This window comes from Microtus oregoni, unplaced genomic scaffold (assembly GCF_018167655.1).
Source record: "Microtus oregoni isolate MIOR12 unplaced genomic scaffold, Mior012 000063F_ref0000156, whole genome shotgun sequence".
Lineage (NCBI taxonomy): Eukaryota > Metazoa > Chordata > Mammalia > Rodentia > Cricetidae > Microtus > Microtus oregoni.
This window is the reverse complement of record NW_024543873.1, coordinates 4,942,748-5,231,105: the sequence shown is the minus strand read 5'-3', so window position 1 is coordinate 5,231,105 and position 288,358 is coordinate 4,942,748. Positions and strand designations below refer to the sequence as shown.

Genomic DNA, 288,358 nt, shown 5'->3' with positions numbered 1-288,358 from the left:
GAGGGACATACGGGAAAATAATGAATGGCTCTATAAATTCATACATTTAAAATGTTAAATAAAAAATGCCAACTGTCACAAGTCACTACGTACTTAGTGCAAATTTGAATGGCCCTATAATTGTTAAAGGGATTGCATTTATCATTTAGCCTTTCCAAATAAATTTCATGGACCAGATGGCTTCAGTGGTAAAATCTGACAAGTACTTAAGGAAATATTTATATCGCTTCTTCAAGGCTTTTTTTTCCCCCTCAGGAAACAGAATAGGAGGGAATACTTTATTTTTAAGAAGGAAGCTTATATTACCAATGGTATAAGACAAATAGATCCAGAATGAAATTAAATCTCTATGTGAACCTCCTTAGCAAATTATTAACAAACAGAATACAGTACTGCATAAAAGAATTACATACTATGATCAAGTGTAGTTTGTATCAGAGATGCAAGCCTGGCTTAATATTTGAGAATCAACCACTATAATCTAATACACTAAACAGATAAAGGAAGAAAATGATACAATTGCATTAATCAATGTAGAAAATACTTGATGAAATTAAGCATCTATGTATTATGGACACTCCCAGAAAATAAAAATAGATGATAACATCCTCAATTTCATAAAGGATAGTTAACATACTTAGTGCAGAAAGATTGAGTACTTTCTCCTTAGTATTCAGAAGGCAAAGATGCTCACCCTCCTCATTCTTATGCAATACAGTTCTGGAAACTCTTTAGGCAGCTTAACTATAAAAGGAAATACAAGGCACACAGTTCAGACAGAATGAAAGGAAACTGTTCTTACTTGACGATAATTGAGTTAGTTATGTAGGCAATCCCAAGGAATGAACAAAAATTATAGTGGATAGATGGCTCAGCAGTTAAGTGCACTTGCTGCCCTTGCATAAGACGGGTTTATTTTTTGTTATCCACATAGTGACTCACAACAATTTGTAACTCCAGATACATGGATTCTGATGTCCTTTTACTGTCCACAAGCTGCACTTACATCCATGTGGGTAAACTGCTCATCCATACAAAATAACAATAAATAAAATAAATTATCAAAATTCTAGTGATAATAAATGAGTTCACCAATCAAAACATGGAGGTTAACATAAAATATAGACTGTTTCATTCATTCAAAACAAAACACATATGGACCAGTGCGATGGCTAAACATGGGCCCACTACCAAACCTGCCTACCTGAGTTTAGTTCCGGGACCCAAACAGTAGAAAGATAAAACTGAATCCCACAATTCTATCCTCTGACCTCCACATGACTGTGACCCATAAATACGTGTGAAACAAAAGATATATTTAGATGTAAATTTAATAAAATACGGGAATGACTGTTGAATGAGGATAAAACCAAAGTAATAAATAAACAGAGAGATACATATGTTCATAGATTGGAATATGCAACAGAAAAAAAGTCAAATTTTCTGAAATTGAAACAGTGATTTAATACAATTCTGATAAATATTCCCAGTGGACATTTTTGTAGATATGATCAATATTACTATAAAATGTGTATGGAAATACATACAAGGTAAGGTAGTTTAAACAATTTTTCAAAATTTATTTTAAAAACTTTTCTTTTTCTCATTTTAAATGCCAAAACTATTTCCCACTCCCTCCCCTCCTCCTGCTCCCTCCACCTTCCCCGCTTCCAGTCCCCATCCCATTCCCTTCCTCCCCTCAAAGAGTATAAGGCTTCCCATGGGGAGTCAACAAAATCTAGCATATTGCTTTGAGGAAGGACCAAGGCCCTCCCCACTATATCTAGGCTAAGCAATGTATCCCTCTAAGGAGAATGGGTTCCAAAAAACCAGGACAAGCAGTAGGGATAAATCCTGGTCTCACTGCCAGTGGCCCCACAGTCTGCCTCAGCCATATAGCTGGCACATTCAGAGGGCCTAGTTTGGTCCTATGCGGTTCCATCGCTGTCAGGCCAGAGTTGGAAGACTTCCATTATCTCAGGTAAACTGTTTCAGTGGGTATGCCCACCAGGGTCTTGACCTCTTTGCTCATATTCTCACTCCTCCCTCTCTTCGACTGGATTTTGGGAGCTTAACCCAATTCCTTGTTGTGGTTCTCTGTATCTGCTTCCATCAGTTGCTGAATGTAGGTTCTATGATGACATTTAAGATAGTCATCAATCTGACTATCAGACAAGGCCACCCTTCTCCACAATTGCTTAGGGTCTTAGCTGGGGTTATCCTCGTGGTTTCCTAGGAATTTCTCCAATGATAGGTTTCTTGCTAGCCCCATAATGGCTCCCTCAATCAAGATACCTCTTTTCTTTTTCTCCATCTCTGACCTTTCCCCATCTCTACTATCCAGTTCCCTCTAGTTCTCCTCCTCCCTCGCTTTCTTCCCTCCTCCTCTCCTTCTGCCTTTTCTTCTTCCCCAACCACCAGGCTCCCACCTTTCTCAGGAGACCTTGTATATTTGCCTTTCCCAGGGGGGATCTATATATGTTTCTCTTAAGGTTCTCCTTGTTACTTACTCTCCCAGCTTCTCTGGGGTCATGAACTATAGAGTACTTATCCTTTGCTTCACAGCCAATATTCACCTATAAGTGGGTATATATCATACTCATCTTTCTGGATCTGAGTAACCTCACGTAGGATTTTTTTTTCTAGTTCCATCCATTTACATGTGAATTTCAAAATGTCATTGACTTTTACTGCTGAGTAGTACTCAATTGTGTAAATGTACCACATTTTCTTTATCCATTCTTCAGTTGAAGGGCATCTAGGTTGTTTCCAGGTTCTGGCTACTATGAATAATGCTGCTTTGAACACAACTGGGCAAATGTCCCTGTTGTATGGTTGAGCATCCTTTGGGTATATGCCCAAGAGTGGTGTTGCTGGATCTTGCGGTAGGTTGATTACCAATTTTCTGAGAAACTTCCATTTTGATTTCCAGAGTCGTTGGACAAGTTTGCATTCTCAACAGCAATGGATGAGTGTTCCCCTTACTCTGCATCCTCTCCAGTATAAGTTATTATTGCCATTTTGACAGGTGTAAGATTAGGTATCTCAGAGTCATTTTGATTTGCATTTCCCTGATGGCTAAGGATTTTGAACATATCCTTAAGTATCTTTCTGCCATTTGAAATTCTTCTATTGAGAATTCTCTATTTAAATCTGTACCAAATTTTTACTAGATTATTTGATATTTTGATGTTCAATTTCTTGAGTTTTTTAAAAAATATTTTGGAGATGAGTCCTCTGTCTGATGTGGGGTTATGAAGATCTTTTCTCATTCAGTAGTCTGCCTTTTTGTCTTATTGACTGTATCCTTTGCTTTACGGAAGCTTCTCAGTTTCAGGAGGTCCTATTTCTTTATTGTTGCTTTCAGTGTCTGTGTTACTGGGGTGATATTTAGGAAGTGGTCTCCTATGCCTATGCATTGAATGCTACTTCCAAATTTCTCTTCTATCAGGTTCAGTGTGGTCAAATTTATATTTTCTTATGCTTAATAGATATGGAGAGAGTGGACAGCCTTGTCTTGTTCTTGATTTTAGTGGGTTCACTTTGAGTTTCTCTCCATATAGTTTTATTTTGGCTGTCACCTTGTTGTATATTGCTTTTATCATCTTTAGATATGCTCCTTGTGTCCCTGATCTCTCCGATATCTTATCATGAACGGGTGTTGGATGTTGTTGAATGATTTTTCACCATCTAATGAGATGATCATATGGTTTTTTCTTTCAGTTTATTTAGATGATGGATTACATTGTTAGATTTTCATATGTTGATCCATCTCTGCATCTCTGGGCTGAAGCTGACTTGATCATGGTGGGTAATATTTTTGATATGTTCTTGGATTTGATTTTCCAGTATTTTATTGAATATTTTTGCATCAATGTTCATGAAGAAGATTGGTCTGTAATACTCTGTTTTGGTTGAGTCTTTATGTGGTTTCAGTATCAACATAACTGTAGCCTCATAGAAAGAGTCTGTCAATGTTCCTTCTGTTTCTATTATGTGTAACACTTCTTAGAAGTTCTGGTAGAATTCTGTGTTAAAACCATTGAACTCTGTTTTTTTTTTGGTTGGGAGTTTTTGATGACAGCTTCTATTTTTTGTGGGTTATACGTCTATTTAAATTGTTCACCTGGTCTTGATTTAATTTTTGGTATGTCGTACCTATCCAGAAAATTGTCCATTTCTTTGACATTTTTCAATTTTCTGGAGTACACGTTTTCGAAGTATGACTTAATGATTCTCTGGATTTCCTCAGTGTCTGTTACATCTCCCTTTTCATTTCTGATTTTGTTAATTAGAATGTTCTTTTTTTCTGCCTTTTGAATAGTTTGGATAATGATTTTTCTATCTTGTTGATTTTCTTAAAGAACCAGCTCTTTGTTTAATTGATTCTTTGTATTTTCTTTGCTTTTATTTTATGATTTCAGTACTCAATTTTATTATTTCACAGGGTGAGTGGTATAGGAGGTCCTTCTGTATTTGTGTTGCTTTCATTGGTTATTAAAGAAACTGCCTTGGCCTTTTGGTAGGGCAGAAACTTAGGTAGGCAGGAAAGACAGAACTGGATGCTGGGAAGAAGAGCAGAGTCAAGCAGATGCCATGAAGCTCCTGTCTCCGAGTAAGCTACGACCTCGTGGTGAATATAAATTGGTAGAAATGGGTTATATCAGGATGTGAGAGTTGGCCAAGATGAGGCTAGATATAATAGGCCAGGCAGCAATTTAATTAATACAATTTCCATATGGTTATTTTGGGGGTTAAGCTAGCTGGGTGCCAGAAATACGGCCTGCTCCTCCTACTACAGGTGAGTCTGCTTCTTTTTGTTCTAGAGCTTTCAGGTATGCTGTTAAGTTGCTAGTGTAAGATTTCTCCACTTTCTTTATGTAGGTACTTAGTACTATTAACTTTTCTCTTAGCACTGCTTTCATAGTGTCCTACAGGTTTGGGTACATTGTGACTTCATTTTCATGGAATTCTAGGAAGTCTTTTTCTATTTCTTCCTTGATCCAGGGGTGATTTAATTGAGCACTGTTCAGTTTCCATGAGTTAGTTGGTCTTGTGCAATTAGTGTTGTTGAGTTCTAACTTTAAACCATGGTGATCTAATAAGATACATGAGGTTATTCCAATTATTTTTTTGTATCTGTTGAGGCTTGCTTTGTTACCAAGAATGTGATCAATTTCTTTTGTGTTTGCGTGCAATGTTCTATAGATGCCTGTTAAGTACATTTGAGCCATGACATCTGTTGGTTCTCTTATTTCTCTATCAAGTTTCAGTCTGGCTGACCTGTCCATTGGTGAGAGTGGGGTGTTGAATTCTCCTACTATTAGTGTGTGGAGTTTGATGTGCAATTTAAGCTTTATAATATTTCTTTTACATATGTGGGTGCTCTAGTATTTGGGGCATAAATGTTCAGGATTGAGCTTTCATTTTGATGAATTTTTCCTGTGATAAGTATGATGTTTCCTTCTCCATCTCTTCTGATTAATTTTAGTTTGAAGTCTATTTTGTTAGATATTAGGATAGCTACACCTGCTTGTTTCTTGAGTTCATTTGATTTGACAATCTTTCCGCAACCCTTTACTCTGAGGTAATGTCTATCTTTGAGGTTGAGGTGTGTTTCTTTTATACAGAAGAAGGATGGATCCTGCTTTCATATCCATTCTATTAGCCTGTGTCTTTTTATAGGTGAATTGAGTCCATTGATATTAAGTGATATTAGTGACCAGTGATTGTTAATTCCTGTTTATTTTTGGTGTTAGTGTTTTTGTGTTTTCCTTCTTTGGGGTTTGCTTGCATTTTTGTGGGTGCAGTTAGCTTTTTTGGGTTGGAGTTTTACATCTAGTACTTTTTGTAATGCTTGGTTTGCAAATAGGTATTGTTTAAATTTGTTTTTTTTCATGAAGTATCTTGTTTTCTACATCTATGGTGATTGAAAGCTTTACTGGATATAGGAGTCTGGGCTGGCATCCATGGTCTCTTAGTGTCTGAAGCACATCTGTCCAGGACCTTCTGGCTTTCATGATTTCCATTAAGAAGACAGGTATAATTCTGATAGGTCTATCTTTATATGTTCCTTGTCCTTTTTCCTTTGCAGCTCCTAATATTCTTTCGTATTTGAATGTTTTGTGTTTTGATCATTATATGATGAGGGGAAATTTTTGGTACAATCTATTTGATGTTCTGTAAGGTTCCTGTACCTTCATAGGAATATCCTTCTTTAGGTGGGGAATGTTTTCTTCTGTGATTTTGTTGAATATATTTTCTATGCCTTTGAGCTGGAGTTCTCCTTCTTTTACCCCTATTATTCTTAGGTTTGGTCTTTTCATAAATTTCCTGGATATTTTGTGTTTAGGATTTGTTGGATTTAACATCTTCTTTGACAGATGAATCTATTTCCTCTATAGTATCTTCAACATTTGAGATTCTCTCTTCAATCTCTTGTATTTTGTTGGTTATGCTTGCATCTGTAGTTCCTGTTCATTTCCACAGGTTTTCCATTTCCAGAATTCCCTTAGCTTGTGCTGTTTTTTTATTGTCTCTATTTCAGTTTTAAAGTCTTGAACTTTTTCCCTCCACCTGTTTTATTACTTTTGGGGGAGGCCTTTTTGAGTTTCTTTAAGAGATTTATTGATTTCTTCCAATTATTTGTTTGTCTTTTCCTCCAATTCTTTTTTTGTTTGTTTGTTTGTTTTTTTCGAGACAGGGTTTCTCTGTGGTTTTGGAGCCTGTCCTGGAACTAGCTCTTGTAGACCAGGCTGGTCTCGAACTCACAGAGATCCACCTGCCTCTGCCTCCCAAGTGCTGGGATTAAAGGCATGTGCCACCACCGCCTGGCTCCTCCAATTCTTTAAGGAATGTTTTATTTCCTCTTTAAGGGTCTCTATCATCTTCATAAAGTTATATTTAAGATAGTTTTCTTTTGCTTCTTCCGGGGTAGCATGATTAGAACTTTCTGTTGTATAAGCACTGGATTCTGGAATTAACATGTTGCTTTTTAGTTTTTTTTTTTAAATTTATTTATTTATTAAGGATTTCTGCCTCGTCCCCACAACCGCTTCCCATTTCCCTCCCCCTCCCCGATCAAGTCCCCCTCCCTCATCTGCAAGAAGAGCAATCAGGGTTCCCTGACCTGTGGGAAGCCCAAGGACTGCCCACCTCTATCCAGGTCTCGTAAGGTGAGCATTCAAACTGCCTAGGCTCCAACAAAGCCAGTACGTGCAGTAGGATCAAAAACCCACTGAAATTGTTCTTGAATTCTCAGTATTCCTCATTGTCCGCTATGTTCAGCTATTCCGGATTTATCCCATGCTTTTTCAGACCCAGGCCAGCTGGCCTTGGTGAGATCCCAATAGAACATCCCCATTGTCTTAGTGTGTGGGTGCACCCCTCGTGGTCCTGAGTTCCTTGCTCGTGCTCCGTCTCCTTCTGCTCCTGATTTGGACCTTGAGATTTCTGTCCGGTGCTCCAATGTGGCTCTCTGTCTCTGTCTCCTTTCATCGCCTGATGAAGGGTAATATTCATGAGGATGCCTATGTGTTTGTCATTGGATTCACCTTCTTATTTAGCTTCTCTAGGAACATGAATTATAAGCTCAATGTCCTTTATTTATGGCTAGAAACCAATTATGAGTGAGTACATCCCATGTTCCTCTTTTTGGGTCTGGCTTACCTCACTCAGGATAGTGTTTTCTATTTCCATCCATTTGTATGCAAAATTCAAGAAGTCCTTGTTTTTTACTGCTGAGTAATACTCTAATATGTATATATTCCATACTTTCTTCATCCATTCTTCCGTTGAAGGGCATCTAGGTTGTTTCCAGGTTCTGGCTATTACAAACAATGCTGCCATGAACAAAGTTGAGCATATATTTTTGTTGTATGATAGGGCCTCTCTTGGGTATATTCCCAAGAGTGGTATTGCTGGATCCAGGGGTAGGTTGATCCTGAATTTCCTGAGAAACCGAAACACTGCTTTCCAGAGTGGTTGCACAAGTTTGCATTCCCACCAGCAATGGGTGAGTATGCCCCTTTCTCCACAACCTCTCCAGCAAAGGCTATCATTGGTGTTTTTTATTTTAGCCATTCTGACAGGTGTAAGGTGGTATCTTAAAGTTGTCTTGATTTGAATTTCCCTGATCGCTAAGGAAGTTGAGCATGACCTTAAGTGTCTTTTGGCCATTTGAATTTCTTCTGTTGAGAATTCTCTGTTCAGATCAGTGCCCCATTTTATAATTGGGTTGATTAGCCTTTTACGGTCTAGTTTCTTGAGTTCTTTATATATTTTGGAGATCAAACCTTTGTCAGTTGCAGGGTTGGTGAAGATCTTCTCCCAGTCGGTGGGATGTCTTTTTGTCTTAGTGACAGTGTCCTTTGCTTTACAGAAGCTTCTCAGCCTCAGGAAGTCCCATTTATTCAATGATGCCCTTAGTGTCTGTGCTGCTGGGGTTATACGTAGGAAGTGGTCTCCTGTGCCCATGTGCTGTAGAGTACTTCCCACTTTCTCTTCTATCAGGTTCAGTGTGTTCAAACTGATATTGAGGTCTTTAATCCATTTGGATTTGAGTTTTGTGCGTGGTGATAGATATGGATCTATTTTCATTCTTCTACAGACTGACATCCAGTTGTTCCAGCACCATTTGTTGAAGATGCTCTCTTTTTTCCATTGTATACTTTTAGCTCCTTTATCGAAGATCAGGTGTTCATAGGTTTGTGGGTTAATTTCAGGGTCTTCTATTCGATTCCATTGGTCGACTTCTCTGTTTTTATGCCAATACCAAGCTGTTTTCAATACTGTAGCTCTGTAATAGAGTTTGAAGTCAGGGATGGTAATGCCTCCAGACAATCCTTTATTGTATAAGATTGTTTTGGCTATCCTGGGTTTTTTGTTTTTCCATATAAAGTTGCTTATTGTCTTCTCCAGATCTGTGAAGAATTTTGATGGGATTTTGATGGGGATTGCATTGAATCTATAGATTGCTTTTGGTATAATTGCTATTTTTACTATGTTGATCCTCCCAATCCAAGAGCAAGGGAGGTCTTTCCATTTTCTGGTGTCTTCTTCAATTTCTTTCTTCAAAGACTTATAGTTCTTGTCAAGTAGGTCTTTCACTTCCTTGGTCAGGGTTACCCCAAGATATTTTATGCTATTTGTGTCTATCGTGAAAGGTGATGCTTCTCTGATTTCCCTCTCTGCTTTCTTATCCTTAGTGTATAGGAAGGCAACTGATTTTTTGGAGTTGATCTTGTATCCTGCCACATTACTAAAGCTGTTTATCAGCAGTAGGAGTTCTTTGGTAGAATTTTTCAGGTCGCTTATGTACACTAACATATCATCTGCAAATAATGAAAGCTTAACTTCTTCCTTTCCAATACAAATCCCCTTGATCTCCTTATGTTGTCTTATTGCTATTGCTAGAATTTCAAGCACTATATTGAAGAGGTATGGAGAGAGTGGACATCCTTGTCGTGTTCCTGATTTTCGTGGGATGGCTTTGAGTTTTTCTCCGTTTAATTTAATGTTAGCTGTTGGCTTGCTGTAAATAGCTTTTATTATATTTAGGTAGGACCCTTGTATCCCTATTCTCTCCAAGACCTTTATCATAAAGGGGTGTTGAATTTTGTCGAATGCTTTTTCAGCATCTAGTGAAATGATCATATGGTTTTTTTCTTTCAGTTTATTTATATGGTGGATTACATTGGTAGATTTGTGTATGTTGAACCAGCCCTGCATCTCTGGGATGAAGCCTACTTGATCATAATGGATAATTTTTCTTATGTGTTCTTGGATTCAGTTTGCCAGTATTTTATTGAAAATTTTTGCGTCGATGTTCATGAGTGAGATCGGTCTGTAATTCTCTTTCTTGGTTGGGTCTTTTTGTGGTTTTGGTATCAGGGTAACTGTAGCTTCATAAAAGGAATTTGGCAATGACTCTTTTGTTTCTATATTGTGAAATACATTAAGGAGTATAGGTATTATTTCTTCTTGGAAGTGCTGGTAGAATTCTGCATTGAAACCATCTGGTCCTGGGCTTTTTTTCGAAGGGAGATTTTTGATAACCATTTCTAATTCTTCGTGAGAAACCGGTTTATTTAGATCATTCACCTGGTCTTGGTTTAGCTTTGGTATATGGTACTTATTTTAAAAAAATGTCCATTTCTTTTGTATTTTCCAGTTTTGTGGCATACAGGCTTTTGTAGTAAGATCTAATGATTCTCTGAATTTCCTCTGTGTCTGTGGTTATGTCCCCTTTTCATTTCTGATCTTATTTATTTGCGTGTTCTCTCTCTGTCATTTAATTAGTTTGGATAGGGGTTTGTCGATCTTGTTGATTTTCTCCAAGAACCAGCTTTTTGTTTCATTGATTCTTTGGACTGTTTTCTGTGTTTCTATTTTGTTGATTTCAGCCCTCAGTTTTATTATTTCCAGTCTTCTACTTCTCCTGGGCACGTCTGCTTCTTTTTTTCTAGAGCTTTCAGGTGTGTTGTTAAGTCCCCAATGTATGCATTCTCCGTTTTCTTTAAGTGGGCACTTAGTGCTATGAACTTTCCTCTTAGCACTGCTTTCATTGTGTCCCATAGGTTTGAGTATGTTGTCCCTTTATTTTCATTAAATTCAAGGAAGACTTTAATTTCTTTCTTGATTTCTTCCTTGACCCAGGTGTGGTTCAGTAGTTGACTGTTCAGTTTCCATGAGTTTGTCAGTTTTTTGGGGGGCAGCGTGGTTGTTGCCTTCTAACTTTAATCCGTGATGATCTGATAAGACACAGGTGGACACTGATATTTTTTTGTATCTGTGGAGGTTTCCTTTGTTTCCGAGTATGTGGTCAATTTTTGAGAAGGTTCCATGAGCTGCAGAGAAGAAGGTATATTCTTTCCTATTTGGGTGGAATGTTCTATAGATGTCTGTTAAGTCCATTTGCTTCATTACCTCCAATAATTCTCTTAATTCTCTATTAGGTTTCTGTCTGATTGACCTGTCCCTTGGAGAGAGAGGTGTGTTCAAGTCTCCTACTACTAGTGTGTGTGGTTTGATGTCTGCCTTGAGTTCTAGTAATATTTCTTTTACATAAGTAGGTGCTTTTATATTGGGGGCATATATATTTAGGATTGAGACGTCCTCCTGATGAACTGTTCCTGTTATGAGTATAAAGTGACCGTCTCAGTCTCTTCTGATTGATTTTAGTTTGAAGTCAGTTTTGTTAGAAATTAGTATGGCCACACCTGCTTTTTTCTTAGGACCATTTGCTTGAAAGACCTTTTCCCAACCCTTTACTCTGAGTAGGTGCCTGTCTTTGTGGTTGAGATGTGTTTCTTGCAAACAGCAGAATGTTGGATCCTGTTTTCATATCCAATCTTTTAGCCTGTGCCTTTTTATAGGTGAATTGAGCCCATTAACATTAAGTGATATTAATGACCAGTGGTTGTTTACTCCGGTTATTCTTATTGCTTTTGGTAGTAGAGATTGTGTGTCTCCCTTCTTTGAGATGTGCTCGTGAAGGGTCATTAGATGCCTGGGTTATTGTAGGCAGTGTTGGCAGTGTTGGATTCCTTGGGTTGCGATTTTCCTTCTATTACTTTCTGTAGGGCTGGATTTGTGGCTACGTATTGTTTAAATTTGTTCTTATCCTGGAATGTCTTGTTTTCTCCATTGCTAATGAACAATAGCTTGGCTGGGTATAGTAGTTTGGGTTTGCATCCATGGTCTCTTAGCTTCTGCAGAACCTCTATCCGGGACCTTCTGGCTTTCATAGTTTCCATCGAGAAGTCAGGTGTAAGTCTGATCGGTTTACCTTTATAAGTTACTTGTCCTTTTTCTTTTGCAGCTCTTAATATTCTTTTTTTAACCTGTATATTTTGTGTTTTGATTATTATATGGCGAGGAGATGTTTTTCTTTGATCCAGTCTGTTTGGTGTTCTGTATGCTTCTTGAATATTTAAATGAATATCTTTCTTTAAGTTGGGAAAGTTTTCTTCCATAATTTTTTTGAAAATATTTTCTGGGCCTTTGAGCTGTGACTCTTCTCCTTCTTCTATTCCTATTATTCTTAGGTTTGGTTTTTTTTATTGTGTCCCATAGTTCCTGAATGTTTTGTGTTGAGAATTTGTTGGCTTTGCTGTTTTCTTTGATCTGTTCGTTTATTTTCTCTATGGTGTCCTCAGTATCTGAGATTCTTTCTTCTAGCTCTTGTATTCTATTGATTATGCTTGTTTCTGTAGACTCTGCTCGTTGGCCTAGATTTTCCATATCCAGCTGGTCCTCAGTTTGTATTTTCTTCTTTGCCTTCATTTCAGTTTTCAATTCTTGAACTGTTTCCATTACCTGTTTGATGGTTTTTTTCTTGGTTTCCCAGGGTATCATGTACGTATTTACTCATTTCTTCAAACTTTTTGTTATACTTCTCATCCATTTCTATAAGGGCATTTTTTACATGTTGTTTAAGGGACTCTATTATCTTCATAAAGTCGATTTTTTTCCACTTCTTCTGTGTTAGGTTGTTCAAATACTTCTGTTGTAAGATCATTGGTTTCTGATGTTTTCATGTTGTTTTTCGGATTATTGGGTGAATTCTTGCCTTGGCGCCTGCCCATCTCCTCCTATTGATCCTATCCAATGGGTCCTTTAAAAACCGGATCAGGTTTCCCTGCTGGCCAAGGGCTCCGCTTACAAAATGCCCTCACTCTCTTTCGTGGTTCCTGCTGCAGGCCAAGAACCCTCTCACCCCTCCGAAGGATCTTCAGGACAGGACCAGGCTCCCCTTGTGCCAGTGACCTGGCCAACCAAAGGCCTACCTCTTTGATTCAATTGTAGTAGGGCGATCTGCTCTCCTTATTGCACGCCTGTCCCCGCCGCTTGGGTCTGCCACTGCGCTGGTCCCTGAACGCCTCTTCCTGTATGCGGTGTTGCTCCACCACGTCTGGGCGCCACTGCTCCGCTGCTCCGCCTCTGTGCGTCTGGCCCTGCCGCCGCTCCGCCTCTGTGCCCTTTTTAGGTTTTTGAATGAATTTGTGCATTGGTGCCTACCCATCTCTTCCTCCAATTGGTGCTGACAGTGTCTTTGCCTCTTGGTCCAATATTTGCAGTTGCTGTCTGTGTCTTAGGGAGCTGCTGTTAGTCTATTCTGTGCCTTCCCTCTCTGTGTCTCAGGAAGCTACTGGGGCCTTTCTTGACCCGTTCTCTTGGAGGCTCTATGCAGTTGCAGACTGTGCTTCAGAGTTCCTCTGAGGTCACAGGGGATGGATCGGTTTGGGTTAGTTTGAGCAAGTTTTAACAAAGGGGAGGAAAAGGAGGGCTGGCTGGTTCACATATATTTTATAACTACAGTAAAGACTGTTGTATAGAGGCTAAAGGAAAGCCACGCAGGTCAGCAGAACCAAACCAATTTGAACTGAATCAAATAACAGGATAGTATGGCAGAGGACAGGAGCACATAGTAGAAATAGAATACACACTGTTTCAGTTGTTCTAAACAAAACAAAACAAAACAAAACAAAACAAATATGGGCCAGTGAGATGGCCAAGCATGGGCCCTCTACTCACACACATTCAGCACACTGAATTTTGAGAAAGATGACAAGGCATTCTGGTGACTGGGCCAGTTTGCATGCTTAACTCACAGTGTGGTAGTGGGTTTGCATTTGCTTGCATCTTTGTCAGCATGTGTTATTATTTCTTTTGTGAAAAGACTGCCATGCCGGTTGGGGTAGAATTTCAATATAGTTTTATGTTACACTTCTCTGATGGCTAGTGATCTGGAACATTTGTTTCATACATTTAATGGATATTTGTTTTTTGGTTTTTTTTTCATTTAATGGATATTTGTAGTCACCTGTTCATTTCATTAGATTATTTTGAGACTAGTTCTCTAATATCTTCTGATTTAGTTTTTGAGTTATTTGTTTATTTCTGACTTTATTCCTCTGTTGATTGTGTAGCTCCCAAAGAATTTTCTCCCAGTATGTAGATGACTTCTTCATTCTATGAATTTTTAATTTGATGTTCAGAAGCCTTTTGATTTTATGTGATCTCATTTGTCAGATGTTGATGTTATTTCTTGAATGACTGTGGAGCTTTTATGAAAGTCCTTGACACTGGCTATATGTGGAAATATTTTCCTCTAGTGTTTCCTCCAACTGTTTCTGGAAATGCAGGTATTACCTTAAGGTCTACAACGTTGCCTTTGATTTTCTTGTTTTTTATGGTTTTGCATTGAGATTTGTTGTTTGGGTTCATTATTATTCTTTCAGTGAATATGTTTGCAATGTGAAAGAGGGACTGGGTTGTTATAGGGCTGAGGTACCATTTGTTTTCTCTGCTGGACAAGGGTCTATATCAGTAGACCATATGCAAGCCGGGTGATGGTGGCGCACACCTTTAATCCCAGCACTCGGGAGGCAGAGGCAGGCGGATCTCTGTGAGTTCGAGGCCAGCCTGGTCTACAAGAGCTAGTTCCAGGACAGGAACCAAAAAGCTACAGAGAAACCCTGTCTCGAAAATCCAAAAATGAAAAAAAAAGAAAAAGGAAATGTAGAACATATGCATGAGACGCCATGCCCAATCTTGACCTGTGACTTTAAGAGTAGAATACTATACATGAACATAATCACTATCAATTTTGATGCTCACTATGAGAGTACAGCAAGAGTTAATTAAAAACAAGTGGCTTTCAATTCCATTAGGTTTAGGAAGTAAAAAGAATAAGGGCCACTATGATATCAGTTACTGAAGGGTACAGCAGAAAGAGAAAAAAGCAGAGTATGATATGATTAGTATTTGAATGATTGAGAAAAATGTAGAGGGGGCCACAAGATGATTGTACAAAGAGTGGGTGAGAGTAATTGTCATGAAACATGGTGATGGAGGAGGAGGGACAGCTTGTTTGTAACAGCAACCTTTCAATTCCTAGAACTCATGTAAAAGTGGTAGGAAGGAGCCAACTCTACAAAGTTGTCTTCTGACTTCCGCATGTGCCGCATATCATACAGGCACACATCATGCACACACTTAAAGCCATACAATAATGATGGATTTTGAAAATAAAGAAGGGCATAGAGGGCGAAAAACTAAACAGGGGGGGGGACCATGGGAGCTCAATGGGAAGATAAGGCAGTTTTTCCTAAGGGTAGAATGAAAATGGATTATCTAAATCAGTACCAGCTCCCAAGAGTTGAAAAAGTGATACCAGGGAACCATGCCAGTCTAGTTTCTTGGGAAAGTCTATTAGGAAGAAATTGGAAAGGAAAGAATAGCTGGTCTTGTTTCCTTGGTGTCTTCTTTCACCCCTGGCTCTTACATTCTTTCTGACCCTTTCCTGTCAGGATTCCCTAAGCTCTGAGGGGAAGGATTTGATTGAGGCATCCCATTTAGGGCTTAGTATTCCAAGGTCTTTCACTCTCTGCATAATGTCTGACTGAGGGTATGCATATTTGTTCCCATCTGATGCAGGAGGAATTTTCTCTAATGATGGTTGAATAAGGCACTGATCTAGGAGTATAGTGGAATACTATCAGGAGTCATTTTATCACTACAGGTATTTTCTCTTTATAGAACAGTATTATCAAGTTTTTCCTTAGGTCCCAGGGCTATCTGTTCTCAAGACTAAATTAGTTAGATTGACACATATATGAACTCAGAGACAGAGGCAGAATACACAAAGACTGCATGGGTCTGGATCAGGTCCTCTTTGTATATATTATGGATTTCCATTTAGTGTTTCAACAGGATTCCCAAGTGAATGAATCAATGGATCTCTGATTCTTGTGTCTTCTTTTAGGCTCTTTTCTTTCTGTTGGTTTATCTTGTCCAACTTGAAAGTGACAGTTTGAGCCTAGGCAGTTTGGATGCTCACCTTACTAGACCTGGATGGAGGTGGGTGGTCCTTGGACTTATCACAGGGCAGGGAACCCTGATTGCTCTTCGGGCTGACGAGGGAGGGGGACTTGATTGGAGGAGGGGGAGGGAAATGGGAGGCGGTGGTAGGGAGGAGGCAGAAATCTTTAAGAAAGAAAGAAAGAAAGAAAGAAAGAGGTAAGTTTTTTTAACTTATCACATTTTATCTTGTTTTATTTTAAAAACTGAATAAAAGAATGAAAACCTAGTCACTGGGGTAAAGGTTAACAACTGTACTATCACTTATACCTATTGTGAGAGGGGAAATAAATTTTCTCCAATGGTATTTCAACATTCTAGTACAGGCCCTCATGATCAGGATTAGTTAAACAACATATAATGGACTCCACAGTTTTTTGGTGTGTGTATGTGATTTTTATTTGGTTATGATTTGGTGTTTTCTTAGTAGTAGTAGTAGTAGTAGTAGTAGTAGTAGTAGTAGTAGTAGTATTTCCTCTCTTGGGTTTGGTCTTGCATTTTTGGCTTCATGTTTTTGTTTTTGTTGCTTTACTTGACTTTTCAGGGTTTTTTTTTTTTTGAGAAAAAATTCTTAAGGTTAGGTGGGTTGGGATGGGGAGAGGACCTGGAAAGACTTGGGGAGTGAAAGAATATGATCAAAGTGTACTTAATTTTAAAAAGAGTTTTAAATAAAAATTTAATAAAATATATAAACACAAAAATCAGGTGTTCATATGTATTGGCGTAAATGAATGTAGACAGATTGTAATAATATATACAGCTTTAATGGGGAAATAGACTTACAGAACCACAGGTTCCCTCGGAGAACAGGAAAACAGAAGGGGCGGCGGGCTCACACTCGCCAGATTTATATGTAAACATTAGCCGGAGGCGAACACGCTCCCTAATGGGCTGGGCTTATCCCTACATTCATAGGTGTGTGGATTAATGTCAAGGTCTTCAATTTAATTCCATTGGCCCACATGTCTGTTTTTATGCCAATACCAAGGTGTTTTTATTACTAGAGCTCTATAATAGAGCTTGTAGTCCGGGATGGCAATGCCTCTAGAAGTTCCTTTATTATACAGGATTGTTTTAGCTATTCTGTTTTTTTTTGTTGTTGTTGTTTTTCTACATGAAGTTGATTATTGTTCTTTCCAGGTCTGTGAAGAATTGTGTTGGGATTTGGATGGAGATTGCATTGAATCTGTAGATTGCTTTTGGTAAGATTGTCATTTTTATTATGTTGATCCTACCTATGGGAGCCCTTACCCTTTGGGATTAGTGGATGGGGGTGGACTAGGGGGAGCAAAGGAGAGGCTGGAGGATGGTAATGGTAGGAGGGAGAACTGTGGTTGAAATGTAAAATTAAAATAAAAGAATAAGGATAAAAAATTATATATATATATACATATATATATATATATGTATATATATATATATATATATATATATATATATATATATATGAAAAGAACAGAATAGGGAGAGGAACAAATACAGAAATGGGAGAGTGGAAAGTATAATAGGACAGGACATAGGTGGTCTGATAACTTGACCATTTTTAAGTGAAAGGGGAATAAAAGGGAAGAGGAGAGCGCTGCATGGGGATTCGATACAGGGTCTTAACATGGTCATGGTCAGAGCTGCTTCTCAGTCCCTTAGGTTCAGTTCTTTTGAAGGCTATGGGTAGATGCTATTCCTACCTATGAGGTTGAGAGTACTGGCCATGTTCCTGGGAGGCTGTGTTTAAATTTGAATCACAGATGTTGGTCCCCTCAGTGGGAGATCCTTCATGGTTTGGATTGCACATGATGGTCATGCGCCTGGGCAGCCCCTTCTCATGTCCAGTGCCCTTGGAACCCATGCCTGTGTTCCATTGCAGACTCTGGCTCTGACCCGGTTTCCACCTCACTGACTAGTGCCTGGTTCTGACTCAAAGTTTCTTCCCCACTGTCTAGACATTCTCTGCTGGCCGGGTTTCAGTGTAATAGTCCTGTCACACTTGCGTTCTGCTCCTACCCTTCGTGATTCAGGGACGATCTAGGCTGGCTATGTGCGGACTCAACGGGGGGTCTTTTACAAAAATGGCTTCTCGACCCTGTTCCAGACAAACCTGGAAGGGAGTGCTTTTCCCATCTCCTCCCCTCCTCTCCTTTTCTGCTCCTTAAGATGTGTGTGATTGAAAGCACGGTGAAGATTTTCTGAGACTTTGGTCTTAAACTCCGAGCCCTTCTGAACATCTGCTGTTTCACTCCCCTCTTTAGGAGGCCAAATCTCCCCTAACCACATCAATCCCCCCAGGATGGGCTCTGGACTTGCTCTCCTGTTCTGCTTTGTCAAGTTCTCTATTTTCCTTCTTATTCAGAGTAGAAATTTTGTGACATCATGCAGCTCTTGTGATAGCTGTTATCCGTTTTCTCTGATTCTATCCCCTGGAGATTCTAACAGACTGTGCCTGGAAGCTGCCTGCCTTCCTAAAAATCATCAGGATTTTATTTTTCTCTATGAAATTGATGCTAAACTTGAATTTGCTACACATAGAACAGAAACCAAACAGTTTTTGTGTCCAAATTTAAGTTACAGAAAGTTCTAGAAGTATGGATTCAAAATTAATTCCCAAATACAGAATCTAAAGCAGTCCATATTGAAAAGGGCATATATTCTACTAGTGACCTCATGAACACAGCAGAAATAAAACCTTAGTGGTCAATCCAGGATAATAGCTTAAGATCCCAAAGGTTTTAAAACTTACCCTATTTTCTGATGATGTAATGGAACACCTGATTCTGAATAAATTATAAATGAAATAAATTTATGTATTATGTCTCTGGAGGTCAGAAAGTCCCAGGTGTAAGGGGGTGCATATGGCAAGTGTCTCCTTGGTTGTGGAGATTCTGAAGAGTCTCAAGGTAACAAGGACATCAGATAGCAAAGTGCAATACATTGAAGACACAGAGTTAAAATGGGTTTAATGATAGGAACACTCTCAAGATATCTCATTAATTCAGTATATCATTAATAGACTAATCCATTTGCTAAGGAAAGGGCACTCATGACCTATTTAATCATTTCTTCCAAGTCCCACTTGGAAAAGGAAGGGGTTAGTGGGATATATATATATATATATATATATATATATATATATATATCCATTTGGTCCCACCTCATCTGTCTGTCTATCTATCTGTCTGTCTGTCTGTCTGTCTATCTATCCATCTATCTTTTTATTCTTCTCTCATATATTACATCCTGACTTCAGTTTTTCCTCCCTCTCCTTCTACCAGTCTCTACCCCGACTTCCCCTTTCATCCAGATCTACCTTCCTCTGCCTTCTGTCAGAAAAGAGCAGACCTCCTAGGGACATCCATCAAACTTGGCGTAACACATTACAGTAACACCAGGTACATATGACCACATTAAGGCTGGATGAGGCAATCCAGTAAGAGGAGAAGGGTCACACATGTAAGCAAAAGAGCCAGAGACAGCCCCTATTCCCACTGTTAGTAATCCCACAAGAACACCAAGCTTCTCAGCCATATCATACTTCTAGGTCAGACCCCTACAAGTACCCTGATCTCTGCAAACACTCATAGGCCCTGGTCAGTTGATTCTGTGAGCCCCCATGAGTCCTGGTCAGTTGATTCTGTAGGTCATGTTCTTATGGTGTCCCTGATCCTTCTGCTTCTTTCTGTCCTTACTTCTCCTCCTCTGCAGGACTCTCTGAACTCCACCTAGTGTTTGGCTGTGGAACTCGAAATCTGCTCCCATCAGTTTCTGGATGAAGTATCTCTGGTCTCTTTGATGAGGATTTTGCTAGGGTCCTGTCCCAGAACACTCTGCAGACAGGACACACTGAAGGTTGAAGGTTTTATAACTGGGTTGGTGTCCCAATCAATACACTTGAGAACTTGCCTGGTTACAGAGAATGGAACATTCAAATCCCTTACTAGGATTGGCAGGATTAGTATGGGAGGGCTCAGGTCACTGTGAGTGTTGCTTTCCTTGGGCTGGTGGCCCTGGGTTCTAGAAGAAAGCAGGCTGAGCAAGCCATGGGGAGCAAGTCAGTAAGCAGCACCCCTCCATGGCCTCTGCATCAGCTCCTGCTTCCAGGTTCTGCCTTGAGTTTCTACTTTGACTTCATTCAGTCATGGACCTGAGAGTGGAAAGTAAAATAAACCCTTTCTTTCCTAAATTTCTTTGGTATCCATCACAGGAATAAAACCGAAATTGGTACCAGGTTCATGGGATGTTGCTGTGACAGATGTGACCATTTGGTTTGGGGAGGATTGTGGAAAGATTTTGGAATGTTGGGCTGGAAAAGCCACTGAGTTCTCAGAGATAAGTGAGCTGTTGCTGTGGGAACACAAATGATGCTGCTGAGAGAAGCACAGATGATGGAGGCCTGGCTTAGAAGCTTCAGAGGGAAGTTTAAGTCCCTTAAAGACTCTATCAGTGTCTTTTAATAATTTAAATTAAAACCCACACAAGTGAATGCTTTTGTTTTTTGGGACAATTGACGCTGGTTCGCTGGAGCTGAAAAATTAGTGGTGATCAAGAAGAGAGCAGCATAATTGAGGGGAAATCTTTAGTAAAGTCTCAATGTCATCATACAAGACCTGTGGTTAAGAAGTGGTCAAGAATGTCACAGCAACAGTAGAATTTGGGAATGTGTAGGAGTTTCCCAGTTGGTACATGATTTGAAAGCACACAAAGTCACAGAGAGCAGTTCAGACTTGGTACTGCAGGCAGGACTGGAATTTCTAAAGAGAGGCAAGCAGAGGCCATTGGTGAAGTTTCAGCCTCAGTTCCAGTTGAGGTCCTAAGACTGAAGGGGGCATGGATAGAATTTGAGTCATGGTACCATGTGGCAGAGTCAGAGTCCCTGAAGAGAGCCCAAGAAAGATGAATGGTAAAAGGCTGAAGCCCAGTTGGGGTGTGGGAAGTCCTTCTGTATATATGTTGATTTTATTGGTTAATTAATAAAGAAACTGCTTTGCGCCTCTAGCAGGGCAGAACAGAGGTAGGTGGGGAAAACTAAACTGAATGCTGGGAGAAAGAAAGCAGAATCAAGGAGATACCATGTAGTCGCCAGAGGGGAAAGATGCAAGCCACCAGCTGGAACCTTGCTGGTAGGTCATGAGCCTCCTGGTAAAATATAAAATGATGGGGGAGAGTCTTCTGTTTTGTGTTTATTTCATTGGTTAAATAAAGAGACTGCCTTAGCCCTTTAATAGCACAGAAAATTAGGTAGGCAGAGTAGACAGAACAGAATGCTGGGAGAAAGAAAGCCGAGTCAGTGAGTTGCCATGATTCTCCCACCCGACACAGCCGCAGGTTAAGCTCTTCCCTGGTAAGCCACCTCGTGGGCTATACAGATTATTAGAAATGGGTTAGATCAATATGTATGAGCTAGCCAATAAGAGGCTGGAACTAATGGGCCAGGCAGTGTTTAAAAAAATACAGTTTCCATGTAATTATTTCAGGGCATAAGCTAGCCATGCAGGCAGCCGGGTGCGGGGGACGCAGCCCTGCCCCTCGTAATACAACAATAAAATAACAGAAATGGGTTAATTTAAGAGATAAGAGTACATGTGATAATTGTCTTTCTGAGTCCGGGTTACCTCACTCAAAATGGTGTTTTCTAGCTCCATTCATTTGCCTGCAAAATTCAAGATGTCATATTTTTTTCTGCTGTGTAGTACTCCATTGTGTAAATATACCACATTTTCCTTATCCATTCTTCAGTAGAGGAGCAATTAGGTTGTTTCCAGGTTCTGACTATGACAAACAATGCTGCTATGAACATAGTTGAGCACATGTCCTTGTGGCATGATTGAGCATCCATCCTTTGGATATATACTCAAAAGTGGTATTGCCGAATCTTGAGGAAGGTTGTTTCCTAATTTTCTGAGAAATCACCACACTGATCCAAAGGGGCTATAACAGACCCAGAAAGACTATTGTCACATGTACTCACTCATAAGTGGTTTTTAAACATAAAGCAAAGAAAACCAGCCCACAAATCATAATCCCAGAAAACCTAGGCAACAATGAGGACCCTAAGAGAGACATACACAGTTCTAATCTACATGGGAAGTAGGAAAGGACAAGATCTCCTGAGTAAATTGGTAGCATGAGGACTTTGGGAGACGGTTGAAGGGGAAGGAAGAGGCAGGGTGGGGAGCAGTGAAAAATGTAGAGATCACTATAAACAAGATAAGAGTGAGCTAGAAATATGAATAAACTAATAAGCCAAGCAGTGTTATAATTAATATAGCTTCTGTGAGATTATTTAGGTTCTGGGCAGCCAGGAACAAATGAGTGGCCTTCATACAACACAGTTGCAGCAGAAAATGCCAACATTTTGGAGATGTCAATACCACAAGACAACAGTCAATACCAGCCCCAGCTGGGGCATTGGCCTTAGGCTAGAATAGAAGCTGTGTGTTACAGAGGGTGAAGCTGGAGAAGTAGTTGAGGCTTTTTGGAGTAGCTCAGAAGATCATGAGAGATATTACAACTGAGTTAATTGCACTATTATAGTTTGATTTTGCTTTGTTCAAATTATGACTGTGACCTGGTTCTTCCTTGATAACTATAAAAGTATTTACCTTACTTTTGATTTTACAGGACACCACAGATGAGAAACTTTGAATTATGAAAGAGGCTTTGGATTTTTTTTTTTTTTTGGATTTTCGAGACAGGGTTTCTCTGTAACTTTTGGTTCCTACCCTGGAACTAGCTTTTGTAGTCCAGGCTGGCCTTGAACTCACAGAGATCCACCTGCCTCTGCCTCTGCCTCCCTAGTGCTGGGATTAAAGGCATGCGCCACCACTGCCCGGCCAGGCTTTAGATTTTTTAAGAGACTGAGCTTTTTTTAAAAAATGTTTTAATTTTTAAATATCATAGAACTTTTTTTTTTTTTAATAATTTTTTTATTAAGAAAAGAAGAAAAAAAACATAAACAAAAAACAAGTTTCCACCTCCTCCCAGCCTCCCATCTCCCTCCCCCTCCTCCCACCCTTCTCCCCCTCCTCCCACCTTTCTACCCCTCCCCCCACTCCTCTCCCCCTCCCTCTCCAGTCCACAGAGCAGTCCAGGTTCCCTGCCCTGTGGCAAGTCCTAGGTCCTCCCCCCTCCGTCCATATCTAGGAAGGTGAACATCCAAACTGGCTAGGCTTCCACAAAGCCAGCACATTAAGTAGGATCAAAACCCCGTGCCATTGTCCTTGGCGTCTCATCAGCCCTCATTGTTCGCCATGTTCAGAGAGTCTGGCTTTATCCCATGCTTTTTCAGTCACAGTCCAGCTGGCCTTGGTGAGCTCCCAGTAGATCAGCTCCACTGTCTCAGTGGGTGGGTGCACGCCTCGTGGTCCCGACTTCTTTGCTCATGTTCTCCCTCCTTCTGCTCCTCATTGGGACCTTGGGAGCTCAGTCCAGTGCTCCAGTGTGGGTCTCTGTCTCTGTCTCCATCCATCACCAGATGAAGGTTCTATGATGATATGCAAGATATTCGTCAGTATTGCTCTCGGATAGGGTCATTTCAGGTTCCCAGTCCTCAGCTACCCAAGGAACTAACTGGGAACCTCATGTTGGGCACTTGGGAGCCCCTCTAGGGTCAAATCTCTTGCTCACCCTAAAGTGGTTCCCTTAACTAAGAATTGTGGTTCCGTGCTCCCCGATCCACCTTTCCTTTATCCCAATTCTCCTGATTCCCCAAGTCCCCCCTCCTTCCCTTCTACCTTTTCTCTCCCCATCTCCCCTTACCCCCATCCCACCCCACCCCCAAAATCCTAATTTTCTCCCCGGCAATTGGGTCTACTTCCCTTAGCCAAGAGGATAACTATATGTTTTTCCTTGGGTTCACCTTCTTACTTAGCTTCTTTAGGTTCACCTATTGTAGACTCCGTGGCCCTAATTTATGGCTAGAAACCAATTATGAGCGAGTACATCCCATGTTCATCTTTTTGGGTCTGGGACACCTCACTCAGGATAGTGTTTTCTATTTCCATCCATTTGCCTGCAAAATTCGAGAAGTCATTGTTTTTTACCGCAGCGTAGTACTCTAGCGTGTATATATTCCATACTTTCTTCATCCATTCTTCCATTGAAGGGCATCTAGGTTGTTTCCAGGTTCTGGCTATTACAAATAATACTGCTATGAACATAGTTGAACAAATGCTTTTGTCATATGATAGAGCATCTCTTGGGTATATTCCCAGGAGTGGTATTGCTGGGTCCAGGGGTAAGTTGATCCCGAATTTCCTGAGAAACCGAAACACTGACTTCCACAGTGGTTGCACAAGATGGCATTCCCACCAGCAATGGATGAGGGTACCCGTTCCTCCACAGCCTCTCCAGCAAAGGTTATCCTTGGTGTTTTTGACTTTAGCCATTCTGACAGGTGTAAGATGATATCTCAAAGTTGTTTTGATTTGCATTTCCCTGATTGCTAAGGAAGTTGAGCACGACTTTAAGTGTCTTTTGGCCATTTGAACTTCCTCTGCTGAGAATTCTCTGTTCAGTTCAGTGCCCCATTTTTTAATTGGGTTAATTAGCATTTTAAAGTCTAGTTTCTTGAGTTCTCTATATATTTTGGAGATCAGACCTTTGTCTGTTGTGGGGTTGGTGAAGATCTTCTCCCAATCAGTAGGTTGCCTTTGTGTCTTATTGACTATGTCCTTTGCTTTACAGAAGCTTCTCAGTTTAAGTAGGTCCCATTTATTCAATGTTGCCCTTAATGTCTGTGCTTCTGGGGTTATACATAGGAAGCGATCTCCTGTGCCCAGCTCCTGTAGGGTACTTCCCACTTTCTCTTCTATCAGGTTCAGTGTGTTCGGGCTGATATTGAGGTCTTTAATCCATTTGGACTTGAGTTTTGTGCACGGTGATAGATAAGGGTCTATTTTCATTCGTCTACAAGATGACATCCAGTTGTGCCAGCACCATTTGTTGAAGATGCTTTCTTTCTTCCATTTTATACTTTTAGCTCCTTTATCGAAAATCAGGTGTTCATAGGTTTGTGGGATAAAATTCGGGTCTTCTATACGATTCCATTGGTCGACTTCTCTGTTTTTATGCCAGTACCACACTGTTTTCATTACTGTAGCTCTGTAATAGAGTTTGAAGTCAGGGATGGTAATGCCTCCAGAAGATCCTTTATTGTATAGGATTGTTTTGGCTATCCTGGGTTTTTTGTTTTTCCATATAAAGTTCATTATTGTCCTCTCCAGATCTGTGAAGAATTTTGATGGGATCTTGATGGGGATTGCATTGAATCTATAAATAGCCTTTGGTAGAATTGCCATTTTTACTATGTTGATCCTCCCAATCCAAGAGCAAGGGAGGTCCATCCATTTTTTGGTATCCTCTTCAATTTCTTTCTTCAATGCCTTAAAGTTCTTGTCAAATAGATCTTTCACTTCCTTGGTTAGATGTACCCCAAGATATTTTATGCTGTTTTTGGCTATTGTGAATGGTGAAGCTTCTCTGATTTCCCTCTCTGCTTCCATATCCTTTGTGTATAAGAGGGCGACTGATTTTTTGGAGTTGATCTTGTATCCTGCCACATTACTAAAGCTGTTTATCAGCTGTAGGAGTTCTTTGGTGGAGTTTTTGGGGTCGCTTATGTACACTATCATATCATCTGCAAATAACGAAAGTTTAACTTCTTCCTTTCCAATTCGAATCCCCTTGATTCCATTATGTTGTCTTATTGCTATTGCTAGAACTTCAAGCACTATATTGAAGAGGTATGGGGAGAGTGGACAGCCTTGTCGTGTTCCTGAGTTAAGTGGGATGGCTTTGAGTTTCTCTCCGTTTAATTTGATGTTAGCTGTCGGCTTGCTGTATATAGCTTTTATTATATTTAGGTATGACCTTTGTATCCCTAATTTCTCCAATACTTTTATCATAAATGGATGTTGAATTTTGTCAAATGCTTTTTCAGCATCTAATGAAATGATCATATGGTTTTTTTCTTTCAGTTTATTTATATGCTGGATTACATTGATAGATTTTCGTATGTTGAACCAGCCCTGCATCTCAGGAATGAAGCCTACTTGATCATAATGGATAATTTTTCGGATGTGTTCTTGGATTCGATTTGCCAGTATTTTGTTGAGGATTTTTGCGTCGATATTCATGAGTGAGATTGGCCTGTAGTTCTCTTTCCTGGTTGAGTCTTTGAGTGGTTTTGGTATCAGAGTAATTGTGGCTTCATAAAAGGAGTTTGGTAATGACCCTTCTGTTTCTATCTTGTGGAATACATTAAGGAGTATAGGTATTAGATCTTCTTGGAAGATCTGGTAGAATTCCGCATTGAAACCATCTGGTCCTGGGCTTTTTTTGGTAGGGAGGTTTTTGATAACCTCTTCTAATTCTTCGCGACTAACAGGTCTATTTAGATTGTTCACCAGGTCCTGATTTAACTTTGGTATATGATATTTATCTAAAAAAGTATCCATTTCCTTTACATTTTCCAATTTTGTGGCATATAGGCTTTTGTAGTAAGATCTAATGATTCTCTGAATTTCCTCTGTGTCTGTGGTTATGTCCCCCTTTTCATTTCTGATCTTATTAATTTGCAAATTCTCTCTCTGCCGTTTGATTAGCTTGGATAGTGGTTTGTCAATCTTGTTGATTTTCTCCAGGAACCAGCTTTTTGTTTCATTGATTTTTTGTATTGTTTTCTGTGTTTCTATTTTGTTGATTTCAGCCCTCAGTTTGATTATTTCCAGTCTTCTACTCCTCCTAGGTGAGTCTGCTTCTTTTTTTTCTAGAGCTTTCAGGTGGGCTGTTAAGTCTCCAATGTGAGCTTTCTCTGTTTTCTTTAAGTGGGCACTTAGTGCTATGAACTTTCCTCTTAGGACTGCTTTCATAGTGTCCCATAAGTTTGAGTATGTTGTTTCTTTATTTTCATTGAATTCCAGGAAGACTTTAATTTCTTTCTTTATTTCTTCCTTAATCCAGCTATGGTTCAATAGTTGACTGTTCAGTTTCCATGACATTGTATGCTTTCTGGGGGTAGCATTATTGTTGAATTCTAACTTTAATCCATGGTGATCTGATAAGACACAGGTGGTTACTAATATTTTTTTGTAACTGTGGATGTTTGCTTTGTTACCGACTATGTGGTCGATTTTCGAGAAGGTTCCATGAGCTGCAGAGAAGAAGGTATATTCTTTCCTATTTGGATGGAATGTTCTATAGATGTCTGTTAAGTCCATTTGATTCATTACCTCCACTAATTCTCTTATTTCTCTGTTAGGTTCCTGTCTGATTGACCTGTCCATTGGTGAGAGAGGAGTGTTGAAGTCTCCTACTATTAGTGTGTGCGGTTTGATGGCTGCCTTGAATTTTAGCAATGTTTCTTTTATGTACGTGGGTGCTTTTATATTAGGGGCATAGATGTTCAGGATTGAGACTTCATCCTGATGAACTGTTCCTGTTATGAGTATAAAATGCCCCTCTCCATCTCTTCTGATTGATTTAAGTTTAAAGTCAACTTTGTTAGAGATTAGTATGGCCACACCTGCCTGTTTCTTAGGACCATTTGCTTGATAGGCCTTTTCCCAGCCCTTTACTCTGAGTAGGTGCCTGTCTTTGTGGTTGAGGTGTGTTTCTTGTAAACAGCAGAATGTTGGATCCTGTTTTCTTATCCAATCTCTTAGCCTGTGCCTTTTTATAGGTGAGTTGAGTCCATTGACATTAAGTGATATTAATGACCAGTGGTTGTTAACTCCGGTCATTTTTTTTTTTAGTCGTAGAGTTTGTGAGTTTCCCTTCTTTGTTTTGTGTTGGTGAAGGGTCTCTAGATGTCTGAGGTATTGTGGTCATTGTTGGACTCCTTGGTTAGTGATTTTCCTTCAATTACTTTCTGTAAGGCTGGATTTGTGGCTGCGTATTGTTTAAATTTGTTTTTATCCTGGAAAATTTTATTTTCTCCATTTATAGTGAATGAAAGCTTGGCTGGGTATAGTAATCTGGGCTTGCACCCATGGTCTCTCAGTTTCTGCAGTACATCTAACCAGGACCTTCTGGCTTTCATGGTTTCCATGGAGAAGTCAGGTGTAAGTCTGATAGGTTTACCTTTATAAGTAATTTGGCCTTTTTCCTTTGCAGCTCTTAATATTCTTTCCTTATTTTGTATGCTTTGTGTTTTGATAATTATATGGCGAGGGGATGTTTTTTTTTGATCCAGCCTATTCGGTGTTCTGTATGCTTCTTGCACCTTCATAGGAAAATCTTTCCTTAGGTTGGGAAAGTTTTCTTCTATAATTTTATTAAATAGATTTTCTGGACCATTGAGCTGCCCTTCTTCTCCTTCTTCTACTCCTATTATTCTTAGGTTTGGTCTTTTTATTGTGTCCCATATTTCCTGAATGTTTTGTGATGAGAGTTTGTTGGACTTGCTGTTTTCTTTGATCAGTGTGTTTATTTTCTCTATGGTATCTTCAGAATCCGAGAGTCTTTCTTCTATCTCTTGTATTCTGCTGGTTATGCTTGTTTCTGTAGTCTCTATTCGTTTACCTAGATTTTCCATGTCCAGACGGCCCTCTGTTTGTGTTTTCTTCTTTGCCTCCATTTCAGTTTTCAGGTCTTGAACTGTTTCCATTATCTGTTTGATTGTTTTTCCTTGGTTTTCTAGGGTATCATTCACTGATTTATTCAATTCTTCAAACTTTCTGTTATATTTCTCATCCATTTCTATAAGGGCGTTTTTTACATGCTGTTTAAGGGTGTCAATCACTTTCATGAAGTCAATCTTTTCTCCTTCCTCTTGATTAAGGGGTTCTTGTCCTCCCGTTGTGAGGTCGCTTGTTTCTGGTAGCTTCATGTTGCTTTTCAGCTTGTTGGGCGAATTCTTGTCTTGACGTCGGCCCATCTCTTCTTCCAAATGCTCCCTATGGATCTTCTTTTACCGGATTAGGTCTCCTTGCCTACCAAACGCTGTCTCTCCCCAAGTTGGCTCTCCCAATGCTGGGTCTCCCCAATGCTGGGTCTCCTGGCGCCGAAAGATCAGGCCTCCGTGCTGGTTGGGCAGCTCGCAGACAAAGCGCCTACCCCGCTTGGTGCAGGCAGGCCACAGAAACAAAGGAACTGCTGCCCCCCGGGAGCCCCGGCTACTCGGACTCAGCGCCCAGATAGGCTGGGCTGGGCGATGCCACGCGCCAAAAGAGGGCAGTGGGGGCGAAGTGGGGAGGGCTCTGGACGGAAGCTGGGTGGGCCAGGAAGAAAGAGGCAGCACCCGGGGAGTAGAGGCCCTGCAGAGAGCCCAAGCAGGACAGGGGGCCAAGAAACCCCCGAGCTCCCCGTCCCAGGCTGGCGCCGTGGGCCAGAAACTCACCCCAATGCTGGGTCTCCTGGCGCCGAAAGATCAGGCCTCCGTGCTGGTTGGGCAGCTTGCAGACAAAGCGCCTACCCCGCTTGGTGCAGGCAGGCCACAGAAACAAAGGAACTGCTGCCCCCAGGGAGCCCCGGCTACTCGGACTCAGCGCCCAGATAGGCTGGGCTGGGCTATGCCATGCGCCAAAAGAGGGCAGTGGGGGCGAAGTGGGGAGGGCTCTGGACGGAAGCTGGGTGGGCCAGGAAGAAAGAGGCAGCACCCGGGGAGTAGAGGCCCTGCAGAGAGCCCAAGCAGGACAGGGGGCCAAGAAACCCCCGAGCTCCCCGTCCCAGGCTGGCGCCGTGGGCCAGAAACTCACCCCAATGCTGGGTCTCCTGGCGCCGAAAGATCAGGCCTCCGTGCTGGTTGGGCAGCCCGCAGACAAAGCGCCTACCCCGCTTGGTGCAGGCAGGCCACAGAAACAAAGGAACTGCTGCCCCCCGGGAGCCCCGGCTACTCGGACCCAGCGCCCAGATAGGCTGCGCTGGGCGATGCTGCGCGCCAAAAGAGGGCAGTGGGGGCGAAGTGGGGAGGGGTCTGGACGGAAGCTGGGTGGGCCAGGAAGAAAGAGGCAGCAGAGAGCCCAAGCAGGACAGGGGGCCAAGAAACCCCCGAGCTCCCCGTCCCAGGCTGGCGCCGTGAGCCAGAAACTCACCCCAATGCTGGGTCTCCTGGCGCCGAAAGATCAGGCCTCCGTGCTGGTTGGGCAGCCCGCAGACAAAGCGCCTACCCTGCTTGGTGCAGGCAGGCCACAGAAACAAAGGAACTGCTGCCCGCCCTGGAGCCCCGGGTACTCGGACCCAGCGCCCAGATAGGCTGCGCTGGGCGATGCTACGCGCCAAAAGAGGGCAGTGGGGGCGAAGTGGGGAGGGGTCTGGACGGAAGCTGGGTGGGCCAGGAAGAAAGAGGCAGCAGAGAGCCCAAGCAGGACAGGGGGCCAAGCTATCATAGAACTTTTAAAGTTTAGAGTGTTTTATATCATGATATTGCTATTAACATGGCTTGTTGGGAACAACAAAAAAGAAATGCTGTGGATGATCAGTGATGTTTAAGTAGACATGGGATCAGCTTTATATCAGTTTTACACAAGCTAAAGTAATTTTAGAAGAAGGTAAGTCTTTGATGTGTTGTCTTGATTGATGATTGATTTGTAAGGGTCCAGATCACTTGGGAGTGGTGCTACCCTTGGTAAGTGATTCTGGATCCTCCAAAAAAGCAAACTGAGCAAAGGCAAAAATCAGCACCCCTTAGTGGCTTCTCCAACAGTTCCTATTTTGTCCTTCAGTCCCTACCTTATGTTCCTGTCTTGACATTCTTTGTGGGTACAAAGTGTTAGATGAAATAAATCCTTCCCTCCTCTAGCTGCTTTGGGATATCATAAGCAGTCAACAATACCTGGAAGATGGAAACTTCTTCAGTGGTGGCTGCCATGAACTACCCCAGATTCTGGAAGGAACTCCTCTCTCATGCTTCTGTATATAGCCCAAATTACTCTCACTGGCTCCCCGAGTAAATGAATTATTGTCTTTGGTGTGTCACTACCTTCTCTGCTTGGAGTGAATGGAAGTAGAATTCCTTTGAGAAGTCATACTAAATACATGCTGAAATATGTAAACACTGTTGAAAGAAATCTAAGCCAAATCAACTGAAGCTATTCCATGCTCATGGACTACAATTATAGTGCTTAAATACCATACTGCCCAAAGCACTCTACAGATTCAATGCAATCCCTGCCACAATTTCAACTCTCATTTTTACAGAAATGTAAAAGGAGTCCCTAAAATTTGAAAGAAACTATAAAAGACCTTGAATAGTCAAACCAATTCTGAGCCAAAAGAACAAAGCTGAAGCCATCGTATACCTGATTCCATGTATACTGTGATACTATAGGAGTTATAGCATCATGGTACACACATAACTGCAAACAGACAGATTACTAGCACAGAAAAGCTCTAGAAACTACTCACACATTTGTAGTCAACTGATTTTTCACAACGGTGCCAAGGACACACAGTGAAAAAATGACAGCATCTTAACTATAAATGGTTTTGGAAGAAAATGAGTTTAAATTCACAGTAGAATGAAATTGATAGACCATTGCACCATATACTTACCATGTAACTGTGGTGATACTATTTATACTTTAAATTATACTAAAGTATCATTAATTTTTTGCTTGTGGAGGGTCTGGACCCTCAACTCAAGATATTGAAGAGATAGATCAGTCATTAAGAGCACTTGGTGCTCCTGTAAAGGAGCTAGGTCCTATTCCCAGCACTCACATGGCAGTTCACAACATTCTGTAACTCCAGTTGCAGGGAATCAGACACTTTTCTCTGGACTTTTTAGGCACCAGGCCTACACATGCATACATGTAACAAAACACTCACATACATATAAAATCTTAAGAAAATAAATGAAAGAAAAAAAATCAACTCAAAGTGGATTAATGGTGTAAACATAAGATCTATGATGGTAAAAACTATAGAAATAAATGTACAGAAAAGCTCAGTTAGTATTGGCAATGAATGTATGTGTGTGTGTGTGTGCATATACAAATTCAACACATCATATGTGCATGTGTATGTATTGTTTATGTGTTCGAATTTGTAATTCTAGTCATTTGTGGAATAGCATGTATGTGAACTGTTGGTTTCTTGCCTTTCAAATTGTCTGAGATCGTATCTCTGTGTTATTTAAGCTGCATATACCAGGCTAGATGACCTGTGAGATTCTGGGGGGAGTTTCCTGTTTTCACCTCCAATTTTACCCTAGAGGAACCCTAGATTGCTAACCTGAGCCACACTGTTCTTGGCTTTACAAGAAAAAAATGCAAAAAAGGAAGAAAATATGCGTAAATCATATGCCTGCTAAAAACATAACATCAAAATATACGAGCAGCACAGTTCACCAACAAATAAACAAATGACTTCATTTTAAAATTAGGCAAATAACCTGCATAGACATTTGTCAGATGTCTTAGAAAGGGTAAGCAGTTTATGAAAAAAATGCTGAACGTCACAAATCACCAGGAAGACTAAATCAATGCCACAATGAAATGTTGCCTCACTACAGTTTTAATAGCAACTACAGAAGGAAATGTTGCCTCACTACAGTTTTAATAGCAACTACAGAAGGAAAAGGTGCTCACATGAATGCAGAGAAATAGGAAAATCCTTGTGCTCAATTCATCTATTGATAGGAATGTAAATTGGAATGACCATGACGGAAAATAGTATGGAAGGTACATATGTACACACATAAATTAAAAACAAAACAGCCAACGTCTATATGATCCATCAATGCTACTTCTGGGTATGTATCCAAGTGGAAGGTATATCCAAGAGGTAACTATACTCAATATTCATTTCAACATTATTCACAATAGTCAATATGTGAAATCAGGAAGCTGGAGAGAGGCCGAATGGTTAAGAGTCCTTGTTGGATGAGTGGACCTGGCTTCAGTTTCGCGAGCTCACATGGAGGCTCATAATCATCTGTAACTCCAGTTGAGGGAAATTAATGCCCTCTTCTGATCTCTGCTGGCATCAAACATGTACATTGTACACATACACACATTCAAGCAAAACGGACATACGTATACAATTTAAAAATGAAGACATACAAAATTAAACCGAAGTGTTCATAAGCCCTTAAATTAGTTCTAAAAATTGTACATATACATAGACACACAGTAGAATGCCACCACCTTTAGGAAGAAGAAAAACATGCGATTTGTGACAATATGGATGACCCTGGGGGGGGGGCATTATACTAACTGAACTAACTCATGACATATACTGAGTGATTTCATTATATATGGAATCTACAGAATCTGAATTCATAGGAGTGAGTGGAGCTGTAGTGTCTAAGGACTGGGGGATGAAGAAAATGAGGAGATAGTCCAAAGTCTGCAGTTGCGGCTTTGTGGGATGAGGAAGTCCTAGAAGTCTAAAGTATAGTATGATAGTTGTTGGGTGAGATGTTGTTGTGATATGAGCGGCGGGCTATGTTCCTGGTACCCGGCCACCCGCATGGCTAGCTTTATACCCGAAATAATTACACAGAAACTGTATTCTTTTAAACACTGCCTGGCCCATTAGTTCCAGCCTCTTATTGGCTAGCTCTTACATATTGATCTAACCCATTTCTAATAATCTATGTAGCCCACGAGGTGGCTTACCAGGGAAGATCTTAACCTGAGTCTGTCTGGAGTGGGAGGATCATGGTGACTCCTGACTCAGCTTCTTTCTCCCAGCCTTCTGTTCTGTCTACTCCGCCTACCTAATTTTCTGTCCTATCAGAGGCCAAGCAGTTTCTTTATTACTTAACCAATGAAACAACAAATAGAAAGATGACCCTCCTCCATCAAGATGTCTTCCACCGATTACCATTTTAGTACTTGGAAGTTGGAGATCTGAGGATCAAGAATTCAAGATCATCTCAGCTCCACAGCAAATTTGAAGCAAGCTTGGGTTATAAAAAGCTTTTTCTAAAAAAAATACTGTATTATATTTTGGATGTCTAGAAAATATACCTAAATAGTATTACTGGAGTGAAAAGTGCAATACATCTATCAATTAGCTTTGCTATTGCAATTATTTCAGAATGTACATAAAACCATTGGGCCATAATACTTAAGATATATTTTTTGTCAATTATACTCAAATACTGATAGTTTGAAAACATTTATTTTTGTTAGACAGTGCCTAACCATATAGCCCTATCTGGCCTGGAACTTGTTATGTAAACCATTCCAACCTCAAGCTCACAGACATCTACCTGCCACTGCCTCCCAAGGTCTGGGACACAAAGACTGTGCCACCATGCCAAGCTTGAATACAGTTCTTAATTCAATTCATCATGGTACTATTGAAAGATTTAGCTACATACTTATCAAGAATGGATGAATGAACAACTTTCCAGAAACAAAAAGTTTCTTCTAGATCAGATCTAAGTTCTGCAGCCACGGCTAGTGTAAGAATTCTTGGAAATTCTCACTGAGCACCCAAGATGAAAGTGAGCATTCCTTTTGTTAGCTAAACATAGCAATTTTCTCCTCTCCTGCCACCGTGATTCTTCCCCACACTCTCGTACCAACTCCAGTTCCTCTTTGTATTAAACAACTCAGTTGTAGAGCAGGGACATGTACTTTCATGTGTGAAAGTAGAAATATATCTAGAGACTAAGGTTATGCATTTTTAAATCACCACAAGATTTTCCATCACTGGGCTTGAACTGTGGATTCTCTTGAACTTAATTATATATGTGAGGTCTATCTATAAACCACACATTTTGGACGAATAACAATTTTTAAAACTTTCTACATATAATCAAAAAGTACTCTCCTTAATTTAGTTTTATGTGGCTGGGATGAAGGCAATAATATCTTAAGCACTTCAAGTAGAAATATTATTTTAATATTTGTGCAGAGAAAGGCAAACTACATGTCATGAAGTGGCATCTGTGCTATTATTATGGATACTAAAAAAATGAGTTCTCATCAGTGGCTTTCTGACATTAGAGTTTAATAGCAGCTTTATTACAAACCAACTCGGTATAAATAAAGGAAAAAGATATTTAAACACATAGAAATAAATGTGCATGATTCACCAGTACAGTTAGCTCAAGATTTTCCAGTTTCATAACCACAACTGATAGGAAGATTTATCACCACAGCTGCCAGCGTTCAACTTCTTCTCCTTCTCGTTGAAGGAATCAAATTTCTTTTTGGAGATTAGTCATTTATGGGGGTGTTGCCAACTGCAAAATGCTTCTGTTATGAATGAGGTGTATTCCTCTACTGCTGTCCTCCAGCCCTAATTTTTCATCTCTTTTTGTGTCTTTCCTGCTCACAGACAAGATTTAATGACTTTCACAGCAAAGTTTTCTGTAGTTGTTATTCCAACCTAAAGCTTCGGTGTGCTTTGCTTGATGCTAACGCAGTCATCTCCCAAGGAGGGATTGGATGAAATGACATTTTGACCCCTGCTCACAAGAATGAAATGTGAGCAGAAGAGAAATTCTGCAGGAGATGTGAAGCAGGGAAGGGAACAAGCATTGTCTGGATAACTGTGTGTGTGGCAAGCACACTGCTAGGTTAGGCTCTACATTGAAATATCCATATTCTTAGAACAAGCTTCAGGAGCCTATGTGGCATTCTTTTTTTTTATTTTTTTTATTTTTCGAGACAGGGTTTCTCCGTAGCTTTTTTTGGTTCCTGTCCTGGAACTAGCTCTTGTAGACCAGGCTGGCCTCGAACTCACAGAGATCCGCCTGCCTCTGCCTCCCGAGTGCTGGGATTAAAGGCGTGCGCCACCACAGCCCGGCGGCATTCTTTTTTTATTGAGAAAAACAAATTTCCGCCTCCTCCCAGCCTCCCACTCCTCCCCCCCCACTCCTCTCCCACTCCCCCCACTCCTCCCCCCCTCAAGTCTGAAGGGCAGTTAGGGTTCTCTGCCCTGTGGAAAGTCCAAAGTCCTCCCCACTCCGTCCTGGTCTAGGAAGGTGAACATCCAAACTGGCTAGGCTCTCACAAAGCCAGTACATGAAGTAGGATCAAAACCCAGTGCCATTGTCCTTGGCTTCTCAGCAGCCCTCATTGTCCACCATATTCAGAGAGTCTGGTTTTATCCCCTGCTTTTTCAGTCACAGTCCAGCTGGCCTTGGTGAGCTCCAATAGATCAGCCCCACTGTCTCCGTGGGTGGGTGCACCCCTCTTGGTCCTGACTTCCTTGCTCATCTTCTCCCTCCTTCTGTTCCTCATTGGGACTTTGGGAGCTCAGTCCAGTGCTCCAGTGTGGGTCTCTGTCTCTATCTCCATCCATCGCCAGATGAAGTTTATTTATGGCCAGAAACCAATTATGAGTGAGTACATCCCATGTTCATCTTTTTGGGTCTGGGTTACCTCACTCAAGATAGTATTTTCTATTTCCATCCATTTGCATGCAAAATTTGAGAAGTCATTGTTTTTTTTTTACCGCTGAGTAGTACTCTAATGTGTATATATTCCACACTTTCTTCATCCATTCTTCCATTGAAGGACATCTAGGTTGTTTCCAGGTTCTGGCTATTATTTCACATGGGAAAAAATCAGTTTTCTAAGACTGCACTATTTATTAGTCACTAAGAAGACATGTGAACCCAGATACAAAGGGCTCTGTAGCTCTTAGGATCTTTTCCTCCATTTCACAGTATACTCTCCACTGTCCTAGAGTAGATCTGGGCAACATTGCTGCAACTAGGCAAATTAAAGAGGTTAACAACAGAGAAGCATTTCATACCCTATATGACTCACCCTTTAAATCTGTACAAATTTGGTAGGTTTTTTGTGTTTTGTTTTGTTTGTTTGTTTTGCATTTTCAGAGCCCTGCAGCTTCTACAGTCAGTTTGGATACATTATCATCATATCAGAAAGAAACACTGTACAATTTAATAAACACCTGAGTATGATCCTGTTACTCCTCAGCTCCAAGCCAGCACTAATCTCATTTCTGTCTCTTTGCATTTGCTTATTTTGTGCACACTTCACATAAATATTCCTATAAAATGTGACCCTTGGCAGCCTGCATCTATCCTTACCATAGGGTTTTCAAGGTTCATTGTTTATAGTACATAGCAGTAATTTTATTATTTTCTGTGACTAAACAGTAGCATACCATTATATGCATGCAACATTTATTTATTGCAATTCATAAAAATTTTCTATACCTAAATAGAACTCTCAAAGCTCCCTGAATCATATATTGTGAAATCAAGCAAGCTTGAATGGCTTAGCTCTGCTTTTTTGTATTGTTTGTTTTATTGGTAGGGGTTCCTAGAATCATTTATATCCAAATTTATTGAAGAATTACCTCAGAACTTCTAAATAAATAGTGTCTTTATGTACTTGTTTTGATTAAACTGATTTTGTTTCCCTCTATATGGGGATGGATGATGTACAGGCATGATTATCAGTTGAAGACAGGTTACAGAACAGTAATGATTGCGTTTTCATCCAGTCCATCAGATGTATAATTTATTCTGTACCATTTTCACTATTTCTATTTTCATCTAATTGACTCACTGATTTGGAAATATAGACTTAGTTTATCATAGTAGACTGTTTCTTTTGTTTCTTTAATTTTCTTTTTTCAATTTTTTTTTTGAGACAGGGTTTCTCTCTGCAGTATTGGCTGTCCTGGAATTCACTCTTTACACCAGGCTTGCCTTGAATTTAGAGATCCATCTGCCTCTGCCTCCTGAGTTCTGGAATAAAAGGCATGTATCACCATCTGGCTGCTGTAGATGGTTTCAATAATGGCAGGACTAGAAAGATGTCTCAGGGGTTAGGAATACCTAATATTATTGAACAGGATCAAAGTTTTAATTTGGTTTCTAACATCTACACAAGGCAGCTCAAACCACCTATAACTCCAGCTTAGGAGATCTGAAACCCTCTTTTGGCCTTCACAGGCACCTACACACACACATAAATAAATAAATAAATAAATAAATAAATAAATAAATAAATAAAATGACAGCAAGAAAACCCAGGCAAAAAGTTAAAGATGTATTTTTATGACATCATACCTCGTTGAGCTTACATTTTCACAGAAGTGTGTATGGGTTAGCCATTTTCTTAAAACCTGTCAAAATCATTTCCATGTTATATACCATATATGCAAAAATAAAATTATACCTCATTTTGTCAAAGTTTCAACCACTAATTTGTTCATTATGAATACTAAGACTAACTGCAGGCTTGACAACTTACCAAAAATAATCAAATATTGGCATCATATAATTTGGTTAAATGCTCGTCTTCAGGATCAAACCAGGTTAGTGCGGCAGCCTTCTTTTGCTTTGATATTAAAATGGAAAGATAAGCCCTGCTGTAAGCACTTGTGCAAATGTACAATTGAGCTTAAAATAGTGATATAAGCCCTTTGTGGGGACCAGTATATGGTAGTGTTTATTTTGACTAATGGCAGAATATAAACACTTTGGAACAATTCACTACTTAAAACCACAAGAACTCACAGAGAAAGTATTATTGTACATGGCCACCATATAAAGCACACATGGCATTAGTGGCACATTTATCTGCATGTGAATTAAACCTTTTTTGTACTCATTACATAATGAAGAATTGAATTAGTATATCTGATCGAGTTTATGTGATCACAATCTAGGAATTCCTCCTCAGGTCTTGTTTCACAGACACGTGACCCTCTGTGAACCAGTGTAAAGTACATCTTCAAATACCATGTTAAGGTAATTTTATTTCATGAGAAAGAGTTTTTTTTTTGAAAAATACTTCATCATTTTAGAATTATTATTCTATACATTATTCTTTATCCATATAATTTCTTGTTTTGAAGTATTTTACATATCATACATATTAATAAACGTTTCTTCAACATTGTTTCTGCAAATATATTAAATTTCTACTACATTAAGTTTCATGGAAAAGATAACTGATTTTATTCCTTCCCTTATGGGTCCTTGCCTTCTTTCTCTTCCTTGCTGTCCTTCAACAACCCTTCTGGTCATTTTGGCTCCCGCTCCTCATCCACATTTATGAACTTACCATTTCTGCTCTTGTTCAGGGCTTTGGTCAGTACTGTTACTGTTTATCTCTGTAAGGTCCCATATACATTGTGTAATTTCCTTCCATTGTTGTCTTGGCTAAGTAGCCCCCAAAGCCTTATGAGAGCACACTCCTTGACAACCTGAAAACGAGGCTTTCTGCCTGCTCTGTCAAACCCTCTTTCTCTAAAAGTAATCATTCAGTCTTTCTCTTCCTCCCCATCTCTCTTTTCCTCTCCTCCATATCCTCTCCTCCTGTACACCTGGAGCTTCCTTACTAGGCTATTGTGGCTGTCCAGGGACCTCCCTGTCTTTACCCATCCAGTGCTGGAATTACAAGTGCACCCCTGCATGCTCAACTTAAACAAACTAAACGCCAATGTTGGTTCTAGGGATTGACCACAGGTCCTCAAGCTTGTATGGGAAGCACCATCTAGTCTCTCAAATCTGTTCTTTTCGTAAATGGATGTTGTCTTTCTTGATCAACCCTTTTCAGTCCCTCTTATTTGTCTTCATCAGGTTTTTGTGCCTTTTCTAACTGTGTGGTAAAGAAATTATCCACTTAGGTGGATTTTGGGTACTGTGGAGTGTATTAGTTTATTATCTGTTGCTGTAATAAAATGGCCTGAACAAAAGAACTTAAGAGACAAGGGTTTTCTTTCAGCTTCCTATAGTATCTTACAGGGAAGTCCATGTGGCAGGGATTTAAAGCAGATAGTCACCTCTCAGCCATGGGCAAGAGAAGAGAGGGAAGGAACACATGCATGCACATGCTAAACTCACTTTCACCTCTTTAATACAGTCTGAGAGCCATGCCCAAGGAATTTTGCTGTTGACTGTTAGGCTGGTCTTTTCATATCAATGAACATAACAAGACCATCCTAATTGTCTAGATTAGACTGGCCTATTCTAGAAAATCCTTCATTGACTTGTTCTTGCTAGGGTTATCTAGATTATGTCAAGTGACAATGAAATGTAAATAGGGGAGCATGAAGAGTGTGTCCCACATGCTAAGGTTTAAACTGAGGCAAGGGATAGGCATTGCAATGTTTTCTGATTGGCCAACATGTTTGCCTGGTACTCAATAGTTTGGATTGCTGCAAGGAATGTTCACTGGTGCACGCTTTTAATGCCAGCCCTCTGGAGGCAAAGGCAGGTGGATCTGTGAGTTTGAGGCCAGCATGGTCTCCAGAGTGAGTTCTAGGATAGGCTCCAAAGCTATAAAGAAGCCTGTCTCTAAAAACCAAAAGGAAAAAAAAAGAATGTTCACTGATGAAAAGGTTTTTGCTACTTCTCTCACGAAGCTTTCAGTAGCCTAGGTATAGAACATCAGAAGAGGTAGCTAGTTAGGTTATCAGGATTTTGTTAACCTGCAAAGATAACAGACAAGCAAATTGATGGAAATTCCAATTAGAAGCAGATGAAGCAAAATGTCATTATGAGAATTGTTCCATGAAACTTAGCTGCCTGCCTATGCCTATGAAGTGTCCTCTCCATGATTGGCTTCATGGTCATGTAGCCTATCTCTACCTTGGTTTCACTGAAGTCATAGCAAGCAGTCCCTCTATTGTCACTATAGGCACAAGATGCTCCAAATGTTACCAAATAATAAGTTTCACGTCACCCCACCAGTATATAAATATCTTCATATTGTCTAGGCTTGGAGACTCAGGCCTATAGTAGCAGTACTCAGGAGAATGAGGCAGGAGTATTGAGTGGTGTAAGATAGTGCAGGCTCTACAATAAGATGCTGTTTCAACAAACAAACAACCCCAAAATTGCTTGTCTTAAATCAAGTGGGAGACTATTGTTTTCTGAATGCTTCCAAATCCTTACTTATTCCCACTTAATATTGTCTAAAGCTATTAACATCTACATTATATACATAGTTTATCTTGTGCCCCCAAATGTAGGAATCATGCCTCATTTCCATTTGCCTCACCTAAAATCACTGAAGTAATATGATAGTGGGGAACCACTTCTTTTTGGACTCTTACTATTGAGCCACCTGTCTCGAGATTTCTGCCAATGGCAAAGACTATCTCAAGTCATGCTCTTTTCAAGTCAATGATCCCACAATAAGCAGAGATTGCTCATCAGATCACATGTATAACCATCGCCGAGTTATGTTCACAAATGTGCTTCAGGTCATACGCCAGTACATCATGTTCTCATATATAGGGAATGTGTTCTATGTGCCAGACTATGGCAGCAGTTGCACCCCAAATAACAATGGACCTAATATACAGAAGGCACTATCATCTCTGTGTCTTCAATTTTAAAACAGGTGCTTTGGGGCTGAGTACCACAATGCTCAAGAGAACAGCTATTTTCGATATATGAAGAGAGAAATCTAAATTTTTCATAACATTTCTTCCATTCATTTACTGTGTGTGTGCACTCACGCGTACACACACGTTTATATTTCACAGTGTACATCTAGAGGTATGAGGACAACTTCTGAGATTCAGCTCTCTCCTTCACCATATGTGTCTGGGGGATTGAAAACTTAAAACATCGGTCTTGGTAGCAAGTGGATTTGCCCACTGAGCCATCCTGTCAACCCAAAAGGTGAATCTATTTTCAAATCACACCAATTCTCTGTATGCCTCATGGACTAGTGGCAATGCCTCACAAGTTCCTCTGTTTAAGGGACTTACCCATAAAGAAGACCTTACCAGTCAAACCACATCCAAACTTTGCTATGCCCAGAAAGGATACACAGTGTTTCAATGTGTGCAGTGCTGAACTGAAAATCTTTACAGAACTACGACCATCTCTGAAGGACTGTTATAAGAACTGCCAGTTATTAGTGTGCAGGAAGTCCAAGATAGCATGGGAAAAATTTAAGACTTACGGAGAACAAAGAGAAGCATTCTGCACACGTATTGAGTTTGTGTTGTGCACACTGTGCACTTTGCAGGCAGCTGTCACGGAGATCACATCTGCTGCTTAGCTGCCTGAAGTGACTGACTGCCCTCCAAATAACCCTAGGTAGACGTCTAAGCCTCTAGTTACACACTGGGAACCCAAATCCCAGATATCGGCTATGCAAAGTCTCTCCTCAGGTTACCCGTTTACAGACGCGATGGAAGATGTTTACAGCTTTGTTCCGAGTAGCCCCTGTGAGTCGACTTTAACAGAGATGGTTTATGATTGAGGTCATCTCTTCAGGAATTTGTTATGGAGTTGCAAAGGAGGATCAGTTTCCCTGGGCTAAAGTGAACTGTGCTGTTGTAACCTGAGTTGGAGTACGTAGGACAGCTGGTGGTCTACCGAAAGGAAAGTACCCTGAACAGAATAAAAGCAGCTGTGGGGTTCCCAAACATGGAGACTATCACATCTGGCATTGGCAGGACTTGCAAATTATCTGGACGTTTTCCAAGATGCTGTCTTCTAATTTCATGGACCCCAGTGATGAGGCCCCTAGACATGGTTCCTCCAATCTTCAGAACCAACAATTCTCTCTGACACCCAGGGTAACCAGGTGGTTGATTACAGCTGGAAGGAGCTTAAAGATATACACAGAGGCCAAAGTCTCTAGAGACACTCTTACAAAAAGATTGCTAAAACTTTTCTTGTGGAGACATCTGTTTCTACAGACATGACAGGTCCTGGAGGGCCAGGTTAGAACACAAAGTAAGTAGTTTCCAGTTGTTTTAATACCTTGGCTGTGGGAAAAATTGTTCCATTATCTGAGAAGTGTAATTAATGAAAAGTCAGTTTAGATAAATTAAATATCAATGTGCAAATGCCTGGTGATGGAGAGATGGCTCAGAGGTTAACAGCATTGCTGTTCTTCAATAGGGCCTAGGTTCAATTCCCAGCACCAACATAGTGGCTCACAACCCTCGATAATTCTAGTCCCAGGGGTATTATTGACCTCCATGTGTACCAATCACACATGTAGTACACTTACATACATGCATACAAAACAGTCATATATGTAAAAATACATATTTAAAAATGTATGGAGGCACTTGATGTTGGTAGCGATTTGGAAGGTGGTGAGTACATTGAAAGCATGAAGGGCAAACTAAATCATCAAGATGATTACGTGAACACTTGTATCTCTTTCTGTGGATATGTGTGTTCATGTGTGGATGCTGAGTCCAGAGGTCAGGGGTCTTTCACTCTCTACTTTTTTTTTGAAACAATATCTGTCACTGAACCTGGCACTTGATTGTTCAGATAAACTGGCCGACAGGCAAGCCCCAAAGAGTCTCCTGTGTCCATTCCCTAGCATTGTTATTACAAGCAGACACCACCAGGCCTGTTTCTATGTGAGTTCTAGTGATTCAGTGCTGCTCCTCAGGACTGTCAAGTACTGCATGGAAACCAGTTTGTACAGTCCAGTACTATGTGGCTTTAAACATGCATGGTTTTCTAACTCACTTGCCAGAATTCCAGGGACCCCAGAGTTTTAACGAATGCCCTCTTAAGGAAGGGGATAGAGGAGAGTAAATCAGGTGTGATTTAAGATGCTAGATACATCACTATATAGGTAAGTATATTCTCTAATATGTTAGCCATCAGCCACACGTGATTAGATTTGAATTAATGAAAAGTCAGATTTGAAGTTCAGCTTTTCAGTCACATTACCCACAATCCAAGTGCATAATAGTTACCATTAGTGTGAGCCATGTTAGACAACAGACACTGAATTGTTTCACCACCTTCAAAAGTTGTATTAGCTAACTAACACTTATAGACTTTCAGTCTATTGTCTGTCTGTCTGTCTGTTCTATCAATCATTTATCTATCCCTTACCACTTTTCTGCCTAGTCTCTATGCGCTTGTGTGCTTTCACACAGAGAAGTCCCGTTTGTCATCTTGACTCTCACGTGTCTAATAAAACTTCCTATATGTCAATCTTCTAGAGAATCTCTGTGACTACAGTTGCATAGTAACATTGCTGTGCGACCAATCCTTGGTGAACTAAGATAGTAGCAGTGACTGATGCTTGTCTTCTTCTGATAGAAAAAGAAAATGTATTGATGCTGGAGTCATGCTAATCTTTCAGTGGGACCATTGAATTTATGAAACCTCTACTACCCCCCAAGAAAGGATACTGCTTAAGTGGCGATTTCTAGGCCTAATTCAGCATTTCCAATGTCAGCATTTTGAAAAGAAGCATACCACATTTAGGTCTCTTCCCAATGAAGTACATCCACACTTCATTTCAAAATTTCCTATACCAGGCCTCCCTGCTCAGCCTGCTCGGGGCTGGGACCGAACCCGAATCGGGAGGGCAAGGGGAGGGCGGTAGCTCCTTTGTCCCCATAGCCTGCCTGCAGCAAGCAGGGTGGGCCCTTTGTTTGCGAGCTAACCAAGCAGCAAGGAGATCCGATCTGGACACCAGGAGAAGCATCACTGGGGAGTGACATCACTGGAAAAGTACATCAGTGGGCAAGAAGACCTGATCCAGTAAAAGAAGATCCATAGGGGAGTATTGGGAGGAAGAGATGGGCAGACGCCAATGCAAGAATTCACGCAACAATCTGAAAAACAACACGAAACCACCAGAAGCCAGCGACCTCACAACAGGAGGACATGAACACCTTAATCAAGAAAAAGTAGAAAAAACTGACTTCATGAAAGTGATTGACACCCTTAAACAGCATGTAAAAAAATGCCCTTATAGAAATGGATGAGAAGTATAACAGAAAGTTCGAGGAATTGAGTAAATCAGTGAATGATACCCTAGGAAACCAAGGAAAAACAATCAAGCAGATAATGGAAACAGTTCATGACTTGAAAACTGAAATGGAGGCAAAGAAGAAAACACAAACAGAGGGCCGGCTGGACATGGAAAATCTAGGTAAACGAATAGAGACTACAGAATCAAGCATAACCAGCAGAATACAAGAGATAGAAGAAAGAATCTCAGATTCTGAGGATAACATAGAGAAAATAAAGGCACTGATCAAAGAAAACAGCAAGTCCAACAAACTCTCATCACAAAACATTCAGGAAATATGGGACACAATAAAAAGACCAAACCTAAGAATAATTGGAGTAGAAGAAGGAGAAGAAGTGCAGCTCAACGGTCCAGAAAATATACTTAATAAAATTATAGAAGAAAACGTTCCCAACCTGAAGACAGATGTACCTATGAAGGTTCAAGAAGCATACAGAACACCAAATAGGCTGGATCAAAAAAAAAAAAACATCCCCTCGCCAAATAATAATCAAAACACAAAATATACAGAATAAAGAAAGAATATTAAGAGCCGCAAAGGAAAAAGGCCAAGTTATTTATAAAGGTAAACCTATCAGACTTACACCTGACTTCTCTATGGAAACCATGAAAGCCAGAAGGTCCTGGATATTTGTACTCCAAAAATTAAGAGACCATGGATGCAAACCCAGACTACTATATCCAGCCAAGCTTTCATTCACTATAAATGGAGAAAACAAAATTTTCCAGGATAAAAACAAATTTAAACAATACGTAGCCACAAATCGAGCCTTACAGAAAATAATAGAAGGAAAATCACTAACCAAGGAGTCCAACAATGACCACAATAACTCAGACATCTAGAGACCCTTCACTAGCACAACTCAAAGAAGGGAAACACACAAACCCTACTACTAAAAAAGTGACCAGAGTTAACAACCACTGGTCATTAATATCACTTAATGTCAATGGACTCAACTCACCTATAAAAAGGCACAGGCTAAGAGATTGGATACGAAAACAGGATCCAACATTCTGCTGTTTACAAGAAACACACCTCAACCACAAAGACAGGCACCTACTCAGAGTAAAGGGCTGGGAAAAGGCTTATCAAGCAAATGGACCTAAGAAACAAGCAGGTGTGGCCATACTAATTTCTAACAAAGTTGACTTCAAACTTAAATCAATCAGAAGAGATGGAGACAGACATTTTATACTCATAACAGGAACAATTCATCAGGAAGAAGTCTCAATCCTGAATATCTACGCCCCTAATATAAAAGCAACCACGCACGTAAAAGAAACATTACTAAAACTCAAGGCAGCCATCAAATCGCACACACTAATAGTAGGAGACTTCAACACTCCTCTCTCACCAATGGACAGGTCAATCAGACAGAAACCTAACAGAGAAATTAGAGAATTAATGGAGGTAATGAAACAAATGGACTTAACAGACATCTATAGATTATTCCACCCAAAGAGGAAAGAATATACCTTCTTCTCTGCAGCTCATGGAACCTTCTCGAAAATTGACCACATACTCGGTAACAAAGCTAACTTGCACAGTTACAAAAAAATATTAGTAACCACCTGTGTCTTATCAGATCACCATGGATTAAAGTTAGAATTCAACAACAATGCTGCCCCCAGAAAGCCTACAACTCATGGAAACTGAACAGTCAACTACTGAACCATACCTGGATTAAGGAAGAAATAAAGAAAGAAATTAAAGTCTTCCTTGAATTTAATGAAAATAAAGAAACAACATACTCGAACTTATGGGACACTATGAAAGCAGTCCTAAGAGGAAAGTTCATAGCACTAAGTGCCCACTTAAAGAAAACAGAGAAAGCACATATTGGAGACTTAACAGCCCACCTTAAAGCTCTAGAAAAAAAAGAAGCAGACTCACCTAGGAGGAGTAGAAGACTGGAAATAATCAAACTGAGGGCTGAAATCAACAAAATAGAAACACAGAAAACAATCCAAAGAATCAATGAAACAAAAAGCTGGTTCCTGGAGAAAATCAACAAGATTGACAAATCCCTATCCAAACTAATCAAACGACAGAGAGAGAACAAGCAAATTAATAAGATCATAAATGAAAAGGGGGACATAACCACAGACACAGAGGAAATTCAGAGAATCATTAGATCTTATTACAAAAGCCTGTATAACACAAAACTGGAAAATGTAAAAGAAATGGACACATTTTAGATAAATATCATATACCAAAGTTACACCAGGACCAGGTGAACAATCTAAACAGACCTGTTGGTCGCGAAGAATTAGAAGCTGTTATCAAAAACCTCCCTACCAAAAAAAGCCCAGGACCAGATAGTTTCAATGCGCACTTCTACCAGAACTTCCAAGAACCGCTAATACCTATACTCCCTAATGTATTCCACAATATAGAAACAGAAGGGTCATTACCTAATTCCTTTTATGAAGCTACAGTTACTCTGATACCAAAACCACACAAAGACTCAACTAGGAAAGAGAATTACAGGAAAGTCTCACTAATGAACTTCGACGCAAAAATCCTCAAGAAAATACTGACAAACCGAATCCAGGAACACATCCGAAAAATTATCCATTATGATCAAGTAGGCTTCATTCCTGAGATGCAGGGCTGGTACAACATACGAAAATCTATCAATGTAATCCAGCATATAAATAAACTGAAAGAAAAAAACCATATGATCATTTCATTAGATGCTGAAAAAGCATTCAACAAAATTCAACATCCATTTATGTTAAAAGTCTTGGAGAGATTAGGGATACAAGGGTCATACCTAAATATAATAAAAGCTATATACAGCAAGCCGACAGCTAACATCAAATTAAACGGAGAGAAACTCAAAGCCATCCCGCTAAACTCAGGAACACGACAAGGCTGTCCACTCTCGCCATACCTCTTCAATATAGTGCTTGAAGTTCTATCAATAGCAATAAGACAACATAATGGGATCAAGGGGATTTGAATTGGAAAGGAAGAAGTTAAACTTTCGTTATTTGCAGATGATATGATAGTGTACATAAGCGACCCCCAAAACTCCACCAAAGAACTTTTACAGCTGATAAACAGTTTTAGTAATGTGGCAGGATACAAGATCAACTCCAAAAAATCAGTCACCCTCTTATACACAAAGGATATGGAAGCAGAGAGGGAAATCAGAAAAGCTTCACCATTCATGATAGCCACAAACAGCATAAAATATCTGGGGGTAAATCTAACCAAGGAAGTGAAAGACCTATTTGACAAGAACTTTAAGGCATTGAAGAAAGAAATTGAAGAGGATACCAAAAAATGGATGGACCTCCCTTGCTCTTGGATTGGGAGGATCAACATAGTAAAAATGGCAATTCTACCAAAGGCAATTTATAGATTCAATGCAATCCCCATCAAGATCCCATCAAAATTCTTCACAGATCTGGAGAGGACAATAATCAACTTTATATGGAAAAACAAAAAACCCAGGATAGCCAAAACAATCCTATACAATAAAGGATCTTCTGGAGGCATTACCATCCCTGACTTCAAACTGTATTACAGAGCTACAGTAATGAAAACAGTGTGGTACTGGCATAAAAACAGAGAAGTCGACCAATGGAATCGTATAGAAGACCCGGATTTTATCCCACAAACCTATGAACACCTCATTTTCGATAAAGGAGTTAAAAGTATACAATGGAAGAAAGAAAGCATCTTCAACAAATGGTGCTGGCACAACTGGATGTCAACCTGTAGAAGAATGAAAATAGACCCATATCTATCGCCATGCACAAAACTCAAGTCCAAATGGATTAAAGACCTCAATATCAGCCCGAACACACTGAACCTGATAGAAGAGAAAGTGGGAAATACCCTACAACAGATGGGCACGGGAGATCGCTTCCTATGTATAACCCCAGAAGCACAGACATTAAGGGCAACATTGAATAAATGGGACCTACTTAAACTGAGAAGCTTCTGTAAATCAAAGGACACTGTCACTAAGACACAAAGGCAACTCTTCCTGCTTTTTCTCTCACACGGGGCATTTGTCTCTCTCTCCTCTCTCTCCTTTCTTTTCTCTCTCTCTTCTCCTCTCTCTCTCTCTCTCTCTCTCTCCCTCTCTCCTTCTCTCTCTCTCTCTCTCTCTCTCTCTCTCTCTCTCTCTCCCTTCCCCTTTTTAATAAACATTTATGGCAAAAAAAAAAAAAAAAAAAAAACAAAGGCAACCTACTGACTGGGAGAAGATCTTCACCAACCCCGCAACAGACAAAGGTCTGATCTTCAAAATATATAGAGAACTCAAGAAACTAGACTGTAAAATGCTAATTAACCCAATTAAAAAATGGAGCACTGAACTGAACAGAGAATTCTCAACAGAAGAAGTTCAAATGGCCAAAAGACACTTAATGTCGTGCTCAACTTCCTTAGCAATCAGGGAAATGCAAATCAAAACAACTTTGAGATATCATTTTATACCTGTCAGAATGGCTAAAGTCAAAAACACCAAGGATAGCCTTTGCTGGAGAGGCTGTGGAGGAAGGGGTACCCTCATCCATTGCTGGTGGGAATGCAATCTTGTGCAACCACTGTGGAAGTCAGTGTTTCGGTTTCTCAGGAAATTCGGGATCAACCTACCCCTGGACCCAGCAATACCACTCTTGGGAATATACCCAAGAGATGCTCTATCATATTACAAAAGCATTTGTTCAACTATGTTCATAACAGTATTATTTGTGATAGCCAGAACCTGGAAACAACCTAGATGCCCTTCAATGGAAGAATGGATGAAGAAAGTATGGAATATATACACATTAGAGTACTACGCTGCGGTAAAAAACAATGACTTCTCGAATTTTGCATGCAAATGGATGGAAATAGAAAACACTATCCTGAGTGAGGTGTCCCAGACCCAAAAAGATGATCATGGGATGTATTCACTCATAATTGATTTCTAGCCATAAATAAGGGTCACGGAGTCTACAATAGGTAGAAGTCTACAATAGGTAGGAGTCTAGAATAGGTAGAAGCTAAGTAAGAAGTTGAACCCAAGGAAAAACATATAGTTATCCTCTTTGCTAAGGGAAGTAGACAAAATTGCCGGGGAGAAAATTGGGATATTGGGGGTGGGGTGGGATTGGGAGTAAGGGGAGATGGGGAGAGAAAATGTAGAAGGGAAGGAGGGGTCTTGGGGAAATAGGAGGATTGGGATAAAGGAAGGATGGATAGGGGAGCATGGAACCACAATTCTTAGTTAAGGGAGCCACGTTAGGGTGGGCAAGAGACTTGACCCTAGAGGGGCTCCCAGGTGCCCAAGCTGAGGTTCCCAATTAGTTCCTTGTGCAGCTGAGGATAAGGAACCTGAAATGACCCTATCCTAGAGCATTACTTACGAATATCTTGCATATCATCATAGAACCTTCATCTGTTGATGGATGGAGATAGAGACAGAGACCCACACTGGAGCACTGGACTGAGCTCCCAAGGTCCCAATGAGGAGCAGAAGGAGGGAGAACATGAGCAAAGAAGTCGGGACCACGAGGGGTGCACCCACCCACTGAGACATTGGAGCTGATCTACTGGGAGCTCACCAAGGCCAGCTGGACTGTGACCGAAAAAGCATGGGATAAAACCGGACTCTCTGAACATGGCGAACAATGAGGGCTGATGAGACGCCAAGGACAATGGCATGGGGTTTTGATCCTGCTTAATGTGCTGGCTTTGTGGGAGCCTAGCCAGTTTGGATGTTCACCTTCCTATATATGGACGGATGGGGGAGGACCTAGGACTTACCACAGGGCAGGTATCCAGGACTGCTATTTGGACTGGAGAGGGAGGGGGAGAGGAGTGGGGGGAGAGGGAGAAGGGTGGGAGGAGGGGGAGAAGGGTGGGGGGAGGGGGAGAAGGGTGGGAGGTGGGGGAGGGAAATGGGAGGCTGGGAGGAGGTGGAAACTTGTTTTTTTTATTAAAAATTTTAATAAAAAAGAAAAAAAAAGAAAAAAATTCCTATACCAATAAATGGCTCTACTCACTTTGGCCTAAATAGTGTTAGATCTCTTCAAAGTCTTGATATTAAAAGCTGTCCAAATTCCAAAAAAAAAACCCATGAGGACTCAGCACTACACAGAGAATTAAAGAATCCTGAGAGCAGGAGAAACCGTCTTCCCCAGGGAAGAGTACACCGATCCAATACCAAATGGTCAGCCTTAAAGACATATATACAGGTAACATTATATAGACAGAGAAGGTTATATCTAGGAATATATATGCTTATGCGAATATACATGTATGCTTGCAATAAAAACTAATGAAAAGAGAGTTTGAGGCCAACCTGATCTAAAAAGTAAGTTTCAGGACAGTCAGGACTATTACACAGAGAAACCCTGTCTCTAAAAACAAAAAAAGAAGAGCCCATGAATATGAAAGACAGGAAGGAGGGGTATATGGGGAAGTCTAGAAGGAAGAAAAGGAAGGGAGATATGCTGTAATTATAATCTTTAAGAAAAAAATTTTAAAACTGTTCAAATTCATATCTAAATTTGTCTTGGTTGGTTGTCATCATTTTTGTTTGGTTCCATTTGGTTCCTGCCTCCAGGCTTCTGCCTTGAGTTCCTGCCTTGGCTTCCCTCAGTGTACTGTGACTCAAGGTATATAATCCCAGTGAACCTTTTGGTCATGTATCACAGCAATAGGAACCTAACTAACAAACCTTTTGCAATTCCTTCTCTCTAGCCAACTTGAAAGCTATCCTTCCCTCATCTCTGACTCATTCTACACTATTCCAGTCTGAGTCTCTGTGTAACTTTACTTCATCTTTGTGTTTTAACCTCCTGCATATTGATTCATCATTTCTCTATAATCTAACAGTCTTTTTCTCCTCTTCCTCCTTCTCTTCTCTTCTTCCTCCTCCATTTATAGTGCTGATGATTGAACTCAGGGTCTTGTATATGTTAGGTAAATGCTCTACCACTGAACTATGTTTCTATTGCTTGATTTCTTGAGACATGGTCTTAGCTTATTATTCAAAGTAGCCTTGGATTCATTGTGTAACCTGGACTGGCCTCAAACTGGCCATTGGCCTGCCTCAGTCACTTGAGTGTTTTGCTTAGGCCTCAGTCACCCAATTGTCTTGACCTCAGTTGGCTTATAAGACTGTGTTCCCATGTAAATCTACGTTACATTTTTTTTAGATAATGTTTCATGTATCCCAGACTGACCTGGAAACGACTATGTAACTGATGACAATCTTGAACTTTTTATCCTTCTGTTTCTACTTTCCTGAGTTTTTGGAGATGTGCCAACATGCCTGGTTTTATGAGGTGGTGGTTATTGAACCCAGGGCTTCATACATGGTAGTCAAGCACTTTGCCAACTGATCTACAGCACGATTTTTTGTTTCTGCCTTATAGGGGCTGGTACCCATTGCCTCAAGCATGATGGGAATTGCTCTACCATATGCCATAGTCCCAGTGTCAAGTTCTTTTTTTCTTTTCTTTTTTCCTTTTTTAAAAAATCAAACTTTGCATTAATTTGTTTATTTGAGGGGATGTGTGTTCTCTGGCATACATGGGGAGGCCAGAGGACAATTTATGGAGTTGATTTTCTCTTTCTATCCCTTTGGATTTAGGTATCAAATTAATGTTGTGAGGCTTGGTGGCAACCGCCTTTACCCACTGAGCCATGTAGCCAACCCACTATGCTCTTTTTATTTTTCCTCAATGTCACATTTTTGATGGACCACCAGCAAATAGAAATGAATTAGTTAAATTTTTGTTCATAATACTTTATTATCACCAGTCCATACATGTATTTTTCTGCCATCTACTTCCTATCTATCTATCATCTATCTATCACTAATAAACTCAAACACAAACAAGTATAATAATGTTATCAGCACCATTTTCCTATGTTCTATTGTATTCAGTTCCCTCATCTACTTTACAAAAGGGAAGCACTTAAGGCCACATTTTGCACAAACAGTATAGGTTTTATGTAAATTTGAAAGGGATGGATCTGAAAGCTCCTCTCTCTCTTCCTGTCCCACTTTCTGGTGTGCACACGTGTCTTTGCCCCCTTTCTCTCTCTTTTCTCTTCTCTCTCTCTCTCTCTCTCCTTTAATAAATATTTTTAGCTTTAAAAAAAAAGGGATGCTCATTTTTCAGGTAAAAGTTTTCATTTGTATATTATTTATTTACAAAAGCATAGTCATTCAAGACAAATTATATTAATAAATGCTTATGAATCATTTAATACAATAAAAACAAATTATTTGAATTTTAAATTTCAGCTATTAGAAAATAAGTTCTCCATGGTAGATAAACAGTTGCAAACATCTGTCTTCATCAAACTGAGTATCATGTGAAAATCTGAAAGCTCATTTGCTCCAACATCTTCCTTTTAATAGACATGGTCAACAGATTATATGATATTTGATATAGGATCATATTACTTGGTCTGTAATAACATTTCCTTCCTCCTTCCTCTTTCCTTCCTTTACTCCATCTTTCCTTCTTTCCTTCCTACCTCCTTCCTTTTGCAGTCCCAGCTTCTTCCCCTCCCTCTTCCTTCTCTCCTTTCCTTCTTCATTTCTTCCTTCTTTCCTTGCTTTCTTTCTCCCTTTTTGGCCATGCTAATGATAACTCAGGACCTTAAGCATATTATCATTGATCCACTTCTCCTGTCTTTATTTTTTAAATATTTTATTATTTAAAACAATTTTTAAATTTGAATATACTTTCATCATATTCTTGCCTCCCCAAAGTCATTCCAGATTTTTAATAAATTTTAATTTTGAGGTGTCACATACTTCACTGGTGGATATTATTGGAAAATTAAATGTATTTATTAATCACACAGATTCTTCAAATGTTTCGGGCAATTGCACTAAGTTTTGGAAAACAGTGTCAGAGAGTTAGTCCCTTACATGGTGATCATCTAGCAATGTTCCTCACAATATGCACTTGTCACTTTTAGTGATAATTTTTACATAATTTTGTTACTTCAGTTTCATTATTGTCAAATAAAACAATTTAAAACACTGTGACTCATGATATCAGTCCACTTTGTATGTTTGAGCTTTTTGTCTAACCTACAAAAAAGAAATTGACTTTTTACATCTCTTTTTGTATTATAAATAGACTGGTGGTAGAATTTTGGTAAATATGACACTCTTTCCTTTTAGTTGTTTTTTTTTTCTATTGGAGTATTTGGCATCAATGTCAAGAGAAGCTATTGCTTGCTTGGCAACAATAACACAATTTCATGAACATATTTCTTTATTACGTGAAATCATTTCTATTTTTGATGCTTTCAAGGGAGGTATGTGTATAAAATGTTGGTTCTTTTGTCATCTTTAATATTATAATATTTTATTACTGAGAAAATAATTTGAGTAGGTATCATTTGAAGTTATGTGTTTGAACTATTTTCAAGAGTTTTATATCTTATTTGCAGTTTTGTAGTTTATAATCAAAGGATATTTTAGAATTTATTAAAGAGCAGCACCATCTTTCAATCATGAAACCTCACTCTTGCTTGTAACTATATGAAACAAAAATATGTTCATAGTATAACTGAATAAGGCATTTCTTTTCCAATGTAGAAAAAATACTTCTATAGATACTATTTTGTTGGGATGAGAACACTTTTCATGTGCCTAACTATACAAAGTATTGTTATCTGAAATCAACTTTATAATGAAGATAAGAACAATTCAAAAGAGTGATTCATTTCTGATCTGAATCCTTCTTCAAAGGTGTGATGTCATTAATCAGGAAAGGAAGTTGATTCTGGAGGCTGGAGGTTTAGATCGGTAGTTGAGTACTTGAGTGGCTAGTATATTAATTAGGCCCTGGGTTCATTCTCACTGCACAGACAACTACATTTGCTTCTGATTGACAGCTTTGAATTTGTAAGCCTAAATTCCATGTTTATCATTGCTTGATGAGATGACTGATAATAATGCAACAAACAGTTGCTCTGGTCATCTGGGTCACCTATTCATGTAAGTGCCTGATACCTCCTCTATTCATAGGAAGTTAGTATATTAAATGTTGGTTGTACAGAAAGTAAAGTAGTTACTATGTCTACGCACATGTATGATGTGGTGACTCCAATAACATGCAGATCAGAAGACCTTTATGTCTTGTGCCCAATCTCAACTAGGACTGAGTAGCATAACTTGAAAGCTTTGCAAAGACCACTTTTCCTTATATAGATGGTGTGGTAGTTTGAATGTAATTGGCCCCAATAAGCACATAGGGAGTGACACTATTAGGAGGTGTAGCCTTGTTGAAGTAGGTGTGGCCTTGTTGAAGGAAATGTGTCATTGTGGGCTTAGGTTTTGAAATTTCTTTTGCTTATACTTCACTCATTGTCACAGACAACTGTTGCTTTCTGATCAAGATGTAGCCAGCACCATATCAGCCTGCACAGTGCCATGCCCTCCACAATGATGATGATAGACTTACCCTCTGAAACTGAGAGTGAGCCACCCCAATTAAATGCTTTCCTTCTAAGAGTTGCTGTGGTCATGATATGTCTTCACAGAAATAGAAACCCTAACTTAGACAGATGGTATAGTCTTGATCCAAAGCCCTAGAGGTATGCACTATTATTCTTATTGAGACTAAATCAGCTTAGTTTAGCTTTCTGTTGATACAATTATTAAACTAAAAAATCTGTCATTTTTTTGGGAAAACATCTTAATTTGTTCAAGATCTTCCTCTAACTGTACAATATGACTGTGAATATTTACGGACTTTATCTTTATTCCTTTGACCTTGAAGTTATCTTACCTAGACATCTCATAAAATTGACGTGTTCACAGCAGTCCCATTGAATAGATGTAGATGAGCAAGAATTCTCAGAGTATTTCAGTAAGAGCAGGATGAGAACAGGATGGGGGGTAGAACATCAATGTATTATGCATATGTATGAAATTGTCAAAGAGTCAAATAAATAAATAAAAACGAATGACTCCTCAAGAATTTGGGGAATATTCAAGGTTTTTACAAAGCAGATGATGTCAAACAGCTCAAGGCAACTGAGCACCAAAGCAAGAGCCTTCATGAGCTACTATGTTTACTGTGCCCTTGTCAATTGCTTCCAATCCTTTCTGCTCATATGCATAAAGTTGGAGGCATTCTTCCAAATGCTAATGGCATGCTGCATCAGACACTGTCACTCTGAAAGGGAGAAAATGGAAGCAGTACAAGGGTTACTAAAGCATAGCTTTTCAGGCTCTAGGCCCTGGCTCCATGTCATTACATACCTGAATGTGGGGTTTTCCTCCAAACTTCTAACAGTTTGTGAATATGCAACAGCTAAAAATTAATTCAAAATCAAATGTGAAACGAATCTGAGGTGTTTCCAGAAATTCTTGCCCTTGCTGTGTTGGGCAATTTAAGGCAACCTTGGTTCTAAACACAAAACATTCACTTTAACTGGAAGTGTTAACATATCATGCCATGTTGTAAATGCCACCTGAAACACCTTTACTCAGATCCAATATGGCCCTATGATTTGGACTGCAAGTTTATTGAACATGGAAGTTTTGGCTCTTAAATAAACGTAATGGTTTATTTACTAAAAATACAGTATTTTCCTACCATTTTTTCTCAACATGTAGTATCAAAAAGTTAATCTTTGGCGTATGTTGCAATGTTTAATTTTCAAACTTTCTCTTGTAGTTAATGCTTTTAAAATTTTAAATGTGGTTTTAATCGAAATAGAATGACATTTTTCCCTTCCTTTCCTACCTCTAGCCTCTCCAACTGCTCTCCATCAAACCCTTTCATGTCTTTCTACTGTCAAGTTAATAGTCTCCTTTTCTTTATTAGTTTTGCAGACACATAGAAAGATGTTTATGTGTATGCACAATGTGTATATATACATATATACATACCACCTGCTGAGTTCATTTTGTTGGTGGTGAGTATATTGTTTCACTGTTCACTCTTCATGAGAGTTCATTCCTGTAGTTCTTTTTCTCCCTCTTTCCATGTTAGCATTTCCACTGATATTGTCATTGCTCTGGTCTTGTTTATGCAGACATTTTCAGGAAATACTGTTTCACAGAAGACTTCCTGGTACTTCTGGCTTTCACAATTTTTCTGGTTCCCTTTCCATAATATTCCCTAGGTCATAGATGCAGGAGCTCAGATGTAGATATATCTATTGTGACTCAACTCCCCACAATCCATTGATCTCATTACTGAGTCCAGTTGTGGTTTTATTTCATGGCCTCTTTGTTATAAAAAGAGATTTCTTTGGTAGCATCAAGTATTTGTAGATATATGGATAAGAGATTGATGTGGAATTTCCCTCTGTAAGCTGTGATTACCATTAATCCATAAAGAAACTGCTTTGGACCTATAGCAGGCAGTACCATATTTCCCCTAGCAATGGCACCACTTAAGTTTCTAAGAAGTGTTTAGCATTTTAAGAAGCACTCCTGGACAGTAAATAATTAAAGATACACAATAGGACAGATTCAGATATAAAAGACCTCTAAATGGGTCACAGTGTTGGATAAATGTACCTTGACTTGGGAGAGAGAAGAAAAAAAATATAGACAGTTATAAAAGCAAGTAAATTGTTTTTAAAAAGGTGAAATTTTTAAAGAGACAGAGTACAGATAGTCATAGATTAAGGGAGTAAATATAATAAAATAAATATCAGGGCTGGAGAGATGGCTCAGCAGTTAAGAGCATTGCTGCTCTTCCAAAGGTCCTGAGTTCAATTCCCAGCAACCACATGGTGGCTCACAACCATCTGTAATGAGATCTGGTGCCCTCTTCTGGCCTGCAGGCATACACACAGACAGAACATTGTATATATAATAAATAAAATAAAATAAATATCAAAAAGTAATAGTGTAAAACCAAATAAGCCACGTAAAGATGGAAAATTCACAGAGTCTGGATTATGTATATTATTGTGTTATCTTTGAATTTTTCGACTGCAGAGAGACATTTAATTCTGGGGACTGCTAAACTAAGCCAAAATGCATATTTCAAAGGTATCTTGAATTCCAAATTTGAATCTAAGGCTATGTTGCTTTAGAAAAGACATTCTTCTTTTGTTTCCACAGAGGATGGAAACCTGTGCATTGCTTCCAGACTAATATGATTTGAGAAACCAAGACCCCAAAAGGTTGCTTTGAATACCCCTCAAAAATTACTTCACCCAATAAACAGCAGGAAGCAGATTGGACAATAGTTATGCCCATATTCCCAAATATTCTTTATAAATGTTCTTTTACATTTAAAGGGAGATATGCTATAGAGATTTACATTGGTATGGATCTTGGTTTATTGATGCAAATTTAAGGTCAATCTTGTTATATGTATATTTCTGCTCTTGATTAAGGTATTGTGATTGTGTGGTTCATTTTAAAATGTAATGTATAATTAGGAAATATAGGTCAAGCTTGTGGTCATGTTAGTTAGGTTTCCTAGATATATAGAGACATATTTCAGTTAGGTATTCTTCAGATCTTTCAGAGACCTCCAGAATATGGCATTTAAATGTTTTAAGAAATTAGGACTTTTCATGACAGTGAGACACATCTGCTCCTGGCAGCACCAATTTTTTCAAAAGGAAGATGGGCACTGAAGTGGCTCCTTATGGCATTGGTTAGCTATTTGGACAAGTAACTGCTCTTGCCTGGACTGCTTGATGAAATGGACATGCAGGACCCACAGAGAAATGACTGCTGAACTTGCCTAAAGGTGAGACCATCCTTATGAGTTTCTGTTACACGAAAGAGTCTGCTAGACATTTTGCAGGACACAGATGAAAGTGACTGACAAACTGCCAATATAAGTCAATATATAGTTTGAAATTTCCTGCTTCATGGAAAAGTCTGTTGGATACTATGGGCCTGTAGGCTGAACATGGATGTCTCAATGGTACAGAAGAACTTTGGGTGACTGTCCAGGCAGCAAGATGTCTCTGTCAATTCTAGAGGTTTCTTTTGTAAAGATTTATTTATTTATTTTTGTTTACAGTATTCTGTCTGCATGTGCGCCTGCAGGCCAGAAGAGGGCATCAGATTTTATTACAGATGGTTGTGAGCCACCATGTGGTTGCTGGGAATTGAACTCAGGACCTCTGGAAGAACAATCAGTGCTCTTAACCTCTGAGCCATCTCTCCAGCCCAATTTTAGAGTTTTGTAAGTTGCATACAATGCACATCCTATTTACTTAGGTAATATTATATCCTTCTGGAGTCTTTGATGGAGTTGAAGAATAAATAGTTATAATTATAATTTTCCTTATAAAATTTCCTTATAAAAATGATAAAAGATAAAGTAGATGTAAATATTGTACTCATTAGTTTTACTTGATACCTGTTTTGTTACATATAATTTTTCCTATGTTAAATTTAAAGTCTTCTTTTTTATTTAAACAGAAATGGAGAGGTGAATTTTTACTTTACATTAGGGCAGACTAACATGTTTTTAAAATAGTTCCATCTTAACGTGTTTTGGCAATTATGTGCTTTATATTTATATAAATAGATACCGCATTTTCATTTCTCCGTCACCCAGACCTGAATAATCACACAAAACTATGTTAATTATAGTCACACAAAATTATATTAATTACAATACTGGCCAACAGCTCAGGCATATTTCTAGCTAGCTTTTACATCTTAAATCAACCGATTTCTGTTATTTTATATTTTACCACAAGGCTCATGGTTTGTTACCTCACATTTTTTTTTAAATTGTACTATACATTTGTTACTTCATATCTTGCTTTTTGGGCAGGTACATGACATATCTCTGACTATGCCTTCTTTCCCTCTATATTCAGCTTAGTTTTTTCTGCCTAGCTATATTCTGCCCTGCCGTAGTCCAAAGCAGATTCTTTATTAATCAATGGTAATAAAACATATTCATAGCATACAGAGGGGAATCCCATATCATATTTATGTGACACGACATTCTCAATATTGTTGATTATAAAATCAAAATGTTAACCAACTCTAAAAATATTATAAAGATGCTCTACATTCTGTAGTATCAAATATTCACCCAGGATCTCCTTTTTTATGTAAACATAAGCAAGCATATTCATCTCATTAGCATGCAAATTTGTTTTAATCTTTTATAAAAGGTAAGTTTTTATGTAACCATGCTATAGTTTGCATTAGTTTCAATGATTTATTATCTGTAAATGTTTGAGTTCCATACTTTTATCTATATAACTAGAGTTACATAAAAGTTTCTCAAGCAAAAATGGATCCCAAGGGTCAGTGGGACCGCTCAGCCAGTAAAGGAGCTTGCCATCAAACCTGATGACCTGACTTTGCTTCTCTGGGTCTTTATGGTTGAACGATATAAAATGACTCCACACTTACACCATAACATATCCATGCATACACACACACACACACACACACACACACACACACACTTAAGATAATTAAATAGTGTCATGAATGAAAAGAAGCTTATGAAATTAAGAGATAAAAAAAATTAATACAGTAGGAATAACTCCAGCAAGTTTTGATGCCAGATGGGGTCTGCTGTGGATGTTTTCCATTCTTTGGATCCTCTTAAATAGTGGCCTTATCTTTATAACCTTGAATTCCATGCTTTGAGTCATCATGATTCTCCCTTAATTTTTTTCCATCTTTGATTCTTTTTCCAAAAATATTTTACTGATTCTTTGTGGATTTCACGTCTCACCTCCCTGTCCCCTCATATCCTCCTTCTGTCCTTGCAGTCTCCCTCCTCCTCCTCAAAAATACCAAATTTAAAAGAAAAAAACCAAAACCAAATAAAGAAACAAGCAAATGAGAGAGAGAGACAGACAGACAGAGACAGAGAGAAGAATTTCCTCGTGGAAGGTGTAGTGTGACCTGTTGCGTCACACAGGTTGCCCGTTAGGCCACGTATCTTTTTTTTTTTTAAATTATTTATTTATTAAGGATTTCTGCCTCGTCCCCGCAACCGCTTCCCATTTCCCTCCCCCTCCCCCGATCAAGTCCCCCTCCCTCATCTGCTGGAAGAGCAATCATGGTAGGCCATGTATCTTTACTTGCAGGAGTCATTGGTCTGGCTCAAGGCCTCTGGCTTCTGCTACGTCACTGATAATGGTTCTCAGTGGGACTCCTCTTGATTCTTATCGCAACTACTTCATAGGATTGCTATGAAATTTAAATGATATGGTGTATACAGTTATCCAGTGCCTGCCACATGGACATTAGTAATTACAACAGTAATTATTATTTTATTAAGCTAAAATTCTGGATTAATGACCTACTGTATGAGCACAAAGACATAGTCATTGTTTCCCTTCCAAGCCATCAATGCATCTCAGTATATCTGCATGCTGTTTTGGTCTCTCAGCAACATGAATTGCCCTTACTGAGTATAGAGATGGATTCTTTCTACAGAATTCAATAAGCCATCTGTTTGTACATGCAAATTCCTGAGCAAAATACTTGTGTATAAACACTTTTTGTAGAAACTGTGGTCAAAAGTGATGTAGTTAATGCTTGTATATCTAAGGTAGCATTGAAAGTCTGGAGGTAACAGCTTGACCCCTAACTTGCTTTTGGGCTGCTGCTTTCTCAGAAGGATTTTGTTCACTCTTCCTTTTGATTTTTAGAATCTAGTGCTAACCCAGATAACAAATTTTTTGCTTTCACTTTCATCTCAGAAACAATATCCATAGTCACCCCCCTCAACTTAAATCTGGTTTTATACTCCACCTAATGGGGCTGCCAATAGAAACATGAGGAAAAAAAGAAATTTTTTTCTTTTGCAAGCATAGGTGAGATGGCTCAGCCAATAAAGATGCCTGTCTGGCAAATCTGATGACTTGAGTTTGACCCCTAGAAGCTATAAAAAAATAGAGAAGAGAATTGATGCTGTCTTCTGGCTTGTATATACGTCCTGTGTCGTGGACATACCCACACTCACTTACGCAAATGTGTGCTACTAATAATTTCTACTAAAAACAAAGATTTATTTTTTAAAAGGTATGCCCTTCAGTGTTAATATTGAACAAATTTTCCCTCCATAATTTCAGGACTTGGAGGGAAAACATCATTTAACACTTAGCATTTACTGCTTTGTCAGGGGGAAATCCAACTCATGGCTGTGTCCTTTCATCTTAATGGCAAAGACTGAGTTTGTTTAAGATTCCTGTTCTTACTGTAATATTCTTTCTCCTTTGGTCTTAAAATTAATGATACATGGTATATAGGTATTGCGAGACCAGCCCGAAGCAAAACTTAAAGAGAAGTCTGCTTCCACTGATGACAATAAAAGAATGAAAATGTGTGTATGGAATTCAAAGTAAATTGTTCTGACTGAGTTTGGAGTGCCTTTCATTATCCGCATATCCTGAACTGGCTAAACAAAACCAATGATAAAATAGTCAAGCATTCCATAACAGACCACTGTTAACCTTATGCTTGATTCACACTGCACTCACCATGATCTAGGGAGTTTAACAGTATACACATATACATATACTTCAATATGTATGCATATAGATATACATGTATAAACATGTGTGTATAAATGTGTGTGTGTATTCCATAGTACATGCTTTCAATAACTATAAAGCAGCATGTGGAAGAATGGATGAAGAAAGCATGGAATATATACATATTAGAGTATTACTCAGCAGTAAAAAACAAGGACTTCTTGAATTTTGCATACAAATGGATGGAAATAGAAAACACTATCCTGAGTGAGGTAAGCCAGACCCAAAAAGAGGAACATGGGATGTACTCACTCATATTTGGTTTCTAGCCATAAACCAAGGACATTGAGCCTATAATTAGTGATCCTAGAGAAGCTAAATAAGAAGGTGAATCCAAAGACAAACATATAGGCATCCTCCTGAATATTAACCTTCATCAGGTGATGAAAGGAGACAGAGACCCACATTGGAGCACTGGACAGAAATCTCAAGGTCCATATCAGGAGCAGAAGGAGAGGGAGCACGAGCAAGGAATATCTTCTTCTTAACATAAAATTAAAACCACATTCACTTTATCTTATTAGGTCAAAGTTCCAGGCCCAGCATAGCATAATTAATGGTTTCTAGGTATATAACATGTATTTATTAGCTTAATTATCACGTTTCAACCAGCCACCGGTTTGCTTTTGACTGCTTTAATTGACTAGGATAACCAAGGCCCACTCATAATGTTGATAACAAGTCCACGTTCCTTGATCACTTTGTGTTACTAAGAAGTAGGTGACGTATAGCTGAATAAAATGACTCTGGTATAAAATGGGAAGAGTGGTTGTCTCAGGTACTTTACTGTCACTGTGATAAAAAACACTGTAAGAAAGGCAATTTATGGAAGGAAGGGTTTCCCAGGAGTGGTGGGGCACGCCATTAATCCCACAAGCACTCTGGAAGTAGAGGCAGGAACATCTCTGTGAGTTCAAGGACAACCAGCGCTATACCTTATTTCGACCCTCCCACCCAAGAAAATAAATATAAAGAAGGATTTATTTGGATTTAATAAATAAGAGTCCATCACAATTGTAGTGGGGAAGCATAGCAGTCGGCAGGCATGACAAACGGTGCAGCATGTAGAATGTTCCAATCTTAAGCCACTAGCAGGAAGGAGAGTGGACTGGGAATGTCATGAGGCTTTGAAACATCAAAGCCCATCCCCAGTGTCATGCTTCCTCCAGCATGGCCATACCTTTCAAACTGACCAAACAGTTCCACCAACTGAGGATAAAGTATTCAAATGCCAAGACTATGGGGAACATCTCATGTGGGATCATGGCTGTTAAGTAGCCATTCACTTATGTGCAGGTGTTTCTTTTATCTTCAGTTCCCATTACCACCAACTCTTCAAGACAATCTGTTAGAGAAATTACTAGAGGAATCACTGACCAGTTTTCCAGTGAAAAATTTGACTATGGGATGAGGGATGAGAATAGAATAATTACACAAATCCCAATGTTACTGGCTATGTGTAGTAGAAAGCAATATACCTGATATACTTGAAAGAAATTGTATATGTATAAACCCCAAGAATATACACAAATAAAAATAAAAAGTGGGCTTGTTTTGTAGATGTATTCATTTCAACTGGGGTCCACAACTCTACAAAACCTTCCCATGCCTAAAGCTAAGGAAACATTACAGAAGAAGGGACGGAAAGATTGTACAAGCCAGAGGATCTGGGACTTTGGTGTGAGAATGCATCTTCTAGTAACATTAGAAGCTATACATGTAAAGTCTCATCAACAAGATTGCCCAAGCATGAACAGTCATTGGGACATCTACAAATATGCCATTCTGCCCACCAGGCCTCAACCCTATACAACTGAGTAAAGCTGGGATTGGAGACATGGCTCATGCCGGGAAATAGCATAACAATTGATTGTTCAGTACCAAATCATCATCCCTGGAAACATATATACAAGTAAACACACACACACACACACATTACGTTACACATGTTATATTTGGCAATATCGGTCTGTAAAAATGTATCATGCAATGACAATTGATGGAAAAAGAAAGCATGAATTTGAAGGAGAGTGGGGAGGTGTGTAAGAGAGGGTTTGGAAAGAGGAAAGGGAAAGTGAAAGGGGAAATATTGTAATTAAAATAAAAGTTCAAGAATAAACAAAAGTAAACTTGTTTGGTGAAGATTTAGAGTATCACAATTGTAACCAAGAGTGAGGGTAAGTTTTTGAGTCTTAGAAGTAAAGAAAAGAAGGATGAGAGTTAAGAAAAGAAGAAAGCATACTAAAGAAATAAAGCAGAGCCTATTGCATGAACCGGCTTTGTGGGAGCCTAGCCTGTTTGGATGTTCACCTTCCTAGACCTGGATGGAGGGGGGAGGACCTTGGACTTCCCACAGGGCAGGGAACAGTGACTGCTCTTTGGACTGAAGAGGGAGGGGGAGAGAAGTGGGGGGAGGGGAGGAGGTAGAAATTTTTTCAATAAAAAAAAAGAACTGACCTTTTTCTTAAGTTAGTGAGTCATCTGCTACCAGGCATATCTGTGAAGGTTATCTGTCATTGTTAACTTGTGACACAACCTAAAATCACCAGGGACCATAGTCTCAGCAAGGGACTGTCCTCATTGGATTGACCTTAGAACATGGCTCTGTGTGTGTGTTTATCTTAATAAGTTAACTTGATGAGGGAGACCCACCACTGGAAGAACTATATCCTAGGCCCTGAACTGTTTAAGGATGGAGGAATTATGCTGAACTTGAGCATTCAAGAATATACTTTTGCTCTTGACTGTGATATCATGTGATTGGCCATTTGGCATTCCTGCCTTGAGTTCCCCACAATGATGGACTGTTAGGGTGTTTTATCACAGCAACAGAAATGAGTTTAGAATGCCAGTCAAAAGATCCTGAGGCATGAAGATATGGAGATTGTATTGGTTAACATGCTATGACGGACAGAATGAAGTCAACAGAGGAACTATTGCGTTTGGATCATGGTTTCAGATGGCTTATGTTGGAGGAGGCTACTTGTTTGTCCTGGCTGCCCAGAACCAAAAATAACCACAAAGAAACTATAATAATTAAATCATTCTTTGGCCTTTAGCTCTAGCATCTTATTGGATAACTCATACTAATTTAACTCATGTTTATTAATTTGTATATCACCATAAGGCCATGACCTACCAGCAAAGTATCAGCACATCTATCTCTGGCAGTGGCTTCATGGCATCTCCCTGACTCTGCCCTTCTTTCTCCCAACATTCAGTCCAGTTTTCCCCGCCTACCTAAGTTCTGCCCTATCAACAGGCCAAGACGGTTTCTTTATTAATTAATGGTAATCACAGCACACAGAGGGGACTCCCACATCAGGTTTAGTTCATTGGTATGTGCCTATAGTGAAACAGAATGTTATGGTAGCTGGAGTGTGTGGCAGAGGAGGCTGCTTACTTCAGAGCACCATAAAGCACAGAAAAAGGGGATAGAAAAGCACTTCACGATATAATGAAGTCCTCAAAAATATGATCCAATTGGTCAACTTTCTTCAACATGACCCCACCCAGAAAATTTCCCATCACCTCTCAATAATGCCAACTAATTGTGAACCCATTAAATGTGCTCATTCACTGATGGTGTCAAGAGTCTCATGGTCCACCTACTTCAAATCCTCAACTATGAATATGCTGTATTAAGAACCAAACTTTTAACAATAAGCCTTTAGGGTCACTCCATATTCAAACCATAACACATGCTGCTGAGGAAATTCCTCTACAAAGTAAGCAAGTGGAGAAGACTACAAAGGTAATTTTCAACTTACTGTTATAATTCTATGAGGGAATCTGTAGATCAACTTTAAATAAATTGACAAACATCTCTCAGCAAACTAATCAGGCATATGGTGAGAGGCACAGTCTGTCAATGAAATAGATTGGATTCTGATCTGATGGACAAACAATCAATGAAATAGATACACCTTCATAATGGAGAAGGATGGTGAAGACATGAGTGCTGAATCCCAACCCTGTTGAGTCCAGTGATTTAGAAAGTTCGTCTTTATTGAAGGGGAATTTGGAAGATGCTTCCTGATCTCTTCCTGTTTGTCCTTGGGTTTCCCTTAAAAATAGAAAGCAAATTAATATGCCAATCATGACATTCTCTTGACATGTGGGATGCTATGAACCTTAGTTCTTCACCCAAAGGATTCAGTCACCATTTTTAAATAAGTTGATGTTGAGTTGCTGCCTTCATTTAGCAAGTTAGAGGTTGTTCTTTTCCCATAGCATTCATTTTTGAAGTTTATGTTCACGGGGCTTTTAAAAGATGAAATTAGTTATTTCCCATCTTTCATTTTAAGTATGAGTCTCAGATTGAATATTACCTGTGGTCAACCTTGCTTTCCAGTCTCTCAGAGGACAAATAATAAGTGTACTTGTCAGGACTTCCTGTAGAAGATGTATCTCAAAGGGCTTAAATATATGATTATAATCTTTTACATATGCATGTTTTGTTTTGTTCTTACCCTATAATCCAATGTATATAGTTTTATCCATCTGTCATCTGGTTATTTAGTCATTCTTTGATAATTCTTTTCAAAGTGATCCTAGAGTAGGTATGGTCGACAGGCCTCTCACAATTTATGAGACTCTTTAAGGAGATTCATGAGATTAAAACTTTTTCACAATAAGAGTAAAAAATCATTTTCATTTTAAAATGATGGGGCAGTCAAATGCTATTAAAATTGCAGGTGCCTAAGGAAGAATCAAGGTGGGTACAATAAACTCTAGCAACTAGTCATTGTATTTTTTATCAAATGCCATTATAGTGAAAGAGACAATTAGTTTCACTTAAGAATATTCTCTTCAAAGTAATATTTTATTAATTCTTTGATAATTTCATAAAACGTATTTTGGTAATACTCACCAGTCCTTCTTTGAGAATCCCATATGATGTGTTTTGGTCATATATATCAGCCTCCCTCACCTTCTACCACATCCACCTTCCACACCCTTACCTCCCCACTCATGCTAGCTTTGAGATTTCTTCTTCTTTTTCAAATGAGTCCAGTTTGTTTTGAGCAACTATTTGTGGCTGTAGGTTCCATCCCAGAGTGTATTCCACCTAACCTGGAACTCATCTTTAAAGAAAACCGACCATATCTGTCCCAGCATCCATCAAATGCCAGTATGTCCTAATGCCCACCTTTCCCCCTCTACTCTGGGATTTTTGTCTATCTTGAGCTTGTGCAGCTTTTAGAAATGCTGTCTTCATCTCCATGCCATATTGCCTGCCTCAAATATTGTTTCTTTTAGTTATCCAGAACCTCTGAATCTCACGATGTTTTCCTTCTCTTATAAGATGTTTTCTGATTCTTGGTCAAGGGGTATAATATAGATATCTCATTTAGGGCTGAATATTCCAGTCTTTTACTGTCTTCACATTGACCATTTGGGAGATTCTTTATTAATTGTCATCTACTAGAAGGAGAGCTTCTTCATTGAAGGTTTAGTGACACACTGATCTATGGGTACAGCAGTAAGTCATTAGGAATTGCTTTCATGCTGTGTCCACTTAGCAGAACAATAGTATTAGGTTTTCTCTTAGGACCCATGACCTACCTAATCCCAGGTTATTTTTAACTCTGCTAAAGTGCCAAGTTTGGATTTCATCTCATAGATTCAGTCTGTATTACTTTTCTGTTGCTGTGATAAGATACAATGATCAAAGCAACTTCTAGTGGAAAGTGGTTATTTTTGAGCTGAGACTTTCAGAGAGATAGAGTTCATGATGGCAGAGCAGAGGTAGCAGGCAGCAGGAAGCAGGAGCAGCAGCTGTGAGCTTACAGTTCAAAACCTAAGGAGGATACAAAGAGGACTCTCGGGTTGATTGAAGGCTTTCAAACTTCAAAGCCTGCCCTGTGACACCCCTGCTCTAACAAGGTCACACATCACGATCTTTCCCAAACATCCCCATCAACTGGGGACTAAGTATTCAAATATATGAGAATATGGGGACTCATTCAAACCACTATAGGGTCTTCTATTCAATAAGAAATTTTTTAAAATTATTTTTGATTATGTGTATGTATGTATATATGAAGAACAGCCTAAGACTTTATGATTTCAGAGCTGGATTTTACTAAGCCCCTCAATATCTAACACATACTCAGACATTGTTGCCCAGGATTAAAAGATAGGGAAACTTTATAAACTCATTCTATGATGTTAGGATTATTCTGATCTAAAAAGAAAATAACACAGACACACAAAACAAAATAAAAAACCACCTAGAAACTACAGATAACTATTTGTGGTGAGTACAGATGAAAAATCCTTAAACGCCAAGAAATCAAATCCAACAACGAAAAATGCCATTCATGAGACAAATTCAGTTTGGTCAACACATATATTTTTCGTTGTTGGATTTGTTTAACAAATGAAGAATAAGCTGGGTCAGTGGCAGGAAAAATCAATATCATGAATTAATCTCATCTCAATGGAGAAAAACTTACAATAAAATTTATCTTTATAAAATTTTTTAAAAATTAGATATAGAGGAATGTATAATGAGGATTATATAGAAGCTTAGATCCTCCATAGTACTTATAAGAGAAAAACTGATTCACTGCCAGGCTCCACATTCGGGGAGAAGACAAGGATGCTTACTTTCACCATCCCTAATCAATATACCATTTGAAGTCTTAGCCAGAGCAAGAAGGCAAGAGTAAGCAATAAAAGGCATCCATATAAGAAATATGCCATGATTTTATATACATGATTTTAAAACCCTAAAGATTGTGCCCAGTGTCAGAACTGATAAATTCAGTACGGGATGAAAGATTTAAAGTCAGTTATCACTTTGGGGTGGTGAGGCACACCTTTGGTTTCAGTACTCGGGAGGTAGATTTTTGTGAGTTTGAGGCCAACCTGGTCAATATAGTGAGACCCTATTTCAAAACACAATTACAAATATATCAGTGCTTGAGTCTGGTGTGGTGGCTCATTCCTGTAGTATCATGACTCAGGAAATGAAAGTAAGAACATTACTATGAATTTGAGGCCAAAATTGTGAGTTTATGTCTAACCTGGGCTACAGAATGACATCATGGCTCAAATAATAAATGAATGAATGAATAAAATATCAGTGTACAAATTATGCATCGATTTTAGAGATTAACAGTGAAACCCCTGAGCAAGAATTTGTTGAGAGCAACCCCATGAGCATACAGAGGAGTAAGGTTGCTGAAGGGTGTGAATGCTGATGAAAGAAGTTTCAGAAGACAAAAAAAAGATGAGAAGATCTGCCAAGTCCGTCCAGTTGTTAAACTGTCATTTTGCCTCCAAACAATTTATAGACACAATGTCATTGATATTAAAATGCTATGTAGCTGGGTGGTGATGGTGGCACGTGCCTTTAATCCCAGCACTCGGGAGGTAGAGGCAGGCAGAATTCTGTGAGTTCTAGGTCAGCCTGGTCTACAGAGCAAATTTCAGAATTGGCTCCATAGCTACTGATAAACCCTGCCTCGAATAAAATGAAAGAAAGAAAAAGAAAGAAGGAAAGAAAGGAAGGAAGGAAGGAGAAAGAAAGAAAGAAAGAAAGAAAGAAAGAAAGAAAGAAAGAAAATGCTGTGCTATACCAATGTAATGCCCAGGATATCGAATTCTCAGAGCTTAACGGAGACATCCCCAAGGGATCTCTGCAAACATGGCACTCCAGAAATTTAAATAATACTGCATTTCTTTAGACTGATTACAAGAGTGCTGCCGAGGGTTCTCTGTGGCTTTGGCACAACATTAGTCTCACCCCAAGGCTAGGGTTGCCTTGAAAATCTGGGTTATGTTTATGTAAACACTTCAAGATATTTTTGGTCATAGTCTGTTCTAAGAAACAGTCAGCGTCTTGACATCATTTCTCTAGGGAGATAGGAGACAAAGGCTCCCTTGCAGCCTTAAGGATGATAAGAAGGGTGAAGGTTGGTGATGATTTTTCACAGTCCAGCCCTGGCTGTCACTTTCCTTTAACTGAAAAATCTCTATTGCTGATCTTCTTCCTTTTTATGCCACAGTGTATGCTTTGAGGTACAATCTCAAATCTCAGAGGTGAGCAGGTAGTGGTTTTTCTATTGCTCTATTTTTAACACATAAAAGATTAATTAATCAAGTTCTAATGGTCTTGTGTTTCATATGCTTGAGTGCCAGGTGAATCTGCTCTGCATCATTTAAATTTCAAGTCGCATTGAAATGTTCTTCTCAAAGTTCTCAAAGGCACGAGGAAAGGAAAGTACTATCTCCATGTCCCACCATTTTTGGCTATTTCTCCCCTTGTGGCTTTCGTTCCACTGATAATCACACAGCAGTTTACTACAACAAGTGATCAGAACACTCAGGTGTGGTCCATATGCTTCCAGTACCCCGTTTCTTCATGTCCTCAGAGGTGAAGCTGTGGCCCAAGCAGTCCTTCAGGGTATGCTTTTTCTATAATATTTTAAGGATGTTACCTCCAAGTGATCTGTCTCCCACAGAAATCTCAACATGGACTGGTAGAATTAAATTGTTGACCTTTAAGTGAGAGTCTGAGAGTCTAGTCAACAAAGTGAACAAAGGGCAGAAAAAAAACCACTCCACCATCCCATTGCTGTACCAAAATCCTGCATTCACTGGAAACAGAGCACCGTCAAGATTTTCTAATTTTAAGCCAACATATTTCCTGTTTTTCTCCATAAGTTCATTTCTGTTTTCTTTCCTATTACTTATATCTGAAAGAATGTTAACCTATAACCTCCTGACTTCTTCAGCAGTAATGTGTATGCATCTAAAGCCCAAGGTGGACCCACAGTCTTCTCACATTTCTGAAGCATTATCTCAAAGCTATGTGGAAATTCATTCAACAATGAATTCTTTCCATCTTTTTCTGCGTACAATAAAATCAAGGTTAGGTTTTTGCTTTGGCTTTCTTGACTTTAGTCCTGGAATTTTGACTTCAGAGAGTTACTTTTTTTTCTGAGATTCTTTGTTAGGTCTGCTTCCTGTTGTCGAATCGTGAGAAAAAGCCAGAGAAGGAGGACCTCTGCCTCTGTCTTTTTCTGCACACCATCCCCCATCTCTGTCAACATGTTCTCCTACCAACTATTCTGTACACTCATTCAAAGAGTAAATAAATAATAAGAGAGAAAAAAATGGAAGCCAGAAAGAAAGAGCACAACAGTTTTTTAAGCATTTGGGGTAAAAAGAATTGCCAATTCCCAATTTTATAGCCACTAAAAATAAAAATGGAGTAATTTTATTGTAGCAAACCCTTGCTGTTTTCATTGAGGGTTTAACTTTGGATGGTGATTGTTGTTGGACAAGATGTTCTGTTTTCAGGATAGGATCAGAGACAGAACCTGGTGTTTTAAGGAGCAGTCTAAGAGAGGAGAGCACCCCACAATTCTACTACAACCTAGTCCCTCCCAGACATTGCATACGCTTCAACTCAGGGAATAAAGGTGACCTAAGTAAAATTTCAGCAATGATCTAATTCCTGATATGCAAATTCCAACACAGAAACACAAGTTGCATGAAAAATCAAGACAACGTAATTCTGAACACTGTCAATCCCAGAGCCATGATTCTCAGTGAGAGGGGCTTCAGCTGAAGTCCATATAAGGAGTCGAAAACTCTTATAAGTTTGTAAATATGTTCAAAGAGAATATCAATGAACTGGATTAACTTCAAGAGCATAGGAATAGTTGAACAAACTATGAAAGTCAATATAGGATATAAAATGTAGAATTCATAGCAGGTGTTGGTGCCTTTTTGGACTGAGCATTCCACAGTCCCTTATTCTCTGGACTTTTGGCCAGTTATGCATCCTTGCATTAATCGCCATCTATTAAAAATAGAAGTTCCCAAGGTCAGGGATGAGAAATGACTAGATCTACAGTTATAATCATAAGTATTTATGATTCAGTTCAATACTATGTCCACTTTACAGCATAATAGCAGTAGATTCCCCCCTATGGTCTATGATCTATCTAGTCATACATAGTTTCTTGATCCAATAATGAATAAGTTTCATCCTGTGGAGTGGGACTTAAATCTAATCAGAAAGTGGTTGTTTGCTCCCATGATGTTCATGAGACTATTGAAATTTTTCCAGTTCAGTCATTGTCATAGCTCAGAGGACTTATAGCTGAATATGTTTAGTGAGTGATACTGTCCTTCAGTGGCCGGCATAGCACCTTCCAGCATGATAAAATATAGCCAGTAGGGACGAAGCTTCTAGGTTTGTACTAACTTGATTATGGCATGTTCTACTATGAGTCAGGCATGTGATAGCTTTAGCAATATGGTATTACTGTTAAGTTCTGGAAGGTAAGCAAAGCAATAGGAATAATTTTTAATGTTTGGGGATTAGTGGAACCTCATTGGCCAACAATTCCACAAGCTATATTCCATTACCAACACTGGGCTTTTGATTTGTTAATCTTTGGTGTTTAGTAGAAACATTCTCTGTTATAGCTTTTGTGATATATATATACACACACATATACATAAATATATACATATATGTGTGTGAATACATATGTGAATATATATGTGTGAAGCATCTATAGTAACAGGTTGCCACATGTATTTTCCAAAATGTCTTAGTGTTATTTATCTCTGCTCAAACTCCATCCTCTATCTTATCCTCTACTTCCCCTGCCTAGTTTAACCCTTCCTGTTCTGTTATTTTCTTTTGTCCCTTTATACCAACCAGTACATGATATCGCCACTCCTTTGGATGTCCCACTTCATGGCCCGTTAGTAATTTCCTGACCTCATGGAATATTACAAATTAATAAATGTATCAATTATGAGCTTTGAAGAATTTCATGCCAAAAGAATAAAAGAGATTTTTCATACAAATAGCAGAAAATTAACCAAATCTAGGGAAAGATAGGCCCTTTATTGTGCAAGAGGCACATCAACCATAAATAGGGAGGATCATAAAAAATTTTCTGTATGATATTATAATTCAAACAATAACTATATAGAACAAAGAAAATGCATTGAGATCTGAGAAAAACACAAAGTCACAATAGAAAGACAGGTCTACAGTTATAACAGTTGGTTTCTTTACAAAAGCTTTAAAAGCAAGAAAGACTGGGAATGACGTATTTCAAGTTCAGGATGCCCACAGTTGTACTAGACTTCTATACCCAGCAAAATTATCTACTATAATTTATGAAGTGGAAACCTTTTAATTATAAAGGATTGAGGGATTTATGACCACAAAGCCAGTTCTACAAGGGGTACCAAAAGGAGCTTGTTGGGTTGAAAAAAATGATAAGCACATTCAAGAGGTATGGGGTGATATTGTATTAGAACAATACGGTTTAGGAAACCACCAAACATCACAAAATCAACAAAATGACAGAATATATACCTTTAAGTAATAACTCTGTATTTTAAATAAACTCAAGTTCCTTGTAATAAAACACAGGCCAGCAGATTTGATTTTAGAAAGTATCCATGTATTTGTTGCCTCCAAGAATGTAATTCACAATGTGAGATACAATATTTGTGGAAAGAATGGAAAATGGTATGTATTCCAGTAAATGTAATTAAGAGACAAGCAGTTGTCAGTAAGTCCTTTCTGATAAAACAGACCTCAAGGCCAACCAAATCAGGAGAGAGAATGAAGCTCATTTCAAACTGATTCACAGAATTGTCTATTAAGAGTACCTTGCAGTGGCGTTGGGTAGATGCTTCAGTTGCTAAATTGCTTGGTATGAAAACAGGAAGACGTGAGTTTGGATCCCCAGAATCCACCTAAAAGCCAGGCACTTCGATGTGCATTTGTAACCCAGCACTGGGAAGCAGACACAGATTTGGCCTACCTGAACCCACAAGCTCTGTGTTCAGTGAGGAGTGCTTTGTCTCCAATAAATAAGATGATAAAGTGTGTAAAAAAAAAAAAAACATCCTGATGTCAAAAGCTGGCTTCTGCACTCACATGCATGGCAATCACACCTACCCACACTCATGATTCACCACATGCACTCTCTCTCTCTCTGTCTCTCTCTCTGTCTCTCTGTCTCTGTTTCTCTCTCTCTCTCTCTGTCTCTCTCTCTCTCTCTCTCTCTCTCTCTCTCACACACACACACATTCAAACAAAAACAAAAAGAAGATACTATGGATTCTAAATGTATGCATACCAAACCTTGTGTCATTCAATTTCATAAACTTTTGGGTAAAAAGTTATAGAGTAACCCTAACACATTAATATTACGTGATTTGAATATCCCGGTCTTACTAATAGACAGATCATCATGATAAAAATAAACAAATAACAGAGTTAAATGACATCATGTTCCACTCAAATACTGCAGTATATATATATATATATATATACTGTATATAATATATAGAAATATATATACATTTCAGCAACCCAAGGATGGAACTTTGTGCAAAAAATAGATTGTGTTTAAGAGACAAAGTTTTAAGAAATATTTGAACATTGAAATAACTTCTTGTATATTGTGTAACCACAAAGTAACAAAGTTAGAAATTGACAGCAGATTAAAAACTACAGAAAGTACACATAGTCATGAAGACTAAAGAACATAATTTTGAATAATGAATGAGTCATTGAAGAAATCAAGAATGAAATAAATATTCATGGAGTTGAAAGAAAATGGAGGCACAACATACCTTAACCTACAGGATACAATGAAAGCAGTCTTAATAGGAAGTTAAGAGTTATCATCCTCTACATTAAACAATCAGAGTGATCTTAAATAAAGTAATGATGCACCTTAGAGTCTTGTAAAAACAAGAATAAGCCAAACTCAAAAGTAGTATTTGGGAAGAAATAACTAAGAAATAATTAAAGTAAGGAGAGATAAATAGGACATCTACATCAGCAATACTTGAGGAACATGGCATCACTGAAGAGGGGACCAAAATAATGTAAGAGCAAAAAGGTGGGGAAGAAGGTGGTAATGAGCTGTGTTCTGGACATAGCTATTTGCACTTTAGAACTCATTGCTACTATGGTGACCAGGACAAGGCCAAGCCAACAAGATCAGTCAGCAGGCAGCACTAATTGGATCTCGTGGGTTATACAACAAATGAAAAGGACATGGAGCAGGGAAGGAGAATGTCCGGCGAGTGCTTAGGGAGAGTTGTACAGGCTTTGGGGCTGGAAATGATAGGATACCTTGTTTACCATATGAAATTGTGTCAAAATATAAATTAAAATAACTCCAATTAAGAAGATAAGTAGAAATACTAATAAAAATACAAAGAATGAATGAAATGAAAAGTTGGTTTTCTGAAAAAATAAAATAAATTTACAATTTGTTTGTTTGTTTGTTTTCAGATAAGGACTTCTTCGGTAGTCTTGGCTTGCCAGGAATTCACTATATAGACCAAGTTGGCCTCAAACTCATAGAAATCCACATGTCTCTGCTTCTTGAGCACTGGGGCAAAAGGCATGTACCACCATATCTGGCACCATTAGCCAAATTAAACAATCAAAAGAGAAAGACAAAAGACCCAAACAAGATGAAAGAACAATGTAATTCAGAAAATTATAAAGACATAATGTAAAAGCTTAGGCATTTAGGAATATCCTATTGATACCAGGACTGGGGAGTCAGGGATAAATGGTTTTCTGAGTTCAAGGCCTTCTTGGTTCATATAGTGAGCTCCAGGCAGGAACATACAGTGAAACCATGTCTCAATAACAAATCAAAAAACAAAACCTTATATACCACTAATAGTGAAAGTCTAAAAGAATTGAATGAATTTCGAAATGAATATGCTGGAAATCATCCAATTCTTTTATGCAAAAGAGACAAATATGCTGTTTTTTTCTTTAAATCTTGTATAATGTTAGTGTGTGTGTGTGTGTGTGTGTGTGTGTGTGTACACAAAGGTCAGAAGAGGAAATTTCCTGTAGCCTAAGTTACAGGCAGTTGTGAGCCACCTAACACAGGTACTGGGAACCAAACCTGGGTCCCTCTGTAACAGTGGTAAGTAGTCTGAACTGGAGTCATCTCTCAAGCACCACAACCACATACCATAAAAAGATCCATAACCAGCATGTGATTCAAATGGCAACAAAAACATCTCCCAACAAAATGTCCAAGCCCAGATGACTTCTCTGCCTAAACTATCAAACCTTAAGAGTTCTAAAACTAATAACTCCCAAACTAGTCCATAAAATACAAAAAGGAAAGAACATTTCTCAACTCTATTTATGGATCCAGTGTCTGATTTGTATCAAACCATAAAAAATACACCAAAACTTAGAATTCCAGACCCAATCTCCTTCACAAAAACACAAACATAAAATTTCCCAATAAAATACTCTAAAATCTGACCTTAACAACATATCAAGTCGATCAGTCAGCTGAGACCAGGTGGTGAGTGCAACCAGGTGGGCTGGAGTTCCTTTGTTTCAATAGCCTGCCTGCAGCAAGGTAGGCCTTTTATCTGTGAGGTCCCTGGCCAGCAAGGGGACCTGATCCTGTACCAGAAGAGCCATCAGAGGGGTGACTGAGTTCCTGACCTGTGGCAGCAGCCCAGGAGATGGAGCACAGACATTCCTCAACTCCCTATACTTCCTGGTCTTCCTGCAGGGGCTATTCTCCCCGGCTACTGCCTCTCTTTTCCTATACCACCCCAGCCTGCACCCAGGAAACCTCTGCCCTCTTCTTCCCCTCTTTGGGGCCATAAGATCCCCCAGCTCAGCCTGTTTGGGTGCTGGGATGAGGTGGTGAGTGCAACCAGGCCAGCGGGAGTTCCTTTGTTTCAATACCCTGCCTGCAGCAAGGTAGGCCTTTTGTCTGCGAGGTCCCTGGCCAGCAAAGGGACCTGATCCTGTTACCAGAAGATCCATAGGGGAGCATTCAGAGGAATAGATGGGCAGCCGCCAATCCAAGAATTCCTGCAACAATCTGAAAAACAACATAAAAACACCAGAACCCAGCGAACACACAACAGGAGTACTTGAACACCCTAATCAAGAAGAAGTAGAAAAAATTGACTTTATGAAAGTGATAGAGTTCCTTAAACAGGAGATGAAAAATTCCCTTAAAGAAATGGATGAGTAGAATAACAAAAAGTCTGAAGAAATGAGTAAATCTGTAAATGATATCCTAGGAAACCAAGGAAAAACAAACAGATAATATTAACATTCCACCCAAATAGAAAAGAATATACCTTCTTCTCGGCAACTCATGGAACCTTCTCGACCACATACTCGGTAACAAAGCAAACTTCCACAGATACAAAAAAATATTAGTAACCACCTGTGTCTTATCGGATCACCATGGAATAAAGTCAGAATTTAACAATAATTCTACCCCCAGAAAACCTACAAACTCTTGGAAGCTGAACAGTCAACTACTGAACCACCCCTGGGTCAGGGAAGAAATAAATAAAGAAATTAAAGTCTTTCTTGAATTCAACGAAAATAAAAACACAACATATCCAAATCTATGGGACACTATGAAACCAGTGCTAAGAGGAAAGTTCATAGCTCTAAGTAACCACATTTAAAAAAACGGAGAAATCTCACATTAATAGAGACTTAACAGTACAGCTGAAAGTTCTAGAAAAAAAGAAGCAGACTCACTCAGGAGGTGGAGAAGATTGGAAATAATCAAACTGAGGGCTGAAATCAACAAAATAGAAACACAGGAAACAATCCAAAGAATCAATGAAACAAAGTGCTGCTTCTTTGAGAAAATCAATAAGATTGACAAACTTTTATCCAAACTAATCAAAAGACAGAGAGAGAACATGCAAATTAACAAGATCAGAAATGAAAAGGGGGACATAACAGACACTGAGGAAATTTAGAGAATCATTAGGTCTTACTACAAAAGCTTATATGCTACAAAGTTGGAAAATGTTAAAGAAATGGACATTTTTTAAGATAAGTACCATTTACCAAAATTAAATCAAGACCAGGTAAACAGTTTAAATAGACCTGTAAGTCGTGAGGAAATAGAAGCTGTCACAAAAACCTCCCAACAACAACAACAACAACAAAAAAGAAGACGAAGAAGCCCAGGACTGGATGGTTTTAATGCAGAAGTTTATCAGAACTTTCAAGAAGAGCTGATACCTATACTCCTTAATGTGTTTCACAGAATAGAAATAGAAGAGTCATTGCCAAACTCTTTTTATGAGGCTACAATCACCCTGATTCTAAAACCACACAAAGACCCAACCAAGAAAGAGAATTACAGACCAATCTCACTCATGAACATCGATGCAAAAATTCTCAATAAAATTCTGGCAAACCGAATCCAAGAAAACATTGAAAAAATTATCCATTACGAACAAGTAGGCTTCATCCCAGAGATGCGGGGCTGATTCAACATACGAAAATCTATCAATGTAATCCATCATATAAATAAACTGAAAGAAAAAAAAACATATGATCACTTCATTAGATGCGGAAAAATCATTTGACAAAATTCAACACCCCTTTATGATAAAGATTTTGGAGAGGTTAGAGATACAAGGATCATACCTAAATATAATAAAAGCAATATACAGCAAGCCAACAGCGAGAAGGGGAGGATGGGGAGAGCTTGGGGGAATGGGACAGTTGGGATGGAGGAGGAGTGGATATGGGAGCAGGGAAGTATATATATATCTTAATTAAGGGAGCCATTTGAGGGTTGGCAAGAGACTGGACTCTAGAGGGGTTCCCAGGTGTCCAAGGAGATGTCCCCAGCTTGTTCCTTGAGCAGCTGAGGAGAGGGCCCCTGAACTGGCCCTACACTATAGCTACTCTGATGAATATCTTACATATCACCATAGAACCTTCATCTGGCGATGGATGGAGATAGAGATAGAGACCCACATTGGAGCACTGGACTGAGCTCCCAAGGTCCAAATGAGGAGCAGAAGGAGAGAGAACATGAGCAAGGAAGTCAAGGCCACGAGGGGTGCACCCATCCACTGTGACGGTGGGGCCAATCTAATGGGAATTCACCAAGGCCAGCAGGACTGGGAATAAACGAGCATGTGATCAAAGGACTCTCTGAATGTGGCTGACATGGAGGGCTGACTGAGAAGCCAAGGACAAAGGCACTGGATTTTGATTCTACTCCATGTACTGGCCTTGTAGGAACCTAGTCTGTTTGGATGCTCAACTTCCTAGACCTAGATGGAGGGGGGAGGACCTTGGACTTCCCACAGGGCAGGGAACCCTGACTGCACTTTGGACTGGAGAGGGAGGAGGAGAGGGAATGGGCAATGGGGAGGGAAATGGGAGGAGGGGAGAAGGTGAAAAATTGTAATAATAATAATAAAAAGGAAAGAAAAGAAAAAATAAAAAAAAACTAATGGAAAACTCCCTCCATGCCCCTCCCACCCTCCACATGCCCTCACTATGACATCAGAGTGATGGTAGTCCAATCATTTGGCTACAGAACACAGTATAATTTACATAGGACTACTGATTGGCTGAAAGGCATAAGCCCGCCCCGAAGATGACGTTTGTGTACAGATAGTTTCCAGAGAAACCTCACTTTGTTCTGGCGCTTGGACAAGGAGAGTGCTGCTCCTCTATCATCCTAAAAAAAAAAAGCTAAATTTGGTGAGCAAATGAGAGATTTGATCCTGGTTGTAGAGCTAATTCAGACAACAGACTTCTGGGTTGTGTGCCCAGTTCATTTTCCCATATAATACTAGAAAATCTGGGAATTCATTAGTATTACTTAAATGAGTTCCAGAAAGAAAGGACCTCATGTTCGTGACCAACATTTTAGGGAAGGAGATGACTTTGTGAAGCAGACACCAAGTATCAGGCAGGCCAGAAAGTTGAGAAATCGGTCCTCAGAACAAAAATCAGATGAGCTGTGGAATCTTCAGCCAGTTCTGCCAGGAAGACCACAGAATTGTCCTGCCACAAAAAGTCATTCGGTGGAAAGAGGTCGTTCCTATGAGAAAACCTGTAGAAGAGAGAAAAATCCTTCCCCTGAGAAGTATCATGTTACAGATAAAAGACCCACTGCTGAGAAGCACTGCTCTAACAGTTAAGAGCACCTTGGCTGAGAAGCTTTTGTTAGCTGAAAAACATCGTGCTACAGAGAAGAAAGAGTTCCTCTGCCAAGAAACACCATTCTGTTGAAAAAGGTCATACTATAGGGAAATTTTCCTCTGCCGGAAAGTACCCCGCTGATAGGAACCTCTCTGGGAAAAGGCATCACTTTTCTGAGACAAGTCATTCAACTGAGAAGCGTCTCTCTGTTGAGCAAGAATTTCCTACAGAGAGAGGTCGCCTTATCAAGAAAACTCGTCTCAGAAAAACGTCATTCTACAGAGGCACGTGGTTTGACTGAGAGAGGCCCCTATGGTGAGAGAGGCCTCCCTATCATGAGAGGTCAACCTGCAATGAAAGGACTTTCTACAAAGAAGAGTCTATCTACTGAGAAAAGTTACTTGGATGAGAGAGGTTCCTCTACTGAGAACCATCACACTGAAGAGAAAGACCTCCCAGTCAAGAAATTTATTTCTGCACACAGAGATCACCAGGTAGAGAGAGGCCCCTCGGTGAAGAGAGGACTCTTTACAGAGAAAAATCACCGCATAGGGACAGTTCGGCCAGCTGAAAAAAGTCACCTGGCAGGGAAGGGTCGTTCACCAGAGAAGACTAGATCTGCAGTGGGAGGTCGACTCACCAAAAGCTACCCCGTATAGGAGGGTCATTTATCTAATGAGGACAACTCTGCAAAGAGAGGACCCTCTCCTAGGAAAGATCATCCCTGCATGGGGCGGTCAATCCATCAAAAGCCGCCCTAAGAGTCACTCAGTGGAAATGGGTAACTTGACAGCGAGAGGAACCTCTGCAGGTGAAGATCGCCCTGCAGGGAGAGGTTATCCCATCAAAATTCCCCCTGCGGAGGAGATTAATTCATCTGAGAAGGGTAACTCAGCAAACAACGGACCTTCTCCCAGGAAATATCACTGCACAGAGAGGCATTGCATCAGAAAAAGTTACCCTGTAGAGGAGGGTTACTCATTCCAGTGGGGTAACTCTGAGGAGAGAGGACCCTCTGCAAGTGAAGATCACCCTGCAGAGAGAGGTCATCCCATCAAAATTCCCCCTGCAGAGGAGGGTCATTCTTCTAGGAATGGCAATTCTGTAAAGAGAGGACCCTCTCCTGGGAAAGATCACCACACAAGGAGACTTTGCCTCAGAAAAAGATACCATGGAGAGGAGAGTTACACATTTGAGAGGGGTAACTCTGAGGAGATAGGACACTCTTCAGGTAAACAATGTCCTACAGGGAGAGGTCAGCCTCAGAAGAAAAGCTGCCCTGCACAGGAGGGTCTCTCAGTGGAAAGGGGTAACTGTGTGGAGAGAGGACCCTCTACTTGGACAGATGACCCAACAGAAAGACGTAGACCTCCAAAGAAAAGCCAACACGCAGAGAAACATCTATCTGCCGAGGAAAGTTGTCCTCCCCCCCACCCCCAAAAAAAAGCCATCCTACAGAGACAAGTCTATCTTCCAGGAGATTCTGCTTTGCAGAGAAAGTGCACTCTGGGGAGAGGGGACACTTTGTTAAGAAAAGATACCCTGTAAAGAGACAGCTCTCTGCTGAGAAAGGTCAGATTGAAAATAAAGGCAGCTGTTTTGAGAAAGTTTATTCTGAGGAGAGAGGTCAGTCTTCCCAAAGCAGCTACACTGTTGAGAAAAGTAACAGAGTAGAGAACCGGTATCCTGTGGCAAAAGGTCATCACTATTCTTCAGGATCCACGCCTAACATGCCAGTGCCAAAGAGCATAGAGAATACACCAGAAAACAGAGTTGGCAGTGGTACCACCAGCACAGTATCACAGACTCCTCACCAGAATGTGCCTCGGAGTGTCACCACTGGTAAGTCTATGCAGGCACGGAAGATGAGATTGATATTTTAATTGAAGTTGCCTCAAGAACTTAAGTCATGTCTTGTTGAGGACTGGGAACTGATAAACAAGCATAAGCAGTTATTCCAACTCCTTGCTAAGAAGAATGTAGATACTATTCACCCGGAGTATGTCACTTTTGTGAAATCACAGGGAAAGGCTGATAATAGGGAATATTCTGTTGATGAGCTTGTGTATGGAATAAGAGAGTACTTCAACAGGATGCTGGGCACCCAGCTGCTCTGCCAGTTTGAAAAACCCCAGTATGCCGAAATCCACCTGGCTTATTCTCATATTCCAATGTCTCAGGTTTATGGGGATCCACACCTCCTATGATTATTTGTTCAAATTGGGAGAGTATTGTCCCGTTTCCTCAGTAGGCACAGTGTTATGCGAGTGTCTAGATATCTGCACTACTTCCTTAAATAACTAGCTGAGAATTCTACTTCTCTATTTAGTTTGCATTTGCATTAATTAAATAAAATAAACCTTGGGTCAGAAGGCTGAATTAGCAACTAGTTGACAGAAAGTAATAATAGGGGGTCATAAGGTGTCTGTAAAATGATAGAGAAATCCACAGGAAGTAATAGGAAAGGACTTAGCACAGAGTGGGGTTTTTCTTTTGGTGAAGTGGAAAGATACTCATGTTTGGAGACTCCATCAAAAAGAGAAGGTCAGCTAGTCACTACCCAGCCTCTCTGAGCTAGCAGGTTTTCACCCCAGCCTTTGACCCCCTGGTCTTATTGATAAATAGAACAATAGAGATTTAATTAAAAGCTATATTTAGTAGCAGTGACATATCCAGTGCCTGCCAGAACAGAATTCATGCCAGACCATGGCCTGAGTGGCTAGGCCACTGCCGGAAAAGCAAGCCAGGGATTGTGGAACCACATTTGCTGGCTAAAAGAGCAGCAGATTAAAACACAGCCCCAGTGCTGACAGAAAAACAGCAGAACCATATCATTAAAATGGACTCAAGAACAGAAATTACATTATTATCTTAGTACATGCAGAAACATTCCTTCGTCAAAATCTAACATTTCTTCATGATAAAAAGTACTCCAAATATTAGAAATAGAGGTAATTAGATCTCAATGTGATAAAGGCTAGGTATGACAGACCCATAAACAACAATGATACTAAGACAATTTATAGAAAACAAGAGTTATTTTGGCTTACGGTTCTAGAGCAGTGGTTCTTAAACTCTAGAATGTGAACCCTCAGGGGCTCAACCGATCCTATCATGTGATTCACATATCAGATATCCAGAATATCTGATTCATATGATTCATAACAGTACCAAAATTGTGATTATGAAGTACCAACAAAACTATTTTTGTTTGGAGGTCAGCATTCCATGAGAAACTATATTAAAGGGTCACAACATTAGAAAGGTTGAGAAGCACTGTTTTAGAGGGGTAGGGTCTACAACACTAGGGCAGAGGCATCAGACAGGCATGGCAGCTGAAGCAGGATGCTGTAAGCTCACATCTTGAACTGTAAACATAGGAGAGAGAGAGAGAGAGAGAGAGAGAGAGAGAGAGAGAGGTGAGAGTGGCAGAGGCAGGAGGCTTCTTGTGAGTTGAAATCAACCTGATCTACATAGACAGTTCCAAGCCATGCAGTGTTGTATAGTGAAGCCCTATCTCAATAAATAAATAAACATAAGAAAACATACAACTGAATAAAGAAAATTGGCTAAGCAACTGAACAGTGTCAAATAGCCAATAAATGTTTTCAAGTGATACCATCCTTGGCCATCACGTAATACAAATAAAATCTTCTTTGGAATTCCATTTCACCTTAGTTGAAATGACTATCATCAGGAACACAAACAATGAGAAACACTGGTGAGGATATGGAGAATGGTGAGCCCTCATGGTCTCTTGGTGTGACTGAAACTAATGTATCCACTGTGAAAATCATTGTGGAGGTTTCTCAGAAAACTAAAAATAGAACTACCATTTGACCAAGCTCTATCATTTCTGGGCATGCACTCAAAGGACACGATAGCCTATCACACAGACAATTTGCACATCCATGTTTGTTGCTGCTCTCTTTACAATGATCTTGGCCATTTTTACCGATGTAAGATGGGATCTCAGAGTTGTTTTGAGTTGCATTTCTCTGATGACTAAGGATGTTGAACATTTCCTTAAGTGTCTTTCAGCCATTTTAGATTCCTCTGTTGAAAGTTCTCTGTTTATGTCTGTACTCTATTTTTTTTATTGGATTATGTGTTCTCTTGGTGTCCAATTTCTTGAGTTCTTTGTATACTTTGGAGATCAGACCTTGGTCTGATGTGGGGTTAGTGAAGATTTTTTTTCCCATTCTGTAGGCTCTCGTTATTGCCTTATTTACCATTTTGTTTTTTTGCTTTACAGAAGCTTTTCAGTTTCAGGAAGTCCTGTTTATTAATTGTTTCTCTCAGTGTCTGTGCTGCTGGGGTTATATTTAGGAAGTGGTTCCCTGTGCCAATGCATTCGAGTGTACTTCCCACTTTCTCCTCTATAAGGTTCAATGTGGCTGGCTTTATGTTGAGATCTTTGTTCCATTTGGACTTGAGTTTTGTGCATGGGTCTATTTTCATTCTTCTACATGTTGATATCTAGTTATGCCAGCACCACTTGCTAAATATGCTTTCTTTTTTGCATTTGATATTTTTTTGCTTCCTTGTCAAAGATCAGGCATTCGAAGATGTGTGGATTGATATCCAGGTCTTCTATTCGGTTCCATTGGTCCTCCTGTCTGTTCTTATGCCATGAGTTACTGTCTTAATTAGGATTTCTATTGTTGTGAAGAGAAATGACAACTCTTATAAAGAAAAACATTTAATAGTGTGACTTGCTTATAGTTCAGAGTTTCAGTCCATTATCATCATGGTTGTATATGGCAGGGTGTAGACAGACATGCTGCTGAAGAAGGAGCTGAGATTCCTATATCTCTCAGACAGGCAGCAGGAAATGACTCCAACACTGAGTGTTTCTTAAGCTTATATAAGACCTCAATGCTTGCCTCTGTAGTGACACACTTTCTCCAATAAAAACACACCTATTCCAACTAGGCCACACCTTCTAATAGTGTTGCTCCTTTTAGGGGCCATTTTCTTACAAACTACTACATTCCTCTCACTAGCCCCCATAGGCTTGTAGCCATGTCATATTGCAAAAATGAATGCATTCCAATTTCAAAAGTACCCATAGTCTAAAACCGACTTAAATATATTCAAAAGTCTAACGTTCAAAGTCTCTTCTGAGATTCATGCAATCTCCTAGCTGTAATCTTTTATTAAAATCAAAATAAAAAGCAGATATCATATTTCCAACATATAATGGCACAGGATACACATTACCATTCTAAAATACAGGGAAGGTAGCATAGTGATGATATACTGGACCAAAGCAAGACCAAAACCCCGCTGGACAATTGCCAAACTTTGCATCTCCACATCTGATTTCAAAATGCTTTCAGATCTCCAACTCCTTCAACTCTGTTGACTCCAACATAGTCTTTCTCTTGGGTTAGTTCCACTGCCTGTTAGCAGCTCTCCTCTGCAGGTGTTCCACGGCTCTGGCATCTCCAACATCTTGGAGTCTCCAAGGCAATTCAGACTTCAACTTCACAGCTTTACACAGTGACCTTTCTAGGCTTTCACCCAGGAACACTCCTGAAACATGCCTGGCCTCAGTGGCTTTCTTTAGGTGTAGAGGGAAATCACATAACCCCCTTCTTTTATCCTTGACTCTAAAGCCAAAATTACATGCTCAAAGCTGCCAAGTTCTGCTTCTTTCTGGGGTGGAACATGGCCACCTTGTTCAATCACATCTTTACCTGCTGTCTGTTTTCCATGGTTTTCTTCACTGCCTAAGCTTGGCTGTTCTGGAACTTGCATTTTAGATCAGGCTTCCCTTAAACTCAGAGATCTGCCAGCCTCTACCTTCCAGGTACTGGGATTAAAGGAGTGTGCCACCTCACCTTGCTGAAAGATTTTCTTTAATTCCTTTTCACAAGTTAGAAACCTAGCTGTATGAGTTCTTGCCCTAAGGTCACCAGTCACTTTATTTCATTTCTTAATGTTTTTCTCCCTGAACACGGGACTTAGTTTCATTCCATTTCCTAGTGATCTTTTTCTCCTAAAACTTTACATTTTTTTATTTTTCTTACTCAGCTTGCTCTTTTTCATTATTAATCTTTATTAGAGTTAGCACATATAAACATATAACAGAGTCCATACTAGATTGTTTTTAAATTTCTTCTGCCGGAACCTGGTCGCGGAGGCAGACGAAACCCGGTCGCGGAGGCAGATGGAACCTGGTCGCAGAGGCAGACTGAGGACGCCCCCCGCAGGTGGCGGGAACTGTCGTGGCAGCAGATACAGGCTGCAAGGACCACATACCGAGACCAGATCGCCCCACTACAATTAAATCAAAGAGGTAGGCCTTTGGTTGGTGAAGTCCCTGGCAAAGGAGGAGCCAGGCCCTATTCCTGAAGACCCTTCTGAGGGGTGAGAAGGACCTTGGTCCGCCGGCAGGAACCAGGAAACAGAGAGAGGGCATTTTGTAAGAGGAGCCCCTGGCCAGCAGGGAAATCTGAACCAGTTTTAAAAGACCCATTAGATAGCATCCATAGGAGGAGATGGGCAGGCGCCAAGGCAAGAATTCACCCAATAATCCGAAAAATAGCATGAAAACACCAGAACCCAACGATCTTACAACAGAAGGTCTTCAACACCCTAACACAGAAGAAGTGGAAAAAATTGACTTTATGAAAGCAATAGAGTCCCTTAAACAACATGTGAAAATGCCCTTATAGAAATGGATGAGAAGTATAACCAAAAGTTTGAAGAAATGAGTAAATACGTACATAATACCCTGGGAAACCAAGAAAGAACGATCAAACAGGTAATGGAAACAGTTCAAGAATTGAAAACTGAAATGGAAGCAAGGAAGAAAACACACTGAGGACCAGCTGGATATGGAAAATCTAGGTCAATGAGCAGAGCCTACAGAAACAAGCATAATCAATAGAATACAAGAAATAGAAGAAAGAATCTCAGATTCTGAGGACACCATAGAGAAAATAACTGCAATGATCAAAGAAAACTGCAAAACCAACAAATTCTCATCACAAAACATTCAGGAAACATGTGATACATTAAAAAGACCAAATCTAAGAATAATAGGAATAGAAGAAGGAGAAGAGTCACAGCTCAAAGGGCCAGAAAATATTTTTAACAACATTATGGAAGAAAACTTTCCCAACATAAAAAAGATATTCCTTTGAATATTCAAGAAGCATACAGAATACCAAACAGACTGGATCAAAGAAAAAATCCCCTCACCATATAATAATCAAACACAAAATATGCAGGTTAAAGAAAGAATATTAAGAGCTGCAAAGGAAAAAGGCCAAGTAACTTATGAAGGTAAACCGATCAGACTTACACCTGACTTCTCTAAGGAAACAATGAAAGCCAGAAGGTCCTGGATAGAAGTACTGCAGAAGCTAAGGGACCATGGATGCAAGCCCAGACTACTATATCCAGCCAAGCTTTTGTTCACTATAAATGGAGAAAGCAAGACATTCCAGGATAAGAACAAATTTAAACAATACGTAGCCACGAATCCAGCCCTACAGAAAGTAATAGAAGGAAAATCACAACCCAAGGAATCCAACATTGCCAACACTGCCTACAATAACTCAGGCATCTAGTGACCCTTCACCAGCAAAACTCAAAGAAGGGAGACACACAAATTCTACTACCAAAAACAATAAGAATATACAGAGTAAACAACCACTGGTCATTAATATCACTTAATATTAATGGTCTCAATTCACCTATAAAAAGGCACAGGCTAAGAGATTGGATACGAAAACAGGATCCAACATTCTGCTGTTTGCAAGAAACACATCTCAACCACAAAGACAGGCACCTACTCAGAGTAAAGGGTTGGGAAAAGGTCTTTCAAGCAAATGGTCCTAAGAAAAAAGCAGGTGTGGCCATATTAATTTCTTACAAAACTGACTTCAAACTAAAATCAATCAGAAGAGATCGAGATGGACACTTTATACTCATAACAGGAACAATTTATCAGGATGATATCTCAATCCTGAATATCTACACCCCTAATATAAAAGCACCCACTTATATAAAAGAAATATTACTGAAACTCAAGGCAGATATCAAACCACACACACTAGTAGTAGGAGACTTCAATACACCTCTCTCAGCAATGGACAGGTCAATCAGACAGAAACCTAATAGAGAATTAGGAGAACTACTGGAGGTAATGAAGCAAATGGACTTAACAGACATCTATAGAACATTCCACCCAAATAGGAAAGAATATACCTTCTTCTCGGCAGCTCATGGAACCTTCTCAAAAATTGAGCACATACTTGGAAACAAAGGAAACCTCCACAGATACAAAAAATATCAGTGTCCACCTGTGTCTTATCAGATCACGACGGATTAAAGTTAGAAGGCAACAACCACACTACCCCCAGAAAACCGACAAACTCAGGGAAACTGAACAGTCAACTACTGAACCATACCTGGGTCAAGGAAGAAATCAAGAAAGAAATTAAAGTCTTCCTTGAATTTAATGAAAATAAAGGGACAACATACTCAAACCTATGGGACACTATAAAAGCAGTGCTAAGAGGAAAGTTCATAGCACTAAGTGCCCACTTAAAGAAAACAGAGAAAGCATACATTGGAGACTTAACAGCACACCTGAAAGCTTTAGAAAAAAAGGAAGCAGACGCGCCCAGGAGGAGTAGAAGACTGGAAATAATCAAACTGAGGGCAGAAATCAACAAAATAGAAACACAGAAAACAGTCCAAAGAATCAATGAAACAAAAAGTTGGTTCCTGGAGAAAATCAACAAGATTGTCATACCCCTATCCAAAGTAATTAAACGACAGAGAGAGAACACGCAAATAAATAAGATCAGAAATGAAAAGGGGGACATAACCACAGACACAGAGGAAATTCAGAGAATCATTAGATCTTACTACAAAAGCCTGTATGCCACAAAACTAGAAAATGCAAAAGAAATGGACATTTTTTTTAGATAAGTACTATATACCAAAGCTAAACCAAGACCAGGTGAACAATCTAAATAGACCTGTTAGTCGCGAAGAACTAGAAACTGTTATCAAAATCTCCCCTCCAAAAAGAGCCCAGGACCAGATGGTTTCAATGCAGAATTCTACCAGAACTTCCAAGAAGACCTAATACCTATACTCCTTAATGTATTTCACAATATAGAAACAGAAGAGGCATTGCCTAATTCCTTTTATGAAGCTACAGTTACTCTGATACCAAAACCACACAAAGACCCAACCAAGAAAGAGAATTACAGGCCTATCTCACTCATGAATATCGACACAAAAATTCTCAATAAAATACTGGCAAACCGAATCCAAGAACACATTAGAAAAAATATCCATCATGATCAAGTAGGCCTCATCCCAGAGATGCAGGGCTGGTTCAACATACGAAAATCTATTAATGTAATCCATCATATAAATAAACTGAAAGAAAAAAATCATATGATCATTTCAATAGATGCTGAAAAAGCATTTGACAAAATTCAACATCCCTTAATGATAAAAGTCTTGGAGAGATTAGGGATACAAGGGTCACACCTAAACATAATAAAAGCTATATACAGCAAGCCGACAGCTAACATTAAGTTAAACGGAGAAAAACTCAAAGCTTTCCCACTAAAATCAGGAACACGACAAGGATGTCCACTCTCTCCATACCTCTTCAATATAGTGCTTGAAGTTCTAGCAATAGCAATAAGACAACATAAAGGGATAAAGGGGATTCGGATCGGAAAAGAAGAAGTTAAGCTCTCGTTATTTGCAGATGATATGATAGTATACATAAGCGACCCCAAAAACTCTACCAAAGAACTCCTACAGCTGATAAACACCTTTAGTATTGTGGCAGGATAAAAGATCAACTCCAAAAAATCAGTGGCCTTCCTATACACTAAGGATAAGGAAACAGAGAGGGAAGTTAGAGAAGTATCACCTTTCACGATAGCCACAAATAGCATAAAATATCTTGGGGTAACTCTGAACAAGGATGTGAAAGATCTATTTGACAAGAACTTTAAGTCTTTGAAGAAAGAAATTGAAGAGGACACCAGAAAATGGAAGGATCTCCCTTGCTCCTGGATTGGGAGGATCAACATAGTAAAAATGGCAATTTTACCAAAAGCAATCTATAGATTCAATGCAATCCCCATCAAAATTCTTCTCAGATCTGGAGAAAACAATAATCAACTTTATATGGAAAAACAAAAAACCCAGGATCGCCTGGAGGCATTACCATCCCTGACTTCAAACACTACAAAGAGCTACAGTATTGAAAACAGCTTGGTATTGGCATAAAAACAGAGAAGTTGACCAATGGAATCGAATAGAAGACCCTGACATTAACCCACAAACCTATGAACACCTGATTTTCAATAAAGGAGCTAAAAGTATACAATGGAAAAAAGAGAGCATCTTCAACAAATTGTGCTGGCAAAACTGGATGTCAGTCTGTAGAAGAATGAAAATAGATCCATATCTATCACCATGCACAAAACTCAAGTCCAAATGGATTAAAGACCTCAATATCTGTCCGAACACACTGAACCTGATAGAAGAGAAATTGGGAAGTACTCTACAACACATGGGCACAGGAGACCACTTCCTACGTATAACCCCAGCAGCACAGACTTTAAGGACCTCATTGAATAAATGGGTCCTCCTGAGACTGAGAAGCTTCTGTAAAGCAAAGGACACTGTCGCTAAGATACAAAGGCAACCCACTGACTGGGAGAAGATCTTCACCAACCCCGCAACTGACAAAGGTCTGATCTCCAAAATATATAAAGATCTCAAGAAACTAGACCGTAAAAGGCTAATAAACCCAATTATAAAATGGGGCACGGAGCTGAACAGAGAATTTTCAACAGAAGAAGTCCAAATGGCCAAAAGACACTTAAGGTCATGCTCAACTTCCTTAGCGATCAGGGAAATGCAAATCAAGACAACTTTAAGATACCATCTTACACCTATCAGAATGGCTAAAATAAAAAACACCAATGATACCCTTTGCTGGAGAGGCTGTGGAGAAAGGGGTACACTCATCCATTGCTGGTGGGAATGCAAACTTGTGCAACCACTTTGGAAAGCAGTGTGGCGGTTTATCAGCAAATTCGGGATCAATTTACCTCTGGACCCAGCAATACCACTCTTGGGAATATACCCAAGAGAGGCCTTATCATACAATAAAAATATATGCTCTACTATGTTCATAGCAGCAATGTTTGTAATAGCCAGAACAAGGAAACAACCTAGATGCCCTTCAATAGAAGAATGGATGAAGAAAGTATGGAATATATACATATTAGAGTACTACTCAGCAGTAAAAAACAAGGGCTTCTTGAATTTTGCATGCAAATGGATGGAAATAGAAAACACTATCCTGAGTGAGGTAAGCCAGACCCAAAAAGAGGAGCATGGGATATACTCACTCATATTTGGTTTCTAGCCATAAACAAAGGACATTGAGCCTATAGTTAGTGATCCTAGAGAAGCTAAATAAGGAGAACCCAAAGAAAAACATATAGGCATCGTCCTGAATATTAACCTTCATCAGGCGATGAAAGGAGATAGAGACAGAGACCCACATTGGAGCACCGGACAGAAATCTCAAGGTCCAAATCAGAAGCAGAAGGAGAGAGAGCACGAGCAAGGAACTCAGGACTGCAAGGGGTGCGGTGCACCCACACACTGAGACAATGGGGATGTTCTATCGGGAACTCACCAAGGCCAGCTGTCCTGGGTCTGAAAAAACCTGGGATAAAACCGGACTTGCTGAACATAGCGAACAATGAGGACTACTGAGAACTCAAGAACAATGGCAATGGGTTTCTGATCCTACTGCACGTACTGGCTTTGTGGGAGCCTAGGCAGTTTGGATGCTCACCTTACTAGAACTGGATGGAGGTGGGGGTTCCTTGGATTTTTCACAGGGCAGGGAACCCTGATTGCTCTTTGGGCTTAGGAGGGAGGGGGACTTGATTGGGGGAGGGGGAGGGAAATGGGAGGCGGTGTCGGGGAAGAGACAGAAATCTTTAATAAATAAATGAATTAAAAAACAGAAATTTCCTCTGCCAATGGAATTAATACATAATTCTTCATTTTAGCCTCAGACAGACTCTTTGGAGAAGGGTAAAAATATCACAGTCTTCACCAAAATATCACAAGAATCATCTCATCAGATGGGGTAAGCCTCCAATGGGAATCAACAAAGCATGTCATATCAAGCTCCTGCCCCCTGCCTCAAGGCTACACAAAGCATTCCACCATAGGGAATGAGTTCCTGGTGAAGACATTCCACCATAGGGAATGAGTTCCTTCTGTCTATGTGTTGCCTTCATTGGTTGAATAAAGAAACTGCCTTGGCCTTTAATAGGGCAGCACTTAGGTAGGTTGAGTAGACAGAACTGAAGGCTGGGAAGAAGGGCAGACTAAGAGCTGCCATGGAGCTGCCAGTTCAGACATGCTGAATCTTTCCCGGTAAGCCATGACCTCTTGGTGACATACAGATTATTACAAATGGGTTTAATCAAAATGTGAGAGTTAGCCAATAAGAGGCTAGAACTAATGGGTCAGGCAGTGTTTAAATGAATACAGTTTCTTTGTGATTATTTCGGGTGTATTTCAGGTGTAAGCTAGCCCGGCAGCCCAGACAGAACAAGGGACCCTTCTCCTACAACAGGTTCCAAATAGACAGCTCATGTATTAAGGACAAGTCCTGGTCCCACTGCTTGTAGTAATAAGAGCGCAGCAGGGCTGCGTTCCCAGCACCTTGGCCGCCTGCTTGGCTAGCTTATGCCCCGAAATAATTACACGGACACTGTATTCTTTTAATCACTGCTTGGCCCATTTCTATCTAGCCTCTTCTAGGCTAACTCTCGCACCGGGACTAGCCCATGTCTAATATTCTATGTAGCACAGCTAGGTGCGCTTACCAGGAAGATTGTAGCCTACATCCATCCTGGGTCGGAGCTTCATCACATGTCTGCCCAGGAGCCGGGAGCATGGTGTCTCTGTCTGAGGCATCTGCTCCCGAGAAGAGAGCTGTGGAGTCTGAGCTCACTTCCTCTTCCTCCCAGCATTCTGTTCTGTATACTCCTCCCACCTATCTTCTAACCAATGAGGGCCAAGCAGTTTCTTTTTATTTAACCAATGACCTTCCTCCATCAATTGCTAGAGGCCCCACAAAAGACCAAGCTGCACAACTGTCACTCAGATACAGAGGGCCTAGGTCAGTCCCATGCCCACTCCCTAGATGTAAATCTAGTGTCTGTGGGCTCCCACAAGCTCAGGTCAGCTGCATGATAACCCTTATTAAAAAAGCATTTAATTGCAGTGGCTCATTTACACTTCATAGTTTCAGTCTGTTATCATCATGGTAGGACATGGCAGGGTGCAGGTAGACATGGTGCTGTAGTAGTAGCTGAGAGTCCTACATCTTTCAGGCTATAGGAAGTGGTCAGAGACACTGGCAGTATCTTAAGCATATATGAGACCACAAAGCTTGTCTCTGCAGTGACACACTCTTTCCAACAAGACCATACCTACTCCAACATGGCCACACCTTCTAAGGGTGCCACTCCCTTTGGGGGCAGTTTTCTTTCAAACCACCACAGTTGCCTAGCCCCATCCTGATATGAAGTTTTGTGCTTAGTCTTATTGTAACTTGCTATGCTGTGTTTCGTTGATATCCCTGGCAGGCCTCCTATTTTCTGAAGGGAAACAGAGGAGCAGTGGATCTATAGGAGAGGGGAGGGGTGGTTGAGTGAATTGGGGGAAACTGTACTGAGGATGCAATGTATGAGAGAAGAATTAAAAAAAAAGCAAGTGCTAGGCAGTGGTGGCACACGCCTTTAACCTCAGTACACAGGAGGCAGATGCAGGTGGATCTCTGTGAGTTTGAGGCCAGCCTAGTCTACAGAGTGAGTTTCAGGACAGGCTCTAAAGCAACAGAAAAACTCTGTCTTAAAAAAAAAAAGACAGAAGCAAGCAGTTAACACACACACACACACACAAGCTTGAATGAGTCTCAAAAGTATTACACTGAGTGAAATAAGGCAATCTTAAAAGATTATGTCTACCGTGTTTCCATTTCTGTAACATTCTAAAAAGGCAAAACTGTAGGGATAGAGAACAGACCAATACCATCAAGTGGCTAAAGGTGAAGAGAGAATGTAATTATAAAAGTGTATCCCAGGGAATTCTTTATAATGATGGAAACGATCTGCAGCCTCATGGTGTAATGGCTCCATGAATCTCTACCTGGAACTCTATAGTACACATTCAGAAAAGTGAAAGTTACTTTCTGAAAATTCAGACAAAAATTTAAATACATTTATTCCCAAAGAAAAGAAAGCTCTGGCTCTGGAATATTATGTTTGTAATAATTTCATTCAGGAAAAGAAAAAAGGAATTAGCATGCTCTTTAAAAATCAGAATAGACACCACATAAAAAAGTATAGATGGAAACAAAATTACCTCTGAAATTACCTCTGAAAGACAGGCCAAGACATGATAGAATTTGTTTGTTTATATAATGAATATAATTATATATTACATGATACATATATAATTATATAATATAAAAAAAATATATGTGGGAAAGTGAGTTTTTTTTTTAACAGAAAAGACATATTCAAGCTGGTCTACATGAATCCATAGCTAAGGTACAGCAGATTTTTATTCTTCAATGACTTGGTAGCTCCTTTAGTTGGGACAGTGAATTGGTTCTAATGGAGACACATGCCACATGGCACAAACCTTTCTGGGAATGCTATGCAGATGCCCCAGCAGAATCTCACAGGATCCTCTAAATTATTCCCTGTCCTTGTAAGCTGTGTTGTTACACTGTAAACAACTCCTTTTTATAAGCCTGTACAAGTCTGTTTTAGACAAAAATAAAGTCCCATGCCCTCTTATCTTCTAGCTGCTAAGTGCCAAAGCATGTCCTTGAATCAAATTAGTATCTGTAGTTCTGAGGTCAGAGCTGTTGTGCAAACTCCACTCCTCAACTGACAGCAACAGAAGCTATTCTCTACAGCCCACGTCATAGCTGCAGTGTGTATTTCTGGTGCTGTAGGTCACCACGCAAATTGCAAAATAATAAAAAAAAATGGTAACCACTATTGTAGGGAAATACAGTGTAGAAGGAGCAGCGGGCCACTACCCGCCCAGTTCCACGCCTACATTTGGAGGGTGTTGATTTTCAAAATGCCTCTGTAAGCAAAGAGATGTTGTAATAGGAGCGGCAGGGCTGCGTCCCCAGCACCCTGGCCGCCTGCTAGCTTCTGTCCCGAAATAATTACACGGACACTGTATTCTTTTAAACACTGCTTGGCCCATTAACTCTAGCCCTAACAGGCTAATTCTCATATCCCGATCAACCCATCTCTAATAATCTGTGTAGCATCAGTCTTACCAGGAAGATTCTAGCCTACGCCCATGCTGGATCGGAGTTCATTGCATCTGCCTCAGAGAGCAGAGCTATCGCGTCTGCCAGGGAGAGGGGAGCATGGCATCTCTGCTCCAGAGAGCAGAGCTGTCGAGTCTGAGCTCACTTCCTCTTCCTCCCAGCATTCTGTTCTGTTTACTCCTCCCACCTATGTTTTAACCTATGAGGCCAAGCAGTTTATTACTTAACCAATGACCTTCCTCCATCAAGGAGAATGAAAAATGGGAAGAAAATGCATCAGACTCAGTCCAGAAGAACACAAAGAAAGGAAAACTTCAGAAGACTCAATTGGTAGAAACTTGGATGACCTTTCCAGAAGAGCTGTGGAAGGAGGCACTGAAGTACCATACCACAGAAGAGCATGGAGACAGTGATACCTTGGAATTGTTAACTCTCCACTATGAGAGCTGTAAGAAAGGCTTCTTTTGCAAAACAAAAAGAAAAACAAAAACAAAAAAAAACAGGATAGCCAAAACATTCCTGTATAATAAAAGAACTTCTGGAGCCTCACCATCCCTGACATCAAACTCTATTATAGAGCTACAGTAATGAAAGCAGTCTGGTATTGGCATAAAAACAGAGAGGTTGTCCAATGGAATCAAATCAAAGACCCAGATACTAATCCAAGCACCTACAACACCTATTTTTTTGACAAAGAAGCAAAAAATATAAAATGAGAAAAAGAAAGCATATTCAAAAAATGGTGCTGGCATAAATGGATATCAACATGTAGAAGAATAAAAACAGATCCATGTCTATCACCATGCATGAACTCAGGTCCAAATGGATCAAAGACCTTATCATAAAACCAATCACATGGAACCTCATAGAAGAGAAAGTGGGAAGTACACTGAATGCATTGGCACAGGAGACCACTTCCTAAATATAACTTCAGTAGCACAGACACTGAGAGAGTCAAGTAATAAATGGGACCTCCTGAAACTGAAAAGCTTCTTTAAAGCAAAGGACACAGTCAACAAGACAAAACAACAGTCTACAGAATGGGAAGTAGAAAAAGACAAGATCTCCTAAGTAAATTGGGAGCACAGGGATCATGGGAGAAGGTAGAAGCGGGGAGGAAGGGAGAAGAGCAGAGAAAAATATATAGCTAAATAAATACAATTTAGAAAAAGAAATGTTTCTTTCAATTAATTTTAATTATCAACCTGTTGGATCTCTGTTTCTGTACCTGAACATTCTACCTTGTTGTATAGCATTATTGCACTTAAACATTCAAGACTATTCTAGAGTTATAATAATGAAGAAGCTAAAGGGCGTATTACATATTTCCCAATTTAGTCACTTTTTCTGGTGCTCTTCATTCACACGTTCATCTGGTATCCCTTCTGCCTGAAGGAAATCCTGAAACATGTCTTGTAGTGTCAGTTCCTTGATTGATGGGCTTTCTTTTACCCTCATTATGGGTTGCATTTCCTTGCTTCTTTGCACACCTGGCAATTTTTGATTGGGCGCCAAACGCTCTGAACAATACCTTGTTGGATACTGGAGATTCTTATATTCCTATAAATATTCTTGAACTCTGTCTGGGACACTGTTAAGTTGTTTGGAAACAGTTCCATGCTTTTGGGTCTTGCTTTTGTGATTTGTTGGACAGATCCAGAAATGTTTAGTCTACGGCTAATTCTACCTCCCTACTGAAGCAGGACCCTTCTAAGCATTTTACCCAGTGCCGTATGAGTTAGAAAGCCATCCAATCTAGCTGATTAGAAAGAAACAAGCACCATTCTTTCCCTGTGTGAGCACTAAGCACTGCCACTTGTCATCTTTTTGGGTGCTCCTTTCCCTTGCCTTGGTTATTATCCCCATACGCTAGTTAGCATTTTACTAGATGCTTAAGGAGCCCCCTCCGCACACCTTCAAGGTTCTCTCTGTTGTTGTCTTCACTTCCCTGTTACATTGTTCTTCTGGAATCCTAGCTTCTGTGTCTTCAACTCAGGGAGTATGCTGGGCTCGCTCCTGGCACCATTGAGAAGCTCTCTCAAGTTACACAGTCAGGCAAATCTTACAGTCATTCTCACATGACACTAGCTAGTGAGCCTTGAACTTTGTTGTTTGCTTTCCATCAAGTTCATAGATTCTTGTTGGGTCTTATTGTTTCTGCCAGGAGGGTGGATTGAAAACCCCTGGCTCTATCTTGGCCATCAGTAAAATTCTCAGTTGAGTTGAATTTCATAAATCACATAAGTCTAACGTTTTTGGACTTTGACAAACAGCTGTGAGGAATTCTAATACCCATTACTTAGAGACTTCTTCCTTGTACTTTTTAGACTTTATATTTTCATAGAAATATAAAATCAAAGATTTCCACTTCCTCTCACCTCATTGGCTGCAGCTTACGGGTGTGTGGACCAGTTGCAGGAGCTCCTTCCGCTCCTTCAGCCAATAGCCGCTGAGATACTCTTTACAAAAGCAGTGACTGCCCTCCGTTTGCTCTCTTGGTTCCGGCTCCTTTTCTGGCTCCTAGACTCCTTTTCTGATCACGCAGAAGGCTGTTGTCAGGGATGGTGATCTGTAAGTTTTTCCCCTTTAAATAAATAACCATTCTATTAATCATAATTCCAAACTGGTGTGGAATCGTTTGTGACTTATACCTTCATCTTGTTACATGGACTCTGCTTTTCACCTGAGCAGTACAGTGGTGCTGACCCCCTTGGCAGGGATGGGGTGGGGGGGATAAGGATGGGTGGGGAGGGGAGAGGATAAGCCAACCCTGAGTGCATGAGAGCAGAGAAGCTGTCCCTGCTACACACACCCCTTTGTCTGCCATGTGGTGGCATTGGTGAAGAACTGTCCTCCACTCCCACCCCTTGTTACCTGTAGCAGGCGGGAGAGCTGGACTTTGGAGAATGAGAGCCGGACAGCTGGCCCTGCATCTGACTAACTGCAGTACTCAGGAGAGCAGGCCCTGCCCCTAACCTGGGGAAAACAGTAGAGCTGGCCCTGGTGGTGTGTACCCTGTGAGCAAGCCCCGAGGGCATGGGAGCAGGAGAACTGGTTCTGCTCCTTGCTGCTTGATGCAGTGGGCCAACAAACCAGGGCAGTGCTGGAGAGCTCATCCTGGTGGTGTTGAAGGAAATATGGCAGGCTGACCAATCCAGCTAATACTCAGTCTCCCAGGACCAGGGCTATATGTCAGCTCACCCCGGCATCCACCTCATCTATGAACTGCTGGAGCACACAAAGAGGCCAGAACTACAGATTCAAAAACTGCAAGTTCTCCATGACACAGGACAATAACAGGATATCCAAGAGGAGTCCCAGGGAGGGCCCAGTATTTTGGGTATAGCAGAAGCAGAGGCCTCAGAGCACAGCAATGACTCATTGCAATGAACACTTACAAGTAAAGGTGTATGGACCAAGAACCACTTAGACTGTGTGTCTCACTGGGCCACACTATAGCTTCCATGCCAAGACTTTTTGTTGTATTTTTCTGTATGATTTTTTTAAAATTTTATTTGGGAGAAGAGATTACAAGGGCAGAGGGCAAATACGTAGGGATGGGAGAGGAATGCCATCAGGATCCACAAAGAATCAATTAAAAGATAGACATCTTAAAAAAAAATAAAAGATTTCCACTCAAGTTCAGAGCTTCTATTATGTTGGTGAATCTTCATTTTTATGTTTAATTTTATTGCAGAAACACTGAAAAGCAGCATTGCTTAATAGTACTTGTAGATATTTTTTTTCTGGGGAAATAGGACCTATTTTAAGATTTTAATCCCCAAGTGTTTTGCCCCCACCGTTGCCTTTGATGCTGTTTTGTGTTGTTTGTTTTTGTTTTTGGGTCCCCAACCTTGGAATTTCTTGGTTATTTGGGATCATTTGTGCTTCCACATGAACTTGTTTTTTTATTTATTTCAGTCAAGGAGGTCATTGGGCTTTAGATGGGGAGTGTACTGAATCTGTAACTCACTTTGAATTTAAGCCTCAGGTCTACTCAATATATATATATATATATATATTATATATATGCTATATATATAATATATATATATATATATATATATATATATATATTAGCCATGTGCCACAAATCAAGATAAAACATTATTCTGGCTAGTTTTAGGTCAACATGGCATAAGCTCGAGTCATTTTGGAAGTGGGAACACCAGTTGAGAAAATGTCCTCACCAGACTGGCCTGTGAACTAGCAAGTGGTATATTTTCTTAATTGGTAATTGCTGTGTGAGGGCCAGCTCACTATGGCAATAACACCTCTGGCTGGCTGGTGGTCGTCAGTGCTATAAGAAAGTAGTCTGGTAAAGCCAGTAAGCAGCATCGCTCCATAGTCTCTTCATCAGCTCCTGCCTCCAGGTTTTTGCTGTGTTGTTTTGAATTCCCTCAGTCATGGGCTGTGCTGTGAAACTGTAAGCTAACATGAACTCTTCCCTCCTCAAGTTGCTTCGGTTCATGATGATTTATTTCCAGAATAGAAACCCAAACTAAGACAAGCATGAAGGAACTTGTCAAAAATATGTTTTCTCGTGTCTCAAGCAGCCTCTACCTCAGGATGAGTAGTAGGCAAAAAGAGTGAACAAATGAACAAGTGACAAAAACACACAAGCTCGATCATAGCAGGTTCTAAGTCCAGATAATGTAATAATGCAGAGACGTTGTGATTTTAGACTGGGTGGCCAAGGAAGGTCCCATCTAGTAGATGACACTTGAACAAAGATCTGAAGGAAATGGAAAGGTGAAGCAAGCATGTATTGTGTGGGAAAGAGCAGCCCAGGCAGAGAGACCAAAAAGCTGAAGCCTAGACATCTACGAACAGAAAAGTGGCTGTGTGTCTCGAGACAGTACAGAAAGAGAGGGTCAGCTGGTACCGAGGGCAAATAATAGAACTAGAAAATGCCACCCATGAAATGAACAGGGAGCTTTGTGTTTTTATTCAGGCAGACCCAGGACATTGTTGAAAGTCTTAAGCAGAGGAGTGACATGATAACACAAAAGCTTTCCAGAGATAACTTTGAGTACTACTGAGAAAATGAATTGGTAGTCTGGAAAGGGCAAAGGGTGAATTATGACAACCTGTTAGGAGACTTAGTCATAGGAAAGCTGGTAAGAAGTGATTGGATCGTGAGCATTGTTGGAATGAACAAGCAATGGGGCTTACTGGTGAGCCCACTTTCAGTTTTTTGTTATGCTATGTGTATTCGTGTTCGGCTGCATGGATGTCCTTGTATCATGTGTGTGCCTGGTGCCCTCAGAGGCCGAAGGGTGTTGGATTCTGGGACCTGGAGTTGCTTATAGGTGGTTGTGAGCCATCATGTCAGTGATGGGTATCAAATTTGGGTCCTTTGAAAGAGCAGCCAGTGCTCTTAAATATGGAGCCATGTTCCAGTCCCGTGAATCCTGACTCACCTCTGTTACTATTCTAGGAAAGATATGATCTAGAGTAACTGGGTATAAGATCCAAGAGCAACTGAAAAAGTGCATAATTATTATTCCTGACATAGATAGAAAAAACACCTAGGACAATCAGTTTGGGACATGTGACGTTTAAACTGCTGACTACATAGCCGAATGGTGATGTGTGGTTATGTATCAATGTGGGGTTCTTTGGAGAGGTCTGTGCTGCGCACAAATAACATGATTTGGAGCTATTAGTGTGAGTGATAGTACTTGCAAAAAAGAAGAGCCTCTAAGGTTGAACTTTGTGAAATTCTAATATGTAGAAGCCAGGGGGGTAAAGAAGAGATTAGCATAGGCATTTGCAGAAGAACAGTTAGAGAGGTGGAACAGGGTGTCCCTGCAAGACAAGTTTAAAGAGGACAAAGCAGTACGTTTTGTCGAGGGCTACACCAAGAATGAATTGCATGCACTGCGAGGTCGTCGATGACTTTGATAACTGTGGTGCCGGCTGGGGGACAGACTCAAAGAATGATTGGCAATTGTTCATGAGAAAACCGCAAGAGTGGAGCGTAGGGCAGGGAATACATTACTTCCAAGGAGTCCTGCTGTAAACAGAAAGGCTAGGGTGATGCATAGAAGGAGACGGCACAAAGAGAAAGGCATTTTGCTGGGTCATGGTTTTCAAGTACAAAAGACACTTGAGTGCAAGAGAACTCAGGCAAAGTAAAGAAAATTGGTAATATAAGGGAAAGACCAAAGAAACGTTGAAGGTGATATCCCTGAACAAGGGAGAGGGCACTGGCTACAGTGTACAAACAGAGGACATCTGCTAAGAAGGGTCAGGACAATGTATCCATAGTAACAGAAAAGCAGGCTTAACATAATGGGCTCTCAGATGAGCCCATATTATGAGCTTCTGGGGAAAATAAAAAGCGCTCTGGCAGCTCCTATTCTCTCAGTGAAATGGTCATCAAGACAAAGAAGCGAGAGTGCCCATGAAAATGATGGGTTCATTGGTCTTTGCGGTAGAGCCCAGATGAGAAGCTATTGTTTGGGATGGCAGAATGCGTGTCTTGGGGGAAGGTATTGGAGAGGCAGCAGGCAGTAATAAGGATCTTTTTATGCTTCGATGCATCAATACATAGTAAGATACTCCCTCCAGATTATAGATTTTTCTGTAACCATGCAATCCAAGTTTGGGGCTGCATAATATTAATGTATAGTTCAAAAAATGTATGAAAATAAAACTTACATTGCCCACTAATAATATTAAGAGATCATCTTCAACGAGAAGCAATATTGGCAGAGTAGTTTCATGAACAAATGAACCTCCGTAGGTCATCATTTATGAGCCGTATTCCTGGTCAGCCGTTATTCTCAGTGGATAAGAGGGAAAAAAAACATTCAAGGAAAGTTATGGTACTTAATTCCCTCCCCTTCAGAACTCCATGTTAATCAATTTTTTAATCATCCCTGGCCTGTTTCTCCACCGTGTACTCACTGATTCCTTCACCAGTTAATTTTCTTGTTATGTTGAAACAACACCTGAAAATAGCAGCTTAATCAAGGAAAGAATTATTTTGGTCCATGGCCTGACAGGATAGAGTGCATCATGGTGGAGAAGGCAAGGCTGTAGACACTTGCTTACACCTGGCCAGATCAGGACCTAAACAGGAAATGAGACTGAGCTAGGAAAAAAAAAAACACGGATATCCACTCCTGTCCCCATCCCCCAGAAGGGAACTTCTTCCAGTTTCGACTTTCCAGAGGCTCAACCATCTCTCAAAACAGTGCTACAAGCTGAGAACCAAATGTTCAAACAAATGAATATCTGGGGGACTATTTCCCATCAAGCCATAAAAGTGTCTACTGGGTAAATGACTTAATTGATGGTGGATGAATAACCATAGCATCTTGGTCTTGGCCACTTGCTCCCATCTCTTTGAGTTATGATTGCTTAGGTGGCAGATGTCTTCTCACTACACATGTCCTTGAATGTGATGGGATAGAATGTCTTCCAATAGAGGACACTTGAAGGTTTTGCAACGTAAATACCAGTTGTTTGCCTCTCAAGCCAGGACCTAGTTGTGCTGATGGCTTTGAATACTAAAGAAGATTAATCGGATTTCTATTTGACCTGATCTTCAGGTCTTTCTTTTGGCTGGCTCTAACCTTAAGTAAGAAGTATTAGTTGTCAATCATTTCAGATTCTCACACAAGTTTAGAGACTACGTAAAATGACAGGTTACTAGTGCAGTGGAAACTCCCAGGAATCTACGAGGTGACCCTACAGAAGACTCCAAGCAATAGGGAATATGCAGCCTGAACTGGCCATCTTCTGTAACCAGGTAAGATTCCAACTGGAGGGATTGGTAAACCAACCCAGCCTCAAAACCTTCAACCTATAATTTGTCCTACCTACAAGATGGGCTTGGGTAAAGGTGGAGCAGAACTTGTGAGAATGGCCAGCAAATGACAGGTCCAGCTTGAGGCCCATTCCCACCCCTGACACTGTCTGGAGGGCCAGGACCCAGAGGCTAGGTAACCCAAAGACCTATGATAGAATCAAATATAACTGGCAAAAATAATCAATGAAAAGATTTCTAATGATATTCTGATATACTCATAGACTGTTGTCTCGCCCAGTTGTCATCAGAGAGGCTTTCCCCAGCAACTACTGGAAGCAGATACAGAGACCCACAGCCAAACATTAGGTGGAACTCAGGGAATCCTGTGGAAGAGGGGAAGGAAGGACTGTAGGAGCCAGAGGGGTCAAGGACACTCCAAGAAAATGGCTCAGAGAATCAACTAACCTGGGCTCAGAGGAGCTCACAAAGACTGAATTGACAACCAGGGAGCCTATGTGGGCCTGACCTAGGCACTCTGCATATATGTTACAGTTGAGGAACTTGGTCCTCTTATGAGAAACCCCCCCAACAGTGAGAGCAGGGGCTATCTATGACTCTTTTTACCAGATTTTGGGACCCATTCCTCATGCTTGGTTGCCTTTTCCTGCCTTAATACCAGGGAAGTGCAGAGTCTTACTGCAACTTGGGGTATCATGTTTGATTGTTATCCATGGGAGGTCTGCCCTTTTCTAAATAGAAACAGAAAGAGTAGTGAGGGACTGAGAGGAGATGTGGGAGGGGAAACTGCAGGTGGAATGCAAAATAACAACGCAATTAAAAAGTGGTAGGTTGCTAAATTAAGGTAATAAATAATTGACCCACAACATGAGGCTGTATATGATAAAATAGAAAACTAAAAGCCAACCCAAAATCCAATCCACAGGCTGATGTGATTGAGTGCTTGGTTCCCAACTGGTCATAATGCTTCTCATAAGTGTGCCACATTGAGGAGGTTTAGATTTGCTTAAGAAAATAAGTCACAAAGTCAGGATTTGAGGGTTATAGGTAAGCCTCACTTTCAGTTTGCTCTCAGCACCCTCAGTGAACTAAGACATGAGAAGGTGAAGGGTCTTAGCTACAAACTACTGGCAATGAAAAGCACCTACTATGTTTTCTCTCGATGATGGACTGTATCCACTCAACCTCTAAACTAAAGTGAACCCTTTCTCCCAAAGTTGCTTTTGGGCAGGTTCTTGGCCATAGAAACAGGAAAAATAACTAACATAATGTTCGTGACATGTATATGGGGTGGAGAGGCAGGGATGGCAGTCCACACAGTTGAAGATCTACCACAAACATCATCTTATCATGAACACGTCTTTAGGAGGGAAGTTACTATTTCATTGTTTAAAAAAAAAATCATAGACATTAAAAATTGCAGTGCTTTTTTAAAATTTCACTTTCTAAAACAAGATGTAGACTAGTTAATATCTAACTAGATACATCCCCACAAAAGTCTTTATCAAAAATCATAGTGATGCTAGCTAGTACTTACGATAACCCTGGAAGGTCCCAACTATTAAAACATTTCTTGAGAATTTCATAGATGTGTACAATGTGTTTGGATCAAGTCAACCCCCCAGTTATATCTACCTTCCAACTTAAAGTATTCTATTTTTATTTATTTATTTATTTATTTATTTATTTATTTATTTATTTTGGTTTTTCGAGACAGGGTTTCTCTGTGGCTTTGGTCTAGACACTGAATCCAACTGGTGCCATCAGTACATTCATGGTTGTAGTTACATCCCCTGGACGGTGGACAACATATCCGCTCAAACCTTACTTTCAATGTTTCATATCAATTATCTCATTTAACCTCCATCTAACTTTATGAGGCAGGTAGTCTTGGTATCTCTATTGCAGATGTAGGAACTTAGGCAAAGTTAATTATACTTGGCTTTGGTTATATAGTTCATTGGCAGAGCAGAAATTCCAGCCTGCGGACTCAAACTGTAAAGGTTCTCATTTTTTTTAAGTTGTTGCATCTATCTATCTATCTATCTATCTATCTATCTATCTATCTATGCATACTACTGTGAGGGTATGGAGGTCATAGAACAGCTTTAAGCATCAGCTGTCTTCTTCTACCATGTATACCCTGGGGATTGAACTCAGGTCATCAGTGTTGGTGACAAGATGACTCACCCACTAAACCACCTCAGTGGCCCCAGACTGCATTAATCATTAAATAATAATGACCAATAGGGAGGAACCGAGGAGGCATAATAGTCTTCCTAGTTACACAAATAGCACTAAAGCAGGTACCATGGAACATGCTGAAATCCATTGAGATCAAGCCTTGGTTTGGGGTGAACCTCATAATCTGCTCTAAGAACGAGGAGCGGGCCAGTCATGGAAAGTGGGACAAGCAATACTACCATTTTAGAGAAGACTGGAATGCTGAGACTTCAAGACATCCAGTTACATTTTAGTTATTAATCATTGTGATTTTTTGCAGTATTTTCAAGACAGCATCTTAACATCTTTTTCTTCAAATATTTTTATTTAATTATTCAAGAATTTTGTATATCATTCATTGATCATACTCACACCCTCCCCAAACTCTTCTTATATCCACTCGTCTTCCTACACACCTGGATTTGTGTGCCTCTTAAAAAAGCCACCAAGACCAATATGTGCTGCCCAAATATTCTTGGATGTGTGACCCTGTACTGTAGCATGACTGGCTTGAGGGGATGGTCTCTTCTCCTAGCAGCTAGCAATTGCCAATAGTGCCTCAGTCAGGGATGGGACTTTCTGTCTACCTTCACTCTCTGAAACTTGGTCTGTCTTTCACCGACCTTTTGCATGCAAGGCCACATTTTTTTCTATGTAGCCCAGGTGGTTGACCTGAAACCCACAGTCCTCTGAACTCAGCTCCTGGAATACTGGCATTACAGATGGCTGTCACCACGTCCAATTGAAAAGGTAAGAAATGGAGCTCCAGAAAGTGACTTACCTTGTCCAAGAACACAAATTTCAATAACTTTCATTTAACTACATGCTATGAAGCTGAGAGCGGACCCTGCCCATCCCAACAGGCTCCTGCACTGTAAGAAATGATCCTGTCCTCTTCAAAAGGTACACACTACACTCTCTGTCTACTGAACTCCAGTGGAAGCAGAACAAATATCTGGATCCCCTTTGGAAAGATTTTACAGCACCGTGATGAACGCTTTCTGTGTACGAGTCACAGACCAGCACTGTGCTCCTGTCTCTGAAGTAAAAAAATAAATAAATAAATAAATAAACACTGTGTGGCTTGAGGGAATTTTTAACTAGAAAATTCTACTTGAGCAAACTTTGGAGCTATGGGCAACTCTGAAAGCCCAGGACACAAACGTCTAGGCTGTTTTTTGCCTATGAACTTAGAGCGGTGGGGGTGAAAATGGAGGCAGAAGCTTTCCTCAATTCCCTCTCCACTTTAGCTCCAACTGATTTTTACAAGTGGTCAGCATGGGACTTGGTGGACTACTCTTTGGGATTTATGGAACTTTCAAGAAATCAATTTAAGGCAAGGGTTTGGTAAATTCAAGCCGTGAATGATAAGGCTTCTGCTGAGGCCTAAAAATCAGATCTCATTGACGTTCATTCAGTATGCAGGGCTCCTTATAGAAAGCACTAGATTATGCCTGGGACTGTGGCTCAGTGATTCAGTTCGTGACACTCTCAACAAAGACCTACATTTCATTCACAACACCACTGCCAAATCATAAAAAGAAAGCGATAAAAGGAAAACCCCCAGGATTCTGTAATCCTGGCCGACCAAGTATAATACAGTAGTTCTTATCCTCTGTGACAGTAAGTGGACACATGGACTTCATAGGCACTGACTCCAAATACACTCATCCCCTGCCAACACAGTTTTAGGATTGGTGCTGAGAGGTACAGGTTACATCACAGTGAATACTGCACAGCTGTTTCCAGAGCCTCTTCAGCAGTAAGACAAGTGAGAAGGGGGATGGTAAAGCTGAGCTCAGGGGGAGATCCAACCAGAGAGGAAATGAAGGTCACGGAGCTGTCCAGGCGGGACTAAGATATCCTAAAGAGGAGCTTGTGTTTCACCCATTGACTGTCAGACTAGTGAAATGTTGGTCTCCAAAAACGTAGAATATCCCTCAGTGATCTCTTGCTGGAGAAGGAAAAGCCTGGTGCCTGTTGGAGTGGGAACTCGTCTCCCAGGAAGAAATTTCAGGCATTGTTGACACTTTGTCGAACCTCTCTGCAGGAGAGACTAGAGCTGAGCATGATGGGTTGGGACCACACCTTGACCAGGGATACTTAGTTATGCAATACCTCTCCCAGTCTAAACCCAAATGTCATATGAATAGCTCCAAAGATGGAGCTTGGACAGGTGTTGTGGGAGAATTGTCTGTATTCTGTCAATCATGCTTTATATAAACACTGATTGGCCAGGCAGGAAGTATATAGGTGGGAAAACCAGACAGAAAGTAGAAAAGATGCAAGGAGAATTCTGGGAAAGAGGAAGTTGATTCCTCTCACTCCTGCCCAGGTCACCGAAGCAGCAGGATGTGATCTGCCAGCTGAAAAAGGTACTGAGCCACATGGCTAACATAGATGAGAATAATGGGTTAATATAAGCTACAAGAGCTAATAAGTACCCTGACCTAATGGGCCAATCAGCTTTATAACATATAGAGATCTCTGTGTGATTTTCTTTGGGGCTAAGCCACTGTGGGAGCCGGGCAAAACAGAAACCCCAATAAGCCAGCCCCAATCATGTTACAGACTGGTCTCTGGGCTTCTTTGATTCTTTTCACAATGTGACCACATTGAATACATCTCCCTCTATTGACTTTTTACCATCAAATGTGTCATTAATTGAATTATTGGGATGGGAAGTTGAATTTGGGGGCTTTCTGGGCCCAGTTTGACTCTAGTTTGGGTAATAGTCACACCAAGTCAGGCCAGAAAGGCAATAAAGGCTGAAGGGATTTGAGAAAGGGAAGAAGTTTCTTTTTCTAGGATGTGTTTACATTCAACAGTGGCTGAGAGACATTCACTTCAACACAAAGGACAAAATCAAGGTTGCCAACAAATGTAGCATTCTCTTTCCAAGAGACATTGCGAAGATGCTACAAACAACAGAGCCTGTGCTTGGGAACACAATGTCGGTGACCTTGGATTTTCACCTCATCAGCACCCCTCTCTTCCTAAAATCAAATGATGCTCTTCAGAAAACCACTTCATAATTTTATGTTCAAAAGGAAATTCTTTACAATTGGAGAAATAAAGAAACCAACTCAAATCCTTTCTACTTGGTTTTAAAACCTTGGTTGAGTTTACAGCCTCCTTTTAAAAGTTCACAGTTTTTTTATCTTTAAACCCAGTTACAAACTATATCCTTTGAGCAATGTGATTCCAAGAGCCACCAAGTCTCTGTCCTGAACACAAATACAGACAGAAAAAGAAGACACGAGCACAGACAGACAGACAGGCAAACACGTACACACACGCAGACACAGACAGACAGACAGACAGACACACACACACACACACACACACACACACACACAGGCTAGGGAGGGAAGGTAAGAAATACTCTAATTTGTTGTTATTTTGATTTCTGTGTGTCAGTGTGTGTACACCAGCAAGCTCTAGGTAGGCGAGTCCTTTACTACTGAGCAAACCCTTCATAGGACACTTAGATATGAGCCTCCCTCTTGAGAAGCCCATACCTGTGTCTTGGGTGTGTACTGTCTTTCTAAAGGTCTCCTTTTCTCTGTTTAATTTTGAATTGTGTACTACCTTCTTATTGCTACTTAAGAAAGACACCAAAATTATTTACTTCTGACTTATCCAGAATTTATTTCCTCCCTTTCTTCTTCCTTCCTTTCTTCTTCTTTTTCTTTTCTTTTTATTTCTGGTCTCTCTATGTAGTCCTGACTGTCCTGGATTATCCCAACGCTTCTGACACTGCCCGTTTTCTGCCTTGGTCTGAGCTTGATTCGACACTGAAGTGTACCCCAACTGGAGAGATCATTATAAATCTTGTAGGATTGAATCTTCATCTTAATATATGTTTAAAAATAACTCTTGAGGGCTGAGGACATGGCCTAGTGTGTAAGAGTGTTTGTTGTGGAAGCATGAGATTCAGAGTTCAGATTCCAGTACCAATATAAGCTAGGCACTGAGGGGTAGAGGGAGACTGGAGGATCTCTCAGGCCTCCTGGCTACTAGTATAGCTCCAAGTTCACTTAGAGACCCTCAGGAGAATAAAGCAGAGAGTAACAGCACATGGGACCAGGTGTTCTCCTCTAGCCTGCACAGGAGGGGTGTGGACACTTAAAAAAAGCACATCAACACGGTATCTCTCACACACACTCATATACCACATGGATACACCGAAAATTAAAAATAAAAACAGTAAGTAACTTCTATAATTCTAAAATAAACAAACCTGGTGTTCAGACCTGGCAAACATACAATTAATAATGTAATAAATGAATACTGTCGTCTGGTTTTAAAAAAAAGAGGAAAAAATGAAGGAGGGTTATCATAAGGTAAGATTTATTTTTCTATCTGAAGGCTTGGCAAGTTACACAAGAGGAGAAACATGCACCACCCCCGAAATTTCTCAGACGTCCACTGGGCAATGCTACCTCAGCTGAGACACTGCTGGGAAATAAAGACATATGGGGATGGGCTTCCCTGGCTCCTCAGGGCAGTCTGTCAGAACAGGCCACCTCAGTCTAGTCCGAAATATCCCAGAACTCTAAGCCTAGCAGCAGGGTGTTCATGCTTTTTGTCCCTTCTCACTACCAGGAATTAGAAGCACGGGATTTGCAATTTAAAAGATTGACTTGGGGCCTTGCTAAGCAACTTGTGGTACCAGATTCCAGTATGTGGTGGTGTTGTCTCCTCATTTCTTTCTCATTGATCAGTCAGCTTTGCTGTGTGTCATAGCAAGAGGTTGGAAGCATGACCTTGAACTTGGGAACCCTGTGTTGAGTGGTTGAAACTGAAGCATTAGGTAAAATGACAATAGCTGGAACAAAATAATCCGAGCCAACTTTATCTTGGAGGAGGAGGAGTAGGTGCAATTTGAAGGCTCCACACTAGGGTCTGTAGGCTGGGGGATATTGGGGGAAAGTAAATGGGAATTGGGCAGAGTATAGCATGTGATGTAAACGGTACAGAGTCTCTAGAAATGGTACTTGAATAAAGAAGGCCCCCCACACACTTCCCATTCTTGAGCCATAGGAAATGAGAGCTTATAATTTGCCTGGTGTTTAGGAGCCAGTGAGCATTGTGGTGCTGTATTTTTTTATTCTTCCTTTTTTTTCGGTTTAAGGTCATCTTTATTTATGCAATTATGCTCTCATCCCTTTAAAATGCCAAAGATTACATAAATGTTCACATATGCACAAAATGGCTGAAAACTACACAAAGCTGTTAACACTGTTACCTCTGAGAAGTTGTTAAGGGGATGAGAGTAGAGAAACTTATTTTAAAAACCTCCTGTGCTCGCTTCTTTTTTTTTTCCCTGAGAATTACTTGGTTTTGCTTCTCTTTGCTTTGTGGGGGTTTCGTTCAACTCACTGTGGTTCACAGAATAGGATTAGCTAGTCTGATTTTGTGCAACTCCCTTAATTTTACCCATTAGGAAATGGATCCAGAAAATGGAATGGCTTATTCAGACACAGCCTGTACTAGTCTTAATCTGCCTTTCTTTTACCTAACAACCTTGTACAAATTGCCTCCAAAATTGGGAATAATAAAAGCTGCATTTTTTTTGCCTCAGTGAGAGCTTGTTATGATGGAGTTATCTGTGGAGTATACTTGGAGCTCTCTTTGGCTTGATACCCCCCTTTTCTTTTCAGTGAAACCAAATCCTGACCACTCCACTGCCCCCAGTCAGATCCAAGCCCTATGCTCTGTTTCCCTTATTTTCTACCCTGGGCTACTCTCGATAATAGCTCTAAACTCAGTTTAACTACTTCCCACCAAGCAATCCTATTTGATCTGCTGTGTTAGTTCCAATTCATTAATCACTGCTTGGCCAAACCTTACCTGACTTTTCAGGTCCCAATCTTACTTTCTCTATGGACTTCCTGAGAATGTACCAAGCTGAAGAACCTTCCATTTTCACACAATTTGTGTCTACTGTCAGAAGCAGACAGTGCCCAATTTATATCCTGTCTTCAATTTTCTTTGAATGTGTTTGTTTGAGCTAAAGAGATGTTTCAGTCTGTGGGCAAAGTCTTTGTCACCAGAGGACTTCAGTTCACAGTCCAGCCCCACATGAATACCTGGTGGCTCTGACTGTCTGTGATGTGAACAGCGTTTGGGATGGGCATAATATACATATGGAAAAGTAAATAAGCTGTGTGTGTCTCCAAAGCTAGGTTGTAGATTGTTGAAGCTCTGGACCACTCCTTTTACTTTTGTTTATACCATTATCTAGGAGCTTTTACATAGATAAAATAAAAATATAAATGATAGTTATTAAAAATACATCCATGAGTCTTTATACATAGAGTTGGCAGCAAACGTACTATAGACTATTTCTGCCTTTTAACTTTCTGGCTAATTTTGAAGTAAGTTGTGGAATGCTTATGTTGTGTGGTCCATGTGGGCAGTAGAGACTTTGCATTCGTTGAATTGATTTTGGCGAATACTATAATATGTAAGCGTGATGTAGTTCAGAACAATTCAGCTATCCACAGTCTGACACTGTTATCCGCTTGTTGTCCATGTCTTTGTGAGAAAATGAGAGTCTCGCGGATTTCCTTCTAAGTGGGACTGATTTCTGATTTCAGGCAAACTTTTGTCTTTGGGGAAAATGGCTTCCTCTGTCTTCATCTCTTCGCTTTGCCTTTTCATTTGAGCTGCCTTTCCGTTGCCCCTGTAGGATTGTTTGGTGATTAAGCCCTCACACCCTCTTTGCATCTTTGATCTGTTCTCCTGTTGCCTATGCTACTTTCTGAGGCTTCTTTATTTCCTAAACCCAGCTATCACGTTTGAATTTGATAGTTTCATCCATATCAATGTATTTTTAAAAATATTTATTTTTATGTGTGTGAATGTTGGCCTGCATGTATGTAAACGTGTGTGTACCACATGTGTGTCTGCTGTTCAAAGATGGTAGATTCCCTGGAGTTAAAGTTGGTAGAGCCTCCACATAGGCGTTGGAAACCAAAGGGAACCAGGGTTCTCTGAGAGAGTAGCAAGTGCTCCTAATTGCTGAGTCCTTTCTTCCTCCTGTATTAAGGCTGTTTAGACTGAGAGTTCAGTGTGTGGATTCTCTTGTAATAGTCACATTTTACAGGGACTCATGACAACTAAAAGGAAATTTCATAGTAGAGTTTCAAGCATCTTGGTACTACTTTTTGATTGAGTTGTGTCTTCTGAAAGAGTGGTGGTACAGCTGATTGCATTTGTTGCTAGAAAAGGGAATTCAGAGAATTAAAACTAACATCATTATTAGGTGTGATGCAACAAACTCCTTTTCATTTCTCATAATTAAGACTCAAGGTCTTCCTATGCACATATAAAACAATGTTTTTGGAGGAATGTCATGAATTTTATTAGTATTTACCTATTCATTTAATTTCTGCAGCACTTATGATAGAACTCATGGCCGTCTGCATGATGTGCACTCTAGAATTGAGCTACATTGCCAGCTCCTAATTTTAAAATAAACAATAATTAATAAAATATCCACGGCTAAAATTTTCAACCCATGTTAGATACATATTTCTTATTTGGTCATCTGCCTCTTTAAGTAAAATATTGTGTTCATAGAAATCAGATATTTAAGATAATAACTAATTCCCCATTAAAACTCTTATGAAATAAAAGGAGTGATTGAAGGAAAATGCCTTCAAAATGGAATTTAAATGTAGAATGCTGTCATCGTAGCCCTGGCTGACTGTCTTCCCCAACCTTCATTACAACAGGCAAATCACCTGATACGAATGTTTAGAAAAACAGGCAGGCTTATTTCCACAGCAAGTCCTGTACTCTATTCCTGCCTGCCTCCTCGTAACACCTCAGCAACACATCCCTACTGGGGCTGGAGAGAAAGGTGCAGGATGCTCCTTAGCCTTCTCTGGACTTGTTCCAGCATTCCCCTGACAGCAGCCTACTGCCTTTTCATCTCCTTCATTTCTCCTAAGATCGTGGATTTGAATGATTCATATCCCCAAATATCAGATTAGCCATTAGAATGGCATACTTTTAGATACTCTGGCAAAATTAGAACACAATTGCAGTTCATACTTCCTGAGCCTTAGGGGAAAAACTGTAGACAGCTTAGATGAAAGAGATGAAAGATTTGTAAACATGCGTGTGTATTCCCCATCCCCCCCCAGCATCAGTCACAGTGCCTAGTAGATGCTAGACAAGGGTTAGACCGTGGAGCTACATTCCCAGCCTCTGATTACATTTTCACTGCTCAACTTCTACCTATTTGATCAAGTTCCTTTCCTGAAGTGTTGTCGAGAAAACAAGGTGCCATGGTTTTGTGCATTCATCATAGAAAATGGCTACAGAAAAAAGAAAAAAAAAGCTTTTCAACTCTTTCTCTGTGGCCCTTGGAACAGGGATTGTGTGTTGATGGTGCTTTCCCTTTTGGTGCGCCACCCACCCGTTAAGGAGAAAGTTAGGGGGATCTGTAAAGCCATTCTGACTTAAAATTCAAAGCACCGAAATAAGTGAGGTTGAAATCAACCATGATGACTTTAAAAATGTGCTTTTTAAAGAACAATAGTGTGTCCCTCCGAAGAATAACTGTTGCTTTGGATTCTACGAGCAGCTTCCTAGCATCAATGTAATGAAGTTTCAGGGGAATTTGAAATGTACTCTGCCCTGGATGTGTTCCGTCATTTCAAAGTATGCTGGTGAATTACTCTGCCAGATTTCAACAGTGCCTGGTAACATAATCCTAGGAGTGAATTTTTGGCAGGTGGAGGAAATGCTTCAAGGACATCTAGAAGCATCCAGAGTTTTCTTTGAAAATGCATTTTTGAGCTGCTCTGTTCCAGCGTTTTCTTTTAAAAAATAATTCCCTCCCCTAGATTTCCATTAAACCACTGGATTTGGGGCATATCACTTTACAGCATGTCTATTAAGCTAGGCTTAGCTATTTGATGCAGTAGCGTTTGAATAACAGAGTAACAGGTGATGGGAGAGGGGTGAGCAACATACATAATCAGGTGGGGTATGGGGTGGGTGTGATTGATGCAAGGAAATTGGAAGAAGCTGAACCAGTGGAAACCATTAAGTCAGAATTTCTTCCCAAACCCTCTGCCCGCTAGAGCTGGGAAAGTTCTTGGATTCCTCCATCTCAATTTCCTGATGCCTGCCTTAACTTTAAGCAGAAGCACAAAAGAAACCAACCAGGAAAGCATGCACACATGCTACTAAGTAGAACTTTGACCTCTTGTGGTTACAAGAGACTATAGTCAGAGTGTCTAGCCGCCCTGGGGAAAGAAACATTTTTCAGATGTATGCTTTTAAATGCTACTGACCCCATGAGTTAGCAAACTCATTAGCTCAGTCCTATTTACTTCTCCAGTTTACATCCAAATCCTTTTGTTTGAAATGAGCTCAGAGCCTTCCTATGTGCCACCCAGTAAATGGTAATATATCAGACCTTCCCATGCTGGGCTGTGCTGCCCCAGGTTTAATGTTTTTCTATCCTCACTCTTCAAGAAGTAACTGGTTCTGAACTCAAGTAGAAAGGCGTTATCAGGTCTTTCCAAAGCTTCTTTTGATTAGGGCATAGGACTTTGTGCTCATCGTTTGAGACAGCAAACACAAGAGATTTTTCTGACTTCAAGAAGGTCGTAAACTAGAATGACATTGAGAAATTCGACAGGGCAGATTGAAACCAATGCATGCTAAATGATATAGCCTCTGCTACAGACACATCCCGGAGAAGATAGGTTATGTAGAATACTGCCATTTAGAAAAAAAAAAGAAGTTCACAAAAGAAGAAATGCGTACATCAGAGGTTTGAGGTAGGTACTAGTTAGAATGAACTGTTTGGGACACGTTATACAAAGCTTTGAATGGCAGACTGAGACATTTATTTACTTGGTTAATCTTTAGTCAGTTATCATAAGTTATTTAGCAAGATGAGTGTTTGTTTGGAAGTTCGCTTAAAACTTAAAAAATATGCAGGAGGCTGGATGGAGAGGTCTGAAGGCTTAAGTTGAAAAGTGTTTGTTCTAAGGTAGTGGTTCTCAACCTCCCTAATGTCGTTCCTCTGTAATACAGTTCCTGGTGTTATGGTGATTCCCAACCAGAAAATTATTTTCATTGCTAATTCATAACTGTAATCTTGCTGCTGTTATAAATCATAATATAAATATTGGATATGCAGGATATCTGATATGCAACCCCCATGAGAGGATCATTTGACCCCCCTCCCCTCTAAGGGGCCAAGGCCCACAGGTTGAGAACTACTTATCTAGGGCAATGAAGGGCAAATTCCAGCCTGCTACGAAACCACCTGGAGGGGTTGTTAAAAGCAAGGCTGGTCCCATCCCTTCCATTTCTGATTCTGGAGGTCTGAGGTGGACTCTGGGAATTTACATGTCTAATAAGTTCCCAGCTGTTCTGTTGGTTTGGAGACTCTTCTGAGCACCACTCAAGGTATTTACAGACCTTGGTGACTAATTGAATGTGGGAATTGGAGAAGCATGATGAGAGGGTCAAGAATCAGCTGTCCAGCTGAGTCTTGAAGAGAATCCGCCGAAGGCCAGATTTGAAGTGCTGGTTCACACAGCCAAGCAGAAGCAATCATTAGCCAGCTTGTTCAGGAGAGAAAATGGAAACAGGGAGGGAGCTGATAGAAGATAAATGTGTGGGAGATGAAAACAAGATTTCCAGCTATCCCTCCAAGGATGGGAACACAACTGTGTCCGAGTTCTACAGCTTCAGAACCAACCAACCAACTGAACAACAACCTCCCACTCCATCTGTGATTTCTTTCCTCCCTCCAGGTATGTTTGCATCTTAGAGAATGCCCATTGTCATTGTATTGATCATCGACTCATGCGTGCACTAAGTAAAGAATTTCTGTTTTTATCTATCAATTGATAACTTAGATTTTGTTATATATATAGTATATATATTTAACTTTTATATGGGAATTTTTTTTTCACTTAGTGACAGTTTTTAATGAGCCTGGTGTCAACCTAACTGGTTTCAATGGTGCCATGCCACAGAACATCCTCCCTCTGGGTAATTCTTTAGGTGGGAAATTCTTGCAAATAGCAACTTTCTGTTGAATTCTGATAGCATGTCCAGCATGGTTCTGTGCTTTCTGTAGTAAATAGCTCAGCAGATTCTCTTAGTTAGGATGCAAGCACTCATTAAGAACATAAAATCTGGTTAAAATGAGGTAGAAGGCCATGATTATAAATGCCAATATTTTCCCCTAAATCGGAGATTTTTAAAGCCCTTCCACAATTTTCATAAACAGTATCACTTTTCGTTATTCCGACCCTCCTGCGGCTTGCTGTTGTACACCTTCCTACCTACATGGACCTCATCAATCAAACAAACTGAATCTAATGTATCTAGGCTGCTATTAGAAAAATATTTATTCATTATCATGCCACTCTGAAGCCAACTTGTGATTAAATATGTAAATTTCCGGAAGAGAGAGGAAGTTAATTCTGAATCATTAAGGAAATATCAAACTACTTCCTAAATGGCCTTTCTGCCTTGTAACACATTCCCTAGACCTGCCAGGTTAGTATGTTAGCACTTGCCAACAGGTACCATGTAGGAAAACCAGAGTCAAGTTCAAACAGAGTATTAGAACTGAAAACAAGGGAAGCAAATATTTAATGAGTTTGCAGACTCCGAACAATGTGGACAAACTTGATTACCCACTGTACCAGTTTTGTATTAGATCATTTTCCAATTTCTAAAATGAACACAAGTTAACAACAACAACAACAAAAAAGAATCCATCCTTCAGAAATAAAAATTGACCACCCATGATATCCCAAACAGCACACACAACAACTTCTCTTAAAGTATTTTAATCTATGTTTATTCATCATTAGAATCAACCCATATAATCAGCTATTGTCCCTTTATATAATACTGTTTCTTAAACTGTAAAAGTCTGGTTACCCTATCTATACCCCATGCTTTAGTGAACATCCATTAACGAGAGTCAAGATTGTTCACTTTAATTTGTGTTGGTGAAAATGATTGATGGATGCAGCATACATGTATATAAACATACATGTATACATATGTATACATTTACATGTACAAGGGTACTGCACAGGAAATAGAGTTTTGTATTTGAAAACACTTTATTTAAAAAAGAAGGCTCAGCATAAAGTGGACAGAAGATGACATGGTTCCTAAGTTCAAGAAACAGACAAATACGATAATGACATTTAAGAAGGTCTGCACTTAATGGCAGGGAATGAAGGTTCTGGAAAAGTGTATTTGTGAAAAGCTGTGGCATTCCTGTTGTTAGCAAATGTTTCTGACATTTGAAAAAAAAAATCTAGAGAACGCAGACTGCAATTTAGAATGTTCCCTGTAATGTAGGGCGTCTGTTTATTCCTACCTCTGCTGAGATGCTGGACACTTCATTGTGACGCATGGTAGTTACACTTCCATCATGCCTAGTTCTTCCTTCCTCATTTTGTTCTCTTGCTATTTAAACTCCCATGATTCTTACAGAAATTGAGCGCACCGCAGTCTGTTTCATACAGATCATGAGAATTGACTTTGAAGGAAATTCGATGCCAGTGTTAAGCAGTTTTAGAGAATTAGAATTGAACATTACCTGGGATTACATTTATCAAGATTTCCGATAGTCTCCTTAATTTCTCCCATAGAACAGTCTTACAGAGAATCGTTGCATTGAAGGAGCCGCCTTTGATAAACACAAATCCGTTCACCTGTTAGTAAAATCAGAGGTCCTGGGCAGTATGCAAATGATTTGTAGCTGTCACTGTCCAAGCTAATTCTGAAGCTAAATGTATTACCGATGTTTCACACTATGGATTCTAAGGTGAAGGTGACTGGGAATGGAGGGAACCAGATAATGGAGTCTGACTCAGTCACAAACAGAATCTTGTACCAGGAAGCTGCTTTTTCTTCCAACTTTTTATTTCGTTATGAAAAATGGTGACTGTCACTGAAAGATCTTTTTTTTTTTTTTACTCTGCCACCACCTTCCCAAAGGGCACATAAAATGAAAATGTGGGTTTCAAGTAGTTAAGGATGACTCAGTTTTGAGACTTCAGTATAGATGACACCTCCACGGTCGTCTTTTGAGACTGTGATCTCTCATACTAGCACATGAAAAAGCTATTCCCTTTCTTGCTCTGGGTTGCCTATCTTCTGAGGTTCAGGCATCGTTTTTGGAAGCCCTGCTTAGGGGAGGTAGCATTTCCTAATACCAGAGGATTACTGCTGTCTCCTGAGCAAACAGAAAATATAGGGGAAGTAAAACGGTGCTGGACTCGGGGAGCACAGAAGGACAGTGTTTCCAAGGAAGGGGAAAGTAGTCTTTTGCTTCAAAGACTGAGAATTTTGTCTATCTATTTTTTAAGAATGGGAAATTTCCCTACTTTCTGCAGAGTGGAGAAAAAGCTAACAGAAAAGGAGACTGAGAAGGTAATAGTAATTCTTTTTCTAAATGTTCTTATGGCTTCTGTGATGAAAGTTATATTTGCATAATTGATTTGTAATGACAAGAAAATATCTGTAAAGAGAATTGGGGGGGGGCTTGAGATCAAGCTTGTGAAAGATTGGGGGGATAAGTGATGACAATGGGGTGGTGATTTTAGCTGCTTTTCTAATTAAGATGTGCAAGTTTAGTTGTATGCATATCGATCTAAATAATTGCTTCTAGATACCTGTAATCATTTTCGGTGGTCCTATCCCCATATCTTATTCTCTGAAGACCCACTGTCTGCACCTAAAGGCGTACTTTCTATTTAAGCAAGGAAAGGTGCCAGAATAGCATGAATTTCATTTAACTCATTCGGACTGCTGTTTTGTGTGGAGGAAGGACAAAAGAATGAGTCTCACTTTCAAATGATTGGGCTTAATATAATGGTTACATTTTCAATAGGCTCTGACATTTAAGGTCTCCCTGGAGAAGGGATTAGAATAGTTATTTGGTGTGCTTCAAGACGGAAGACCATCTCTAATTTACTTTGAAATAAGTTTGCATAATGGCTGTTTGATTTGTGTTTTGGCTGAGAAAAGAGTTCAAGCTGTAGTTATCCAGGTTTTGTTTGGGGTTTTTTGTTTGTTTGCTTCTGGATTGTTTTCTCCCTAGGAACACCTAATGGATATTGAATATTCCATTGTTTTTATTACTGATTTAAGTCTGCAATAGTTTAGAAGGTATAAATTTATTTCTTTGCAGAAATAAAAAAAAAAAACAAAACTGAGCCCACTTGTTTATCCTAGCGGTTTCAGTGCCGGCTTCAGATCTGGGACAGAGAAAGTTCTTTCCTGTTGCTCACCTACATTCTTCTCTCAAGCTGGATAACAAGAAGCATTTTAATCTGATTGCTCGGCCGTATATTTTTTTTTTGATGACAGTTTGACATCCAATTACAATGTCAGGGATCAAAATTCTAGTTGATAGATAAGGCGCAGTTTCCGATTTGCCAAAGTACTCTGTTAGCTGAAAAGATATGTTCATTGTGAAAAAATATTCTCGCTTAACATAACCAAATATTTCCCAAGCTTGAGAACTGGATTTTTTTAACCTCAGGAGGTCAGTAAATTGTTTCCTCTTACCCATGAGGCTGGAGAACGCAGTGCAGTCTGTTTTCCTATGCTCTAGCATCTGCTACACTACGATATAAGGAGACTGCCCCAAGGACTCTCCAGGTACGAGTTTGTGGGGAGTAGGAATTAGGACCAAGGCATTGTTGCTATTGGTTCATCTTAGTGGGTTTTGTTTAGTTTCTTCTGCTTTAGTTAATTTGGTTGTGACATAGAATCTTGAAACATAGCTCAGGATGGCCTGGGACCTGTAGCACGTCTCCTGCCTTAGCTTTCCAAGAGCTGGGATTACATGCCTGATGCATCATATCTGGCTTAGTTTTTATTTGTACATCAGGGCAATATTCAAGTATTTATATATTGGAGAGTCTGGATTCCCATTCCAAACAAACTTTGATTGAGATGTGAGGTATTTTCTGTTAAAGCAGTTTATGTACAGCTTATGTTTTGACTGAGAAATCAGTTTTCTACTAAGAGGTATATATAATGTTTGCCTTGCAATTGAGACAAAGGAACGGGGCTTGAAATTGGACAATTTTGCATTCTCCCTTGGTAAATATTTATAAATGACTGTGTATTTGGTTTTGTATTTTTGAGGCAAGTTCTAGCACTATAGCCCAAGCTGGTCTCTCATTCACAATTCCTGTGTCTACTCCTCCTGAGTGCCTTACCATGCCCCAGTCCTTGACTGTATTTTTAAAACATTTATCATTCACCTTAGGGTGGAGCTTTTGGAACTTTCTCAAGTAGGACTTGGTTATCTGAATCACGAAACAAGAAAGGTCCCGATTTTCCTTTGAAGGACACATGACTAAGGCTAATTCTCTTTGCGCTCTAGAGCAGTTATGATTGTGTGTGTTTGTGTGTGTGTCCGCGCACACACATGTGCACACGCCCGCACACACACACACTTAACATATAGTGGATTCCTGATGGCAACAGTTAGCACACTATAGCTGAGAACCAAATTCTGCCTACAAAACAAAATAATATTAATACTTGCAATAGTAATAAAAATGAATATAGCCATGCTGGGGATGGAAGCAAGTACATGCTTGGGAAGCATTTTAACACTGAACTCTGTCCCCAGGAAGGAAGAAAAAGATGATCCTTGTTATGTTTTTAGAAAATAGTTTATAAATATGGCATTCGGGGACTGCAGGCTTCATTTGACTCACAAAGCCCCTTTTAAGAAAACGTTTCCCAGCTCTGCCTTAGGACCTTGACCCCAATGAGAATCGCTGATCTAGAGAAAGTAGGGTTTTATATCATTTCCTATAAAGGTAGACGTATAGTGTGAAAACTAAGTTTTCTGTTTGCCATACACCTGATTTATATGCAGCCCTATTATTAAAATGAACCCAAGGAAATGCCTCAGATGATAGTAAATGTATACTTATTTTTCTTCACTTCTTCAAGATAAATTTTAGCCACTGAAGAATATAGAAAGTTGGATTGATAAGAATAATGAACATAAAACATGTGTGTTTTTTTAATGGGCATATTTAAATTTTTTCTCAATTTTAACACAGAAAATAAAGAAATGTAATGGAGGGCAGAAGATAGTGTTCCTTGCGTTTATTTGTATTTTAAATTAAACAGCTATATCTATTCAAGAGGGGAATTGAATAGCGAGTGTTAAGTGTCAGAAATAATCACATTTATTTCTTCCTTGTACTGCGTGAGTGTCCTCTCCCTACAATTAACATCTCAGGGACCTCAGCAGCAGGAAGGAGAAGAATACTTAATCAAAAATGCATTCAGTTTATTAGATCATAGCATGTGAAATAATCAGGCTCTATCAAAAGCCACTTAACCGCTTGATTTCGTGGGGGAGGTGACATCAGCCATAAAGCATGTATTGGCAAATCACAATATGATCGAGACCAGCAAGCATTATGTATAACCTGCTGCAGATTTCCTTTCTCGCCCCATTTCGTTAATCACGAGGCTCTATCAGCATTTTCCCCCTCGGAAAGAGTCGGATATCATCCTTGCTTTTTATCATGCCCTTCTGGCTTTTGTCAGTAACTTGACTCAAGGCTGTGTGCAGACATGATGGAATTACCTGAACTACAACATTTATTTTAGCCTTCATCTGCTGAAAACTGTCAGTGGCTCCCTACCAGCCAAATCAGAAATTCCGAGGAAGGCTAAGCCAGTCCAAACTGTTGAAATGATCAGGAAAAGCATTTTGCCATAGCTGAGCTGCCATTAAGGTTGGGTATGAAGAAGGGAAAGAAAAGGGAAGAAAGAACTTTCCTAAGGCAAGGAAAATCAAAGAAACCTCTTCCATTTTATTTCTAAGTGATTTTTTTTCAGTCTTTTTGGGGTGGGCAATGAGATTTCCTTGGTGAATGGCACTTTCTGGCTAGGGCTCCAAAGTGAGAAGCTGAAATTCAGCTAAAATTGGAAATCGCCTATCTGAAAGCATTTTAATTGCTTTGAGTCAGCCTTCAAGATTATGTTGATGACAGCAAGATAAGAACTGATTAAGGGGCTTGATCATCTGCATTCAACCTGGGACCACTCGTTTGTGAAAACCCACTGCACCATCCTCCCACCTAGAAACTCACGATGAAACCAAAAGGGCAAGTGCTTTTCAATGCTCATGTCTGTTTTCAAATCTTGCCCCTTTTCAAAAGCTATAAATAGAGCGTATGGCAGTTTCTGAAGGGAGAAATTTTGATTCCTGTGCATATAAACAATAGCACTGGCTATTGTTTATTCTAATTGGAGAATGACAGTTCTGTTGGATTGATTGTCAGATAGACAAGGACTACAAGTTTCCAAACATAAAATGGCTCACATTTACATTAGTATATATAAGTCATATTTGTAGAGAAAACACGGAAGCAACTTCTTGCTTATAATATTTGTAAAACATTTTTTTAAAAATTAGCTCATTATCATGTAAATCAGAACTTAGTGATATTTTCCCTTTTATTTTGGCATTTAATCTATCCACAGATTTAAATTGTGCTTTGGCAATAGGTATCAATTTTGGTTATGTCAACAAGACCAAAGTGTTTAAACACTGGTGAATCCGTACCTGTAGGGAGAGACATTTGATGCCCGAAATGCTGAAGACAACTGGGATAACAACGGGGGTTTTGAGTGCGATTAAGGTAGGTTTGAAAATTTTCAGTTCAGGAAATGTTGCTGAACTTCCAGAGGAGATTAATTTAAAAGAAAAGGTAGAAGAGCTTTCCTAGCTCCCTTCTTTGGGAAGATGTTTAATATTTTTCTTAATCAATGTCATTCCATATGTCGAGGAAATGACAATAATAAAGTCACCATTAGAGAGGATGCTGGCATCCAGCCAGCCCTGTCCCCATAAAGCAACCACTTATACATGTTACATACATGACATGCTGAGTGCACACATGTTTAGTTCAGCTGTACTAGTTCTTAGCATGGATTTTCAGGCATAGCCAATTTTTTTTACTTGGTTTCTGAGTGTATTCTTTTTCAAAAACATTTTTATTGTTTTTTGGGAATTTCATGTATGAGCTCCATGTATCTTCATCATATTCATACCCTCCTCATCCAACTCCTGCAATGTCATCTCACATTCTCCCCAAATTCATGTTCTCTTCTTCTGTAATCATTATTGTTCTACTTATATATCTACATATAGATATATGTATGTAAAACCTATGGAGTCAAGCCGGACGGTGATGGTGCACGCCTTTAATCCCAGCACTCGGGAGGCAGAGGCAGGCGGATCTTTGTGAGTTTGAGACCAGCCTGGTCTACAAGAGCTAGTTCCAGGACAGGCTCCAAAAAAACCACAGAGAAACCCTGTCTCAAAAAACCAAAAAAAAAAACCTATGGCATCCACTCTAAACTTATATATACAGAGGCTACTTATATATACAGAGGCTTCAGTAGTATTTTTAACTTTCAAGAAGTGAAAATAAATTGTCTATCATATTGTAAGACTATTCTATTTTAGTTTACTATAATCACCCCTCGACTCATTAGTAGTGTTGCCCATGATTAAAATCATTTGTTGTTGATGTCCTCGTGCCATCAACATCTTTTCTTGTGATTGTAGAATGTTAAAGCCAGCAGGACCCAAGAGATCATTTTCCTGAGTCGTAAGATTCCTTTGGGCAACTCCTTGCAAATACTTTTTGATTAAATTCATTCCAAGGATAGATTTGATTAAGGAAGAAAATGTTGGTAGGGAATTATTTTATGGCACTTTTTCATTAAGAATGAAAAGGTAAGTCTACGCAAAATTCCACTTTTTCAATCAGTGTTAATTTTCTAAAGAAACTCACGGTGTTAATAATTTAGTGCCGTGCTTACAAGCTTCAAACCTATTGATTTTAATTGGAATTCTGTATCTAAAAGGAAGCCAGGGCATGAGCAAATCAATTTTGTTTTAATTCAATGCATTTTAATAAGTGTGCTAAAGATTCATCATAACATTACTGGGGACAGCTCAATGTCTGCTCTGACGGGCTGCTGCCCTCGGTGCTGAGCAAAGGTGCCCATCTCTGGAAGTACTACAATGACATCCTTTTATTTAACTCTGATATGGATGACAGAATGAGTCTCTCATTGTCCATCACTTTAAAGAGCCCTGTGTGGGTTTGATGAAATAATAGCCTGAATATATCAGGCTATCTATTTGACCATTTATATATTAACAGAATCCCTGTCTTTCTTTCACTGTGTGGCCTTTTCCTCCTTTCTGAATGAATATTTCATAGTTAGGGCTTATTGTCAATCCCAGGCTATATTTATGTAACATCCTGTCTAGTCAGTAATAATCCCTTTCATCTTAACATTAATGCTCATGATTCAGCCTGACCCTGGCTGAATTGTGTATTTTTATGTGTTTAGCTGGGCTTAATTAGAAGAGATGCACAGCACAGTGATAAACCAAGTCCTGGGTCTTGAAGCCTCTAATCTTTACATTACAGTATAAAATGGCAAGACAGCCCCAGGCCATGCAGGAGTCATGAGCTACTGCAGATGGGCTCACAGAATCAGATTTGTGTATTCTACCGATAGGAACCCTGGTGTTTGTGGCTACTCCCAACTCTTTCCTGGCTGTAGATTCAGACTGTTTTCCAAACTGCTCTTTTCCAAGTCTAATGATGTCTCCCACTGAAGAAAAATCTTAACCTTTAGAGAAAAGTTAATCATATATGAGCGCAAGGATTACCAGAAAATTCCATGTCTATTTTAACACCCTTCAGCTTATTAATTGTAATCTCCCTTGTACCAAACCAGCAATCCAACTGCAAATGAGACAATAACCTGATGCCAAGGATTTCTCCCCTAGGTGGTCCTTAAATGAAACACTTTGTAAATAGCCAAGGACTACAACGTATAAACTATTGTCCTGGGGTCCAGTGAAGCATAGCTGGTACCAAGGGAAAGAGAGCCCTACCCTTTAAATTAACTTAGGGATGAAATCAAAAGGTCGTGGCAATGGAAGAGAATGCAAGCAGAATACAATGCATGTGCTAATTGAGGCACGAAAAAGGCTACGAGCGGACAGAGGATGAAACAGTAGCTTCCGCTCGGAAATTGTGTGTTGGGAGAAAGTATTGTCTTTGAAAAAGATAGGTGATATCCAGAAACAGAAGAAAGACATGATATTGTTCATTGAGAAAACTGCATGGTTCAAAGCCTCAAAACTAAGAAAGTAGAACCATAGGCTACTGGAGCATTGCAGTGAAATTGGTACGTCTAAGCTACTATCTTCAGGAAACACTGGCCTTGAGATATGGTAAACTATCCCTGGAACTTTCGCCCTGGTGCTTGGTTTTGTTGGCTGTTACTGTTCTATTTCTGTTCAGTATAGCTGTGTTACCTTTCTGAATCCTTTTGGAGAGAAGTTACTTTTAGGTCCTATATCTGTTCCAGTCCTGGATGTCTTGAAGTCTTTGGGGACAGTCATTTATATACAATGGTGAGGGGCAGAGGTCAGTATGCATAGTGATTAACTGTATTGCCATTTCTCTATCCTTAGCTCTGAGGTCTGCATCACTGTTCTGCTCGAGAGTTGGGACTTTGGTACAGTTGGTTAGCGATGCTGATCTTCTTACTGGCACATAGTAGTGCAAGCTTTTCATTTCACTCACTATGTACTACTATGTGATTAATGCCAGTTCATCCCTTCCTTACTTGTGTTTAGAAACCAGGGTTGGTGACTGTTAGTGAGAAAGGGAAAACAAAGGAACTTAACTTCTAATACTTCACAGCTACCCAGCATCTGAACAGTACGGAATCTAAAGCTCACTGAATCCACCCACTCTTCCTCACCAGACAGATGGACAAGCTGACATTTAATTGTGGATGTCTTGTAATTTGCAGGATAAGCAAAATTAAGGCAATTTTGCCTGACCTCACTACTCTCTTTACCTCTAGAATGCTAGGAGACCCCAGACCTCCCTTTTCCTTCAGAATGGATTTAAGGTCAGAGAGAAATGAGCTAAATGATGCAATGGAATTTGCATCCAGCGTTTCTTGTGATGATAGCCTTGGCTTTGGGTTTATCGAGAAAAGAATGTGATTGTTTGCAGGATCCCTCTTTCCCCTTACCCATGGCTATAATTAAAGATTTCAAGAACTCTGGATCCCACAGTTCGTAAAAAAGACAAAATTAGTTATTTCCTTTCATTTACAACCACTTTAGGCCCACAGATGATTAACTTGGCTGGACAAAATAATCTGAGACATGTCCATTAGAATAACAGGGACATAGAGACCGCTCTATCTGGGAAACAGAGTGAATAAAAGTGCTGCTTCTTGGCTCTGCTTCCTGTGTGAGCAACTCAGAGGTGGGATAAGTATGCTCATTATTTCTGCATTTCATCTTTCTTTGAAAACACATGGAAACGTGACAGGAGACTACAGGGTTTCATTCTTCCTCCCCCCACCTTCGCAAATTGATCTGTCTCACAAACATATGTAAAGAAGCTCGTTTTTCACATCTCTGAATGTGTGTCCCACTCACTTTTCTTTTTTGTGATCTGAGCCCTGGGGAAAGAGCAGAATGCAAGTTACGGGTAGAGGAAGCTCTTCTCTTTCCTATCCTCTCTTGAGTAGGCGGAATTAAGATGAAAGAATAATATCAATTATTCTTTTGTTCTTAAAAGATAAAGTAGACTCAGAGTTACGAATCACGGAAAACTCCTCGAACTGCTGTGGTATGCATGCAACTATGTGAAGAGCTTTTTTTTTTTTAACAATTTTCATGAAGTTACCCTTTACCAATGTATTGCATCCTCACTAGTTTTGCACTTAAAAATGGGAAAAATAAAATCAAAGGGGGATGAAAAAGTACTTGAGAATTTAATTGTATTTCTGCTTTATGAACACATTTTTCTTGGTGCTAACCACAGAATGGCTGAAAGTTAGTGCTTCCTTAAGAGTACCAAACAAGGCTGCTCAAGACCTCTGACTCCATGCCTTGCCACTAAGACCAAGGTTTCCGTGCTGGCCTCATCCATCTCTACACTGGCTTTTAAGTGGGTGTACAAAGAAAGGGACTGGCCTGTGAATGATTAAATGCTTTCTAATGGCCACGGGGAAGCTCGGAGTTGTTGGAGCCGCATTTCTCACTACATTCCGTTTATCTCGTTGCACACCCGGGAAAGATGGTGACTGGAGCCCTGCGTTATTGTGCAGAGGCCAGTTTAATAACCTTTGAGAGAGACATAAAAATGTAAGTACACTATAAAAATAGATAAACTAAGACCATTTTCTTTATATACCTACATAAATATTTTGAAGTCTTATAAATGTGGAAATGCAAACTGAAGCAACTGGCCACCTAAAGGAATCTGACCTCGAGCCAAATTCCTTGTGTTTAATTAGAAACATACTTAATTTTGATCTCAGTTCTTATGCTGTCATACGTAAAATATAGTCAGGCTAAGTATTTTACTTCAGAAATATAAATCACGGAAATCTCTTAAGGTTTCCATAAAATTTTATCAGATCCTTGTAATACGATCCTGAGGTTGTGCACAGCACACTCTTCAAGAGTTTAACAAAATTTATGGAGAGTTTGTTTACACTTTCTCGTTACTGAAGTGATCTGAAAACTTCCACAGTCATTTAGACCATTCTAGACCTACACAGTACTTAGCACCAGCTTAATAATTGATAGTAAATATTTTAATCTTGGATCAATTCATCAGTGTGTGGGGATTGTTTACGAACTGAGCTGAAATCTGCAGTAAGTCACTGATTGGAGCTGTTGGCATGCTGACATTGGATCCTAGGGGAGTCATGAGAGAGACTGTCACCTTTGCCTCCACACTCTGGAGGTTAGCTGCTTTCAGCCTCATTATTGCCATGGGAAAAAAGCAACCAAGTGTAGTAACCTTGATGGAAAGTCAAGATTATGGGATCATCCCTTTTTTTTATAGATTCTAAATCGAAACATGGTAGCTGCATACATGTACAGGAGATGGTCAGGGTGCTGCAGATTGGTTCAGAGATTAATATAATAATATAAGACTTTATATTATTAGCAATGTCTCCTTGATATCTAGCTCTACCCTCACCAACTGACCCAGTCCCCAGTAACCATTCCTCTACACACTGATTCTGTGAGATCAGTTTTTTAAAGTTCCACACATGAATGAGGTACTTTTGTCTTTAGCTTATTTCATTAATGTCCTCTAGGCTTTGCAATGCAGTGATGTTTTGAAATCATCACTGTAATTGATGAAAGGCTACAAAATTTTAGTTAGCTATAATGAATAAGTTTATGAGATCTCTTATAGAGTGTGTTGACTGTTAGGATCAGGCGTCTGTACTGGCCCTCCCTGGGGGTCCTGACAGGATCCATCCTCAGCTGTGGCCATTAAGACCACCTCCTGTGCACTCACTGTGTCCCTTTTAAAAGGGCCCTGCCCACCTCCCATCTCTTTTTCTCTGTTTCTTTCTCTCTCTTTTTCTCTTCTGCTATTCTTGTCCCTAAGGACCAGTCTCTGGCCCCCTCTCTGCCAGCCTCTCTGCCCCTTCTCTTTCTTCTTCCAACAAACCTCCTATCTGAGCCCTGTTGTATGGCATGACTTCTTCCATGAGTTTTTTTAAATTACAATATTGACTCAAGTTATCAACTATACATTGTAGTCTTGAAAGTTGTCAAGTAGATATTACATGTTCTTGGTACAGAAATTATATCTGTGGGAGGTGGCGCATGTTCATTATATAGATTTAATCATTCTAAAACATATATGCTTTAAAACATTATAAATCCATGATAAATGTGTAATTTTATCAATACATTTAAAATAAAAATTTATAATATGAAATTTCTGTGTTAAAATTTGAAAACTTTTTTGTTTAATTTTTTTAATCTCTTGAAATGATGAGTTATTAGAAAACTGACATTGGCCACTTGTTTGGTCTATTTATAGTGGAAATAATTTTTGGCTTTATGGCAAAAAGGGAATACTGTTTAAGTTTCATGTAAATTCAAGCTGTAGAAAGAAAACTTTGGACTTAATAATCAGGAACTCTGGATTTAAGTTTGACCTTTGCCACTAGCAAAACATCTTGTGTACTTAACAATTTCCCATCCATCTAGGCTGTGGTTTGTTGTGCTACAGAAAGGTTTTGGCTAAGGCGTCTGGCTAACTTCCTATTTATCTCAAAGGTCTTCTCATTCTTTTAATGCCAGGATTATGTTTAGCCCTTGGCCTCTATCGCTGCCACACCTCAGACAGTAGTTTAGGACACAGCAGGCACACCACAATCCCCCAGCGGTGTAGATAGCAGTGGTAAGAGGTAAGGTTTTGTGACCTTTGCATTTCCTGTTGGCCTGAAAAGCCTGGGACTGAAGCAGAAGCCAGTTGTATTTGCATATGTTCAGTCCTGGCAAAAGATGGTGATCTATGAGGCCTCTGCCTGATCATTTGCAGCCAGTTCTTATCAGTGTCTTGTATAGGAAAACCACTGGGAACTTTTTTCTTTCACAATGCTCAGAGAGAAAGTGAAACATTTTAACATGAGGGAATAGTAATTTAATTGAAGGCTCACAAAGGCAGTGGAGACTGATTTTTATTTCTGTGCACTTTGCTTGTTAGGTGACAGGTAGCAGCAATAGACATGAGAGTAATCCAGAAAAGCCCGTCATTTTTAACTTAGAAGGAATCATCTAGTAACTGTGCGTTGTTGGGCTTTAGCATATTGTTAGGTGCTGTAAACATAGACGCCCCTGTTGGCTGCATGCCACTTGGGTTTTAAGGCAATAAAAGGTGTCTTTATTTATTATCCTATTGGGGAGACCAATGCCAAACCTCTCAACCTCTCAACCTTCCTAATGTTGTGACCCTGTAATACAGGTCCTCATGTTGTGCTGACTCCAACCATAAAATCATTACGTGGCTACATCATAATTGTAATTTTGCTACTGTTACAAATCATAATCTCAAGGCTACCACAGCGGGATTAGGACCCCCAGGTTGAGAACCACTGCCTTAGGTGGTCGGCCTTTCTCAGTCTGGTTATTGAATACTCTTTAAAACACCCGAACTTAGCCATTCCTACCCCACAACTGAGAAATCTACCCACTTAAACTTCTTATGATTTCACTCTTTTCCTCGTAATGGCAGTCTTACTTAACTACCTCGTATTAGCCACTGCATATTCAAAGACATAGATAATATTTGATTTTTTTTCTTTTTTTTCCTTCTAGATTTTTGTTCTGCTAGGGCGCCAAGAATATTTCTAATTATTTCTACAGTTTTTTTTTTTCTGCACCCATTGTCAGTGTCCCTCTTTAACAAATTGGAGCTATTTTCTACTGCCTTCTAGATCAAGATTTTTATTCCTCATTGTTGGATTTTTAACGCAAATACTATATCATCAGTTACAAATCAAATTACTGTGCACCCCAGAGACGATGTCAAATAAAAATGATGTTTGAGAAGAATTACAGGAAAATGAGGATCTGTGATGGACAAACCCTTTGATGTTGGTAGTCCTGAGGGAAAAGTACTGATTTTTGAGAAGTGTTTCAGACTTCATTTTAAAGTCTAGGTACATGCATGTAAGCAACACAGTGCTCTTGCTTTTGTTTTTGTTTTATTATGGTGGTGAAGATAGAGCCCCAGTACACATGCTAAAAAATCTATTGTTGAGTTACACACAAACCTCCTCAGTTTTAATCTCTGAGTTGTTCCCTTTAGTGTGCATAAGTTGATGAGGCCTATATGCTGACCCAAAAAACTAGGGACAATGAGTTCTCTGTACCCAGTGATGTAAGCTTCACTTCTTTGTGCTCAGTAGTTCCCAAATTCTGATCTCAAGACTCATGCCAAAGTGTCTTTGCAGGAATCATTTAGGATACTTAAAAAATATATAAATTGATGGCAAAGTCCTAGTCTCAGGCACTCTGAATCAGAAGCTCTGGGATGTGTCCTAGGTGTCTACATTTCTTAAGGCTATACAGTTGATCATGGTGTATAGCCAAGATTGGAGCACAATCCAAAAGCTTTTCCAAATTGTACTAGCCCTCTGTCTCTATAACTTGGGAATTCAAAAGGCCTTCTTCCACATATCACTGGGAAGGTGGGTTTTCATTGCATTGCTTTAAATGCTTGCCATTTATTTATTTGACTTTGCCTTCATTCTAAATACAAGAAAGAGTTGGATATGATTGCCTGCTCCCACAGTCTCAACTCTCAGCAGGCTGAGGCAGCAGGATCCATGTAAATGGAGGACATCTTGGGAAACAGAGATTCCCATCCTGATCAGGATAACATGGCAAGTCTATCTAGGAAAGAAAAAGAAGGAAAGAAAGAAGAAAAAGAAAACAACTATAGAGAAAGGCCTCTGTGAAAGTAAGAATGGAAGAAAGAAAGAAAGAAAGAAAGATGAAGAGAAAATGATGATAATGAAAACAAAACCAAGCAAATTGTCAAGAAGGAAATCTGTCCTTGTATGCTTGGAAATCAATGTAGCGATTTCTCAGAAAATTGAGACTCAATCTACCTCAAGATCCAGCGATACCACTCTTACACATATACCCAAAGGATGCTCAATCACACCACAAGGACACTTGCTCAACTATGTTCATAGCAGCATTATTTGTAATAGCCAGAACCTGGGAGCAACCTAGATACCCCTCACCTGAAGAATGAATAAAGAGAAATTTAGAAATTGGGTGTTATTTATCAAAGATTCAGGAACTGGCAGTGAGACAAAGGTTTCTACCCTCCAGATAGTTAGGAGAGGGAGGTTACAGTAGAGAAAACCCTTTGTTTCAGATTTCTTCTACTCTGAAAGTCAAAGTTTTGCAGAACTCGTAAGCCCAGAATTAGAGTTGAAGTAGAATTACTCTGTAAATGACAGCTCTGTCTTTCTATCTCCAACTTGCTGTTCCTCAGTTGAAATTCTTAAGCTATATTGATAAGTTAGGATTCACTTCATAGCCTCCGTAACATGTGAAGTGTGACTTGGTTTTTAAATCTGTGATTTACATATTTTCAGGAGCCCATTTATTACAGAAAGCAGTGAACAGCTGTGTCCTCCCTAGGGTTAATAACTCCACTTAAAGCCCTTTAAAACACCAATTAAGAAAAGTAGAATTTAATTTCTGTTTCTTATTAAGTTCTTATTAGGAAGTTAGTTATTAGTATACTCCTCAGAATGTATTATTAGACAGTACATCCAATATGTAATCAAGACTGTGTTTTCCAAAGTTCAGATTTCTTTTGCAAGTATATTAAAAAAAACTCAAGGGGTTGGGAAGACAGCTTCATTAAAGTGCTTGCACTGCAGTGCTGGCAAACATGAGGACCCGAGTTCGATCCCCAGAACTGGGGTGAGGTGGGTGAGGTATGCACATACTTGTTATCATTGTGCTGGGGAGGTAGAGACAGGCAGACAGATTCTTGGGGCTTTGCTGGCCAGACTGCCTAGCCTACTAGATGAGCCTCATGTTCCAGTAAGAGACCATGTTTGGTTATTTGGATTTTTTTGTTGTTGTTGTTTTGTTTTTTTCGAAACAGGCTGGCCTTGAACTCACAAAGATCTGCCTGCCTCTGCCTCCTGAGTGCTGGCATTAAAGGGGTGCGCCACAACACCCAGCTGAGAGACTTAAAATACAAGGTAGGGAACAGTGAGGTGGCTCAACAAGGTGAGATGCTTGTCACATAAGCCTGGTGATCTCAGTTCAGTCCTTGGAAGTCACATAAAAATGAAAGGAGAGACTACTCTACAAAGGATGTGTTTACACATATGCACTGTGGCACTTGCACCAAATAATAATAATAATAATAATAATAATATTTTTAAACTTAAAAACACAAAACAATTTGGGCAGTTGATGAAGACTGACACCCAAGGTTGACCTCTAGCCTTCCCATGCAAGCACACACACATGCACATGTACCTATAGTCAAATGTGAACCTTCACACTCATTCACATACATGTACCCATATACACCTAAAAGAAAGAAAGCAAAAACTTGACATCAAATCTTTTTCTAAGTTCTCTACGTTTAAGAAGTTATAGTGAGGTGAAATCATCCGCAGATTATTTCTTGACTATTTTCAGCACAAGCTACTACAATGAGAAAAATTATCACACAAACTAGGAGGAGGTAGCTGTGGGCTAGCCACCATACATGTGGTAGTAATCACAGCACGGTGCTGGCAAAAGGCTACTCCAAAGGAGTAGTGCCCAGTTGTTCACACCTCTAATCCCAACACTCAAGAGGTCCGAGACAGAGAATCACCAATTCCAGGGCAGCTCGGCAATGGGTGGGAACAACCACAAACCAAACCAAACTGCAAATAAGAGAAAGCACCCGTGCTCCAAAGAATCTGTAATGGTCGCTCCAAAGAATCTGTAATGGTGGCAATCGAGTTGTTGGGAAGAAGTACTAACAAAATGTGAGCTTTGAGGCATCACTTATAGCCACTTAGAACTGTGTTACAACTCCTTCGAGAAGCCCTATGGGAATTTCCAGGTGTATTGGTTGGTTCCATGTAGAGATGCACATTGGACATGGTTACTAAAGGTAGGTAGGGACTCACACTAATCTTGAAATGGAGAAAAATACTCCTAAATGGAAAGTGCATCTCCCAGAAAAAGAAAATTAAACCTCATCGAGGAGAATATGTGAAGACTAGAAGGTCGATAGATCATGTGCTTAGCCTTATTTTTGGGTAAAATGACAAAGAGAAGTTCAAGACAAAGCACTTGATAGGAAAGCTTCAGCGGCTTCTTTGTCTAATGAAGTGACACACAAAGGATATGCAGACTCTAACTGTCTCCTGAAATCCATGTTGAGATGAAGCTTGGGGAAATTATAGCAAAGGAACATAGAGTAAATGAACTCACAGTAGGCTTAGGTTTAGTTGGCAAATTTGATGGAGTGACTAGAACTAGGTAGTATCCTTTTAGGTTTTGAAGAAGCTCAAAGTAAAGTTTTGGACTAACAGGCCCCTCAAGTATACTTTAATAATGTTCTGTTTGAAAGGTTTGAAAATCTTCCTTTTCAACTTGGTCTCTTTAGCCATAGCAATAAGAATATAGAATGGTTATCTCATAGGACAATTTTTTTTAATTTATTTATTTATTAAGGATTTCTGCCTCCTCCCCGCCACCGCCTCCCATTTCCCTCCCCCTCCCCCGATCAAGTCCCCCTCCCTCATCAGCCCAAAGAGCAATCAGGGTTCCCTGACCTGTGGGAAGTCCAAGGACCGCCCATCTCCATCCAGGTCTAGTAAGGTGAGCGTCTAAACTGCCTAGGCTCCCCCAAAGCCAGTGCGTGCAGTAGGATCAAAAACCCATTGCCATTGTTCTTGAGTTCTCAGTAGTCCTCATTGTCCACTATGTTCAGCAAGTCCGGTTTTATCCCAGGCTTTTTCAGACCCAGGTCAGCTGGCCTTGGTGAGTTCCCGATAGAACATCCCCATTGTCTCAGTGTGTGGGTGCACCGCACCCCTTGCAGTCCTGAGTTCCTTGCTCGTGCTCTTTCTCCTTCTGCTCCTGATTTGGACCTTGAGATTTCTGTCCGGTGCTCCAGTGTGGGTCTCTGTCTCCTTTCATCGCCTGATGAAGGTTAATATTTAGGAGGATGCCTATATGTTTGTCTTTGGATTCACCTTCTTATTTAGCTTCTCTAGGATCGCGAATTATAAGCTCAATGTCCTTTATTTATGTCTAGAAACCAAATATGAGTGAGTACATCATGGGACAAATTTTGCATCTTTTTAGGCAAAGCTATCTCTGTATTAAGAAAGGTCAGTACATTTATGCATTTAGGTTTTGCTAATGGACATATTTATGCTTAGTTCTAGATTGTATTTTGTTTAAGTCTAGCTCCCTTCTGTAAGATGACTTGAAAAATTATTTTATATTTTTCTTTAAAATTATTGTAATTATATACATGATGTGATAATTCAATCCACAAAGAACAGTGTGTAAGATTCACCTGGGGCAGTTAATATTGATACCTCCTTAAACATAAAAAATCAAAGACACATTACAGTAGTACATATTTATGTGGTATGGTACGGTATTTCATGTGTATACTTTATGTGCAGAGCATATCAAGTGAATGACATTCCTATCTATTTATCATTACCTTGTGTTTGAGTTCTTATTCATAGAATGTATGAGCTTACTGTGAGCTATACTCCCTGCCCACACATACTGAATACTGGAACTTATAAACTCCTCTCTGCTGTGTTTGGCTACCTGTCCTCCAACCTTCCCCCATGCTCTCCTCCCACACTCCCGAACCTTAAGTAATCATTATTACATATTCCAATTGCCTTCTCAAAGCATACTTACGTAAAAGTGTGTGGAGAATCGGTCTTTTTGCAACTGTCTCACTTTACGTAACACCTTCTACCTCCTTCCATTTTCCTGTAAAGGATACTATACTAACCTTTTGATAGCTGAATAGTATTTTATTTGTGTGCATGTGTCTATACGTCACATTTTTCATATCTAGTCATCTCTTGATGGTCCCTAGAATAATTTCCTATCTTAGTTATTGTGAGTACTGCCTAACTATTGTGAAAAAGCATGAGGGTGCACATGTCTCTGAGACAGTTACTTCTTTTCCTCAAAAGACAAACTCTAATGTGTGATACCTGGATCAAATGGTAGGTCTCTTTTTGATTTTCTGTCCCTACTATTCTCTATAGTGGTTATACTCATTCACTTTCCTGTTAACTGTATATAACAATTCCTTCTTCTCTACCTCCTTAGCAACAGTTGATATATATTGGGGGGATAAAAAATGAAAACTTCCATAAAGTAGTCTATATTTAATCTGATTCATCTTTCTCGATTTAGAAAGTTTGATTCATGCAGCCGGAGAGATGGCGTAGTGGTTACGAGCACTGGCTCTTCTTGCTGAGGACCCGGGTTCAATTCACAGCACCCACATGACAGCTCACAACTGTCATTAACTCCAGTTGTGGGGAATCAAATCCTCTGTTCAGTTCTCCATAGGTACCAGGCACACGTGTGCTACACTTACATACCTGCAGGCGAATAAAAATAAACACACGTAAAATAAAAATAAACCGAAAAGAAAAATTGATTCAAAGCTTTTGTGTTTCCTCTCTGCTTTCTTCCCCTTAGAATAATATAGCGGATCCAGAAGAACTGTTCACAAAATTAGAGCGCATTGGAAAAGGCTCCTTTGGAGAAGTTTTCAAAGGAATCGACAACCGTACCCAGCAAGTGGTTGCAATTAAAATCATTGACCTTGAGGAAGCCGAAGATGAAATAGAAGACATTCAACAAGAAATAACTGTTCTGAGTAAGTGCGACAGCTCATATGTAACGAAATACTATGGGTCCTATTTAAAGGTAATGTGCTCATTATATATTATATTATATTATATTATATTATATTATATTATATTTTATTTCATAATGTGTTCATGCTATATTATTTCATAAGGTGTTTTCATTATATATTTTTTGCTTTCTTTTCATTCTAATTTTAAGAGGCAGTATCTTTTTTTCCTTTTTTTCTTTTTGTGAGACAGGGTCTCACTGTGTAGTCTGACTCTCCAGGAACTCACCATGTAGACAGAACAGGCCGGCCTTGATCTCATAGAGATCTGCCTGCTAGTATTAAAGGTGTGCACCGCCACACCCAACTCAGAAGGCAGGGACTTAAATTAGGATTTGGTAATCTTTACCGTCTAGGCAGAATTAGCTCCATTTGTGGTGTCAACTGAACCATTGTTAGAGTTAACAGCCGCTTCTTTAAAAGTACTCCAGAGCTCAGCTGCTGTCTTCCATTCCTGAACTTTTTGTACAGGGGAAGAGGAAAAAGGTCTCTGGTTTTTAGGCCACATTGCCACATAAAAGCTGTACCCCTGGCTTTCCACATGTAATAGTCTAATCTTTCTCAGAGTGGAGGGAGCATATAGATAGTATTGAGTTATGGTTGTTACTTATGCATTCCTTTCACCAGGTTGTGAACTCATTGACGTTTAGCTGAACATGTCCCCGTTTTTATATCCTTTAGTCCAGCTTATGATGCATATTAAGCACATAGTATAGTTTACCTGAACCATCCCCAGGTTCTTTATTTCTTCCTCCACAACACTAAGATCCATGTGATCAAATCCTTCATTCACATAAGATGGTGCAATATTTGCAGAGACTTTCCCATCCCACCTAGAATAATGTGTTCTACCCCAAAGCCATAGATGTCAAGTGCGTTCATTAATCCAGTGACTCACAGATGCATTCTTTAATAAATAAATTCTTTTCTTATTGTCAAAAACTAAAAAGAAATAAAATAAGCAAGAGATAAATAAACAAGAAAGAAAAGAAACTACATCCAGCCCAGTATGAGCCAGATTGCTATGGCGGCAGTATAAAATCTTTGAGTTGTGGGTGGCTACGTTGCCATGGTATAATGGATTCACTGCATGTCTTTACTGCCACAGCGGCATAACTTTGCGTTAGAGACAGGAGTGCTTGTCTGGAGCACAGGCACGTGCAGAAAGATTTCCGGTTTCGTATGGTGGTGCCTGGGTTGTCGGAGATATGGTGAAGACAATGTAGCCATTGAGACATCTAGCCTCCAGAGTGCTTGCTTTCCCTTGTGGCCACCAGGCGAGTTAGTGTGTGCAGCCCAGGTGCACACAGAGAAATTTTAGTTTCACCTGAGTGTGAACTAGGGGTCTGAGGCAGTGACCCCACCTGGCAGTGACATGTGGTTCGATCTAGAACAGCTACAGAACCCAGGTCTGGACTGTGGACCCTCATAGAGCAGCCATTAATCCAAGGCTGAGGAACTGGCATGGTTTGGGAGAACGGAGGGTCCTTTTCCCAGAGTCTCAACAGCTTTTTTGCTTCATGAGCAAGGTTGGGTTACTGTGCCTGCCCTCCCTGGAGCTCCCTAGGAAGACTAGCTGCTGATCACTTCAGCAGTTACGATGTCAGTTTCCTCTGGAATAGTTCATTTGGGGCCGCGGTGGTTCCTACTGCATGGCGATATTGATAGCCTTCCTCTTTCTTTTTCATTCATGGTCATCTCTCAGCTGCACAGGTATGCCAGTGACCCTTTCTGGGGAGAGATCCTGCTGCCTTTGTGTCTCCTGTGCTGCTACAGTTAGGGCTAGTGAGTTATTTTAGTTTGTGGGTATGTTCTCTCTCATCTTCTCTCCTTCCATCCCACCGTGTGCACCCATTATGTGTGCGTGCATGCGTGCATGCATGCGTGCATGTGTTTGTGTGTGTGTGTGTGTGTGTGAGAGAGAGAGAGAGAGAGAGAGAGAGAGAGAGAGAAAGAGAGAGAGAGAGAGAACGAAAGAGAGAGAGAGAGCACGAAATAGAGAGAGGTGAAGACTGGTGTCTTCTATGCCTCCATCTTGGTGACCTAAGTGTCATTGCTTCCTTGAACTTTATGTATTTATATTAGCTTATATTGATATGAATCATCAATTTTACTGACTTTGAAAAACTTATTTTACTAACATATTGCATACATTAGATTGAATAGGGAGTGAATTTGCTCTAGAGTCATTCAACAGCTAGACACTGTGTCATACGGGGTACCAGGTGCTGGAGATGTAAAATGAATAGCGTACTCCTGTAGCCAGAGAGCACTCAGTCCAGCATTACATAAAAAGTACAAATTTTATGATAAAAGTATATGGATACTTATCATACCATATAATACTGAGTGTCTACATATAGCAGATTACAGATGAAATGGGCAGGAGTGTAGCTCATTGACTGGGAGTTTGCCTAGCATGCTTGTCTTACTGGGTTCCATTCACAGGACTGCAAAAATTAAAATCAAACAAAAGCTACATATTAATAAGTGCAAATAAGCAAGTGCTTACTTGTGTATTTTTCATCAAGAATAACTTGAAGAAGGTGCCTCAAGGAAGAGGTGATGAGAACGGAAAATTCCATCTAATTTCAGCATTTACTCCTACGAGTTAGCTGTCATCATATTTTACTACATACGAAAACTTCTGTTTTTTGTAGCATAGTATTTGCATTCATATTCATCCCTAAAATATCTAACTTAGAAGTTCATCTAGTTGTATGGAATGCTTTGGAGTGATTGTTCCATCTCAGTGCCTGTGCGTTCTCCCCCTAATTCCTACAGTGGGCTTTGTTGTAGGCAGCTCTGGGAATTTTCTGGTCATATGTATTATTGCTCATTCTGGATTGAGTACTGGTAATTCCAGACTCTCTCTAGAGCAAACCTGAACCCTTGTTATTTTTAGGCACCTAGATCAGATAAGCTATTTTCGGTGGCTGGCTTAAAATATTCAATAGACTCTATTTAAAATATTTTTTAATACTTTGTTCTAACTCAGCAGTAGCATGGCGGTGAAGATTTCAGTAATTACTAGGAGCCTTTGTTTACTCATGCTTCTTCCACAGACGAATGTGCTGCAGTTGCGTGGGTTTCTATTTGTAAGAGATTACATTTCAAAAGGCAGGCGGATCTCTGTGAGTTCGAGACCAGCCTGGTCTACAGAGCTAGTTCCAGGACAGGCTCCAAAGCCACAGAGAAACCCTGTCTCGAAAAACCAAAAAAAAAAAAAAATACTGCCTTCAAACCTAGCCTAGTAGGAGCTACATACTAGTCTTCTAGTAATTACTCCAGCTGTTAATAAGTACAAACTAATGCTTTGTTTGGTCCCACATAGTGACTGTAGAATTCTTTAGAGCATTCCTTGGTAGAACACTAATATCCAAAATATCTGTTAATGTATAAAACTGAAATATTTTCAGCTCCTTTACTAATCATTAGTGGAAGTCCTGGAAAAGGGTATTTGAGGAACCTTTTTCTTTCATGATAAACTCTATAAATACAGTTATGGGTAAATGGCTATACATACAAAATGTAGGACTCTTATCTGATTTTGAGTCACTTCCTCTTTGAGTCGTGTGTGTGTGTGTGTGTGTGTGTGTGTGTGCGCGCGCACATGGTTGATGTTTATTAGCACTAAGCTAAATCCTAGGCCTAAAAGTATAATCCACGCTGGCCCCGAACGCATGGTCCTCCTGAGCTTACCCTGTGTAGCTTTTGGATTACTATTGTTCACTTCCATGGTGGGCTAACTATTTTACTGAAATTAACCAACTCATTATTTTCCATTGATATTGTCATATTGTGATTGCATAGGCATGCATTTTTTTTTGTAAACTAAAACCACATCAAATCTAACAGCGTTCTGTTTAAAGCAGTCAGCGTAACTTGAGACCACATCCTGTTAGTATCATGAGGGAATGGCTTTGTCAATTGATTTGGATACGTATTGGGGGGGGGGCTGTCCATGCATTTTAGATGGCAGTGGAGTTTGTGAGTCGGCTTAGTTGAGCAACATAGGATCTGGGATTTACACTGGCTACCATACATAACCAAGACTTTACTGTAAGCTGGGGTAAAAAGTGACTTTACTATAAGCTAGGATAAAAAGTGACTGCATTTGAGAGAAAATTATATGTTCTCTCAAACTGTGTGCAGTTGTAGCGATTTCCTTCAGACATGCAAAAATGTACTAGGTATTCATTTTGACTGAGCTCACTGTAGATTCCAGCTTTAAAAACAAGAGTAAAACAACCAGACAAACACATCAGTGTGACCACAGTGTTTTCCTTTCGTTTTCGTTCACTGCAGTTTCTTGACAGAGTGCTAGGAGTACACGGGCTTTCCTTTTGGTCTCCTAATAGTGCTAGAATCTTTTAGAATCTTTAAATATTTTGTTAGTTCAATGTCATTTTTAAATGAAACTCATTCAGGCATTGAACGGAATTTGGGCCATGCCTTTATTTGCAGCTGAAAGTGCCTTTAGATTTCTGTTTATGTTAAGGGAATGTGGTCCCTCCCATAGGTCCGTATAGACTACAACCAGCATCTGTTTAAAAACTTGAGTGAATGAAATGAAATGTTCCAGAGCAAAATCTATAGTTGTATGGTCTTCGTGCTATTTTTTCATCAAACTTTGTGGTTTTATCTAGAGTATATTTAATGCCTCTGGAATAGTTTTTTTTATTTGAAAATGTGTTTGGTGTTTTCTTATAAAGCTTGAAGTCCATTTCTTTCTCCTTTGTAAAATGCCCTTTTCTCAAAATGAAATGATTTTAGGCTTAACATAACCCATCTCTAAGAAGCCCCATCTTTCAACAGACGTGCATTTATTGAATGCTACTATGTGCCTTCATCTCATTTTGCATAATTTGTCCAGTCAATCTCATCCACTTTATTCTGTCAGCTTCAACATTCAGCCTCCCTCCTCAGCTCCAGGTGTGTGTTTCAAGTTTGTTTCCTCTTCCCTGCTTAAACTAGAGTGTATAGAGGGCAGTAACACTAACACTGGGGAGCAGCATTTGAGCTCCTGGAGGTATGACTTTGTGAAGCATGGGCTATGGACAAAGGATTCACAGCTGGAGCAGAACCCTGTGGAGGGCATAAAGTTTCTGGCCCCATTCTTCATAAAGCTATCTCTACTCTCCCATTTAATTAATTCTATAAACTCGTTCATGCTACATTTTAAAATGATGGCAATGAATAATGTAACTTTACTATTTTAGCCATTTTCTGTATTCATTTTAATAATGTTTTTATTTTTTATATTTCTCCTGTTCCCATAACTCCTCCCCCACCTCCTTATCCCTAACCAACTTCATGTTCTTTCTCATAAAAATAAAAACAAAACATGGAGTCCAATTTGTGCTGGCAAACTATTTCTGCCATGGACTCTGCCCTGGAGGGTAGATGATATGCTCAGTATCCATTTTTAAGTGTGTCATTTTCGTGCTGTTGTTCAACCATCACCACTATTCATTTCTAGGATGTGTTTACCAATTGAAATTCTGTACCAAGATATAATAACTCCCTGTAGCTAGCTTCCTTGGCATCCACCATCCTAGGGCCTACTTCTCTGCTCTTGACTGCTCTAGGTACCTTATACAATGGAACCACACAATCCTGACCCTTTTGTGACTGGCTAATTACAACTCTACATTCTAGTTTATGTCGTTAGTGTTACAGGCTATTGGAGTAGGCCACCCACTTGTGTTGACTTGTATACAGTATAAATAATCCTCGTGTGTGTGTGTGTGTGTGTGTGTGTGTGTGTGTGTGTGTATGCCATGGTGTGCATGTGCAGGTCAGAGGACTTGTGAGAGTCAGTTTTCTTCTTCTGCCATGTAGATTTCGGAGATCAAACTGAGGTCTTTGGACTTGCAAGCAAGTGTCTTTACCACCCTCTGAGCCATTTTGTTGGTCTTGGAGTCGTTTCTTTTCGTGTGTTCTAAATTTGGGCACAGTTTCCTATAACTTAAATTTTCTCCTTCAAACCATCATTCAAATGCATGGCTTCTTTTATAAGGGAAGTGGAGGTTTCCCTACAGAGATTTCCTGCCCTTAACAGTGATGGGTTTATGGTTATGGATTATAGTCACTTGGCACTTTTGGAATTGTAGACCAATATATCGACACCATTTCAATCTAGCACATTTATTTGCATTCTGCAATACTAACTTCTGTTATCAGAAATCAAATGCAGAAGCTGTCCTACCCCCAAATAATAATATTTAGGTTGTCTTGGTTTCTGTTATTTGTAGTCCTTTTTTGTTTGTTTGTTTTTATTTTTGTTTTTGGACCCTATGCGCATAGATGTAGACTGCAGATTCCCTGTGGGACAAGCTTCCTTTCTTTTCTTTTCTTTTTTTTTTATGGTGCTCCTTCAGGCCTTGCCCTGGCTCATGCCTTCTTAGCAGGAATTCAGATGTCCCCAAAATCCTCCTGTAAATCTTACCTCTAGAAATGGAGAGATCTAAGGAAGGTAGCTGCAAAAACCTATCAAGTCCCCTGATTGTCTCAAAGTTCCAGTGAACCACCTTGCTTACTGGTAGGAAGCCTTATTTTCAGATGTAGAAGTTCCTTAGATGGGACTTGAGAAATCTCAGCCATATAGCCTGCTCTGTAAGGTCACTGCTTAAAAGCTTTCTACGCATCCATTTTGGTGACAGTTGGAAAGCTTCCATTTAGAACTGGTACACACAAAATGCCATGTGTTGTTTTTTTAACTTGAAAAACAGGTTCTTTCGTTCATGCAGAACAGCAAAATAGAAACATATTTTATAGGGACTTTCTTTTAAATGTCAGGCACACAAGAAGCACTCTGAGTTCATGTGGTAGAGAGAGTATAGTTACTTATTAGGAACAAGTTTGTGGCAAATGAACAAATCTTAATTTATCTGTTGGAGAAGGGCCGCTTGTTGGTTCCCGGCGCTAGCTTAGACCAGAAATAATCACATAGAAACTGTATTAATTAAATCACTGCTTGGCTGATTAGCTCTAGCTTCTTATTGGCTAACTCTTATATTAATTTAACCCATTTCTATTAATCTGTATATCGTCATGTGGCTGTGGCACATCTGTCTCCCGCAGCTCCATGGCTTCTCTCTAACCCTGCCTTCCTCCTCCCATGCTGTAGGCCAAGCCAGTTCCTTTACTCATTAACCAATAAAAACAACACATAGACAAAAGGACCTCCCATATCATTTATCAGTAATTATAAGAATTTTTTCTTCCTCATGAAAACGCGTAAAAATGCATCACATTCGCCGTTTTCGCTGTCTCAATGTCCAATTGCTCTACATAAAAGCAAGTTGCATGAACCACTCCTAGATCTCGGCTTCGTCCCCTACTATTGTGGGCGCTCTTATCTTCTTTTCTAATGTAGACATAGGGCTCCTGGTTCTTTGCTTCCTCGGTTCAAGTTGGACTGCTATGACAGAACAGATGGATGTCAAGATTACTGGAGGGGCGTGAAGAGGATAGGGAACGCTTTCTTTTACATATCCCACATAGAAACAGAATCAAGAAAAGGATTAAAAGGGTTAGAGAGGTGGTTTGCAGGTAAAATGCTTGACATGCAAGCAACAGGACCAGAGTTCAAATCCCCACAACCCATGTACAAGTTCTGTGAGTGCATTTGGCCTATAAGAAGCACAGAGAATCCCTAGAGCAAGCTGGCTAACCAGACTAGCCAAGATGGTATGTTCAAAGTTTAGTGGAAAGAAACTAAAAAACCTGCCTCTGTATATAAGGTAGAAAGCAATGCTGGAAGCCATTCAACTTCAGACCTCTATACACAGTCACACACATGAAAACGGGAATATACATATGCATATCATACATATACATATGGAAGAGAAAAGACATCCTTTGTGTCCTGTATTTGATATATGTGAACATTCTCTCCCTAATTCTTAACTCTAAGCTACATCCCGGTTTTCCTACTACAGAGTTCACCCAACTCTTGATTCTTTAACCTTCTCTCATGAGTGTTTGTATCTCTGGAGTCCGTTCCCTGCCGTAATAAAGCTCCAGGCTCATGGGACTGTTCGAAATTTTAAATGAAACTTCTGAACACGACTGAGGGATTTTAAGAGGATGAGGGCTAGTAGCAGTGGCTTGAGCCCTTTCAGATCACAACTGGGCCTTTAAGTGACAAAAATAGTACTTGTGTCATAAGTTGAAGACAGCAATGACTGTATTTTCCCCTAGAAAAAAAATTGTTGATGTATAAAACTGTAGGCCATATCTCTACCGCACTTCATGCTTGCCTCTGTGGATGCACTTACATTGAAGTTGTCTTTGGAAAGCATCTGTTCGCTGCCTGCCTTCCCCTGGAACCTAGGCATTATTTTAATGAAGAAACACAGGTTTCAAAAACTTAAATATTTTACTTGGAAATGGGCTCACAGAACACAAATCATTCACGGTGTGACCTGCCATCAGCCTTGTTAAACCTGCCTTTCCACCTCGAGTCGGTTCTGTGGTCTCACAAAGTTTCAGCAAATACCATTCATGAAGTACTAGAGAGAAAGGAGTGTTTCAAGCTATGTCTGAAAGAAAGAGGAAGTTGATGATTTATTTTTAAAAGGTTTTATTAGGAGAGGGAGGTGTTTGGTGCCTCATAGGGTCTAGGCAAGCACTCTGCTATTGAGCTGTGTTCCTAGTCATCTAGTGTTGATCCAATAGAGCTGGATGGTGTGCATGCGTGTGTGCATGCATGCATTTGCATGCATGTGTGTGCATGCATGTGTGTGCATGCATGCGTGTGTGCATTTTATAGTGCATTTCTTTATAGCTCCCCTATAAAATGTTTTCTTTTTTTTGTTCAGCTCACAGTGAAGTCCTCGGTTTGGAACTTAACTATCATATTAAACTATATACTCCCCCCCCACGTTTTGGAGGGGGATAGTTGTTTTTTTTTCTGGATTCCATGTGTGTGCAAAAATATCTATTAATCATGGCTGGAAAAGGCTCTAAAATGTCTTAAAACAAATGGAACAATGTAAAATGTCGCGTGTCTTCGAACTCTAAAATTACACAGAAAGCATTCAAAATTGTCCACTTGCTCCTTAGTTTTTGATGTCATTATACTTTTCTTTCAGTATTACTTCAAATAATGACTTCAAGTGATTGCTAATTTTGTGGATTTTATAAGAGTTAGTAATAGTTAAAGTGACACGTGTTAGTTGTATATGGTTAGCTGTATTGTTTAAGTAGTTTTGCAGGAAGTACAGGATTAGAATCTGACTCTAATTTTCTATGAAAAACAATGTATGGTCTGGATCCCAAAGAACCATGTTAAAGCCTGTATTTATAACCAGTAGACTGGTTACTATGTAAGTTTTAATTTTTTTCTAATGGGTGATTTGGGGCCAGGCATGTAATCATTAAATTGTTTTATGTCTTTACAGGGCTCAAAACTATGGATAATAATGGAATACCTAGGTGGAGGTTCAGCTTTGGATCTTGTGAGTATTTTAAAACAGTTATATACACATACATAAACTTATTTAACTCTTTGAAATTATGTAAGCAGTAGCTTTGGGGCAAGCTAAGTTATTCAGGTAAGACGTTCAAATTAAACTCTTTTGGGATGGGCTTTTAATCTTGTTTGCACAAACTGCATTGCAGATTTCTTCATGCTGCTGAGAGTCTTAAGGTATGTAATCAATGCAAATATCCCAGTAAGATAAAGTCCTGACGTTTACAGTGATTGTTTGCCAATTGCTGTCAGTTTGACATTTTCATGCATGCCTTAATACTGAGTATACTTATACTTAAAAATACATTATGGGGGGATGGAAAAATGGCTCACTGTTTAAAAACACTGGCTGCTCTCTTCCAGAGAACCCAGATTTGATGCCTAACACCCACATGGCAGCTCACAACTGTTTGTAATTCCACTTCCAGAGGATCTGATGTCTTTTTTCTGGCCTTCTCAGGCTCCAACACATACGTGGCACAGGGACCTACATGTATACACACAAAATAATACAGAAAAACTTTAAAATACTTCATTGAGATAACTGTCACTAACAGTGATTATGAATCAAAGGTCTGAGTCTTTGAAAACTGATGTGTTACTACCCTGCCTCCCCGCCCCAACATGATGGTATTAGGAAAGGTAATGAAGGCATGAGAGGCACGAGAGTGGAGCCTTCAGGGATGACAATGGTGTTCTTGTCAAAGTGGCCCTGGAGGACTTTCTAGCTCTTCTTTTATTATATGAGGATACAATGAGAAGGACTATCTGGAAACCAGGAAAGGTGGTCTCAGGAAATACCCGTCTACTTAGACTCCCCAGAACTGAGAAATCGGCATTTACTATTTAATCCACCTTGTCTGGGATGTTTTGTCACAGCAGCCTGAGGTGTAGGAACGTGTTACTGTCATTTTTTTTTGTTTAAATTTTGTAAATTGTCTTTTATTTGTGTTTCTTATGAGGGTGGAGAAGGGGTATACATAGTCCATGCTACACCTAAGAAAGTCAGAGGACAAGTTATCCAAGTCTCTTTTCTCCTCCTACCATGTGGATTCTGGGAAGCAAATTTAGGTCATCAAGTTTGATGGCAAGAGCTTTTACTCGCTGAGCCTTCTGCTGGTCCCTTTCTGAGGCAAATATTACGGTGCTAAAATCTGGTGCTGCATAGGAAAAGTTCCACCCAACGAAGACATATTCACATGGAAAACGCCTCTGAGAAAAACTGATCATTTTTCCTGCGTTGCTGTGGTGGTATCAAAGTTGATCCCTCCCTAGAAAAATTATGAATGTGCATTTATACTTAAAGTTCAATACAAGTTATAATAGTCAACTTGTTATAGATTGACCTTTGGGTGACCATATAGCTGTTTGAGGTTCTTCAGCTAGCTCTAGTCATCAAGGTCTGTGACTTTGAAGCTTTGGACTTGAAAATTCTACAGCACACAGAACAGTGCTTCTAAGTTCTCTTGCAGCTTTAATAGTATGTGATATGATGTATTTGGGGGTTTGTTTTATTTTTGAGGCCCAGGATGACCTGGAACTCATAATCTTCCTACCTCAGCCTCCTGAGTGTTCTATTCTTGTTTTGAGGCAGAATCGTCAAACCCTCTCATATATCCCTTCTTGCTCTCTTTCAGATTCATGACCTCTTTTTTCATTAATTTTGTTACATGCATATATGTACATGTATATACATGTATATCCCTTAACTATAATTTCCAACTTCTACCATCTTCCATTCCTTTCTTCAATATTTAAAATTTTTAGCTGTAGAATTCTTTTACACCCTTAGTTAGATATATAAATTTCAAAGTATTGTATGTCTTTGAAAAAAATTGTGAATGAGATTACTTCTCTAGTTTCTCTCTCAGCATGTTTGCTATTGGTATATAGAAAGGATGTTTATTTTTGTGTGTTAAATTTGTGGCCTGCCACAAAAGTGGTGGGGCTGGAGAGATGCCTAGGTGATTAGGAACACTGGTTGCTCTTCTAGAGGACCTAGGTTTGATTCTTAGCACCCATACAGCAGCTCACAAATGTCCCCAGTTCCATGCGATCCAACACCCTTACACAAACATACATGTAGGCAAAACACTAATACACATTAGATATAAAACATAAAAGGCTTTAGCCCTGACTGCAAATGACTACAAATTTCTGGGAATTTGGTGACTAGGAAAGTGTCTGAGAGATTTTCCTTGGTGGGGTAGGTGGTCCATACTTAAACTATTCCAAAGAAATGGCAATTAAGCCAAGAAAGCCAGCCTACAAACCACAATCCCAGAGAATTTAGACAACAATGAGGACACTGAGAGAGAGACTTACATAGATCCAATCTACATGGGAAGTAGAAAAAGACAAGATCTCCTGAGTAAATTGGGAGCATGGGGACCTTGGCGGAGGGTTGAAGGGGAGAGGGGAGAGGCAGGGAGGGGAGCAGAGAAAAATGTAGAGATCAATAAAAATCAATAATAATAATAGAGAAATGACAGTCTCAATGGAGAGCCTCACCTAGAAATTCATGGCTAATTCCTCCTTGACTTTTCTCTTTTATCTCGAGTTCAGTCTTTATGTCTCTATTTTTTCCAGTGAGGCAATTTCTTTTAGAAAAATCTTTATGCCTGTGAGTTTAAACTGTGTTCTCTTCTCGAATTGAAATGAGCTTATTTCTATAGCACAGGCTCTCCCAGTTGCTCTGGTCTACCTCCTCCATTCCTTCAACATGGATAGCCCTTTATGGAGTCACCACTTACTAAGTCACTAATAGCAATGTACCCATTGGCTGCTGCCATAATCCTAGCTAGCAACCCTAATCTGTATCCGCTGCCAGTAGTTTGTCCAGTTTAATGTAATGTCTAAGTCAAACAAACATATTTCCTTTACCTCTTTTTGCCGCCCACTTCATCATAAGAAGACAATTGGCAATTCATATAAACTTAATAAGTTAAAATGTCAGCACTCCATTGGTTAAAAGTCTAGTCACCTAATCCCAGCTCTACTAAATGGCTCATGGCTACTGAGCATGCCAGTCACTCTGTGACTTAATTTCCTCACATGTTAAATCAAATGAGGAAAATGGGTTAGAAATGTCTAGTTCTGCTTTTCTAGCTAAAAATAAAATTGACACTGCTGTGGTTTAATTATACAGCCCAGAAGATACTGAGAAAACCTGTTGCTCCTTTTCAATGTATAGTCATCGACAGATGAGTGCAATTGATTTTGATTAAGAATTTGTTGTAGAGTAGTAAGAGAAACAAGATGGCTCTGAGCAGCGTGTTTCTCAACTCAAACTGGCACCCACCTAACTGGCTAACACGAGACTATCAATTCTAGTTTATAGTCAGGATTATACACTGTACTCCTCAAGAGTCTTATTCCAAGAAAATCATTCGTTGCAGTTGAACAGACTTTGACCATTTTAGATGCGATGTTATGAAATTTATTGTTTACTGATTCTTTCTAAAACAGTTAAGTTGTCTTGCACAAAGACATCTGATGGGTAAATAGGATAAAACATGGGCACTGTAGAAAGAAGCCTGGAACCACGTACTAGTTATAAAAGAAGGCCTACTGTGGTAGGCAGCCTCACGTACTGGCAGGAAGTGAAAGGAATGTAGGGAAAACCCATAAACCCACAAGTGCAGGGTCTTTAAAGAGCAATTGTCCCTCTTCTGCATATCCCTATGTTCAAAACCCAGGCAGGTTATACAAGGCAGGTATGTTGCCCTGAGCAGAGGCTTAGAACATTGAAGAGAAGTTTCAGTTAAGCATTCCAAGACCTTGGCATTTTATTTCCCAACGTTGTATTTGAAATTTTAAAGAAGCAAAACAATCACTTCCTCTTATATTGCATCTTTGCCACATTCCTTCTGTTCCCCGCATGCTCTGTCCTCTTTTTCTCACAACTGCCAGCACACCATAGGAAACATGTGTACTACAAGGTTTGAGGCCATTTTGGGTATGGTAATGGTCCAGAAAAATCCACCCACACCCGCCATCCCATATTCACCCCTCCCCCTCCTGCCACCACCACAAAATAGTCCCTCCCCGTCCCTTTCAGCTTCCAGTTGAAGTTTTACTTTGAATTTTCAACTAATCCTAAAATGCATCATATGTTAATGGACTTTCAAGACCCTTTTTGTTGTTCGTACTGACCTGTTTTAAAAGTTCTGTATTAGGAAGTGGATTGAGCTATCTATCCCACACTTAGAAACCCTTCAATATGATAGTGGGTGCCCTGAAACTGCCCTTGCCCAATTTCTTAAGTAACCAAGAGTATGCCTCTGGCCCTACCAATGCTTTATGATCATGTACTAAATTCTAGTCTTTGCTCATATGATGTATGTCCTCTGGTTAGTTGGTAGTTCCACGGAATTTCTTTGCCAGCCATCAATAAAATAATGTCTCATTTTTCACCTTTAGAATCACGTTAATCACTAACCTTTAAATTAAAAAGAAATTGAGGTGGAAGTTGATAGATTTGAAAGTTAATAGATAATGTTACCTAGGAACGGGATCTATTGAATTACAGGCATCTCTGGGGGATACAGTAAGACGACTCTTAATAGCGGATGGTGAAACCAAAGTACAAGGTCTATTTTAAGCTGCTAAATTTTGACATAAAAGTGCCCTTTATTCGGTATAAATATGGCATTCATGGAAAGATGAAATACACAAGGTACCAAAGAGCTGTGAATCCCTCCCAGTGAGGCAGAATAGGCACCTCCCCCCTCTTTCCAGCAAACAGAGCTCTGCCTCCCTGTGCTTCCAGCTTCCCACCCTTCCTGGAATAATACTGTTTGTGCTTTATGAGGTACCAGAATTTTAAAATGACCATTTATTTTAAAGGGATTTTTTTGGGTGTTCCATTACAAGTTCTCCTGAAACCTAATGATTGCTTTCCTTGTCTTCCAGTTGGAATGACTGGCTTTGGTACAGGGATGGGGAAAGAAAGGGAAGTGTGTTACATTTATTTGAAAAATATTATTCCTCCATGTTCTGAATTTTTTACTATGAGAGTCTGAATGGTTGAGTTATTATATTTCTGGCTGAATTTAGATTACAGGTGTCTGATTGAAAAACCAGTTCAGTGTTAATATGGAGTGACTGTTTAAAAGCAAGTGCATTCTGTCTTTATCTAGTCATTGTACATGGTATAGTGTGACCTAAGGACACTGCCATGCACACACATGTATTATACTCTAACTGTATTCCCTTCATGCCCCTAAACCCCTGCTTCTTAGTCTTCCTGCTAGTCCATTGTTCCCTTGGAGAGCTTTATTCCCTAAGTAACAGATTCATTCCCCCCTTTGCCCATGTGACAAAAGTTCCATTGCCCTTTGCACAGTTTTGTTAAATCTTGGATGTAAATTTTAGAACCCTCAGTAGTTTGCTGGTGGAGTTTTTGGAGTCACTTATGTATACTATCATATCATCTACAAATAGTGGAAGTTCGACTTTGTCCCTTCTAATTTGTAACCAGGATACCTTGCTCAGGCTTGATACAGGGGGAGGGGATCAGTTCTGCCTCAATTTGCTATGCAAGACTTTATTGACTCCCCAAAGGAGTGGATGGGAATGTGGGAAGCGGGGAGGAGGGAGGCAGGAGAAGTGGAGGGAAGGGTAACTGGGTTAGTATATAAAATGAAAAGAAATTTAAATAAAAATCTACTGTCAACAAAAAAGAATTTGGAGCTAGTATCTAGGTAACGCTTAGCTGAGCTTTCAAGATAAATCATTTGTTTATGTGTATATGGGTGGCTTGTTTTTAGGCAGGATCTCATGGAGCCCTGGCTCTCTTGTAGCTCAGGCTAGCTTCAAGCTGTGGATGTAGCCAGGGACGAACTGCAACTTTTGACCCTCCTGCATCCATCTCCCAAGTACTAGAATTACAACCATGTGCCTCTGTGCCCAGTCTATGAGTGCCAGAGATCTAACTCATGTGCCTCCACGCCCAGTCTATGGATGCTGGAGATCTAACTCAGGGTTGTGCTCATGTTAGGCACATACTCTACCAGCTGAGCTATATTGGCATCCTGCAATCTAAATGTCTAAAGCCTTGCACAGCCATTTGAAATGACTTTTATTACCTTTTCTCCCTTTAAAGTTTTTTTTTCCTCATTTGTTCAAATGTTGGTTTAATAAGCTATTTCAGATAACTAAGTGATCCAAAATGTCAAAAATACCAATTTTGAATTTCTCCCGAAACTTTTGAAGTGTGTGAGTGTACATGTGTTTTCTTCTTAAGCTGCGCGCTGGGCCATTTGATGAATTCCAGATTGCCACCATGCTCAAGGAGATTTTGAAAGGTCTGGACTATCTGCATTCTGAAAAGAAAATTCACCCAGACATTAAAGGTATACAAAAGTCAAATAGAAACCTGAGAAAAACAGATTTGTTTTGGAGAAGCTGGGAGATATTCATTTTGTTTTTCTTTGCCCCCTAGCCGCCAATGTCTTACTTTCAGAACAAGGCGATGTTAAACTTGCTGACTTCGGAGTTGCTGGCCAGCTGACAGATACACAAATTAAAAGAAACACCTTTGTGGGGACTCCATTTTGGATGGCTCCTGAAGTTATTCAACAGTCAGCTTATGACTCTAAAGTAAAGTATTCTCTGTCCAGATGGGATTCATTGGATATAGGCTTGTCGATAAGCTTTTTAATTTCTCCTTCCTTCGCAAGTGCTTCTAAAAGAAATTATGTCCTATTGTGTTCCTTAATCATAAGTCTCATCAGTGTTGGAAGTATTTGAACCCTATTTATTTCAATGGCTTTTTATCGCACTTGGAATAAAATCTAGAGTCCTTATAGTCACCCATAAGGCCATTGAAGATCTGGCCATTTTTTTGTCTGTCCGCCCTTATCTTCTACCATTGTCATTTCTACTTTCTTTGCTCCAGGCATTATGGCCTCATTGTTCCTCAATCGCAAGAACATTTTGACCTCAGGATTTTTCCTTGCTTTCCCCTTTGTCTGACGAATAGCCTTGCTCCCAATGAGCTATCTCTAAGCATCCCCTGTACAGAGATGCCTCTGCCAACCATCCCGCAGAAACATGTAGCTCCTGTCCCTACTTCGGTCACCATTCCCTTTTCTACTCTTTGCTTCCCCATAGAACTTGGTCCTACCTCACATAATGTTACTCCTTTATCTGTCCCTCCCTCTTAGTAGAATGTAAGCCTCTTCAAGGCAAGAGCTTTCATCTGGTTTATTTAGCATTCAAGTAGTATTGTGCCCGTACAAAATATGAGATTTAAATTTTGAATTCATGAGTTACATTAAAATTGTTGTAATTATTATATATTATATAATACTATTATATTATTATAATTCACCATATTCCTTGATATGTCATTGCAGGGATTTTTGGGCAGCATCCTAGAATGGAGTTTCAAGGTGATAAACGGTTTTTGTTATTGTCTCCTTTTTAGGCTGACATTTGGTCATTGGGAATTACTGCTATTGAACTTGCCAAGGGAGAGCCTCCGAATTCTGACATGCATCCAATGAGAGTTCTGTTTCTTATTCCAAAAAACAACCCCCCAACTCTTGTTGGAGACTTTACTAAGTCTTTCAAGGAGTTTATTGATGCTTGCCTGAATAAGGATCCATCGTTTGTGAGTATATGTCATTACCACTGGTGGTTTCTTATTGTTCCATCTACTTCTAACTAAGATGGTGTTTCCTATGGCAGAGAGTACAGTGTGTGGCGAAAACATCTGTTATCCATTTGTACTGCTAATTCCACTCTGTTCTTAACCAGGTCCTTGGTCCCTTTTTCTCCTCCCTGACATCATCTTCTTAGTACCCAGCTACCTAATTATTTTCTATTTCAAGGTTTGGAGAAATAATTAATTTTCTATTAGTTATTTCTTAAAGTACGTGAGTACCTGCTAGTGGTGGAATTGACTAAATTTATTATACGTTGTAGTGTTGTTAAAATAGCCCTGCTTCCACTCCTGGTGATTAGAAAGCCATGAGTACTTTTCTAAGCGAGATGTAGTTATGTTTATGTTGACAGCAAACATTCCAATAGTAATGAAATGATGAAACAAGCACATTCCCCAAGCACTTGGTGTTTGCATTCATCTACAATAAGAATTAGTGTTTGAAAGAGAAGCATATGCTAAGATGTGGGCAGATAATGACAAAAATCAGGGATTCATAAGATGTGCAGATAGCAAAATTGCAACAATCTTGCTCATTTGGATGATTTTTTAGAAATTACAGTCAATGTAATAAAGTGTCTTAAAGTGTTGTTTTGACATTTTAGATGCTTGCTAAGTCCCACTCTTTCTGAGAAGGCTTTTTTGCCTGGCATGCTGGTGAGGTAGCCTAGTATCCGCTTACTGCTGCTCTTTAACAAATGAAGCCATTAAAGCAGCGAATTTAATGTGCTTACCTTGACCCACCTCAGATAATCGAATCGTCAGCTTTCCTATTACATTTTAACCATCCTTGTGTCTGTAGATATTATTTTCTAGATTTCAGTTTAATAATTCAAATGATGTTTTACCACCTACCTCTCTCTGAAAGATCCTCAAAATAGTCATGAGTCCTTCTTTCTTTGTGTGTGTGTCTGTTCCTTAGCGCCCTACGGCTAAAGAACTTTTAAAACACAAGTTCATTGTGAAAAATTCCAAGAAGACTTCATATCTGACTGAACTAATCGATAGATTTAAGAGATGGAAGGCAGAAGGCCACAGTGATGATGAATCCGACTCCGATGGCTCTGACTCGTAAGTACACATTACTGCTGTTTTTATGTGGGCAACCCGTTCTTGTATGCGCTGCCTTTTTGCCATGACCTAGTCTTCTTGCTTTAGACTAAGTTAAAAATCACATTCTGAGGGCTCACTTCAGCCCCTCTTTACAGTCTGTGGGATACAATAAATTTGGAAATATGCTTTGGAAGTGAAAAGCCCTGCTTTTAAATGGTCTCGGTCTAACCCCTAGTGGATACTTGAGTACATTACAAAATTTTGGAATAGGATTTGATTAAAGGTGTTCTATTAGTTCACAAAAAAAGCAGTAAGAAGCCATGTTTTCTCGTTCTGCCGTGGCATCCTGCAGAACCCTTTTGAGACCTGTTCTCATGACCTTTCCTACCTCCTGGTCTCCAACCAAACTGATCAGACTGATCTGTGAGCTGCTATACCTAGTTACTTAGGTATGATTTTTACTCTGTGGACAAGTTAGTCTTTTTGAAAAATGGCAGTATTTGCACTAATAGTTCTGCTTCTTAACTTGTGCTCATCTTAACTTGAGTAGAAGAATCCAAGGTAGGTAAACCTCTACAAAGGTAGCACCCTGTGTCTTCACACAAGATTCTCAAGTGCCTGCATTTAGGAGAAATTGCCCAACATTGAAATGAACAAAATATATCAGGATAGTTTGTACCCAATCTAAGGCTTGTTAACCTTAACTGCCCATGAAAACTTCTTGATGGAACTTTAAAAACACAAGGCATTCTGCTAGGGAGCCTGGTTCAGGCATGGGGGATAGCAGTATTAGCGTATAGAGATGTGGGTGATCAATTGGAGCTGAGAAATGCTGCTGGTCTTGAATAAAATAGAGTATCCACCTGAAACTGAGGTCAGATGCGGTATTGTATGGCGACTTTGTAAAAATGCTGACACCGTAAGCTCTTCAGATTTGGTGTGTTTTGCCATGTCAAATTACTTCACATCTGGTATTTCTTTAGGGAATCCACCAGCAGAGAAAGTAATACTCACCCTGAATGGAGTTTCACCACTGTGCGTAAGAAGCCTGATCCAAAGAAACTACAGAATGGGGAGGTATGTATATGGAGCTAATTATACAATTTAACATAGTAGATTGTATCATATCATCTTCATATACATATCATTGTAAGTTTTTCTCAGCTGATCATATCCTCCTTCATATCCTCCTTATAGGCTTTTTAAAAATAGTGTGATGAGATTATAATGTGCAAAACTATGAGAATTTAATACCACCGCATGCCTGTCTGCCTCCCTATCTGCATAATAATGTTCATTTATCATTAACTGTGACCTAATTTAGTCATAGAAATCTTTTAAAATTCATGTCCATGTAGAAATGTAAACTCAGGGAATCAGATGTCTATTGGAATCCTAGACATTAGGGGCTTCCATTGATGGGTGCGAATCTGTGACAGAAAGGAAATATGGGGACTAGCCTTAGCTTGGATCTTTTGAAGGAAGAATTCAAATTGATTCATATTTGCTATCAAATAAGTAAGAAAAGCCATGAATGATTATTTTGATTCCGTGTGTGTAATCTGTATCATTTCTTCAAAGGAGCAAGATCTTGTGCAAACCTTGAGCTGTTTGTCTATGATAATCACACCTGCATTTGCTGAAGTAAGTGTGGGTTATTTAGCATCCGATATCGGTCTCGAGTGGCAGGATAGTTTAAATGTTATAGCTATCATTCTTTTCCAGCTTAAACAGCAGGATGAGAACAATGCAAGCCGAAACCAGGCAATTGAAGAACTTGAGAAAAGCATCGCTGTGGCTGAAGCTGCCTGTCCTGGCATCACAGATAAAATGGTGAAGAAATTAATTGAAAAATTTCAAAAGTAAGTTTTAAGTATCGTTTTCAAAATTATGTTAACATTTCAGATGTTAATTTATGGTGGAATACGGGTGCCTTGGTGCAATCATTTATGTCCCCCCCTACAGAATCGCTTCCTAATAGTTGTGTACTTGAAAACAGTTTTGTTTCTTGTTTCTTGCCCATCTTAAACATTGCCGTGTGTGTGTGTGTGTGTGTGTGTGTGTGTGTGTGAAAGAGAGAGAGAGACAGAGACAGAGAGAATGGAGGGAGATTGCTGCATATGCTTATCCACATGGGTATGTGGGCGAACTGTCTTGCACACGGGAACTGTCTTGCACACGGGCCTGTGTTGGAAACAGGTCAATATCAGATTTGTAACACTATCAATTTCCACCTTACTTTTCGAGGCAGGGTCTCTCACTGAACATGGACCTTGCCCTTTTAGGAAGACGATCTATCCAGTGATGCCCTGAAATACTCCTCTCTGTCCTCCAATGCTGAAGTCATGAGCCTTAGTCACACCTGACAACAACATGGGCACTAAGGATCTGAATTCAGGTCCTTGGTCTTGGACCTCAAGCACTTTACCTACTGAGCCAGTCCAGTATTAGCCCCTGAACTATTATGTTTAGATATGGAAAGGCAGTTTTCTACTGAACCAAACAGCCTAGATTTTTGCCCTCTCTTCCTCCGTCAGCATTGAAATTTGGGCACATGTAACATCACACATGTTTCCATTCTTGGCAGTACTCTTAGTATTTGCAGAAACACCACTAACCTGATTATTTCCACTAACAAAGTTATTCCATTTGAGCCCTTATGTGATGTTGATTAACAGACTTAGAAAAGACAGCCAGACCAGTGGTTCTCGACTTTCTTAATGTATGACCCTTTAATAAAGTTTTTCACATTGTGCTGACCTATAACCATAAAATTTCTTTCATTGCTAATTCATAATTGTAATTTTGCTTCTGTTATGAATAGTAATGCAAATACCTGTATTTTTTTTATTTTTTTCGAGACAGGGTTTCTCCATAGCTTTTTGGTTCCTGTCCTGGAACTAGCTCTTGTAGACCAGGCTGGCCTCGAACTCACAGAGATCCGCCTGCCTCTGCCTCCTGAGTGCTGGGATTAAAGGCGTGCACCACCTCCATCCAGCATACCTGTGTTTTCTAATGGTCTTTGGTGATACCTATGGAAGGGGTCATGACCCACAGGTTGAGAACTACTGCCATAGACAGTAATAGAGGCTTTGTTTGTGTTCAGTTTCTGCCTTGTTGCCTATTAGCTTGATTTTGTTCAAAAAAGTTCTTACAGTTAATGTGAAATTTCTTTTCTTAAACAAGACTTTTGTATATATACATACATATTCATTAGCTTTCGTGAGTTCAAACATGATTGTACAGATCATAACTTTAAACCCATCATATCTCTTCTGGTTCCATCTTTAGAATTCCCTGCTCAACTGAGCTCAAGGTGAAACTAAATATTTATCTTTCCACCCAATAAAGTTTACTACTGAGGACTAAGGAGCTAAAGTAGTCTTAAAAAAAACCACCTCCCATCTCTTTTGCTGTTTACAACCAGATCCATTGCAAGTTAGGAGAGGAGATGCAGAGGAATTGTGGACCATCTTTGCATCTTTTAATATCCATCTACATAATAATCAAAGAAAAGAATTTGTCTCCATTTGTTGTAGAGTTCATGAGTGAGAAATATGGATGACTTGTCTAAAATTATACATTGATTTATACTGTTCTTAATTTTACAGATGTTCTGCCGATGAGTCCTCTTAAAAATGTGTTGTTGCTATTGCTGGCTTCGGTTTCATATGGAGCTAGAGAAACCCACCAAAGCTATGTCAACCTTAATTATGTTTGGCCCATGAGCTCCCGGTGCCTTTGGATCTTTGCGACATTGAAGATTTAGGAGAAGCTTTCAAGTATTTTGTGATGGTGGCTATCATTTTGTATTTTAAAGAGATTATTTTGTAAGGAATAATTTTAATACTATAGTTTCACCTGTATTGTAGTAAATGTTGAGATATGGTTGATTTTTTTTTAACTTTAAGTACCATTATTTTTTATGTTACTAGAATGAATACTGTTTGGTTTTCAATCTTTAGTTAACTGTACACTCATGAAACATACAGGTCTTTCAAAGTCATCCTAAATATTGAATGTCTGTAAATCATCAAGCTTCAAAAAGCATTCTTTTTTTTTTACACAAACACTCTAAAATTGACTATGTGTAGGGAGATAGAAATAAGTCATACCTTCTTAACATCATATTTTTAATAAGCTCTTGGAAAAAGCGCCTAGAAAAGTATTGATTTTTCTAGCAAGGTGTTCTGGATTCCAGACAGCTTCATGATTATCATACTTGAGAACCTTGTGTTTGAAGAACCATTTCCAGGCAACATGTAGCAGAAGTACCTCTTGGTATTTTTATCTTCTCTTTAAGATGGAAGAAGCGGTTAACCCTTATTTAACATGATTAGACTTTTAAAGTAATCTTATTTAGCCAAGGATGAGGGTTTGGTTAAACTGGAGGAATTAGTCTGGCTTCAACCTTCAAATCTTCAGCTCAAATAATATTGTATATGCTTGGATTTAGAAAAGTTTTAGAAACCTTGTTGTCTTGTGAGTAAATACCTGATCCACAGTTATGAACATAAGGACACCAGCATCTTTTGTCATGGTAACTCAATTTTCGTAGAAACTATTTATATATTTTTTTTCTTGATAATTATACACACATAAGCATTGTGTGTTCAGTTTTGAAAAGGTATTTAAGTGAACATTGTCTAGCTCATGTGAAAATACCATAGGGCACGAACATTTCTCTTCATACAAAGTAAGATAGACTGTACAGTTAATTTTCAGTTCTATTTATGGTACTGTTAAGTGAGTGATACCCTCTTTTAGCCATATATATATATATATATATATATATATATATATATACTATGTTTGCCTAAGTGCTGAACTGGGGCTATAGTTTCATAGCTGTAGGCTTGTTGGCACTGATTAATTTTGACAGTTACGATTTTCGTGTTTGTATCTGCACATTTGATTTTTGCACAAATGATCTTTAAAATGTCTGGACAACTGCCAAATATTAAAAGAAAGGTGTTGTGTAAGTAAACAATAGAGTTTTTAGTTGATGTGGCCATTACATGCCTTTTTTTAAAAAAGAAATTCAAACACTTGTGAAGGTATAGTGTTGTATGTCATGAAAATTCTTTTTGTTGGTGCCTGTACGCTAACAGTTGCTTTTACTTGATTGTATTTTGAAGTCATGATTCGGTTAGAGTTTTCATCAGTTCTGTAACTGAAATTCAATTACACTTTGTTCTCCATAGTGTTCTACAAATAATTGTGTGACTTGAATCATGGATTACATTCGTATTTTTGTAAAAATAAAATCCACCAGTTCATAAATTGATTATGTAAAACCTTACCACATAACTGCATCCCAAATACAGCTTGTATTGCTTGTTCATTGGAGCTTTTGTCCCGTAGACTGTTTCTAGGAAAAGCATACTTCAGTGTTTGGGGGATTTTAAAAATAAATATTTAAACTTTATGATCCTTGATGCTTGTTTTCTTGAGGGTAGGTCTGATATGTTATTCTAATTGTTTTAAAATACTTCTCCTTTTCCTTCTATTATTGGAACATAACCAAGGTTTACTAAGAATTGATTCTACTCACAGGTGAACACATATATCCTGCCTCCTCCCTTAACAAAATTATTAAGTCCTTTCAAAAATGTCTTCAGACAACCAACTCACTGCTCTCCGTAATTACTATTTTAAATACAAATCACATACAGATTTGAAATTTATCATTCTGAAGGAAAGTGAACATTTAGCCAAAGTGTTTAGAAATGAAAATGAGATAAGGAAAAACCATATAAAATATAAGATTTTGAATTTCTTGTGGGGAAAAGATTACAGGTAATTTTTAAAAAATGATAAAGATCTCTATAAATTACACCTAGGTGGTCAAGCTTCAGTATATGCATAGTTTTCAATAACTACTCTACACTTGTGACTTAGTGGATTTGTGTCCAGGAATAGAAGAAAAGGAGTGGGTTGAAGCACAGAAAAGCTGTTTTTGCTAAGGTGGAGAATAAAGAAATCTGTTGTCTACCTTTTCACTTATTAAATCACATAGAAAATTGTTTATTCTATCACTTCACTTCTTTGACATTTATATTTAACACTGGCTTGAAAATACATTGTACTTAAGATTATCAACGAAGTTCTTGAATAGTCTTCCTTGAGGATTGGTAGACAAATATTGAATGGATCAAGAACAGAATTTTGAGGGTTGGAGAAATTGCTCAGTGCTGAAGAACACTGGCCGCTTCAGCAAAGAACCTAGGCTGAGTTTCCTAGCACCAACATGGTGGTTCGCAACTGTCTGTAACTCCCATTCCAAGGGATCCCACCCCATCTTCTGGCCTCTACAGGAGGCAGGCACACACATGGTATGCTTACTCATGCACATAACGTTTTTTAAAAAGCAGTCAAACTGAGCTTAGCACCATGTTACATCACTGTAACCACTAGCACATGGCAGGCTGGGGCAAGAGGATCAGGAGTTGGAGACCACCCTCAGCTTCTTGAGAAAATTAAAAAACAACCACACAATAGAATTTTTGGTTCCTTCCAGATCCTGGTGGTGGTGCTCTCTCTTTTTGTCTCACTCAGCCCTTGTTTCCACGTAATCCCAGCCATTCATTTTCTCCTATCTCTATTCTTTTTCCATCTTCTAACTATCTTCTTCTATAGATATAGGCCACAACCATCTACTTCGGAATTCTTATTAAAACAAAAAGAAAGTCATACGTATAACTTCTGTTTGAGTGGATCTTCCATTGTTCTTTATTAAAATTATACCTCAGATCCTTGCCTACATGCATGCAACCAAGGTATGGCAAATTAATAAACAAACTTGCTTGTTAACATTGATTTCCACCATATATCATAAGTAGTTAAGAAGAGAGAAATTAGAAGTCAGCATCATAATATCTTCATCAGGCACACATCTGACATGAGAAATGGGCCTAAACTAAGAACCTCCATGATTGAGAATTCTGTTAAATCCTCTATTAATTCTAAACATGTTCTGCTGAGAGGAACTATGCCACTCACTTACGTATATTGACATTCTTAGTATATAACAAAACTGATCACTGGGTCCCAAACAGGTCATCAGGAGAGAAACCATAGTTTAGTGTTACATAAGCACAAACACAAACCCAACATAATCATGGACTACTGAATCACAAAGTGGCATTAGAAGCCAGTCCCATACACCAACCCATGCCATTGTTCTTCAGCTTTGAAGATGGTCTTCATTTATAATATCTGCTCAAAGAAATGTTGAATGGTGATGGCGTACACCTCCCTCACACTGCCATAGGAGAAGGCATGTTCCAGAGTCTGCTCGGAGGAAATAAAAGAACGAAGTTCCTAGAAGGAGACAGCAACTTAATCTTTCATAAACTGAGTGCCAGCAGTGAGCAGACTCCATTAGCATCAATTAAGATGACTAAGGAGAAGGTATATTGAAAGGCACTTAGGTCTTACCTAAAGCGGTAACAGGGAACAGGCCAGGAACATTCACAGAGTTCACTCTTTTAAGCTAAGAAATAGTTGCATGGCTTCAGCAAAGTCCTATCTTCAGCATCTGGCATGGTGAAAGAAATATCTTCTTCTTCTTCATCTAGCTGTAGACTACCAGACGACAAGCGGATTCGGGCCCTAGGTGACTTTGTGCCTTTGCCATACAAAGAGTAGTAGTCTGGTTTCAGAATCTCCGATTCTGAATCACTGGACTCACTAACTACGTATCTTTCTGCCGAGCTCTGATCCATTACAACCGTGGGGAACTCCTGCTCTGCAAATGTACAGGTAAAGGGTTCTGTTTTACGAGTCAAAGCAGGACAAGGCCCTAAAGGTCTAAATTCTGACCCAAAAGGAAAACGGATAGTTTTCATGTCTGAATGGCTCTGAGATCGTTTAGGAGTTTGCTCTTTAAGGTTATATGGAAAAGCATCATCCAAATGTGAATCTTCCTCCCCTAGGTCTACACTGATATTGCTCCTCCCACAAGTTCTAGCCATAGCTTCTTGAAGGTCTTGCTGTAAACTTTTTATCCTGCTATTCCTGGGGCTCCTCTTGACTGGTTTTACTGCACTGGGATCTAGATAGCTGTCTGATCTGACATTTTCTTCTGCCATGATTGGAGACCGCCTGGGTACCTGGGGTGGCTTGTCCACGTAAAAAAAGACTTGAGGAGGCATGATATCAACCTGCTGGCTAGTACAAGGAATATAGGGCACATCGGTGTATGTGAGCTGCCTTGCTGGACTCACTTTGCTGGGGAAAGCAGGAGATGTGCTTATGTGATTGTCCACACACTTCGAGCCTGTCTGGAAGGAGCTTAGAGGGCTCCGTTCCTCAAAAAAGTCTATGGGATCCGGGTCAGTGTTGAAGACAGGATCTGCATAAACAAAGGTGAAAGAGGAACTGCTTTGGGATGGATGGAGCGGTGTGGGATCTGCCTCTGGTTTGGATCTCTCCAGCTCGGCTGCAAATGTCACCTCTACCGCCGAGTTCCTCCTCCTCTTGTCTAGCATAGGCTCAGATGTGTGTGTTCCATCCGCGTTTCGGTAGTAGCCGCTGCCATAGGGAAGTCTCAGGTCTTCCACCTTGAAAACCCAGATATGTTGATGTCAGATGGGTTAGGTTAGATATGTAAAGAAAGGGTAATGCCTTCCACCATGAACCAAGTTATAGGTTAGAAAATACATGTGGCACTCTTCATTCTCAGTGACATCTCATTTCTAGACTCCACATTTCACGGGTCCTTCAGGTACCATTCTATTTCAAGCAGTTCATTTTGGTAGCTATGTCAAAGAAGTAGCAATCCCACGCCTGTCTGCCTTTGTCTAGCTATGTGCACCTTAGACACCACGGTCTTACATTCCTACCCCAGCCTCCTCTATATTTTCTGTAAATAAAAGTTAGAAAGGAGAGCTGTGCGTGGCCTGAGAGATTCATAATCTCCATGATCCCTTTCAGCAGTTACATCTGATGCCTTTTGGATAAAGGCCATCTGTGACTTGAGTGAAGGCATGGGAATTTATGGCGCCTACAATTAACTTTTGTAGACAGTACCAAAGAAAAATGATGAACAATCTTCCTGATCTAAGTCTCAAATGAGGCAATAATTTTACAGTTCCAAGGTTGTAAATGTATCTAGAAATCATGTTACCCAAGTAAGAAACAACACCGTATGTCTTTCTTGAAGCCTTATTGTTTCTACTTGATTTAAAAAAAAAGAGCTTTTAAATTTAAAATTACGAAGCCATACAAATGTATTATTATCATCTGAATTTTTCAAGATGTTGATAGGACAGATTGCAATTTGAAGGTACACCAGGGATTTCACTTGTACACAGTACACAGTTGTAGTTTACAAAACGGCACTGACTGTGCCAAGACCTCCCCAAGCGACTAACCCCGTATGGAGTGACCTTGGTACACAGTAGGTAGATCTGGCAAAATCAACTCTTGGAAGCATTGGAAGACTGGATGACTTATACCTAAAGAAGTAGGGCTTTTCTGAAACCTTACTTGTTTGGACACGTCGGAGAGAATGTCTGGTGATGACCTGCACTGTCGCTCGTGATACTGAGATGGGTACTGTTTCCTGTAAGCCACCAAACAGAGAAGTCATTGAAATGCCCACTATGTAAATTATAGGCTGCATAGACATCGCTAAAGTCAACTTCCAATCAGCATGAGAAGCAAGAAGGAAAAGGGTGCACCTTTCAAACGGCAGGCTCTTTAACCTCCCTTTTTTCCCATACTCCAAAAGTTGCCTTTGAGTTCTTCCACTATTGTAAAGAAAAGACAAAAATCATTAATTCCATCCTAAGACTATATGCCACTAAAACCCGACACCCTCATCTTTGAACCTTAAACTGTCTGGATGAGTGGCATGCATTGTGACTCTCTGTCATACTGATGCTATACCTACTTCTCTGGACACCAAGAATAGAGCAAATTCATCTACCCAAAAAATAGGCTTTAAAAAACCTGTAAAATACAAATCCCAACTGACTCTTACTCTACATATTCATTCTAAGGAGGCTATTTAGATTTCCAACCCAAGGTGGATGCAAAGCAGCTAACAAAACAGTGAAAAAAATGCATCAGGTAGGCTCATACGGGTAAAGATGTCTGGTTGAGTGCTGGGAGAAACACAAGAGGCAGGAAAAAGTCACAATAATAAGAAAATCCAAAATTTCGGGGCCATTTAGCAAAGGGCCAGACCTTATATGCCACCCCTACCTAAGGCTATCACTGCACAACGGCCTGCAAAGGCTAAGAAGGGAGTTTTATAAGTCGGGTCATTAAGACAGAGCAAAATATGCTCAATATCATCTGTTTAAGAACATAGGGATTTGTAGAGTACACTTTGGAAACATTCCATCAAAAATATGTGTTTTAAATATCTCTATTCTTCCAAGGGCAGGTTTCCAGGGTCTGAAAAATTCCTTATGTGATTAGAATTATTTTTGCAATCACTAGAGTTTTGTAAGCTTCTCCCCGTGGATTTCAAGGCTAGTGTGTTCAAATAGAAACAGTATCTCAAGTCTACCTCTCTTCAATTCCCCTAAGGTGGAAACTTCTCAATACAGGATTGTTCCATCTTTCAAATCTCTTGACCCGCATCCAGTGTTTACTCACTCTATCTTTTCCCTAAATGCCATTAATAGATATGATTGATCGTTCCTTCCACATCCTGCATAGAAGCTGCCTTTCAGGGAGACAGTAAGTTCATTGAATACAATTTTTCAAGTACCCTCTGCTACCCTACATCCTCACTGTAATTCTGACCCAACCCCTTTGGTTAGTAAATACTGACCTAATGCAATGCAGCAAGAATGAACAGTAAGGAATATTTATAATCTTTCAAGTGACTTAAATAGATTCTTTATTACTTCTGGAATTCCAACTCCTCCCACTGTTTCCCATGGACTGAAAAGAAACAGTGTGCATGGTCTTCCCATGCACGGAGTGTAATTACCTGTAGCGGAAACTGGAGCCCTTGCTGCAGAGAAGGGTCTTGGGCTTTGACTTGGGCTCTTCGGAAAGCCTGAAGAAAGCATGGTACTCCACACAAGTCTTCCAGAAAGCCTTGCACGCATCTCGGTTAGCCATGGTAAACTCCAAAGTGTCTTTGTACAACACCTATATAAACCATTTTCTATCAAGCAAAACATCCTGCGAGAATACCAAAGACCTTCCAACCTTCGAAACTAACAGTCTGGTAGCCCATGAAGTGTCTGCTTTTCTGTTTGGCTCCCCGTAGTCTCCACAGCGCTGGAACCAAATGAATCGCAACCTTCCAAAGATCAGACACTGCATCCACTCATGCGCCAAGCCTTGTCTCAGAAGCCAGGCTTGCTTCGCACAATCCCCTCCCTTTAAATGCCGTTCTGCCTTGCCTCTTTGCTGCCAGAAACATTTTAGGAAGCTGTAAATTAGGTTAAAATGAATATCAAAGGGCTTCTTTTTCAAAGTGGCAAGAAGGTGTAAATGACCAAGAGGCAAGGGGAAAGGGGAGATTTCATTCTTGCTGTGAGGATGATTAAATGTGTAGGAGTGTTTTCAATGACCCAGCAAGAAATACACCTGCCTCTATGTACTTTCTCATACCGCAGTGCTTTGTATTTCTTTCTTGGCATAGTCTGTATTTTAATGTGTCCTAAGGGAACTTCGATTTACAGTTCTAAAGTACAAGCTTTTCCCATCTTGAGTCACCGTGTACACTCGTTGGCCCAAGGCTCTATGGAGGTTCCCAGATGTCTTTTCAACAGCCCCACCAGCAGTCAGAACTGACTTGCCCCTCCTCTCATTTCCTTCCAGGTTCCTGCGTATAGCCCCTGAGGCTCCCCATGAAGTTCACACTAGGTCTGGTCCCATGAACTATTCAAATGAACGCCTTTACATAACACCAAGATCTAGGCAATGTAATTCAAACTTGATCTTTTATAGGTTCAAATTACTTGATACACATATAGGCTTTTTACCCCTTCATGGTCAGTCATTAAAACATCTTTCCTAACACCTTCTCAGACTAACCATGTAGTTGATGTTTGATATTTTTCTCTTAAGGGAAGTGTGTGAAGATACTTTATAAAATATAAAAGAGAAGGTCAAACAATTACTTCTGTTGTCCTAGATCTGGTGGCCCCCATTTAACTCATCAGATCCCTCAAAGATGCTATCCACAGAGACTTGCCTTTCAGTCCAGCTGCCTCATTTTCCTTTTGCATCATTTGTTCTGAAGTGCAAATCAGATGTCATAGTGTTTTGCCTTTAGTTGAAGCATCATTAAATCTCTGTTCAGTTTATATAGAGGACAAAGAGGGATCCATCACCCCTCAGGGCCAGACACCTTTCACCATTTATATTCAAATCATTTCTAGAGCAACAGCAAAACTCCAAGTGAACAGAAATAGAATGTATTAGAAACCTACTCACCAAAATATTAGCATGAAGTTTGATGAGAAAATGTTTTCTCTTAAAACTCAGCTTGCGAATCTTAGCCCAGTTGAAAGTATTAATCTTTGTATTTCCCTATAAAGAAACACATAGCCAGTTTCAGAACATATCTGCATGAGTTGGGTTGTGCCACAGTAAAAGTATGATGGAAAGTACTGTTCATGAATAAGAGCCTGTGGAACTTAAACATTGCAGGTAGGGAACAAGACCACAGCAGAATGGATTGATATAATGCCCTCTGTGATCTCACCCCTCCCTGTTTGCATACAACAAGTGCTAAAAGAAAAAGCCTGATTATCCTGCTGCCTCATTTAACTAATAAATCTTCAGCAGTTCCTCGCTAGCCACATCATTAAATGTGGGCTGGGTTTTGTTGTTCAATATACAACCATCTCTCCCACTGCTTGTTACTTCAAACTTCTGTCTATATCTGTACCATCTGTGACCTCTTCATTCTCCCTTGCCCCAAATGCCTTCTGCATCGTCCGACTTCTTACCAGTGCTGATAGCCCAATCTCTGGGACATTCTGACAGCAGTTCATTTCTAGCTCCTCTAAGGAATTTTGGTTTTAAGCAGAGCAGAAAAACCAAAATTGTTTAGCGGAGTTGAGGGCTTGGGGACAGGGCGGCGTGATGGTAGAAGACAATGGCCCTTCAAGTTGACTTCTAACTTGAAATCCCAAATCCCAGGGAAACAATGGTGTGGTAAACAGCAGCAGTTGCCGGTGGTATTCAACATTAATTCCCTACCAGCTGACACCGGTTATGCCCAATGCAAAGAGTTCTAAGAAAGGACGCATCACAGTTTGGACCACTCAGGGTGGATCTTAACCATCTGGCACGTACTAAAGTCAAAGATTCCCTAAGAACCTCTTGATTTTTCTCACTTCACCATGCTGGCCTAATCTAAAGTGTGATGGTCTCAAAGCCCAGACAGTACATTACTGACCACACACAGGGGCAAAGCACATTTTGGGGAGAGGGCTTTTGCACACCATTTTATTAGCTCTACTTCCCTTGTAGTTGGTGGTATGACAAAGCCCTATGACCCTCTGGGGAACAGATATTCAAGTTGAAGCCAGCACACTGAAGGGCACTCAAGGGAAGAGTTAGTACCCGTAACACCAGTACTCCCATGTGAGTAACAGCCAGGTGGATCTGCATCCCTTCGCCGTCGCTGGCAGGCTGAGGTCTGATGCCATACATATCCAATTTCCTAGCTATGTCCAGTAGCAGAATGTCTGATTCAGCTGGGCTCCGGCCCCTGCAATGGGAAGGGATTCGTGAGCCCAACAAATGCAGCAAAACTCACCCCGCCCCTCAACCTTTTCTCCGAGAGATGTACACAGACTGAGCGTGTTCTTGGGACTGAAGCTTCTCAGATGTAAAGTTTGCTCTCAAGAGTCGGTCCTAGCTTTAGTGTCCTCCACTGGGAAAGCAGGGGCCAGGGGACGTACTTACACGTGCTGTTGGTGAAAGTGCATGATCTTGCTCTCTAAACAGTCTTGGCTTGGGAAATACTGGGTTTGTACCAGATGCTTCCTAACTGTTTCTTCATGAAAGTCTCCTAGTTCTGCTGTACAATAGAAAAGTGACAGTTTTCACATTTCCATTGAGGAATTAATGTACAACCTAAGAAACTTCCCATTTAGCCCCCAAAAGCCTTTTCTCTGCAGCTAGTGTAGCCTAATCCCCCAGCACGCCCCACGCTTTGAGTATATTTCTGTCTGTACAGGAGGGAGTAATGGACTTGTTCTCACATCACAAGCAGCGGGTTTCTGTGAGCTCTCAGCTTGGATTGTGGGTTACACACCCAGAACAGACATTAAAAGGTCCAAAATCCATTTTAAAAGAGGAAAGCCACGCACACAGGGACTCTCAGATGGGTACACAGGAAAAAAGATGACATGGGGACACAGAAAGAAACTGCCTTCATCAGGATGACGAAAGAGGCTTCGAACTAAAGGAAACCTTCCAACACCTTCATTTTAGACTCCAGCCTCCAGGGCGGTGAGGAGTCATCGGCTCATTTAAACTTTCCAGTCCTCGGGATTTTCCTATGAGGAACCTAGTAAAGACTAACACATCCCAAATTTCCTTCTGCTATGACTAGCCATTGTCATAATCAGAGAATAAATATCAACTAGAGTGCACACTAACTACAGCCAAGTCATCAGTCTACCCTTGGGCAATTTAGTAAATCCCCAACAATTTGAGTCCCTGACAGACAAATCATCCTTTCCAAATCGCTGGAAGTTTATCAATGAAGCTAATTTACTCTTTTTCAGACATCTCCAGTCTTGTTAGAGACAACTACTACAGGATAAAGTCCACTCTGGCAGCTATGCACTTACAATTCTCTGCCCCTACTGTAAATGGCATTTGTCTTCTTTGACTTTTGTTCTCTTTGGAATTGTTATGTTCTTCTGGGTCTAAGATTCATATGAGTTATTTTCTGATTGTTTTTTCTCCTAAAGTCAACGTTTAGAGCACTTTGTTCTCCACTGTTGCTTTTAATCTAAGATACCTGGACAAGAAGAGATATAGCCACACCTATTATTCACATATGTTCTCTCTCTCTCTCTCTCTCTCTCTCTCTCTCTCTCTCTCTCTCTCTCCCTTGCTTATAACTTCACCACAACATTTCTCCCTTCTACGTCCTCCCTCCAAAGCCTTACATGCACTCTTCCCCACTGTCCTTCCAATTACGACCTCCTTTTTCATTAATTGTTATTGCATGCATATATGTATATACATACATACTATAGGCCATATATAGTGTTTAAGAGTAATACACTCTTTGTGGAATCCTGTGATATTCTCATTTTGAGTAAAATACATGTACATGACTAAGAACACTATATAAATAAGGAACTAAAGAAACCATATTCAACCTGATAAAAAGTTCTCTATGAAAATAATCTGTGGCTAACAATATAGTCATATCACATAGCAAGAGAATAAAGACTTTCCCTTAAAGGCAGAAATAAGATAAAGAAGCTTGCTTTGGCCACATTACCCAGAATTGTACTTATGAGCACAGTAAGTACAACCAGACCAGGAAAAGATACTTGAAACTTTTGTAATGTAAATAAAATGATAAAATTGTCTTCTGAAGATATAAAGATTTACAGACTTCCAGTTTTTACAGATTTACAATATTTACAGATTTCCAAGAAACCAATAGAGAACAATGAAGCTTAAACGAAAAGTCAAGAACTAAATTCTCAGAGTTCTTTTTGACAAAGCTGTCAAGATAATGCAGTGAAGAAATAACAATCTTTTCAATGAATTGTTCCAGCACAAAGGGAAATACATCTGAAAAAATACAATACAAACCAGTTACAGTTAAATCATCACTCTGTCCATCGGGAATCTAGCAATGCTACCTGAATCCCTTCCAGATGAATCCTTCTGACCTTTCTAAATAGTTGGCCATTTATCTGTGACCTTATGTAACACACCACACAAGTATACTGGAAGTGAACTCAAAATGGATCAGAGACTTACATCTAAGGGGTTAACCTAGGAAAGACCTAGAAGAAAACTAAGAAGAAGAATGTCTTGTGGCTATCAGAATTTGTTTTAAAAAAGAAACCATTCTAAAATTCAATGGTAAGATAAAACATTTCAAAATGGGCAAAAATATTTCAATGGGCATGGATCAATCTCTGTCTCTCTGTCTCTGTCTCTCCATCTCTGTCTCTGTCTCTCTCTCTCTGAATAATCACATGAAAAGGTGTTCAAAACAATTAGTTGGTCATTAGAACAATGCTAGTCACAATTTTTATGTACCCACAGTCCTGGTCTCTCAACCTTGACCAGAGAGGCCTCTTTTTGCATTGGGCAGCTGTCAATACAGAGACTCCTAATTGGTCAAAGTACTGTAAATAGGAGATTAAACTAAACTGAATATCCTCACCACCAAGCATAGTTCAGGAAACAGAAAAATAGGGGCAAGGAGGCAGAGAAAATAACAGGGTTGGAGGATGGGGAGGATTGCTGTAAGATGCTGTCCTCTGAACACTATGAGGCCAGTGCACTATGAACTCCCAGCAGCTGTGATTACCTGCACAAATCGAACGAGCCAAAATTCTGGTACAGATAGGGCAGGTGATCTCTGGGCCCCAGTCTTTAGTGTGGAGCTACTGGCAGTTCATAGCTGCTGGAGAAGGGAGAGAATAGCTCTTCTTTGAGGGGATAGCCACTGGTAGATTTCCTGTGTTCCAGGGAATGGTCCCGTATCCATGCGCATGGGGCAGTACTAACTGGACTTAATGGGTTATCAGAAACAAAACAAAACAAAATAGAAGGTATGAAGTTGGGAGGGGCATATGTTGGGGGATACAGAGGGAACTAGTATGGAAAACCAGCGGGGTCTGACCATATTTCATTGTAGGAAATATCAAAGAATAAGAATAAAGAAAAAAGCTAGTTATCCAGGTAATGAGCTATTTCTTTCTACCTACTAGGATAGTCATAATTCCCAGTTACATGCCCATCTCTGAGAGTTTTCTGTGGACATTATACAAGTGTTCTAAACTGGACTGTAGCCATAGCTGGATGGACATGAATTTACTAAAACCCATTGGTCTGTGCATTATAAATGAGAAAATTCTACAGCATGTAAATTATACCTCAATTGAGTCATTTTTTTTTAGAATACAGCACACACTCACACACATCATATATGAACATCTTTCAGGTTCCTTAAGAACAAAACCCTATAACGATCATCAGGAAAATGTAAGAACATAAGTCATTGTTAATTTCCTCTCTGTGTGACAATTTAGCAGGAAAAAAAATGGTATTGCCAGTAGCAGAAATTGTCAGCTGCTATGTTCAAGTGTTAGGTCTTTCTGGTTCAACTCCTATCACCTCTTTTAAAGATCTCCTCTTATCATTCTGCCTACTGCCACCATTCCCTTCTAAGTGCTAGAGTTTATCAAAGCAGCCAATATGGTTTTCTTACAACTTAATTCAGATTTTGTTCTTATATTTAAAACAGTGGCCAAGAATTCATTCTGATGGGGGTGCTTCTGATGATCAAAAGGAAATGGTCTTTTTTCTCCTACCTCAGTCTTCTGTCCCTATGGTTCCTACCTCATTTAGAGTCGTGTTCTAGACCTCCAGTGTGCCTGGAACTCCCCTCTACTTACTCACTCAGGCTGCAGCCAGTCACAAAGCCTTCTTGATGTTTCTTAAACACACCAGGCAAGTCCTCCCCTCTGGCCTTTTCCACAGAGTTTTCCCTATGTGTGGCCCTCTCTGTTACTAGACTTGGCTCCTTTGCTCACTTTTGTGCCTCCTACAAACTATTGTTCAACTGTCCCCTTTATGCTAGGCTTACCCTCCCCACTTTATTGCAATGCCCAGCACCCACACCTAGAATCCCCCATCTCCCTTCTATGTTCTGTTTTTCTCCATTGCTCTCATTCCCTCCGAACATTCATATGATTTTTTTTTTTTGTCATTTTGGTCAATGTCTGAAGTAATAAGGGCGATGGCGGGGCTGCGTTCCCAGCACCCCGGCGGCCTGCTCGGCTAGCTTATGCCCCAAAATAATTACACAGACACTGTATTCTTTTAAGCACTGCTTGGCCCTTTAGCTCTAGCACTTACAGGCTAATTCTCACATCCCGATCAACCCATCTCTAATAATCTGTGAGAACCGGTCTTACCGGGAAGATTCTAGCCTATGTCCATCCTGGGTCGGAGCTTCATAGTGTGCGTCTGCCTGGGAGCTGGGGCATGGCGTCTCTCTCTGAGGCATCTGCTCCCGAGAGAGCTGTGGAGTCTCTGAGCTCACTTCCTCTTCCTCCCAGCGTTCTGTTCTGTTTACTCCTCCCACCAACCTCTAACCAATAAAATGGGCCAGGACAGTGCCTTTATTAGCCAATGACCTTCCTCCATCAAATGTCCGACTCTCTTGCTCTGCAGGAATGTGGGGTCCATGAAGACAAGGGTTGGGTCATAGCTCACTACTGTGCTCTCGATGCTTATAATAGGATCTAGCAAGGTGGCACTTATCCCATAGTTTTGTTGTTTAATGAATGATGAAGAAAGATCATACTATGTGTTTCTAAGAAGGACTATTTATCTAAATTATGCAAAGAATGTTTGGTAGGGACTGTGTGGCTAGAGGTGCATAAAAGACATGTAACTATTAAAATGCCAGAGCCAGAATGGTTGGGTTCTTGAATGTCTAGCCTACAGCAGGCACTCAGCAAATATTGGACCAGTGAGAAAATGGGCAGATAAATGAGCAATTGGCCTGTGGTTCTGTGTGTGACCTTGAGTCCTCTGAGTCTGACCGGGATTGACTGAAGTTCTAACTCGCTAGGCCCGCAGCTTGTTCTCCACAAAATCAATGTCTTTTGACTACATACCTTCTGGAAAAGCTGAAGTAGTCTGTACTCTATGTGAAATGGTCATTGGGCAATGCCCAACTCTATATGGCAGTGCTGTTAAGAATAAAATTGGGGTCCTCCCCAAGAGGTCACCTGGAGCCCAACCCTCTTAAACTTCTTTCTAAAGAGGTAACTGACGGAGAAGGAAGCTCCTCCTAGCTGCTCTACGCCACGCGTCATACGTCAGTGCCAAGAATGACACTGGGCATGTGGCTCGTGGTTTCATTTGTCACCATGTCTACTAGATAGACACTATTCTTGAGCTACGTGTGGGCATTCTTCATGCCCTGTGTACAGTGCTTCTTGAGCCATCACCAACTTTATGCTGCTTCCTCTGCCCATCTTCACATTCGGTTCCCATGTATTCCTTTAAGTCCAGTACAGAATCCATCCCCTCCACCAACTTTCCTTGGCGCCTATGGCATTTTCCATCTGCTGCCTTTGTGAGAGTCCGGAGCTCTCTTTTCCCAGCTGGGAGTCACTTGACACACTGCCTAGGATGTAGTACCGATCCAAGCACTTCACTGTGTTGTTCTTAGCAACATCCGAAGTCTGCCATTTATGGACTGGTAGAAAGGTAATGAACAAAGGTCAGAAATGAACTTAGGAAATAAACAAAAAAATAAACCCCGAAGTTATGATTCTGCAGGATTATCAAGGAACATTGTATTCTTGGGAGGCTTCTTCAAAATAGAGAAAGTCCAGCTGGCCTTTGCAAAGATGTTATCTCACACCGCCTAGCCCCTACCCTCCAGACTGCAGGAACAGCATGGCCTGGCCTGTGTAACTCCGTCCCAGGCAGGTCCCCACGCTTCCCCAGGCCTCCTCCAGTCTACCTTCACTGTTCTTGCTAGTCCAACTGCTGGGCTGCTGGCACGCTGAGAACACTGGCCTAAGCCTGGTGCCTTTCAGTCTCTTTCCACCTTCCCCACTCCATGATTTACGCTCTTCAGAAAACATGGAGCAGACATATAGCCTAGGGCAAGCAGAGGGAGCAGGGACTCCTTGGTTAAATCCAAGGCAAGAATTACTCAACCCAGTTCCTGGACAGCAAGTCAAGGGACGGTGACAGCAGGGTAGGTAGATTGAAGTAGGATAAAACCAGCACTTACTTTTACCCATCAGAAGCACCTCCATGAGATGGCATTCTTGTCACTATTTTAAATACAAGAACATCAGGCTCAGAGAAATAAGGGAGCGTGCTTTACAGTCATGACAAGGGACAAGATTTCATTCGGATCTCAATGAGTGTGATGAAGCACCACTTCACTGTCTCTGAACGAGGTCTTCTTTCCTCTTAATGCTGAATGAATACAGTGCCAAGCATGCAAACTGGAGGTGTTTGGCTCTGTTCCTGGCGAATGGGCGAGACATAGAGTTTTGGTACTTACATTGTAAGATGTGCGACACCATTAATGCTGTACAGTTGTCACTGCATGGGAGCCTTCCCAGAGCCAAGTCCTTCTTGATTTGAAGAGTGAAAAGATACCTACAAAGGATTGGAGGAAGAGATCTTGACAAAGAAGCAGGAATACAGAAGGAAAATTTCCTTTCTCCCAGACCCAAGCTAATTCTAAGAAGGAACACCATCCAGTCCATCAGAGGCCTTTGGGGGTGGTGAATCATACATAGGCTTTGCTTCAGAACCAACCCAATCCCAGCCCACAACTGGCTGACTCAGCACTTTGGCAGGTTCTGCGACTGTTAGGAATTGCCCTGACTGTAGCCTGCCACCAGCTTGAGGGACTCGGCCAATCCTCTACTAGTGCTTTCTGCTGTGGAAACGACCTCATCCTGAGCTAGAGAAGCAGGAGCCCCAGCAAGTACAGACTCTGGGGAACACCGAGAGCAGCCAGGTAGGTAGGGTCCTAAGAATTCCTGAGGCCGGGGGAGAATTAGCAATCACCACATTTTACAATGACGCCAAGCTCTTCTGAGCAGACTGTAGCGCTAGGGTACTGGAACCGGTGCTGGAACCTAACATCTGCTGCTGAATGTAGGCTCCCTACCCAAAGAGCAGATCTCAGGAGTCAAGGCAATCAAGCCAGGCCTGTGCCCACCTTATTCCTTCGTCTAGATTGCCATGGTACCGCCAATCGGAGCCCATTTGAGTACATTACAAACAGTAGGTGGACAGCTAATGGCTGATGAGCTCGGCCATGCGGAACCTTCATCAGCGACCATAAAATGCAGGTTTGTGTTTAGGGTTCTCCCCCGAACTGGACTTAAGGCCTTAGGAAAGGAGAACTCGTGTGTGTGTGTGTGTGTGTGTGTGTGTGTGTGTGTGTGTGTGTGTGCTTGTTCATATGTGTGTGTACAGAGGTCAGAGGACAATTTTGCATATCAGTCCCTGCTTTCCACCTTATGTAAAATAAGATTTTAGACATTAATTTCGCTGGCTTACCAGTTTCTAGGCATGCCTCTCCTCTCAGTGTAAAAGCACTGGGATTATACCCCATGTCCAGCTTTATTTGGGTTACAGGGATATGAATTCAGGGATTCACTCGTGTGTGGCAAGTGCTTTTTTACAGAACCATCTCTCCAGTCCCAGGGCCCATTTTTTGGTGAATAAGTGTATAAGAAAGAGACTCTACTGCTTTCTTGTCCAGAGCAAAAATCAGTTACAGTACTTTCTTTTATATACAAGCACATGCACTACCTATTCTATTTCCCTATATAAAATAAAATATCCTAGATTAGATTCTATGTGAAGTTTTCAGTGACTAATGCCCTGAAGGCAATGTAATAAAAGATAACTAGTTGCAGATGATAAATGAAAATCTGGTCTGAAGAATCTTGACACGTGATCATTTAGTTCATGGAAGCTTTAACTGTTATGTCTCTTCAAATTGTAGTGACTCTAATGCCCTAGAAATGATTCCATCAACATAGTTATTTTTGTATAATAGTCTCAGAAGTCCATGCATTGGCCCCAAACAATAAGGTATATTTTTAAACTCTACAACACGTAGGTTTTTATTCCTTTTAGTTGTCACTGCTGGAATGTGTGTTTCTTTGTTTGTTGTGACAGGTTCCACTTTGTAGCCCAGGCTGGCCTAAAATTTCCTACATATCCCAGGCTACCCTTGAATTCACAGCATTCTTCCTGTCTCGACCTGTGGAGTGCTGCAACTACAAGCATGAGTGATCACACCCAGCTCAGTTATGTATGCTTAAATGGAACAACAAGGAAAATCTACAGGAACCCTAACATTTACCATTGCCTGTTTTCAAATATAGTTGGATATGCTATTAATCGGTCACTTTGCAGAAGCTAGAGGGAATTGAAGTTTGTTCTTAGCAAGGAAAAAGAAAACCTTTTGTCGTTTGATTATCCCTCATTGAGAAAAAGGCATCACACTGCTTCAGTAGTAACAAGCACCACCTAAGAAGACAGCAGCCTGCTACAAATCCTTACTCTGAATAATTGATGAAATATTTATCATCACATTAATTTTCTTGTATTTTTGAGAAAGTTCATCCCCATCAAAATTGGTCATAGTTTAAAACCCAGCTACCAAGATTTAGTGAATGCAAGCTAGTTTACACAGCAAGGAAGCGAGAGTGGTGGACAACAGCGAAATGTGGAGAGAAGCAGAGCAGGGAAGGCAAGCAACTGTGCAAAGGTGCAAGTCAGTCGGCTCCCTGTGGAAGGGAAAGGCACTAGGGAGATGAATGCCCAACAACCTGCGGTTTTTCACTCAGTCAACTTTAGCTTCCAGGATGTACTTCTTATCTGCAATCTAAAAGACCTCACTCCTTTCTATGGGTAGCAGTGTCAGTCTAGAAAGCAGACTGTGTTTTGGGGGAGTGTTGCAGTGTCAATGCCATTTTGCCGAAGTAGGTTTTCACTGCAATTACCAAGAGCATTTCTCATAAGCATATATCATCATTACAGAATGCTTCCCTTTCTGCCTATGGGTTCCCGCCATTCATTTCCAATGATCACGAGCATTGGCTCACCCCAAAGCTATGCTGATTGAAACACAGATGGCATCGAACAGCATACTATTGTGACACTTAACGGATTAAGCTTTGAATGTCACCCAGGTTTACCACTCATCTATTCTTAGTTCTGAAATTTGGAGAGATTAACATTTGGGGGGTCAGCCAGATCTTCCCTCTTTCTAGCCCTTCACCTTGATTCAGAGAATGACATAATCCCAAGCCATGCAAAAGGGAATCAGAGCCCCTTCTTCAATAGCTGGAGAATGGGTATTCTCAAGTAGCATCTTTCAGCACACACACAGTTAAACACTTTACCTTGTGAGTTCTTCCCGAAGGTGTCCAGGGTCCACTGGGAAAAATTTCACCATAAATTTGAAAACAACCTCCTTAGGATCTTAAAACACAATATCTCCATAAGTTTTCTTAAATGTTCATTACAACAGTTAAGACTCTCTCTCTCTCTCTCTCTCTCTCTCTCTCTCTCTCTCTCTCTCTCAGACACACACACACAGGCACACACACACAGTGTTCTTTACATTTTGGGTTTTCACATGTATGTTGTTTTCATTTCTGGATTGTGACCCCATGTGTACAGCAGTTGAGTACGTCCTCCCAATCAGCCCCTCTTCACACCCTTTCTCCCTTCAGGTTTCTTTTGTAAAGATATGTCCACTGGGGGCCTACTCTGTCTTTTCTTAAGAAGTGAGTTATTCAGAAGACTATTTACAGCTCACTATCTGTGAATGTCCAGCCACGCATGAGGAAAGGGCCCAGGTTCAGCTCAAGCACATGAGTGGATGTCCTAAGGGTTTCATAAAAGGAAGGTGAAACAATGTGGGCCAGTGTCTCTATCAATCTTAAAATATACCCCTGAGAAACCACATTTGCACACGTTCACACCTACTTGCATTTGAAAATGAGAAACTTGAGGCTGGGGTGGAGCTCACTGGTAGGATACTTTGCTAGCATATACAAGGTCCAGGGTTCCATCCCCAGTACCAGAAGAAAAAGAATAAAGTTTGTTAGATTGAAAGTAACCGTACACAAGAAGGAACAGTGTCGTCCGTTCAATACATCATTTCCGGGTGCTCTTCACTGCGGGATATTATTCTAAGCAGATACGGAAATTACAAGATACTCAAGTGCTCCCAGTCTTGTTGGAGAGACAAATAATTAAACAGACCAATTTGAGTACCACACAGCCTAGGTTGAGGAAGCCTTCCTGGAGGAACTGACAGCTAAGTACCTTAGCAGAGGCAGGAATTGAAATGGTAAGTGGCAGGGACAAATCGCTTACTATAGGGTCTAGAGCTTTGCGTACCATGTTAAAAAGGTTGAACTTCAGAGGTAATTATGGAGCCAGGGAAGCATTTTAAGCAGAAGGGAGATGTGGTGTGGTCAGGTTTATATATTTCAGTTGATCCCTTGAAGAGTGATAGAGATGCTTTAATTGGAGAAAAATCAGTTCAGAAGCTACTGGAATTGGGTGACATACACCACAGAATTGGGGGAAGTAGAGTCACAGGAGGCATCAAAGTGTGAAGAGCAGAGTGGACCAAGGAACCAGGAAGAGACTGAAGCAAGGTTTCCCAAAGTGTTAAGATCTACTTGCAAAAGGAAAATGCCTGTGCAGTTAGTTAAACGGCCATGCCCCTGAACCCTTGTCCCACAAATGAGGTACCGTGTGAGATACAGGAATCATCTGAACATAAACTGAAGCAAATGGCAAGGCTGGTGATGGCAGGAAAGGAAAGAATTTTCAGGCAGAAGGTAAACATTCTCAGAGATTGACACTAAGGATGCTTGAGGCTTCACAGGGCGCGCGGTGAGATACGCTCCCACGCGCCATCTGCAGGTGGTGTAATTACCAGAACCCTTCAGATGTACTCCAAGACCAGCCACATGAGTTTCTTCAGCTCAGACTAAACTAAGGCAATTTTCTCTATTGCTAAACTTACTGGACAGATGAGGGGCTGAGGCAACCTGTCTAAAGCCCTCTTCCCCATTTCAGTAGGGTGAGGGGTTGTGTGGGATTATAAAATCACTTTTCCAGTGTGAGTTGAGGACGCCATTCCTTGAGTGATCTTCCATACTTACTTTTTACTTGCTTTGTTATGGGCTTCAGCAGTTCCAGCCAAACCTGCAGTAACATCAGTGAAACAATTGGTAGAACACAGCAACAGTGACAGAGGTTTTTTTCTTTCTTTTTTTGGTACCAGATAAAGGTCAACATCAAATGAACAAACCCCAGGACGATTTAGATTTCCAGAAATAGTTGGTAACAAACAGTCATGTCAATGATATACCTTCCCCATTCTCAGAAAGCCCCCCTCGTAGTTCCCAGTGACAGTGAACACTGCTGATCTATAAACTCTGCATTGGTGACGATTCAATCACCGCTTCCCTGCCTGGGTAGGATGATAGAGGCAAGACTCATCCCTGGCTACGAGGACTCATAAAAACATCTGGCTTCACATTTGAGTCTCGCCTTTCCCCTTGCCCATGCTCACTTAAGAATGAGCCTTTCTGGGAAGGCATCAGATTACAGATATGCCAAGGCAAGATGCAGCAGAAGAACCTTCTGAAAGTTAGATCCCAAGAAACGGGGAAAGAAATCTCCCTAAACAGTCATGAGGTCAGGAGTCTTAATTCTGGGGACTAAGGTCCAACCATTCAAAATAGATAAGACTCTGATAGCTGGTCAAAGAGTAACAGAAAAGGGTCATGAGGCAGAAGAATTTGTTTGGCAAACCAAGATAGCTTAAAAAACAAAGCAGCGGGGAGGGAAGTCGGTTTTAAATACAGTGATTTTGCAAGGTATAAATAGGTTTTGCATTTTTAATACGGGATTGAGCCTTGTGTACCTAGGTGCAAACTGCATCTTGAAGCATTTCTAGACACACAAAATTCTGTTTAAAAAACAAAAAGCACTTACATTATTTCCAGAATGACTGCAGAATTCTAATCCAAAATATTCCTTTTCCGAAAGATTAAGGTGGCTGCAGCTCAGGTTAAAGAGCGCCTTTCCGGATGATTTTTGCTAAACAAAACAGATTGTAGCACAGTTTGAGTTCCTAGCATGGAATGCATGATAAGGGAGAGAAGCAATGCCTTTCTTCAAGCCTTTCTGTTTAGAGGACCTGAGCACTGCAAAAAGACTTTTGGAACTTTACAGATACAGACAGATCTCCCTACAGATATTCTAGCCACATCGCTAAGAACTCCTCAGACTAATGCCAAGCCCTCTTGGAAGAGATAACCTTGCACTCAGCAGTCACTGATCTACACATTTATCCTTCACATAAAAAAAAGCCTTAATTCATTTATTGCAGGCAGCTTGAATGATTTTCCCCAAACCGACAGACAGTTTAATCAAGATGTAAATCTGACCCTACCGTAGCCCTACTTCAAGTCCTCCTTTGGGAAGAGCTTGACTGCTCAGCCAGGGAGGATGGCATCTCCTTTCTCTCACTCTGCCCGCTTGCCTCTCCAACTGTGTCTCTTGCCCCATCTCCCGGACGCATGGCTCTCTACTGATCTCAGCTTGCCTGCAGCTCTCCTGACATGTCAAGGCGTTTCATACCTCCGAGCCTCAGCGCATGTCATTCCTTCTCCACAGCCTTCCTGCCCTTCCCACCTCTCTTTGCTTTGGCTTACTCCTACTCAGCTCGGATAGCATTGCCCTAGGAGAGCTTTCCAGATGCTCCCTGAGTTCCCATTCACCCTGGCTTACCTCAAGCAGGGCACATCTTACCCTACTTGTCTGCCGTCCCCCTTATTTGAAAAAAAAATCCCTCCATATCAAGAAGCAGCCTTTCTTTTCATTGTGACTCCTCAAGTCTGGCTCAGAGCTTGTTGTACAGTAGAGGCTTTTAAGGGATTGCTGTCCTAACCGCAAGTTGATCAAATTCATCATATGAGTTTTCTGAGTAAATTTCATTTTGGCAGCTTTGCCCGCAAAATCTCCATACAGCATGTTCCATTCACGCAAGTCCCACATATTTCTTCATAAAGCCCCCACACACTCTGAGCCCAAAGCGGTGCCACTTTCTTAGGCTTCTCTGGGAACCGGCACTTTGAATAGGACCGGCTCTGTGCAAATCTCATCGAACTCAGTATGGCTTTAAGGGCCACCATCACCCAACCCAAAGTGTCAGGCTGTCGCAGGAAAGATGGCTATGGGAAAATTGGACCCTGGCTGACCGTCACAAAAACATGCCGCTGAAAACCCCTAGCTAAAGCAAAGTCGGAGGGTGCCCAGCATGCTGAGAAAAAAGCCAGGTGTGGGGTCACGGAAGTGGAGTTGCAAGTCGCTGAGCCATGGAATTAAGAGCAACTAGGAGAGCAGGGGTCACCCTAAGGCAGCACACTGAACAGTCTACATCTGGGATTTAATAGCTTCCAGGAAGGTAGCCCACCTCCCCACCATTTCCCCCACTGACCAAAACTATGCTGCTCACCCCCTTCCCTTTCCTCCTCTGGTTACACTGCACAGAACTCCAATTTAAGATTCATTTGGGTTAACCAGGGCCCTATTTTTAAACTCAGATAGGCCACAAAGGGCAAAAGAGATTGCACCCCCTCGCACCTGGAGAGAAGGCTGAGGGAAGCAGAGTGTGATTTGATGTGGGAGACCATGTTGAAGTTACTGGCCAAGAAAAGGGAGTCAGGCCTGGAGCTGGATGTGGGGGTGCAAAGGGCATGGGGTTGTCTAGTGGGAGAGGAAAGGGCTGGCCAGGGGGGATGGGAAGTGGGGGTGTTTCAGGCCTGTGTGGCAACCTTGCCTAGGGCAAGTGCTGACACAGACCATTCCAGACTGATGAAATCGCTCCTATTTTTAAAGTCCTCCAGACAAGGAGCTGCCACGGGATTTTTATTATGAAGGAAAAAAAAAGAATTTCTAAAGGGAGAAGGATGGCAGCAATACTTTTTCCAACACCGTTTCTGTCGTGAGAACTAAATCCTGGACTCCAGTTTCTTTGCTCTCTCTCTCTCTCTCTCTCTCTCTCTCTCTCTCCCTCCCTCCCTCCCTCCCTCCCTTCCTCTCTCCTTCCCTCCCTTCTTCCTACCTCTCTCCATTTTTTGGTCAGATTTTTCCATCACAGTACCTATTCTCTATCAACATTGCCATACTCTGTATGTTTATATACATGTGTTTACTTAAAAGCTTCTGCACTCACTGAAATACAAAGACAGTCACAGAAGGGTTTTAAGTAAGGCTTTCTTTTGGCCCCTTTCCTTCAGACCCCACCATGTTTATGACTATAATCCACCAATTCTCCCATCCCTGCAAATATTGCCAAATGGTTCCCGAAGCCTTTAGCATTTTTGCAGTTGGAGTCTGGGCACTCCTGTGGCTCAAGTATTCCACCCCCATCTCGGGACAGGCATTTCCCTTCCTAGTGTACGTTGAAATTGGCCAGCCTTGTGGAATGTGTTACATAATAGGTAGGATTTTTGGTTCTGTCTCAACATGCAACCTTTAATTTTTTTCTACCATTTATGTTCCAATTCTTCAATGTTTGTATGTCCTTCACAGAATATCTGTTAATATACAGCTTTTTGGTTTTCTCCTTCAGGGCTTCTGATTTTCTGTATAATTATCTGCTCTTGTTTAAGACGGTATACTATGACATTCTAATCAAGCTCCTTTGTAGATCTAAAGCCTCTGCCATCAGTCAGTCTTCTTATATAAGAAACGGAGACTCCAATCCTGATGATGGTCCGGGTTTCGCCTCCCTTGGCTTGCCATAGAGCACTGCCTGCCTTCTAAACAGAACTTCTAATTGTGATGTATCAGAGGCCAAACCTAGAGTTTCCCATGTGTTAGACAAGCGCTCTACCACTGGCTACATCCCTAGTCCTTGTGTTGTTTCAAGCTAATGTTTCTGAACTTAGTTATATAATGTCCAATTTACTGGGTCATAACCATTAGAACTGATTTCTGGAGTTCCAAACTCATCATCTCACGAAGGTAATAATATTCCAAATGCTTAGTTTTAAAATTCAGGTTACGGAACTTTCTTTATACCTAGAGTTGTCAGAACCTGTTTGTTAAATACATCTGGATTGTAATCTTTCTCTATTCAATAAATGAATGGAGGCAAATAATGTAGCTCACAGATCCATCTATCCATTCCAGGTACCTATGATTTTGAATATCTAGATGGGCATTCAATAAGCGTTTACTTGACCCAAACATCAAACTGGATTGGTGTATGTTACTATGACAACCCTCTCATGAGGAAACAAACGCTGTATGATCTTGGGGAAATGAGTGAACCTGTCTGAGCCTCACTTTGCCAGTCTGTGAAATGGAGATGATAGCAATTAAATTAACTCAGAGGGTTATCGTGAGGACTAAGCAAAATAATTCACAATGAGATCTTAGTCTGATGCCTGGCACAACATAACATATAAACATATGTAAAGTATGTATACACAGTGTGGATAACCTAGAGATAAATACAATTATATACGTATGGAATGATACACAGGAAACTAACAGATTTATTATACTTTCACACAAAATAGAATTGGGGGCGGTCTTCACATATTTTTGCTGTGTATGTGGCTGAGTATTTTTAAATAGGCAAGACCAGTAGAAATTCTCTTGACCAAATTCCACTATGCAGACCAAGTTTTCCTTTCCCTCTTTAAAACAACAGACAGAATACTATGAAAAAAAGCCCACAGTGAGCGTGGGTGCTGCTGTACAACAACAAGACCCATGCTTATCAGGAACTATTTTCTTCACCGTATTTTGGACAGTATGACTGGTTAACTCCACTTGGACAGCTTGAGTAGGTCATAAACACATAGCCATTATTATGAACGGTTAATAGTCATTTCGACGAAGGTTAGAGCAACCCTTATAAGGACTACTGAAGGGGCAACCCCATGTACTGTCAAATTTGTTTTGGCTATGAAAAACATAAAATATTAGAGAAGAAAAATACATCAAAAGTCGATAGAATTTTGTCCTCAGCATTGTTTCCCAATCATCTACATTCTCTTGTCATACTTAAATAAAATGATATTGGAAATGATAGATGTGTAGGATTTATGGGAAAGGGAGAAAGGAGAGCATAGTCCATACCTAACAGGCTTTGGTCCTACGAGGAATTATTGGGATATGCACATAAATGTGAAATATATTCTTTATTGGCATGTATACATATATTACTGATATACACATATTACTAATCTCTGCTTCAGCAAGTATTATCAGTTAACAGGCTAAGCAGCACTTTAGAAAAGATTGAGGAAGGCATTCTCACCTATCCGCATTGAGTGCATACTTTGATAATTCAATCACATACAGACTATGTAATTAAGCTTTCAGAAAGATTGGATTAAAATATAGCATATTAGCAGAGTATAATAGACATTTTTTCTTTTGTCTTTTACTTGTTATATTTTCTAAAGAATTCCAATGGATGTAATAAAAATTTAAAAACCTAATATCAAATGAAGTATCTTGCAGAGATGTGCTCACTTCTACTGTTGACGCTAGCATTCAAACTGTTTCTTTTACTCTCCTTCAGAAACTGTTCTTGAACTCAGAAATGAGAATTAATTTGTCCTTCTTTATGTTCACGGCCATTTTTATCCCCTAATATGACTGTCTTTGGTGTGTTGTGTTGGGCATAACAAAATATCACTCAACCAGAAGAGATAAACTTTCTCACAGTTCTAGAATCTGACAGTAACACGAGGGTACTGGTACAGTGACATGCTGGTAAAATTACCTTTTCATTGTGAAAAGAGAGGGAGAAGGCAGGAGGGAAGAAGGGGTGGAGATTTCTCATCTACTGCTTAAAAAGGCCACTAACCATATGGATAATGGCTTCACCCTTATGATTTCAACTTTATCTTTTTAAAAGCTATGTAATCTAATATAGTCTCATCATGGATGAGAATTTCAACGTAGGAATTTTGTAAGGATACAAGTCAGTCAACAGCTATGAGCCAGCTTGATAATCCACTTTAGTTGTTTATTTTTTATTGAGTGTGTGTGTGTGCTCTAGTGCATGCACATGATGTTTGCACATGAGAATATACACGCCACAGTATAGAAAATGAGAAAACAATTTTGTAGATTTGGGTCTTCTTTCAAAATTTACATAGTTTCTGAGACTGGAACTCAGGTTGCCCAGCTTGCATGGAGAGCACCTTCACTTACTGAGCCATCTCACTGCCCCACTAAACCGCCATATTTGGTTTTTATAATTTTTGACTTTGTATTTGTTTGTTGGTTTGAGGACATTGTCTATCTATGGAGCCCAGGCGGGTCTTGAACTCACAATCTTCCTTTCTCACTCCCCAGAGGGCTGACTGGGATTAAAGATGTGAGCCACTGTAGCACGCCTCATTCTTTATTTTTTTCAAATGTTAAATGAATTCTCCAACAAGGAAAACTTGTAAGCATTTAAAAGAATGCATCAGCAGAGGGCCTGAGGGGAAAAGCCTGTGATGAGCGCCCACCTTGCATAGGCGAAGTCAGCACATCGTGGTGACTAAGCATGCAGGTTTGCAGTCCAGACACACCTATGTCCTGCTCTCACTTTCCTCCCAGGAGATGGGGTGTCTTTTAGGCAGGCTGCTTTGTCTATCCTGAACTTCAGTTTCCTTCACTGGAAAAATTAGAATATCAAAAGCCAGACCCCAGGACCAGTTATTATATAAGTCCATTTAATGCAAAGTGTCTAGACTCAGCAAACCCATAGAGATAGAAAATAAAGACAGGGTTTCCAGGGGCTAGGGCCTGGGAGGAATGAAGGAGCAATGACTCTTAATTTGTACCAAATTTCTTTTGGGAGTGACTAAAATATCCGAGAGTTAGATAGGGTTTGAAGGTTGTGCAACACAATGAACTATTACAGACCATTTATCTGTATACGTTCAAATGAGGAATTTGCTAGCATTCAAATTATAATCTTAACTTCAAGAAGAATGTCAGTGAGTAGCTCATCGAAATATTCTCCTGAAGTACTTTATATGGTACCTGGCTCGGGAAAGACTGTCATAAGTGCTGAGTATTTGTAGAGTGATCACATAATTTATCAACCATATTTGGATACTTTTAAGGTTGACGGGGCCACTAATAATAACTACAGCTTCAGAACAGGTGTAGCCCAGGACTGTCTTAAACAAACGCTGGTGTGTGGTCACCCAGCTCGCAGCATTTGGACTGCTTACAAAGTCTGTTTTCCTAGAAGTGGTGTTCCTTTGTATTATCAGAATCCGGAACGTTAGGGCCCACACACATTATTTCTCCTAATAGTGATGAACGCCGGCTGATGTTTGGTCTTCATAGCCCTGGGTTTCTATTTCCATGCTAATGAGAGCAGAGTGCTTCACTAGTCTTTCCGGTGTCCTCAACATTCTAACACTTCACAGGTCCACCTCACCCCCCCCCCCCCCTTTAGCACGGTCCTCTGCTATTTTTTTTTCCTCTTCTCCGGGTTCTTTTGGTTTGCTTGATCTTCATGTTGCTCATACTCTAAGCTTATTTTTGACTCCCTTGCTTCTGTATATACCATTACCCACTATGACCCTTTCCACCTTCTCTTCAATTCAGTACATTGTTGAGACCCCCACCCTGTGCAAGGTGCGTTCCTACTGTCCAGTGAGGATGATGTGAACAGCGTAGAGAGGCATTAATATGATGGAACACAGACGGAAGGGCAATGTAGGCACACAGAAAATCACAGCACTGTGCAGGGCCCAGTGCCTTTGTGTAGGAATGTATGCATGGTCGATATGAGATCCCATCCAAAGGGCACCTAGCTACCCTCAAATGGGATAGTACATAGCACGAGGGACTTCCAGCAGGGGGAATGCCCAACCGGACACAGAGCTAGAACTGGCAAAAGGAAAGAAATAAGGGCCTCAGAAGCAAAAAGGATTAGAAAACCTTGTCTAGACAATGACCAACTGAGCAGTCTGCTGTTGTTAGGAAAGGAAGTGAGACTCAGTAGCTACAAAAGTGGGCAGTAGTAGCCATACATACCAGAGCGTGTGCTTTATGGCATATGAAGTCAAGCCCCCAGATGTGGGCCTCAAGGAGGGAGCAAAAGACATGAATGATTTTTTAAAAAGATATAGACATGGTCAGAATCTTGTTTTAGAAACATAGGGCAGGAAGTAGAGCACAGCTCCCCAAACTATAAATTCCAAGTGAATCCCTTGGGGAGGGGGGGTCTTGTTCAAAAGTATGCTGATTCAGTAGGTGTGGCCGAAGTCTGAGCATCTGTGTTTCTCACTGCTCATGAGGCCCTGGGTAGGAGAAATGCTGGCTGGGACTATTTTGAGAAACAAAGGAGGTGAGGATGAACAGAAGATGGGGCAAATGGGGGTCACGAAGATTCTCTAGGGTACCGTCATGATTGTGTTAAGTGAAGAAAATAGATGTGAAGTAAGGCCGTAGGCATGACAACAGAGAAAAGCCAGATGTGAGACAGCACCACAGTGAGCACAAGAGATCAGAGGCAGGGAAGGGGTGAAGCGTCTATTACTGCTGCCAAACCCCCTGCCAGGATAAGGGTGTGCAGACACCACCTCTGAACTCGGTCGCACTTTGCAGTCTACTGGGTTTTTCATTTCGTTTTCTAAACTGGTCTCTAAAAATGTTTATGTGTGTGTTCATGTGTGCGTGTGTGTAATGTATAAATACGTGTATCCATGCCTCTCCTTTGACCCTCTATCCTTTGCCCAAGTCTGAAAAGCAAAGCAACCCTTGTCCTATCTTACGCCCTCTGCTGGCATAGTGACAAAACAGCCAAACCTCTCATTTATTCCCTCTGCTTTTAAAGTCACTACCTCCACCTGGTGTTTTCTTTCCTGTTTCCTGGGGTGAATTTCAGAGCTTCTTTGTTTCATATCTCTTTTTCAGCTGACTGCACCCACCCTCTGGAGCTGCTCCAGATCAGCTGTGCCCATAGCAGTACAATCACATTGTATCCTCATGGGGTCTCTTGGGATACAGTTCCTTCTGGACACTCTGCTTGCTCCTCTCCTTTTCTCAAAATCCTTCATTCCTGAACTAGAGCAGTGGATCTCAGCCTTCCTACTGCTGTGACCCTTCAATACAGTTCTTCATATTGTGCTGACCCTCACCCATAACATTATTTGGTTGCTACTTTGTAACTGCAATGTTGCCACTGTTAAGATCGTAATGTGTACTGATATGGAGGATATCTGATATGGGACCCACCTCAGAGGGGTCACAACCCACAGGTTGAGAATCACTGCCAGATAGCATTATTGTGGAACCCAGAGCCAAGCAGAGAACTCTGGGTAAAGGATGGGACATGTTCTAAGTTGAGCAAGAAGTTTTGGGGTATTTCTGCATTTAGTCCTGTTTGGTGCATTTCCGAGTTGAAGCACTGTTGTCCATGGTAAGGATTTCATTCAGTCTTCTCCTGTATCTTTCGCTTCCATCCATGCCTGTGTTGGGAAACAGCACCAGCAAGTATTTCATCCGTACTGAGCCTGTCCCCACCCCCAAGAGAAATCTTTCTCATTTCTTAGCCTCTACTGACCCGGGAACCCAAGGACTCCTTGAAGATTAAACTCTGGCACTGCTTCTCAAAAACTATTTTTACTTTTTCATCAAAAATACAAATAACTCTGGGGCCCCAAAAGATGACTGTACTGATAACGGCACTTGTTACTAACCCTGATGACCTGAGCTGGATCTCAGGGACTAACATGGTAGAAGAAGGAATGGACGCCATAGAGTTTTTGTGCACCATGGCACGCTCACACACATGCATGTGTGCTCTCTCGCTTGCTCTCTCTCTCTTCTATCTATCTATCTATCTCTATCTCTATCTATTTATCTATCACTGATATATATCATCAAATAAATCAGTTAATTAATACGTTAATAAGCATTTTTAAAGATATAGAAAGGTGAGTGGGCAGCCAGAGAGAAAAATAATAATAATTCTGACACTGCAAAAATTGTGGCATGCATCTTACATATTACTATTATCAGATGCAACCAATTTTCTAAGAAGCAAATGGAAAGGGGAAGGGAAATTAGCACTGGGAAGTTGCCTAGAGATGCAGGTGAGGTGGCTTCTTTAGGGCAGGGTTTCTGGGGGGATCATTCCTGGTAAGAAGAGCCGGCCCAATCCTGGAGAGACTAATTAGCGGCAGTGGCAGCTCCCTTCTAAAATGGGCCGCTCTTTCGCAGGCAACCTTTTAGCTTTTGGTGGGGAGCAAGGTGGGGTTGCACATAAAACAACAAAGACCAAGTAGGAGGTGGACAGAGGCCCTTTCTCCCAGAACCCACCGGACTCAGCCATAAACCCTGGAGGGAAGCAGTTTAACTGAGTACTTGCAATTTCCTCATGGGGGTGGGGGGGACAAGCAGAGAGACCAAACCTTAGAGTTGCTGGTGCATGTGTGAAATTCACACCGAATCCAACCACTTCTCATTTGGTTTCGGAAAACCCGTAGCTGTTCAAAGCCTTGCATGCGTGCAGGAAAGATGGGAGGCTTCAAATTGCTCAGGATTAACTGCTCAGAGAAAGTTCCAGCCATGTGACTTTCACTGTCCTGGGAGGGGGGGTCCTGCAGACTCAATTGAGCAGTGGCCTATCACCCCCTTTGCCCTTGGCCATATTGATGCAGAGGGAAAGCAAATTGCAAAGAGAACTCTGGAATCACACAGTGTAGCATCTGATAGGTGATACTTTCTGGCAGACACCCTTTGAAAGTTCCAAGGGAATGAGAATGCTTCATTGCCTGGGGCTTTCCGGAGGCCTGGCAGTGACCTGGACAGGTTGCATCGGATTCAGGTTGCTAGATTGGTTGCAAACTGACTCTCACCACTCAGTCACCCTTTATACTAAGAGGGGAAAAAGAAGAAAAAAAAAACAACCCACAAGATTATCACCCTAATAGCAGCCATGCCCCCACTCCTGGGACATTGAAATTATCATGCTTGTGCTGGAAAGGCTGCTGCAAAGTGACAGGGTAATAACAGTTCTCAAGACAGAGCTCCCAAGTCTTCTCGAAATTACTAGCTACTCTGGGTAAGTAAAACAATTATAATTGTTTGTTTCCATGAAGTGCTTAGCACTAAATCCAGGCAGTGTGCATGAGGCACAACCAGATTCCAAATGGTTGTTGGCGTTTCCTTCTAAACTTGAAATCAGTTCTCTATCGTAAACCATACAACAGGACCCCCATGGAAGCCGTTCCAAACGCCACACTCCAAAGCCTTGTTCTACAAAGTTGGAAGCTGACATCCAGCCCAAGTAAGACACTTGTCTGGGGCCTATCAGAAAGTGAGTAGCCCACCTAGGAATGAAACCCAAAACGTATAAAGGGAGAACCAACAGCTAAGCATAGAAAAGAGCAGAAGCAAGCGGGGTCTCAGGAATATGCTTTGCTATTTAGCTATCCCTACACCCCTACACCTGAATGCTACTCTTTCGTATTCGGTCTGGCTCCCTCTCCCTGACAAAAACCATCCTTCCTGATGAAAACCATCCTTCCTCGCCACTCCACGCTACTCTTGGTTAGCCTTTCTTTTCTCCTGCTTATGACTCTGGGGCTTCTTCTTTTCCGTGGCATCCTCCTCATTTGCCCTTCTGGAATCAGCTTTGCTCAGTTTGGCTGAATGGCCCAGCTGGACCAGGGGACCTGGGTAAAAGTTATTTTGTTTTGACAGGCTGGGAATTCCAACAGAGCCCCATCCCTAACATATTAGGGGTGCTAGGGAAGATCACCTCCCTTCTTCTCTGTTTCTGTCTCTCTGTCTCTCTCTTTCTGTGTGTGTGTGTGTGTGTGTGTGTGTGTGTGTGTGTGTGTGTGTGTGTGATGGTGAAGCAGGGCAGGGAATTTGTGCTCTTTAGATAAAGAATCCAGGCTGGTCTTGAACTCACAGTTCTCTGACTTCACTCTCCTCACCTGAGTAAAAGTAGTAAAATCTGGGGGAAGGAGTCATAGTTGAGTTTTACCTTTTTCTTTTGGATTACTCAAAGTTTGTAAAGGTTGTTTTGTTTTTGTTTTTGTTTTTTTGTTTTTTTGTAAATAGCTTAGGTTCTATCATTTCTGGAAACTTAATACGAAATTCTTTTAATTAAGAAAATCCCCTTCAGGGGATTCTGAGTGGCGCAATGACAGATCAGACAAACTATTACTCTCTTTCTGGGACAAAGTGTCTCATTCCTTTATTCTTTCAACACCCTCTCATTAGCCAGGTGTGTTTGCTTGTTGACAACGGAGGACCAAAGGGAAGGGAGCAGTTCTACCCTGGAGCAGGAAACCCCTGCCTCTGTCTCACTTGGACTCTTTCCAAGTACCCTAGTCACAGGAGTCACTTAAGTCCTTCCGGGTCACTCCTTTGCCCTCTGACACATGCGCTTGAGTTCCTGAGCCCAGCACACATCTAATCTCTTCCTATGGGATGGGCTATTCGGCACTGACTTGGACCTAACATAGCAGCTGCTTAGAATCCAGTTAGCTCTACTTGCCTCTTGACTGGATGCTACGTATGCTGTGCACACAGTAGGTGCTCTGTAAAGATCTGCTAAACCTGGGGCACCGAGGTATAATTTCACTCCAGGGCCTGCCTGCACTTCCTGCTCCTTTCCTTGTAACCGATACCGGCACATAATCACCCACATTTTGAGGACTGTCTCGTGTATTTGAGACTCTTGAAATAATCCAGACTCCAACCAATGCCTCAGGGTCCCACATTCTTCTCAGTCTGGGTTCGGCCCCATTACAGTTGACCTTTGTTGTTCCCCACCTCGACATTTCGATCTGGAAGCTCTACCATGAGGGGGCGTATGCCAGAACTCAAAGCTGCTGGCTAGAATTCTCTAGTCATACCCAGGAGCAAGCACGGTCATGTCCGGAGCACTTTTAATTCGTACATTGCCTTTAAATACTGCGCATCAAGAAATCCAGTGCAAGAGAAAGAGAAAGCATGATTTGACTTGCAAAATGTGACACTGTGGGCAAGCCAAGAAGAATTTCTAAGTCAGGAGCAATGTTCAGTGGGAAACTTGATCCCAATAGAGGCTAACCTTCAGGTCTTAAAATTAGTCATTCCCAATACATGCTTCCCAATACCTTCCTCTTTTGATTGCTTAGGTGGAGGTATTTCTGGAGAAGGATCTGGTTAAGCTGACTCATTGCTATTTATAAGTCAAAGCCAAAGATATTCTTCTCTTCGGAATGTTAAATTGACACTAGCTATTCCACATTGTTTCAAATGCAGAAGTGGGCTCCTGGCAGCATCCAAAGGGGCCTTTGTGGGTTGGTAGGGTCCAGGTGACCTCTCTTCTGTTTCGTTCTCTGCAAGAGCCTGAGGCAGGGTGCTCCTACTCCTCATTCCTGGTATATCCATTTCATAGGACCAGAGGAGGCTTACTGAAACCGCACAATCACACACCTGCATAGAAAAAAAATTGATACTCTACTATATAAAATAGGTGTACTGCATTCTTCTTGCCTGAAGGTCTTGCCTCCTAAAATCAGCAGACTGGCATTTGGCCTGCTGACTCAGCCATCTGAGCAGGGACTAGTTGCCTAGCAGCCGAGAGCATGAACAAAATGCGTAGATTCATATTTCTTGAACACCTACTATGTCCCAGGTCAAGCACTAATAAGTCAGCGTACATGCTTTGCCTTCCCAGACTTCATAGACCTCGCTTCGCCTGAACTTTCTCCTACTCCCTGAGAGCTCCCAACAAAGCAAGGCCACCTTTGTGTCCCCATGTGATCTTCTGACGCCACACACCTTTGCGATATCTCGGAACTGTTTTCATTGTTCCTCTGTCCCATGAAGGCTCCCTAAGAGCTGAAAGACTGTTTCCTCAAGCCAATTTCCCTGACCAGCTGCTGACCATTATCTGTACCATCATCCCCTGCACCTGTGACCGCTAAGGGAGCAGCTCTAAAATGGCAGGCCTTCAAGAACGGGGAAAGGGGTCAGAGTTACAGGATCTTTCCCCAGTACCATCCCATGCAAAGCTTGTTTCTACCCCTTAACTAGATAGCTACATTTTTAGTGCCAGGAACTGAACCCAGGGCCTTGCACACATCTGGCAAGCACTCTACCACTGAGCTATATTCCTAGTACTTTTCGGATTTGTGTTTGGGGCAAGATCTTGCTAGTTTGCCTCGTCTGTGCTTGAACTGTCTCTGTGTTCCTAGGCAGGCCTTTGAACTTGTGACAGTTCTTCCCTGGCCACCCAAGCAGATGGAAGCAGGGGCAAAATTAGTCTGCAAACTTGAGCGTGTCGCTTCTACACACCTCCCAGTTGTTAGGTAGGAGTGTTGCTGCCTCCTATCTCGCCATGAGTTTCATTTAGGGAACACATGCAGAATTCCTAGTTTCATGCCTGGAACACAATAGACATTTTTAAACACGTACCAGCTATTATCATTATCATTTAGGTTGGAAAAGAGTCCGAGGGTCCTTGTGGGCTAGTAGACCACAGCTTGATATTTAGGAGCAGGGACCTGGCACATCTGCAGGACATATGACTTTGCTGTAGGCAGCTTTACCACTTTCGGAAGAACTCCCATTTTGTGGCTTAGGCAGAAAAGGGCTTTATACTGCAACTGTTTTAAATGTATTATTTGTAAATGAACAGGTAAAAATTACACGTATTTATCATGCGCAGCATGACATTTAAAATATGTATACACTGCGGAATGATTAATTTGAGCTAATTAACATAAGCAGTACCTCACAGATTTATCATTGGGACAGCTTTTTTAAATGAAGCTTCCCTTGTTGTTTTGGTTCTGGTTTTTTGGCCTTACTCCAAAGCAATAGGTGCTTATTAAAAAATGAGGGCATCGAGCAAGGTGATGCATGGTGGTGCGCACTGTTACTCTCAACTCTTTAGGGAGCTCCACCTACTTGCGAGGCTCACCTGAGTCTGAGGATTCCCAGATAAGCGCTGGCAATACAGCAAGTTATCGCAAGAGCAAGAGATGGATAAACAAATAAGTCTGGAATGAACTAGATATGCTAATGCCCATCTGGAGTCTCGGCATTTGGGGTGTGGAGGAAGTAGGAGCATCAAGAGTTCAAGACTAGCCTCGCCTACATGGCGAGTTCATGGAGCTTAAAGGGAACCTGGGGTAGATGAGACCCTGCCTACAAAAAAAAAATGAGGAAATAAGTCAACATAAAAGAAGAAATTATGCACTCAGAATCTCATTCGAGTCAGCCAATCTAAGGACCTTACAGTAAAGCTTGCAGGACAATTTTCAATGGATGTCACCTAAGTCTTTAGTGACAAACTTTTTACAAGCTTAGTACTGCATGACAAAGGCCATAGAAAACCACCTTGCTGACCGCTAAGCTGTCTTCTTCTCTTAGCAGTCGCAAACAAAATGAAGACAAATATCCTTGCACAGAAAGAAGTACACACATCTATAGACACAACCCTAATTGTTCCCTTAGGATACATTTTTTTTTCCCAGAAATTCAATTTTCTCAGCTAATTTGGGGCAGTTTTGGTTGTTGCTGTTATTGGTTGTTTTACTATTGCTTGAGACACAGAGCTAAGTAAAACTGACACATTTTAAGATTTATTTTTAAATGCTGAAGTCCAAATACAAGTTGCAAAAAGGAGACAGGTCAGCGAATGGCTTTGCTCATTGTGAAACTGTGACAGGATTTTCTGAGCCCAGACTAGGCAGCTCTACAGTCAGCTTGTTACCATTAGCTCCTGACTTGTCTTTCGGGGTAGTTGTACGACCTTGGGCCCATATGTAACCTTGCTGAACAGTAATTTCTTCGCATGAGCCCCCTCTGCTTGGCTCTTGCTTCTCTCTCCTGTCTCCAGTCTCTCAGTACTCCATTTCCTCACCACTCAGAGGAGCCCGCCTGATCTACACACCACAGGCTTACCCTTGCTTCCTCCTCTGTCTCTGGACCATCTTCACCTCTGCCCCCTCAGCCCCCAACGCCCCAGCACACGCCTAAATAATTAGCACTGGTCGTTTAGGGCTCAGGTCAGAAAGAGTTTCCTTTGAAGGCCCATGGTGCCAGGGGAAGAAGCCTATTATGGGAGATGTCTTCAGGCACTGTGGTGCCTGGAACTAGTAAGGACTCTTAGGTTCTTATTTAAATAAGAACTTATTGTGTGAAATAAGTGGGACCTCCAGGAACATGGGTAGGTGTGGAAACCGTTATCTCCTAGCTTCAAAGGCAGCTGACAGGAACTTTGTGAAGTCCTGAGCACGGGGTTCTGGAGGACCTTTGTCTGTCCCTAAATCTGCGGAAAGGTGACTTTCATCATCACAAAAGGAATCTCAGAGGACAAAGGGCTGCTTGTTTAAGACAGCTAAGCCCTACGATTAGCCATGAGGCGCCAAGCCTAAATGCTTCCAGGGCCGGGGGTCAGCTCACTCTAGACAAAATCCATTTTCTGGCCCCACACCTTGGGACCAGAAGACAGGGAGGAAGTTGGGGAGAAAGGAAAAGCAGGAATAAAGAAAAGTGGACAGCAAAAAAGACTCTGGTGGTGTTGGGGGCAGGGGCAATATCTGGAGGTTCACATAGCTGCTGTTTTCACAGCCTGCTGTTCTCTCCCAATGCCTGTCACCTTCCAGTTTAGCCTAGTGTTGTGGCCTTCAGCAGATCTTATCAGGAGGGTTTTGTCCTAGTGCCTTGTGACTCTGCTTGTGACCTGCCTCCTGGGGTACAGAGGAACTCTAAAGGCCAAGCCTCTTAGTGGGAGAAATGTGCCAACCAAATCGTTTCCAGCTCTGTGAGTCACGGTGCTGTTGAGTGACAGCAAGTATCACAAAGGCTAGCACTGCTCTCTGGCACTTGGCTGGCCGGCTTCAGGCCCTTCGAGGAAATAGCTGGGCCTCTCCTGTTACCCCAGTTAGTTCTGCCCCCAGGGCCATTCCCCTTTGACCCCAAGACATTGGATCCCCTTTAGTGACTTTGAAAATCTGCTTTCTCTGGGCCATAGTTGTCAGCTTCGTTGTCTTCATGCACAAGTTAAACCTAAATTCTTAAGACTCAGACATGTTTGTGTTCCTGACAGTCCAGACAAACACAGAACTGCTGTCCCTGGAGAAGAGAGAAACTTAATGGACTCTTGCTTGTTAGTAACAGAGTGCCTGGCCAAGAGTGGGAAGCCTCAGCTAGGCTTCCTCAGCACCAGGATGGCAGGAACAGCAGTCAGGGGGCCCTGTGTTGTGATGAAAGGCAAGAGGCCGACAAGGCCTCAGCCAGCTGAAACTCTTTCCTGAGATTCCCGCAAGTGCAGACTGGATGAAACATCCAACCATCACCCACCTGATTCCAAACCAGTTCTGAGGTCCTCTCCCCACAAAGCTCCCTTCAGATCTTCTTGGGACTGGTTCCTTCCTCCTTTCTGCTGTGGAGAGTGAGGAGGCTGGGGAGGGGCCAGCTGCAGGCCAGTCCTGTCCTCTGGACTCTGGCAGGAAAGCATCCTGGCAGCCAGGTGACAGTAGATGAAGGGCCCCCAGTTGGGTGGGGGTGGGGATGGGGATGAGCAGTACCCAAACCACATTTGGCTTACTGGCTCCTTGACAGACAGAACACAAGCGTTTTCTTTCTTTTTCAGTTCAATTTATTTTCCAAATCAACAGCTGCGAGGGACAGAGAAAACTCAGTTCAAACAAAAGCATTCTCTGGGCAGCACTGGTCCCCTGTAATGAGAAATAAATCCCTGGCAAAGACACTGCTAATATTGGCTAGGCTGGGCTTTATGATTCCCGGCTGATTTTCCATGACCTGACCTTCCAAGTTCCTTCCTTTGGCCTTCTTTCCACAAGTGGGCGAGGAAGTGAGCTGCTCCAGTTCATCTGTTTTTTATCTGCAAACCCTTGATTTTGGGGATCCAATATGGGGAGGTCTGCATGGATCTACAGAACAAATTCCAAATTCCTGAAAACTCAGGCAGCTTCATTGCTCACAATGTAATTTCAGAGAAAGCCTAAATGCAGAGCAGTCAAGAGTCTGAAGCTTGAGACTATGACTTGAGTCCTGGTTCACCTACTAAGCAACAGTGGGGTCTTGGGAAACTCAGTCTCTATGTGTCCATTTCCACACCTGTACAAATGGACAAGAACCTATTATTTCTGACCTCACCAGCTTGGGCTGCTGTTGCTGGAACATGAGTCTCAGGATGTCCGTTCAACGTTTAAATCTGGATGAGCCAGTGAAATGGCTCAGGGGGTAAAAACACTTGCCACCAAGCCCGATGACCCGAGTTCAGTCTCCGGGACTCATATGGGGGAAAGAGAGAACTGACCCCCTCAAGTTATCATCTGACCATGTATCACAGGTGTCAGAGCACATGTGCATCCGCACGCATACAACACACACAAAAGTAATAAGGAAAAGTGTAAGAATAAATTACTCTCAGAGTCTCATCCATGGGCCTCAGTGTAGACTTACTGGCTTTGCTTTATTACATATGCTAATTTGTAACAACTCTGTGGAGTGGGTACTAATAACTTTCTTTTTTAGAGACGAGACAAATCTTGAGTCACAGAGAAGTTACAGAAGCACACTAATTAATGACACTTGTTTGTTTGATTTGTGTGGATTATGCAAGATGGAGCATGCAAAACGTACCTAGACCATACCATTGATCAACACTATCTATGGCAATTATTCAGCAATATTTTTGCTATTATTGACTGGGTTAGCATTACTATGAGTTGTGACCATGGAGTAATTTACAATGTGGTTTGGCTGTTTCCATCTACTTCCTCCAAGGAAACCCTGAGTTATTTTAGGTAATAGTAGACAGTTATTATTGACCCTCGTACGATAAATGACCAAAATCCCAATGGAAGGGCCGGATAAATTAACCACTCCCTGAAAGCCCCAGAGAAGTGAAGAGCTAGGAGAACATGGCTTTCCCAATGGAGGTGATTGACAAGCTCAAGGATTCTGCAAAGAAATTGAAGCCCAGGAGAAGAAGACTGTTGTGTCGCTTTGGAAAGGGTGGAAATGACAGTTCTGCTTTCCAGAGTGCATTCCCACCAGCATTCCCACAGGGCAGGGAACCCTGAGTGCTCTTCGAGCAGAGGAGGGAGGGGGACTTGATCGGAGGAGGGGGAGGGAAATGGGAAGCGGTGGCGGGGAGGAGGCAGAAATTCTTAATAAATAAATAAATTAAAACAAATAAAAAAATAAAAAAAAGAAATGACAGTTCTGTGAGCAAGGAGTGGGAGGTAAACAAACCTGGGGTTCCTGTCCTGTGCCAGGAACCTTCCATTTATTTTTTCCACTGGTCTCCCAAGCTAGGTGGTATGACTGTTAGCATCTGACAGCTAGGAACACAGGTTCAGGCAGGAGGTGTGGCCTTCCTGATGTCCCACTCAAAACTATAAGAGCTGACACTAGAATTAAGGCTGAACCAACTCCAGATACATTTCATTCTACAATTTCATCCTTAAATCCAAATGGAAAATTATGATTGTCCCCCTCAGTGCAGTCTGCTCGCTATGTTTTCAGTCTCTGTGGCCAAACGGCCAGAAACATGAAGATTACTAGCATTCCTTCTGACTTGATCTCTCCTCAGTTTCCTTCCATCTCCAAACGGGAGTCATAAAATGATTCTAGAAATTCTGCCTCCTTTAGGATCTCTTGTGTCTGGCCTGTTTCTTGTCTGTAATCACCGCTGGCTAAATTCACACTTTATAGGAGAGAGGGAAAGAGGTTTGGGGAACCGGCTACCTTGCTCAGTTCCTTTGACTGGTTACAGAAACCCAATCAGTACACTAGCTGATTTAACTACATACTACGCCATAGCTTTCTTCAGTTTACATGTGCATGGAAATAAGCACAACTGTGAATTCTGAAGACATCATCAAAGCACAGAACACTCATACTATTTAGACAAAGAACCAAAAAGCTCTGACTTAATTGGTATCTGGACTACGGTAGTAAATTCTAGGGCCATCCGCACAGAAACAGATGGCAGACGGAAGCAGTTGCTATTGGAAGATAAGGGTTAAATCAAAGAGCTTGTTTACTTAAGGGCTCTGCAACCTAAACAAGTCTCTTGTGACCAAGGCCATTTCCCAGCTTTGGTATGTGAAGGCCGTCCCTCCAGAGAGAATCATTGGGAATCTGTTGAAAACAGAGGCCAAAAGGCCCTTCCCGAAGTTACACGTCCTCAGAAGATTTCAGCTTGAAATAATCAATAGTCTAGCCTGGCTTATTTTGAGATTAGATGGTGTTAATTCCTTCAGCCCCAATCTGGCTACAATACTGATGTTCAGGCACACATTTGTTAGAAAGTGCTTTGAACCTGTAAAATTGGAGCCACTGACTTTGCTATCATCCAGATTCTACCTGCTCTCTCAAGGACCTAGCACACATCTTTGACTAAATATCAGTTGGGCAACTAAACAGATAAGTTAATAAACCAAGCTTATTTTAATTTCCTCACTTTTTGACATCGATAGCCTCCCCAATTCTCCATCACCTTCAGAAGATAGATTGGACTTCGTCACAGGTAGACCGTAGTGCCTGAACAATGGAATCTGTATTGAACCTTGGTTTTTCAGTCAATCCCTGTCTTCCTTGCAATCCAGCCATCCAAATGACCTTTTCCTTTTGTGAAAAGACCACGTTCTGGTCTCGTTTGCACGTGCATCTTCACATTGTCTTTTGCAGAAGTCACCCTCGCCCCTTCATTCTAGCTTTCGCCTCTTACTCTCTCGGGGCCCTCCTACTCAACAGCCTAAAGAGCTGCTCTTTGGGGGAAATTTCCTAATGCTTTTAAGTCTTGTTTTTGACAGTTGTGATTCAGCTGAGATTCAGATAAGCTCCTCAAGGCCCCACAGCTTGTAAACGCAGATTCCAATTTATCCTGGTTTATCAGACTCCAGATAAACATTATCACATTTGCGTTACCCCCTCACAACTCGAGATCAAAAAGGAGACGTGACTGGCATAAGATGGCAGGTTTTGTAGCCTGAAATCCAGGTGCATTTTATTATACCAGAGAAATCGCTGTCTCTGGCATTGGAAAACCCTAGCTTTGTGATGTGGGACAAGTTATCTGATTCACTGCTGACCAAATTACAAAAGTTCCCTCATCACTACAAATTGGAAAAAAAAACAACTTTGGACAAGTACCTATAAAGTAAATTCCACTACTGATTAAAAAATAATCACTGGGCAATGCTTTGCTTTTCCATTTGCCTTAGATAATGCTCGGTCTAGACACTGCCTATCCTTTGTCTTTGTTAGCAAATGAGAGCCCATGACCTTTGTTGTGAGCTCCTGAGGGGATCAGAGGAGCTGATTGACTGTTCTCCTACTGGGTAATCACCGGATGGTCAGCAAGATCACCTAGCAATCAGACAAAGGTCAAAGCAGAGATACTTCAACCTCTTGCTTGGACTTTAGCATCTAGAAACTATCAAGTGAAATGTGGTTTTGAAAAGTCCAGAAACAACAGCTTTGGTGGAGACAAGAACAGAGCAGAGGAAGGGAGTGTGTAGACATCATGTCAGTTGTGGTGATGGGATAACTGTTTCAGAAAACTCTCCATCTAAATGGAAATGGAGCAAACAGCTCGAGTTATAAGAAAGTTGTGCTGCTGTGGTGTGTATATGTGGAGGAATAAGGGATCTGTAGTCAATGCCAAACCTAAGCTCTACTCTAATAGCCCAGAAAAGTTTAGCGTTAGCCATATCACTTCTTTCTTCTTTCTTTCTACTCCCTTTGTTGAAGGAGCAAAACTGAATTTGCACTAAAACTTGTAATCACTTTTTGAACCATCTGATGGGACTCTATAGCTCCTCTTGGCAACTCAGTCTCAGCATCCAAAAAGCCACCCTTGATCTTCTAAGCATGCTAACAGCGGTCCTAAGGTTGATGCCTGAATTTGACAATGATAAATTTTAAAAAATATATATGGGGACTTGAAAACCAAGATGAGATTCTCGCTCCATGGTCCTCCTAGGATCATACTTCAGCAGGCACCTTCTGGCAGTGCTGAAGCTGTCTGCCTTGCCCTAAACACACTTCAAAAGTCGCAGTGGAAAAGGCTGACGATGATTTTCAGACGCTTCATCTGTAAGATCAGCACACATTGCCTTAGAGCAAAGAAACGCCAGGCAAACAGGATGTCTCCAGAGCCAGATGCTCTTCTGAATAATCTAACTAAAGGGCTTATCAAGTCAAAACCAGACTAGGACAAATGTACACTAATCACATTGACAACTCAACAAGAGGAGAAGGAATCACCCAGGCCAAGCTACTGCCCAGCTAGCACGGCTTAGGCTAGCGTACGCCCTTGCTTAAAAGAACTTTACCTACCCCTGTGATAGTCAGTTACACACAGAATAAGGCCTGGACTTATGAGATCCTCAGTGGTAATTTTTAACTAAACAGCTACATTAATGAATGAGTAATTAATAAGTGTCACTAGTAGGGCTTTGGTTGGCTACAGATGCCTTACCAAACTGTTAAATATGAGAGCTGCATATTAAATTGCTCAGACCTGACTTTTAACATCATTTGGCCTTCTCAGTGTTTAATCGGAAGACCCAAGTATACATAATCCCAGTCTAAATGGTGACCTTGGCATTGAGGATTTGTAATCAGTCTTTGATTTCAGCTCTTGTGGAGTCTTAGCAAATGAGGCTTCTCATTCTACAGGCCTGAGACAGATCTTGAATATTGAGAACATCATAAAGATTATGCCACTGGAGTAGAGATTAATGGTTCTGAATTTTTATTCAGAGAGTACTCTTGGATAACATTATTTATTCTATCTGATAGTGTGTGCTTTTTAGATCTACCCTGCTTTATGTGCTATACAATTGGCACGGATGCCTAACTGGCCACTATTTTAGCTTGCATAAGAAATTACTTTCTTGAACCTTATCTTTAAAGGACAGTCTTCCCTGGGAAAGACCCAAACTTCTTCTGACTTCAGTCTGCTATCAGAAACCCTATCACATGGCTTTTCTGGGCTATGAATAAGATCTCCTCATTATAACCCCATGCATTGCTTGAATCTGTCTGAAATATGAGAGCTGATATAAGAGAACTTTCTTCAAGTTGTTTTTTTGTTTGCTCTTTTAAGCTGGGGTTTCACGTAGCTGGTGCTGGCCTCAAACTGAACATGTAACTGATGATAAGCCATAATCCCAGCACTTTGGAGGAGATAGAGTCATGCCATTTCTGTTGCTTTTAGGCATCAAAATTAGTGAGCAAATTTTCAGTACAGTGCCCCTGACGTCTAGTGACCATCTTGCTGCATACATCCTCTTTCATGGGTAAAGAAAGAAGGACCTGCTAATGGCTTACAAAAGCCACAAATGTTCACTGTATGCTAAATTATATATCCTTTGGGGACAATACAAAATGATGGTCGTGAGCCATGTTTCAGGCCTAGCCAACTACTGACAGATGCGTTTTCTGTGTGCAGTTGCAAAAGGAAGAGTGGGGGGAGGTTCTGGATTCAAAACCCCCACTCTGTACGCACACACTATGTTGTGATGGTAATATAAGGTATCCAGTGGTCCTGCATCCCCTGAGCCTGCTCTCACCACCACCACCACCAGCACCACCATCATCACTATGGATATTGTTGGTAAGGAGACACTGTCGTGTTGATGGCCAGATGCTAAGCTCTTTTCCCTCCCCACAAAGCTGCTTATAGTACTGCATCCTGTGCTGTTCCCACTCAGGAAGGCACATGATTGCTACGCGTGGTGCAGCCTTGCACTGAGGAAAAGGGATAGGACGCTTTGACACCCGAATTGCTGGGTATCAAATCTCTTCCATTATCTTCCTAAGGAACACAATGTGTTGCAGCTGGAAAGAGACACTCTGACTTGAAGCCAAATCAGGCTGCCTTCCAGCTGCTGGAACTGGCTCCTAGGGAGGTGAAGTCTATGCAGCTTCAGTGCTGTGCTCCCCACTCTTCATATAATTGGATCTGAATTAGAACTGCACATTCATAAAACTCTTCTGTCACTTTTTGTCAAAGATTTCTCTTTCAGATGCCTAAAGTATCTATTAAAAATTTAGCCTCCAGCGGTATCTTTTGAATATAGCTCAGTAATTTGGGTTCTGGAGCACGGCACCAGTCCGCCACCAGCTTGCAAATGGACAAATTACTCAAAAGACATTTTCCACCCCTCAAATATACTTCCAAGAAAGAATAGGAAATGCCCCATAACTCTAATGGAATCCATTTGCTACAAAACAAATCATTCGGGTCCGTGGAACTAGAAATGCCTTTTGCGCATAAAACTGGAAGGAAGAGACAGCAAAATAGCAGCTAAACCCAGAAAGTCATCACCAACGAAACACATGATTCAAGGCAAAATGAAATTCTCATTGAAAAGATGGGCTACCACGCATCACGCTGAGCCTAGAGTAGCTGTCACTTTATGTGTGAAAGGGGGGAAAATGCATGCAACATTTCTGTATGAATTTCATGGAAAATGGACTGTTTGTTCCTTGTTAGTAGCTTATGTAAATATTACAGGAAACAGCATATGCCTTCAAATAAAAAGAAAAGTAGAACGTTTCAAAATGCTCATACATAAATCCTGACATCAAATTGCACAGATGTGAGGATGTTGGAGCTTGAGCATTAGATGATGTGCTTAATACATTTGTTCTTTCTTGAAGAGATGAGGTATAATTGTGTGCAATCATCCTGTAGCTAGGAATTATATTAAGAACTCTGAACTCTAAGTACCAAATCAAACTAAATCATCTCTTTTCCTATTTTTCTTCTTCATTCGTGGCGTTGTTTCCTGAAGCTCTCATTAGAACTGTAACTCTACTCCCCGTAACCTGTAGGTTTTCCTCCAAAAAGGAAGGCAGCCTTCCCCTCTCCTTTCCCTCAGAATCTACCTCAGACTACAGATAAATAATTCCAATGAACAATAATGCCTTATTGGGTAGAACTGAGTCGTTGCTGCCTTTTCACAAATACTTAGCGTATTTTTCAAATCTGTTTTCAATGTCCCTTGAGAAAAGAGAGCATGTTCTAGAAGAAAGGTTAATGGGAAAACATGAGCCACATCGTGACATTAAATACAGACTTCTTTTCCAAATCTAAAAACCACAGTCCTCCTCCATTCGGTTCTAAAGCAGGCAAAACATCCTTGGCTAATGAGCTATCCACAAATGACCATTATTGAATGAATAATAAAGGAATCATAGCGACGTGATTTCCACTTACATCAACCACAAAAATCTTCTGGGAATCATCCAAAAACTGCACTTTTAGATGGAGCATCCTTAGCGAGGCAGTTGGGCTGCGAGCAGATTCCGAATGCCGTGGGTGCTGTGACAGGAAGGGGGCTTGCTCCAGGAATCTCACTCTCAGCTGGATGCTGAGCACTCGGGTCCCCCCACCCCCAGCCAGGCATCCCTACTTTCAGCGGGGCCCACTTCTATTTGCTCGAAGTAAAGCACACCCAAGGGCGTTTGCGCTGCTGAGTGCTGGGGATCAATATCATCCGGGCAGCTTCTGCTTTGGTCCACATGAAATCCAACTGGACTTTAAACGCATCACCTCTCTGCAAAGAAAAAGAAAACAGCGAGGAAATGGTTGTGGTTCTCTTTCCTTCCAAAAAGAGCGATTTGGAAACACTTGGTGAAACTTGGAGAAGCTGAGACTAGCCATTCTCAGAAGCAGAAAGATTAGAATTAGTCTCATTTTATGTTAGAGATGCCATAGCTGAGCTTAGAAGCCATGTGAGCTACACTTTACACTTTAAAAAGACATATTCTCTTGATTCTTTTGAATTCCCCTGATTTACAAACAAAAACTGCTATCTTTATCCTTAGATAACCTTTATCCATATATGACACATGTATACTTTTCAATTGTCTTGAACATCCATAACTTAGAAATGAGAACCATACAGCCAAGAACATACAGAAAGCTCCATTTCTAACCCTGCCTGCTCCGTTCTCTGTCACATATCCCTATCAACAATCAATTCGAGCCGTCTCCTTTCCTGCAGTTGGTTTACATTCAGAGTCTCTACAAATCCCATGCGTTCCTCCTATGTAGACCACGGGCTATTATTATGCTGTTCACTCCTTGCCTTTCTTACCTCCTAGTCCGCAGATCTCCATCAGCGGTGCCTACAGAGCTTCCTCCTCTCTTCACACAGGGGCGTTTTGGCTTGTGGAGACAAATCACCACGTACTCTTCCCTGAAATCCTTCTTTCTGCCTCAACGGGGCTAAATTAAATATCGCCGTACATGTCATTTCACGTGACTGTAGGTCTGTCTCTCTAACAAATCTCCAGAAAGTGGGTTTGCTGATCAAAAGTAATGCCGTGTTAATTGGCTCATCACTTCTAAGTTTCCTTTCATACGAGCTGTTGTTGTCTGAATTGTCACCCAAAATTTGAATAATTCCAGAAATGTGGGGATGGAGTTGGTCTGAAAGAGATTGGAAGAGGTCGTTAAATTCAAGCAAGGTTATTGAGGTCAGTTCGGACCCAGACCCATAGGGGAGCATGGATAATACATTGAGAATTTCAAGATATGGGGAAGAGGATATGGACACCTAGAAGCCCTGGGAAGTCATCTCACAAGACCCGTAAACACATTGAGCTCAGACTTCTACCTCTGATGTTATGAGAATATGAATTGCTATTTATGTCCCCCAGTTTATAGTGCTTCATTCTGGAGGTGCATCAAATAATGCAGTCTTCAGAGCAATGGGGGAGAGGACAGCAGTTTTTCCACAGTCTAGACAAAACTCTGTGGTGTTCAAACTGGAAGGTGCCAAGAAAAGAAATCTCAGCATAACCCTAAACTTCAATGAATTCTCATTATAATGTTTAAAGAGCATATCAATTCCTTTTAAGGTATGAACAATTTGCTTTTTAAAATGTCTTCACTTTCTTATCTTTTCTCTTCCACTTCTAGGAACATTTGGTAATTTTTTTTTAAGTTAAGGAATGTGTGGCCCAGTTATAGAGTGCCTGAATAACATATGTGAACTTCTGGGCTTGATCCCCAAAACGGAAAAACAAATAAATGAGAAAGTGAAGAAATCAATAAATACATAAATAAATAAAATCACAAATGCTAGTCATATGCCATTGGCATTAATTAAAACATTTTCATTCATTTTTCTTCTATCTGTTAATTTTGCTTAAATTGTGTGTCTCATGAGAAACTCTTATTTTTGTGTAATTAAAGTAATCAATTATTTTAAAGATAGTCTCTGGATTTTATGTTTTATTTAGTGTATGTGTGCCTGTGTGGGTGCACGTGTATAAGAGAGAGAGAAAAAAAAACTACAGTGAGGGTGTGGAGGACCAGCAGTGAGAGTTAGCTCTCTCTTTCCACCATGCATATTCTGGAGATCAAACTCGGGTCATCAGATTTTTTTGTTTAAACAGAAAAGGGGAAATGGTGTGAGAGGTCCTTCTGTCTACGTGTTGCTTTTGTTAGTTAATGAATAAAGAACTGCTTTGAGCCTATGGCAAGGAAGAACATAACTAGGCAGTGAAAGCTAGGCTGTATGCTGGGAGAAAGAAGGGCAGAGTCAGAGAGAAGCCATGGAGCCACCTTAGATAGACACTGGAAACTTTAGCCAGTAAGCCATAGCCATACGGCAATATGCAGATTAATAGAAAATGAATTAAATTAATATGTAAGAGTTAGCCAATTGTAACGGCGTAAATGAATTCAGACAGATTGTAATAATATATACAGCTTTAATGGGGAAATAGACTTACAGAACCACCAGTTCCCACAGAGAACAGGGAAGCAGAGAGATCAGCGGGCTCACACTCGCGAGATTTATAAGTAAACATTAGCCCGAGGCGAACACGCCCCCTCATGGGCTGGGCTTATCCCTACATCTCCCCCTTTTGTCTAAATAAGACAGAACTATACCAAATACAACTATATACAATAATAACAAATAATAAATATAATAAACAATATTGAGAACAAAAGTTTTGCTAAACATTCTATCTCAAGGAGTCTAAATAATGTAGAGAGTAACTACAATTATATAATCTTCAACTCCGTCAAAGATCTGAGAAGGGAATAAATATTACTTAACAAAAGAGAGATATCCAAAATGTGCAGCAAATGACAGAGACAACTGACTACCTGGGCAATCACCCAAAGTCTCATTTGTAATGTTGAGTCAACCAACTTTGGCTAAGGCCTAACATAACTGAAGGCAAGGAACTTTTTTAGAATTATCTTACCCTGTCTTGGCAAGATAAGACAATCCTGTTTCATATCTTTGTCAGTAGTTGAGGTATGGGCTTTTCTTAACCCAAAGGCCAGTTTTGCCAAGAAGACAAACTCCCAGTGGAGTGTCCTTGGTGCTCAACGTTCTCTCGGGAGTAGAGTGGTGTTGCCAGGAGTAATTGTGTCTCGTTGGCACAGAATTCTAGGTTAGATTAAAGGCCATTTTCTACAGCTCTTCGAAGAGGCTGAAGATTATACTATCTATACTAAATATAATCTCTATGTATCTAAAAGACCTGATAACCTAAAAATAAATATGACAAACATATAATTCTCAATACCTATCTAACTTGAAGACTAAGAGAATAAACAACTGTGCAATATATGAAGACAATGATCTTTAACTGTAAACAATGTCATTATATAAATAGTATCAGAGGTAGAAATGTACATTGTGATATGGTAGATTTATCAATACAATATATACAAAGTTATAAGCATACTCTTGTACAAAAATAGAGGTAGGAATGCTCACATTCAATATTTAATATATCAATATACAAGAAACAGCACCAATACAATTTTTTAAAAACAGTAAATCACAAATATCAATCATCCCATCTGGCAAGGGGGAGAGGCCTCCGGATGGGGTGGGGGCCGCTGGCTCCCAGCAGTCACCAGGGTGGGTATCCACAAAACCCCACTTTGGGTGCCAAGTGTAATGGCGTAAATGAATTCAGACAGATTGTAACAATATATACAGCTTTAATGGGGAAATAGACTTACAGAACCACCAATTCCTGTGGAGAACAGGGAAGCAGAGAGAGTGGCGGGCTCATGCTCGCTAGATTTATAAGTAAACATTAGCCCGAGGCAAATACACCCCCTAATGGGCTGGGCTTATCCCTACAGCCAATAAGAAGCTAGAGCTAATGGGCCAAGCAGTGATTTAATTAATACTGTTTCTGTGTGATTATTTCAGGTCTCAGCTAGCCAGGCAGTCAGGAACCAACAAGTGACCTCCCTTCAAAAGACAATCACTTTAATACATAGAGCCATTTTACTGGCCTTAGCATTTGGGTTGTGTATAAGAGTTGAAATCACTTTCTTTGCCTCAGACTTCTGGTCAGGGTTCCTATTGCTGTTACAAAACACTATGACCAAAAGGCAAGTTGGGGAGGGAAGGGTTTATTAGGCATACACTTCAGCATTGCCATTCACCCCTGAAGGAAGTCAGGACAGGAACTCAAACAGGGCAGGATCCTGGAGACAGGAACTGATGTCGAGACCATGGAGGGATGCTGCTTATTGACTTGCTTCTCCTGTCTTTCTCAGCCTGCTTTCTTACAGAACCCAGGACCAGCAGCTCAGAGATAGAACCACTCACTATGGCTTGGGCTCTCCTACATAAATCAGTAGTTGAGAAAATGCCTTACAGTTGGATCACATGAAAGCATTTCCTCAGCTCCTTCCTCTCTGATCACTCTATCTTGTGTCAAGCTGACACATAAAATCATCCAATACAGTAATTAAAATGTTTTTCTTTAAACTTCAATCATTGATCTATTTGGGTTTTGTGCTGATGTGTGCTGTGAGGTATGAATTCAACTTAATCTTTTTCCAAATGACTACTCAGCTTTTCAGATGTTATTAATCAGAAAGTTCATATCTACTTCTATTGATTTGGGAAGCTTTATTTAGCAAATTCAAAAATATGTACTTTGGTCTATTTGAAGTTTTTATGACCTTCCATCCATTCACAAATATCACAGTTGGTTTTTGAAGCTCTAGAGCATGTGTTAATATCTAGTAAGGTTATGAATGCTCCCATACTTTTCTTTTACACAATTATCCTGTTTTGTCTTTGTTCACTTATTTTTTTTCTGTATACTATTACCTTGTCCAGTTTCAGGCAACAAATAGTGTGTATTATAACTTTGCTTAAGGATAATCTATATCTTTGTGATGATGAGTAGCAGACTATGTTTTTCTGTTTGTTTAAATTTTTCGTATACATTGTTGTGTTGTATGGACACACATGTTGAGTTCCAAGGACAAATTCCAGCAGTCAGTTCTCTCCTTCCACTGTAGGTTTGGGAAATCAAACTCAGGTCACCAGGTCTTTATCTACTGAGCTGTCTTGCCAGCCTCTTGTTCAATCCTTAGTTTATTTCTTTCTTTCCTAAAACTTTATTGTATATTACATATATTTTGTAAATAAAGAAGAGCAAAGAATTAGTCTTCTCCAAGGGTCCCATAGCATGTGGTCAGTCCTAAAAACATAAACATACAAGTAGACAGACACAACAAGTTCTATTTGTACATCTTGGGTTTTTTTTTCTTCTTCTGGTTTTTTGAGACAAGGTTTCTCTGTGTAGCTTTAGTTCCTGTCATTGAACTCAGTCTGTAGACCAGGCTGGCCTTGAACTCATGTAGATCTGGCTGCCTTTGCCTCCCAAGTGCTGAGATTAAACGTATGTGCTTGATTCATCTTGATTTTTTTTTAAGAAAAAGAGAGTATGGTTTGAGGGCATACTTAGGAGGACAGGAAGGATGGGTGGTATATTATTTTAATTAAAAATAAAATTTAAAAAATTGTTTCTCATGTAGACTTTACATATTTGGTATGAATCACACATACATATGTCATCTTTTTTGTTTTTTCTGAGAAGGTGATCTCTGCCATTATATCTTCTGCTTAATTGCTGTTTGCATATGTGGAAGGAATCTAATTTGTCTATTTATTTTATATTTTGGGTTTACTAGTTTGTCATTTGACATGTATTTCCAGGTCTAGTGTTTGATCTCTTCCTCTAATACTTGTGACACTATTTTTGCCTTTTGTCTAATTGGTTTGGCCAGTGTCCCAATGAGTTGTTAAACCATAAAGACAATAGCAAGCCTCTTGTTTTCTTCTCTCCTGACCTGTGTGGGAAATCTCCCAGTGCTTTGGAAAAGAGGCGTCTTCAAAAGTGCATTTAGCCAGATTAGGCAAGAAGCCAAATGCACCACCCTTTGTCTATACTGGGCTAACTTCTTCCATGTCACTTAATAAATAGGCTGGTAAAATGAGACCAATGAAATGTGGTCCTCTGACGGACAAGAGTGCATACCTCCGTTACTATTCTGACAGCTCACAGCCCAGTCTCCACAGCAACTGCCGCCGCACAGGCAGCTGCCCCACCAGGCTGGTAGCAAAAGCAGTAGCTCTGGTGACTGAAGAGTCTGTTTTGAACCTTAACCAGCAAAGTCACCTGGTCACTTTAGCTCCCTGAGCCGCAGAGGTCCCTAAAGTTATGTTAAGGAGGTGATCCACACTCACGGGTTTGTTTCAAGGGTGATGGAGATGGGGGCAGAGACATACTCCAGTGGCTGAATCCAGAGGGCAATGCAAAAAATGTTGCTTGAGGAAGTGAACGCCAAGAAAACATGTATGATAGAGACATGACCCTTTGGGGCTGAAGATTTAATGCTCAGTAAAGGGTAGATGACCTTTTTTTCCTCTCCTTTTCTCCACCTAGACTTTATTCTTTTGGTTTTTACTGGCATATTTAGGTGAATAAACTGTGATCCAAAACAGGAAACCCTTCTAAAGGACACTCACTTCTACTTCAGAGCGAAACTCCAAAGCTGAGCTCACCCTTGGAAAGAGAGCCAGTCTGTCCTCACTTAGTCTCTCCACAAGCAGGGAGGTGGAGAGGGAGGGCTGGGCAGACAGCCAGGAGAGGAGCGAAGGAGAGAGAGGCTGTGGATTCCCGCCTTAGCAAACTGAGTAGAATTAGTTTGTCAACACAGAGCTTATGATTATTATTTTTAAAAGAAACCAGAACTTCAACAGCGACAACAAAGCACCACACAACCAAGTTCTTCCCTAATATCCTGAATGGCCTGCCATGCTCCTTGAACAACTGAACCTAAGAACTGGAGCCAAAGTTATGCCACCTCTTGGCATCTCATCATTAGAACCCTATTCCTGTGGGATTAAGGTCTGTTACTTTTAGGATTCCATATTAAGGTGCCAGTGTTCTTGAAAGCATTCAGTCTTACTACTTATGTATGTATTTAATAGAGTATCCAGATCTTAAAGAAGTTTTTAACATGAATTCTGTTGTTCATTTCATGTACCTCATCCAAACAGCTTTTTTTTTACCCCTGACTTCATAAAACACACTCATTTTGGTCTGGGCATGGTGCTTGCATTAGTTACTTTTTTGTCAAGGCAGCTTGTAGAAGGAAGGCTTTATTTGGTCTTGTGTTTCCAGAGGGATAAACGTCTATCATGGCGGAGCAGTGAGCTGCAGGCATATGGCAGGAGTAGGAAACTAAGAGCTCTCATCTTGAGCCACAAGTACAAAGCAGAAAGAGCAGCACAGAGGCACAGCGGCGGCGGCGCCAGACGCACAGAGGCGCAGCGGCGGCAGCGCCAGACGCGGCGCAGCAGCGGCAGCATGGCAGCGGTGCCAGGCGCGGCGGAGCAGCGGCCAGACCCAAGCAGCTGGGACAGGCGTGCAATAAGGAGAGCAGATCGCCCTACTACAATTGAATCAAAGAGGTAGGCCTTTGGTTGGCCAGGTCACTGGCACAAGGGGAGCCTGGTCCTGTCCTGAAGATCATTCGGAGGGGTGAGAGGGTTCTTGGCCTGCAGCAGGAACCACGAAAGAGAGTGAGGGCATTTTGTAAGCGGAGCCCTTGGCCAGCAGGGAAACCTGATCCGGTTTCTAAAGGATCCATTGGATAGGATCAATAGGAGGAGATGGGCAGGCGCCAAGGCAAGAACTCACCCAATAATCCGAAAAACAACATGAAAACATCAGAACCCAATGATCTTACAACAGAAGTATTTGAACAACCTAACACAGAAGAAGTGGAAAAAATCGACTTTATGAAGATAATAGAGTCTCTTAAACAACATGTAAAAAATGCCCTTATAGAAATGGATGAGAAGTATAACAAAAAGTTTGAAGAAATGAGTAAATACGTACATGATACCCTGGGAAACCAAGAAAAAACCATCAAATAGGTAATGGAAACAGTTCAAGAATTGAAAACTGAAATGAAGGCAAAGAAGAAAATACAAACTGAGGACCAGCTGGATATGGAAAATCTAGGCCAACCAGCAGAGTCTACAGAAACAAGCATAATCAATAGAATACAAGAGCTAGAAGAAAGACTCTCAGATGCTGAGGACACCATAGAGAAAATAAACGAACAGATCAAAGAAAACAGCAAAGCCAACAAATTCTCAACACAAAACATTCAGGAACTATGGGACACAATAAAAAAACCAAACCTAAGAATAATAGGAATAGAAGAAGGAGAAGAGTCACAGCTCAAAGGCTCAGAAAATATTTTCAACAAAATTATGGAAGAAAACTTTCCCAACTTAAAGAAAGATATTCATTTAAATATTCAAGAAGCATACAGAACACCAAACAGACTGGATCAAAGAAAAACATCTCCTCGCCATATAATAATCAAAACACAAAATATACAGGTTAAAGAAAGAATATTAAGAGCTGCAAAAGAAAAAGGGCAAGTAACTTATAAAGGTAAACCGATCAGACTTACACCTGACTTCTCGATGGAAACTATGAAAGCCAGAAGGTGCTGGATAGAGGTTCTGCAGAAGCTAAGAGACCATGGATGCAAACCCAAACTACTATACCCAGCCAAGCTATCGTTCACTATCAACGGAGAAAACAAGACATTCCAGGATAAGAACAAATTTAAACAATACGTAGCCACAAATCCAGCCCTACAGAAAGTAATAGAAGGAAAATCACAACCCAAGGAATCCAACACTGCCAACACTGCCTACAATAACCCAGGCATCTAATGACCCTTCACGAGCACATCTCAAAGAAAGGAGACACACAATCTCTACTACCAAAAGCAATAAGAATAACCGGAGTAAACAACCACTGGTCATTAATATCACTTAATATTAATGGGCTCAATTCACCTATAAAAAGGCACAGGCTAAAAGATTGGATACGAAAACAGGATCCAACATTCTGCTGTTTGCAAGAAACACATCTCAACCACAAAGACAGGCACCTACTCAGAGTAAAGGGTTGGGAAAAGGTGTTTCAAGCAAATGGTCCTAAGAAAAAAGCAGGTGTGGCCATACTAATTTCTAACAAAACTGACTTCAAACTAAAATCAATCAGAAGAGACCGAGACGGTCACTTTATACTCATAACAGGAACAATTCATCAGGAGGACGTCTCAATCCTGAATATATACGCCCCCAATATAAAAGCACCTACTTATGTAAAAGAAATATTACTAGAACTCAAGGCAGACATCAAACCACACACACTAGTAGTAGGAGACTTCAACACACCTCTCTCTCCAAGGGACAGGTCAATCAGACAGAAACCTAATAGAGAATTAAGAGAATTATTAGAGGTAATGAACCAAATGGACGTAACAGACATCTATAGAACATTCCACCCAAATAGGAAAGAATATACCTTCTTCTCTGCAGCTCATGGAACCTTCTCAAAAATTGACCACATACTCGGAAACAAAGGAAACCTCCACAGATACAAAAAAATATCAGTGTCCACCTGTGTCTTATCAGATCATCACGGATTAAAGTTAGAAGGCAACAACCACGCTGCCCCCAAAAAACCGACAAACTCATGGAAACTGAACAGTCAACTACTGAACCACACCTGGGTCAAGGAAGAAATCAAGAAAGAAATTAAAGTCTTCCTTGAATTTAATGAAAATAAAGGGACAACATACTCAAACCTATGGGACACAATGAAAGCAGTGCTAAGAGGAAAGTTCATAGCACTAAGTGCCCACTTAAAGAAAACGGAGAATGCATACATTGGGGACTTAAAAACACACCTGAAAGCTCTAGAAAAAAAGAAACAGACGCGCACAGGAGAAGTAGAAGACTGGAAATAATAAAACTGAGGTCTGAAATCAACAAAATAGAAACACAGAAAACAGTCCAAAGAATCAATGAAACAAAAAGCTGGTTCTTGGAGAAAATCAACAAGATCGACATACCCCTATCCAAAGTAATTAAACGACAGAGAGAGAACACGCAAATAAATAAGATCAGAAATGAAAAGGGGGACATAACCACAGACAGAGAGGAAATTCAGAGAATCATTAGATCTTACTACAAAAGCCTGTATGCCACAAAACTGGAAAATACAAAAGAAATGGACATTTTTTTAAATAAGTATCATATACCAAAGCTAAACCAAGACCAGGTGAATGATCTAAATAGACCGGTTTCTCGCGAAGAATTAGAAATGGTTATCAAAAATCTCCCTTCGAAAAAAAGCTCAGGACCAGATGGTTTCAATGCAGAATTCTACCAGAACTTCCAAGAAGAATTAATACCTATACTCCTTAAGGTATTTCACAATATAGAATCAGAAGAGTCATTGTCAAATTCCTTTTATGAAGCTACAGTTACCCTGATACCAAAACCACAAAAAGACCCAACCAAGAAAGAGAATTACAGACCGATCTCACTCATGAACATCGACACAAAAATCTTCAATAAAATACTGGCAAACCGAATCCAAGAACACATAAGAAAAATTATCCATTATGATCAAGTAGGCTTCATCCCAGAGATGCAGGGCTGGTTCAACATACGCAAATCTATCAATGTAATCCACCATATAAATAAACTGAAAGAAAAAAACCATATGATCATTTCACTAGATGCGGAAAAAGCATTCGACAAAATTCAACACCCCTTTATGATAAAGGTCTTGGAGAGAATAGGGATACAAGGGTCCTACCTAAATATAATAAAAGCTATTTACAGCAAGCCAACAGCTAACATTAAATTAAATGGAGAAAAACTCAAAGCCATCCCACTAAAATCAGGAACACGACAAGGATGTCTACTCTCGCCATACCTCTTCAATATAGTGCTTGAAATTCTAGCAATAGCAATAAGACAACATAAGGAGATCAAGGGGATTCGTATTGGAAAGGAAGGAGTTAAGCTTTCGTTGTTTGCAGATGATATGATAGTGTACATAAGCGACCCCAAAAATTCTACCAAAGAACTCCTACAGCTGATAAACAGCTTTAGTAACGTGGCAGGATACAAGATCAACTCCAAAAAATCAGTTGCCTTCCTATACACCAAGGATAAGGAAGCAGAGAGGGAAATCAGAGAAGCATCACCTTCACGATAGCCACAAATAGCATAAAATACCTTGGGGTAACCCTGACCAAGGAAGTGAAAGATCTACTTGACAAGAACTATAAGTCTTTGAAGAAAGAAATTGAAGAAGACACGAGAAAATGGAAAGACCTCCCTTGCTCTTGGATAGGGAGGACCAACATAGTAAAAATGGCAATTCTACCAAAAGCAATCTATAGATTCAATGCAATCCCCATCAAAATCCCATCAAAATTCTTCACAGATGTGGAGAAGACAATAATCAACTTTATATGGAAAAACAAAAAACCCAGGATAGCCAAAACAATCTTATACAATAAAGGTTTGTCTGGAGGCATTACCATCCCTGACTTCAAACTCTATTACAGAGCTACAGTATTGAAAACAGCTTGGTATTGGCATAAAAACAGAGAAGTCGACCAATGGAATCGAATAGAAGACCCTGACATTAACTCACAAACCTATGAACACCTGATCTTCGATAAAGGAGCTAAAAGTATACAATGGAAAAAAGAGAGCATCTTCAACAAATGGTGCTGGCAAAACTGGATGTCAATCTGTAGAAGAATGAAAATTGATCCATATCTATCACCATGCACAAAACTCAAATCCAAATGGATTAAAGACCTCAATATCAGTCCGAACACACTGAACCTGATAGAAGAGAAAGTGGGAAGTACTCTACAGCACATGGGCACAGGAGACCACTTCCTATGTATAACCCCAGCAGCACAGACACTAAGGGCATCATTGAATAAATGGGACTTCCTGAGGCTGAGAAGCTTCTGTAAAGCAAAGGACACTGTCTCTAAGACAAAAAGACAACCCACTGACTGGGAGAAGATCTTCACCAACCCTGCAACTGACAAAGGTTTGATCTCCAAAATAAATAAAGAACTCAAGAAATTAGACCGTAAAAGGCTAATCAACCCAATTATAAAATGGGGCACTGATCTGAACAGAAAATTCTCAACAGAAGAACTTCAAATGGCCAAAAGACACTTAAGGTCATGCTCAACTTCCTTAGCGATCAGGGAAATGCAAATCAAGACAACTTTAAGATACCACCTTACACCTGTCAGAATGGCTAAAATAAAAAACACCAATGATAGCCTTTGCTGGAGAGGTTGTGGAGAAAGGGGTACACTCACCCATTGCTGGTGGGAATGCAAACTTGTGCAACCACTCTGGAAATCAGTGTTTTGGTTTCTCAGGAAATTCGGGATCAACCTACCCCTGGATCCAGCAATACCACTCTTGGGAATATACCCAAGAGAGGCCCTATCATACAACAAAAGTATATGCTCAACTATGTTCATGGCAGCATTGTTTGTAATAGCCAGAACCTGGAAACAACCTAGATGCCCTTCAACAGAAGAATGGATGAAGAAAGTATGGAATATGTACATATTAGAGCATTACTCAGCAGTAAAAAACAAGGACTTCTTGAATTTTGCATACAAATGGATGGAAATAGAAAACACTATCCTGAGTGAGGTAAGCCAGACCCAAAAAGAGGAACATGGGATGTACTCTCTCATATTTGGTTTCTAGCCATAAATAAAGGACATTGAGCCTATAATTCATGTTCCTAGAGAAGCTAAATAAGGTGAATCCAAAGACAAACACATAGGCATCCTCAGGAATATTAACCTTCAGCAGGCGATGAAAGGAGACAGAGACAGAGACCCACATGGGAGCACCGGACAGAAATCTCAAGGTCCAAATCAGGAGCAGAAGGAGACGGAGCACGAGCAAGGAACTCAGGACCACGAGGGGTGCACCCACACACTAAGACAATGGGGATGTTCTATTGGGATCTCACCAAGGCCAGCTGGCCTAGGTCTGAAAAAGCATGGGATAAATCCGGACTAGCTGAACATAGCGGACAATGAGGAATACTGAGAATTCAAGAACAATTGTAGTGGGTTTTTGATCCTACTGCACGTACTGGCTTTGTGGGAGCCTAGGCAGTTTGAACGCTCACCTTACGAGACCTGGATAGAGGTGGGCAGTCCTTGGGCTTCCCACAGGTCAGGGAACCCTGATTGCTCTTCGAGCAGATGAGGGGGGGTACTTGATTGGGGGAGGGGGAGGGAAATGGGAAGCGGTTGTGGGGACGAGGCAGAAATCCTTAATAAATAAATAAATTAAAAAAAAAACAAAGCAGAAAGAGCAATCACAAAGTGGGGAGTGACTCTAAATCCTCAAAACCGGCTGCTGGTGGTGCAATTCCTGACAGGGCTCCACCTCCCCAGAGTTCCACAGCCTCTCCAACGAGGGCCATCAACTAGAGAGGCTGTTGCTGTTTGAATAATCAGAACCTATGGGGTAATCCCCATCCAAACCACCACAGTGGTGTATGATCATAGTACCAGAATTTAGGAAACAGGGGTAGATCAATTTGAACCCAGTCTAGCTTACAGAGCAACACCCAGGCAAATCTTGGAGATTTTGAGTCTGTATATGTATCTATATCTTTATCTATGTGTATATACATGTGCATACATATATACATGCCTGTGTGCATATGTATATATGTATACGCACATGTGGATCTCTGTGAGTTCAAGGACAGCCTGCACTTTAAAGCAAATTCTAGGCCAATCATGGTAACACAGTGAGATGCCTTCACACAAAAAAAAACCAATAACATCAACAACAAAAACCCTCAAAGAAAGGGTACAGGGTCAGTTCATTTATAGAGTGCGTATCTAACAACTGGGCATGAGAAGCCCTGGGGTCTATCCCCACCATAAAAATAAAAATAAACCAAGAACAAGTAAAGAAGGAATTTAGACACCTGAAATTAATGCAAGCAAGCTGAGATGACCTCCATTTCTTCATAGACTCACAACCTCACCCCACCCCAACACAGGAAAGAGTGTCACTAGGCAGAGGGTCAGGGATCAAGGACAAAGGCCAAATGCCCTCATTAAAATTTACCCTCCTTGATTTTCTCTTAGTAAAGATCAATTGTCCAGTTCTTGTCAATCAAAAAGAGGGCATACCCTGCTCTCCACGACCCTCAACTATATCTTTAAAAACGCTATCAGCTCAGCGACAAACACCATTATCAAAACTACTTGGGGAGAAATGGCTTTATTTCAGCGTGCAACTCACAGAGCATCTCTGAGAGACGCCGAAGCAGGAGCAGAGGACCAGAGTTTGAAGCAGTAGCCACAGACAAACTCTGTTTACTGCCTTGCTGCCAGGCTAACCTTTAGTTACCTTTCTTTTTTTTTTTAATTTTTTTTTATTGAGAAAAGGAGAAAAAAAAAACAAGTTTCCACCTCCTCCCAGCCTCCCATTTCCCTCCCCCTCCTCCCACCCTATGCCTCCTCCTCCCACCCTTCTCCCCCTCCCCCCACTCCTTTCCCCCTCCCTCTCCAGTCCAAAGAGCAGTCAGGGTTTTCTGCCCTATGGTAAGGCCTAGGACCTCCCCCCTCCGTCCATATCTAGGAAGGTGAACATCCAAACTGGCTAGGCTCCCATAAAGCCATCACATTACGTAGGATCAAACCCTTGTGCCATTGTCCTTTGCATCTCATCAGCCCTCATTGTTCGCCATATTCAGAGGGTCCAGTTTTATCCCATGCTTTTTCAGTCACAGTCCAGCTGGTCTTGGTGAGCTCTCAATAGATCAGCTCCACTGTCTCATTGAGTGGGTGCATCCCTTGTGGTCCCGACTTCTTTGCTCATGTTCTCCCTCCTTCTGCTCCTCATTGGGACCTTGGGAGCTCAGTCCAGTGCTCCAGTGTGGGTCTCTGTCTCTATCTCCATCCATCACCAGATGAAGGTTCTATGATGATATGCAAGATATTCTTCAGTATTGCTCTAGGATAGGGTCATTTCAGGTTCCCTATCCTCAACTGCCCAAGGAACTAACTGGGGACCTCGGCTTGGGCACCTGGGAGCCCCTCTAGGGTCAGGTCACTTGCCAACCCTAAATTGGCTCCCTTAACTAAGAATTGTGGTTCCGTGCTCCCCTGTCCAATCTTCCTTTATCCCAATCCTCCTGTTTTCCCAAGGCCCGACCTCCTTCCCTTCTAACTTTTCTCTCCCCATCTCCCCTTACCCCCATCCCACCCTACCCTTAAGATCCCAATTTTCTCCCCGGCAATTTTGTCTACTTCCCTTAGCCAAGAGGATAACTATATGTTTTTCCTTGGGTTCCCCTTCTTACTTAGCTTCTTTAGATTCACCTATTGTAGACTCCTTGACGCTTATTTATGGCTAGCTACCTTTCTTATATAACCAAGGTCAGCCTACTGAGAGTCGGTACTGTTTACAGGGGTCTGGGCTATCCTATGTCAATTACCAACTGAGAAAATGTCTCGCAGATATGCCAAAGGCCAGTCTGATAGCATTAATTCATCAGCTGAAATTCTCCCTTCCAAGATGTATCAAGCTGGCAACCAAGATTAGCTATCATATGGCCACATGCTTTAAACTAAGCATGATTAAGACTGCAAATACCTTTTCTAGCCAGGCAGTAGTAGGATATGCCTTTAATCCCAGCACTCAGGAGGCAGAGGAAAGTGAATCTCTTAGTTCGAGGCCAGCCTGGTGTAAAGAATGAGTGAATTCCAGGACAGCCAAGGCTATACAGGAAAACCTTGTCTCAAAAACAAAGACCTTTTCTGCATGTATATGACTATCTCACTACTGGCAATGGAATTGTTTAACTAGCAATTTGCTACACATACACCAACAGTTTTAGTTTGACTGACCCATCCATACCTGTATAACAAATATAAGAAACACGCCAGTCTTCCTTGCTGGCCCTCATTCTCGTGGTTGCCCACACTCCTTCCTAGCATAAATGTTTTTGCTTCCTACTTAAATAAAACATCTGCTTACTGACTTATTATGTCTTTCTATAAATTCTTTCATCAACAATACTGTGGTAGTTTGAAATGGCCCCCAAAGGAAGTGACACTATTAGGAAATGTGGCCTTGTTGGAGGAAGTGTGTCACTGTGGGGTTGGGCTTTGAGGTCTCTTTTGCTCAAGCTTCCCCCAGTATGACTATCAGTCGATTTCCTGTGGCCTGTAAGTTGTAGCACCCTCAGCTCCAGCACCACAACTGCCTGTACGTGGCCATGCTCCCCTTCATGGTCATAATGGACTGAACCTCTGAAATTGTAAACAAGTCACCCTCAATTAAATGTTTTCTTTCTAAGAGTTGCCATGGTCCTGGTGTCTCTTCATAGCAATAAAAATTCTAACTAAGACAAGACTGAGACTAGATTGAAAGGGTTCTACCCTCCTGCATAATCTTACAACATAAACACATTATATTTAAAACCTTTATAGGCATGTATATGTTATATATATATATATATATATATATATATATATATATATATATATGCTGTTTATTGTGGATACCAATGCCCTGTATTCTTTCAATCTTTCTACTTTTCCAGGTAGGTCATGTGTGTGTGTCCCTTCAAACTCAATTCCATTCATGGGATTCTGAAGGTTTGGGAAACTGGCAGAGAGCACAAGTGCCTTGAGCTTCAGTCTGTCTACAGTCTACTTTTTCTGGACCAAATTTGGCTTAATTCATTATTATTTTCTGGTACTGAACATGGAACCTAGGTCGTTGAACATACTAGTCAGATGTTTTACTACTAAGCCATAATCCAAATCCTATTCTTTTTTATTATTAAGATTTTCACACAAAATATTTTAATTAATGAAATAACAATACATATTATTTACAAAACGCTCTGTGTGATATTTCAATATATGTATACATTGGGTATTGCTTCCCATAGTCTTATCACTTGGGTGTCAGTAACCTTCAAACACAGTTCCTCTAGTTCTTCATGAAATATGTTATGCATCATTGCAAAATACTCATCCTATGGTGATATTCAAGATATTCATCAGTGTGGCTATGGGACAAGGCCAGTTCAGGTACCCTCTCCTCTACTGCCCAAGGACCTAGCTGGAGACATCTCCTTGGACACCTGGGAAACTCTCTAGAGCCAAGTCTCTTGCCAACCCTAAAATGGCTCCCTTAATTAAAATATCTTCTTCCCTGCTCCCATATCCACCCTTCCTCCATCTCAACAATCCCATTCCCTCAAGCTGTCCCTAATCCTACCCTTCTCCCTTTTCTCCCCCCTCCCCCTCCCCTCCCCCCATGCTCCCAACTTTTGCCCGGCAATCTTGTCTGCTTCTAATTTCCAGGGGGATCTATATATGTTTTTCTTTGGGTTCACCTTTTTATTTAGCTTCTCCAGGATCACGAGCTATAGGCTCAATGTCCTTTGTTTATGGCTAGAATCCACTAATGAGTGAGTACATACTATATTCATGTTTTTGGGTCTGGATTGTTTCACTCAGTATAGTGCTTTCTATTTCCATGCTTCGTCTGGTGATGGATGGAGATAGAGACAGAGACCCACATTGGAGCACTGGACTGAGCTTCCATGATCCAAATGAGGAGCAGAAGGAGGGAGAAGATGAGCAAGGAAGTCAGGACTGCGAGGGGTGCATCCACCCATTGAGATGTTGGGACTCATTTAATGGGAGCTCACCAAGGCCAGCTGGACTGGGACTGAATGAGCATGTGATCAAACCGGACTCTCTGAATGTGGCTGACAATGGGTACTGAGAAGCCTGTAGGGATAGGTCCCGCCCCTGGGGGGTGTGTTCGCCTCAGGCTAATGTCTGCCTATAAATTTGGCAAGCATGCTCCCAGCCCTTGCTTCTGCTTTCCTGGTCCCCATGGGAACGGTGGTTCTGTAAGTCTATTTCTACATTAAAGCTATAGATATATATATATATATATTTACAATCTGTCTGCATTTGTTTACGCCATTACATTTTGGCATCCAACGTGGGCTATTTTGCCCCCGACTCAAGCGAGTAGCCCGCTAGCTAACACAGCACCCTCCTGGGTGCTGTTTTTATAGTTTGTGACTCCGGCCCCAGTGCCAATTCCGAGAAATACTCGGCCACACAGGGCCATTCTGCCTGCCTTGGCTAAGTTTGCAGCGGAACCCCACTGCCTGAATTAGCAGAAGCTCAAGTACCTGCAGTTTTGCAACAAAAGCTGCCACAGTGGCAGATTTGGTCTGATACAAAGTGACTTGGTCGGGCAGTGGTGGCGCAAGGCTTTGATACCAGCACTTGGGAGGCAAAGGCAGGCAGATCTCTGTGAGTTCGAGACCAGCCAGGCAGCAGTGGTGCAAGCCTTTAATCTCAGCACTCGGAGGCAGAGACAGGCGGATCTTTGTGAGTTCGAGGGCAGCCTGGTCTACAAGAGCTAGTTCTAGGACAGGCTCCAAAAACACAGAGACCACCACTGGCAGGAACTGATCATTGCAGGTAAAAAATTTTTCTTTTATAAATAAAATGTCTGAACACATTAGTATTCAAGAATTTAACAGTTTTTTTAATTGTACCATGTGGGAGATTTTACAAGAGGTGTCTATCACCCCACATCTATGGATCCTTCTGGGATTCGTAGTTTTCATTGGCACCAAATGGTTTGATAATAGAAATATGATAAAGTCTTTACGAGACGAATCCAGGATTCTTAAGGCAGAGATTGAACGCTTAAAAACAATTGAGAATGACAACAATCTTCTCAAGAATCAGTTTGAAGTTCTCCAGGCTGATAACAATCTTCTCAAGAATCAGTTTGAAGTTCTCCAGGCTGATGTTAAGGAGAAATTCATTACTATGGAAGAGGGAACAGCTGATCTGGATCGTAAGCTTCAGTCCCTTTCTGTAGGAACTGAAACATTAGTGGCTGATATTAAGGAGAAATTCATTACTATGGAAGAGGGAACAGCTGATTTGGACCATAAGATTCAGTCCCTTTCTGTAGGAAATGAAACATTAACTGAGAGAATAAAAACTGCTGAATGTGACAATCGGATTTTGTCTAAAGCTTATGACAGATTGGCGGAAAGATTGTCAATAAAGAAGGTACGGTTTATGCCATAAAAATTATGTCCAAAGATGAGATGTTATCTCTATCAGACAAACTTCATACTTTAGAATCCTCAGTGAAGGCTTTGGAACATTATTCTGGACAGGAGATTCAGACATTGCAGAAGGCAATGGTGAATAGAATTGAAAAGATTGAGGAATTTCTAAATTCTGATGAAGAAGAGCAAAGGGTAGAAAGGCAAATTTTAACTACATCTATGGGTAAATCTCTCCGGGACAATTTCCACAAAGCTCTACCTACAACTCTACCTGCCTTTCCAGTAATAACAACAGAGAAGGTGATTGGTTCCAGAAACCCTAGGGTCATCAAGGAGGATACATGGGAGCCTGTCCGTATGAATGATCTCAAGGAAATAAACCAGGCTGTCATGACTTTTGGGATGCAAGCCTCTTTTGTTAAAGAGATGCTAAGATCTTGGGCCACGACAAGCAGAGCAACCCCCTCGTACTGGCTCCAGCTGAGCTCTGCTGTACTTGAGAGTGGACCACAATTGAAATGGAAATGCTTATTCAGGCAAGAGGCTAGACTTTTAGAACAGCAGGAAAAAGCGAAGGGAATTGACATTTCCCTAGATAAAATTCTAGGTGAAGGGCTCTTTTCTGACCCTCAGGAACAAGCTAATTTGGATGAAAACACACTCTCCATGTGTACTACAGCAGCCTTAAGGGCTTGGGACAGAGTACAAGACCCAGGACAGAGAATGGAATCATTTGTCACAGCTAAACAGCGTCAGAGACAACCCTTTAGTGACTTTTTACAAAGATTAACTTAGGCTGTACAAATAGGGATATCTGACCCAGAAGCAAGACGTATAATGATTGAGTCTTTGGCTTATGAAAATGCAAATGTGGAATGCAAAAGGATTTGGGGGCCTTTAAAGCTCAGATTAGCGCCTTTGGAAGAATGGGTCTTGCATACACTGAATGCTGACACATTTGACTATGGCACTGAAGCATGGGTAGAAGAAGCAATTTCCAATGGTAAAAGGAGACACCAGAATACCAAATGTTTTAATTGTGGCAAAATGGGTCGTATGAAAAGGAATTGTAGACAACGGATTTTCAGAAATAATAATAATAATAATAATGCATCTTTCAGAAATAATAATAATAATGCATCTTCTAGAAGTAACAGAAATAGGAGGACTCGGCCTTCAGGTTTATGTAGATGTGCAAAAGGCAGACATTGGACGAATGAATGCAGGTCTACAAGAGATAGACAAGGCAACCTGATATAGTCGGGAAACGTGAGAGGGGTGGCCTCACGGCCCCCATGGCAAACATGGTTCAGTCATTTCCAGTTTCTGCAGAGAACGTGCCTCATCAGGACAATTAGGAAGCCCCATGCCTACTGTTAGAAGCAATAATGATCAGAAAGATAAGTTATGTGTGTTTTGGCAAACTTCTATAAATGATCAAAGACCTAAACTGAGAGTGTGTGTAAATGGCATTTTTATTACTAGCCTGCTGGACACAGGTGCTGATATAAGTATCATTACCCCAGAATCTTGGCATCCGTATTGGCCTCTTCAGAATGTAAATGTTCAGCTCCTGGGAATTGTAACCCTATCTCGAGTAAGGCAGAGCACGAGATGGGTTGAATATATAGGGCCAGAGGGACAAATAGGAAAATTAAAGCCATATGTAGCCAATAGTGCAATGAATTTATTGGGTCGTGACCTATTACAACAATGGAATACCGAAATTAACATTCCTGCTACTTCTAGAGCCTATATTTCTGAGAATAATATTAAAAGATATTACAAATGGAGAAAACCAGGCATTCGGGCTGTACAAGAACAAACAATTGATGTCCCTTCAGAGATACCAACAGCCTTGCCTCTAAAATGGTTGACTGAGAAACCAATATGGACAAAGCAATGGCCTTTAGCTGAGGAAAATTTGCAGGCTTTAGAACAGCTGGTACAAGAACAATTAGATGCTGGACATATAGAAGAATCTACCAGCCCTTGGAATTCTGCTGTATTTGTGGTTAAGAAAAAATCAGGTAAATGGAGAAAGGTGACAGATCTCAGGGCCATCAACAAGGTTATTCAACCTATGGGCCCTCTGCAATCTGGAATTCCTTTGCCCTCTTTATTACCAAAAGGATGGCCTCTCATAGTTATTGATTTAAAGGATTGTTTTTTCACTATACCTTTGCAAAAAGAAGATAGAGAAAAATTTGCCTTCACAGTGCCTACCTATAACAATTCTCAACCTTCGAGGAGGTACCACTGGACCGTTCTCCCCCAGAGTATGTTAAATAGCCCGTCCCTGTGCCAATATTTTGTGAACCAACCATTGCAAATAATATGCAAGAAATTTCCCAAATCTATAGTATACCATTACATGGACGACATTTTGTTATCCGATTCAAACATGGATACCTTGAACAGACTGTTTGAAGAAATAAAGATACTTTTACCTAAATGGGGATTGTAAATCGCTCCTGAAAAGATTCAGAAGGGTGATTCTGTTAATTATTTAGGTTATAAAATAGGTTTGCAAAAAATTAAGACACAAAAAGCACAAATTAGGAGAGATCGCCTACGGACTCTTAATGACTTCCAAAGACTGTTAGGAGACATTTCCAGTCTATGACCAGCTATTGGAATAACACCTGATCTAATAATTCATTTGAACAAAACCTTGGATGGTGATAAAGATTTAAACAGTCCAAGAGAATTAACAGCTGAAGCAGAAAAGGAACTGACAATGATTGAGGAAAAATTACAACAGGCACATGTGGACAGGGTGAATCCAGAGCTCGATTCTATTCTCGTCATACTACCATCAAAAATTTCTCCTACAGGAATTTTAATGCAGAGAGATGATATTATTTTGGAATGGATCTTTTTACCACATAAACCAAGTAAGAAACTAAAAACTTATGTGGAAAAAGTCTCTGAGTTAATTATAAAAGGCAAGCTGAGACTTCGTCAACTAGCAGGCATAGACCCAGCAGAAATTATAGTGCCTTTCACTGCTGATGAACTAAAGAAATTATGGGAAGATAATGAACCATGGCAAAGAGCTTGTGCTAATTTTTTGGGAGACATTAATAACAACTATCCAAAAAGCAAGAGGCTTAACTTCATAAAGAGAACCTCTTGGATTCTTCCTCGAATCGTCCGTGATGCTCCAATAACTGGAGCCCGTACATTCTATACTGATGCCAATAAATCAGGGAAGGCAGGTTACAAATCAGAAGACTTGGGTAAGGTGGAACAAAGTCCGTATAATTCTGTCCAGAAGGCGGAATTATATGCCATTCTTATGGTGCTAAGGGATTTTAAAGAGCCTATTATTATAGTCACTGATTCACAATACGCAGAAAGAGTTATTTTACATATTGAAACTGCTGAATTTATACCTGATGATACAGAACTAACCTCATTGTTTCTCCAGGTTCAAGATTTGATCAGGAACAGGCTTTGCCCTATGTACATAACATACATCTGATCCCATACGTGTCTGCCAGGTCCTCTAGCACAAGGTAATGCAGAAATTGATCAATTATTAATTGGCAGTGTGCTACAAGCCTCTGAATTTCATTAAAAAACATCATGTTAATAGCAAAGGTTTGAAGAAAGAATTTTCAATTACATGGCAACAAGCTAAGGAGATTGTAAAGAAATGCCCTACTTGCTCTTTCTTTTTTTTATTGCGAAAAGAAGAAAAAAAAACATAAACAAAAAACAAGTTTCCACCTCCTCCCAGCCTCCCATTTCCCTTCCCCTCCTCCCACCCTTCTCCCCCTCCTCCCACCCTTCTCCCCCTCCTCCCACCCTTCTCCCCCTCTCCCCACTCCTCTCCCCCTCCCTCTCCAGTCCACAGAGCAGTCCGGGTTCCCTGCCCTGTGTTAAGTCCTAGGTCCTCTCCGACCATATCTAGGAAGGTGAACATCCAAACTGGCTAGGCTCCCACAAAGCCAGCACATTAAGTAGGATCAAAAGCTAAAAGTATGCAATGGAAGAAAGAAAGCATCTTCAACAAATGGTGCTGGCAGAACTGGATGTCAACCTGTAGAAGAATGAAAATAGACCCATATCTCTCACCGTGCACAAAACTCAAGTCCAAATGGATTAAAGACCTCAATATCAGTCCGAACACACTGAACCTGATAGAAGAGAAAGTGGGAAATACCCTACAACAGATGGGCACAGGAGATCGCTTCCTATGTATAACCCCAGAAGCACAGACATTAAGGGAAACATTGAATAAATGGGACCTACTTAAACTGAGAAGCTTCTGTAAAGCAAAGGACACTGTCACTAAGACACAAAGGCAACCGACTGACTGGGAGAAGATCTTCACCAACCCCGCAACAGACAAAGGTCTGATCTCCAAAATATATAGAGAACTCAAGAAACTAGACTTTAAAATGCTAATTAACCCAATTAAAAAATGGGGCACTGAACTGAACAGAGAATTCTCAACAGAAGAAGTTCAAATGGCCAAAAGACACTTAAAGTCGTGCTCAACTTCCTTAGCAATCAGGGAAATGCAAACCTACTTGCTCTTTCTATAACCAAACGCCACTGCCTGCAGGGGCTAATCCAAAGGGCACCCAAAGGAATGAAATCTGGCAGATGGATGTGTTCCACTTTGCAGAATTTGGCAAATTAAAATATGTTCATCACACCATTGACACTTATTCAGGCTTTCAGTGGGCAACTACTTTAAGTTCAGAAAAAGCTGATTCAGTAATCACTCATTTATTAGAAGTCATGGCTATCATGGGTATGCCTACACAAATAAAGACGGATAAAGTCCTGCTTATGTTTCTAGGAAAATGAAACGGTTTTTTGATTATTACAATATCAAGCATGTTACAGGTATACCATACAATCCTACAGGTCAAGCAGTCATAGAAAGATCAAATCGAACAATAAAGGATATGTTGAACAAACAGAAAGGGGTGGAAAACACCCCCAGAAATAGGTTACATAATGCTTTGTTAACCTTGAATTTTCTCAACGCTAATGAGAAGGGAACAACATCTGCAGAAAGACATTGGATAATGGAAAAGTCTACTGAACTACATCAACCAGTTTATTTCAAGGATGTGCTGACCTCACAATGGAAGCCAGGAGATGTGCTACGTTGGGGAAGGGGTTTTGCTCTTATCTCCACAGGTGAGGAAAAATTGTGGATACCATCAAAATTAATAAACGTTCGGTTTGAAGAAGAGAAGCCACTTGGAAAAGATAAATAACAATTCTTTCATAAGGATGGTGAACATACTGATGGTAAGAAATACAGATAGGTTGGAAGCAGGGTTCTTTTCTTATCTCCACAGGAAAATACTCATCTTCAAAGAAATTGAGGGACCCTGAATATTTAATTACTGATGGATGGACACATTTTGTAAGTATTAATTTATATATATATATATATGTCTTATTAAACATTTCTTTATAAATATATAGAGCTGGTTTTGAAGTTGGACTCTGGTTCAGTCCCTCTCCAATTCCAAGCCTGTTAGTAAGAGAAAAACCCAGAGTTTCTGGAGTTTCTGTCTCATGTCAAGAGCCATGATATGGGACAGAAAGAAATATGAGTTGAGAAAACATCTTTGCTTTTCTCCATATCTATCATACTTTTCATTGAATATATCTATCATGCCTTTCATTGAATATATATATATATATGTATGTCTATATGATTAATGTTTAAGTTTTTCATAATGAACAATGAGTTTTTCCTGAAGTGACATTTGAAGTTTCCAGGAAGAAGATGGGGCCCCACAACAACAACTCTACCTGGTTGATATGACGTCATGATACTGATAGCGCTACTACAAGACCTGTTTTGGATACCAGCTGCACAATACGATCCCAACTTGGTTAGCTGAAATGGTGCACATCTTGTACAACATTCTGGCCAGACATCCACAAAATACTCAGAGACTATTTGCAATTTTAAAAGGCATTGATTTTGAAATTTAACCATCATTTTACTTTCACAGGATCCCCCAGAAAGAACGTCGCCCCCATGACAGCTGGAAGTAATTCTAGAGGACAATGTCCCCTCTCCCAGTAAAATTTACCCCTGGGTTTAGGGACATCATTTTGGGGTTGGGAGGTTGGGGGAGGAATTTTATAAGCTCAGGGATCATTTTGAAAAAAAAAAGAGGGAATGATGGGATAATAGATTTATAATTGTGAGTTACTGCTTTTAGACAAATATATTGGTATCGATTCTTGTATATTGATACAAAGTTAAATTATATTGACTATTGTATGCATGCATGTTTCTATCTCTGTTTAAAACATTTTTTATGTATTGACATATATTGTATTGATAAATATATATTGTATATATTTACCATATTGCAGTGTACATTTCTACCTCTGATTAAGAAACTTATATAATGTTTGTGTATTGATATATATTTACCATATTACAATGTATATTTGTACAGTGTTTATATTTGGAGGTCATTATCCTCATTTGTTACACAGTTGTTTATTGTCTTAGTCTTTAAGTTAGATAGATATTATATAGATAAATAGTCATCTAAGTTTGTCATTTATAATTAGACTAATCAGGTTCTTTAGATATATAGAGATTATACTCAGTATAGATAGATAATCTTCGACCTCTTCAAAGAGCTGTAGAAAATGGCCTTTGATCTAACTCAGAGTTTCGTGATAGTGAGACACAATTGCTCCTGGCAACATCGCTCTATTCCCGAGGGAATGTTGAGCACCAAAGACACTCCATCTGGAGCCTTTCTATTTGGCAGAACTGGCCTTTGGGCTAAGAAATGCCCATACCTCAACCACTGACAGAGATACAGAGCATGCATCAATGGATAAAACAGGACTGTCATATCCTGCCAAGACAGGGTAAGATAGTTTTGAAAAGTTCCTTGCCTTTAATAATGGTATGTCAGTTATGTTAGGCCTTAGCCAAAATTGGTTGACTCAACATTGCAAACGAGACTTTGGGTGATTGCCCAGGTAGTCAGTTGTCTCTGTCAATTGTTGCACATTTTGGATATATCTCGTTTGTTAGGTAGTGTTTATTCCCTTCTCAGATCTTTGACGGAGTTGAAGATTATATAATTGTAGTTACTCTCTACATTATTTGGACTCCTTGAGATAGAATGTTTAGCAAAGATTTTGTTCTCAATATTGTTTGTTATATTTATTATTTGTTTTTATTGTATATAGTTGTATTTGGTTTGGTTCTCTCTTATTTAGACAAAAAGGGGAGATGTAGGGATAGGTCCCGCCCCTTGGGGGGGTGTTCGCCTCGGGCTAATGCCTGCCTATAAATTTGGGGGGCATGCTCTCAGCCGTCGCTTCTGCTTTCCTGGTCTCCGCGGGAACGGTGGTTCTGTAAGTCTATTTCTACATTAAAGCTATATATATATATATATATATATATATATATATATATATATATTTACAATCTGTCTGCATTTATTTACGCCATTACAGAAGTCAATGATAATGGCACTGGGATTTGTCTCTATTGCATGTGCTGACTTTTTGGGACCCTAGTCTATTTGGAGGCACACCTTCCTAGGCCTGGATGTAGGGGGAGGGCCTTGGACTTCCCACAGGGCAGAGTACCCTGACCTCTCTTAGGACTGGAGGAGGAGGGGGAGGGGGAGGGGGGAGGGGGAGGGAAATTGGAGGAGGGGAGAAGGTGGAAATTTTGAATGGTATTATTTATAAAACACAAAAATAAAAATAAATAAATATTCATCCTGCTGTGCTGTAGAGCACAGTTTCTTAAAGTATGGGTCAGGAAACCACAAGGAGTCATGTCAATAAATGTAGGAATTGTGGAAAGTTCAGCACTCATGTTCTATATGGCACTACTGTACCTTAGTTCTAAACACAGTGCCTTACTACCTAAACACACTACCTTACACAGTGCTAACAAGCAACGTGTAAAACACCTCAGCTCACACTACTGCTGATCGTGAATTGTAGTGTTTAAACCTTTTCATTACATTTGGTAATAGGAGAGGGCATGTGTGTGCCAGGGCTCACTTGTGGAAGTTAGAGTACAGCTTGTGGGAATCCAGTTCCCCCTTCTGCTATGTGGGGCAATTTTGTAGAGTTTGTTTCCTGTTCTGTATTTACGCGTTCCAGGAATTGAATTCAGATGGCCAGGTTTGTCAACAAGAGCTTCTAATCACTGAGCCATCTCACTGACCCAATTGTATTGGCTTTATTGTTATGCACACATAAAGTTTTCTGCATGTATTGTTTGATTTTCCTCATAATGATTCAATTACCATAGGCAAACTTTAATACTTTCAACGTATCATTAATCAGTATGCTTCAAATTAGCATATATTTGAATTATTTTATTATATAAAATGTATTGCAGTGTTTAAATTTAAAAATTGCTGTTTGATTTGCTGTTTTGAGTTTCATTTTAAAAAGTAAGTGAATTTTGGCATGGGATTAGACTAGAATTTCCAACAGTGTCTGAAATAGCCTTGAGCATGTTTCTGCAAAATTGTAATATGTATTTATGCAAAGCAGCATTCTCAGCTGATTAATAAATCAAAATATCAATCAACTTAGAAAAATACTGAATGTGTTCTATAGCCTGCCATATCTATTATCATCCAAGATTTAATTCTTTATAAAAATGAACAAGTACACCAACCTATTAGCTGGTAAATTTGCTTTCATGTTGAAAAAATAGTAAAAAGTTTATGTATATGTGTGAGTTTAGTCTTCATTCTCAGCTTTGTTGGATTTGGAATGACCTAGGCTTCATGCTTCTTGGTGTATCTGTGAGTATGTTTTCAGAGCACTTTAACTGAGCAGGGAACACACAGCCCTGACTGGGACCTCAGACTAAATAAAAAGGGATTCCCTGTCTTTGTTTCCCGAGTAGGAATGAAATTTGACCAGGGATGTCACCACCCATCTACTCCCATATTAACGGACTGCATGTCCTCAAACCAGGAACCAAAATAAACCTTAAGTTATCCTTGATAAGTATGTATTCATGTAAGTAAGAATAGTAGCTAGAACAATAACAAGAATTGTTTAAAAATAAATGTCTTGGCAATCTTACCAAAAGCAATCTACAGATTCAATGCAATGCCCATCAAAATCCCAGCAAAATTCTTCAAAGACCTCGAAAGAACAACACTCAACTTTATATGGAAAAGCAAAAACCCCTGGATAGCCAAAACAATCCTGTACAAGAAAAGAACTTCTGGAGGTATCACAATCCCTGACTTCAAACTCTACTACAGAGCTACAGTACTGAAAAACAGCCTGGTATTAGCATTAAGAACAGACTGAAGGACCAATGAAACCGAATAGAAGACCCAGACATCAATCCACACATCTTCGAACACCTGATTTTTGAGAAAGAAGCAAAAAATATCAAATGGAAAAAAGAAAGCCTATTTAACAAGTGGTGCAGGCATAACTGAATAGCAACGTGTAGAACAATGAAAATAGACCCATATCTATCACCATGCACAAAACTCAAGTCCAAATGGAGCAAAGACCTCAACATAAAGCCAGCCACTGAACCTTATAGAGGAGAAAGTGGGAAGTACACTTGAATGCATTGACACAGGAGACCAATTTCTAAATATAACCCCAGTAGCACAGACACAGAGAAACAATTAATAAATGGGACCTCCTGAAACTGAAAAGCTTCAGTAAAGCAAAAGACATGGTCAACAAGACAAAATGACAGCTCACAGAATGGTGTAAGATCTTCACTAACCCCACATCCAACAGAGGTCTGATCTCTAAACTATACAAAGAACTCAAGAAACTGGTCATCAAAAGAACAAATAATCCTATAAAAAATGGAGTACAGACCTAAACAGAGAACTCTCAACAGAGGAATCTAAAATGACTGAAAGACACTTAAGGAATTCTTCAACATCCTTAGTGATCAGAGAAATGCAAATCAAAACTACTCTGAGATTCCATCTTGCACCTGCAAGAAAGGCTAAGATCAAAAACACTGATAACAATTTATGCTGGAGAGGTTGTGGAGAAAAGGGAACACTTCTGCATTGCTGGTAGGAATGCAAGCTGGTACAACCCCTTTGGAGGTCAGTATAGTGATTTCTCAGAAAATTAGGAAACAACCTTCCTTAAGACCAGTAATACCACTTTTGGGCATATATCCAAAGGATGCTCAATCATGCCACAAGGACATGTGCTCAACTATGTTCATAGCAGCTTTGTTTGTTATAGCTAGAATCTGAAAACAACCTAAATGCCCCTTGACTGAAGAATGGATAAGGAAAATGTGGTACATTTACACAATGGAGTACTACACAGCAGGAAAAAATAACAACATCTTGAATTTTGCAGGAAAATGGATGGAACTAGAAAACATTATTTTGAGTGAGGTAACCCAGACACAGAAAGACAATTATCACATGTACTCACTCATAGGTGGTTTTTTAACATAAAGCAAAGAAAACCAGCCTACAAACCACAATCCCAGAGAACCTAGACAACAATGAGGACACTAAGAGAGACTTACATAGATCTAATCTACATGGGAAGTAGAAAAAGACAAGATCTTCTGAGTAAATTGGGAGCATGTGGACCTTGGGGAAGGGTTGAAGGAGGGAGAGGCAGGGAGTGGATCAGAGAAAATGTGGAGCTCAATAAAAATCAATTGAAAAAATCCTAAAAATAGTAAGACAAAAAAATGTATTTATGACTTATTATCAATGAATATTTGATTTGCATACCTACTTTATATACCTGGAGTTGCATTAGAATTTCTCAGGTGAAAGGGGGGTGTGAGCAGAAAATAATAAGAAATGAAAACTGAATAACCCAGCCTAAGCATCCTCTTCTGCTCTTTACAGAAGGCCCCTCTGTCTCCCTGCTTACCACCTTCCTAGTTGCTAACCATGATTCTGCACTTCTTCAATGGTTGGACCTTAGGTTGAACCTTTTCTGCTTTGTTTTGTTTTTTTGTTTTAGTTAGGTTCTCACAGTATAGCCCTGGCTGATCCAGAATTTATGGTGTCATTTACCCGACCTCAAACTTTGGGCGATTCTTCTGACGCTGCCTTCCGAATGCAAGCATTCCAAGCATGCAGCAACATACCCAATGAACTCAGCTTGTTTATTAGAGTGTCCACATACGTTAAAAAGGCACGTGCCCCATTTGTCTTTCTGTGTTTGACTTATTTCATTTAACATAATTTCCTCTAGCTCCATCCATTTTGACACAAATAATAGGATTTCTGTAGCTAAATAAATCTCCATTGTGTATAAGCTCCACCTTTTCCCTACCCATCCATGTGCCTGGTGGATACACCAACTATCTCCACATATTAGCTGTTGTGAATGGATATAGAAGTCGATGTGTTTCTTTGATATGTTCAGCTTATTCCCCTTGGAGGTCGACCCAGAAACTGGATATCTAGATCATGTGGCAAGTCTAGTGACTTTACCCTTTGTTGTGCAGAGCTAAGAATTTTCATAGCATAAGACGTTTAATAAAACATAAATAAGATATAATAACTTTGAGGGCCAGCAAGATGGCTGAGTGTAAGGGTGCTTGCTGTCAAGTCTGACTACCTAAGTTCAATTAGCTGGACCCACATGATGGAAGGAGAGAGCTGATTAATCTAAATGTCCCTTGACCTACACATACTCCCATTCACGAGCTAGCACAGATCTACAAAGGAGTTCTAAGAAAACCTAGCAAGAAGCAAAATCTTGGGACATCTTAAAAATAGTCCATAGTTTTTCTCTTCCCATAGAGCCACCATCAGAGGAAGTCTTCAAGACCAAACATGTTAGAATGCAAACTTTGGCCAGTATTTGGTTGAAAACTAAGCTATAAAGGCCCACCGACAATCCTTAAGGATTTGGTGTAGTTATTCTAACCTGGCTACTAACGAATCAAGCAAAATCAAACCAAACAGCAGCCACCATTGGCAGAAGAGTCAGGATCTAGAAAGGTTGTACTACATTACTTGAAAGGTACAATACACAAACACAAAGTATGAGATACACAAAAAGGTGTGACTTATACCCAGGAAGATGAGGAGAATCAGTTAGCAGTAACTATTCCCCAATATTTCCAGATGTTGAATTTAATAGAGAAGTATTTGAGACAACCATCATGAATATGCTTTAAAAGAGAAAGGAACATTCACTTGAAAAGAATTAAAAGAAAGTTTGATGAAAATGACACAGAGAATAGAGACTCTCACACATGACATATAAATCATACACAATAAAGCTACCAGTGAGTCTAGAAATTAGAAAATAATAGAAATAAAAAATTCATATGGGCTCAACAAAAGATTTAAATGAGAGAGTCAATCAATGAATGTGGAAATAAAATAGAGAATATCTATCTTGAAGAACAGGGAAAGTATAAATGAAGTATAAAATTAGCAGAACCACATGGCTGCGCAACCAATATACCTAGCACTACATTGTTCTTGTAACTTGTAAAATTGTTTGACAGCGGGGTCACAAAGGAGGAGATAAAAGCTTAATATTCTACCAATTAGTGACTATGATATCAAAATAAATTGTAGCAAGTTAAGATTAATATTGTAAACAATAGAAAGAGCATTCAGCAAACAATGAAAACAGTATGTTAAAGGTGAATTAATAGAGAAATAACAATTACACAGGTAAATAGATTTATGCCTGGGACCAGCCTCGAGGGGAGCTATGCTTTGCCGTCTCTGGCTAGTTTAACCTACATAGGGCAAATAAGGAGCAGAATGTACATAAATACAAGGAGAAAAATAGAAATGTATGACAAAATGGCAGATCCAAATGCAAACCTATGAATCATTCTATTAAATGAGAGCATACAAACACCCCACTAAAAAGTAAGAATCATCAGACTAGAAAAGCAGAAGTAAGCCTCATCTTGTCTACAGAAGGCACACATTTCAGGATGAAAGCAAGTCAAGCAATGAAACATAGATTCCGTGGGCATTGCGACCATGTACGAATGACGCTGGCTATGTTGATAGCCGCGAAAACGGTTGTAAGACAATCAACGCTCCTCAAAACAGAAGGAAACCATGGAGGTGATAAAAGTTCCATACCCACATAAGGATGTAATAATTGTAATACTCGACAGTAGAAGCCCAGAGAACATGAACTAAAACCTGACAAAGAAATGAGTAAGAGACGAAGCAGTGATAATGGTTGGACATTTTAATATACTACCTCCAAAATCTTACAGAAAAGAAGCAAGAATGCATAGACTTGTATATCACTGTTAACCAACTTGTCCTGGCGTGATCTATTTTTCCATTCAGTGATTATAGAATACACGGTTAGAAAATTCGATATAGAACATTTTCTGGATGTGCTATGCACTGAGCCATGAAAGAAGTAACAATAAAACTGAAGATTCAAATCGCTTATGTACATTATAACCTTAATTAAATCATTGCAGAAAGTTATCTGAGAATATCAATTGTTGGGAAATTAAATAAGATACTTCTAAGTAACACTGGTGTCTAGGCAAAACTTGAAAGTCTAGCTAGACAAAGTCTTCACTGTGTAGGCCTGGCTGTCCTGAAACTCACTATGCAGGCCAGGGTGACCTCAAACTCAGAGATCCACCCATCTCTTTGGCTCAAACACTTGCATATTTTTGCTTATTTGTTTTTGTTTTATTGTTGTTGTTGTTTTGTTTGTTTTGAGGCAGCATTATATAGCCCAAACTGCCCTTGAACTTGCTATGTAGCCACTGCTGGCCTTGAACTCTCAATCTTCCAGTCTCTGCCTCCAAACCGCTGAGATTATACTTGTGCACCACGATCCCCACCTTAGTCAAAATAGATTTACATGAATTAAATGGGCACCATCTGTATGGATTTACAGCATTGAATTAAAGCACTACTTAGGGGAAAATATATAACTTTAAATGCTTGCAGCAAAAATTAAAGGTCCAAGTCAATGACACAGACTTCAAGTTTAAGAAGCCAGAAGCACTTTAAGAAACAAAACAAGCAGGGCACAGATAATAAGTGCCCATCAGTAGTGAATGAAATAGAAAACCGAAAAATTTAGAAAATGTCAGAAAACAATAGTTGATTTTTTTTTGAGGGAAAAAGTGGTACTATTGACAAAATCCTAGATTGATGAAGAAAATAAGAGAGAGGATGAACGGAAGAGAATCTATTGCTACTAATGTCTAGGGGTTTTGGTGATTATAAGGTCTTAGTGGAAACTAGTTTATTTAAAAGGAATTAGATCATTTAGATGAAATGATATGATCTTTATTGTTTTTCTTTTTTGTTTTCGAGACAGGGTTTCTCTGTAGCTTTGGAGCCTATATTGTAACTAGTTCTTGTAGACCAGGCTGGCCTCGAACACACAGAGATCTGCCTGCCTCTGCCTCCAAGTCCTGAGATTAAAGGCATGCATCACTACTGCCCAGCTATGATATGATCTAGAGAAAGCCAAAATTGATCAAAACTGATTTAAGAAAAATTTAAATCTGAATAGACCTACAACCACTTTATAAATTTATTTTACTTTATCTGTAGGATAAAGACAAGGTTCACTCAGTAGCCTAGATAGCCCAGAACCTCACTATGTAGCCTAAGCGCTCCTCAAACTGGTGACAAACCTCCTGTTTCAACCTCCCAAATGACGACCTCAACCACACACTTGCCTTATTTTAAAAGTTTAATCAGGGACTCCGTGTCTTCCAATCAAGAAAGCCCAGGCCAGGGGAGTTATTTGGCAAATTCTAACACTCAATGATGAAACAACGTCAATCCTTCTCAAGCACCTTCAGAAAACACTGTAGGGGCCATTTCTTCTGCTCTTCCCAATGAAAAGCTGGGACTAGAGGGAACACCTGGACTCCCAGTGCTCTGTTGGCAGAGGCAGAAGAATCAGAAATTGTAGGGTATCCTAGCCTACAGAGTGATTGGAGATCCAGCCTCAATCTTGAAGAATGAAAGAAGAGGACGAGAAGATGGTGAGCGAGGAGGGAGAGAAGGAGGAAGCTACTAGATGAAGAAAACAACCCAGCAGAACCCTGATATGAAAATAAATCTGTGACACCACAAGGCAGGAAAACCCACAGAGCAATGTCTTTTTGAAGGAGAACGAACAGAAATCAACAGTGTATGAAACAGATTATGCAAGCTGAATGAGTGTTATTTACCCCAGGGACGCAACATTGGTTTAACATTTAAACTCAATTAAGATGATGCACTCGGCTGGCAGAACGATGGCTTCTCAATATGTCCATGCTCTAATTCACAAAAACTATGAATACGTGACAGTACATGGCCAAGGGAAATTAAGATTATAGATAGCGTTAAAGTTGCTAACCACAATGGGGAGATTTCACTGGATTGCCCAATGCAATCAAAAGAATCCTTACAGATGGAAGAGGGGGAGCAGAGGAGGAAGTAGTCAGAATGAGGGCCTACCCCAGACTGGATCTACCATTGATATCTTTAAAAACAGGGAGTTACTAACCAAAGTTCACGGATGGTCATGAAGTGATTTAAGGCCATGCCATGGGTTCTCTTGTAGAGCCTATAAAAAGGAGCAGCTCTGCTCATGCACTCACTTTAGCCCAGTAACAAGAAGGCTGGTTTATATGGAAACATTTTGTTGTTACTATGAAATCTGAGATGACTATTTCTTCCTTTTTTAAAGTCTTTAATTTGAGTTGTTTGCGCTACATGGGTGATGTTGGTCAGACAGTGCTGTTTATACACCTATGCAGGCATACAATCATCCTCCACCTTCAAAATGGCTTCCAAAACTTCTTAGGAAATGGGAGACTCTCAGCACAGGGCATAACCTGAAAAAAAAGGCCAGTTTTGCACAACACAGAATAACTTAGAGTAGAGCCCAGCCTGACCTCAGCAGTCCTGCACTGTACCTAATTTGTAAATTAAACATTCGGAGAGGCATGGTTAATTAGAAGAGATAAGAAGTATAGATTGGTGCACCCCTCGCGGTCCTGAGTTCCTTGCTCGTGCTCTCTCTCCTTCTGCTCCTGATTTGGACCTTGAGATTTCTGTCCCGTGCTCCAATGTGGGTCTCAGTCTCCTTTCATTGCCTGATGAAGGTTAATATTCAGGAGGATGCCTGTATGTTTTTCTTTGGGTTCTCCTTCTTATTTAGCTTCTCTAGGATCACTAATTATAGGCTCAATGTCCTTTATTTATGGCTAGAAACCAAATATGAGTGAGTACACTCATGTTCCTCTTTTTGGGTCTGGCTTACCTCACTCAGGATAGTGTTTTCTATTTCCATCCATTTGCATGCAAATGGGGATGTTCTATCGGGAACTCACCAAGGCCAGCTGGCCTGGGTCTGAAAAAGCCTGGGATAAAACCGGACTTGCTGAACAAAGCAGACAATGAGGACTACTGAGAACTCAAGAACAATGGCAATGGGTTTTTGATCCTACTGCACCGTACTGGCTTTGTGGGAGCCTAGGCATTTTGGATATTCACCTTACTAAACCTGGATGGAGGTGGGTGGTCCTTGGACTTCCCACAGGGCAGGGAACCCTGATTGCTCTTTGGGCTGATGAGGGAGGGGGACTTGATTGGGGGAGAGGGAGGGAAATGGGAGGCGGTGACGGGGAAGAGACAGAAATCTTAAATAAATAAATAAATAAATAAATAAATAAATAAATAAATAAGAAAAAAAGAAATTACAAAAAAAAAGTATAAGTTGATTAACCCTCATCTGAAAACTGAAAACCCTAAAGGCTCCACAGTCCAAAACCTTTGGAGCACCAGCACACGTAAGTGAAAAAGTCTTTGCTGCAAAGCTTTGGTCCACATACAAAATCCACTTGAGTCTATGTAATAGGGGTTATATGTAACAGAACTGAATCTCTGCTTAGACTAGAGTTGCATTCCTACATTTCATTACATGCATGCAAATGGTCCAAACACTAAAGCATGTACCTCCTCTGGCTTCAAGCATGTGAAAGAAGGGAGACTGTCTACAGAGCTTGGTACTCTTCACTGTTTCTGGCATTCACCAGGGGCATCAGATAGTAGCCCCCATGGACAAGGGGAGGAAAGTGTTTTGAGACACACACACAGGGTTCTTCGCAGAGTTCTTGCCATTACACAGATTCACATGGCCCTTTGTGCAGATGTCAAAGCTTTTGGGACAGAAGCTCAAAGCAGGACACCAAGGTGGATGTCTTTGGAATAAGGAATGTTTTAGAAGAGATATTAACACCATCAAGAGACAGCAGAGCAGAGGCCCTCCTGGTACTCTGCCCCCCTGCGGAGAGTGGGGGGGTCCCTTTTTACACATTTCAGTAGAAGGGAAGAGGTTCCATGCCAGGCAGTTGATGAGCACTCCATGGTGCATGTTGGTAATCAGGCTGTCTCTACTTCTCAGGGGACAGGGGAGAGAAGAGGATTTTACATTTTGAGGAATGAATGTGTGACCTTTAGGGTGTGGGGGGGAAGGGGAGGACAGATCATTTAGTTAATGTGTATCCATCATACCTGGGTTTGCCATCATTGGTTCCTGATAGCTTGGAGGTTGCTAATCTGGGCCTGTATGGAAAGTCAGCTATCCTAGCTGCTTTAAAAAAGTAAAGATAGTGTCCCTTGAGAAAAGTCTTTGCAGGAGCATTTCATGACAAACGCAGGAGGCACACAGTTCTTGACAATTCTATTCAAGCAGAAACACTGCTGGCTCAGACTAAATAGGACACAGAGAATATTATATGGGGGAAAAAGACCAGCTGAGCCCCAAATGTCAACAGGCAGAAGGCATCCAAAGGCTGAAGAAAGAGTAACCTGGAAATATGCAGTGCCTTTCATGAATGGTAAGTGGGAGCCTGAACCCAGAATGCAGAGCTGCAGCTGGTCAATAGGGTAAAGCGAGTAGCTTCATTATTTCTAGCTCTTAAAAATGAACAGAATTTGCTTTCCCTTGATTTTAAAATTGCTTGGAGAAAAAAATGAAGCCTTGATTTAATTTCACTCTCTCTCTCCCTTTGTGAAGAGGAATGCTTTTCACCATTATTCTGATTTATCATCATAGTTTGGGAGCCAGCGAAAGTCTCTTGACTTTCAGAGGTTTGCTGGCTGGAGAGGCATTATGCCCTAAAAGAGATCATACCCAGAACCTCACTCCCACTCGATTTAAATGATGAAATTTGAGATTTTGGAGCTGATAGCTTTTGGATGATGCTGATTCTTTTTAGTTCTTGCTATAATTGGAGGAGGCATTTGGGACCTGTAGATGGGATGGATACATTTCTTGTGTGAGCCAAACATTTCAGAGCATGCTGTATAGACAGTCCAACTATAGTCTCTCCAGAGTGTCCATCTTGTCATCCCTATAACCTACACATATGTTACTGATCAAGAGAAAAATCAAAGCTGCAGATGGAATTACAGGCAATGATCAGAAAACCCTAAAATGAGGGAGATGGTGTATCATACAGGTTGGTTCACTGTCATCATGGGCATCCTTAAAAGTAGAAAAAGAAGACGAAAGAAAAAAAGAGCCGGAAAGATGTTAAGTGAGAAGGCTGTACCTCCCGTTGTTGCCTTGAAGAAGAAGAAAGGATGAGTGAGATTACAGTCCAAGACATGAAGGTGTTCCCCAGAGGATTTCCAAGGTGAGCCTTGGAAAAGAGAACCATGTTATTACAGCATGGTTACAAACCAATGAGACCTATGTTGGGTACCTAATGTGTGGAATTGCAATATAATTAACATCTGCTCTTTCAAGGCACTAGGTTTATGGTTAGTTGTTGCAGCAGTGACACACAACTACTAAACATGAGAATAGAAACATTGTGCTTGCCATTCTAGCTTGTGCCTTTATTCCTGACCTCAAAGGGAAAAACAGTGAGTACTTCGCCAGTGAGATTATTGATTGGAGCTGTGGAGATGGCTCAGTGGTTAAGAGCACTTGTTGCTCTTGCAGAGGATCTAGGTTCTTGTGCCGGCACCAACATAATGGTTCATGAGCATCCATGGTTTCAGTTTCAGGAAATATGGTGCTTTCTTCTGACCCCCCACAAGAATCAGGCACACACATGGTACACAGACAAATAAGCAAATAAAACACCCATAAAAAGAAAATAAATAAACCTAAAAATTTAGCAGATAACTATTAACTGTGTTTTATAAATACATCGAATCAAGACGAGAAATGACTCTTGAGTTTTGGTGACTTTGACTTTATTATCTTGAATAAGAATTAGATTTTTTTGTATCTTCAGGGATAATTGTGGTAGTGAAGTCTTTATCTGTAAAGTCAGAAACAAGACAAAAATGTCTGCTTTCACCATATCTGTTCGATATGGTACTTGGATTCTAGCTGGTATAATGAGGGAAAATTAAAATGAAAAAGGAAGGAAGGAAGGAAGGAAGGAGGGAGGGAGGGAGGGAGGGAAGGAAGGAAGGAAGGAAGGGGAAAAAGGGGAAGGGGAAAAGGAGGAAAGAGAGGGAGGGAGGGAAGGAAAAGGGAGGGAGTGATAGAGAGAGAGAAGGATGGCAGAAGGAAGGGAGGGACATACCTAAATCCAAATTGGAAAGAAACTACTAAAATTCTTTTCGTGCATAGATGGCATAGATGTCTACACCAAAAGTTCTTGAGAACTCAGGAATAAAACTATTAGGCCTTAGAAGTTAAATCAATTTGCAGGATCGAAAACCATCATGTAAAAATGAATTCAATCTTTATACACCAACAGTGAAAAACGAAAATCAGAATGTAATTCAATAAAAATTAGTAACAATGAGTAGAAAGAATCTTCACAATTGTCATGTTTGTACAGTAGGGATTATAGTATGTCAGAGAGGAAAATGACACTGTAAACAAGTAGAGAGATACTTTGTGTCTCTGCATTAGAAGATGCACTATAGTGTCTACAGATTGATACCTGTGTTCAGAATCCTGGGTGAGCTTCCTTAGAAACTAATAAGATAAACCTACCATTTCTATTTAAACACAAAAAATTTAAGGTGAGGTAGCTTATGCTCCTAATCCCAATACTTGAAAGGCAAGGGCAGGAAGATCAAGAGTTCAAAGCCATAAGACTCTATCTCCAAAAAAAGAAAATAAATTAATTTCATGCCTCTTTTTTTTTGTACTTGGGAGGTTGACACAGGAAAATTAGGAGCTCAAGGCTGGTCTCTGTCACATATCATGTTTGGGGCTGCCATCTCAAATAGATGCCCCATCTCAAATAGACAATACTTAAAATAGATTCAATTTTTTGTTTTTGGAAAAGAATAATGTTCCAGACCTTATATTACCTGACTACAGAACATACTGTAACTGCATATTAATCAAGATAAACCAGTTTCCATATATGAATAAGCATAAATTAAGGGAACAAGTAGACAATTAAAAAGAACCACACACACTCTTATAACTTCTTTTTGGATAAAGCAAGAAAACAACGCAGTAACTAATGACTAGTTTTTAAACAAACAGGACAGAAATATCTGGAAACTCATACAGAGAACAAACTTTTAACTTTATCTTGAAACATATGCAAAAATTAGAACTTTGAGGAAAATATTCCTGATTTGAAGGATCAAAAATTAGTGTAGGGAATTGTAGATGCAGCACAAAATATGAATTACTAAATGAGATTATGATAATCTTAACATAATTTTAAAATTTACTCAAATGCACCATTAAAAGATCAAATTAAATGAAACGACCAAGAGAAAATAGTTACCGTACCCATAACCCACAAAGCACTTATATGTACGATATATGAAGAGCTTTCAGAATGAAAAAGAAAAAGAAAAACAATCTAATGAAATATAGGTCAGATGTTCACAATGAGTATAGAAATGACCAATGAGCACGTGAAAAAATGTTCAACATAGTCCAATCATCAGAAAAATGCAAATTCAAGTCTCCACGGTATGGTGCCTCAGATCCATTCAAATGGGTAAAATTATAAATACTCTATCAAATGGTCAAGGATGTGAAGCAACTAGAAGTCTCACAGGTTTGTCCCACAATACCAACTCCAGATTAAATGATAATGGCTACTTTGATGGCTCTTTTTAACACTGGATAATATTACATCATTTGGCAACACCCCAGCAAACTTACTTGTTTAACCATACAAAAACAATACGGGATCTTTCAAGTTTGGGCTGTTACAAATGAGGATGCAGCAAACGTTTATGTTGATTTTTTGTGTGGACACACATTTCAATGTCTTTAGAGAGTAGCAGCAAGTGTATTGGCCCGAATCCTAAGGGAAGAGATTGTTTTCTTTGGTAAGAAACTGACAAACTGTTCTCCAATGTGTTTTGCTTTTTTTTTTATTGAGAAAAGAAGAGAAAAAAAACATAAACAAAAATCAAGTTTCCACCTCCTCCCAGCCTCCCATTTCCCTCCCCCTCCTCCCACCCTTCTCCCCCTCCCCCACTCCTCTCCCCCTCCCTCTCCCCTCTCCAGTCCACAGAGCAGTCCGGGTTCCCTACCCTGTGGTAAGTCCTAGGTCCTCCCCACTCCGTCCATATCTAGGAAGGTGAACATCCAAACTGGCTAGGCTCCCACAAAGCCAGCACATTAAGTAGGATCAAAACCCCGTGCCATTGTCCTTGGCATCTCATCAGCCCTCATTGTTCGCCATGTTCAGAGAGTCTGGTTTTATCCCATGCTTTTTCGGTCACAGTCCAGCTGGCCTTGGTGAGCTCCCAGTAGATCAGTTCCACTGTCTCAGTGGGTGGGTGCACGCCTCGTGGTCCCGACTTCTTTGCTCATGTTCTCCCTCCTTCTGCTCCTCATTGGGACCTTGGGAGTTCAGTCCAGTGCTCCTGTATGGGTCTCTGTCTCTATCTCTATCCATCACCAGATGAAGGTTGTATGATGATATGCAAGATATTCGTCAGTATTGCTCTAGGATAGGGTCATTTCAGTTTCCAAATCCTCAGCTGCCCATGGAACTAACTGGGAACCTCATCTTGGGCACTTGGGAGCCCCTCTAGGGTCAAGTCAACCTACTGACTGGGAGAAGATCTTCACCAACCCCGCAACAGACAAAGGTCTAATCTCCAAAATATATAGAGAACTCAAGAAACTAGACTTTAAAATGCTAATTAACCCAATTAAAAAATGGGGCACTGAACTGAACAGAGAATTCTCAACAGAAGAAGTTCAAATGGCCAAAAGACACTTAAGGTCGTGCTCAACTTCCTTAGCAATCAGGGAAATGCAAATCAAAACAACTTTGAGATATCATCTTACACCTGTCAGAATGGCTAAAGTCAAAAACACCAAGGATAACCTTTGCTGGAGAGGCTGTGGAGGAAGGGGTACCCTCATCCATTGCTGGTGGGAATGCAATCTTGTGCAACCACTGTGGAAGTCAGTGTTTCGGTTTCTCAGGAAATTCGGGATCAACTTACCCTTGGACCCAGCAATACCACTCCTGGGAATATACCCAAGAGATGCTCTATCATATGACAAAAGCATTTGTTCAACTATGTTCATAGCAGTACTATTTGTAATAGCCAGAACCTGGAAACAACCTAGATGCCCTTCAATGGAAGAATGGATGAAGAAAGTATGGAATATATACACGCTAGAGTACTATGCTGCGGTAAAAAACAATGACTTCTCGAATTTTGCATGCAAATGGATGGAAATAGAAAACACTATCCTGAGTGAGGTGTCCCAAACCCAAAAAGATGAACATGGGATGTACTAGCTCATAATTGGTTTCTAGCCATAAATAAGGGCCACGGAGTCTACAATAGGTGAACCTAAAGAAGCTAAGTAAGAAGGTGAACCCAAGGAAAAACATATAGTTATCCTCTTGGCTAAGGGAAGTAGACCAAATTGCCGGGGTGAAAATTGGGATCTTGGGGGTGGGGTGGGATGGGGCTAAGGGGTGATGGGGAGAGAAAAGTTAGAAGGGAAGGAGGGGGGACCTGGGAAACGGGAGAATTGGGATAAAGGAAAGGTGGATAGGGGAGCACGGAACCACAATTCTTAGTTAAGGGAGCCACTTTAGGGTGGGCAAGAGATGTGTTTTGCTTTTAATGGCCAGTACTTGCGACTCTTTTAGGAAGTCTGCCCTTGAGTGATTAAAGCCCCCTTTCTTGAAAGCACAGGAAACCAGAACAGCCTGAGAGGAAGTCCTTAGCCGATGAGTGGCTGCTGTAGGAAGAGTGAAGTCCAGCACTCATGTGCCGTTTACATGCCTCAGTTTTTCCGAAGGATACAGAGGAGGCTGGGCCTGAACTAGAAACCCCACACTTTTCTTTCTTCTCCTATCCATGTCCTTACCTGGTACTCATGTCCTCCTGTTCTCCCAGGAGCATTGCATAGAAAGTCATGTACACTCAAACTTTGATCCCAGGGTCTGTTCATAGAGGGGCATCTGGGCTAATGGATGGCCAGCTGCTTTCCTTATATGCTGTTATCAGGGAGGTCAAGAAAGTGGAAATTGTGATCCTTGCTAAATCTTGGGTTCTCCAGTGGCCTTTCTCCTGCTTCCTGCTTGAAGGGTGGGCTCTTCCTAGGACTGGCTTTCAAGGAACATGTGGAACCACTTAGCTAGAAGTGAATGTCTCTATTCCCACTGAGAAAAGACCTACCACTGTTTCTAACCCACTCTGTCTATAATCCTAAGGACACTAGCACTCTTCCCACTACTTCGCCGAACTCTTTCCACAGTCAAGAGCATTCCATCCTCCTCACTACGGTCTCGTAGGACCGGAACTGTTACGATTCCATTTTACTCGTGAGGAAACGGATGTTGAGACAGATAAAGGATCAGGACGTGGCAGGACTAGAATTTTCAGCTCAGATCACACGTGCAGGACTCCGCTGAGTAACTCTGACCTCTGCACTCTGTTATCTCTCCCATTTTACCTACTTCCCAGGGAATTCTGCAGCCCTAGTCTGCTTGTTCTCTCATCACCCACTGTGCATATCCAAATAGCATCAGAGAAAATATGCCTCCATTCAACACTAATATTGGCCCCTGCACTCAAGCTCCCGATTCGTGCAGAAGTACTGAGATTATCATTGACTGTTGCTTTGGAGCTTCTATGTAGGGGAAATTACCTTTTTATTACTATAAGTTTATTGTACAAACTAATGATTTTCATTATGGTGTTTACACATACGCATGCATAGAATATACCTGTATCGCCTATCACCCCAACCCCTGACCCTCCTCCTAGTCATCCCCTTCCTGTTCTCTGATAATCCTCTTTCTACTCTTATGCCTTTTAAACGATTATTTCTTTTAGCCTTTAAGATTATAGTCTAATCAAATCCTTTCCCCTTTCTTTCCTCCCTCCAAATTCTCCCACAGGTCCTCCGTGCTCTCCTTCAAATTCATGGCTTCTTTGTTCATTAACGGTTTCATGTTGTGTCTAAAAAGCTTCTACATGTGAAAGAAATCACGTGATAACCTTTATTTGTGAGTATATTTTTTATTTTCTCACATATAAAAAGACTTCATCCTTTGTGGTGACTGAGCAATACTCCACTCCACATACATCCTATCCTCCCACCACCCATGCATCTGCTGTTAGGGTACCTAAGAAGAGTCCATATCTTAGTTACTGACAATCGGGCTGTAATAGACATGTATGTGCAGTTATTTCAGTGGTGTGTTGACTTAGAGCCTTTCAAGTATATACCCAGCAGTGACAGAGCTGGTTGTCTATTTTTATTTTTCTCAGGAGAAAAGCTTGTCTCTTAATGACTTGTCTTGGACTTTTGCAGGAACAACAACAACAACAAAAAGCAAAGATCAATTTTTGTCATTTCCCATGTTGCAGGTATTCTGTTGATCACCCAATTAAGTTCACTTCCTTTGCACAACCTACAGCATTGGTATGACTTTTCAAGGATAAGGTGGGAGATCTATACACTTCTCCCAAGCCCTCCTTATTACTTAGACTCTATGGGTCTGTGGATTGTGGTTATCCTTTACTTTACAGCTAATTTCCACTTATAAGTGAGTACATACCATGTTTGGCTTTCTGGGTCTGAGTTATATCACTCGGGATGAATTTTTTTCTAGTCCCATTCATTTGCTGGCAAATTTCCTGATGTCATTTTTAACAGGTAAGTAATACTCCATTGTGTAAATGTACCGCATATTCTTTATTCTTCAGTTGAGGGACATCTAGGTTTCTTCCAGTTTCTGGCTGTTATGAATAAAGCTGCTGTAAACATGGTTGAGCAAGTGTCCTTGTGGTAGCATGGAGCATCCTTTGGGTATGTGCCCAAGAGTGGCGTAACTGGGTCTTAGGATAGCTCGAGTCCCAATTTTCTGAGTAACCACCATATTGATTTCCAAAGTGGCTATACAGATTTATGCTCTCACCAGCAATGGAGGAGTATTCCCCTTGTTCCGTATCTTCAACAACATGAGCTGTCACTTGTGATTTTGATCTTAGTCATTCTACAGGTATTAAGATGGACTCTCAGAGTCATTTCAATATGCATTTCCCTTTTGGCTAAGGATGTTGAAATTTTTAAAGTATTTGTCAGCAATTCGAGATTCCTCTGTTGAGAATTCTCTGTTTATGCCTGAACCCAGTTTTTAATTTGGTTATTTAGTTTGTTGATGTCTAGTTTCTTGAGTTCTTTATATGTCTTGGCTATTAGCCTTCTGTCAGATATGGACTTGATAAAAAAAAACTTTTCTTATTTTGTAGGCTGATGTCAATAGATTTCTCGGGTGGACTAGGGGATGGGAACAGGAGGGAATAGGTGAGGGGTGCGTGAGGAGAGACTACAAGGAAAGACAACTGAAATCGGAGAGTATTTTGAGGGAAAGGAAGAAACTTCGTGCAATGGAAGCTCCGAGAATTCTATGGCGGTAACCTTAGAGAAAACTCATAATGGGGGGTATGGAACCTTGACTGGCCATCTTCTGTGACCAGGCAAGGCTTCCAGTGGAGGGATTGGGACACCAGCCCAGCTACAAAACCTTTGCCATACCTTTGTCCTGCCTTCAAGATGTGCTGGTATAATGGTGGTGCAGAACTGGTGGGAGTGGTCAAACATTGACTGCTCCAACTTGAGACCCACATCACCATGTGAGGGAGCCCAGGCCTGACACTGTCTGGAGGGCCAGCAACCAGAGGCTGGATAGTCCAGAGACCTAGGATAGAACCAAGTACATCTGGCAAGAAAGACAAAACAAAACAAAAACAGTCGATGAAATGATTTCTAATGGTACTCTGCTATACTTGTAGACTGGAGCCTAGCATAGTCGCCATCAGAAAGGCTTCATCGAGAAACTGATGGGAGCAGATGCAGAGACTCACCGTCAAACAGTAGGTGGAGTTCAGGGAATCCTGAGGAAAAGGGGAAGGAAGATTGTAGGAGACAGAGGTATCAAGGACACAGCAAGAAAATGACCCAAAGAATCATCTAACCAGGGCTTATAGGGGCTCATGGAGCCTAAGCCAATAATCAGGGGGCCTGCATGAGGCTGACCTAGGTCATCTGCATATATGTTGTGGTTTTGCAGCTTGATGTCCTTGTGCATGATCTAACAGTGTGAACAAAGGCTGTTTCTGGCTTCTTTTGCCTTCTTTTGGGACCCTTTTTCTCCTACTGGGTTGGCTCACCCAGCCTTGATATAAGGCTTTGTGTCTAGACATATAATTTGATATGCTATGTTTAGTTGATATCCCTGCAAGACCTGCTCCTTTCTGAAGGGAAATGGAGGAGGAGTGGATCTGGGGAGAGGGGAAGTGGGGAGAGGGGCTGGGAAAAGAGGAGGGAGAGGAAACTGCGGTTGGGATGTAATATATGAGATAATAATTAAAAAGGAAAAAATAAGGCAGGAAGATGGGCTTGCAAAAGGACAAGCGAAAACACAGGTGCTTCTTCCTCCAACTGTCATCCAATCTATCAAACAGAATCTGGGCCCTGGTGACAGAAAACTTTCTTTGTGCACTTCCATCATGCAACTTCTTAACTTTAACTACCCAAATCTCCAATATGATTTGCTGACAATGGAGCAAGGATCTTGTTTGTCTTTGCTGAGATGTTATCATAGAAGAGGGTGCTTGCTCAACTGTGCTGTGCGTTTGTTTTTCACTGGGAGCTCAGTGTGACTTTTGCAAACTGTGCTACTTGGCCAAGATGTTTGAAAAGGTGGGAAAGGCTCCATGAGGCCAATGTTACTGTTGTCTTCTTCTTCTTTGTACAGTTGACCTCCCAATATACACCTATCCCTCTTAGACAGGACATTAGTAGACAAGGGATTCCCTTAGTAGACAATACTAAGGCAGATAGGTGATCATAGAGGGCATGAGTCTTCTTTCAGGCTGGAATTTGTCTTCTCACTCGGACACTGTCAATGATTTTCCTGCAGGGTTTTAGTCAGGAAGACCCCAAGATATATTCAGCTGCTTTTTGTATGCCAGCTTTTCCTTATGTGTCATTTATCCATCTGTCATTCGAAGTGGCTGTGGAGTCCTAACAATGGGTGGCATTAGTGTAGCGGTCAGGATGCAGCATTGAGTGAAAAAAGGAAGATGCTTTTCTGTTCTAGAGCCTGCATTCTAGTGGGAGCCACACCCAGTCCTCCTTTTCTTCCTCCAGCCCTGGCCTCACTCTAATTTTGTGTCTTTGTGCTTATCTGTATTTCAAAATTTGAGTTCATTTCTTTCTCTGCCTCTGTGAGTGCTTGGTGTGAGTACACATGATCACCAAAGTGTGCAAGCATGCTCATGCAGAGCCCAGAGGAGGATGCTGGGTGTCCTGCTCTAGTCTTTATCTCCTCTATTCCTTTTAGATATGCTCTCTTACTGAGCCTTGATCTAGGCTTATGGCCAGCACATCCCAGTGATCTTGTCTCTGCCCTCCACACCCTAGCCAGCACTGGGGATACAGGTATTTGCGGCTACACCCAGCTTGTTATGTTGCTGCTAGGATCTGAACTCAGGTCGTCATTATGTGCATCAAGTGTTCTTACTCTTCAACCCTTTAAATATTTGTATTCTAAGAGAGAGTCCATTTAGCAAAACGAAAGACACTGCAACCTAGAAGGTACTCAAATTTGAGAAAGCTCAATAAGGAAATAAGACAGCTCAAATACAGATCCATACTTTAGATAAAAATCTTTTGACTCCAAAAAGACTTCATTTTGTTGGATGTTACGTAGATATTTTTCTTGCTTATTCTAAAGCAGGAGCAATGCTGAGGCACCACCTTATTTATGAGTTATTTGCCAGGGGGTCCCAGAGACCCCCAAATAATTCAAGCTTTTTATATTCCTCTTGGTTACACACCATAACTAGAGGATCTCATTGTTGATGATAGCTCACATTATGGTTGCAAAATACAGAGAAAAGAAGCCAGAACTGAGCTGGAAATATCCTTCCTGCTTCCTAGCTTTTGTAACACTAGAAGGTGCTATAAAGGCTGCTAAGAGAGGAAAGACCCAGTTCTGAACCCCATGAACTTCAGTACCAAGTTGTCATGCAATGTGTGCCAAGCTCTGCAGGTGTGGCACAACCATTCTGAGCACTGGGTGGATTTGAGGCCCACTCCAGAGATGGAAACCACACATGGCACTGTAAAGTCAGCCCAAAGCATCTGGTTAGGGGAAGAGCTAGCTTTTGAGAGCACTCACTGCTTTTCCAATAGATCTTGGTTTGATCCCCAGCAACCACATGATGACTTCACACACACACACACACACACACACACACACACACACACACAACTGTCTATGAAGACAAAATAAACATACGTATAAAATGAAACAATTTGAAAGAAATTAACTATGTGACAGGGAGGTCATAGGCTCTAGTGGGGAACTTACTACTATTGTTTAGTTAAACTGATACAGTATCAAACTGCCGTTGGAGAAGGCTGTTTATTGGTTCCTGGCCACCCGGCTAGCTTAGACCTGAAATAATCACACAGAAACTGTATTAATTAAATCATTGCTTGGCCTGTTAGCTCTAGCTTCTTATTGGCTAACTCCTACATCTTAATTTAACCCATCTCTGTTAATCTGTATATCATCACGTGACAGTGGCTTAGTTTCGGCATGTCTGACTCTGGCAGCGGTTCCACATGGCCTCTCCTCTGACTCCATCCTTCTTTCTCCCATCATTCAGTTTAGTCTTCCCTTCCTACCTAAGTTCTACCCTATCAGGCCAAGGCAGTTTCTTTATTCATTAACCAATAAAAGGAACACATAGACAGAAAGACCTCCCACACTAAACTGCTGTCTAAAATGTCTGTGTTTATATCTCAACCTTAATCAGAGAAGCTTTTCTTTGTAGCAAATGGTAGTGAATGCAGACTCAGCTGCCCTAGATGCTGAGGATAACTGATGCCTGAGAACCCAGCCCTAAACAAGATATTCACAACATCCCATCTAACACTTAAGGAATATTGCAGAAGAGGGAACAGACAGAATGTAAGATCTGGAAGATAATGCAAAACGTCATCTCCAGGGCAAGACACGAGAACCACAATTAAAAACTCATAATAGCTATGGATGCCTGCACTGGGAAGGCACAAAACAGGCCTGCCAACAGTTAGGCATGAATGAAGGGGCCTCAGGAAGCCCTGCCCTTCACTGCTAGACCGTTGAACACTGTTAGATTCAGGGAGTAGGAACAATTTACCTCATTTGAGCACCCACGGATGATCACCTGCCCCTCCAGGTTCCTGTAGGTAGTTCCAATTGACTAGTTATACAGTTGGCCTTGGTTAAGCTAGAAGCTACATCACAAAATCAAAACAAAAATTGTAGATCTGGAAAAAGTACTAGTGATAAGGATGGGGGGGGCTAAAAAGGGTAGGAGAAAGATAAAACAAGTTACGAAGAGAGAGGTTAATCAGAACACATTGTATACATGTATGAAATTGCCAAATCAGAAAAAAATCCAGCTGGGTCTAGGCATGTAGCTCAGTTGCTACCAAACATATAGCTAACACGCACAAAGACCTGGGTTTAATACCTAGCAGAGTATAATTAGGGTGTGGTGGTTCACCTATAATCCCAGCACTCAGGAGGCAGAGGCAAAAGGCTCAGATATCGAAAGTTATGTTCAGCTATATAGCAAGTTAAGTTTGAAGCCAGCCTGTACGACATGAGACTCAGTCTCAAAATAAAACAATGCAGCAAGGCCCTAAATAAATTAAAAGCTTGTCTTTTCCAATGAGTTAGAAGGGGTTGGTTGTAACAAAATCACCTTCTTGTGCCACGGCTGAAGAAACTAGGTTTTAGGGTTATCTCACTGTACAACCAGGGAGACAGGATATCAGAACCAGACAAGTGGAGCAGAGTGGAGGTGGGTGTGGCAAAGCAGGGATTTGAGTCTAAGTCTTGACTCAAAAGCCCAGATATTTTGTTCCCACTAGGGTAGAGTATGTTGTGTTTCTGTTCCTTACGCTGCCACTAGCAAAAGCAGTATCTTAGACACTTTGTTCATGCCTTAGCTAAAGTAAGGGCAGAAGGATTTCCAGCTATGCTGCCCCCTCAGTTCCTTGACCTGAGGGACGTTCCTGGGATGGAGCATGCTAAGAAGACAGCTCAGCCTCTTGCCAGATTCCAGAGATTGAATTTCAGTCTCCTATGAAGCAAAGGGTAGCAATTAGGTCATTTCTATCCTTTGAAAATGTCCCATGGTCCCTGCAGAGGCAATCCAGGTTGTCAGTAGCACAGTGAGATTGTTTAGTGTAATGGGCCTGACAGAAATGAAGATATTCTAAAGAGAAACTCAGGTCTCTCAATATGACTATCACAATACAGAAAACAATGAATCCCTAAGAAAGGGGATTTCCTACGAATCTCAGGCTGGAAGAAGGAAAAGTCCCCAGCTAAGAGGGAAACTTGTCTCCTAGAATGAGATTTCACATATTTCTAACAACTCCTCAGACCACCTTAGAGAATGAAGCTGAAGGCCAGACAGGGATAGGTAGGTAGGCCACTAGCTGGCGGGACCAAACCTTATATTGACTAAGATGCCTTAGATGTACATATGTGTGGTCCTCTATTTAAACTTTAATTTCATTTTGTAACCCTAAAGATAGATTTGGGGGTGAGAGGTGGAAGGCTTGTTAGATCCCTTCATCCCTTTCCCCAGTGCAGCCACATTGAATAAATCTCCTTTCCCTGACTTTCTTCTTTAATTTGGCCCCTTTGGTGTGGCTAGAGCTAACTTGGGACATAGGCTGTGACCCCTCCAAATTTGATAACATTAGGACAAGAAATTTAGGGGATCACAGTGTGCTGCTGAAGGAGCCAACTCAACACTTCAGCTTAGACACTCCAGGCACAGCGGATTTCGTCCTTTTTGCTCACCCCCGCCCCAGCTCTGGTTTCCTCAAATACCCATCCCCGAATCTGTGCACAGCAGAAACAGCAAGTCAGGGATGCCCTCAATTGGCAGAACACAGGCAAGTCTTTGAGAGCACATGCAGTGGAATCCAGCAGATGGTGATGTTTCCAAACAAGGTGATGTGGAGCATGACTTTGAGCTGCCTGGGAGGTCTGAAGTGTTTACTGATGCCAAACTCAAGGAAGGCTTCAGATGTTTCTCAAGAGTCAAAGGGCACCTCTGCAAGCCATGAAGATTCCTGGGCTATGCAAAAGAAAAGAACCATGTGAGGCAGGTTGTGCGGAGCCAGGAATCAATCATTCATTTTCTACACCAGAAGAAACCCTTTGGCATGCTGAGGACGTAAGCCCTGCTCCCTGAAGGCCCCTGGCCCTTCATGGCTCTGAAAATGAGATACATGAGTAAAATGAGCCGTTGATGTCAGAGATCTGAGCCCGAAAGTAAGTCCTAATGTCCGACGAGAGATCAGTCCAGAGGAGGCCCCATGTCCTACATGATCTGTATCAGTGGCTGGCAAACTTTCAGGAAGGCAGGCCACAGCTTTATTTAGCCCCTCTAATTTAAGGTTGTGTGAGCCAGGAATACACTGGAGCAGTTGAGGTCTCTTAACTCAGCCCTTCACATAACACAGCAAATATGGATTTGTAAGTATTCAAGGACCTTTGAAAATTGAGCTGCAAAAGCAATTTGGCCACTTCTACAAGATTCTTGCTTGAGTTTTCTTGCCAGCACATCACCCAGAGTGCGTTAACCTGCCTTGACACAAGGAAGTCTGCGATGGGCAGTTTCTCTCTGGTCAGTGCCACTCTGCCTGCAATTTCCGAGGGGATTAGAAGATTCATCTCCAAACGCCAAGCTCTTGGTATTTTCCCGTCCTGGGCCCTCCAGACCTTTCTTTATCAGTTACAAGCACAGGCTGTCCTCCCCTGTAGGCAGCTGCAGCGGCTCCGAGGAATGCTGTCCAACAAGCCGAGCAACTGAGCCCCGCCAAAGACCACCGGAATACCTGGGTTTTTCCACCCTCCTCCCATCTGTCCAGCACTCTTCCCCAGGCAACTTTACTCAATCCCCAGGCCTCAGTATAAGTGTCACTGCTGTTCCATTGTCTAGCCTGACTCCCCAAACTAGGATAGATGTTTTTCTTTGTGTTCCTAATAGGTCTGTCTTCCCCAGTAGACCACAGTGTGATGAGGGCAGGGCTCTACTTTGCTTCCCAGGAGGTAATACAATTTATGATTCGAAGTTTTGTTACTAAGAGGCACTATGTGCCATTTATTGTTCTACCAGTTTGTATGTATGAATTCATCCATTTTTCACGACCTATGGGGTAGCTCTTGAGAATTGAGGTGAGACTTCAGCTGTAAGAGAATGCAGGGAACTCTGGCCAATAAGCAGAGAGCTTGGGAGGCAGAGGCAAGGCCAATGGTTTCAAGTACATGGCCCGTGAGTCCTACGAACCCAGTTCAAGGGAAGCTTGCGTTATAGTGTCAGACTCCGTCTCAAAAACAAACAAATAGGTAAACAAATAAAAATAAAACAAGAAAAGAAAAAGAAACCACTACAAGAGGGGATAAAACAGGATGGGGTAAACTATATGGGATTATTGTGAGCTGAGGCCAGCTAGGCTCACCACCAGCTGAAAACCCCCAGACAACAGAACTTCATTTTCGTTTCAACTTCAATAATTCTTAAAAACAAAGAAGGTACACTGATACTTTATAATGACTGGGACAGTGGACGAAGATGTACATCAAGAGGTAAGAAATAAATGACTTTGGCCAGGAAAGAAGCCTAGATACACAGGAAAGAAAAACAAAGCAAAACTCTGTCATCGAGGTGGTAACCAAATGTCTGCACGCTAGAGATCAACCTCTTTCTTTGTTTTTCTAAATGAAGCATGTTTTAGCATTTTTCATTTATGGGTGAGAGTGTGTGTGCAGAGTTCAGAAGAGGATTTCCAGGAGCTTTTGAGCTGCTTGACCCGGGTGCTGGGAATCTAACTCCTACCCTCTTCAAGAGCAGCAATCACTTTTAGCTGCTGAGAACCTTTGCAGCCAACTCCCCTATTCTTTTGGTTGTGATGGTTTTCGCCATGCACACTGTTAATTTTCAAAGGTCCCTTTATAGTCAAAGGTGATATTTAGGGTTCCAGCCACATTTTCCTTTTCTGGCCGTCAGGAATAAGGGAAGAATTGCATGCCCTTTTACCTTTAGGAATGTTTCCCTGAAGCATCAACTTTTGCTTATATTCTAATTGGTCAGAGCTACGCCCAGGTGATGCTAGAAAAGACAGGCAATTTAAGGTGATCATGTGCCTAGCTTTAAGGCATCAGGTATTATTAAGTAAGAGGGGGAAGTGCTGGTCTAAGAACACGTGCTCTCAGCTATGGAGTAGCTCTTGAGAATTGAGGTGAGACTTCAGCTGTAAGAGAATGCAGGGAACTCTGGCCAATAAGCAGAAAGCTTGGGAGGCAGAGGCAAGGCCAATGGTTTCAAGTACATGGCCCATGAGTCCTACGAACCCAGTTCAAGGGAAGCTTGCGTTATAGTGTCAGACTCCGTCTCAAAAACAAACAAATAGGTAAACAAATAAAAATAAAACAAGAAAAGAAAAAGAAACCACTACAAGAGGGGATAAAACAGGATGGGCTGAACTATATGGGATTATTGTTTCTCTAGAACCATGTCTCTGCCTGCATGCTGCCATGCTTCCTACCATGATGCCAGTGGACTAAATCTCTGAACCTGTAAGTCAGCCCCAAGTAAGTGTTTTCTTTTATAAGAGTTGACATGGTCATGATGTCTCTTCACAGCAATAGAAACCCAAGTTCAGACAAATGTGTTGTCTTATTGGGTTCTTGGGTACCAGTTGGTGAGCATTAATTAGCAAGAGAGGCAGTAATGATAAGTTGGAGTCGTTTGGAGAAAAGACATAAATGTAAGGGCAAAGTTTACATTGAATTTGCTGGTGCGGTGGGAGGAACTGAAGGCTTTGGTACAGAGTACTGTGACTGTCACTATAGCAACAACTTATCTTTTAGCAGGGGAAGTATGAAAATACAGTGAGGCTATTGACTGCTCAAGTGATGCAACCAGCCCAGATAAAGTGGGGGTTGTAGAATTCAAAGGGAGGCAAGGGGGTCAGTTTGAGGTTTCTTGAGCTTTAGGAACCATTGTGATGTCTGCATGAAGATGTGTATACAAAGATACACCGGAGAACGAGGAGCCCAGAACAAAATGCTATACTGTAACACCCGATTTTGTGTTACCCCCTTGGTTACAGTTCGCCCACCACTGTGCCATACGCGAGTCGGGCAAGGGCCTGGAACTTGAAAGAACACACAAAGAGACCTGGGTCATTCGAAAGGAGATCAGCCGAATGCTGTTTACTCAACCTTGGGAAAATCCTTATATACCTAGCTGTTGCACAAGGATTTCTGCCCAGGCAGGTGGGAAATTACCACACCAAAGATGGAGTAAACAGTGCACTACAGCCAATCACCAGGCGGGGCAGGGGGAAGCACAGGAACAAACCGAATGCTTTAGTTAGCTGACCAGAAACTGTCCTCAAGATGAACCCCCGAAACAAGGGTAGACCCGGGTCCTACACTATACCTGTCATACATATTTCAAAGTGTCATTACTGAAGCAGCAGTTGAAGCATCCAAAGCAGTAGTTCTCAGCCTTCCTAAGGCTGCAACCCTTTAATACAGTTCCTCATCTGTGACGACCCTCAACCATACAGTTCTTTTGCTACTACTTCATAACTGTAACTATGCTACTGTTCTAAACTGTAAAGTAAATATTTGTGTTTTCTGACAGTTTTAGGTGATTCCTGTGAAAGGTTTATTTGACCCCCAAAGTAGTCGCAACCCACAGGTTGAGAACTACCACTTTAAAGGAATGCAGTTGCAGGGGAGAACATATAAAGACAGAAGGAAAATGAGCATGGTGGTCTGAACAGGTGACTTTCAAGCATGGAGGGAAGGAAGGTCAATGTTAATGGCTTTAAAGAGGATGAAATGAAGACGGATCCTGAGGACAACAGGAAAACTGGTAAATAGGGTTGAGTCAGCACGGGGTAGGGTGCTGTGGGAAGTGAAAGGAAAGGCAGTCACGGCAAGGGAAAAGGAGAAAATTCCAGACCACAAGGAAAAGGTATGGGTGGATGACAAACAAGTTGAGGTGGTTTTTGTAGGGCATCCTTTGAGTACGTGGTGTGGGCACGGCATGGCTTCTGGTTCACTCACGGTCTGAAAAGCTGGAGATAACAAAACCAGAAGGAACACAGGATGGTTCATCTGTATTATCAACTTGAGTGGATTTAGACTCTCCATGGAAACACGCTGCTATGAATGCATAAGGATGTTTCCAGAAAGGATTAACTGAGGTAGGAAGATGCTCCTGACATATGGGCTGGGGTCCCAGAGGGAATAAAAAGGAGAAAAGAAGCTGAGTGCAAACATTAATCTCTCTTTCCTGACTGGATGTTCAACACTTACACCATCATGCCTTCTCCACCATGATGACGTGAGTCAAAGTCAACCCTTGCTTCCTGGAGTTGCTTTCCTTAAATATTTGAGCACAGCAAGGGGAAAAGGAACTAATATGAGACTATATTAAGGACAAAAATCTATGACCACACAGGAAAACCCAATCACTTCTGCCCTTGACTACTTTTAACCAAGGGATCAGCCACTTTTAGATCCAACCGGAAATTACATAACAGGACTTGGTAAAGCTCCTTCTAATCCCATTTGCCAATACAGCAACTGTTTCCGAAGATTCAAAGTATGACCCTAATGGACAGATGATCAGTCTTTGAGAAGACACAATACCCTCTCTGAGCACACGGATAGTGAACAATGTCTATTACAGAAAAGATACAAAATTTCAGTTGCCTACTAAGCCTTAGAAACTAGAAAGTAGAACCCTGTTCACTAACTCCCCCCCCACACACACACTTTAAGCAGGCCACCATTTTGAAAATTTTGCTTGGCATTTTTTATTGCACATGATGTTCACCTTCATTTTCATGAAGTACATGGTATGCATTGAACCTGCTCCTCTCATAATTCCTTCCCCTAATTTGTATATCCCAATTAGTTAGTCTTTTTTGTGTCCCTAGATGCTTCCGTTTCTATTTTGTCACATAGACACATATGATTTTACATACCTTTATAAAATCTAGGTCCCACAAACAGGAGAAAACATGTGATACTTACCACTTTATTTGGTTTTGCTTTGTTTTTGGCAGAAGTTCTCATGCATTCCAAGATGGCCTACAGCAGGATGACCTTGAACCTCTGAGCCCCTGGCCTCCACTTCCTGCATGCTTCAATTACAGGTGTCTTCCCTTGCTCTCAGTTTAATGTGGTGCTGGAGGGAGCCCGGGTCTTTCTGCATGCTAGGCAGACACTCAACCAACTGCAGCATAAGCCCTGCTCAAAGGGATGCAATTATTTCCTAAAGATTTATTCTTTTATTTTCATTATGTAATCATGTATATGGAGGTGCACATAAGAACAGTCCCATTGGAGGCCAGAAGCATGGAATCACCTGGCACTTGAGCTGTGGGTCTCCTGCAACATCAGTATGTGTTCTTCATCGTTGATGCCTATCTCCAACCCCATGAAATTCTTTATTTTGTTTTATTTTTAAGGCAAGTTCTCAAGCCCAAGTTGGTCTTGACTTTTCTATGTAACAGAGGCTGTCTATGACCTTCTTATCCTCTTGTTTCCACTTCCCCAGAGCTGGAATTTCAGGTTTGCACAAGCATGCTCAGTTTATTGTGGGACCCAATCCAGGCGTTTGTAAATGGTTGGCAAGCACCGTACCAAATAGGCTCCATTCCCAGCCCCTGACTACCGTTTTGACTTACTGTAAGCCTCCCTCTGGCTAGACCTCACTTATCAAGCATGTTGTCAAGGACTGTCAGAAAATAGTTTAGTATATATTCATATATATTTAGTATATATTCCTGTTCAGATGGTGAAAAATTTAAGTGTGGCATGGTAGTGAGGGACTATGAAATAATGGAAAGGCCCAGCAAGACCCTAGGAGACATAAAAGCAGATTGCTGGAGTTTTGTTTTATTGGGGATGGGTGGTATTATTTTGATTTTTTTTTCATAGATAGGGTGTGGTAGTTTAAATGTCATTGGCCCCATAATCTCACAGGGAGTGGCACTATTAGGAGGTGTGGCCTTGTTGGAGGAAGTGTGCTGGGGTAGGCTTGAAGTTTCTTATGCTCAGTATACTGCCCAGCATCTCAGTCAACTTCCTGTTGCCTACAAGATGTAGGCCTTTCAGCAGCTACTCCGGCACCATGTCTGCCTGCATGCCATGATGCTCTCCACCATGATGATAATGGACTGAACTTCTGAAACTGGAAGCAAACTCCCTCAATTAAATGCTTTCCTTATAAGAGTTGCCATGGTCATGGTGTCTCTTCACAACAAGTTTGGCTCCCAGTACCCACTTGGACACCTCACAACTACTTGCAATTCTAGCTCTAGGGTATCCAGCAACCTCTTTTGGCCTCTGTGTGTGTGTGTGTGTGTGTGTGTGTGTGTGTGTGTGTGTGTATGTCTGTCTGTTGTAGTCTCTCTCTTTCACAAACAGATACAAATAAAATAAATGAAACAATCACAAAAAAAAAAAAGAAACCCGAACTAAGACATAGGGTCTCACTCTTTAGCTCCAGCTGGCCTGGAACATACAATGTATCCCATGTTGCCCTCAAACTCATAGTGATCCTCCTGCCTCAGCCTTCTAAGGTGCTATCATCATGGGTATGAGCCGAAATGCCCAGCAAACACGCAGATTTTAAATCATGGACAGAAACAAAGAAAGAGAAATGGGAAAATCCCATCTTGAAGTTGTAGAAGGTTGTGGAGAAGGTGAATAGCAAGGAAACATGGTTTAGATTTTGCAGAGACCTGTCTTAGGTAATCACTTGACCTCAGAAAATGGGGCCCTGAATCTAGCTTTGCAACAGGCTGGCCGTTATCACTGCTCTGCTCCCAACACACTTTCACATTTCTTCTCAAGCTGAAACTTGAGTTTGAAGCAACCCTTATTTGTAATGTTCCAAAGGTTTTACATATTTATGAAGGAAAATCCCACCGTGTGGAAATCTTTAGAATATTGGAGATGCCAATTTCTAGCTTTAAACTCTTTATTCCTGAAAAGCTTATTTTTTAAGCAAGATATGACTATGCTCCTATCAGAATATCTAAAATCCAAACCACTGTTGTCCCCACATATTGAAAAGAGTGTGGCTCAACATTCAAATCTGGCAGAAAGGCAAAATACTAGTTACTTTGAGAGAAAAGCAGGTTCCGACCTCCCCAACCCTGCCCTGCTGTATGCTAGGACCAGCGCTCAAGAACAGTTTTAAGCTCCTACACTAAGGCTACCCACCCAGAGCGGTGAGTGCCTGCCTACCGGGCAGGCCTCAGGGTCCCCTGTAAGGGAGCCCGGGCACCTTCAGCTCTGGCGCCAGGCTTCCTGTGCGCTCCTGGACACCGCCCCCGCCCCCTTGCTCCATTCATCCTTTTGGCCCTGGATCATTGGGCTACCAGCGGCCCTGTTTAGTTGCTGAGGAATCCCATCTGGAGGGGTGAGTGTGTGCTATCCAGGGGCGGACTGTCCCGGAAGAGAGCGCAAACCCCCCTCCCCCAGCTCCTTCTGCAGGGCTGTATTTCTTTCGCACGACCCAGCCCCCCAGCACCCCTCCCCAACCCTGCCCTGCTGTATGCTAGGACCAGTGCTCAAGAACAATTTTAAGCTCCTACACTAAGGCTACCCACCCAGAGTGGTGAGTGCCTGCCTACCGGGCAGGCCTAAGGGTCCCCTCTTAGGGAGCCTGGGCACCTTCAGCTCCTGCGCCAGGCTTCCTGTGCTCTTCTGGATACCCCCCCCCCTTGCTCCATTCATCCTTTTGGCCCTGGAGCATTGGGCTACCGGCAGCCCTGTTTAGTTGCTGAGGAATCCCATCTGGACGGGAACGGTTCCTGCTTCTACACTGAAGAGATATACCCAGAGAGTCAATCACAACAAAGACTGGACCAAGACACCAGGCCTCTCCTGGCTCCACTTGAAGGAAGAGATGGGAAGGCGCCAATACAAGAATTCCTCCAACAACCTGAAAGGCAACATGACACCACCAGAAACCAGGGATCCCGAAATAAGAAGAATTGTACACCGAACTCCAGAAGAAATAGAAGAAATCGACTCAAAAGTAAACTATATGAAAATAATAGAGGACCTTAAACAGGAGGTGAAAAACTGCCATAAACAATTAGAGATTACAAACAAAAAGGTAGAGGAAATGAATAAATCGCTCAAAGACACGCAAGAAAACCAAGAGAAACAAGAAAAAGCAATCAAAAAGGTTAGGGAAGCGGTTCAAGACATGAAGAATGAAATGGAAGCAATGAAGAAAGCACAAACCGAGGGAAGAATGGAAATGGAAAATCTGGGTAAATGAACAGGAACTACAGAAACAAGTACTAATAACAGATTATAAGAGATAGAAGAAAGAATGTCAGACACTGAAGATACCATAGAGAAAATAAACACACTGATCAAAGAAAACAGCAATACCAACAAATTCTCATCACAAATCATTCAGGAAATCTGGGACACAATAAAAAGACCAAACCTAAGAATAATTGTAATAGAAGAAGGAGAAGAAGGGCAGCTCAACGGTCCAGAAAATATATTTAATAAAATTATAGAAGAAAACTTTCCCAACCTGAAGAAAGGAAGCATACAGAACACCAAATAGGCTGGATCAAAAAAAAAAAAACATCCCCTCGCCATATAATAATCAAAACACAAAATATACAGAATAAAGAAAGAATATTAAGAGCCACAAAAGAAAAAGGCCAAGTTATTTATAAAGGAAAACCTATCAGACTTACACCTGACTTCTCTATGGAAACCATGAAAGCCAGAAGGTCCTGGATAGATGTACTGCAAAAACAAAGAGATCATGGATGCAAGCCCAGACTACTATATCCAGCCAGGCTTTCGTTCACTATAAATGGAGAAAACAAAATTTTCCAGGATAAAAACAAATTTAAACAATACGCAGCCACAAATCCAGCCTTACAGAAAATAATAGAAGGAAAATCACTAACCAAGGAGTCCAACAATGCACACAATAACTCAGTCATCTAGAGACCCTTCACCAGCGCAACTCAAAGAAGGGAAACACACAAACCCTACTACTAAAAAAGTGACCGGAGTTAACAACCACTGGTCATTAATATCACTTAATGTTAATGGGCTCAACTCACCTATTAAAAGGCACAAGCTAAGAGATTGGATACGAAAACAGGATCCAACATTCTGCTGTTTACAAGAAACACACCTCAACCACAAAGACAGGCACCTACTCAGAGTAAAGGGCTGGGAAAAGGCTTATCAAGCAAATGGACCTAAGAAACAAGCAGGTGTGGCCATATTAATTTCTAACAAAGTTGACTTCAAACTTAAATCAATCAGAAGAGATGGAGAGGGACATTTTATACTCATAACAGGAACAATTCATCAGGATGAAGTCTCAATCCTGAATATCTACGCCCCTAATATAAAAGCTCCCACGTACATAAAAGAAACATTACTAAAACTCAAGGCAGCCATCAAACCGCACACACTAATAGTAGGAGACTTCAACACTCCTCTCTCACCAATGGACAGGTCAATCAGACAGAAACCTAACAGAGAAATTAGAGAATTAATGGAGATAATGAATCAAATGGACTTAACAGACATCTATAGATTATTCCACCCAAATAGGAGAGAATATACCTTCTTCTCTGCAGCTCATGGAACCTTCTCGAAAATTGACCACATTCTCGATAGCAAAGCTAACTTCCACAGTTACAAAAAAATATTAGTAACCACATGTGTCTTATCAGATCACCATGGATTAAAGTTAGAATTCAACAGAAAGCCTACAAACTCATGGAAACTGAACAGTCAACTACTGAACCATACCTGGATTAAGGAAGAAATTAAAGTCTTCCTTGAATTCAATGAAAATAAAGAAACAACATACTCAAACTTATGGGACACTATGAAACCAGTGCTAAGAGGAAAGTTCATCGCACTAAGTGCCCACTTAAAGAAAACAAAGAAAGCACATATTGGAGACTTAACATTCCACCTTAAAGCTCTAGAAAAAAAGAAGCAGACTCACCTAGGAGGAGTAGAAGACTGGAAATAATCAAACTGAGGGCTGAAATCAACAAAATAGAAACACAGAAAACAATCCAAAGGATCAATGAAACAAAAAGCTGGTGCCTGGAGAAAATCAACAAGATTGATAAACCCCTATCCAAACTAATCAAACGGCAGAGAGAGAATACACAAATTAATAAGATCAGAAATGAAAAGGGGGACATAACCACAGACACAGAGGAAATTCAGAGAATCATTAGATCTTATTACAAAAGCCTGTATAACACAAAACTGGAAAATGTAAAAGAAATGGACACTTTTTTAGATAAATACCATATACCAAAGTTACACCAGGATCAGGTGAACAATCTAAACAGACCTGTTGGTCGCGAAGAATTAGAAGCTGTTATCAAAAACCTCCCTACCAAAAAAAGCCCAGGACCAGATGGTTTCAATGCGGAATTCTACCAGAACTTCCAAGAACCGCTAATACCTATCTATACTCCTTAATGTATTCCACAATATAGAAACAGAAGGGTCATTACCTAATTCCTTTTATGAAGCTACAGTTACTCTGATACCAAAACCACACAAAGACTCAACTAGGAAAGAGAATTACAGGCCAGTCTCACTAATGAACATCGACGCAAAAATCCTCAAGAAAATACTGGCAAACCGAATCCAGGAACACATCCGAAAAATTATCCATTATGATCAAGTAGGCTTCATTCCTGAGATGCAGGGCTGGTTCAACATACGAAAATCTATCAATGTAATCCAGCATATAAATAAACTGAAAGAAAAAAACCATATGATCATTTCATTAGATGCTGAAAAAGCATTCGACAAAATTCAACATCGATTTATGTTAAAAGTCTTGGAGAGATTAGGGATACAAGGGTCATACCTAAATATAATAAAAGCTATATACAGCAAGCCGACAGCTAACATCAAATTAAATGGAGAGAAACTCAAAGCCATCCCGCTTAACTCAGGAACACAACAAGGCTGTCCACTCTCGCCATACCTCTTCAATATAGTGCTTGAAGTTCTATCAATAGGGATAAGACAACATAATGGGATCAAGGGGATTTGAATTGGAAAGGAAGAAGTTAAACTTTCGTTATTTGCAGATGATATGATAGTGTACATAAGCGACCCCCAAAACTCCACCAAAGAACTTTTACAGCTGATAAACAGCTTTAGTAATGTGGCAGGATACAAGATCAACTCCAAAAAATCAGTCGCCCTCTTATACACAAAGGATATGGAAGCAGAGAGGGAAATCAGAGAAGCTTCACCATTCACGATAGCCACAAACAGCATTAAATATCTTGGGGTAAATCTAACCAAGGAAGTGAAAGACTTATTTGACAAGAACTTTAAGGCATTGAAGAAAGAAATTGAAGAGGATACCAAAAAATGGATGGACCTCCCTTGCTCTTGGATTAGGAGGATCAACATAGTAAAAATGGCAATTCTACCAAAGGCAATTTATAGATTCAATGCAATCCCCATCAAGATCCCATCAAAATTCTTTACAGATCTGGAGAGGACAATAATCAACTTTATATGGAAAAACAAAAAACCCAGGATAGCCAAAACAATCCTATACAATAAAGGATCTTCTGGAGGCATTACCATCCCTGACTTCAAACTCTATTACAGAGCTACAGTAATGAAAACAGTGTGGTACTGGCATAAAAACAGAGAAGTTGACCAATGGAATTGTATAGAAGACCCGGATTTTAACCCACAAACCTATGAACACCTCATTTTTGATAAAGGAGCTAAAAGTATACAATGGAAGAAAAAAAGCATCTTCAACAAATGGTGCTGGCACAACTGGATGTCAATCTGTAGAAGAATGAAAATAGACCCATATCTATCACCGTGCACAAAACTCAAGTCCATATGCATTAAAGACATCAATATCAGCCCGAACACACTGAAAATTATAGAAGAGAAAGTGGGAAATACCCTACAACAGATGGGCACAGGAGATCGCTTCCTATGTATAACCCCAGAAGCACAGACATTAAGGGAAACATTGAATAAATGGGACCTACTAAAACTGAGAAGCTTCTGTAAAGCAAAGGACACTGTCACTAAGACACAAAGACAACCTACTGACTGGGAGAAGATCTTCACCAACCCCGCAACAGACAAAGGTCTGATCTCCAAAATATATAGAGAACTCAACAAACTAGACTTTAAAATGCTAATTAACCCAATTAAAAAATGGGGCACTGAACTGAACAGAGAATTCTCAACAGAAGAAGTTCAAATGGCCAAAAGACACTTAAGGTCGTGCTCAACTCCCTTAGCAATCAGGGAAATGCAAATCAAAACAACTTTGAGATATCATCTTACACCTGTCAGAATGGCTAAAGTCAAAAACACCAAGGATAGCCTTTTCTGGAGAGGCAGTGGAGGAAGGGGTACCCTCATCCATTGCTGGTGGGAATGCAATCTTGTGCAACCACTGTGGAAGTCAGTGTTTCGGTTTCTCAGGAAATTCGGGATCAACCTACCCCTGGACCCAGCAATACCACTCTTGGGAATATACCCAAGAGATGCCCTATCATATGACAAAAGCATTTGTTCAACTATGTTCATAGCAGTATTATTTGTAATAGCCAGAACCTGGAAACAACCTAGATGCCCTTCAATGGAAGAATGGATGAAGAAAGTATGGAATATATACACATTAGAGTACTATGCTGCGGTAAAAAACAATGACTTTTTTTTGCATGCAAATGGATGGAAATAGAAAACACTATCCTGAGTGAGGTATCCCAGACCCAAAAAGATGAAATTGGGATGTACTCACTCATAATTGGTTTCTAGCCGTAAATAAGGGTCACGGAGTCTACAATAGTTGAATCTAATGAATCTAAGTAAGAAGGTGAACCCAAGGAAAAACATATAGTTATCCTCTTGGCTAAGGGAAGTAGACAAAATTGCCGGGGAGAAAATTGGGACCTTGGTGGTGAGGTGGGATTGGGGTAAGGGGAGATGGGGAGAGAAAAGTTAGAAGGGAAGGAGGTCGGGTCTTGGGGAAACAGGAGGATTGGGATAAAGGAAGGTTGGATAGGGGAGCATGGAACCACAATTCTTAGTTAAGGGAGCCACTTTAGGGTTGGCAAGAGACCTGACCCTAGAGGGGCTCCCAGGTGCCCAAGCCGAGGTCCCCAGTTAGTTCCTTGGGCAGCTGAGGATAGGGAACCTGAAATGACCCTATCCTAGAGCAATAATGACGAATATCTTGCATATCATCATAGAACCTTCATCTGGTGATGGATGGAGATAGAGACAGAGACCCACACTGGAGCACTGGACTAAGCTCCCAAGGTCCCAATGAGGAGCAGAAGGAGGGAGAACATGAGCAAAGAAGTCGGGACCACGAGGGGTGCACCCGCCCACTGAGACAGTGGAGCTGTCTATTGGGAGCCCACCAAGGCCAGCTGGACTGTGACTGAAAAAGCATGGGATAAAACTGGACTCTCAGAACATGGCGAACAATGAGGGCTGATGAGACACAAAGGACAATGGCACGGGGTTTCGATCCTGCTTTATGTGCTGGCTTTGTGGGAGCCTAGCCAGTTTGGATGTTCACCTTCCTAGATATGGACGGAGGGGGGAGGACCTAGGACTTACCACAGGGCAGGGAACCCTGACTGCTCTTTGGACTGGAGAGGGAGGGGGAGAGGAGTGGGGGGAGGGGGAGAAGGGTGGGAGGAGGGGGAGAAGGGTGGGAGGAGGGGGAGGGAAATGGGAGGCTGGGAGGAGGTGGAAACTTGTTTTTTTTCTCCTTTTCTCAATAAAAAAAATTCAGAAAACGCAAAAAAAATAGAAAAAAAAGAAAAAAGAAAAGCAGGTTCCACACAGCCGAACAGGCTCTTACCACACAATCCAGCTATTATGCTGTTTGCTGTTTACTCCAGTGATTTAAAATTTTTATGCTCACACAAAAACACACAAACAAATGTTTGCAGACTCTTTATTCCAAAATTCAGAAGCAATCAAATTGTCCTTCAATAGATAGCAATAGACCTTGGCACACTGAAACAGTAGAATACTCTTTAGCCATGAGAAGCAGAAGACTGTAACTCCACAAGAAGACATGAATACCTTGCATGAATATTGGGAATTCAAACTAGCCACAGACTAAGCCAACTTTGTAGTACTTTAGAAAAGGAAAAAATACAGAGGCAATAAATGAGAAGTGGTTATCAGGGATCCCGAGAGAGGGGAGAGAAGATGAATGGGTAAAGCACAAGGACTTTTTCATGCAATAAATCTATTCTTAATGATACTGCAATGGGGGATACATGGCACTGCGTATACGGGAAACCTTATAGATCTGTCTAACCCTGAGTAAACACTAATGCCAACTAAGGACTGCTTAGTAATAATGTATCAATATTGACTCACCAGTTGTAAAGCGTGTGCCATACTAATGCATCATGTTAATAATAGGGCAATCAGGCTGAAGGGATGACTCAGCTTATAGAGTGAAGACCTGAGTTCAAATTTCCAGTGCACAACATAGTGCTAGGATTACAAGTGCGTTATGTTTTGTGGAGGGAGGGATGGGGTAATGGTTGGGATTTTCTGGCTTCCAGTCTGGTTCCAGGTTCATTGAGAGAATCTACCCAAGGGTGTAAGGCCTCCATGTGTGCACACATTTACACACATATTTGTGCATGTAACACACATACATACATACATCAGAAACTGTGAGCAATAAGAGGCTAGCCGAGCAATACTGTGATGTTATAGGCTCTCTGCATTCCAAACCTTAAGCTACTGTAAAAATAAAATCTATTCACAAGAATAAAATAGAAGAAAAAAGGTTGCCACCATACCCCATTTCATTTTCTAATTATTTTGTGGTTGGTGCTATTTATTATCTCTGGAAGAGTTCTACCTAGGCTGACAATCTAGTTTTGATTTGCTGGAAAAAAAATCAAAGATACCAATTTTGATTTCCTGTTCAAGTTTTAAGAACTACAGTCTCAAGTAGTTTAAATCACTCAAAGAGCAACAATTCCTTAAACTCTTCAGAGCACTACCAACACTTTCGTCACTTCTACCCAGTGGCCAGATGTTTGTGTCTGAGTGAGATCTCCATAGTCGCCATCTTTGTGACATTCTATTCTATTGGTGGGACTTAGAGAAATATCACCATTTTGTACTTAACAACTGTAGAAATTTTCTAGCATGGACTATAAGAAATGATGGTAGTATAGAGGTGCTCCCAGAGCATTTGTTCCAGCATGCTCCTTGTGTACTCAATCAAATCTATAAATTTCTGAGTTCCTTATGTAAAATAGCCTAGTTTTCATGTATAACCTGTGCATATCCATATACCTCAGATCATCTGTATGTGTTTTCGGCTGCAATGATAAAATCCCATAGCCAAGGCAACTTACAGAAGAAATGCTTATTTTGGCTCTGGGTTTCAAAGGGATAATAGTCCATCACAGAAGGGTTCCTTGGACTTCCCACAGGACAGGGAACCCTGATTGCTTTTCGGGCTGAGGAGGGAGGGGGACTTAATTGGGGGAGGGGGAGGGAAATGGGAGGCGGTGGCGGGGAAGAGACAGAAATCTTTAATAAATAAATAAATTAAAAAAAATAAAAAAGAAGGGAGGTATGGAAGCAAGAATGCATGGCAGGTAATGCAGGAAGCTGAGAAATCATGTGTCAACCACAAGAACAAAGCAAAGAGAGTTAACTTTAAGTAGGGCAGAGCTTTAAACTTGAGTTGTTGGCAGTAGTTTCTGTCCTGCCTGGTCTGTAGCTGTTCATTCCCAAAGAAACACACAGAGGCCTACATTAATTATAAACTGGTTGGAATATTAGCTCAGGCTTCCCATGAACTCTTTCTTACAGCTTAAATTAGCCCATAATTCTTGTCTGTGTTAGCCTCGTGGTTTGGTACCTTTTATCAACAAGGCATTCTCATCTTGTTTCCTCTGCATCTGGGTGATGACTGCAAACTGACCCTTTCCTCTTCCCAGAAATCTCCTGTTCTCATCTTCCTGCCTCTATTTCCTGCCTGGTCACCCTGCTTAAACTTGCTTCCTGGCAACTGGCCAATCAGCGTTTTAGTAAAATAATACAATATATTTGACAAGGTATATGACTATTGTCCCACAGCATCTAGTTACGTAGTACCTCCAATAAGGTCACATCTGAAGGTTTCCCAACAGCACCAAAGAGTACCACCAGCTGGAGACCATTTGATCAACCACACAAACCTATGGGGAACATTTCTCATTCAAAGCACCAGACACATTATCTCTGGGTGATTTCTAATTCACAAACAATGTAAATGTATTTTAAATAACTTTATGATGCACCATTTATGCAATGGTTATAATAGAAAATGCCCATCCCCATTCAGTACAGATACAATTATTTTGTGAGATGTTCAGTGTATGGCAGATTAAAATTGTGGGTGTGGTACCTGTGGGTACAGAAGAATTGTATCCCAACATGGGTGTCTTAAAACAGCACACATTTACAGACTGAGTGAATTCCTTCCTAGCCTCTACCTGGCTTCTATTGGTGGCTGCTAGTGTTTGGCCTTCCTTGGCTTGAAGGCCCCGCATCGTTCTAGTCTTGGCTTGCACATTGTACTCCCCCTTTCTCTGTGTCTCTCTCTGTTTCTTACAAGAATACCATCACTTTGGCTTTATAGGACCACTCTATTAGGATTTTATTCCGACTTGGTTCCTTCTTTAACAAATGCATTTCCAAATAAAATCATATTCTGAAAGACCTGAGCTGTAGGCCTCCAATATATCTTTTGGGGGGGGGGACAATAACAGCAAACAAATGGAATAATGACTTCACATGGGCAATTTAGACCTTCAGTCTAAAGGAGAGCCAGTTTACTAGTGACGCCTCCACAGAGAAACCTAGATTTTGAAACAAGAAAACATTTGCTCATCAAAGTCTTAAAGTTTTGAAATACATACCTATGGAAGGATAGATTTAGATTGCTGAAACCTCCTTGGGAATCTCAGTGGTGTCATGTTTTGCTTTGCCATGTCCCCAGGGAATCCTCAGAAAGGCACTCAGTGAGAGCTGAGGGTACTGCTCAGTGCTAGAGCATTTGCCCAGCATGTGGGATGCTGTGGGATCAATACCCAGTGCCACAGAAAAGGTTCTCAATTGTCTCCGTAATTCATGTAGTCTACTAAGTTTTAAGCCCTTTACAGGGCTAGGCAATAAAACTTCTGCCCTTCCTTGATTTTGGAAATCATCTGAGCTCCTTTCTCCAGCACCCTATGACCATCCTTCAAGCACTGGAAATTTCTGCAAGAGGTGGGTCTCATGGATTCAACTGCAGGCTAATGATTTCCAAGTCTGTCTACAACTTTGACTCTTTCCTGAACTCCACAGCCGGTATCTGATTACTGACTGGAAGTTCTACCAGGGCGATGCACGTGGGCTTCTCAAATGTAACCTGTCCAAATGAATATCGCTTACGCCGAGCTCAATGAAAGCACCATCTGCCAGAAGTGTCTGTGCTTTTTACCCTTCGCGTCCAGCCCACAGCTCTTCCTCTCACCTGGACTGTCTCTTGATAATCACTACCCTAGATAGAGCCCTTGTTGTACTATAAACTTTTAAAATCATTTCATGTGGTCTACTTCCCATCCTATACTATTTCCCAATGATGCCTAGAGGGAAAATATCACCCCAAAGGAAAATGGCGGTTGCAATGGCTCTTTATTGCCTCATGGAAAAATCCACATTCACTAATGAATGGGGAGTCTTGAACTTTCAACATCCGTCTTCCAGGATGTTCTACCCACTACAGTATCAGAGTACTTAGATGGTTTTAGAGTTGACTATGGGGAAGCTATTTGCATAACCCTCTCTTGCTACCTGGAGTACTTCCCCCTATACCTTCTCTCCAAAGCCTCTCTCCTCAACGATTCCAGAGACCCAGTCCTGACCTCCTCTCTGAAGGTTAGACGAGAAAGATGCCCCTCGATGACAGTTCACACCCGGGGAATGCGCCAACATCTCACTCACTGTCAAAAGCTGCAGAGCAAAGGCAACTTCTGTGGTCATGGTCTCGTCCGGATGCATGCTAGTTCTGACAGATGCTACGGGGCTGCCAAGTTCTCAGGCTGGCTCTCCCTGCTGGCAGTTCTCCAGTTTCTCCTGCTTTGGGTGCCAGCACTGAAACGGATTCTGCTGAGGATCCCGGTCCTGTCTCAGGGCCAGACTCTAAAGCAGGTGGGTGGACAGGGCAGTTCTCATCACTATTGGCTCCTGACAAAGTTCTTGGTCTCTGCTCCATACATGTAGCCCGCTCTCTCTCTCTCTCTCTCTCTCTCTCTCTCTCTCTCTCTCGCCTTCTTCTCCTCACCTCCCTCTTCCTTTTCCTATCTCCTCCCTCTCCACCTCCCTCTTCCGTTTGTGCAATTAACCAATATTTTTGGACTGAAAACTATATGCCAGGCACTTTATTAAATGTTAAGTATTCACCAACGCACAAAACAGGCCCAAAAAGACAATAATAGTACTGTTCAGTCTACAATCATTAAATAGAAACAACAGATTTTTTTTTTGGTTCTTTTGAGACAAGGTTTCACTGTAGCTTTGGTGCCTGTCCTGGAACTAGCTCTTGTAGACAAGGCTGGCCTCCCCTGCCTCTGCCTCCCGAGTGCTGGGATTAAAGGTGTGTGCCACCACCACCCAGCTGAAACAACAGATATTTAATAGAATATGAAGGATAACCGGCAAGAAGGAAGACTACAAGGTTATGTGAAGGGATCAGGTTATTATCAGTCTTATCTGTAGAATAAAATCCTCCAAAAGTGTATAAATATGTTTTTCTTGTTGTTGCTGTTTGGTTTGCCTGCCTCTGCCTCTAGAGTGCAGAGACTGAAGGCATGTGCAAACACCACCCCAGGTCAATTGCTTTCCTTAAGGTTTTCTTTCTTCCGTGTTTGTATGAGTTTCTAGATTTTAACAATATGAGAATTCTAGTTCGTTGTGGATGTCAGTTATATTAGAAGAGTCCATGCAGTCAGTCATTATGTAGGATTCTTCCTATTTTGAGTCACCTTTTTCATTCATCTATTTATTTTACATTGTGGCTGCAGCCTCCCCCAAGTCCTCATCTCCCAGTCCCTCCTGTCATTCTCCCCATCCTGGAACAGGGGCTGTCTCTGACTCTTCTCCTGGCTCTTGAGTCACTTCTTTATCCAGTGTAGGTGACAGATATTTTTCGCGGTCACTAGAGCAGTGGGGCTCTAGCTTCTTTGCCATAGTTGGACAAGGAACATGTGACTTCAGTGTGTTCTACCAAGGATGCTGCTGTTTACCTGCTCCAGAAGGTGTATCTGCCAGCCCTCCCCACTCCGTTACCCTTTCGTTCTCTGTTGTAATAAGTATTCTGTGACCTTCTTCATCCTGCTTGGACTTCCATTTCATAACTGAAAATAGGCTGTTCTTCATGGATGTTTGCCTCACTCAAGTGTGAACAAGATTGCTACCTTCTCCAGGCTCTGCAGCCTCACCCAGGACCAGCCTGCGCCAACCCTCCTCAGACTCTGATACCCTATACCCACTGGCTATCTGAGTCTCTATCGTGCTAGGGCTCTCCGAGAAGACACTGACTCCACTCCCTAGGTTACCTTCCATGGACCCTGCTCCTGACTAGCAATGACTCAGACAAGCAGTTGCTCAGAAAGGGAAGGGAAAAGACACACCGATACTTCTAGAGCCCAAAGCCACCATTGCCCTCCCCAGGCAATGACATCACAATAGTTTACCTTTACAAAGGTCGGCATAAATGTCATGTCGTTATGGTGACGCTCTCCACCCCTTTCACAGCGTGGACTAGACCAATAGCAAGGGAGATGAACAGAATCTAATGGCTGTAAGAGATCTGATGGAGTCAAATTTGACAGGCAAGGAAAGAGAAAGAAGAATCTAGAATGACTAGCAGTTTGCGGGTAGTGCCACGACACAGTAGCAGTCTGAGGATCTGTAGAGATAGGATCACCTCTTTGGTCTGAGCATTGGCAGAGGTAAGAACTAATAGCTGGCTTCTCTGATCCTTCCGCTTTCACCCCCTAATATCTGAGTCTGAGTTTTTGTTATTAAGACCAATTAGAAGTTGTGCTATATACATGTGCGTATGTATGTTTATATACATACATACATAATTCAATTTCTGAGAATTTAATATATGAGTACTGTATTTATATTATTCACTCCTCCTCACTCCAAATCCTACCATGTCCTGTGTACTCCTCAAATTCATGGCCTCTTATTTTTTAAATGTCATTGTTACATAATATATATACATATGAATTAATAAATACAATGTTCTGAGTTCAGCTAGTGTTGTTCATATGAATACATGTATAGGGCTGACCTCTTGGGATTAGATCTCATCTGAGGGGGCTTGTCTCTGGAGCCCCATTCTCAGAAGTCATTAATCTCCTGCAGCTCTATCTTTATATTTCTTCTTCTCAATTATTTAATTTACATTATTGGATATGTGTCTCATGATGGGTTTCCTTTTGTTCGTATATTGCTCAATCAGGTTTAGGAAAGTTGTTGAAGTTTGCCCAAATGCTATACTATAAGGAATTCTCCACTATGCATTTCGCGCACAAGTCATATAATTCCCCTCATTCTTATTTCTTTCCTTCTTTCTTTTATTTTTAGCCCTTCCTCTTTCACTTCTCTGTTGTCATCTTATGTAGATTTGTCTCTAAAATCTCTGAGCCTTATTAGTACACCAACTTTCCTTGCCCAGCTACTTTACCTACCTCCTTTTTCCCTTTTTAAATCTTTATTTCTTTTTTTTTAAATATTTATTTATTTATTATGTATACAATATTCTGTCTGTGTGTATGCTTGCAGGCCAGAAGAGGGCACCAGACCTCATTACAGATGGTTGTGAGCCACCATGTGGTTGCTGGGAATTGAACTCAGGACCTTTGGAAGGGCAGGCAGTGCTCTTAACCACTGAGCCATCTCTCCAGCCCCTAAATCTTTATTTCTTATCCTTATCACCTATACTTTCCTCTCACTCCTAATCTTATTAACTAAAATCTGAGTATAGTTCATATTACCTCTTGCATCTTGATGAGAATGACTTCATAAGCTCAAATACACTACATCCAAATCCTATTTGAACGAATAGGTTCAAATACACTACATCCAAATCCTATTTGAACGAATAGGTTCAAATACACTACATCCAAATCCTATTTGAACGAATAGGTTCAAATACACTACATCCAAATACTATTTGGACATTGCAAATACTACAACTGAAAGAATATAGCTGACAAAAATAGCCCCCAAACTTAAAAAAAAGACCAGGTGCATAAATCCCAATGCAGTGACATAAGAACCACCATAAAAAGTCAAGACAATGTAACTCTTAAAAACTTATCAAATCTAAGAATGTCATCTAATGAGAGTGAATTAGATGAAATCCCATACGGACAACTCAAAAGTATGACTAAAAGTATGCTCAAAGATACAAGTAACTGAATGAAATAAAGAAGGCGGGGGATGCACATGAAAGGGGACTCTAAAAACAGGAGAGAAATACTGAAGTAAAACCACTGAAATAAAAAACATCGGAAGTCAAATAAAAGTCTCAAGAAAAAGTCTTAGCAATGGAATTAGGCAGAGAGAAAACAGAGTATCTGAGCTTGAAGACAAGGTGGAGGAACGGGAGCAATTCAGCAAGAATGAAGATAATAAACTACTAGGGGAATTCTCAGATATCCATGACATTCTGTAAAGACCAAATCTACACATTACAGAAATCGAAGTAGGAGAACTTCATTCTAAGGGCATTGAGAGCATTTTCAAAGGAATAATATCAAAATTTCCCAGCCTTAAGAAAACAGAAGACGATCCAGAAATGGGATATTTAGGACACCAAATAGACAAGACTAGAAAAGAACTTCTATCATCATATTGTAATTAAAAGATAAATACAGGGAATAAAGAATGTGTTTTTGAAAGCAGCAGAGGGAAACACCAAATGCCCATCAAAATCATGCCAAATTATTCAACAAAAATTTTAAAGCCAGAAGGATCTGGGATGAAGTGCTGAAAGATAAAGAAGTACTGACCGAGACTACTCTACCCAGCAAAGTAATCTGCCATAGCTGAAGGGAAAAACTCTCCATGATAGAAAGAGACTAAAGCAATTTCTATTAAAATGCAAACATTAATGACAAATACAGCAAGAAATCAAGCAGGGAAACAATCCCATTCACAGTAGTCTAAAAAAAAATCAAAATATCTTGGTATAACTTTAACCAAGGAAGCGAAAGGCGTGAATGATAGAAAGGTTAAAGTACTGAAGAAAGAAATTTAAGAGGGTAATAGGAACTTGGGAAGACCTCACGTGCTGATGAACTGGTCGGATTACCATTGTAAAAAAGGCCAACCTACCAAAACCAATCCACTAGTTCAATACAATCCCCATCAAAATTTCAATGCAATTCTTTACCTAATTTGAAAATATTAAAATTTTATAGCTAAATACACACACAAAGCAAAAATAAAAAAATAGGCTATCCAAAAATCCTGAACAATAAAAGGTATTGCTGTAGATACCACTATCTCTGATTTCAAGTCATAGTACAGACCTCTAGTAATAATAACAGCATGGTACTCTGTCCTAAAAACAGACACATATGTCAATGAAATATAATAGAGACCCCAATTACATAATCACACATTCACAGCCATCTGATTTGTAACAAAGTTGCCCTCCCCTCCCCCCAAATTGGAAAAAAGACAGCATCTTCATCAAATGGTGTTGTGGAAATTATCTGCATGCAGAAGAACGAAACTAGATCCTTATTACTCTTCCTGCACAAAACGCATCTTAAATGGTTTAAGGACCTCAGCAGAAGACACGAAACTGAAGGTGCTGGATGAAAACTATGGAACGCATTTCAAGGTATAGGCATAGATAAAGACTTGCTGCATAGAAATCCACCTGGTCAAGAAATAAGGCAAAAAAAATTGACAAACAAGGCCTTGTGAGGGTTTTTTATTTATTAATTAATTAATTTATTAAAGATTTCTGTCTCTTCCCCGCCACCGCCTCCCATTTCCCTCCCCCTCCCCCAATCAAGTCCTCCTCCCTCCTTAGCCCAAAGATCAATCGGGGTCCCTGCCCTGTGGGAAGTCCAAGGACCACCCACCTCCATCCAGGTCTAGTAAGGTGAGCATCCAAACTGCCTAGGCTCCCACAAAGCCAGTGGTTTAAAAAAATCCCCCAGACAGCTCAGGAAACTATCCTTTAAGTGAAGAGGTAGCCTGCAGAATGGGAGAGAAATCTTTTCTGCTATACATCCAACTGAGGATTAGCACCTAGACTATACAGTCAACTTAAGAAACCAAACACCAAGAAAAGAACTCAATCAAAAACAGGTTCTGCAACTGACAGAGAATTCTGAAAAGGAGAAATGCAAATATCTAATACGCACTTTTAAAAGTATTCAACATCACTAGCCATCAGGAAAATCCAAATTAAAACTACTTAGAGATTCTACTTCATCTCTATCAGAATAACTATTATCAGGAATACAGATAGCAACGCTGCCAAGGATGTTGGAAAAGGGGACCTTTTATCGACTATGCTTGGGACTGTAAATTGGTATAGGCGCTATCATATGACCCAGATATTTCTGGGCACATTTACAAAGGAGTCTGTATCTTAACTCCAGAGTTACTTGCATATCCATGTTCACAATAGCTAGGAAATGGAATCCCCACAGATGTCTACTGACTGATGAATTGGTAATGAAAATGCAATACATATGCACAATAAAATTTCCTTCATTGTAAAAAAAATACAATTGTAAAATTTTCAGAGAGATGATTGGGACTGGAAAACAGCATAGTAAGATAACCAGGCCCAGAATGATAAACATCATGTGCTGTTTTTCATATGTGGATCTTAGCTTCATATTTTACATGTTGTATGTTGAACTTGGATGTGTATAGAAATCGGGAAGCCAGAGTCTATGTGAGGGGTGGGGGAAGGGCCCTTATGGGGCTGGATTTAGTAGAATCCATTATATGAAAAGGGTGTGTGTGAGGGGAAATACTGGGGATTAAGGGTTTAAGTTGGGATTGGTCTAGGGAGATGGGGCAAGATGTCTCTGAATTAACCAAAACTAAGGATGCATGAAAAATCCCAATGGAGACCTACTATTTTGTAAGATAATTAAAAAGAACATTAGTTAAAAATTGAGTTTGAAAAGAAGTGTCCTGTGGTGGTGGGTAGGTATTGATGTTTCCAGAACACAAGGGGTGACTTAAAAAAAATCTCAGAGGCCAGATAGATCCCTAAAATTTATTGGCCAGGGGTCCCCTCAAAGCCCCTAAACAATGAAAGCTATTCCCATTGCTCTTGGTTGCCCACCATAACTAGATGGAAAGACACCCACATATTTTGTGGATTGCTAGACACGAAGACATCAACCTGGAACTGACCGAGAAACTTCCTCCCTTCTGGCTAGCTTTCACAGGGCTAGAAAGTGCTCTGCAGGCCACTGGAGGAGATCTTCCGTGGTCTTACCGAGCTCTGGGCCATGCTACAATACTAACCTGTCAGTCAACACGTGTCCACGGGTTCAATAGGATCATGACTATTTTAAGGGTAGCCAGCTGCTTTCTGGTTGGCTTTGAGGACTGTTCCAAGGAAGGGATGTATACCTGCTGCTGTAAACCTGATCAAAATCGCATGGCTGGAGAGATCATAGGCCCCAGGGCTGAATCCACTCTTGCTTTTCTAAAGGGCTTGATTGTCGAACTGTCTTCTAAATATTTATAGTCATACCCATAGATTTGTGCTCTTCTCAACTCTGGCCAAGGAGGCCTTACTCCCCCCAACCCCCCCCCCCCCCCCGCAATGACAACAATTGATAAAGTGACTCAAATCTGCTTAAGATATTGAGGGAAAAAAAGGTTGCTGAGAGCTCAGCCCTTGGTGCTTAAAGAGCATCTCAGAAGAGGGCTCGGAAAAACTGTGAGAGGCAGAGGATGCAGAGAAGTGCCGAGAGACGCTGTCTTCTGGACATGGACTGCTCATTGTACCCATGAACTCCCAGTAGCTTTCGTTACCCGCAAAAGACCTGCAGAAGATGAAGCCAGTTAAAAAGTTCAGAATGGAGGTGGGAGGGAAAACCGAGGCCCCTCGGTTAGCTGAGGAGCCATTGGCAGTTGATGGCTGCTTCAGGAGGAAGAACCAATTTTCTTTGTGGTCGTGGCCCCTCGTAGGTTGACCACGCTCCAGTGAATGACCCTACATCCGTGTGCATATGAGCCGCTGTAATTGGACACCCTGGCTAATTGTTTTAATTGGACACAAATATGGAAGGGGGCACATTAAGGGAAGAAGTAGCGAGCTAAATGTTAGTGTAATAAAATGCTTTGTGAGCGTCTAAGAACTTCTCTACAATAAATCCAGTGGGTTTTTTTTAAATAGGTTTTTTGAACAACTGTTACAATTAGCACCACTGCAAACTAATTTTTTTAACTCAACAGGTAATATGTTTTACCCTTCACCCTTGTTAATAGTTGCAGATCTCCATTTGAAAATAAATCTAATCACAAAAAATAGATGCTTTTCAGAGTATAGTGCAGATTAATCTCAGAAAGTGTGTGTCTTCAGAAGACCCCAGTTTTAGTGCTTTCTCTGCTGCCAAGCAGTGGTGCACGTCTAGACCCGTCACCTAACCACCAATCGTTTCCTTGTCCCTGCAACACCTTTCAAGGTCAAAACTGTAACGGGAGAACACAAATTCATTTTGTGCACTTCTAAACTATATACCACGCGTTGAAAATTGAAATGGCTGAAATTTCAGTTCTTTTAAAATGCATTAAGAAGACCAGTCGCCAGAGAAAACTGCCTGGAAGCAATACGAAGTGGATGGAGAATTCATAATTAGCAACGGATTCAATGTGTTTTTGCTGTGAACATACTCCTGGCAATACTCTGAGAATCCTCAGCTGTAAACCTCCAGGCCCGAGTCCCGCCAAACAGGGAGCCTTCTCCTGGGGAGGGATGATGAAATCCAGGATGTGTCTTTTTGACCTCCACCCCCACCCCGCAGTCTCCGCCCCCACTGGCCCCTACCAGCAGAGGCAGAACAGACCTCACTCTCCAGCAATGCAGGAAAGTGGAGGAACTGCCCGAGGGCACAAGGGGGCCTAGAGAAGCAAACACTCCTTCCTGCCAATTTCCCCTCCCTACGCATTTTGCCAAAACCCAAGTTGCATCTCCACCTGGTTCCCTCTGCCTCTCAACTTCCTCTCTCCAGGCTTGGCCTGTGCAGAAGGAACTCTTTAACATGCAAAGTCTGTCCAGATTCCGGTGAAGGAAACGTGACTGTCAGCGAATGGAAGCAGTCCCTTCGGAGGACGCTGACAGTCTAACCTGATATTTGTCGTCTTGATTTCCGGTTGTGAAAAATCATAAAAGGAGCTCCAGGCCTTGAAAGTTCTAGTCAAACCTTCTTTCCCCAGAACTGCAAGTCACCAGGAGCGATGGCTTAGCTGGTGAATGGGTACTGAAGCGCTTCTGGCTTCTTGGTCATTTCTTGGAGTTGGGAATTTAATTAGTGACCGAGTGCCGAGCCAGTGTTCCTTTCGGGGGAGATAAAATGCCCTGACATGGACTGTGGTGATGGCCACCCCGATCTGTGAGTGTATTCGTCCTGGAACTAGACAGTTTAGATGGGAAGACTGCATGGTATGAATCATATCTCATTCAGGCCGTGTTAAAAGAGTGAACACTCACCACATGATTATAGAGTGTGCCCCTGAGTTGTCCAGCACTAATCGAGATGATAGAGCATGCTCTTGATGTGACCCAGACTGAATCAGATAAGCGGGCGTTCATTGACCTGGCTGAGACTTCATTTTTCCATTGAGGAGAATAACTGAGTTCTCCTAGGCTTCGAAGGGGCTTTTGGTTTAGAAAGCAAATGAAAATATGCATAGATGTTCATCCTCATGTCTTCAGAGCCCAAGGCTCCTTCAGCAGGCAGCAGTTTTCACTGTGTTGGGGAGGCAGTGCCAGAAGCAACGGAGGGGACTAGGAGAAACATCAGCTCTGTGTCCTCTGGGCTGACAGCAATGTATCAGGCTCCTCACAAAGTCTTTATTCTTGCTATGAGTAAGGAACAAGTATCCTTGTTCCCCAAGGGACTATGATACCCCACTCCCATCCTGCTGAACCTGATAGAAAAGCAAACACTAGTCTTCAGTGAGATTGACTGGCATGACCCTACCTTTCATAATGCGTTTGTCATCAGATGCCATCAAAATCCACCATACGACAGCTCTTGCACTAATTTCCACAGGCACCACCTAGGCCAGGCCTCCAGCACGTCTTGCATAACGATTGCGACATCTTCCTGGCCTGCCTCTCTTCTTCCCCTCCCAACGTTTTCTACTCCGCAGTCACAGGCATCATGGGAAAGTGCCAATGGCATCTCAACTGTCTGTCTTGTACAAATGCCTCCCAGCGCTTCCCTAGACCTTGGTCTCTCCCTCCCCCCCACCCTGTTTTGCCTGTTGCTGCCACCTGCCACTTATATACTCTTGGACTATCATCTCTCTCTTTCTGACTCCATGTACCCCACCCACGCTGTCATTGCATGCTGCCGGGGCTCATGCACCCCGCTAACAGGCCTCCTCCCCAGCTTTGGCCATTGTCTCATTAGTTCACTTTGCATAAAGCAGTTCTCAGCACGCCAGGCCTCTTGTTCCAAGTCTGCCTACTTGCTTGGGGACTTTCTATGGAAAGCTCTTCCTTTGCTTGTCTTAGGGACAAAGTCTGATTTGTCACTTTCCGACTCCTTCACCGTCACACTCAGAGGCAGCTTCTAGCTTACAGTCTTACCCGGAAGTCCAGCAATGTCTAGTTCGCCTGCTCGGTTTTCCAAAGCAGGGCCGCATGACCTTCCACAAACCTACCATGCCAGCAGTCCCCTTGCTGCAAATATCTGAAGTATGAAATATTACAGTCTGTATTCATCCCTCTGTCCCAGCTCCGGACTTCTGTGAACCTCCCTCCTTTCTGGAATTTACTACCTCTGACCTGGCGTAGCCACATTCCACGTCCATCAAGGCCTAATTTAAGTGGCGCTGCTTTCAACAGTTCTCCTGCAGAACCCAAGGAGCTGGGCTTTCTGGCTTTTAGCAAGCTCATTATATGTTGTCCCTTGTCTCCTACTTTCTTATTTCATTTATCATCGAGGCCAGGATGCATCTGGCTGCCTCAGCTTTGAGAGACTTGAGGTTTAACCACAAATTCCTGACTGAAACTTCAAGCAGAAAGCAGAGAGCGAACCGGGGAAGGGGACGGTTATGAAAGTGGGAAGCGGGCCAAGCTTCCAGATATACTCTTTCAGGGTAGCTGAAGCGGATTAGAATCCTTCCCGCTTGGAGGGTCCTGTGTGTGGATTTAGCTTTGGGGGAGTTCTGCCCAAAGCTCCGGACTGAACAATGAAATCGAGTTCCTTGGCACAGGACTCCACCTAATTACGAGTCTGTCAGACAGTTGTTCTGGGCATCTGCTTGTGCATGGGAACGCGCATGGCGTGTCTAGAAACATGCACACGAATGCTCGTCTCTGTAGCTCTGTGTGATGGCATGTGTGTGAATGGAGAAGTGGGTGCCTGTGGCTCTGCGTGAGCAGACGTGTGTGTGCCTGGTTCTGGTTAGGAATGCGTTCAATGGGGCTGTGTGTGCTGCGTATGTAGTTGTGGGGAGGGAGGGTCTTTACTAGAGAGGAAGCTGGGTCAACGCTGGCATCCACACATGCCCAGGCATGGCTGGGAAACAGGTTAGGCAGGCCTGGCAGAAGTGTATTTGTATTGAAATTTTCAGGAGTTCCCGGGAGATGGTTGGAAGAAGCAGGCACAATACACACTTGGCCCAGGAAGGAAGCCTTTGTCACTACATGCAAGGAGAGGCCTTGCTGAGCAGGGGCTAGAGGTTTTCCACTTGAAATTCTCTCTTGATATAGTCACAGGCGTTTAGTATCTCAGTCTTATTGGCCCCAAAGAAATTGCACTTAAAGGGAAAGAGTTGTTTTGCATAAACCTGTGATCATTATGGCACATGCAGGCCTGTCTTGAGCCTCAGAGTGGCTTTGTTGCAGATTCTGTGCTAGTGCTAGGGGCTGGGGAGACGGCAGTGACTAAAGCAACAGAGTCCTCATTGTGGTGTGGACTTTAAAAGGGTCAGGCTGTTTCTGGACTTCATACCAAACAGACAAAGTCACCGCTAATCGAAATGGTACCTATGATACCTGCTCTAGGCATCCCCAAAGCTGAGTCGGAGCAACACCCTTTAAGGTGGGTTAGCTAGAATCCGATAGTCATGGCCTCCCGGGAGACGGATCCAACATTGCATCTGTGCTGTATGGCAGGGCTGGCTAGGTCACAGTGTCTTTTTCTCAGCTAACCATCTCTGGTGCCTTGTATAGCCTTCGTAAGGATCTGCGTCAACCTCTGCACCTAGGCTCCAAGGTGTGTCTTCTCTGGGCGCAGGTTAGTTAGTGATAGCCAACCCTCTTTTGTGGTGTCTAGAAAAAACTGTTACCAGGAACATAGAAAGCAAGCTGCAGGCTCCAGAGTGGATTGGAGAAGCCGGTGGAAGCAGCTGATGCTCAGTAGATGTGGCACCTTGTTTTCCAAATGTAACAGTTTACAATACAAGGGTCGACTCTGCCCAGAAAACAGAGCTATGCCTAGTTCACAAGAACCCTCAGAGGACACAAGCTGGACCCAGAGAATAGGAAGAAGAGAAAACACAGAAGCAATGTGGAAATAAATTGTCAGTATTTATTCATGAGCACATACGAGAGTCCCCCTAAAATCATCCCGAGGCATGTTTATGGTGGGAGTCTCCATTCAGTGGGCTGAGAGAGGAGGCAAGGGCCAACCAGACACGGCACATGTATAAAAGAATGGAATATCTGAACTCAGCTCTGCATCACATTTCATAGGAAAGGGGAAGTCCAGCATGTGGAGACAGAACTTTCTGGGCACTTTGAGAGCAGGAGTGGTTTTGTTTGTTTGTTTGGTTTCCCTCCTGAGTAAAAGAAAATCCATTGCTTTTTGCTAGGCATAAAGGGCTTTCTGGGATTTTAGTTGGACTGTCGAATTTAGGCTCCCAGGATACAAAGTGTTGCTGAACTGCAACCAAAGGGTATCTTTAAATCTACATCCGTGGGACTTGCCTTCAATGGGTGTGCTTTCGGCCTACAATAATAATAATCCAGAATAACAATGCCCACTGCAGTGATCTGAATGAGAAGTGCCTCTCCCACCCCCATCTCCAGCATTTGACTACTGGGTCCCCAGTTGGTGGCATTTCACAGGGAGGTAACAGAGCTTGCTGGAGTCAGTAAGGTGGACTTGGAGGTTAGAGGCATCATGCCATTTCCTGTTTGCTGTCTTTGCTTCCTTGTTGTGTTTGAAGATAGGAGTTTTCAGGTTCCTGCTACTGCTCCCATGGCTGCTGCTTGCGGCTATGCCTTCTGCCATCAGAGATGCTCCTCCTGGAGTTGGAAATTAAAATCACTTCTTCCTTCCACTGGCTGACTTCGTCAGGCTATTTTATCTCAGGATCAAAAGAGTAGTGTGCCCACCAGTAAGGAGCTGTTGTGTACAGTCACAGACACCTCTGAACACTGAGATTGGTTGACATCTTTTTTTCGGGTTATAAAAGCAACGTGTAGGGGCTGGAGAGATGGTTCGGTGGTTAAGAGCATGCAATGCTCTTGCAGAGGACCTGGCTTCAGTTCCAAGCACCCATGTCAGAAGCTCCCGATCACCTGTAATTCTAGCTTCAGAAGATACGACACACTCTCCTGGACTCCACAGGCACCCACACTCACATGCACGCGTATACAGACATGTGAATACACAGGCTTAAAAATAATTTTTAAATGTGTTTTTTTTAAAAAAAAAACTCGATGTGCACCTCACTAGCCTGAAGTATATGTAAAATAGGAAGAATATGCATATAAAAGGAAATAAAAACTTGTCACAATCCCACCATCTACATATAGGCATTAGTATTCCAAAATACATTCATGCACACACACACAGAGACATGTATTAGAACTATGCTACTCTATACAATATTGTTGGCTAATTCTCACTTACCATTATATCAAGAACATTTTCCTGCAAATCAAAACTAGACTGAAACGCCACCTGACTAGTATCAGAATGTTATCCTAAAAAAGCAGACAACAAAAGGATATCGGGAGACAAAGCAGTCATACGCTGCTGGTGGGAAGTAGACTGGCAGAGCTACTATGGAAGTGAGTATGAAAGTTTCTCAAAGGACTAAAATGGATCCAGATCTACCACTTCTGGGACTCTACCTGAAGGATGCGATCAGCATACCCAGAAATACTTGCACACCCATTTATCCTTGCACTATTCCACTATTTACAATAGTGAATTAACAATATATGGAGTCAGCCCAGATGCTCATCGACATATGGACTAGTAAAGAAGGTGAAATACATAAACACAATGAGTTTTATTCTTCAAAACAAGAATAAAATTATGTCACTTATGGGAATATTAACTGAATTGGAGCTAATCATATAAAGCAAAATAATTCAGATATAGAGGTTTTCTCTTGTACGTGGAGCCTAAAGCATATATATATATATATGAATATACACATATATATATGAATATACGTATGTATACCTTACACACATATACACATATATGGCATCAAAATAGAAAGGATGGTGTTTAGGACGCAGAAGGGAACAAATGGAGTGGGGAAGGAATCAGAAGAGAGTAATAGGGAGTGAATTTAGTCAAAATAGAAAATACACTTTAAAAAGTCATGGAATCTATTGATTTATACAACAAATATACACTAATAAAATAGTTTTCAAAAGCATAGTAAGAAAAAAGAACATTTCTCACTATACATTCTATAATATATAAATTAATACATGGCTACCAAAAGATTTCATTTTATGGATATACAAGATCTTTTTGCTATTATAATGATGTCTTAGTTAGATTTTTTATTACAGTGATTAAATACTACAACCAAAAGGAAGTTGGGTAGGAAAGGGTATATTTGGCTCACATGTGTTCATCATGAAGGGAAGTCAGGGTAGAAATTCAAGGCAGGACCCTGGAGGCAGGAACTGAAGCAAAAGCCATGGAGGAGGGCTGTGACTACCTTTCTTTCCACAGCTTGCTCAGCCTGTTTTCCAATACAGCTCAGGACCACCTGCCTAGCTTGGCCCCACCCACAGGAGGCTGGGCCTTCCCACATCAATCTGTAATCAAAAATATTCTCCACAGGCTTGCCTTAATTGAGAGTCCTTCCTAAATGATTCTAGCTTACGTCAAGCTGAAAAAAAAAAGTCAGTACAGAAGTGTCTCAATAAACATCATTAAACATACATATCTATGAGTATCTGTTGCGGGAGCTCCTTCTGCTCCTTCAGCCAATAGCGTTGAGATACCAGCCCATTGGGGTGTGGTCTCTCTCCCTTTAAAAAAGTGGCAAGTATCTTTGCTTTGCTATTACATAGTTTTCAAAGTGGAATTATACAGTCAGGTGTGTGAAAATTTAAACAAGTTTTCAGAGTCATATTGCTAAACCGTCCTTTATTGTGGAACTAATCTCTACTCAGAGTATAGTCC

General features: G+C 40.8%; 2 protein-coding genes across 2 annotated transcripts; one reads left to right on the top strand and one right to left on the bottom strand.

Annotated features, from left to right (window-relative positions):
* Positions 1-123,035: 123,035 nt before the first annotated feature.
* On the top strand, positions 123,036-158,687 carry LOC121439828 (serine/threonine-protein kinase 26-like). The gene is made up of 11 exons (XM_041640446.1): positions 123,036-123,083; positions 136,550-136,780; positions 146,180-146,236; positions 152,498-152,606; positions 152,696-152,853; positions 153,683-153,868; positions 154,842-154,990; positions 155,956-156,049; positions 156,554-156,616; positions 156,698-156,834; positions 158,584-158,687. Exons 1-11 carry the CDS (start codon positions 123,036-123,038, stop codon positions 158,606-158,608), a joined length of 1,257 nt encoding a protein of 418 aa, XP_041496380.1. The 3' UTR covers positions 158,609-158,687.
* Positions 158,688-162,462: 3,775 nt separating this feature from the next.
* Positions 162,463-273,731, bottom strand: LOC121439827 (FERM domain-containing protein 7-like). The gene is made up of 14 exons (XM_041640445.1): positions 273,546-273,731; positions 205,207-205,308; positions 204,969-205,073; positions 180,698-180,802; positions 179,860-179,902; positions 178,078-178,111; positions 175,206-175,303; positions 168,866-168,980; positions 168,521-168,668; positions 167,384-167,479; positions 165,924-166,087; positions 164,659-164,727; positions 164,465-164,540; positions 162,463-163,536 (listed from the first exon to the last, which is right to left on the bottom strand). The coding sequence occupies exons 1-14, from the start codon at positions 273,729-273,731 to the stop codon at positions 162,463-162,465; spliced, it is 2,415 nt and encodes an 804-aa protein (XP_041496379.1).
* Positions 273,732-288,358: the final 14,627 nt, after the last annotated feature.

Excerpts from the sequence above, each read along its gene's own strand:
- LOC121439827 (XM_041640445.1), bottom strand. The coding sequence starts at position 273,731 with ATGCATCCGGACGAGACCATGACCACAGAAGTTGCCTTTGCTCTGCAG. Across the intron at positions 180,803-204,968 it reads AGAAGATTTTTGTGGTTGAT|CAAAAATCATCCGGAAAGGC; the intron begins GTAAGTGGAAAT and ends TGTTTTGTTTAG. Across the intron at positions 164,541-164,658 it reads AAGAGCCTGCCGTTTGAAAG|GAAACAGTACCCATCTCAGT; the intron begins GTGCACCCTTTT and ends GGTGGCTTACAG.
- LOC121439828 (XM_041640446.1), top strand. The coding sequence starts at position 123,036 with ATGCTGAAGACAACTGGGATAACAACGGGGGTTTTGAGTGCGATTAAG. Across the intron at positions 136,781-146,179 it reads ACTATGGGTCCTATTTAAAG|GGCTCAAAACTATGGATAAT; the intron begins GTAATGTGCTCA and ends ATGTCTTTACAG. Across the intron at positions 152,607-152,695 it reads AATTCACCCAGACATTAAAG|CCGCCAATGTCTTACTTTCA; the intron begins GTATACAAAAGT and ends TTTGCCCCCTAG.